Here is a 288,358-nt window from a genome sequence, read left to right as displayed (position 1 = left end):
CTAATTTCCCAAAGAAAGCATATCCTAAATTCTCAGCCTAGTTTGTTGAATAAGATTACTATTCACCTGTCAGTACCTCTAGTTGAACTTTGTCTTTTGTGTGTTTCCCCCTAGCTGTCAGTCTGTGGTTTTGTACTGCCATGTCCCTACTCCTGCTCTGCTCCGGCCCCTGTATTACTGAGTACTCTGTCTCTCACCTATTTCCCATTATTACCTGTATTGCTGCCACCTGGGTCTCATTGTGCTCCACCTATCATCTGCCTCTCTGTTTATTGTCAGTGTATTTCAGTCCTGTGTTTTCACCTGTTTGTTTCCAGATTGTGCCAGTGAATTTTCCTGAGCCTTTCTAGCATTTGTATCTCTACTCTGTCCATCTGAATATTGACTCTGTCTGTTTCCTGATTCTGGTTTTTGGATTTTTCTGGATGTTTTGATCTCTGCTTGAACTTTGCTGACTTTGTTTGTACCTTGGGATTTGTTACTCAATTAATATCACTGTGCGCACAGTACTGGGTCTGCAATTGGATCCCTGCTCCAGCGCCCTAACATCACCTCATTGTACCAAGTTGAACATCTTAACATGGAACCTCTTTCTTTTTCAATCACACCTTCACATTTCTGTTCTCAAGTCACTTTGGTTCAAAGTAAATTTACTATCAAAGTACATATATGTCACTATATACAAGCCTAAGGTTCATTTTCTTGGTGGGCATACTCAATAAATCCATAATAAAATAATAATTATAATAGAATTAATGACAGACTGCATCAGATTGGGTGTTCAACCAGTGTGCAAAAGACAACAAACTGCAAATACAAAAAGAAAGGATAATTAATAAATAAATAAACAATAAATATATTGAGACCATGAAATGAAGACTCCTTGAAAGTGAATCCATAGGATGTGGGAACAGTTCAGTGATGGGGCAAGTGAAGCTGAGTGAAGATATCCTCTTTGGTTCAAGAGCCTGATAGTTGAGGGGTTGGAACTGTTCCTGAACCTGGGTAGTGTGAGTCCTGAGTCTTCTGTACCTTCTTCCTAATGGCAACAGTGAGAAGAAAGCATAACCTGGGGGGTGGTGGTGGGGTCCCTGCTGATGAATGCTACTTTCCTGCGACTGTGCTCTGTATAGATGTGCTCATTGGTGGGAAGGGCTTTACCCATGATGGACTAGGCCGCATCCACTACCTTTTGTAGGATTTTCTCTTCAAGGGCATTGGTGTTTCTGTACCAGGCTGTGAGGCAGCCAGTCAATATACTCTCCACTGCACATGTGTAATGCCCTGGTAAAGGTTTCACTGGTAATGTCATGGTCTTTTTGTAGAAGTAGTGTTTGGGTTATAGTTATTGATAATGGGTTCTTTAGAATGTGAGCCATCCATTCAGAGGAGTGTTTTTTTTTGTCTGCCTGACGCCAATGTGAGCTGGAGTCTTTGTCTGGTGGGAGATGAAGAAAGAAGTTGGAGAGAACTGGTTGTAGGATTCAACCCGGTGGGGTACCGTAATTTGACGAGCAGGCAGGGGTCTACTGAGGATCGGTGAATATGACTTTTGGAAAAGCTGAACTCCAACTTGTGCACATTTGACTGTTTAATTATAATGGGCCCTTTTTGTTTTTAAAAACGCAAACAGGATGAAATCTGCAGATGCTGGAAATTCAAGCAATACACATCAAAGTTGCTGGTGAACGCAGCAGGCCAGGCAGCATCTCTAGGAAGAGGTACAGTCGACGTTTCAGGCCGAGACCCTTTGTCAGGACTAAATGAAGGAAGAGCTAGTAAGAGACTTGAAAGTGGGAGGGGGAGGGAGAGATCCAAAATGATAGGAGAAGACAGGAGGGGAAGAGATGGAGCCAAGATCTGGACAGGTGATTGGCAAAGGGGATACGAGAGGATCATGGGACAGGAGGCCCAGGGAGAAAGAAAAGGGGGAGGGGGGGAAAAAAACCAGAGTATGGGCAAGGGGTATAGTCAGAGGGACAGAGGGAGAAAAAGGAGAGTGAGAGAAAGAATGTGTATATATAAATAACGGATGGGGTACGAGGGGGAGATGGGGCATTAGCGGAAGTTAGAGAAGTCAATGTTCATGCCATCAGGTTGGAAGCTACCCAGACGGAATATAAGGTGTTGCTCCTCCGGAATATAAGCTGAGTGTGGCTTCATCTTTACAGTAGAGGAGACCGTGGATAGACATGTCAGAATGGGATGTGGAATTAAAATGTGTGGCCACTGGGAGATCCTGCTTTCTCTGGCGGACAGAGCGTAGGTGTTCAGCAAAACGATCTCCCAGTCTGCATCGGGTCTCGCCAATATATAGAAGGCCACATCGGGAGCACCGAACGCAGTATATCACCCCAGCCGACTCACAGGTGAAGCCTCAAGTTTACCTGGTCCATTTCCAACACCTCCCTCCCCTTTCTAGATCTTTCTGTCTCTATCCCTGGAGACAGCTTATCTACTGATGTCTACTATAAGCCTACTGACTCTCACAGCTATCTGGACTATTCCTCTTCTCACCCTGTCTCTTGCAAAAATGCCATCCCCTTCTCGCAATTCCTCCGTCTCCGCTGCATCTGCTCTCAGGATAAGGCTTTTCATTCCAGGGCGAGGGAGATGTCCTTTTTTAAAGAAAGGGGCTCCCCTTCCTCCACTATCAACTCTGCTCTCAAACGCATCTCCCCCATTTCACGCACATCTGCTCTCACTCCATCCTCCTGCCACCCCACTAGGGATAAGGTTCCCCTGGTCCTCACCTACCACCCCACCAGCCTCCGGGTCCAACATATTATTCTCCGTAACTTCTGCCACCTCCAACGGGATCCCACCAGTAAGCACATCTTTCCCTCCACCCCCCCCCCCCCGCTTTCCACAGGGATCGCTTCCTACGCGACTCCCTTGTCCATTCCTCTCCCCCATCCCTCCCCACTGATCTCCCTCCTGGCACTTATCCGTGTAAGCGGAACAAGTGCTACACATGCCCTTACGCTTCCTCCCTTACCACCATTCAGGGCCCCAGACAGTCCTTCCAGGTGAGGCGACACTTCACCTGTGAGTCGGCTGGGGTGATATACTGCGTTCGGTGCTCCTGATGTGGCCTTCTATATATTGGCGAGACCCGATGCAGACTGGGAGATCGTTTTGCTGAACACCTACGCTCTGTCCGCCAAAGAAAGCAGGATCTCCCAGTGGCCACACATTTTAATTCCACATCCCATTCCCATTCTGACATGTCTATCCATGGCCTCCTCTACTGTAAAGATGAAGCCACACTCAGGTTGGAGGAACAACACCTTATATTCCGTCTGGGTAGCCTCCAACCTGATGGCATAAACATTGAATTCTCTAACTTCCGCTAATGCCCCACCTCCCCCTCATACCTCATCCCTTATTTATTTATATACACACATTCTTTTTCTTTTTCGCTCTCTCCTTTTTCTCCCTCTGTCCCTCTGAATATACTCCTTGCCCATCCTCTGGGTTTTCCCCCCTCCCCCTTTTCTTTCTCCCTGGGCTTCCCATCCCATGATCCTCTCGTATCCCCTTTGCCTATCACCTGTCCAGCTCTTGGCTCCATCTCTCCCCCTCCTGTCTTCTCCTATCATTTTGGATCTCCCCTCCCCCTCCCACTTTCAAATCCCTTACTCACTCTTCCTTCAGTTAGTCCTGACGAAGGGTCTTGGCCTGAAACGTCGACTGCACCTCTTCCTAGAGATGCTGCTTGGCCTGCTGCGTTCACCAGCAACTTTGATGTGTGTTGCTTTTTCTTTTTGTCTTTGTTTTCTTTACTAACCCTTTAGAGGTGCTTTCTTCATAACTGCAGTTATGTGCTGAACCCAGAATAGGTCACAGAGGAATTTAAAGTCGCTGATCCACTACACCTCTGATCATCAGATTAGAACTGTCTCAATGAGCTCCAATTTTCTCATGTGGTTCCATAGTGTAGTGGTTATCACATCTGCTTTACACACAGAAGGTCCTGGGTTCGATCCCCAGTGGAATCAACATTTAGTCTCCATTGTTAATTGGGTTTTTTCAAGATGGCACCAGTGAACCATGGTGATGTTCCGTGTTTCACATCTGAGTGACTCTGAGACTGAGGGTTTGCTCCAATGACTCCCAGCTATCTCTTAGACTGGTTTTAGATGTTCTTAGTTGTTAGGATTTCTGCTAAAGATATGCACAATCTCCTATTGGTACTGGCAATTGAAACTTGTACATGTCTCACTCATTACTAGGTAATCTTCCCCACTATCAGTGTTCATTTCTCCATCCTGGCTATTGATTTTATTTTTAAATTTACTGCAAACTCTTCCTCTGTTACATCTTTGGTGTAAATACCATCAGACACATATTGTTCCATGTTGTCATATACTTCGTAATCAGAATCAGTTCTGTTATCACTGTCTTATATGACATAAAATTTGTTGTTTTGCCACTGCTGTACAGTGTAACTAAATAGTGCAAAAAAAGGAATAATGAGATAGTGTTCATTGGTTCAAGGACTATTCAGAATTTGGTGATAGAGATGCCCAAGTCTACAACCCTCTTCAGCCTTTTGCAATCCAGGTCATTAGTGGCTCCATACCAAGCAATGATACAGCCAGTCAACATGATCTCCACCTGATAACTGTAGAAAATTACAAAAGCTTTGATGACGTACTAAATCTCCTTAAGATCTTAATGAAGTAGAGCCACTGGTGTGCCTTTGTGATTGCATCAATGTAATGTTGACACCAAGAAGTTAAAGATCTGCACCGTGTTCACTTCTGAGCCTTCAATGAGGAGGGGATTCAGGAGAACAGTTAGGAGCCAGAGTGGGGAATAGAAGAAGAGGGAAAGGGCAGGGTAAAAGAAATTACCAGAAGGAAAAATCTATGTTCATGCCATCAGAGAAGGTGCCCCTCCTTCCCTTTCTCCTATGGTCCACTCTCCTCTCCTATCAGATTCCTTCCTCTCCAGCCCTTGACCTCTCCCATAAGACCATAAGATATAGGAGCAGAAGTAGGCCATTCAGCCCATTGAGACTGCTCCACTGTTCAATCATGGGCTGATCCAGTTCTTCCACTCATCCCCACTCCCCTGCCTTCTCCCCATACTCTTTGATGCCCTGGCTAATCAAGATCTTATCTATCTCTGCCTTAAATTCACCCAATGACCTGGCCTCCACAGCCACTCATGGCAATAAATTCCACCCTCTGACTAAAGTAATTTCTCCCTATCTCTGTTCTAAATGGAAGTCCTTCAGTCCCAAAGTTGTGCCCTCTTGTCCTGGACTCCCCTACCATGGGAAATAACTTTGCCATATCTAATCTGTTCAGGACTTTTAACATTCTGAATGTTTCTATAAGATCCCCCCATCATTCTCCTGAACTCCAGAGAATACAGCCCAAAAGCTGCCAGATGTTCCTCATACAGTAACCCTTCCATTCCTGGAATCATTCTCGTGAATCTTCTCTGAGCCCTCTCCTGTCAGTATATCCTTTCTAAAATAAGGAACCCAAAACTGCACACAGATACTCCAAATGTGGTCTCACAAGTGCCTTATAGAGCCTCAACATCACATCCCTGCTCTTATATTCTATACCTCTAGAAATGAATGCCAACATTGCATTCACCTTCTCCACAACCGACTCAACCTGGAGGTTAACCTTTAGGGTATCTTGCACAAGGATTCCCAAGTCCCTTTGCATCTCTGCATTTTGAATTCTCTCCCCATCTAAATAATAGCCTGCCCGTTTACTCCTTCCACCAAAGTGCATAACCATACACTTTCCAACATAGTATTTCATTTGCCACTTCTCTCTGCAGGCTTTCTGTTTCCTCAACACGACCTGTTCCTTCTCCTATCTTTCTATCATCAGCATATTTAGCCACAAATCCATTAATCCCATAGTGCAAATCATTGACATACATCGTAAAAAGCAGCGGTCCCAACACCGACCCCTGTGGAATTCCACTGGTAACCGGCAGCCAGCCAGAATAGGATCCCTTTATTCCCACTCTCTGTTTTCTGCCAATCAGCCAATGCCCCACCCATGCTAGTAACTCCCCTGTAATTCCATGGGATCTTCTCTTACTAAGCAACCTCATGTGTGGCACCTTGTCAAAGGCCTTCTGAAAATCCAAGTACATCACATCTACCACATCTTCTTTGTCTACCCTGCTTGTAATTTCCTTAAAAAATTACAGTAGGTTAGTCAAGCAGGATTTTCCTTTCAGGAAACCATGCTGGCTTTGGCCTATCTTGTCATGTGCCTCCAGGTATTCCGTAATCTCATCCCTAGTGATTGATTCCAACAACTTCCCAGCCACTGACATCAGGCTAACAGGTCTATAGTTTCCTTTCTGCTGCCTCCCCTTAAATAGTGGAGTAACATTTGCAAAATTCCAGTCATCCGGTACAATGCCAGAATCTATAGATTCTTGAAAGATCATTGCTAATGCCTCTACAATCTCTCCAGCTACTTCCTTCAGAACCTGTGGGTGCATTCCATCATGTCCAGGAGATCTATCCACCCTCAGACCATTAAGCTTCCTGAGCACCTTCTCAGTCATAATTTTCTCTACATATACTTCACTTCCCAGACACTCTTGAATGTCTGGTATTCTGCAGATGTCTTCCACTGTGAAGACTGATGCAAAATACACATTCAGTTCCTCTGTCATCTCTGCGTCTCTCATTACAATATCTCCAGCATCATCTTCTATTGGTCCTATATCTACCTTCAACTATCTTTTACCCTTTATATATTTAAAAAAGCTTTTAGTATCTTCTTCGATATTAGTCGCCAGCTTCCTTTCATAATTCCTCTTTTCCTTTCTAATGACCTTCTTAGTTTCCTTCTGCAAGTTTTTAAAAGCTTCCCAATCCCCTATCTTCCCACTAGCTTTGGTTTCCTTGTTTGCCCTCTCTTTTGCTTTTACTTTGGCTCTGACTTCACTTATCAGCCACGGTAGTGTCCTTCTGCCATTCAAAAATTTCTTCTTATTTGGAATATAGTTGTCTTGCACTTCCCTCAATTTTCACAGATACTCCAGCTATTGGTGCTGTACTGTCCTTCCTGCTAGTGTCTCTTTCCAGTCAACCATGGCCCCTCTCATGCCATTGTAATTTCCTTTATTCCACTGAAATACCGACACATTGGAATTTAGTTTCTCCTTCTCAAATTTCAAAGTGAACTCAATCATATTGTGATGACTGTTCCCTTAGGATTTCTTAACCTTAAGCTCTCTTATCATCTCCAGATCATTACACAACACCCAGTCCAGTACAGCTGATCCCCTAGTGGGTTCCACAACAAGCTGTTTTAAAAAGCCATCCCTGAGACATTCTACAAATTCTCTCTCTTGAGGTCCAGTACTGGCCTGGTTTTCCCAATCCACTTCCATGTTAAAATCCCCAATGATTATCATGACATTGCCCTTCTGACACACCTTTTCTATCTCCTGCTGTACTTTGTAATCCACATACTGGTTGCTGTTTGGAGCCTGTATACAACTGCCATTAGGGTCCTTTTACCCTTGCCATTTCTTAACATAGAGATTCTACACCTTCCGATCCTATGTCATCCCTTTCTAATAATTTAATATTATTTCTTATACACAGGGTCACAGCACCCCCTCTGCCTACTAACCTATCTTTCTGATACACCGTATGTCCTTGGACGTTCAGCTCCCAATGGCAGCCATCCTTTAGCCAAGTTTTCCACCCACCTGGCTTCACCCATCACTTTCTAGTTATCTTCCTTCCCCCTCTCCCTACCTTTTTATTCTGGCATCTTCCCCCTTCCCTTCCAGTCCTGAAGAAGGATCTCAGCCTGAAACACGACTGCTTATTCCTTTCCATAGATGTTGAGTTCCTCCAGCATTTTATGTGAGTGACTGGCATTATTCACTGCCACTTCCACTGGAAATCCCACTTACCTTTCCATATGCAAGGTCTGGTTTATACAAGAGCCTTGGCCTGGATTTCTTTGTGAGCTGATACTCACCTGAACCTCTCCTTTAGTGCCCACGACAGTTTGTAATGCAGCGTGGTGGTTAGCACGACACTATTATAGCTCAGGGCATCGGATTTCAGAGTTCACTCCCAGCGTCTTCTGTAAGGAGTCTCTGTATGCCCTCCCCCTGGAGTGCCTGGGGTTTCTCCAGGTCCTCCATTTTCCTCCCACAGTCTAAAGACGTACCGAGAAGGTTAATTGGTCATTGTAAATTGTCCCATGTTTAGGTTATGATTAAATTGGGTAGGTCGTGGGTTGCTGGGCAGTGTGGCTGGAAGGGCATATTCCACGATAGAGAGAGAGGCGATCCTTATCTCGAAATAAAATAAAGTGAAATAATCATTGTTTGCCCTTTCTCGCATATGTGTGGTTTTACTTTATCAGCCATTTAATCAATTTTGTATACTAATTTATGAGGGGCACAGGAATGGTAAATAATATGGAACTTCCCCAAAGCAGAGATATTGAAAACCGAAGGACATATGTTCAGAGTGAGGGGAAGAGAGGAAGAAATTTATCACTGAGGAATCTATCTAAGTGACCATCAGAGGCAGGCACTCTCTTAATATTTCTTCTTACTACCCATTACGCCACTGACATTTAGAGCAGCAATGAAGGTCCTCCATCTCTGACTGTCCTTGGCCATCCTCTCTATTTTTCCCCAGGTGTAGTTCACGGTCACATTTCTGCCTCTACGTTATAGCACCAAGTTGTCTTTGGTGTCCTGTATTTCCTCCACTCTTCAGGGATCCAATAAAGCGCTGTTTTGATAATGGAGATGTCCGCTCTTCTCATCATGTGTCCAATCCATCTCCAATGTTTCCTCATGATGAATGTGGCCATATACTCTTGATGACACTGAAGGAGTAGGGCTTGGCTAGAGATCTTCCTTAACCAGAAAATACAGGGGATCTTCAGGAGGCTCATGATGAGGAACGACAACAGCTTGGCAAAGTCACGCTGCAGTTATTTGTGTTCATACATTACAAAAACCAATTTTGGCCTTGGTCTTGGAAGTGTTCGGGGGTTCCTTCATCATGCCAGTAGCTTCCTCTTGGCTTTCAATACTGTCAGCCATGCAAGTCCCAGGTGGAGTCTGAGGAATACTGTCTGAAACAGTTTTAGAGGGATTCTTCATTGCTGTTTCTATTGCTGTTTCCATAACAATTTGTTCTTGACCAGTCAGGGTTGTTAGCCCTGAGCTGAAACCCTGAGCCTAGAAGACCAGTAGACCACTCTTCCTCTGGCCCCTACCCTTTGACCTGTTTGACATGGGTGACCCTATCAAGAGCCAAAGCATAAAGCCCTGTCTCCAGCCAACTTCGCTCTCCGGGTCATTGAGGCATGCAAACCTCCAAACTATGACAGGGATCTAGTCCTCTTGGAGGTCTCTGAATATTTAAGAAGCATTTCAGCAAGCACTTGAATTGCCAGGCGTGAAAGGTTGGGGACCAAGTGCTGGTAAATGGGATAAATATTGGTATTTAATGGCCAATATGGACAGATGCATCAAAGAACCTGTTTCTGTGATACATCACTCTATGACTCTAAGACTCTCTGACACCAACATGGTTCAGCGAATGAGTTAATGACAAGTAAATATCTAAGCCCACAATCAAAATGGCTTTTTGTTCAAGAATAGGGCATTTTATTCCTTGGAACTTTGAAAATGTCATTGGTTTGAAAGAAATGTTATTGGTTTTAAGAAGACATTCAGTTCTTCAAGATTAATGAGTTGGTGTCAAAATCAAGAAATGATCAATGCACAGTAAGACCTAAACAAATGCAGGCAAATAGCCTTTGTCATCCTGGTCAGAATTGGATGCAACAATAATGGAGCTGTTCTCCAGTCACTGCAATTTTCTCTGTCAATTAATCCACAACTAATCCAGACACAAGGCATGGAAACCAAGTGATGGAGAGTTTTTGGAGTCATAGCCCCAAAGATCCCTGTCCCTCTTGAGGTTACTGCACACGTCATGTATCATGTCTAAGATTACTCTAATTCTGTATCACTAAATGTTATTTTCTGAAATAAATTTATGAGGAAAGGGTTTCCTGATATTCCATTACATTTCCACCACTGTCAGATGCAGAGAATTCCAGAGATTCAAATCCACCAGAGAGAAGAAATTAGATTAGATTAGATTAGAGTATGAGGACACACAGTCCTCTTTTATTGTCATTTAGTAATGCATGCATTAAGAAATGATACAATATTCCTCTGGTGTGATATCACAGAAACACAGGACAGACCAAGACTGAAAAACTGACAAAAACCACATAATTATAACATATAGTTACAACAGTGCAACAATACCGTAACTTGATGAAGAACAGGCCATGGGCACAGCAAAAAAAGTTCAAAATCTCTCGAAAGTCCCACATCTCATGCAGACGGGAGAAGGAAGAAAACTCTCCCTGCCATGCCCAACCACAGTCCGACTCTGAGTCGTCCGAAAACTTCGAGCCTCCGACCAGCCTTCTGACACCAAGCACCATCTCTGCCGAGTGCTTCGACCCCAACCCCAGCCGCCAGCAGCAGGCAAAGCCGAGGGTTTTGGGGCCTTCCCTCTGGAGATTCTCGATCGCACAGTAGTAGTGGCAGCGAACCGGGCATTTCAGAAATTTCTCCAGATGTTCCTCTGTGCTTCTCATGTCTGTCTCCATCAAATCAGAATTGTGCACGTCATCCTACTTACAAATATGATATCATTTCACCAGAGAGCTGCGCACGCTGCATCGCACCGCCATCTTCTCCTCCCGCCTCTATACAACACAGTTTTAAATGACAATCCCTTATTTTGTAGCTACACCGGCCTGTCTGGGTCCCTCCACAAGTGAAGACATCCCAACATCTCCTCGTCAAGCCCCATTCAGTTTTGCACATGTGAGTAACAGTAAAACCCTCCCCCACCATTGAGCACATCTGCATGAAACGCTGTCGTAAAAAAGCAGCATCCTTCATCAGAGACCCCCACCACCCAGGACATGCTCTTTTCTCACCGCTGCCATCAGGAAGAAGCTACAGGACCCCCCAAGACTCACATCACCATGTTCAGGAACAGTTATAACCCCTCAACCATCAGGCTCTTGAATCAAACGGATAACTTCACTCATCTTCACTTGTCCCAATTAACCAATTCCATAGGCTAACTGTGTCCACAGCTCTCTGCAGTTTCTTGTGGTTACATACAAAAGTTACCATATCCGTCCAGATAGAGTGCTTTCTATAGTGCAGCAATAAAAATTGGTAAGGATCAACGTGGACATGCCAAATTTCTTTAGCCTCCTGAGGAAGCAGAGGTGTTGGTGAGAGTTGTCATAACATAAACATTCTTTGATCAGGACAAGCCATTGGTCATGTTCACTCTGAGAAACTTGAAACTCTTGACACAGGCACATGAGCCCTGCCCCTGCCTTCCTTCCTTAAGTCAATAACCAGCCTTTTGGTTATATTGAGGGAAAGGATGACACCATGCATTAAGTTCTCTACCTTCCTCTGAGATATTGCCCGCTACAGTGTTACCATTAAGTGGATGATCTTGTCATACAGCTACAGATTGGCAGGTATGATATTGTGGCCATCACTGAGAGGTGGCTAAAGGATGCATGTCTCTGGGAGACTTCATTGAAACATTTCGAATGTTGAAGGGCATGGACAGAGTGGATGTGGCAAAGTTGTTTCCCATGATGGGGGAGAGGGCATGACTTAAGGATTGAAGGGTGCCCTTTCAGAACAGAAATGCAAAGAAATTATTTTAGCCAGAGAGTGGTGAATCTATGGAATTTGTTGCCATGGGCAGCAGTGGAGGCCAAGTCATTGGGTGTATTTAAGGCAGAGATTGATAGGTATCTGAGTAGCCAGGGCATCAAAGGTTATGGTGAGAAGGTGGGGGAGTGGGACTAAATGGGAGAATGGATCAGCGCATGATAAAATGGTGGAGCAGAATTGATGGGCCGAATGGCCGACTTCTGCTCCTTTGTCTTATGGTCTTAAGTGATCAGAGTAGAATCTGGCCATGCAGTCATGAGTGAAGAGGGAGTAGAGTAGGGAGCTGAGGATGCAACCTTCAGGAGTACCAGTGTTTAGAATAATTGTGCCAGAGGTGTTGTTGCCTATCCTTACTGATTGTGGTCTGTTTATCAAGAGGTCATGGAAGTCATATAGATCAGAAGGAGGACTAATTGAAGTATTTTAGATGATTAAAGGGGGTTGGTAGATAGAAATTATTTTCTCAGTTTAGGAAGCTCAAAAGGGAGCACATCCAAAATACCTGAGGTTGATATCTGGAAACTCTCCTTCACACAGAGGCTGATGGGAAATGGGAAATTCCCTGTTCCTCAAAGGCTTTTGATGCTGGGGCTCCTTATATTAGAAAGAATCTTCTGATATCTATTGGAGAAGTTTCAAAGGAAGTTCACAAAGATGATTCTGGGGTTGAAAGGCTTTTCATATGAGGAGTGTTTGATGGATCTGGGCCTTTACTCACTGGAGTTCAAAAGAATGAGGGGAGATCTTATTGAAACCTATTGAATGTTGAAAGGACTAGATAGGATGGATGTGGAGAGGATGTTTCCTATGGTGGGGGTATCTAAAACAAGAGAGTGCAGCCTCATAATTGACGGGCGGCCTTTTAGAATGGAGCTAAGAAGGAATATTTTTCCTTCACTAGAATCTGTGGAATGCTCTGCCACAGACTGTGGTGGAGGCCAAATCCGTGGGTATATGTAAAGCAGAAGTTGATACTGTCCTGACTGGTCAGGGCATCAAAGGATATTGTTGGGCAGTGATACTAGGGGATACAGTCGGTCGATGGTGTAACTCACCCCCACACTGTACTTTATGTCGGGTTTGACAAGGTTGGTCAGTGTCTTCTCCATACAATCAGATGTCCTGGTCAGAACTTCCTGACTGTTGAACTGAGTTCCAGTGGAAGCCTGGACTCACGCTGAGTTGTTAGCCCACTGACAGCCAGCCATCTGGCACAGTTTGCTACAGGCCTGAACTTGGAGCATTGGTTGAGGATCATCATTTCCAGTCAGGAGCTCCTGGAGGTGAGCCTCCAGGCCAAGATTCAACTTGCTGCTTTCACACATGTGCGGTTTCACTGTGACATGACAAATCATCTTCCTACTTCCCACCCAACATAGGGCACTGCAGTAGTTAGTGTTTAAAGTGGAATTCTATGCACAGGAAGCAGAGACAGCACTCTCCAGAATAATTTTGTTGTGAACCAAGTTCTGGAAGATCAGGGGTGTCATTTTTGCCCTTTGTGCATGGGGCAAGTGGTGGTCTCTGAGCAACCCCTCCAGGAATGTTCCTGGGAGGCATCTATAATTTGAAGTTTAAACTCCCCAACTCTACTGGAAGAAGCTTGGAGGAAACAATCAAATTTTTTTCAGCAATCGTTTTGGTCACTTTCACACCTCACTCAGACCGAGGGGAGGTGGCTGCTTCATTGAGCCTGCAGCCAGACTGCAATCAGCCAGGTCTGGCAGCTTGCAAACACTACCACCCGGCCACTGAGAAAGGACAGCAGTGATGCTGAGCATCAGAGATCCAGGTTATATCTGTGAGTCTTTGCCCGATTCCATGACAACTGTCATGGACTCTTCTCTTCCATTACCTGTGGAATGAGTCAGAGTGTGCATAGCAAATAACAATCAGTACACACCAAAATGAATAGCAAGATATTTATTGTCCCAAATATGTCTGATTTCCATATTAAGTGATCTCTTGTCCTAAACAAGCAGTAGTCTGGCCACTTCAAAATAGATTCAATCACACGGCAATGATTAATAGCCAGGAGGTTATTCCACTAAGGCCAGGAGAAGAAATAACTGATCTAAGAATCATGCATAAATCTCGTAGACACAACAGGGTTCCTGGATTTCCTGATTCCAGAAGAATGCAGCATTAAACAAAATTTTGTAAGTCAACAAGGCTGGGAAAAATGTATAAGGGGAGTTTGGTACAGTATATTCCTCAGGGCAAAGAGTCGTGTGCTATTTGTTAAAGAAAAAGATAGATTCTAAAATCAAGCACATAAGTGATAAAAGAATCAGTGACATTGGAGTGAAAATTCAGTGAATGCTCACTGACTAAGGACAACCTTCAGTACAGTTGGGAAGAATGAACCATGGACCACGACATCTGTGAAACACTCCTCAAATAATTTGATCACAATGCCATAGTCACCATGTCACCATAAACATCTTCAGCCCAAACAAGGATACACTTTTTGACTACCCTTAAGGATTTACAGCTAGTGTATCTGCCTCCACCACTGACTCAGGCAGTGCATTCCACGCACCAACCACTCTCTGAGTAAAAAACCTTCCTCTAATATCCCCCTTGAACTTCCCACCCCTTACCTTAAAGCCATGTCCTCTTGTATTGAGCAGTGGTGCCTTGGGGAAGAGGCTCTGGCTATCCACTCTATCTATTCCTCTTATTATCTTGTACACCTCTATCATGTCTCCTCTCATCCTCCTTCTCTCCAAAGAGTAAAGCCCTAGCTCCATTAATCTCTGATCATAATGAATACTTTCGAAACCAGGCAGCATCCTGGTAAATCTCCTCTGTACCCTTTCCAATGCTTCCACATCCTTCCTATAGTGAGGCAACCAGAACTGGACACAGTACTCCAAGTTTGAAGAATGAATATTTGCCAAGACATCAATGATAACTCTTCTGTCTTTATAAAGCAGTGCACCGTACACTAAAATGTCCTGTAAACCTGAGTGATCTGTGCTCCCACTGTGCCCTGTACACCCACTGCAATTTGAATAGGACCTCAGTTCTTCGGAGGCGTTATATGATTAAACTGGTATCTACAGCATATGGAGAATAACATTCAGTTCATCACAGCTTTGTTTGATGAGCCCCTGGCTGATCTCTACCCAACCCCAAAAGCAGAGTGTTCGACCTCTCCCGTCCTCACATGGTAATCAAGATTCTTCCTAATTTACTAAGTTACTCGCCTCAGCTCCTCCCTGTAGTAGCAAGCTCCACTTTCCCACTACTCCCTGAGTAAACACATTCCTTATGAATTTCCTGTTAGGTTTATTTATTTGTAGTCTTGATATTGGTGTCACTCACAAATGGAATCCATCTGTTCTACTGCAAGTTCTTACTGCCTAAGCACTGATTACACCAACACCACAGAGTGACATTGTATGTTCTGTGAATTGTGAGACATTTTGAATGTGGAATGTTCCACTCCAGCTGCACTATCGAGTTGTGCCAGCACACTTTACTCCATGGCTCGCCTGGGAATTCCTCAGAGCTATTGTTGCATCCTGATCGTAACTCCACTGGAGACCCTGTTTCTCCCGAAAATTGACATTCCACATTCCACTGCTTTCACTAACAGAAATGATATGGATTTGATCTCATTGGAGGTTTAGCTAATGATTCCAGACACCAATCATTTTCTGTACATCGGTTTTTGTTCTACACTAGTCTGTAATCACCCAGAAGTTCAACCCATCGTTTCCCTTCTCCTAGAAAACCACTGGAAGCAGTTTGCAATCCTGTGGACAATACAGTATGTACCACCCAGTGATCACTTGTGGATCGTTGGCATTGTAACTTACCCTTGCTCTACCATGCACCCATATATTTTCCAACCAAGGTCACAAAGTTGTGATCAATATTTAGACTGAAGCTGCAAAATGCAGGACATGCCAAGCAGGGAGTATATGAAGAGACAAATTCCCAGGAAGGACACATGGAAACAAGTTCCCAGAAAGTACCTGTACCAACATATCTGTCCATGGCCTCCTCTACTGCCAAACTCAGTTTGGAGATGCATCATCTCTTATTCTGTCTGGTAAGCTTCCAACCTGATGGCATGAGCATCATTTTCTCCAATTTGCAGTGATTTCTCCCCCCTCACCTTTCTCTCCTTTCCCATTCCACATACTGGCTCTCCTCTTACCCCTTCTCTCCTCCTTACCTGCCCATCACCTCCCCTTTGTACTCCTCCTCCTTCATTTTCTCCCATGCTCCACTCTCCTCTCCTATCAGATTCCTTCTTCTTCATCCCTTTACCTTTTCCACCTATCACCTCCCAGCTTCTCGCTTCAACACCCCCCCTTCCCCCACCCACCTACCTTCCCCCTCACCTGGCTTCATCCACCACTTTCCAACGTGCACTCCTTCCCTTTCTCCCACCTTCTTATTCCAGTTTCTTCCCAGTCCTTTCCATTGCTGATGAAGGGTCTCAGCCCAAAACGTCAAATCTTTATTTCCTTCCATAGCTGCTGCCTGACCTGCAGAGTTCCTCCAGAATTTTCTGTGTCACCCTGGATTTCCAGCATCAGCAGAATCTCTTGTGTTTCAAATCTACATTTAGTTTCTCCAGTACAGAGGGCTACAGGTGAAGTGTTGGTAAATAGGATTACTATATATACAAATGTTTGTATATATATATATATATATAAATAACAGGGTGTCAGGGTGGAGATACGACTCTACCAAAGCGGGTGTAAGGTGCTCCTTCCCTCCGCCAGCCTGCAGGTCACCCTTGGGCAAGGTGTAGCACCTGCTTAGCCCCCCGATTAGGGTCACGTGAAGCCATGGGAGCAGTTGGTGGATGGTCGTGTGAGCAGCTGGTGCATATCACAAGTCCTGGTTATGTGACCACTGACGCTAGGCAGACAATCTTAGTCTTGTACATGACGCCATATATGTGCTCTGAGAAGAAGATTTACTTTGCAATTTGATTTATTTAGAGATACAGCGCAGAACAGAGTCTTCCAGCCCAGTGAGCCCCACTGCCCAGCCACCGCTGATTTAACTCTAGCTAATCACAGGACAAGTTACAATGACCAATTAACCTACTACCCGGTACGTCTTTGGACTGTGGGAGGAAACTGGAGTACCCGGTTGGTAAGCAGCTGGTACACTTTGCACAAGGGAGACCTGCAGGCTAGCAGAGGGAAGGAGCACCTTACACCTCCTTTGGTAGAGACGTATCTCTGCCCTGCCACCCAGCAATTGTAATATAAGGAATCTTGAGCAATTGAGTCATATAGCACAGAAGCAGGCCCCTCAAACCATTTTCTTCATGCTGACCTTTTTTGCCCAAATACACTAACTCATTTTACCTATTTTAAGACCATGTCCTTCTAGGACTTTTTAGAATATCTTTCTTGTCTGAATTTGTAATGCTTTTGTTGACCATTGTCATATTTCTAACAATGGAAATCACATTATCATTCTGGATTACTAGGGTTTATTCTCACTTGCAATATGTAGAGTTCTTCTCTACAAATGATGGTAACAAGAAAAGCAGCCCTTTGTTTTCCTTTCAAAAATTCTCACCCCTTTTAAGCCCCTTTCTCTGTCTGTCTCTCTCTCTCTCCCACCAACCCACCCCTCCTCTGTCTCCCTCTGTACTTTTAATTCTTCCATGATTGGTGACCATTCTCTTCAGGTGGTGAGGCCTTGAACCTTGGAAATTCCTCTCTCAGTTTCTTTTCTAAGAATATTAATGTAATTTATTTTATAAGAATAATATTACTTCTTTAGAAGAATAAAGTACTAAGAATATTTCCAGGATGATAACCTTAACATCCTCAGAGGAATTGATGCTGGGGCCTTGACCTCTTACATTGTATAAAAGTGTCCCAGCTGAAGGCAAATTTGCTGATAACACAGAAATGGAAGGGAAAGGCTCAGCAGAGGTTGTATTTCCTACGTCAACTCAGGAGGTACAACCTGCCTCAGGAACTGCTGATTCAATTCTATTCAGGAATAATCCAGTCTGTTCTCTGTTCGTCCATCACTGTCTAGTTTGGATCAGCTACCAAACAAGACAAGAATAGACTGCAAAGAACCGTCAGGGCCGCAGAAAGGATTACTGGTGTGAAGCTGCCCTCGATCCAGGACTTATATGCATCTGGAGTCAGGAAGCGAGCAAGCAGCATCACTGTAGACCCATCACACCCTGGACATCACCTGTTCCAATTCCTTCCTTCTGGTAGGCACTTTAGATCACTGTATGCCAGGACAAATAGGTACAAGAACAGTTTCTTTCCGTATGCCATCAGTCTTATGAACACTTGAATTTTAGTCTATTATAAACCAAGTCCACCTGTGCATACACAGGTATACCTCACTGTATATAGTTCATGATTATTTGCACTATTGTTTTGTTTGCTTTTTGATTCTGTACTGCGAGAGCTCAGGGAAACCGGCATCAAATTCCCTGTATGTGTCCACATACTTGGCGATAATACAGGATTCTGATTCTGAAAGCAGTTGTGAAGAGGACATCAGGAAGCTACAGAAGGTGAAGTGAGTGGACAAAGATTGTTCATTTTGGCAGAAATAATACAAAGCATATTATCTAAATTGGCGAGAGACTACAGAACTCTTGAAAATGCAGTGAGAGCTGAGAATCCCAATCCAGAATTTGCAATAAAGTTAGGACAAGTAGGACAAGTAGTCCTCCAGAATTTGTGTACATTGTTCCTGATTTCCAGCATCTGCAAAACCTCTTGTATCTTAGAAATGCTTCAGTTATATGGGGCATTGATGACCCCACACCTCGAGTACTGGTCTCCTTATTTCAGGAAGGATGTAAGTGTGTTGAAAACAGTTTAAAGGTGGTTTAATGTTTAATACTTAAAATAGTAATATTGCCTTCTGGGGAAAGGATGCACAGAATAGAGTTGTGTTCTTTTTTTAAAATTGGGTTATTCGGGTTTCTTATTCTGTGGCTGCCTGTAAGCAGACAAGTCTCAAGGTTGTATAATTTGCACATTCTTTGATAATAAATGTGCTTTGAATCTTTGATTCATTGTTCTTTGGAGTTTGAAGTGTGAGGGGGGACTTAATTGGAACATAAAGTATCCTGAGGTGTCTTGATAGGGAGGAAGTGGAAAGGAAATTTTTCTTGTGGCAGAATCTGTAACTTGGAGACTGTTTATAAATAATTTTTCATTCAATAAAGACAAAGATGAGGCAAAGATATTTCCTTTGGGGTTGTGAGTTTTTGGAAATCTCTTTTTCAAAGGGCAGAAGCAGCAGAGTCTTGTAAATTTTTAAGGCAGAGGGAGATAGATTGTTGGCACGCTGGGATTTGAAAATTTACCGGGGATTGTGGAATTGAGGTTACAACTATATCGACCATGATCTTATTGAATGGCACAGCAGTACCGAGGTACTGACTGGCTTTCTGTTCTGAAATCATATGCTTGTATGCTCACTGTGTGTTTGTCTCATGCAGAGAATTGCACTTGGCAAGTTATTTTGTAATCACTGTTCTTCAATTCACTCACCTCTTTAATGTCTCTTCGGGAATGAAAGGAGGTGGGTGGATAGGGGGGTAGGGTTATTGGTTCTGCTGTTCTCCATATCATGTAGCCCCTTTTAGGTTAGATTCACTCCGAGTGCTTTTTACAAGCTTCACCTGCTGCCTGGGGTACTAGTTCTGCTTCTTCACTAAAATTAAATTGTCTCGTAGAATAGAAGAAAAACCCCTGATGCCCTTTCCTTTAAAAATGCTGACAACAAAACATATATCCATCCTCAATGAAATCTTAACTTTTCATTTCAAAATATCCCAACAAATTGATAGCATGTCAATGGTCTAAGCTGGGATATTTTAAGGTGTGTTTTTCAGGCATAATTGACTTCAATGGCTTTAGTTTTGCCCCTTCCTGCACATTCTCTGGTTTAAAGACTCAAAAGCAACAGCAACCTTCGACTGCCTGTACCTACCTAAGCTATCTCGTCGTCAATCTGTTTCTGAATGAAACAGATTCTTTGTTTCTGGCAGGAATGAAAATCAGATCAGTCACACCTGCCTTCTCAGTCCCTCGATTGCCCAAACCCTCGCAGCATTCTTTAATTTCCAAAGCAAAGCTTTCTCGATCTCACTGATTTGAGCTCCAGGACACAGCAAACCTCTTGGGCTGCACAGCCCAAAGCCTTTCTTGATCTCTTCAAGTCTGCTTGGCGCTTGCAGTGATCCAACCTCCCACCCAGGTCGGGTGGACAGGCATCAAAACTCTTCCGCATCAACTCCTCTCCAAATCAATCACTCCAACAGCGACAGATATATGAACTCCATCTTGAACATGGTGCCCCTCGGCTTTGCGATGCACCAGCAAGGCTTATCCTTCGAATAAGCTTCTCCTCCACTTGCTTCTTCATTGTTTGCAGTGATAGTTGACCACAATTTACTTCAGAAAAAGTGTTATTAGTAATGTTTTAGTCATATTTCTTGCCAGTAAGCAATTGCACAACTTCAGTAGTGCCATCTTGCACCATACTGCTGCTGCAAAACAATGAATTGCATCGCATGTAACTTGATTCTGATTCTGATCCAAAATGCCTCCAATGATCTCATCCCCACAACTTTCCAGGATGGCGAGTTCCCCACTCTCTGTGAAGAAACATTGCTATGTAGCTCAACTTTAAATGAACAGACCCCTATCTTATATCAATGCCTCTTTAAGTAATAAAGGATCCTTAACTAAGAAAGGCCCCTTATTTAAGAAAGGATATGCTGACGTCAGAGAGGAGAGGAATCAGAGGAGGTTCACAAGAGTTATTCCAGGAAGGAAAGAATTATCATATGAGCATCGATTGAAGGTTCTGAGCCTGTACTCACTGGAATTTAGAAGAATGAAGGGAGATCTCATTAAAACCTAATGAACGTTAAAAGGCCTAAATAGAGTAGATGTAAAGAGGATGTTTCCTTCAGCGGGGGAGTCTACAACCGGGGGCAGAGCCTCAAAGTAGAGGGACATCCATTTAGAACAGAGATGAGGAAGCATTTTTTTTGCCAGAGGGTGGTGAATCTGTGGAATTTGCTGCCACAGATGGCTGTGGAGGCCAAGTCACTGGGTGTATTTAAGGTGGGGGTTAATAGGTTCTTGATTAGTCAGGGTGTGAAGGGTTACGGGGAGAAGGCAGGAGATTGGGGTTGAGAGGAAAATGGATCAGCGATGATGAAATGATGGAGCAGACTCGATGGGTCAAATAGCCTAATTCTGCTCCTATGTCAGAATCAGAATCAGGTTTATTATGCGTTGTGAAATCTGTTAACTTAGTAGCAGCAGTTCAATGCAATGCGTGATATAGAAGAAGAAGAAAAAAAATAAAATAATAATAATTTGTACTCCAGGGAGCACGAAGAGCAGAATCAAATATCGCCGTGATGATTGTAGACTCTAGTATCAATTGTTTGGTGACAGTAAAGTATAAAGTATAATAAATAAGTACATCAATGTACAGTATACGTATATTGAATAGATTAAAATCTTGCAAAAGCAGAAATGATTGTATATTAAAGAAGTGAGGTAGTGTCCACAGGTTCAATGTCCATTTAGGGAATGGCTGGCAGAGGAGAATTGCTGAGTGTGACTAATCGCAAAGGGGTTGGCAGAGGGTGAAGAAGCTGTGCCTGAATCGCTGAGTGTGACTAATGGTCTTATGGTCTTATTTACAATGAGCAACTAAACCAGCAACCAGTGAAGGGAACCCAGTGCATCCAGAGTGTGTAAAATCCAACAGAGGTCAGACTGGAACCTAGATCACTGAGCCCTTGCATATCATGGCACTGCCCTAACACATGACAGAGCATCATTAATGTCCTACTGTCTTTCAGGCACTGACCAATCACCCATATCCAGGCGTCTAGCTGAGTGGTTATCATCCAGGTTTAGTCCTTGTTTCTCTGGATTATACCTCAATGTGGTGTCCACTAACCCTGTTTTTCAAAGGGTCTCCAGTATAGGATGAGAAAGATTTGGCAATATTCACCATAAACTGACCGGGTATGGACCCTAGAGGTTTGACATTTTCACTGAAAACAGGTCCTCGACCGATAAAGTCTATGCTGACTATCAAGCACCGATCAACATGAATTCCACACTAATTTCCATTATATTTTTCCCACATTCCTATCAATTGTCTTCCGATTTTGTCCCTCACCTATAAACTAGAAACAATTCCCAGCAGTCACTTAACCTGTAAACCTGTATGTCTCTGGGATATGGGAGGGAATTTGAGGAACCAGAGGGAACCCACATAATCACGGGGAGAACATACAAACACCACACAGCTTGTTCCCTCCCGGCTCTTACTCCTGCACGCGGCCAAAGTGCTGTACCTGCCCATTCACCTCCATTCAGGGCCCAAGCACTCCTTCCACGTGAGGCAACACTTCACCTGTGAATCTGCTGGGGTCGTCTATTGTGTCCGGTGCTCCCGATGCGGCCTCCTCTACATTGGTGAAACTCGTCGTAAACTGGGGGACGGCTTTGTCGAGCACCTCCGCTCCACCCGATAAAGCAGGACTTCCCAGTGGCCAAACATGTCGGTCCATGGCCTCCTCCTGTGCTACAGTGAGGCCACCCTCAGGGTGGAGGAGCAACAATTCATATTCCGTCCGGATAGCCTCCAACCTGATGGCATGAGTATTGATTTCTCCTTCTGGTAAAATATTATATTTCCCCTCCCCCACTCCCCTCTTCTTCAATTCCACTCTGGTCTCTTAGTTCTTCTCACCTGCCTATTAACTGTTTATTCCTCTCCATAGATGCCGACTGACCTGCTGAGCCCCTCCAGCATTTTTGTGCGTGTTGCTTTGGATTTCCAGCATCTGCAGACTTCCTCATGTCTATGATTTGAAACTCCACTCAGGTCAAGATTGAACTCGAGTCACAGGAGTTGTGAGGCAGCATCTCCACCCATTGTGCCACTCTACCACCCTTTTTACTATGCTCAGAGAAATCTCCGATACTAGAGGGCATGCACTGAAGGTGAGAAGGGGTAGGTTCGAGGGGGATGTGAGGAGTGCGTTTTTCACTCAGAGAGTGGTGGAGGACTGGAATGCGCTGCCTGGAATGGTGGTCGAGGCAAATACCTCAGAGGCTTTTAAGAGACGTTTGGATGGGCACATGGATGTGAGGAAGATGGAGCGATATGGACATGGTGTAAGTAGGAGGGATTAGTATTTGGGTGTTTTTGATTTGCTTTTTAGCTGGTTCAGTACAAATCTGTGGGCCGAATGGCCTGTTCCTGTACTGTACTGTCCCATGTCATAGAAGCTTAGAGAAGCTCAGAGAAGCTACAAGAGCAGAATATAAGCAAATATTATCACACCTTCTTCATAAGAATATTTTTGGATACTTTCAATTGTTGCAACTGTGTCTTGTTCCACTGAAAACACATCATTGTAACCTATTTACCCATTTCCCTAGCTGGTGGCAAGTAAGTTGAGGCTAGGACTGATAAAACTGAATTAAAGAATCCCAGATTCTATATTCTAATAGCTTCAGAGCAGCTATTTTATAAAGCCTAAATTTAGATAACGTGTCAGTTTGATGAATGTGCTTGTCCAACACAACTAAAAGCCAGAGACTTTTGCTGGAGCCATCACTGTGTTGAGTGAAGGCCTCTGGGAGCATTTAGAGTTCACCTGGAGCAGTTCCTGTGCATTCGTGCTGTTGTCAGTAGGAGTGATTTCACTGCTGAGGGTCCTATCACTCACCGTTCTTGCTGTACCAGCAGCACAGTGTGGTCTCGAAGGCACGATGTGGGTCAGGTATAAGGTCCCAGCTCTTCCTTGCATTTACTCCAACAATCATCCATAGGACAATTCCAATCAGTATTCGGTTGTCTTGGAGCATATCCCTGGTATCCTGTTTAAAATAGTGTTCTGGTGACTGTTATATATTTGTAGTGAATAGCTATGCCAGAGGGGTGTAGAGGAAGGGTGACACTGGATTGAGATAAAATACTATGACTCAGTCTCGGCAACAGTGACTCAGCAAGATCCAGGGTAAACAGCGCCTAGATATAGGAGACAGGAACACAGTCATAGTGATGCACTGCTATAAACATTCTATAAAAGCTGTCGGTTCAAGACACTGTCAAGAGAGCTGGGTACGAAACTTTCAGCTGACCCTTCGTACAGTGCTGAGTGTGTTGCACTGTGGGAAGTGTGATCATTCATATGAAATGTTAAAGAAAATTCCTTGAGGCTGGAATAAAAGCTATCATGAATCAGATTTTGAGGGATGCACCTGTCTCCCCAGTGGGTCAGCCAATATGTTACTGAAATGAAGGATTATTACATCATTATCACATTGTTACCTCCAAGAGGACCACAACTGTGCCATAGGGTTTAGAGGCTTGCCTGCCTCAATGACCCTGAGGGTTATGTTGGCTGGACTCAGCGCTTTATGCTTTGGCTCTTGGGAGAGTCACCCATGACAAACAGGTCAAAGGGTAGAGGACAAACGAAGAATGGTCCACTGATCCTCCAGATTCAGGGTTTCAGCTCAGGGCTAACAACCCCAACTGGTCAAAAAAAATTGTCACAGGAACAGCAATGAAGAATCCTTCTACATCGGTGTGCAACAGTATGGACAGACAGAGATGGAGGACATTTATTGCTGTCCTAAATGCCAGTGGCATAATGGGCAGTAAGTAAGTCACATTGTTAACTCATGGAAGCTGGTGTTGTTATGCCATCACCACAGTGACCTCATTGAGAAAACACTTATTGAGCCATACAGCACAGCAGAGGTCCTTCAGCCCACCAAGTCTGCACAAACCATCAAGCAACCATCTTTGCTAATCCTACACTATTTCCATTTTAATCTTCACATGCTCCCCATTGCAGATTCAACCACTCACATACACACTCAGGACCATATACAGCGGCCAATTACTCCACCAGCAGGTACACCTTTGGGGTCACTGGGACTGTGAGGCACAGTCCTACTAGCTGTACCACTGTATCGCTCAGCTATGTACAGCACTGTGCAAAAGTCTGTTGCATATATATAGTTAGGTGCCTCAGACTGCTGCACAGTACTGTATTAATCAACATGGAGCAGAGAACGAGTTTGCTCTCTGGCGGGAGCAAAGGAGGTTGGGAATGGTGAGGGTGGAGCACCGCGGCAGGGGTGTGGTGCAGGTGGCAGAGAAGGGTGCCAGGGATGGGATTGAAAGAGGCTGCAGAGGTTTGTAGGCTCAGCCAGCTCCACCACAGGCACTACACTCCCCACTATCAAGGCACCTAAAGTCGATGTTTCAGGAAGGCAGCATCCAGCATTAAGGACCCTCACCATCCAGGACATGCCCTCTTCTCATTGCCAGCAACAGGGAAGAAATGCAAAAATCTGAAGACCCACATTCAACATTTCAGGAACAGCTTCTTCCCTTCACCCATCAGATTTCTGAATGGTCCACGAACCCATGAACACTACTTTGCTATTCCTCTTTTGCACTGGTTATTTACTAAATTTTTATTGTAAAATTATAATAACTTTTTATATTGCACTGTACTGCTGCCGCAAAACAAAAAGGTTAATGATATCTTTCAGTGGTAATAAAAGTGACTGTGATTCTGAGAGAGGGATATGGGTCAAATACAGACAAGTGGGATTAGCTTGGTGGATGAGTTGGACAGAAAGTCTTGTTTCTCTGATGCATTTCTCTATGACTGAAACAACACACTCGCTCTGCTTGACTGCAATGATTTACTTAGAGATAGAGCACCAAATCGGTCCTTCCAGCCCTTCAAGTCGCTCTGCCAACAACCCCGAATTAACTCTCACCTAATCTCAGGACAATTTACGATGACCAATTTAACCTACCAACCAGCATGTCTTTGGACTGTGGGAGGAAACCAGAGCACCCGGAGGAAACCCGCACATTCATGGGGAGGATATACCCTCCTTAGAGCACACCAGGATTGTACTCTGAACTCTGGGCCGTAATAGCATCGCGCTAACCACTACACTACTGTGACACCTCAATGATTATTAATGGTTGTTACGCAAGGTAAGGCCTCCTAGTGTGAGGAAAATCTGTTAGCATAGATTGAAGACTGGTTATCACATTGAAGATAGAGTGTCAGAATAAATAGATATTTCTCAGGCTGGAAGGATATAAATTGTGGAACATCTCAGCGATCAGCTCTTGGCCCTCAACTATTTACTATTTCTATTAGTGGCCCGGAGTAAGGAACACTGTGTAAGGTATCCAAGTTTACTGATAACACAAAAAATAATGTATGTGGGAGGACAAGGTATGATGAGGAATTTGAATTCTGCAACTGGATATAGATAGATTCAGTAGGTGGATGAAAATTTGGCAAATGTGCAGTGGCTTAATGTAAGTCATGCACTTTGCAAGAAATATCAAAAAATCAGAAAGATTGCAGATATGTAAAAGGTCATAGGTATCCACATTTTTGAATTAGACAAACTTACAGGCAGGAGCAGTAAGTCAGTTGGAAAACAAATGGTTTGTTGGCCTTTATGTAAGGGAATTGGAGATTTGAAATCGAGAAGTATTGTTACATCGTACGGGGTGCAGGTGAGGCCATACCTGAAGTACAGTGCATAGTTTTGGTCTCCTTATTAGAGATTCAGATTCAGATTTATTTATCACATGTACATTGAAACATACAGTGAAATGCATTGTTTGCATTAGCTACCAACACACCTTAGGATGTGCTGGTAACAGCCCACAAGTGTCACCACACATTCTGGTGCCAACAAAGCATGCCCACAATGTTCAGCAGAACAGCACAAGCAGTAATAACAACAACAGCAAAACAAACTGCTTTCCCACTCACACACACAGTCAGGCCTCCAACCTCAGGACAGGCCGCATCCAGGCCTCCAGGCCTCTCAGACACATAGATATCAGGCCTCTAACTTCAGACTTCATCTCAGAACTCACTGATCACGGGTTTGACTTTTGCATCTAGACAACATGACTCGCCAACCACATGTTTGATCTTTGGGCCTCAACTTCCAGATTCAGATGGACCTTGTGACCCGGGCCCTCATGACTCCTTTGGGCCTCTAACATCAGTCTTCTATCTCCAGACTCACAGTGCTCTGGCCTTCAGCCTTCAACTTTGCCAAAGTCTGGACTAGCCCTTCACTGGTTTGACCTGTAGGCTTCAACTTCCAGACTCACATGGACCTCCAACCCCAGTAAACCAGGGTGAGAGTGGAGTTAGGTCATCAGCCCCTGTGACTCCCACCTATATCCAGGACCTGCCGCCCATATAGACTTCCAATCCAGGACCAAAACTTGCTGAGCATCACTGGACTCTTCAGCACCAGTCAACTAAGCCTCCGGGATCACTGACATGGACTTAAACTCCTGCCTAGACTCTTCATTTACCGCCTCTAATTTCCTCTCATCCTGACCCTAAACCCTAACCTGACCCGTAAATCCTTGCACTATTCCCAAAATCATCACTATGAACTGAATACAAAGACAACTACGTCTGAACCATGGCATTGACAGATATCACAGCTCAGCACACCTTGACCAAAAGGATACACTAACACTGGAGGAGTTCAAAAAAAATTCATTATGCTGATTCCTAAAATGAGAGGGTTGTCTTATCAAAAGAGGCTAAAGCCAGTTTGTACTTCTTCCCATCCCCCCACCATCTCTGGAACAGCTCCCCACTTGCTCAATCACTCTGTCAACACCTCTGGAGGCAGTATATCCACCAAAATTTTTTATAAACCTGTTTACTCTCATACCCATCTTAACTATATCTCTCCCCACCTTGTCACACCGTGGTCCTGAAAAACATTGTCTTGTTTTTACTGTGTACTGTACCAGCAGTTATGGTCGAAATGACAATAAAAAGTGACTTGACCTGACTTGACACTTGTAAAAACACTATTCTCCTTTCTCAGTTTCTCTATCTCCACATCTGTTCTCAGGATGAGGCTTTCCATTATAGAACATCTGAGATGTCCTCTTTTTTTCCAAAGAACAGGGCTCTCCTTCCACCACCATCGACACTGTCCTCACCCATATCTCCTTCATTTCCCACACATCTGCCCTCAGATGTTGAGGGACCACTTTGTTAAGAACCTTCGCTCCATATACCACAAAAAGTGAGACTTCCCAGTGGCCATGAATTTCATTTTGATTTCCTATTCCCATTCTGACATGTCAGTCCATGGTCTCCTCTACTGCTATGATGAGGCCATACCCAAGTTGGAGGAGCAATACCTCATATTCAGTCTGACTAGTCTCCAAAATAATTTCATGAAAGTCAATTTCTCTAACTTTCAGTAATTTCTTCACCACCCTCCTTCTCTCTATTACCACTTCCCATTCTGGTTCCTGTCTCACCCCTTCTCTGCACCTGCCCATCTGCTCTCTCTGGTGCCCCTCCTCCTTCCCTTTCTTCTATGGTCTATTCTCCTCTCCTATCAGATTCCTTCTTCTTCAGTCTTTTACCTCTTCCACCTATCACCTCCCAGCTTCTTACTTCATCCCTCCTACCCCATCCACCCACTCTTCCTTTTCAGTGCTGATGAAGGTTCTCAGCCCAAAACGTTGACCTCCTCCAAAGATGCTGCCTGACTTGTTGAGTTCCTCCAGCATTTCGTGTGCGTTGCTCAAGATTTTCAGCATTTGCAGGGTCTCTTGTGTTTATGTTGAGGCTAAAGAAATTATAGATTCATAGAGTCATGCAGCGAGGAAACAAATCTTTGGGCCCCACTTGCCCATACTGACCAAGATGCCCATCTGCCCATATTTGACCCGTATCCCTCTCAACCATCCATACATCTGTCCAAGTGCTTTTTAAATGTTGTTTATGAACCTGAGTCAACCACTTCTTCTTGTAGCTCATACCATATATGGACCACCTTCTGAATCAAAAAGTTGGCCCTTATGTTCCTATTAAATCTTTCTCTTCTCCTCTGAAATGCCCTCTTGTTCTTGATTCTCCAACCCCGAGAAAACGATTCCCCAACCCTGGGAAAAAAATGTTTCCGGATTCTTTGGAATTTAAAGGAATGATCATCTTGTCGACCCTCTCAGAGTGTGGAACAAGCTGCCAGCGGAAATGGTGCATGCAAGTTCGATTTCAATGTTTATAGTTATATGGTTAAGAGACGTTTTGAAAGGTACATGGATGGTGGGAGTATGGATGGCTATGGTCCCAGTGCAGGTCAATGGGACTAGGAATCTTAAAGGGTTCTGACTGGACTAGATGGGCTGAAGGACCTCTTTCTGTGCTGTACTTTCCTATGACTCCATAAAAGATTCTAAGGATACATGATTAAGAGAATATTGAGATGATTCCTCTAGTGGGGAGGTTCTTGGTGTGGGCGGTCATTGAAAACTGAGAGGCATCAGGATTCCTTCTCACAGAGAATGGTGAGCCTCTGGAATTCTCACCTCCAGAAAGTTATGGAGGCTAAAATACTGGAGGGATTTAAAGCAAAGGTAGATAATTTTTCTGAAAGATCAATAAATTCAGGATAATGGAGCTCTGGCTCAGAAAAGCAGCTGAGGCCTTGGGCAAATCAGCCATGATCACATTTAATTGTAGGGTAGGCTTGAGGGGCCAAGTCACCTCTCTCTGCTCCTGTTGGGCTCATCTCTTTCCTCAGCAATGCATTTACTGTAAACATGTAAAACATCACACACATTTGCATGAAATCTATTGTACTTTGGAGTTATTTTCATTAAAATAAAGTTTCAATTTTGAGGATATAATAGTCTTCAAATAAATTTGTTTTTTCTCACTCTTCAATGCTCAGCCAATCATTATCTTTAAGGAACAGCATGGGTACAAAAGAAAGTAACACTTCAAATAACAGTCAGTACCTCATCTCTCAAACTACACAAATGATAGCGTGAAAGCCAATTAGTAAAAGCATCAAGCATAATGGTCTAACTTGCTTTCTTATTCATTATTATACCTGTCTCCACTCTTCAGAAATTTGTACTAACCCCAGATTTTATAATTCTTCCCAGAACCTAATTTGAGGAAAGTCAATGTATTTTGATTGATTGCATTCTACCTTTTCCATTTTCAATTTAACTTCAAATCTTCTCTAATCTTCACCTTGTAGGCACTGTATGTTTTGTCTCTTTTCATCTTCCAAGCTGTAATTCACTGTATCAGCTACAACTTGGTACCTTTAATTCATAGAGAGAATGGTGTGCTGGAGATCCTGTAGGTCCAACACAAGCCCCGTGGCTCTCTCACAGTGTGAGTGGTATTTTGCACCCCCATCTGTGTACTCTCGTGGTGCGAATGGTGTAGCACACTTAACACTATAGGAGCAAACTGGAGGATCTCATGGAGTTGGTGTTTTGAAATAGCGACCAATTTATTAAAAAAATGGTGCGCACCTAGAGACCGGTCAAAACTGATCTACCGTGGCATGAATTTGATAGTTTTTACATTCTCAGTTGATGAGGTTACCAGTAAAACTATACTTTTTTTTCATGTTCTCAATTTTATTTATTTATCATTGTTTTCTGCTTTTGCACAGTGGTTATTTGTCAGTCTTTGCTTATGCATAGAAAACTACACTTTGATAACAGAATGGTGGTTACAGGAAGACTTAATTACGCAGCAGACTAGGTCCTGATTATAGAGTAACATGACTGTCCAGAGGTCTAACAGCAAATCCAATTCTCTATTACAACACCGGATGCACGCCATATCATAAGCAGTGAAGCTCCTCAAACCCAGGTGTCCTTGCTGCTGCATTTCATGTCACTACTGATCCAATTTTCTATGATAACAATGGGTGCACACCATAACATAATTAATGAGACTCCTGAACCTTGGACGACATCACTGCTGCTTTCCATATCTCTACCTCTAGGCTTTCTCTGTGGATCCCTGTCACCACATTAGCATAATCCACGTCTCTGTTTATTAGCTACTAGCCCTCACTACTCTTTCCCCTGCACTTCTTGTAGATCACCAAGTGCGAGTGCCACTACGTGGTCCCTGTAGCTCTCTGTGTAAGTGGCGTAAGGTACTCCTGCATGCTGTGAGTACCGTTCACAGCATGAATGATAGAACACTTTGCAGTGGAATTCTTAAAGTACCAATGATAAATTCAGTTCTCCAGCCACTATGAAGTCTGAGCCTTTTCCTGGCACTGCACATTTGAATGTTTACAGTCACAGGATGGTAGAGACATTGAGCAAGATACCAGCACTGGAGTAAACCCTTTGGCGACAAGTCTGCACTGACCATCAGTGTATTCACTCCATCATGTTCACACCAACCCTACATTAATCACAACTTTTTGTTCTCCCCACATTGCCATCAATTTCCCCCTGAAACTTTCCTACAAAATATGGACAATAGCAGCCAGTGAACCCACCAACGTGTACACCTTTGGGATGTGAGGAAAACCAAAGCACCTGAGGCAAATCCATTCAATGACAGGGTGAACGTGCAAACTCCACACAGGGCTGAACCTGTGTCTCTCACACTGTGAGGCTCCTCTGGCCTCGCCAGCGAGCTGCCCAGTTACAGGCAACAGAACACCTGATGCCAGCCATTCCTGGGCTTGAAGCAGAGGCCAGATTCCAGGGAATATATTTCAGAAACACCGAGACTAGTTTCTGGAGTCAAACCCTTTTTTTTATCTCTCTCTCTGATTACACTGGCAATGTTGTTTCAAAGTGCTGAGTGGGACCAGGTATTCACACTTCACCGTGTCCATATTCCCGATGTTGGGTCATTTCACTTTAGAGTCATAGAGTCTTGGAAAAGCGCCACATAGGCCCATCAGCCCATCTAGTTCATGCCGAACCATTTAAACTGCCTACTCCTATCGACCTGTACCGGGACCACAGCCCTCCATATCCCTCCCATCCATGTACCTGTCCAAATTTCGCTTAGTCATTGAAATTGAAACTGCATCCATCACTTCCACTGGCAGTCCGGTCCACACTCTCACAACCCTCTGAGAGAAGAAGTTACCCCTCATGTTCCCCTTAAACATGTCACCTTTCACCCTTAACCCATGATCTCTGGTTGTAGTCCCACCCAATGTCAGTGGAAAAGCCTGTTTGCATTTACCCTATCTACACCTCTCATAATTTTGTATGCCTCTATCAAATCTCCCCTCAATCTTCTACATTCCAAGGAATAAAGTCTTAAGCTATTCAGTCTTTCGACAGCAGGAATACTTCAGCCACTACTCGTAGTGCTTCACGTCACAGAAACCAGCCCTTTGGCTCAACACATTCATGCTGAGCCTTCTGCCAATCCACACTAATCACAATTGCACATTTGAGATCCTGGCTAGCTTAAGTGCCCAAATGCAGTGCAGGAATGGTATCTGGTTCCACCACCTCCTCTGGCAGCCACATCCTTGATATCAACAATTTCCTGTATTAAAAATACTAACCTCGCTGATTGTGTATTAAATTTCTTCCTCCCTCTTGTTTCCAATACCCCTACCATGGAGAAAGCACTCTGACTATCTCCCTATCAATAACTCTCATGATCTACTATACTTTATCAGGCCACTCCTCAGCCTCGTTTACTCCAGCGTAAACAAGCCTCACTGACCAGCACAGCACTGCACCAGAGAGTCAGAGCACAAGGAGCACTCCCTCAATGAGAGAACTGAGGCAGGGGAGACAATGGATCCTGTGGACTCCATCAACATCCACTGGAATTCTGTTCCATGCTGCTTCCTGTCCACAGATTCCTACAATAAGACCATAAGATATAAGAGCAGAATTAGGCCATTTGGCCAATTGAGTCTGTTCCGTCATTTCATCATGGCTGATCCATTTTTCCTCACAGCCCCAATCTCCAGCCTTCTCCCCGTTAACCTCATGCCCTGACTTATCAAGAACCTGTCAACTTCTGCCTTAATGACTTGGCCTCCACAGCCACTTGTGGCAACGAATTCCACAGACTCACCACTTTCTGGCTGAAGAAATACCTCCTCATCTCCATTCTAAATGGACAACCCTCTATTCTGAGGTTGTGCCCTCTGCTCTTAGACTCCCCCACCACAAGAAGCATCCTCTCCACACCCGCTCTATCCAGGCTTTTCAACATTCGATAGGTTTCAATGAGATCCCCTCTCATTCTTCTGAATTTCAGTGAATTCAGGCCTAGAGACATCAAACACTCCTCATATGATGTCTTTCAATCCCAGAATCATTTTCGTGACGCTCTTTTGAACACTGTCCTGCTTGGTGGCACAATAATATCAGCGCCGGACTCCAGGGCGAAGGTTCCCGAGTTCGAATCCAAGTCCGGTTGAGCGTCGAGCTAGTAACTCAGCCTCGTAAAAACAAGAATAGCTTGCTACGGAAACTCCATCAAAAGATGATGCCCCGATAACTCCACTGCCGAGTTAAGAGCTATTCTTCTTCTTCCTTTGAACCCTCTCCAATGTCAACACATCCTTTCTAAGATAAGGGGCCCAAAGCTGCTCACAATACTCCAAGTGAGACTTCACCAGTACCTTATAAAGCCTTAACATTACATCCTTGCTTTTATATTCTAATCCTCTCGAAATGAGTACTAACGTTGCATTTGCCTTCCTCACCACTGACTCAACCTGCAAATTAACCTTTAGGGAATTCCTGCACAAGGACTCCCAAGTCCCTTTGCACTTCAGGTTTTTGAATTTTTTCTCCACTTAGAAAATACTCTACACTTTTATTTCTTCTACCAAGGTCCATGACCATACACTTTCCGACACTGTATTCCATCTGCCATTTCTCCTAATCTGTTTAATTCTTTCTGTATCTTCTCTACTTCCACAACACTACCTGCCCATCCACCTATCTTTGTATCGTCCACAAACTTGGCCACAAGCCATTCAATTCCTTCATTGACATATAATGTAAAAAGATTTGATCCCAACACAGATCCATGTGAAACACCACCGGTCACTGGCAGCCCACCAGAAAAGGCTCCCTTTTCTCCCACTCATTGCCTCCTGCCAGTCATGTTAGAATCTTTCCTGCAATACTTGTTAGGTATTGACTTAACTTAGCTCATTAAGCAGCCTCATGTGTGGCATCTTGTCTTCTTAAAATCCAAATACACAACATTCACTGATTTTCCTTCATCTATCCCACTTGTTATTTCTTCAATGATTTGTCAGGCAAGATTTCACCTTGAGGAAACCATGCTGACTTCAGCCCACTTCATCATCTGCCTCCACGTACCCTGAGACCACATCCCTAACAATCGACTCCAACATCTTCCCAGCCAATGAGGTCAGCAAATCTGGCCTGTAATTTTCTTTCTTCTGCCTCCCTCCCTTCTTGAAGAGCGGAGCGACATTTGCAGTTTTCTAGTCCTCCAGAACCATTGATTCTTGAAAGATCATTGCTAATGAACCCACAATCTCTTCAGCCACCTCCCCAGAATCTTGGGGTGTAGCCCATCTGGTCCAGGTGTCTTATCTACTTTCTCTGCCATCATCCCTTCCAATCAATTTTGGCCAGATCCTCTCTCATGCCTCTGTAATTCCCTTTACTCCACTGTAATAGTGATACATCTGACTTTAGCTTCTCCTTCTCAAATTGCAGGGTTAATTCTAATCATAATATGATAGAATTCACATATTATGATCACTATCTCCTAAGGGTTCCTTTTCCTTAAGCTCTCTAATCAATTCTGATTCGTTGCACAACACCCAATCCAGAATAGCTGATCCTCTATTGAGCTTGACCATGAGCTGCTCTAAAAAACCATCTCGTGGGCGTTCTACAAATTCCTCCTCTTAGGATCCAGCACCAACCAATCTGCCAGTAGATTGAAATCCCCCATCACTATCGTAACGTTGCCCTTTTGGTATGCATTTTCTATATCCAGTTGTAATTTGTAACCCACATCTTTGCTACTGTTTGGGGATCTGTATGGAACTTCCATCAGGATCTTTTACCCTTGCAGTTCCTTAGCTCAACCCACAACGATTCTACATGTTCTGATCCTATGTCACCTTTTTCAAATGATATAATTTCATTTTTTACCCACAGAGCCATCCCACCCTCTCTGCCTACTTGCCTGTCCTTTCGATATAATGTGTATCCTTGGACATTAAGCTACCAGCTATAACCTTCTTTCAGACACAATTCAATGGTGCCCACAACATCATACTTACCAATCTGTAACTGTGCATCAAGATCATCTACCTCACTTTGTATACTGTGTGCATTCAAATATAACACCTTCAGTCCTGTATTCATCACCCTTTTCGATTTTGACCCCTCTTACACTTCAACTCATCCCACTGACTGCAATTTTGCCCAGTCATCTGCCTGTCCTTCCTCACGGTCTCATTACACAGTGCCTCTGTTTGTAAACCAACTGCCCCATCCTCAGCCCTATCACTTTGGTTTTCAGCCCCCTCCCAGATTAGTTTAAACTCTCCTGAACAGCAAGGATATTGGTTCCCCCTGGGTTCAGGTGCTATCAAAACACCAACCAGCCATCAATGATTCAATAGCCCTGGTGTTGACATGCAGTGAGACACCACGGTCACAGAATATTTTTTATTGGTGTAAGTCTCAATCAAATATTTAACAAAGGCATGCTTAATCACATTAATTTGTTTCTGGATCATTAGGTGAGGATGTCAGCTGCAACGTGTATTGTCATTGTCATGGTCCGATGCACTGTCCTATAGTCACTCCACACAGAACTGGGGCTGTATCTTTGTAAACATAGAAACACGAGCAGACAAGAAAACTGTATTGCACAGAAAGGGTAACCAAAAGTCAAATTGCTTCTTTCCATTTGAGAACAAATACTCTCCTTATTATAAAATGAAATTGCCCTTGATTTGTCGGAACCTCTGCGATGTCCAGTTTGGGAATAGCTTTCCCATTTTAAATATAGAATACATACAAATAAAGCTGTGAATGCTGTAGAAAATTCACACTGGAGTCTGATTTTTTTAATTCCACCCACTTCACATGTGGGAGTGGTTTACTGTCTACCACTGCCGGAGAAAATCTGCAGTCAGATTTTACTTTGAACTAATCACTGTCCCAGTCTGGCCATGCAACAGTCCAGACCTGTGAAATCAAACAGTTCTTGTGGGGACTCCTGTATTCCAACCTTAAAAACACCAGCCAGTCACTGATGATTCAATAGACCTGCTGTGAGAACATTTATATTGGTGCATATCTCAATCAAATATTTAACACAAGCATCCTTAATCACACTAGTTAGTTTCCGGATCATTAATTACATCAGCTGCATGCACATCTTCTTTGCTACTGTTAATGGGTTGCCCATGTGCAATCTGGGTGTCTGTTGTCTTCAAAGCCATAAAACTGACACTGCAAAAGTTATTACATTTATTACAATCACCAGTTCCTTTTCTTACGTGTTCGCACGTAGCCAAGTGGTTAAGGCGTTGGTCTAGTGATCTGAAGGTCGCTAGTTCGAGCCTTGGCTGAGGCAGCGTGTCGTGTCCTTAAGCAAGGCACTTAACCACACATTGCTCTGTGACAACAAGCTGTATTGGCCCTAGTGCCTGTCCCTTGGACAACATCAGTGGCGTGGAGAGGGGAGACTTGCAGCATGGGCAACTGCTGGTCTTCCATACAACCTTGCCCAGGCCTGCGCCCTGGAAACCTTCCAAGGCACAAATCCATGGTCTCACGAGACTAACGGATGCCTATTTCTTACAAAGCCCATCTTCTCTGAAGGTCGATAATCGCATTCAGCACAAACAGACAGTGTTGAGGTCAATCACCAGTGTTAAATGTAGATACAGATTAAGCTTCCACTTCTGCAAAGATCGCTCCTCCAAGAGTCAATAGGGTTGTGGCATATAATCTTTAAGAACACTGAGACATTAGGATTACAGCTGTATTGCAACAAGGTGCAGGTTGACAAGAAGGAGCAAGCCTATGACGAGGTAGATTATGAGGTCGAGATTGTAGCTATATACAAGATGGCCGTTCAATAGTCTTCTCACAGCAAGGTAGAAGCTGTCTGAGCCTGGAGGTATGTGGTGTCAGGCTTTAATATCTGCCTGACGGGAGAGGGGAGAAGTAAGAATGTTTGAGGTGGATGGGGTCTTTGATTATGCTGGCTGCTTTACTGAGGCAGTGAGAAGTGTAGACAGAACCCATGGTGGGGAGGCTGGTTTCTGTGATGTGCTGAGCTGTGTCCACAACTCTCTGTGGCTTCTTACAGTCTTGGGCAAGGCAGCTGCTGTACCAAACAATGATGCGTCCAGATAGGACGCCTCCTATGGGGCATCTGCTATTAAAAGTGGTGAGGATCAAAGGAGACATGCCAAATTTCTTTAGCCTCCTTTTTGGACACTTACCGAGTCAGGTGAACCCAGCAACTCTTATCAACCTACACCACCAGGAGCCCCACCCAACAACCTATGAGGGGTGATTGATAAGTTTGTGGCCTAAGATAGAAGGAGTCAATTTTAGAAAACCTAGCACATTTATTTTTCAAAATAGTCCCCTCCTACATTTACACACTTAGTCCAGCGGTCGTGGAGCATACAGATCCCTTCTTTGTAGAAGTGGTCCACAGCAGGGGTGATTGATAAGTTTGTGGCCTACAGTAGAAGATGAGTTATACAGCTCTCATTACATGCACGTGCAGTTCAACTCTTTGAGTGATTATGCAGAAAGTTTGAAGTTAATAACTCATTTCCTTCTACCTTAGGCCACAAACATATCAATCACCCCTGCTGTGGACCACTTCTGGAGGTCCAAGACACCGACCTCTACAAAGAAGGGATCCGTATGCTCCACAACTGCTGGACTAAGTGTGTAAATGTAGGAAAAATAAATGTGCTAGGTTTTGTTACGTACCCCGTAACTGGGTTGCCAAACCAGCAGAAATGGATCACTCAGTTGGAGTCTGGATTACTAGAACTAAGAAAGTTTTATTAAAGAAACAAGCAACACAGTACTCTAATCAAAAGGATAATGAATGCAACAGTTCAGCAATGATAAACATACATGTACACAGAATTAAGATAACAGGATCAATCAAGCTCTATCGTTGTCTAGGGGTAAATGACCAGTTTCAAAGTGACGCAAAGTTCAGTTCAATTTAGTTCAGTTCAGTTCACAGTAATCGCTGCCGTGGGAGATGGACAGTGTGGGGGGAAGGAGAGAGAGAGCAAAACGAATGAATATTCAAACGGCTTCCAGACACAGACCTTCTCAGTCAGCTTTCGTGCGAGCCCTTTGTGATGTCATCTGAGGTCACCGACCGTGACCCCTCCGTTTCCAGATACGATCGTTTCTCTGCGGTGAACCTGGCACCCAGGCAAGGGTGGACACACACCAGGTTCCCGCCGATCGTGCCCTTCCACCCTGTGCGTCTATGGCCTGGTCCCGCAACCGGCCTTCCAAAACTTCCCACCGACTTGTGAGAGGCGCACCGCTTCCAGGGTCTCGTTACCTCGGGGTGTCGAACCTGTCCCTTTTTATCCCCCTGCTGGGGTATCGCCTGTCCATCACTTCAAACAGTTCAGGGTTCAAAGGGGGAGCCGCTCTTGACAGCTCTCCTTCCCCTTCATTACATATCTCCAAATGCTGCTCCATTGTTTTCCTTATCTCTCTCTCTCCTGAAGACAGGTGGCAGACCAACTTCTGATTCCACTGGTGCCAGCACAGGACAGCTACATCTTAATCTATGTGTATTCTCGTCACAGTTTTCTAAAATTGACTCCTTCTACCTTAGGCCACGAACTTATCAATCACCCCTCATACTCTTCCTCTCTCTCCAGGCCTTTTTACCCCATGAAATTCCCAGATCAAGGTCTGTTTATTATCACACAACATCTTGGCCCTCATGTGCTACTGAACAGTCGCAAATCTTCACACAGAATATTTGTTTGCCCACAACAAACCACAGTTTATGTTACATATGTGTGGAGCAAGAGAGTCGATGGAGTACTGTAATTAAATGCTTTTAATGAGACATGTTAGTTACAGTACCCGCTGGGCAACTTACAGTGTGGAAGCCATGAACTGGGCCTGTTGAGACAAAAAAATATATGCACTCGAAAGCCCACCCCCTTAAAAGTGAGTGGATCCTGCACATTTTAATGTACCTGAACACTTTCACAAGAGTACCCACCTCTTGCTTCAAGCAAGAACACCACCACAGTGTTGCCATACACTTAGCTTATGCTAAATAGTAACTTCACTGGCCGGTGGTGTAGTGGCATCAGCACTGGACTTCAAGGCAGATGGTCCTGAGTTCAAACCCAGCCGGGCCCCAACCTGGGCAGTAGCAGCATCTGTGCGGAAGAAAGGCCCAGCAATCTACTTCCGTATCTTGCCACAAAAACCCTACGGACCCTATGGTCCACAAGGTCACGAAGAGTCAGACTCGATTAAACAACCAAACAACAACCAAATAGTAACTTCCTGCAGCTTTCAAACTCTATGTGGATCTTTGTTGGGTTATTATTTTGGAGGCCCTGTCCTGGACCAAGCACTTAAGTGCTTTCTCTAACTTTGACAAACTTCTATAGATGTGTGGTGGAGAGTATGTTGACTGGTATAGATACACCAATGCCCTTGAACAGAAAGTCCTACAAAATGTAGTGGATACAGCCCAATCTATCACAGGTAAAGCCCTCCCAACCATTGAGCACATCTGCATGGAGTTCTATTGCAAAAAAAAGCAGTATCCATCACCAGGGACCCCCACACCCCAGGATATGTTCTCTTCTCACTACTGCCTTCAAGAAAAAAGGTACAGGAACCTTAGGACTCACACTACCAGGTTCAGGAACAATTATTACCCCTCAACCATCAGGCTGTTGAACCAAAGGGGATAACTTCACTCAACTTCACTCGCCCCATCATTGAAATATCCCACAACCTATGAACTCACTTTCAAGGACTCTTGATTTTATGTTCTCAATATTTATTGCTTATTTATTTATTATTATTATTATTTCTTTCTTTTTGCAATTGCACAATTTGCTGTCTTTTGCACACTGGTTGGACATTATTGATTCTATTATGGTTATTATTCTATTATGGATTTCTTGAGTATGCCCACAAGAAATTGAATCTCAGGGTTGTGTATGGTGACTTTAAACATTGAACTTTGAAATGAGGACTGAGGGATAGTTAAGTACATCTTAAGAATGGTAAAATTAAAATGTGTTTTAATAACATTAAAACAGCATAGTGCATCACCCTGATGCTATTTTACAAAGTTCCATAAACTAAACTATCTTCAATTGTGAGGTTGCCAGAACAGCATTGCCTGCTTTCTCTGGGAGATGTGCTCTCAATGTCAGCATCCTGCATTGTTTTAACCTTTTATAATTCTCACTGCAGTTGGTATTTAGCATCAGGCTTTAAGGACATAAACCACAAGACAGACAGCACTCCTCCCGTGACTGGAGAGTGTTGCTACCTAATGAATGGGCGCTGCAGTGCTCAGAGCGCTTAAAGACGTGCTTCCAGTGAGTTAGGGAGACCTACACAGGCTGGAAAAGAACCTTGTCCATAAGAAGCTTTCTCTTTTTGAAGTGGAGGGGGTTCACCCACAAAAAAACTCCACATTTGGACAGACTTGGCAAGAGGTTGCCACAGAGATGTCAATAAAGCAAAATACTCCACAGGAGCATTCAGTGGATTCCTACAATTAGTGGGGAACCTGTAATGATGGGAAATGTGACTGTATATGAAAACAGCCGCCCAGGAGGGGAGATGTCAAGAGCTGTCCATGCTGGGTTGGGAATGGCCCCTCCCATTAGTGCTGCCCTCCAGTGTTGACTCGGTGGAAGACAAGTTGGACTGCATGTGTCACTGCATTTGTTTGCAGACTGTGAAGAACTACTTGTTCTTGCCAACCACATCCATGCACCATCAGTTTTCAGTTCACTCTGGGACTTGGGCTACATTATATATTTTTGTGTGACTGTATGCTTACTGCAAACTTGTATGTACCCTATGTGCCTTGTGCTGTGTATGACTGTTGGTGCTGTATTTTGTACCTTGGTCCCGGAATAACACTGTTTTGTTTAGCTATATTCATGGGAATTCATGTATGGCTGCATGGTAATTAAACTTGAACCGAACTTGAACTTAAAAACTGCAAATGCAGGACATCTAAAACAGGAGTGGAAGATTCCAGAAACAATAGGTCTACTTCACTTCACCAATACTGCCCAAGCTGTTGTGTTTCTGCGGCAAATCCATTACATCCTGTGGGCTGAGGGAAAATATCTAAAGTTTCCTGTCTTTCACTGCGGTGGTCTAGGTGATCTCCCTCGTAAGGATTGAGCAGCAAGCCATGGGATGTTGTAGAGGTTAGTTGCAAAAGCCCGTAGTGATGCTGAGGCAAGGAAGCTGAGAATGACCCGCATCCTGACTTCTATCAGCAAACCACAACAGCCACACTCAAGCTGAGACGTGTCATAGAGATCACTAAATAAAGAATCAAGAGTGTTGGCCCTTTAAATAACTTGTCCTCAGGGGAAAAAGGGTGAGTAAAACTTGGCTGTTCTGCAAGTGAGAGCTGTAGCTATTCAGACTAGTGAGGTTGAAATCGCACAGAAAATGAACTTCGTGTGCTGCGCTCCTGACAGAGGAGTTTCACACAGACAAAAAGAACTGGAAGTACTGGAAGCAGTCAGCTAGTTTGGCAGCATCTGTGGAAAGAAAAGGTTAACCCTGACAAAACATCCTCACCTGAAATATTAACTCTGCTGCTCTCTCCACAGATGTTGCCTGACCTGCAGAGTGGTTCAATATTTTCTGTTATTTCAGATTTTCAGCATTTGTGATTTTTTTGGATTTTCATGACAACAAAAAGAAAACTGGTGTGAATTTCTCAAGGACACTGACTTTCCATGGCAAGCTAGCTTTCAACTTTACCACGTTGCTTTCCTCCAGAGATATGTGAAGGAATTTCGACACAGGGATCTTTTGTAATTAATGCCTCCACCTGCACAGTACACACCAGCTAAAGCCCAGGGTATGAGCAGAGGATCACTGCAGTGAGACTCAAGCCTGCAATTAGATTAATGCCCGCATCGCTCGTATAGAGCCAGGCTGAATTTCTGCTCCATCTGGTGTCACGAGAATAACCTTGATGGTGCTGACATGGAGGTTCGGGTGCCTGGAAGAATGAAATAAGCATAAAGCAGGATCCAGGGCTGTTGTGCATGAAGAGAAACTGAATATTTATGGATCGAGGGAATTTATGGATGCGTGGTCAGAAGTTTCTCTCCTGAGAGAAGAGAAAGATACACAAGTCACCTGGACCAGATGGACTACACCTCAGGGTTCTGAAAGAGATAGCTGAAGAGATCATGGAGGCATTAGTAATGATCTTTCAAGAATCACTAGATTCTGGAATGCTTCTGGAAGACTGGAAAATTTCAAATCTCACTCCACTCTTCAACAAGGGGAGGAGGCAGAATAAAGGAAATTATAGATCTGTTAGCCTGACCTCAATGATTAGGGAGATGTTGGAGTTAATTGTTAATGATGAAGTTTTGGGGTACTTGGAAGCACATGATAAAGTAGGCCAAAGTCAGCATGGTTTCCTCAGGGGAAAATCTTGCCTGACAAATCTGTTGGAACTCTTTGAGGAATTAACAAGCAGGATAGACAAAGGAGAATCAGTTGATGTTGTACTTGGATTTTCAGAAGGCCTTTGACAAGGTGCCACACATGAGGCTGCTTAAGAAGCTATGAGCCCATGGTATTACAGGGAAGATTCTAGCATGGATAAAGCAGTGGCTGATTGACAGGAGACAAAGAGTGGGAATAAAGGGAGACTTTTCTGACTAGCTACCGGTGACTAATGGTGTTCCACAGGGGTTGGTACTGGGTCCACTTCTTTTTAAGTTATATGTTAACGATCTGGATGGTAGTATTGATGGCTTTGTAGCCAAGTTTACAGATGATACAGATAGGTGGAGGGGCAGGTGTGGTTGAGGAAGCAGGGAGTTTGCAGAAGGACTTGGACGGATTAGGAGAATGGGCAGTGACAGAGGGAATACAATTTTTAGGGAAGTGTATGATCGTGCACTTTGGTGGAAGGAATAAAGGCACAGACTATTTTCTAAATGGGGAGAAAATTCATAAATTGGAGTCCTAGGTGCAGATTAACTTGCAGGTTGAGTCAGTGGTAAGGAAAGCAAATGCAATGTCAGCATTTGGTTTAAGAGGCCTAGAATACAAAAGCAAGGATGTAATGTAGTCACTATATAAGGCAACAGTCAGATTGCACTTGGAATATTGTGAGCAGTTTTGGGCCCCATATCTGAGAAAGGATGTGCTAGCATTGGAGAAGGTTCAGAGGAGGTTTATGACAATGATTCCAGGAATGAAAGGGTTAACATATGAGAAGCAGTTGTTGGCTCTGGGCCTATACATTCTGGAGTTTAGAAATATGAGGGGGAAATCTCATTGAAACCTATTGATTGTTGAAAAGCCTAGATAGAGTGGATGTGGAAAGGATGTTTCCTACCATGGCTGAGCCTAGGACCAGAGGGAACAGCTTCAGAGTGGAGGGGTGTCCATTTAGAACAGAAATGAGGAGGAATTTCTTAAAGCAGAGGATGGTGAATCTGTGGAATTCATTGTTACAAATGGCTATGGAGGCCAGGTCATTGGGTATATTAAAAGCAGAGGTAGATATTTTCTTGGTTAGTAAGGATGTCAAAGGTTACAATGAGAAGGCTGGTGTATGGGGTTGAATGGGATCTGGAATGAGCCATGATGGAATGGCAGAGCAGAATCAATGGGCTGAATGGCCTAATTCTGCTCCTATGTCGTAAGATCAGAGAGGGAATATTGTCTGACAGATAAAGGTGAAAAGTCTGAAGCTTGGTTGGACTGGGCATCACAATGAAGTCATCATACTGGAGGTGAGCAAATTTAAATTTTGCAGTCTTTATACTGAGCATGGTGATGTTACTACAGCCCTAAGGAGTTAATTTTACTGGTAATTTACAGGAGTGTAAATCACAACTTTTTTGAATGAAGTAAAACTGTGGAAATTGAATGTTTCTTTTGTTATAAAGTTATCTATTAAAATAACGTTTGCTTTGCCTATAATAAATTGCAAGTGAATGGAATGGAAAGTCCCTAAAGATTCTGACTAAACAGCTTGCAGTTAATTGATGTAGCTTGAATATTGCCTAGATCGCATACAGAAACAGATGGCTAACAGAGACCTCCAGGAAGCTTGGAACTTGTATGTTCACTTTCAGCTTCATTGGAGATTGACAAAACAAAATGGGCTTACTTCTCTGCATCATGACTTGGCACAATGTACTGACCACTCCCAACGTGTTGCAGGTGGGATCGACAACTCTATTTGGAAACAAAGAGAACATATTCTCCATATTGCAGGTTAAGAGGCAGGTTCCACGGGCATCTACTGTATGTACATTATTTAATTCAACCTGGTAGGCTTATAGCATGAATCTTCGTCCCTGCAACCCCAATTCATCTGCAGTCATATATACTTCGGGCTTTAGAATTTGGAATATGGGATTCCCTTTCTCTTTAACACAAATTGTCTGCATAGAAATTCGATCAGGCCCCCCACGGACATTCACAATGATGTTGGCATTGGATTATTATTGTCACGTTACCAAGATATAGTATAAAGCTTTTGTTTTCTACTATAAAGCAAGGCGAGGTGAGGCAGCGGGTCCATTGATCGATTTAAACGCCGGGCTGAATTGGAAAGGTCGGGTATGGGTTGAATCAAGGCAGCGAAGTCCAGGCCCCAGAGTATATTGAGGCAGTTGATCCCAGTGTTTGGATGATGATGTAAGTGCAGGGCTGAATCAGAAAGTTTGGGCAAAGGCCGAATTGAGACAGTGGGGTGTAAGCCCTAGAGTACATCGATAGGACTGAAAGCTATGTTTGGACGACAATTTAAGCACTGGGCCGAATCAGAAAAGTCAGGTACAGGCCGAATCAGGGCGGTGGATTTCAGGCCCCAGAGCATATGGAGGTGAGGGACGGGCCAGTTCCGCTGGCTGCTCCATAACCTTTACACTCTGCGCTGCACAAAGAGGGTCTCGGACTCTCTTTGTGGACTTCAGTGCCGAAAGCTATTTGTTTGCATGATTTGTTTTTTTTTTCCTTTTCTCTGCACATTGGGGAGTTTGATGGTCTTTTATTTATGGGTTCTTTTTGGGTGTCTTTGTTTTGTGGGCTGCCTGTTAGGAGATGAATCTCAAGGTTGGATAATGTATACATACTTTGATAATAAATGCAATTTGAACTTTGAACTTTTTCTGGACAAGTCATGTCCTTGCATAATTATGTAATCAAAATCCCAGTACTCATCAAAAACAGAATGCAGAATATAGTGTTTGAGTTACATAGAAAAAAAAACAGGTCAACAAATGAAGTACAAGGGCCACGAACAGTTAGACTGGGAGATTAAGAGTTCATCTTTAGCATATGAGAGGTCCTTTCAAGAATCTAATATCAAGATAGAAGCTGCCTTTGGGTCTGGTGCTACAAGTCTCTGCTTTACTGACAGAAACAGAAGTAGTAACACAGAGCCTTTGACCTTTCATTCTAACTCTGAGTAAAACAAGGAGCAAACACACGTTGATTGGACCAGGGAGTGTGAGTTAAACAGTCCCCACTGGGATTTTGATACGTTGCTGACTGCCTCAGTTTTCAATGCACGTACCCGTTACTATTGCTTCTTGCAGACTTTAACAATCACACAAAGTACAGACGCGGGAACCTCTATGTGATGAATGAGCCCATGTGGTACCACTCAGATCTGAGAGGACAGTCTCAGAGGTGAATTTGGACTTTGGTTTCCCCCTTTCTGTTGCTGTATGTTGGCTGCCATTGATAGAAGGCTGTGGTTCCTGATGGCAATGGTGCAGCAGTTACCACCTCTGAAAGGCAGCTGCAGCAAGAGGCTGCATTTTAATGCAGTTGCCATGGCAAAAAAAAATTTAAGTTATCCCTTTAAAGGTATATTTTCCGATTTTCTTCGTTCTGTGGGTTCGCTGATTTGGTGTTAAAGAGTACCCATGGCAGTGTGCTCAAGAAACAAGGAATACTGTAGCTAGGGGAGAGGCGACTGTGAATTAGGCAGTGCAGCTGGTGAGGCAGGACTTCAGAATCTGGCAAAGCTTGAGGTGGGCTTATATTGAGAATCCATATTGCAAGAGAGCTATGGATAGGTAGGTGCTGAAAAATTGGATTCTATTCAGAGATGGAATATCAGCTGCAATACCCAAAAGTCATAGCTCTTTCTTCTTGAGCGGTGGTACCAAATGTGGAATGATACTCTAAATTCATAGGCATTTGACTGAATGGCAAACTATAAACTTACTATATGGAATCAGTGAATGGGAGAAGGCCAAGTGGTTATTGCGTCGGTCTAGTGATCTGAAGGTCGCTAGTTCGAGCCTCAGCTGAGGCAGCGTGTTGTGTCCTTGAGCAAGGCATTAAACCACACAATGCTCTGCGACGACACCGGTGCCAAGCTGTATCGGCCCTAGTGCCCTTCCCTTGGACAACATCAGTGGCATGGAGAGGGGAGACTTGCAGCATGGGCAACTGCCGGTCTTCCATATAACCTTGCCCAGGCCTGCGCCCTGGAAACCTTCCAAAGCGCAAATCCATGGTCTCACGAGACTAACAGATGCCTATAAAAGAATGGGAGAAACAATGAGCAAAGGTGTTGTTGAGCTGAAAGAACTGGCAAGAAGCTGCAACTTCTGGAGAGTTTTTACACAATGAGGTGAATGATGCAGCTGTGTGTGATTACTACATACACTGAAAATTGTACTCAATCTACCATGAAAGATTTCAAACTCAACCTGAATGCCAAAGAATCCCATCCACCTCCAGACAGAGTGTGAGTGGTGTATCCTCAAAAGGCAGGAGGGAAAGTTCTACCCCCGAGGCAGAGCCAACACCGGGTGGTAGTGAGTGGACATATGTAACGGTAGCTAATGGACAATGCCACCCAACTGGCAGAGGCTCATGGGTTACAACTAATTAAAGGCGACAATATCATGAAGGCAAAGACACTAATGAATATGTTAAAGCTCAGACTTTTGGACATGATTCAATATTACTCTAAATACTTTCCAAATCTAACAACAGTGTAATCCAGTGCACCGGCTACTCCAGGAGTGTCCAACAGAAACTCATGCACATAGTGGAAACTATAGAAAGGGTGCAGAGGAGATTTACAAGGATGTTGCCTGGATTGGGGAGCATGCCTTATGAGAATAGGTTGAGGGGACTCGGCTTTTTCTCATTGGAGCGACGGAGGATGAGAGGTGACCTGATAGAGGTGTATAAGATGATGAGAGGCGTTGATCGTGTGGAGGTTTTTGATCGGAGGCATTGATCAGAGGCTTTTTCCCAGGGCTGAAATGGCTAACACGAGAGGGCACAGTTTTAAGGTGTTTGGAAGAGGAGATGTCAGGGGTAAGTTTTTTATGCAGAGAGTGGTGAGTGTGTGGAACGGGCAGCCAGTGACGGTGGTGGAGGTGGATACGATAGGTTCTTTTAAGAGGCTCCTGGATAGGTACATGGAGCTCAGAAAATAGAGAGCTGTGGGTAACCCTGGGTAATTTCTAAAGTCAGTACATGTTCGGTACAGCACTGTGGGCTGAAGGGCCTGTATTGTGCTGTAGGTTTTCTATGTTTCTATATTTCTATGCAGTGCGTCCCAATTGGTTTACCATATTGTGATGAGAACATAGAAGATCACACAATGAGTCAGGTCATGACGGAAGACCAGAAGAAGTCAACACCAATGCCCTTGAATGGAAAATCCTACAAAAGTAGTGGATACAGCACAGTACATCTTGGTAAAGTCCTCCCAGCCACTGAGCACATCTGCACAAAATATTGTCACAGAAAAGCAGCATCCATCATCAATGACTCCCAACATCCAGGCCATACTCTTTTCGCGCTCCTGCCATCAGAAGAAAGTACAGGAGCCTCAGGACTCAGACGACCAAGTTCAGGAATAGTTATTACTGCTCAACCATCCGGCTCCTGAACCAGTCCACTTCACTCACCCCGTCACTGAGCTGTTCCCACAACCTGGGGACTTACTTTCAAGGACACTTCATCTCATGTTCTCAATATTTATTATTATTATTATTATTATTATTATTATTATTATCTTTTGGATCTGCACAATTTGTTGTCTTTTGCACATTGATTGTTTGACCATCTTGTTTGGCATGGTCTTTCATTGTGTTTCTTGGATTTACTGCGTATGCCACAAGAAGATGATTCTCAGGGTTGTACGCGATGACATATATGTACTTTGGAAATAAATTTACTTTGAACTTTGAACAGTATTTGTGTCTCACACTCCAACTATACCTTGTTGAAGTTAATTAATCTCATCAGTTTGCTATCTGGATATGACTATACAATTGAGTATTGGACTTCCGAACAAGGTGCAATTACCGATGCTCTGCCCAAACTTCCAGCTGAAAACTCTGATGTGAACATTGAAAGCACATTGCACAAGAGATGATAATGCTCCAGTTACAGCTGTAGAAACTGCTGAAGCAACACAATACTCCTTGAAATGCTATGTGAACACACTCCCAGAGAGTAAAAGAGTTTGGGTAAACCACCAAATATACACTCAGTGGCTACTTTATTAGGTATAGAAGGTACTTAATAAAGTGGCCACTGAGTGTATGTTTGTGGGCTTCTCCTGCTGTAACCATCCACTTCAAAGTTTGACGTGTTGTATGTTCGGAGATGCTCTTCCACACACAACCACTGTTGTAGCACATGGTTATTTGAGTTATTGTTGCTTTCCCGTCAGCTTGAACCAGCCTGACATTCTCCTCTGACCTCTCCCATTAATAAGGCACTTTCACACACTGAACTGCTGTTCAGCTTTTTTTTTTGTTTTGCACACCATTCTCTGTAAACTTTAGAAACTATTGCACATAAAATTCCCAGGAGATCGGCAGTTTCTGAGATACTCAAACCACCCCGTCTGGCACCAACAATCATTCCACGGTCAAAGTCACTTAGATCACTTCTCTTCCCCATTCTGATGTTTGGTCTGAACAACAACTGAATTTTGACCATGTCTGCATGTTTTTATGCATTGAGTTGCTGCCACATCATTGGCTGATTAGATATTTGCATTAATGAGCTGGTGTAGAGATTCTACCTGATAAAGTGGCCACTGAGCGTAAAGTCCTCCAGTCATTCCATAATAGGAAATTTGCATTATCCATCAACCAATAACAATTGAAGTAGAGATGTGTAATTATTGTTAATCAGAAAACAAATTTTGGATGATTCACATTGTAAACAAGAATATATCTGAGGCATCTACACATATCAGCCTGATGTTGATAAGACTCTAGACAAATTATCAGTGTGAAGGAATGCAAAACAATACTACCTAATTCACAATTATTGACAAAGTGTCCAACACAGGGAGGTAGTGTTGATTTTTGTCAGGAAGTTAATGATAGCTTCTTTGTTCTCACTCAATGTGAATTGAAGTTAGAGATGAAGAATCCCAGATGAGGGTGGAACACAGAGCTGAAGGACTGAGATGTTTTGTCAGGATACCTTGCATATCTGAGGAGTTAACTTAGCCAAATGTATGTTGTAACATGTTTTGTGTTGACTGCTTAAGGAGGTGCACCAGTAATGAATACTCTTTAGTTCAGCACACCATTTTTTCTCTTACAGGGTCAATAAAAGTTCAGCCCATGTTTTGCAGGAAGTCTTGCTGAAGCACGTTTTCCAAAGATGTTCCAAGTTGACAATGATTGATCAGGTGGATAACTTCTCTCTCATGTGTAACACTGGGTCAAACTCTCCCATGATTTCACTTCAGAAGAACCATCAGTGCTTCACACCTCACACAGAGTGGAGCTCTCTGCAGCCGAGATTAAAGGAGAATGTGGAGAGATAACAGTCAGAGCTATCACTCACAGAAAGAGACAATGAGAAGCAATTCAAACAAAATTAAAATGTGAGTGTCGGGATAAATGCACGAATGTAACAGACAGTAATGAGATATTGTTGAGTCAGTCGAAATTTATGACAAAGGAATCTGTGAAATCAGCACAAAGGAATAAATGATAACAAATATGTGTTAGAAGTGGACAAAGATGCAACCACTAAAGCAGAGATCCATCAATGGCAATCTGAATCAAGATGTCAGCAGTTCTTCAGATCAAGAAGTCACTACATCATCAAAGATCCAAATACAAAAGTTCAAGATTCTGAGAATGAAGTCCACGCCCTTGGGTCTTTAGTCACATATTAAGTTTCTTTTATAAGCTCTTAAATTTAGAACTCACCAGCACTGTAAGACTGGTACACAGACCACTTCCAACTACACTACAATCAAAGCTGAATGAAGGTAGGGATTACACTGTTTGTAAGCAAATGCGTAGGCAGAAAAAATATTTGGATGGGAAAAATGACTAATGGTCTTAATGGAAAAGTAGGAATAGGGGTTATATTCAACAAATTTACATCACAGCCACTATTTTTGGAGAGAAGCTGCTGATAGTGGTTCTACTCTAGACCCAAGCAGCAGACACAAAGTGCTGGAGGAACTAGGCAGGCCAGGCAGCATCTATGGAAAAGTGTACAGTTGTCATTTCGGGCTGAGGCCCTTCAGCCTGATGAAGAGTCTCGGCTCGAAATGTCAACTGTTTACTCCTCTCTAGCATCTTGTGTGTGTTGCTTTGGATTTTCTCATGTTTGTGATTCTACTCATCAATCCTCTTTCTCTCCCTCACCTGCTTCTGTTCTCTACCTGTAGTATCATCACTTTTGTTCTTTAATCTCACTGCTTCTTTCCTCCTCACCCTCTCTCTTTTCCACCAGCTTTGAGTTAGCTGAAATATACTTGTTGAAACAACTCTGTCATCCAATGACAGATTATCAATAACGTAGCAGTTAGCGCGACACTATTACAGCTCAGGGCATTGGAGTTCAAAGTTCAATCCCAGCATCCTCTGTATGGACTGTGCATGTCTTCCCCATGGTTTGCGTGGATTTTCTCCGGATGCTCTGGTTTCCTCCCACAGTCCAAAGACATACCAGACAGGTTAATTGGTCATTGTAAATTGTTCCATCCTCCAAGAGGACTACAACTTTGTCGTAGGGTTTGGAGGCTTGTGTGTTTCAATGACCCAGAGAGCGATGTTGGCTGGAGTCAGGACCTTGTGCTTTGGCTCTTAGGAGGGTCACCCATGCCAAACAGGTCAAAGGGGAGAGGCCAGACTAAGGATGATCCACTGACCCTCCAGGTTTGAGGGTTCAACTCAGGGCTAACAACCCCAACTGGTAAAACAAAATTGTTGCGGAAACAGCAATGGAGAATCCTTCTACATCTTTCTATATCTGTGTGCAACAGTATGGACAGACAGATATGGTGGACCTTCACTGTTGCCCTAAACACCAGTGGCATAATGGGCAGTAAGTAAATAAATTGTCCCATGATTAGGCCAGGGTTAAATTGGGGGTTGCTGGGCAGCGTGGTCTTTGGGCCAGAAGGGCACTGCTGCACTATATCTCAATAAAATAAACAAGTAAATCTGTAAAATAACTCTCACAACAGCATTAGATATTTGCATATTTGCCCCACAGAGGATTTCCACCATTTTCTGTTTATATTACTACAGTAATAGAGCTTATAGTTATATGTCTGAATGTATGAACTTTATTTGTACATAAATCAGAACATGCAAAATACGAAGAGACATTACACGCAGTGCAGCAGAGTAATTTGCATCAGTGTTTCCCCCCACTGCATCACTGTTTGCCAATTACTGAACCGCAGAGAAATAGTCTTCATGTCACCCACTAATTAGCAGCCTCTTTTGATTCTGTTGCTGGCTGATATGTGCTCTATAACGAGTTTCACTGCTCAGCGGTGATCTGTTCTTTAAGCCCTGCAATTTCTCTCTCCACCCCGACACGTTATCACCATGCCTTGGGCGCGATGGCCCCAGGTGCCAGCAGAGCAAGCCCATGATTGTCATGTGTGATCTCTGACATACAAACATATGTATTAGGAGCAGAAAGAGGCCATTCCATCCCTCACATCTACTCCACCACTTAGTAACATCATGGGTTTAACCTCAACCTCAACTCAACCAACCTCAGTCACCTTTCATCTCCTGGTTTATCGTATCCATCTACCTCTTCCTTAAAGATATTACAAGACTCTGCTTTCACTTTCCAATGAGAAAGGGAGTTTCAAAATCTCACAGCTGTCTGAGGTTCGTGACAATGATTCTGGAAATGAGAGGGTCATCAATGAGCAGTGATTGAAGGCTCCAGGTCTGTGCTTGCTGGAATTTGGAAGAATGAGGGAGGAGCTCATTGAAAGCTATCGAATATTAAAAGGCCAAAGGTCCAGATAGAGTGGATGTGAAGAGGATGTTTCCTTTGGTGGGAGGGTCTAGGATCAGAGAACACAACCTCAGAATGGAGAGATACCCATTTAGAACGGAGATAAGGAAGAAGTTTATTCCTAAAAATTCCAACAGAACATTGGTGGCTCGGCTGAGTGATACTGCGAGATGTAACATTCTCAAAACTAGGACCCCGTGATTAGCGCTAATCGGGCGTCTGCATCAATAATACAAGTAACACGGGATCCCCAAGCCTATCAAAATAAACTTAACAATCTTAACCAGACCTGATCACAAAGAGCGAGTCACTTAAGAAAAACACAAGGAATTCTAAATGATTAACAACTCTCATTAAACAACAATTAACTAATCCAGGTGCTTGAAAAACCTCAGAGCCCAATGCTGTCTGGCTTGCACAAGCCTGAAGAGATCATTGCAGCCTTGCCAACAGAGCCATTATCGAGCTTGCTCGTAACCCCTTAAAGTTGGTGTCAACCCATGTCTTTTAAAAGTGAAGTGTTCTGTGGGTACAGCGGATGGCAGAAGTCATTGCCAGACTTGATCAGAGGTGGAAGAGAAAGACAATGTGGTCAGTCATCAGATGGAGAGGAACCTGGGTATATTCAGTTTTCTATAGTTCTGTAGCAGAGAATGGAGTGAGTTGTGATGGGGTTGTTGGATTCTACACCTATTCCAAATGTTCAAAGGAATATCTAAACAAGCCTGATGCATTTTGGAAACAAGTCCTGTGGACTGATGAAGTTAAAATAGAACTTTTTGGCTGCAATGAGCAAAGGTATGTTTGGAGAAACGGGTGCAGGATTTCATGAAAAGAACACCTCTCCAACTGTTAAGCACAGAGGTGGATCGATCATGCTTTGGACTTGTGTTGCAGCCAGTGGCACGGGGAACATTTACTGATAGACGGAAGAATGAATTCAATTAAATACCAGCAAACTCTGGAAGCAAACATCACACCGTCTGTAAAAAAAACCGAAGATGAAAAGAGGATGGCTTCTACAACAGGATAATGAACCTAAACACACCTCAAAATCCACAATGGACTACCTCGAGAGGCACAAGCTGAAGGTTTTGCCATGGCCCTCACAGTCTCCCGACCTAAACATTATCGAGAATCTGTGGATAGACCTCAAAAGAGCAGTGCATGCAAGAAGGCCCAAGAATCTCACAGAACTAGAGGCCTTTTGCAAGGAAGAATTGGTGAAAATCCCCCAAACAAGAATTTAAAGACTCTTAGCTGACTACAAAAAGCATTTACAAGCTGTGATACTTGCTAAAGGGGGTGTTACTAAGTACTGACCATGCAGGGTGCACAAACTTTTGCTTTGGGCCCTTTTCCTTTTTTGTTATTTTGAAACTGTAAAAGATGGAAATGAAAAAGTAATCTTGCTTAAAATATTAAAGAAATGTGTCATCTTTAACTTTATGCCTTTTGGAAATCAGTTCATCTTTTACTCGCTTAGCTATTCACAGTAACAGAAATTTTGACCGGGGTGCCCAAACTTTTGCATGCCACTGTAAGTGCAATGTTAGCATTCATTTCAAGAGGTCTAGAATACAAGGAGGTGATGCTGAAGCTTTATAAGTCACTGGTTTTTCTTTTAGCATGTCACACCAGACAGTCAGCCATTCTTGTCTGGCACTGGTGAGGCTTCACCTGAGTATTGTGAACAGTTTTGGGCCCCTCATCTTAGAAAAGATGTGCTGGCTTTAGAGAGGGTCCAAAAGAGGTTCATAAGGATGATTCCAAGAATGAAGGGGTTATCATATGAGAAACATTTGATAACTCTGGGTCTGTACTTGCTGGAATTCAGAAGGATGAGGGGGGATCTCATTGAAACCTTTCGAATATTGAAAGGCCTAGACAGTAGATGTGGAAAGGATGTTTCCCATGGTGGGAGAGCCTAGGACAAGAGGGCATAGCTTCAAGATAGAGGGGCACCCTTTCAAAACAGAGATGCAGAGAAATTTCTTTTGCCAAGGGTGGTGAATTTGTGGAATTTGTTTCCACAGGCAGCTGTGGAGGCCAGATCGTTGGGTGTATTTAAGGCAGAGATTGATATGTTCTTGATTGGACATGACATCAAAGGTTACGGGGAGAAGGCCGGGAACTGGGATTGAGGAGGAGATAGAAAAAAAAGGATCAGCCATGATTGAATGATGGAGCAGACTCAACGGGCCAGATGGCCTAATTCTGCTCCTATCTCTTATGGTCTTATGGCTTTCTGAGGATTGGTGTGTGTTCCCTCTCCTTACCCTTTCTGAAGTCCACAATCAGCTCATTTGTCTTGCTTATGTTGAGTTCAAGGTTGTTGCTGCAACACCACTCATCTTAACTGGTGCATCTCGCTCCTGCATGCCCTTTCATCACCATCTGAAATTCTGCCAACAATTGTTATGTCATCAGCAAATTTATAGATGGTATTTGAGCTGTGCCTACCCACAGGGTCATGGGTGTGGAGAGAGTGAAGCAGTGGGCTGAGCACACATCCCTGTGGTGCACCAGTATTGATTGTCAGCAAGGTGCTGGTGTTATTTCCAATCCGCACAGGTGGTCTCCTAGAAACCCATGTAGTCACAGAAAGCAGTGGTACCTCCACACAGACAGCACCCAAGGTAGGGGTTGGACCAGGGTCTACCAGCTATACCACTCAGCTGTCCTCTTTACTGTGGTGTCCTGCTGCCTGCTGTGGAGCTTCACCATTGTAGAGGCTTGGACCTTCCTATTACTGCTGATCGAGGAGGTGAGGAGCAGAAGGAAGGAAGAGTGGAGGAAATGGAGGAGGAACGTATATAGAAGAATCAACCAAGACAGCCCTTTCCTGACTCAGCACTCTAGCTTCAGTCATCTGTCTTCTCTGCCAGCTGACCAAAATCCCAATTTAGGTCAGCACAATATCAGAGCTAGCCAGGTTCAAGCCTAACCTCTGGAGCTGTTTGTGTGCAGCTTGTATGCTCCCCCCGTAATCATCCTTTCCAGTTTCCTCCTGCATCCCAAAGATGTAGGTTATTTGACTACCATGCACCCAACTTCATTTTCATCTTCTGCACTATTTGTTTATTTCAGTAACTTATAGTCATTTTTATGTTTTGCACTGGACTGCTGCTGTAAAATATCAAATTTCACAACTTATGTCTGTGATCATAAACCTGATTCTAATTCTGATTTATACTGCAAATTGTCCCTAGTGTATAGGAGAGTGGTAGAAGCTGGAGACTTGGGCCTGTAAGATTAGTGTGGAAGCATAGTTGATAGCATGGATTTGGTGGGCTGAAGGGTCTGTTTCCATGCTGTATATCTCCACAATTCCGATTGCTCAATCACCAACAGTCCCACCAAAGTTACCCCCCTGACCATCAACATAGCATCAGCTGCTGGGGCAAAATACTAAACTGAAAGCCAATGTACAACATTCTAAACTGATATTCAAAAGCAAAGCCGGCGATACTTAATGAACGTGTCATCAGATCACTAATGGAACTTTTCTCAGTACTTGTTTATCATGTGCCTTTGCCTGTCCTAGGGGGCATCTACAGAGTGGGAGCTACAACAGAGCCACAAAATGAACCACACTTCCACTATTTTGCACATGCCTGTTTTCAGCCCCTCTACTCCAGGACAGAACAAAGATAGAATTACCTGGTCCTCACCTTCTACTGCACCAACCTTCACATTCAATTTCCAACCTCTCTAATATGATCCCACCATCATCTTCCCTCTCCACCCCTTCCTTCATATTACAGGGACCACTCACTTTGAGATTCCCTGGTCTGCTCTTCTATCCTCTCCCACTACACCCTGTCCTATAGCATCTTCCCATGCATTCAGAGGCAATGCAACACCTGTATATTCACCTCTTCCCTTCCTGTTCCAGGTGAAGCAGTGATTAACTTGCTGGCCTAAAGTGTTCACTGGTTTCCCTTCTTAAAGATGCAGCTTGACTGGCTAAAGTTCTGGTATTTTCAATTACTTGTTCAGGTCCCAGCATCCACACTGCTGGTGTAAGGCTGTTAACTTCATTGAGAGCAGCTTCTCCTCCAATCCACCTCTTCAAATTACAGAATTCAGCCAACACCCAGTCACAGGAAGCAATTTAATTCAGTGACTGAGGAAGAGGCTGCTCGGATTTCTGACAGTATTCGGATTGAAGGGAGTCTCTAGAGCAGGGGTTCCCAACCTGGGGACCACACACCCCTTGCTTAACGGTATTGGTCCATGGCATAAAACAGGTTGGGAACCTGTGGTCTAGGGGAAGAGGGCACTTGATATCTGCAGGGAAGCAAGGAGTGACCCCCATTCACCTGCCCATACTACCATGAAATCCCCCTGGCGGCTAGACAAGCCACCAACACAATGATCAAGCCCTGCCTGCCCTTCTACTGATGACTCTCTTTATGCCAGAGCATTTCATCTTAAGGAATTTTTGTAATAAATGTTGTGTAGGTGTCTATCAAACTGGGATAAAAGCCTCTTGATATGACTCAGAGGGCCTTTACTCATTTCCAGAAGAAGTGCGATATCCTTTGATATCCTTTTGAATTGACATCAAAGAGGAACAAACACACTTGACCACTGTTATAACACCATCAAGTACAGGCCCACACTTTGGAAAGCCCGATCACCTGGTTGTACTTCTACACTCAGCATATAAACAGAGACTAAAGACTGCAGCACCAGTGGTGAGGATCAAGAGGGTATGGGCAAGGAAGGCAGAGGAGGGCTTACAGGACTGCTTTGAGTCAGTGGACTGGACAATATTTAGGGGTTCATCTTTGAGTCTGAATGAATTTGCCACAGTTGTCACCAAATTCATCCAGACCTGTGTGGTTGAGTGTGTGCCTTTGAGAACATACTGGACGTACACAATCACTCCCTCAGTTCTAATCAACAAGCTCCAAAACCTGGGCCTCTGTACCTCCCTCTGCAACTGGATCCTTGACATCCTCACGAGGAGTCCACAGTCATTGCGGATCAAAAATAATATCTCATCCTCGCTGAACGTCAACATTCACGCATGTCAAGAACACGTGCTTAGCCCACTGCTTTGCTCTCTCTACACCCATTACAGTGTGGCTAGGCACAGCTTAAATGCCATCCATAAATGTGCTGACGACACAACTATTGTTGGCAGAGTTTCAGATATTGAGTAGGAGGTGTACAGGAGCAAGCTAGATCGACTGGTTGAGAGTGCCGCAGCAACAAACTTGCACTAAATGTCAATGAGACCAAGGAATTAATTGTGGACTTCAGTTAGAAACATAGAAAATAGGTGCAGGAGTAGGCCATTCTGCCCTTCGAGCCTGCACCGCCATTCAGTACGATCATCGCTGATCATCCAACTCAGAACTCTGTACCAGCCTTCTCTCCATACCCCCTGATCCCTTTAGCCACAAGGGCCATATCTAACTTCCTCTTAAATATAGCCAATGAACTGGCCTCAACTGTTTCCTGTGGCAGAGAATTCCACAGATTCACCACTCTCCGTGTGAAGAAGTTTTTCCTAATCTCGGTCCTAAAAGGCTTCCCTTTTATCCTCAAACTGTGACCCCTCGTTCTGGACTTCCCCAACATCAGGAACAATCTTCCTGCATCTAGCCTGTCCAATCCCTTTAGAATTTTATACGTTTCAATCAGATCTCCCCTCAATCTTCTAAATTCCAGAGAGTATAAGCCTAGTCGATCCAGTCTTTCATCATATGAAAGTCCTGTCATCCCAGGAATCAATCTGGTGAACCTTCTTTGTACTCCCTCTATGGCAAGAGTGTCTTTCCTCAGGTTAGGGGACCAAAACTGCACACAAGAAGAAGTTGAGAGAACACACAGCAGACCTCATCGAGGGATCAGAAGTGGAAAGGGTGTGCAGTTTCAAGTTCCAGGGTATCAACATCCCTGAAGATCTATTCTGGATCCAACACATTGATGTAATAATGAAGAAGCATGACAACGGCTATATTTCATTAGGATTTAAGGAGAATTGGTATGTCACCAAAGACACCCGTAAATTTCTAGTGATATATCGTGGAGAGCATTCTGACTGGCTTCATCGCCACCCGGTGTGGAGGGGTGACTGCACAGGATTGGAAAAAGCTGCAGAAAGTTGTAAACTCAGCCAGTTTCATCATGGGCACTGGCCTCCCCATGCTCCCAATGGCATGTGCCTCAAATGGCCTCTGACAACCAAGTCCAGCTCCTGGACTTCACATGTGGTTTAGCTACAAAGCCCAACAGAACCATTTCTACTGATGGAGAAAGGGAAAAGATGAGTTACTGGTGCCTTAAAACCAGTAGCTTCAGGCAGATAGAACTCGCCAGCTGTGGTTGGCAGCTTATCTAGGAGAAGGAAAACTCTGAGCTCAAACCTCCGCTGCCTTGTGGCTACACCCACTTATGGGGAAGGCTACAGGAGTAAATCTCAAGGGAAAAATCAGGAGCTGGAGCCTCTAAAGCAGTCCAACGTTGAGTTCAATGCTGACTGGCAACTCTTGCAATGCTGCTGTGTCCAACCTGTGTCGGTCTCTGCCATTCCTTTGGATTCATCAGCTGTGTGAAGAGAGGGAGCCTGTTGCATAGGCACCAGCTTGCTTTCCATATTGTACTGCCCTGGCTGGCATACCGGCTTGTGAATCACATAGGCACCCAGGACACAATATTCATTGTTGACACCAACCGACGGAGGGCCTCTTTGCACTGTACTGCTGCTGCAAATCAACAAATTTCTTGACATATGCCAGTGATAACCAACTTGATTCTGATTCAATGGCATCTTATCCCCCAAGTAGCTCGTAAGGGGGCTCCCACCAATATGTTTTGCTGCCTCCAGTGAGCACTTAAATAACAGGTTTGCAGGTGAGTGGCCAGTCCTCATGTGCACTTCAATTCCTTTGCAGAGATTACACCAGCACTGAAGACTTCAGTTCCTCCCTCTCCATCTATTGCTCCTTCACTCTGAAGTTTTCATCAAAAATCTGGTACACTCCCATTAATTTGGGAAGATAAAAAGTGTTCCAGGTGTTGAATACAACTGGACTGGGACTGTTAGCTTCTTGAGCAATTTGATACATAATTGGCAATTGGTTCACTGGTTACCATAGCTACTGGGTACAAAGACCACAAACTAGCTTATTGGCTTAGCAACTGATTAGGTAGTTATATAATTTAATAGACCTAACAACTGGTTAACTTGTCGCATGATTGGGCTGCTGGATAGCTTGTTGTAAGTTGTCCGGTGATTTGTTTGGATGCTGAATTCAGCCACAAGTTAGTGGTCACAGATTTCTTCCTTTTTGGAAGTTCATTGGGACTGAAGATGACTTTGCTTTTGCTCCAGTTTCCAAGGCTCATAAAACCAATGTGAGAGTGACAGACAAGTCAAGTCATAGCTAGCTGGATAGGTGGGCTCTGAGAGTGTGAGAAGGTGTGTTCCTTCCTTCCACTGCAGGACAACTGTGCTACTCCTGAAGCATGGACTTGATGTTCTCAATACCATCTTAACAGCTCCTTCTACACCCTCAATGGTGATGGGCCAGAGATTCCCAGCATTCAGTGGGGATGCTTCATTTCTTCAAAAGGCTCTGAGCAAAACCAGCCGGCTGGTTACACAGTTGGCCAGCAGGTTACTCAGATTGGCAGCTCATTAGGTAGCTGGACAGCTAGTCTGTGGGTGACAAAGCCTGAAGCAGCATCATCAGTTTTGTATAGCAGTCAGTCTTTGTTCTATTTATTAATTAATTTGAGTTGCTTGTAACTCACAAGAATGACACCTTGGACCTCCACATTACTGAACAGGTCATCCATCTAAAGCAGGGCACCTGAAAACCTCACTTGCCTTAATCTTTTAAGTAATTTACCACTTAATAAAAGGTTTGACATGATGAGATAACTAAAGTCAGGCACATCCAGATTCAGTGGTGAATGAACCCCATGATTATATTGATGATCATGTTGTGAATAATCACAACATGACACTATATCTCAATGGCTAGTGCACACACAGAAATGTTAATATTTCTCATCGTGGTTTTTTGTGCTGGAATCTGATGCAGAGGATTTGGTACTTAAGAGTTGCCATGGAAACCAGTGGCGTGTTGCAAACATCTCCAGCTTGTTCAGCCGTGCCTCTGCTTTCTGATAACACTGCTTCCAAACAGAAGAGCCAGTTCTGAAACTCACTTGCTGACTTCAGATACCAGCACCACAAACAAGAATACCGGGCTTGGAGAGACTAGTGCAGGATGAGGATTCCCCTCCCCCCACTGCTGGGGAAGAGCCTGTGCTCAGTGGTTCAAAGGCTCCATTTAATATCAGAGAATGTACACAATATGCGACCTGAAATTCTCTCTCTCCGCAGACATCCACGAAACAGAAGTAAAACCACAAAGAATGAATGACAGAAAAAAATGTAAGAATCCCAAAGTCCCCCTCACAGTTGCATGTACAAGCAGCAGCAAAGCATCAACCCTCCCACCTCCCCCCACTTGTCCCAGCAGGAAGCATCAGCCCCCACCACCCACCAAGCAAAGTCCCCAAAGAGACTATGAGCTGCAGTCTGACAAAAACCACTGTTCACCCAACAGTTCAACATACCACAAGCTCTCTCTCTGTCACGAATGAGGGAGAGCGAGGTGTCACCCCTTCCACAGTGAGAGGGAGGATGAACAGATCGCTGTTTCGATGTTATAGTTGAAAGCGACACATATTCGAGCTCACCTGACTTGAGAGTCAGTAAGCTCTTTCCACCACCCCACCCCCCAGCCCGAGAGAGAGATCGCTCAAGTGCGGAGGGTTCCGACAGCTGCACCCGCTATCTCGATGTTCCGATCGTCCCAACGCTTCAGTTGGCAACACCAATGCGGAGTCAAGTGCACAGTTGCACAGTCAAAGAACAGAGGTCGAGTTTCTAAAAGAACTTGGTATTGCAGTTAGTGATAATGCAATCCATTATCAAAGATCCTCACCACCCAGGTCATGCTCTTTTCTCGCTACTGCCATCTGGTAGAAGATAGAGGAGCCTCAGGACTCGCACCACCAGGTTTAAGAACAGTTACTATCCCTCAACTACCAGGCTTTTGAACAAAAGAGGATAGCTACTCATTTAAGGGCTTTGTTATCTTGTTATTTCATGCTCGTTATTTATTGCTATTTATTTATATCTGCATTTGCACAGTTTGTTTATAGTTTACAGTTCCTGATTTGTACAGTTTACACTTCTGTGCTATAAATTTGCTCCGTATGCCTGCAGAAAAAGTACCTCAGGGTTGAATGTGGTGACATGTATGTATTCTGATAATAAATTTTACTTTGAACTTTGAACTCTGAACTCTCAGCTGACAGCAATGGCAAAGCCATACCCAGTACTGAATACACCAAGCACTCCAACAAACTTCTGCAGATGCACACAGCGGCCAGTTTTTAAGTTACACCTATACACCAGCTGACTATTCCTGCTTGTTAATGCAAATATCTAATCAGCCAATCATGTGGCAGAAACTCAATGCATAAAAGCATGCAGGCACGGTCAAAAGCCTGAACCACGGTTGTTGTTCAGACAAAGCATCAGAATGGGGAAGTAGTGTGATCTAAGTGACTTTGACCGTGGAACAATAGTTGGTGCCAGACTGAGAGGTTTGGGTATCTCAGAAACTGCGGATCTCCTGGGATTTTCTTGCACAGCCATCTCCAGAGTTTACAGAAAACAGTGCAAAAAACAAGAAAAAAATCCAGTGAGCGGTAATTCTGTGAGTGAAAACACCTTGTTAATGAGAGAGGTCAGAGGAGAATGGCCAGACTGGTTGAAGCTAGCAGGAAGGTGACAGTAACTCAAATAACCACGTGTTACAACAGTGGTGTGCAGAAGAACATCTCTGAACACACAATACCTTGAACCTTGAAATGGACAGTTACAGTAGCTGAAGCCCACAAACATACACTCAATGACCACTTTATGAAGTACCTCCTGTACCTAATAAAGTGGTCACTGAGTGTATGTTTGGAGGTTTACCCAAACTGGACTACCTTCTGGGAATGTGCTCACATACCCATTTCAAGAGTATTGTGAAGCGCCTAATAAACTGGACGCTGAGTGCATATCATTGAAAGTTGATCATCCTGACTGGTTGTTATCATGGTCTGCTATAGCAATTTGAGTGCACAGGGATGTCAGAAGTTACAGAGGGTAGTGGGCTCAGCCAATACATCATGGACACATCTCTTGCCTATCACCTCCCTCATGGTTCTGCCTCCTTCTACTACCCATTGTGTTTTCCCCTATTCCTTCTTCACCTTTCCTGCCTATCACCTCCCTGCTTCCCCTCCCCCACCCCTTTATCTTTCCCCTTACTGGTTTTTCACCTGGAACCTACCAGCCTTCTCCTTCCCACCCTCCCCCCACCTTCTTTATAGGGCCTCTGCCCCTTCCCTCTACAGTCCTGACGAAGGGTTCTGGCCTGAAACGTTGACTGATCATTTCCACTGATGCTGCCCGACCTGCTGAGTTCCTCCAGTGTGTTGTGAGTGTCTTCCACCACTGGTAGTATCTACAGGAGATGCTGGCTAAAGAAGGCAACATCCATCATTTAGTTCCTGATTTCTCTCTGGTCCCATGAATAGGGAACGCATGATTCATCAGAGAACCAAGCCTCTGGCACTATGTTCTCAGGCACTTTGAACATTGTTAGCCTCTGACCTCAACTGAACTTCAGCTGGGAGCTAGAGAAGTGGGGGGTAGGGGCTGACACTTGAGAGATGTAGTGCAGGGCTGGAGTTGGTCTGAAATGGAGTTAGAGCCTGGGGGTGTGGGAATCGGTTTTGGTAGAGGAGAAAGTAGGAAGCCAGAGATGAACTAAGTGTATGAGGAGTTAGAGATGGAGGCACTCGAGAAGTGGGGCAGGGGTTCTTGAGAATACCAATGTGTCCTTACACAGGATCAAACTCTCCCTTTGCTGAAAAAGATTTATATTCCTCTGACCTTTGCAACAGTGGATGGGATAGAAACACAGTGGAGCCTGGGGTCTGGAGGAGGTGACAAGTAAACAGGGTGAGAGGCAGAAAATAAGCACCTCTGTCTTGGATAAGCTGAATGAATGTGTGGGACTGAAAAACAATGAGTTTTGTTTGCGGAGAAATACTGCCAGGCTGATTGCGTGCCAGTGGAAGGCAGGGTTTTTAAATCAGACACCCACTGCGGATGATTGGTGCTGCAGCAGTTATTGTGGTTAACCCTTCAGCATTGTGATACTACCAGGCCATACCTTCATGTATTCTCCAGAAATGAATAGATGTGGAGTGGAGTGGATTACTAGAACTCAAAGATCAGGAATTCCCTCCCTAAATCTTCCTGGCTCTTGAACTCAAAGTCAAAGTCAAGTTTATTATCACGCATACAATTATGTGTATGCACAGGGGCAACAAGAAACTTGTTTGCAGCTGCATACAAGCACACAACATTCACAGAAAAGCATAATTTAAACATAAATTATACACAGTCCTTTCCTCACTTGCTTCCTCTAGGATTTTCTTCAGAACTTGCTTCTTCTGCTCCCAAATCTTCTTTGAGATTTCAGCCTTGCACTATGATGTTTTAGTTTGTAAAAGGATTCACATTAATGTAAATCACCATGGTAATGATGTGTCCAGGCTCTTGAACTGCAGTGGAAATCGTATTTATTTGATCCCCTGCTTTGTGCAACCAACCAGTCTGGATGCAGGAAACAATAGCAGAGACTCCAAAATCTGGAAAAATGGCAAATGTTTACAATCTGGGAGTGGTGAGACCACAGCAGAATGAACCACCACCCCAACCCTTCCGGTTAACATCCCACTCAGGGACTCTGTCCATCTACATAAGTTAGGTAGTACATCATAGTCAGTCCTGTGAGATCCACAGCCAAAACCCATGAGGTTGTGCAATAGGTTACACTGGTCAGTAAATTCTTTCAGGAGTGTTGCTTCCTCTGAATTTTTTTTTTGTTTATGAAAGGCCACTGAAGCTGAACACAAATATAGTTTCAGACTACTTGTATCATGTAGGATTTGGAGAAACAAGAAATTAACTTTTATTGAATATAATGCATTTAATTGCATAGTGAGTGTTGATGCTTTGCAATAGCTCAACTAAACTAAAAATGTTTTGTTGATGATTTTCGTTTGTGCTCTGTGTCTGAGGCTTCTCACTTAAGTGTCCAACAATAATCAGCCAGCACTGATGGATTCCAGTTGCCCTGATACGGTTTCTCCGTGACCATGATGTCCTGGTGAAACCTTTCGCCATGCTCGTCACTGACAGTGCCCAGATCTGCAGGGAAAAAGTTTAAATGGGAATGCAGAAAATGAATCTTTAGTGACGTGTTTCACTTCATGGTTCTGTATGTTGTCAACCTGCAGCATGTCGTTTGGTCCTCTGTAGTTGCCACAAAAATGAGCAAACAATGGCTTCACTAGAAAAGGGTGCCTATTGCTTCACACAGTAACTTTCAGCCTCACAGCAGTGATCATAGAAGTCAAAGCCAACACATAAGCCAAAGAGAGGGCATACAGTATAATAGAGCAAAAATTAGTGGGAAGTTAGAGGATTGGGAGACTTTTAAAAACCAACAGAAGGCAACGAAAAGTCATAAAAAGGAAAAGATGGAATACAAAGGTAAGCAAGCCAATAATATTAAAGAAAAATATCAAAAGTTTCTTCGGATATGCAAAGTATAGAAGAGAGGCAAGAGTGGATATTGGGCGACTGGAAAATGATGCTGGAGAGGTAGTAACGTGGGCAAGGAAATGGCTGATGCACTGAATAAGCATTTTGTATCAGTCTTCATTGTGGAAGACACTAGCAGTATGGTGGAAGTTCCAAGTGTCGGGGGCAGAAGTGAATGAAGTTACCATTACTAGAGAGAAGGTGCTCAGAAACTGAAAGATCTGAAGGTAGATGAGTCACCTGGACCAGATGGTGTATACCCCAGGGTTATAAAAGAGGTGGCTGAAGAGATTGTGGAGGCATTTGGATGATCTTTCAAGAATCAACAGGTCCTGCCAAAAGGTCTTGGCCCAAAACGTCGACTGTACTCTTTTCCATAGATGCTGCCTGGCCTGCTGAGTTCCTCCAGCATTTTGTGTGAGTTGCTTGGACTTCCAACATCTGCAGATTTTCTCTTGATTGTCAACAGATTCTGGAATGGTTCCAGAGGAATGAAAAATTGCAAATGTCACTCCACTCTTCAAGAAGGTAGGGAGGCAGAATAAAGTTAGCCTGACCTCAGCATTTGGGAAGATGTTGGAGTTGATCGTTAAAGATGTGGTTTTGAGGTAATTGGGGACACATGATTGAATTGGCCAAAGTTAGTGTGGTTTCCTCAAGGGGAAATCTTGCTTGACAAATCTGTTGGAATTCTTTGAAGAAATAACAAGCAGGATGGACAAAGGTGAATTGGTGGATGTTGTGTACCTGGATTTTGAGAAGGCCTTTGACAAGGTGCCACACATGAGGCTGCTTAACAAGCTACAAGCCCATGGTATTACACAAAAGATTCTAGTATGGATAAAGTAGTGGCTAATTGACAGAGGCCCAGAGTGAAAATAAAGCGAACCTTTTTTGTCTGGCTGCCAGAGACTGGTGGGGTTCCACAGGGGACTGTGTTAAGACCAATTCTTTTTGCATTATATGTCAATGATTTGGATGATGGAGTTGTTGGCTTTGTTGCAAAGTTTGCAGGTGATATGAAGATAGGTGGTGGGGCAGGTAGTTTTAAGGAAGTAGAGAGACTACAGAAGGACTTAAACAAATTAGAAAAATGGTAGAAGAAGTGGCAGAGGGAATACAGTGTTGGGAAGTGTATAGTTATGCACTTTGGTAGAAGAAATCAAAGTGTTGACTATTTTCTAAATAGAGAGAAAATAAACAAAAAACTGAGGTGCAAAGGGACTTTGGAATCTTTGTGCAGGATTCCCTAAAGGTTAATTTGCGGGTTGAGTCAGTGGTGAGGAAGGCAAATGTGATGTTAGCATTCGTTTCAAAAGAACGAGAATATAAAAGCAAGGAGGTAATCTTGAGACTTTAAAAAGCACTAGTGAGGTCTCACTTGGAGTATGTTGAGCAGTTGCAGGCCCCTTATCTAAGAAAGGATGAGGTAAAATTGGAGACGATTCAAAGGAGGTTCATAAAAATGATTCCAGTATTCAATGGCTTGACATATGAAGAGCATTTGATTGCCCTGGGCCTGTATTCACTAGAATTCAGAAGAATGAGGGATTATTGAAACCTTATTGAAACCTATGGAATGGTGAAAGGCCTTGATAGAGTGGATACGGAGAGGATGGTTCCTATGATGGAAGAGTCTAAGACCTGATGACACAGTCTCAGAATAGAAGGGTGTCCTTTTAGAACGGAGATGTGGAGGAGTTTCTTTAGCCAGACAGTAGTGAATCTATGGAATTCATTGTTATAGGCAGCTGTGGAGACCAAGTCATTGGGTATAATTAAGGCAGAGGGTGATTGATCTTTGATTGGTCAGGGCATGAAGGGATACGGGGAGAGGGAAGAAGATTGGGGCTGAGAGGAAAATGGATCAGCCATGATGAAATGGTGGAGCTGACTCGACAGGCCAAATGGCCTAATTCTGCTCCTATATCTTATGGTAATTTGGCATCACAGGGGCAAATCTCTAAAACATTATGAGAGAATCCTAAGTATATTGTGGGCACATTTCTAGGCTGTCCTATGAGCGATCAGAATCAGAATTATTATTACTGACTTATAGTATATGACATGAAATGTGTTCTTTTGCAGCCGTAGTGCAGTGCAAGATTCAAATAGTTGAATTTGTTCAAATGATTCAAATTAATATCAAAGAATTGATATAGTATGCAACCTGAAATTCTTACCCTTCGCAGACATCCACAAAACAGAGAGAAAAAACCCGAAGAACGAATGACAGAAAACATTAGAATCCCAAAGCCTGCTCCCCCTCCCACTCACAAGCAGAAACAGAAGCATTGACCCTCCCCACAACTTGCACCGACCTCCCCTACCCCCCACAAGCAAACAATAGCAAAAGCCCCTCAGAGAAACCTCGATCTCAAGGCCATCAAAAACTACAGTCCATCTCAACACTTTGGTATCTCAGATAGGCTGTGTCTCACTAGTGAGGGGGAGAGAGAGGTTGCTCCTGCGACAAATGAGAGCGGGAGACCAGTAGCTCACTGTTTCAATGTTACAATTTTCTGCATTGCTTCTCCAAGTCCCCACCATGGCACCCCCCCCCTCCCCCCCGATTCAAGGAATGACAGGATCTCACTCACCATCAAAAGGGAGAGAGAGAGGATCATCTGAGTATAGGAGCTTTCTTTTTATAATAAATTACAGAAATAAATAAATTGTGCAAAAAAAGTGATTAACGAGGTAGTGTTCATGGTTCACAGACCATTCAGAAATCTGATGGCAGAGAGGAAGAAACTGTTCCTGAATCATTGAGTGCTGGTCTTCAGACTTCTGTACCCCCTCCCAATGGTAGTAACAAGAAGAGGGCATGTCCCAGATGGTGAGAGTATTTCAAGTCTAAAGATTATAGGTCCAAGCACCATTGTGATGTTAAACTACAAATGAAGCAGCTATAACACAGTTAAGTGTATTTTTTTTTCAGATGATTCACCTTTCTTTTCAAGTGCAGCAGAGATTCATGAAGAAATAAGATTGCTGTATTTGGAGCTAGAATAGGTACAGTGGCCAAATATCCTTCATAACAAATCTGTGGTCTCATGTTGCTTTTATGAGAAAATGCAAGGGCAAAGAAATACAGGAAATGTCAGTTGTGTTCATGAGAACAGATTTCTGTGCGATCTTACAAAGGAATTTTAAATGAGGAAATGATAGAACAGAGAACTTCTAGTTATTGAGATATCCAGAATGAAGAAACAAAAAAATACTTAACTGAAGGTAAAAATGTTTCACAGAACACAGGAGATGGTTTAGAAATGAAAGCAGTGCCTGTGCTGTTTTCAAATTGCCTTCAGCAATTATCTGCAGCAAAACGTACTCCTGTAACTGTGAGCAACTCTGAATATCCGAAAGATGTCACGGAGAGTTACAAAATTGCCAGCTGGAAATTGGAGTAGGTAAACCCTGACTTCCAATTTGAAAATTCCACACTACATGTTCGGAAACAAACACATGGCAATGCTCCTTTCATAAGATAGTGTCATATTATCACCTCAATTATTTTAATCCAATCCTAGGAACCGGCTTGTATCAAAAAACTAAGTACTGTATCCAGAATGTTATTGATGCCTAGAAATGAGGGTCCTTCAGTGATTGACACCTTCACAATGTAGCTCATTCTCCAAAGAAAGGCACCACTAAATGACAACACAAAACCTTGTAATCTGAGGACACCATGGTGCCTGTTCCTGCTCTTTTCAAATGCTATTAAATTATTCCCATGGTCCTACTCTTTCCCAGAGCCCTGCAATTCTTTTCCCTGTCAAACATTTTATTCAATTTCCCTCTGGAAATTAATATTGAAACTCTTTCACTTTTACTTTGAAATAGTTTACTTCAGATCATAATAACTCATCTCCTCAGACAGGAATTGAATTTTCAGGTCATATCCTCCCATCTGGTCTCCTAATTTGCATAACTCTTTGATGTTCAGCTATAAAGCTCATCTCAGCTATTAGGGAGTCCCAAAGTCAAAGTTCAAAGTTCAAAGTAAATTTATTATCAAAGTACATATATGTCACCATATACAACACTGATATTCATTTCCTTGTGGACGTACTAAAAAAATCTATAGAATAGTAACCATATCAAAATCAATGAAAAACCGCCCAACTAGTGTGTTCAACCATAGTGCAGGAGACAACAAACTGTGCAAGTGCAAAAAGAAGCAACAATACTAAATAAATAATAAATATTGAGAAGATGAAATGAACTGTCCCTGAAAGTGAGTCCATTGGTTGTGGGAGCATTTCAGTGATGGGGCAAGTGAAGTTGAGTGAAGTTATCCCCTCTGGTTCAGGACTGTTCCTGAACCTGACGGTGTGAGTCCTGAGGCTCCTGTACCTTCTTCCTGATGGCAGCAGTGTGTCCTAGGTGGCGGGGTCTCTGATGCTGGATGCCGCTTTCCTGTGACAGTGTTTCATGCAGGTGTTCCGTATGGCTTCAGGAAGGGGGTGTCAACCAAAGAAACTCAGTTGAGATTTGTTCCCCTTTCTGATAGTGCAGCAGGTGCCTGTGTTTCAATCTAGAGCAAGAATCAGAGAGAACTGTATCACAGCAATTTTCAGTTAATGTGTTCCTTGGTTTCAAAAAACACTCAAGAAGCTTCATTTCTTTCCTTTGAATAGTACAGCTATAAAAAATGCTTACTTTGTTCTGCCTGTGCACACTGACAGCAGTACACTTTCAGGTCCTCCAGTGATCAGGGTCGACCATGGATGTTACGGAATATCCTAACTGTTTACACAAGCCAGGGCAGTATGGTACAGAGAGCAAGCTCCCCTTTCCACACAGCTGATGAATCCAAGCAAATGGCAGAAACTGATACAGTTTGGTACCAGTGGTATCGCAGGAGCTGCCGGTCAGCATTGAACTCAACATAGGACTGCCTTGGGGACTCAGCTCTGGATTTTTCCTTGGGGTTTACTCCCGAAGCCTTCCCCATGAGTGGGTCTAGCCGCAAGGCAGCAGAGATTTGAGATCAGAGTTTTCCTTCTCCTAGATGAGCTGCCAACCACAGCTGACGAGCCCCATCTGTCTGAAGTGACTGCTTTTAAGGCACCAGTAACCCACTTTTGCCCCTTCTCCTGTCAGTAGATGGGAGCTAAGCCACACATGAAGGCCAGAAGCTGGACTTGGTTGTCAGAGGCTATTTGAGACACATGCCAATGGGAGCATTTAATAGGGAGTGGGAGCTTACCCCCACTACCTCCCCCAGCTATGACAACCCTTAAAGTTTATTAATACAGAACTGGATGACTCACTATTGAATTCACAATAATCTCCATTAGAGTCCAATAGTCAAAGAACTTAATTAAAGTTTCCCTGAGCAGCATTGTACATCGTATTAAAGTCTAGCAGCTGAATCTATGGCTTGTTGGCTCGAACAGTTAATTAAAGCCCTTGCTTCATGCTTTATGCTTTGCTGTCCTGTCTTCTACTTCACCCAGTCTTGTACATTGCTAACAAGTTCCAGGAGGAATGAGAAGCCAGGTATCCAGGCTGGTGTTTCCTTCTTCTCCGTAACTTGCAGTGGACTACAATTCCAGATGACCTCAAAATCAGCAGTCCATGATATTTGCTAGCCATCTGGAATGTTAGGCACCCCATGCTGTTCTGTGTGAACCTTGAGTATGAAAAAAGGAGCTCTGCAACAATATTGTTGCAGATGGAGTTCCGATGCCCATACAGCTGGCCAGGATGCGAGGTTGGATCGCTCTGGGTCCCAAAAGGGGAAGCTGGGGCCTGGGCAGAGGGGATTCTGTGCCAAACACCTGGCCCGAGTGCAAGGTTGGATCGCTCTGGGCGCCAAGCTGATTTGAAGAGCTTGAGAGTAGCTTTCAACCTGGGTGATGAAACCTGGGCCCGGATCGAGTCAACGGGCAATGTGGTCTAGGCCCAGAGCCTTTTGCAACTGCGGTCCCCAGGGTCTTAGCGCGAGGTGCGATATGCCGTTACGACAATTTAAACACCGGCCCAGATCAGAGGCAAGAGCCGATTTCACTCACTCTCCACAATCTTCACTTGCCTCTCCAGGGGAGCCTTTCGCTGTTCCGTTGTTTGGTCAATTTAAACAGCAGCCCAGATAGATTGAAAAATCAGGATGTTGGTTGGGACGAGAGGCGATTTTACTCATTCCCTATGATGATCATCTTGAAGGCGCTGAGGCTATGAAGACAGTCCCTGCTGCTGTGCTCCGTGCCCACCAATATGATGAACTGATAAGCAAGGCTTTGGGCCTGCTCTGGATTCAGGTCTGAGGACTCATTTTTTGGTTTGGAATAACAAAAAGTAAAAAAAAATGTCCCTATCTCACCGGGACAGGAGGCCACCGCTACCCTCACTTGGTTTACCCCACCTGTTAAAGCAGTGTACCTGGGTGTGGCCACTGTCACGTGCAAACAGATACTTGGAGCTGCCCCAGAATAGACACGACAAGCCCCGAATGTGTATGGGGTGTACAGGGAGGGATAGTACCTCTGATGAAGCGAATTCAGGGTAGTACAAAGGTAAAGTAATAACAGAAAAGTGGTTTGGAAGGAAGGATAATGTACAATAGGGAAAAAATCTTTGCAGTCCTGGTAATTGCTGCAACGCAGCTACCGATGATCGGAGCAGGATAAGCTCGAGGTGGTTAAGTTGTGCCACTCTGTCCAGACGGTTTCTTCTGAACCCACTCATCTTCTGGTGCTGATTTATTTTGGGTACCTTGGCTACCCTTTCAGGTCATTACCATGTGCAATAGTGGGAGGAGCCCAGACCATGGTCCTCCCCCACAGAGCCTCAGCATTGTCTGCACTGAGCTTCAGTGTGCCCCTCAGCAGCCTGGACTGTGCCATTCTGCAGCATTCCCTGACAGACATCTCTCTGTGCTGGAAGACCAACAAGATTCAGGCAGACCAGAGGGTCTTCTTCACCAAGTTAATGGCCTTCCAGCCGCACTTGACGTCTGTCCCGGTGTGTGTCCCAGGGAACAGTCCACAGATTAGAGAGTCCTCTGTTACGCAGCTGCGACACGACCCTTGTATCGGTCTCCACACTCTCTCACCAAATCTACATTCTGCAAAGAGGTGGGTGACTGTTTCTTCCCCATCACAGCCATCCCAAGGGCAGTGTACATTGGGGGTGATGTGTTTGTTGGCTGCAGAGGAAAGCTCTGGCCGGGAGTGGGGGGGAATGTCTCACTGCCAGCCAAGGGAGGTCTTGGTCAGATCTCATGATGAAGCATTCTTCCACACGGCTATGACCATTTTCTCAGGGAACAAACCCACAGAATCTATCGGTTCCCTGTCCCGCAATGCCTACAATATATTCCATGCTGACTGCTTCCTGATGGACTTCCTGATGATCAAAGGTGCTGCAGCCCAGTCTCAGGGGACTTGTGCACCATGACCTGTCGGACTGGAAGATTACCGAGGCAGAGGAGAGGAACAGGCCACAACTGTGTCAAGTACAGCAGCACTGAGATCATATTACATCTAATGACCAAGTTCTCCCCAGTTATTGATAGAAAATACCATTCCCATAAAGCAAATTTTTATTTGACCTTTTCATCCACTCCAGCCAGTTCTTCTTACAAACCTCAACCCCTCAGCACCTTTGGGTAAGTCGGACCTGACAATAAAGGGGACACTGGATCAATTAGGCCAGTCACTAAACAGCATGATGTCACTCTTCCTGCAGTTGACTCTGGCTTTGAATGGCAACTTTTTATTTTATTTAGAGATGCAGTGCAGAATAGGCTCTTCCAGGCCTTCAAGCTGTACCACCAGCAACCCCTGGTTTAACCCTAGCCTATTCATGGGAAAATTTACAATGACTAATTAATCTACCAACCGGTACATCTTTGGACTGTGGGAGGAAACCGGAGCACCCGGAGGAAACCCATGCGGTCACGGGGAGAACGTACCAAGCCCTTACAGAGGACGCCAGAATTGAACTCCAAACTCCAAAGCCCAGAGCTATAATGGTGTCATGCTATTACATTACAGTGGTGCTCCAACTTGAACTGGTCGCAAATACGGATCAATCTGCAAACGGACCGGGAGAGTGTGGACAACTCTGCCTGATCTTCGAGGGGCGGAGCGAAGTAATGATGGCGCTAAACGGCAACTCCTGTGCTTGCATCTTCGGAAACAGCTCTATTTCCATCTTTAATATCTCTATTTTTCCTTTTCAAGGTTCTTTTGAAGGCCCTGACCTGGAGTTACACTCTGCCTTCGGTTCTTTGCAGGTATGGGACCTGCTCTCAGGGCCTCACAACAACCGCTTTTTGATATTCCAAGGACACGGCCCGGAAGACTAGTGTGCCTTCAGGGCGCCCGATTTCCATGGTTCTGGAGATGGGCTGATTCAAGGCCGATGCCCCTGACTGAGGCGTTGCAGGAGAACATGGAACATTGGAAGCAGCAGGTTACCTGCCGTGGGCTGTGTGTCCAGAGACCCGAGCTCTCTGGGCACAAAGCTCGGAAAAAGTGACGCCACAGACTTTTAGCATCATAAATTAGCAAGTTGTTTGTTACGCCTCCCCTCTCGCTGTGAAACAGAGACATCTCTTTTCCCTTTATTAGGGAGAGAGAAAGCCTGTGGTATGTTGAATTACCGGGTGAACGAATAGTCTTTGGGGTACTGCAAATCTGTGTCTTTATTGATGCTTTGCTGCATGCTTGAGTGCTCCGTGGTGGAGGCGCCGATGCTCTTTTGCTGGGGGGAAGGAGGTTGTTGCTTTGCTGCTGCTTGTATGTGGAAGGGGTAAACTGGGGGGGGGTTGGGGTTCAAATGTTTAACTGTCATTCATACTTTGGAGCACTCCTCTGTTTTCGTGGATGGTTGCGAAGATGATTATTGTATACATTTCTCTGACATTAAATGTACCTTTCGACTAGGTGTGGAAACTATCTACCTCCCTGCCCACACCCCTGCCCTATTTGAACTGCATTATGGATATGTGTAGAGTAGTTGGATCCAATTTCTGGTTCCCTCCTCAAAACTCATTTTGGAGAGCACCTCCATCACATACAGTATGTGTATGATATCCTGTCAAAGGCATTCTCCTGCTCCAAGTTCACCAGACAGGTAGCCACCCCTCTGTCCAGCATGCAGCAGGTAGTATCCCTGAACAGCTCAAGGCTGTCAGAAGTTTTCCTGCAGGTAGAGCACAGGTTTGGTCTGGGTGGATCACCTGTCCCAGAGCACATTTGACCCAGTTGACGATAGTCTTGGACAGGATCTTATAGTCCATTTTCAGCAGTGAAATTGACCTCCTTCTCCTTGTGGCCTCCCTCTCCCCTTTCTCATTTAAACTGTGCAAGCCCATCCACTTTACATTTGTGCTCAGGTGATGTTGGTGGAGTTCAAAGCCTGGCCACACTATACTCCAATCCTTCCAGAGTTGTGGGAAGTTGTCTGTTGCCAGACATTTCTAATTTGATGATTTCTAATATTAGGACTTAGCATTGAAACCTTCCCTGTGGAATAACCTCTCATTTTCTTAAGTATTTCATGATCTTGCAGCTACTTAGTTCCAATTAATGAGTGGCTAACCAAATAGTGAGTGATGAACGTGTAGTCATTTTGAAATACAACTTCCCTGAAGAAATAAGACTAAATAAACCAGAGTTTTTATTTCATCTGATGCTCACAAAGATATTCAACTGGTATTCTTTGATGGGAAGAGTCTATGTGAAATTACCAAGACTGTGTTTGAGTGACATTTGCAAATCAAGTAGCTTTCCCTTTGACACAGAGCTGAAACTCAAATAACACTGCGATGTGATTCATGGAGAAGTACAAAAGCATATGATCACAGGGAAGGGAGGATGTGAATATTTACCTTGTTGATTTGTAACAATTACTGCCTACAACTGTCAGGAAATGTGGAGGAGACTTGACCCAAACATAGAGAAGCAGAGATGACTTAGCAGCGAGTGATAACTTTAATAATAAACTTCAAAATACCAAGCCACGAAGGGCCATAAAACGAGAGAGAATCAAAGCAACACACACAAATTGCTGGAGGAACTCAGCAGGCCAGGCAGCATCTATGGAAAAGAGTACAATCCACATTTTGAGCCAAAGCACGCCTTCAGGAGAGACCATTCATCAAAAAGAACAGATACTTAACACAACAAGCCAGCAGGGTAACTGAAGGCTAGGAGTAACTGGTTGAGACTAGCTGGTTGATAGGTAAACAATGATTGTGGATGAGAGCTGGGTTTAAATAGGCTGCAGGTGATGAGTTGGAAATGAGTGGCAGGTGACTCCTGTTAGGAGGAACCCACCTGTGCAAGCCTGACAACTACTTCCAACACTGTTTGTGTTTTACCACAAGCAGGCACTCTGATTCTATGTTTCACAGCCCACTGTGTCACACCTGTAATCTGTTCAGTGTTATCAACTCTGATGCAGCTGTAGTGGCAAACTGCAATCTACCATACAGGCTGTCCCCAGGTTATGACAGGGTTCTTTTCCTGAAAACTGTAAGTCAGAAGGGAACAAAAGTGATGTGTGAGAGAGGATCACAGAAACAGCAGTGATGGGAGAGCGAGCTGTTGCGTTAAGTGCGGTCTCCAGCCAGCCTCAGTGACTCAAGGAGTGAAGGAATGAATCTGCTCAGCATTCTCAGCTCTACTTGTCTGCACCCAGACCCTGATAGTTGTGGCTCAGACAAAGTGTGGGGAGTGAAAGCGTGTGAGAGTGTCTCACCCGGCATAAGATGCCCTGCAGTCAGCAAGTCTATCCTACTTGTCTCCCAGACACTAGTTCATATGTACATGGTGTCCATAAATCATGTGTTTATAATCTGAGTACAACCTTATTGTAATTACACTGTTCAGTAATATCAATGGCCTGTAACGTCCTCCCAGAGGAATGTGTGGGATTCCCCCGGGTGCTCTGGTTTCCTCCCACAGCACAAAGGTGTACTGGGTAGGTTAATTGGTCTTTGTAAATTGTCCCGTGATTAGCTTAGAGTGAAATCGGGGTTGTTGGGGGTTGCGGGCCAGAGTATCTCTAAATAAATAAGAATGAAATTCTGTAACACTACACAACGTTATGTTTGTAGCAAGAACAGAAAATGTTCAGTTACACAAACAACATCAGTGGAAAGAGAAACCTTTCATGTTGAAAATGTTTCATCAGGATTAACTCTTTCTTGTACAGTATACTAAATGCCATCTGATCTTCCAGTGTGTTTCCTGCACCTTTGTTTCAGATTTACTCATTCACAGTTTATTTTTAAATTTTGATTTATATTTGTCGCAGCACATCACTGTACTATAAGAATGTGAACCATTGTAATATCATAGTAATGTGTTATCGAAAAGGTAGTATGACAACCGTGTACTGCAATACCACAGCACACATAATATCACAATACTGCAAGAATGCTGTCCTGTGCAGATAATGTAATGGTATCTTAATGTAATTTATTTATTATGGTGGTTGTCTATTATGTCTGACGATGACAGGAAACCTGTGCAGGAGCGTTCTTAAAGTCAAAAAGCTGTTGCACTGGGTTAGTTCTACTTTCTTGACCCCAGAAGTTCGGGTTGAGTGGTATGAACAAACGTCACAAACGGGGGTCTTCCTTGGTTGCAGTGGATGACCATGCTGTATTCTGTGCCTCGTCATGTCCTTCACCCTCCACGGATTGTTGCAGTACCACCGTCCTGGCCACTGGATCTGCCTGTAGGTCTCATCCACCCAGCCCACCGGAGCTGAATTTGCATGTCCCGATCTCACTGGGGTATGAGGCCGTCAGCTACCCTCACCTGGTTTAGCCAGCCTGTTCAAGGGGTGACCGGGCTGTGGTCACTGTCGATTTCAAACAGCTACTTGGAGCAAAGGGGTGCGAGCTGAGTGACTGGTGGGGACCAAAGGTGAGTGAGCGGTCCTGGAATGGATATGACAAGCCCCTTCACCAAAGGTGCTTCCCCTCCCTGGACACCACAAACACCACAATTTATTAATTATATTGTGTATAATTTAACATTTCTGCACCATAATCACAATAGAAGTGAGCGATATGTAATCATACCAAAATAGTATTATATGATAATCTTGCCCTACTATAATAGTTCTGAATCATAAGATTGTCATCATACAGTATGAGATGGTAAGATTTGTAACATCACCTGGAACACATTTACTGTAATAAGAACAACCTGCAATAAGACTGTCTTGTAAAGAACTACGATGCATTATATCAAGATGTAATAGAAACATAGAAACATAGAAAATAGGTGCAGGAGTAGGCCATTCGGCCCTTCGAGCCTGCACTGCCATTTATTACGATCATGGCTGATCATCCAACTCAGAACCCTGCCCCAGCCTTCCCTCCATACCCCCTGACCCCCGTAGCCACAAGGGCCATATCTAACTCCCTCTTAAATATAGCCAATGAACTGGCCTCAACTGTTTCCTGTGGCAGAGAATTCCACAGATTCACCACTCTCTGTGTGAAGAAGTTTTTCCTAATCTCGGTCCTAAAAGGCTTCCCCTTTATCCTCAAACTGTGGCCCCTCGTTCTGGACTTCCCCAACATCGGGAACAATCTTCCTGCGTCTAGCCTGTCCAATCCCTTGAGGATTTTATACGTTTCAATCAGATCCCCCCTCAATCTTCTAAATTCCAATGAGTACAAGCCCAGTTCATCCAGTATTTCTTCATATGAAAGTCCTGCCATCCCAGGAATCAATCTGGTGAACCTTCTTTGTACTCCCTCTATGGCAAGAATGTCTTTCCTCAGATTAGGGGACCAAAAATGCACACAATACTCCAGGTGTGGTCTCACCAAGGCCTTGTACAACTGCAGTAGTACCTTCCTGCTCCTGTACTCGAATCCTCTTGCTATAAATGCCAGCATACCATTCGCCTTTTTCACCGCCTGCTGTACCTGCATGCCCACTTTCAATGACTGGTGTATAATGACACCCAGGTCTCGTTGCACCTCCCCTTTTCCTAATCGGCCACCATTCAGATAATAATCTGTTTTCCTATTTTTGCCACCAAAGTGGATAACTTCACATTTATCCACATTAAATTGCATCTGCCATGAATTTGCCCACTCGCCCAAACTATCCAAGTCACCATGCATCCTCTTAGCATCCTCCTCACAGCTAACACTGCCGCCCAGCTTCGTGTCATCCGCAAACTTGGAGATGCTGCATTTAATTCCCTCATCCAAGTCATTAATATATATTGTAAACAACTGGGGTCCCAGCACTGAGCCTTGCGGTACCCCACTAGTCACCGCCTGCCATTCTGAAAAGGTCCCGTTTATTCCCACTCTTTGCTTTCTGTCTGCTAACCAATTCTCCATCCACATCAATACCTTACCCCCAATACCGTGTGCTTTAAGTTTGCACACTAATCTCCTGTGTGGGACCTTGTCAAAAGCCTTTTGAAAATCCAAATATACCACATCCACTGGTTCTCCCCTATCCACTCTACTAGTTACATCCTCAAAAAATTCTATGAGGTTCGTCAGACATGATTTTCCTTTCACAAATCCATGCTGACTTTGTCCGATCATTTCACCGCTTTCCAAATGTGCTGTTATCACATCTTTGATAACTGACTCCAGCAGTTTCCCCACCACCGACATTAGGCTAACCGGTCTATAATTCCCCGGTTTCTCTCTCCCTCCTTTTTTAAAAAGTGGGGTTACATTAGCCACCCTCCAATCCTCAGGAACTAGTCCAGAATCTAACAAGTTTTGAAAAATTATCACTAATGCATCCACTATTTCTTGGGCTACTTCCTTAAGCACTCTAGGATGCAGACCATCTGGCCCTGGGGATTTATCTGCCTTCAATCCCTTCAATTTACCTAACACCACTTCCCTACTAACATGTATTTCGCTCAGTTCCTCCATCTCACTGGACCCTCTGTCCCCTACTATTTCTGGAAGATTATTTATGTCCTCCTTAGTGAAGACAGAACCAAAGTAATTATTCAATTGGTCTGCCATGTCCTTGCTCCCCATAATCAATTCGCCTGTTTCTGTCTGTAGGGGCCTACATTTGTCTTTACCAGTCTTTTCCTTTTTACATATCTATAAAAGCTTTTACAGTCAGTGTTTATGTTCCCTGCCAGTTTTCTCTCATAATCTTTTTTCCCCCTCCTAATTAAGCCCTTTGTCCTCCTCTGCTGAACTCTGAATTTCTCCCAGTCCTCAGGTGAGCCACTTTCTCTGGCTAATTTGTATGCTTCTTCTTTGGAATTGATACTATCCCTAATTTCTCTTGTCAGCCACGGGTGCACTACCTTCCTTGATTTATTCTTTTGCCAAACTGGGATGAACAATTGTTGTAGTTCATCCATGCAACCTTTAAATGCTTGCCATTGCATATCCACCGTCAATCCGTTAAGTGTCATTTGCCAGTCTATCTTAGCTAATTCACGTCTCATACCTTCAAAGTTACCCCTCTTTAAGTTCAGAACCTTTGTTTCTGAATTAACTATGTCATTCTCCATCTTAATGAAGAATTCCACCATATTATGGTCACCCTTACCCAAGGGGCCTCTCACGACAAGATTGCTAATTAACCCTTCCTCATTGCTCAAAACCCAGTCCAGAATAGCCTGCTCTCTAGTTGGTTCCTCGACATGTTGGTTCAAAAAACCATCCCGCATACATTCCAAGAAATCCTCTTCCTCAGCACCTTTACCAATTTGGTTCACCCAATCTACATGTAGATTGAAGTCACCCATTATAACTGCTGTTCCTTTATTGCACACATTTCTAATTTCCTGTTTAATACCATCTCCAACCTCATTACTACTGTTAGGTGGCCTGTACACAACTCCCACCAGCGTCTTCGGCCCCTTAGTGTTATGCAGCTCTACCCATATCGATTCCACATCTTCCCGGCTTATGTCCTTCCTTTCTATTGCGTTAATCTCTTCTTTAACCAGCAACGCCACCCCACCTCCCCTTCCTTCATGTCTATCCCTCCTGAATATTGAATATCCCTGAACGTTGAGCTCCCATCCCTGGTCACCCTGGAGCCATGTCTCTGTGATCCCAACTATATCATAATCATTAATAACAATTTGCACTTTCAATTCATCCACCTTATTACGAATGCTCCTTGCATTGACACACAAAGCCTTCAGGCGCTCTTTTACAACTCTCTTAGCCCTTATACAATTATGTTGAAAAGTGGCCCCTTTTAATGCTTGCCCTGGATTTGTCGGCCTGCCACTTTTACTTTTCTCCTTAGTACTTTTTGCTTCTACCCTCACTTTACACCCCTCTGTCTCTCTGCACTGGTTCCCATCCCCCTGTAGTGAACTAACCTCCTCACGCCTAGCCTCTTTAATTTGATTCCCACCCCCCAACCATTCTAGTTTAAAGTCACCTCAGTAGCCCTCGCTAATCTCCCTGCCAGGATATTGGTCCCCCTAGGATTCAAGTGTAACCCGTCCTTTTTGTACAGGTCACGCCTGCGCCAAAAGAGGTCCCAATGATCCAAAAACTTGAATCCCTGCCCCCTGCTCCAATCCCTCAGCCACGCATTTATCCTCCACCTCATCGCATTCCTACTCTCACTGTCGCGTGGCACAGGCAGTCATCCTGAGATTACTACCTTTGCAGTCCTTTTTCTCAACTCCCTTCCTAGCTCCCTATATTCTCCTTTCAGGACCTCTTCCCTTTTCCTACCTATGTCATTGGTACCTATATGTACCACGACCTCTGGCTCCTCACCCTCCCACTTCAGGATATCTTGGACATGATCAGAAATATCCCAGACCCTGGCACCAGGGAGGCAAACTACCATCCGGGTCTCTGGACTGCATCCACAGAATCGCCTATCTGACCCCCTTACTATCGAGTCCCCTATCACAACTGCCCTCCTCTTCCTTGCCCTACCCTTCTGAGCTACAGGGCCAGACTCAGTGCCGGAGGCACGGCCACTGTCGCTTCCCCCGGGTAAGCTGCCCCCCCCAACAGTACTCAAACAGGAGTACCTATTGTTAAGGGGCACAGCCACCGGGGTACTCCCTATTACCTAACTCTTCCCCTTCCCCCTCCTAACCGTGACCCACTTGTCTGCCTCCCGTGGCCCCGGTGTGACCACCTGCCTGCAACTCCTCTCTATCAACTCCTCACTCTCCCTGACCAGACGAAGGTCATCGAGCTGCAGCTCCAGTTCCGTAACGCGGTCCCTTAGGAGCTGCATCTCGATGCACTTGGCGCAGATGTAGACGTCCGGGAGACTTGGAGACTCCAGGGCCTCCCACATCCGACACCGAGAACAGCAAACTGCCCTCACACTCATACTGCCCCTCTCCTCAAATAACAACAGAAAATGAATGCCAAACCTTCCTCGCCTCGCCCGTTTCCGCCTAAGCCCGTTGAGCCGAAGCCCTTAAGTCTTCACTCTGCTCCCGGCTCACTCCGCAGCCCGCAAACTACGCTGCCCGCTCTATGAGGCTCTGTTCCTTTTAAATCTGCCGCGCTACACTGTCCGATGTCACACGCCTGCGCAGTCCCGCCTCTCAGAACACCGTTGGAGAAAAAAAATAACGAAAATTTCAAAAATGTCTTTCTCGGCACTCCCACTCAGACTCTCAGACTCCTTCTTCGAATCAACTGTAATGCACTCCTTCTTCGAATGGCACTGTAATGCAATCGACTGAACCATGTTGTCACAGTTGTGCTCAAATCTGCATTATCCATAAAAATTCTTGATGAGTTACAATGTCCAAGAGGATATAAGAATATAAGAATGGCCAAGGAAGGCTTACATTAACCAGAAAATGAACAGACATTTTCTAGAATCTTCCCCCTTCCTTCTCAGTCTGAAGAAGGGTCTTGGTCTGAAGCATCAACTGTTTATTCATTTCCATAGATGCTGCCTGACCTGCTGAGTTCCTCCAGCATTTTGTGTGTGTTGCTTTGAAAATACATTTAATAATTGTAGCGGGATTAATTAACAATTTCATAATAGATCATACTCTGGGAAGTGTGATCATATCATGATAAAATTTTACATACAACTTGAGAGTAAGAAGCTTGGGCCTGAAACTAGTGTTTTAAATTTAGTAAAGGCATTCGCAAAAGTATGAAAATAAAATTGGCTAAAGTGGATTGGGGACATTGACTAAAAGCTCAAGCAGTAGATAAGCAGCCACAGGCATTTAAGGAGATGTTTCTTAATTCTGATCAAAGAAATAATCCAATAAGATCAAAAGACCCGCTGAGAAGCATGAACTGTCCGTGGCTAATCAGGGAAATTAAGGATGATACCAAAATAAAAGTTACATAGCCAAAAGGCTGGGAACATCTGAGAAGCCAGCAAAATGACTTTAATAAAGAAGGCAGAAAATACGTATTGAAAGTAAGCCAGCAAGAAATGCAGAAAGTAGATATAAGACCTTCTACAAGTATGGAAAAAGGAGGAAAGTAGCTAAAATACACTTGATCTTTCAAAGGACAAGACTGGGGAATTAAATTAAAGAGATGGCAGAGACTTTGAACAAATATCTGGCATCTGTCTTCGTGATAGACAATAGCAAAAGTAACCCAAATAATGTAAGAGGTCAGACTGCCAATGAGGGTTGGGGGTGGGGGAGAAGAATTTTAAAACAATTTCTATCACTGCTGAAAAACAGCTTGGCAAATTAATGGGTCTAAAATCCGACAAGTCCTTTAAGGGTCTTAAAAGAAGTGGCTGCAGAGATAGCAAATGGAAAGGTTGTAATTTCAAACGTTCCCCATATTCTGGAAAGGTCCCAATACTTGCAAAACCAAAAATGGAGAGGCAGTATTCAAGACATGGAAGAGGCAGAAAGAAGAAAACTAGAGTTCACATAGTCTGATATCCATCACTGGGAAAATGTTGGAATCAATTGTTAAGAACTGTTTAGTAGCAGTAGCGCAAAAGCCTGCTACCATGTTGAATTTCTAAATGGGTAGTGTAGTGGTTAGCACAATACTTTACAGCACCAGTAACCCAGGTTCATTTCCTGCCGCTGCCTGTAAGGAGTTTGTTTGTTCTCCCCATGCCCATGTGGGTCTCCTCCAGGTGCTCCAGTTTCCACCCACAGTCTAAAGATGTACCAGTTGGTACGTTAATTGGTTATTGTAAATTGTCCCACGATTAGGCTAGGATGAAATCAGGGGATTGCTGGGCAGCATGGTTCTAGGGGTCAGAAAGGACTACTTCACACTGTATCTCAATAATAATTCTGAAAGAGAGGGAAATGTAGCAGTGAGCATCATGCAATGTAACTGGGCGAGGTAGCTGCCATGTAGAAAAGCTGACAGGGTGTGCAAGCTATGCACTGTGTGAGTGAGGCTGGTAGATGAGGTAAGTGGGTGGGATGAGGTGAAGCCTACATATGTTGGGTATGATCTCTGAGTGACAGGTTTCTATCAGGTGAGTAATAACTGGATTGTGGTGGGAGCAATGGATGAGGTGATGGTATATTTGGGGACTATACCACTGGAAGCTGCATTTCCCAGTACTGGCCATGTGTGAGGTCATTATATCACAAGTGACACAGTACTTGTATCATTGTAATGATCCTACAGTCTTCTTCCGTCACTCCCTTTAGGAGACGTGAATGGATGCTCATTCAGTCCCTAAACGGACAAGTCTTTCACTTCATCTCTTGAATGAAGCCTTTTAGACCATTATTTGTAAACCATGAAGTGAGCTCTCCTCTGCGTCATGTTCTTCTTCAGTGAACATTATCAAGTCCAGTCAACTTCCAACTGTCATCCTTATGCCCACTTTCAGTGGCCGTACCATTAACTTTACGGGCTCTGGATAAAAGCAGTTTAACAGGGGGTAAATGAAATGTGCAGGATGGGAACACTGTGCTCAACACTGATAGCCATGGGACACATCAGCTGGTCAGTGTGGCTGAGGCCCGTATTTACAAGCAGAGCTATAGGAGGAAGCAGATGGAAATTCCCCCTGAAGCAAAAGCTCCAAAGCTCCATTATTAGTCTTTCAATATTTGGATGAATATATTCCTAGTGGTTTCATCAAATCACATAATCTCTCAGCACTTGTCAAAAGATTACTTTCTTGATCTCCAAAATTCCCAAAATCTAAGCATTTAAAGAAAACAAAAGTGAAATATGCAACTTTTGAACTGTCCCTATGATGTTTCTCCCGAGTTCACTTGCACCAGTGTCCCAGATATGAATCTTTCATTTCTGGAGACTGCAAAACAATCTTCGTTGTTGGCAGTCTAATCCATTATGTATAGTAATCAATTCAGCTCCACTGAACCCCTGTCTACTGAACACAGGCACAAAAACTGCAGCATTTCTATTGACAGTACTGAGCCAAGCTAATGTTATCTGAAGTCATCCATCTCAAGTTGTGATAAAATAAACCCATACATGCTTTTACACAAAGGGTCTCATTTCTCTGCACTTCTACAATATAAATGGTCATGTCACGAGTTTAGCTCTGCAACATTGCCCTAGAAATGTATTGTGTTTATTGCCCTAAAAGTAACAGACTTATGAGTTTGACTGTTAAAACAAATGTACTTTAAAAGAACTGATATAAATCAGACAGATCACCGTGTACTTGTATAAAGCCTTTAGCTTAGCTAAAATTTCCCAAGTCATTCTCAACAAATTTGGCATCTAGCACATCAAGGAATGTCAGGATAAATAACCAAAGGTTATGTCAAACTGATTTTTAAGAAGAGCATTTAAGGAGGAAAAAGATGGAAAAGCAGAGACCTTCAGGGTGAAGATACCACAAATTAGGCACAAGGGAATAGAATTCCAGGCCATTAGTCTGGGGGATGATTAAGGTACCAGATCGGAATACTGTGGGTAGTTTAATGCTTTGAAGCCAGTAAGAAGTCCTGGTGATGAGTGCAGCATTGAAAATAAATTTACGAATTTTAAAATTCAAGTATTGCTAGATCGGAAGCTAGTGCAGGTCAATAAACGTAGCAGTAATGGTTCCATAGTGGTTAGCACAACGCTTTACAGTACAGGCGACCCTGGTTCAGTTCCCACCATTGCTTGTAAGGAGTTTGCACATTCTCCCCATGACTGTGTGGGTTTCCTCTGGGTGCTCTAGTTTCCTTCCACAGTCCAAAGATGTATTGTTAATTGTTCTGTGATTAGGCTAGTTTTAAGTTGGTGATTTTTTTTATTCATTTATGGGATGTGGGCATCGCCAGCTAAGCCAGCATTTATTGCCCATCTCTAGTTGCCCCTGAGAAGATGGTGATGAGCTGCCTTCTTGAATTGCTGGGTAGCATGGCTCAAAACGCCGGAAGGACCTATTCAGTGCTCTATCTCAATAAATAAATAAAGTAATGAACGAATGTGGTTGTAGTCAACAGAATCTAAGATTGCCTTAAGTGTACAGAAGGTGCACATTTTGTGGGCCAGAATTATATTGGACTAGCCTGGGTTGGTGATAGCAAGCCCATGGGGGAGGAATTCAGCAGCAGCTGTGTGAAAGACAGTGTGCTGAATTGTGTGACGTTCCAGACGTGCAGGTATTGTGTCTTAATGCATAACTGGCCAAATACAGCACAAATATGATCCAAAAGTTCCAAATCGTGCAGATTCAGAGTGCTGTCATGGAAAAGAATGAACTTGGTGGTGAAGGAAACTGGCCAGTTCAAAAACATCAGTCTTCCCAATATTTAGTTGGAGGATCTTAAGCTTATTCACTACTGGGAATTGGGCAAGCATTGTAGAGGTGGTAATGCAGTAGAAATTAATATTACTAGTGTATGTTGGAAACAGAAGTTGTGTTTTTGGCTGAAAATCATCTCAGAGCACTAAAGATGGTTCACAAAGAGAAAGAGACAAAACAATTCTGACTATAATAGATAAAAATGAAACCACCTGGCTAAATGACGTTGGCGAAGTGGTGGAGGTGTTCAAGTTCAAGTTGAAGTTTAGTGTCATTCAACCACACAAACACCATTCCTCCGAACCAAGGTGCACAACACAACGCAGTCCATATAACTCACACACGTAACAAAAAAGTAATATTACCACTAGTAAATTAACAATTAATGTACATATACAATAGAAGTCAAAAAGTAAACAGTATAATACCACTGATGCATGATGAGACCCTGGTGATGGCAGGGAGTTCAGTATTCTATGGCCTGGGAGAAGAAGCTGTTTCCCGTCCGAATAGTCCTTGTCCTCATGCTATGGTACCTCCTGCCTGATGGTAGGGGATCAAAGAGATTGTTGGATGGATGGCAGGGATCATTGACAATGCTAAGCCAATACCCTGTGTACGCAGCGCTCCCGATGAATATCTCTGATGGGTGGAAGAGAGTTCCCGTAAACTGCATGGGGGGGGGAGGGGGGGTTCAAAAAAATTTAGAGGAGGAGAATTAAATTTGTTACAGGAACTTAGTATCACTAAAAGAGTTGCATATAGCACGTGTTCCATAAATTCGTAACCCACACATTTGATTTTAAACGGCTGTAGTTTGAACTCTCTTATAAAATAATCCATTAGCAAAAGTATTCATAAGTATGTTGGTTTGTGATAAGAGATTAAAGAGAACACTCATCCTCTTTAGTAAAGAAAAATATCCTTACTTGATCTGGTCTTGACATGACTCCAAACTCCCAGAACTGGTTGGCTCTTTACTGTCATCTGAAGTAATGTACAGAGCCACTCAGCTGTGAATATAACCTAACACTGCGAATATAAAGGAAGGAATTGTGGCTCTGAGTGTATCTGGTCAGTGCTATGTTCATGTAAGGTGACCAAGTGCATTAAACCCTTTGAAGATAGATTGTGGATTTGAGTGCGCTTTAGTCCGTTTTGTGCGGAAGCAGTCCGTTGTACTCAGCATTGCAGACTGGTCACCATCCGTGTGTTACACTGTGATTCTGGAGTCAATTTCCATTCTTCTTAACTGCTCGATGTTAACGCTGGGCTCCTGAACCAGAAGATACCCCGACATGAATAACAACAGCTTTCACTTAACTGAGCACAAATACATTCTGCAATGCAAATAAATATCAAACGTTAACCTTTAGTCCTAATAGTCTGTTACACTTTACATAGTCTGTTGAGGGGTGGGGTGGCAGGAGGAGGAGGTCACCAGCACATTCCTGTAGTCGGGTGTGATCCAGATGCACTCTGAAATTAATGTTCCGGGGCAGTGTGAAAAATGTGTGAAGTCAAAATGTGTGTTCTCCTCAGAGTTATGGAAATGCCAGTGGAAAATTTCTGCATACGAGACCGACCAAGGCAAAGGGAAAATTTTGTGACGGGACAAAAGTTTTAATCTTCCCAATATTTAGTTAGAGGAAACTTGGGCGCATCCATTACCGGGTTTCCAGATGTACATCGGATACCGCGGTGTCACGGTTATTCAGAGCCCAGGATTTACAATCCAAAGTCCTGACTTCAAAGCTTACCAGCCACTAAGAAATTTAAATAGTTATTAATAATGGCCACAACACTACAATGTTGTGGTGTAAATAAAACCACTGCCCAGGGGCTTAAATCACAGGGAAACCGCCGGCCTCGCCCGATAAGATGTATATGTAGCTCCCGACCCACCGGAATATGATGGACTCCGAAATGGATGAGCGAACCATTTAGTCAGGGGCAGTTAGGGCTGGGAAATGAACACTGGCCTGGCCAACGACCGTCGGATCCTGAAATGTGAATGAGCAGATTCAGTTCTTTTCGCATTTCACACAATTATGTTGTTCACTTTAAGGGTTTTGAATTCCGTGAGACCGTGGCTGCGGGTCTCCCGGAGTGACAAAGCTGGTTCAGGAAATGTGCACACCGTTTACCTCGTGGACTGGCAACTCAGCGATGGGAGGTAAAGGGTGAGAATAATCCGGTTACAGCCCGCTTCTTTTTCTAGGACAGGGGTTCCCAACTTTTTTTTATGCCATTAAACAATGGGTCCGCGGACCCCAGGTTGGGAACCCCTACTCTAGAGGAATGGGCTTGTGAGGGAGAAGAGGATTGCGGACACAGGAATCGAGTACTGACACTTCCCCGTGGAGCCTGGGGTGAAATGCAGTGAAATCCTGAAGATCAAATTCTGATCGCTTACTTTAAAAAAAAACATTCAATTTTGTCTAGAGAGACTGAACTCATTATTTGGAGAAGGCGAAGGAGATGTGAGTTAACAACAGTTTCTCTGTGATTTAAGCCCCTGGGCAGCGGAAAGCAAAGATACGGCGGTGTTGATATGGACAGCACGGCCAACTGTCACTCCACTGCAAACCTCAAACTCTCTACACTCGGCAAGTTGCTCCTCCCGTCAACCCTTCTCCTCTGCAACCATCCTCATCGCGCCTTTATTCCCTTTCATGAAAGTCAGAAGTGCGGTAAAGCACATCCCCAAAATCCGGGACAAACTGAGGGTTGGCTCCGTCTCACGACGGGCAGTTGGGGTTCCGGCGGCAGGGGATGATTAGGGGTGGAGGGTGAAGGAAGTGGGCCATCTGTTCCCAGAGGGCAGCAAAGTCGAGGGGGTGGGGGCTTCGGGTCGCCTTCTGTGGTTTCTCGCCCACTCCCCTTTAAACTTAAGAGGTTGACATGCTGAAGTGGAGGCGGTGTCGGTGTATCGGTGCCTGGGGTGTGAGTGCTTTCGATTTGCATCTACATTATCTCGAGTGATGAACTCTTGACTTTTAACCCTGGGTTGTCTTGGGAATCCAGTACCGGCGATTGCGAACACTCGCCAACACCCCGCACACCGTCTCCCAACGACAGCTCCTCAGAGGTTGGTGCATCCGTCTTACACAGCGAGGTGCCTTCCTGAAGCACAGACTTCAAACATTATATGTACCAGAGCAGATGTGTGTTTAAAAAATAACGTTATGTGATATATGCAACCAAATCGCTCTAATTTTAACTTACTTAACGAAGCTACCAAGTCTCCTTATTGGAGAACAATGGCTTGTAAATTTACCTGTTATAATAACTCAGCAGGTCAGGCGGCATCTGTGGAAAGAAAAATGGTTAACGTTCATCATCGACTTGAACTGTTATCTGTCCTCCCACAGATTCTGCCTGACATGCCGAGTGTTTCCAACATTTTCGGCTTCTATTTTAAATTTCCAGCATCTCAACTTTTACAAACTTTGTCCAGTGTTTGTTTTGGTCGCAGTGTCAAAAATCTGGTTAATTGCAGCTACATTTAATCAGTTTAATCCTTTTAACCAAACAATTTATTTTAATGTATCGGTATAACCGAATTTAGAGAGCTACCCTTCGAGAATGAATTAATAATATCAAACCACTCATTGAAGTTATGTCTGGCATATTTTTATCAATTATATTTTGCATTACAGTGTTAAAAACAATGATCTTCAAAAGTCGTACAGTGTAACGGAGTCACATCAAGTGGAGACCAAGAGCTCCTTAAGGAAACGATAGACACCATGCTACAATTAATTCCAACGAACCAGCCCAGACAGGAAAACAGAGAGGAGGGAATTAAACAGGCACTGACCGACTCGCGGAAACAAAACATGCGATTAAAAACTGGCCCTCAAGAAAATATATTACAAAATGTTCTAGATTTTTTTTCTTTTGTTCGCAGTTCGGAGTCAGTTCCTATACATTACATGTTACATTTTAAGAATGATTGGCAGATACCTTCACATGCAATATTCGTTTCTAGACCCCAACTGTAAGATTTGCGCTTTCCTGTCGCTCCATCTCCGGTATCGCATTCCGATCCTTTATACATGTGATATTTTCATGCAAATTTTAATTATTACCCGGTTCTGCATGCAAAATAATGCTCTCGTGCTCAGCAAGGGCATAAAACATCCATCTGCAAATTCCAACAATTCCCCAGAAACTCTATTTAAGAAAATGTGATTTTATACCACGTGCAACCATTTTACTCTTTTCCGTTTCCCTCTTTGTTTAAACCCACCGATCCGTGCTTTAACCGTACCACCTCACCGCCCCGGGTCCCTCTCCCTGCCTCAGGGGAGGTGCTCCGCGGACAGTGTACAATCAGCACCAGCTCACTGATTATTAAAAAAAAGGTGAAGCGGGGCTCCTCCTAATACAAGCCAACTATCACAGCTTCTACATCCTTGGAGGGTCGGCGGTCTTTCACCAGGAAGTTGATCATGCTCTCGGATTTGATCATTAAGTTGCAACCTAGAAAGAAAATGCCGAAAATGACAGTCAATGAGAGCACACAGAGTACAGCGATCTGCACCACTCTCATAATAAAGAGTTTTTGCTCCTCTTGATTGAGGTTGAGGGAGCCGTCAGTAGTCACTGCGCTTTGGTTACAACATCCAAGAACAGTACCCAGACCATGTTCCTTGGCAGAGTACAATCCTGTCTCTACCACAGTCTGATTGAAAAAAGTAGAATTCATTTCTTTGTTTGCAAGGCAAGAACCCGTCTTTACAGGGCGTGAAGAGGAGAGTAGAGCAACGTGCGGGGGGTGGTCTTCAGGCTGCTAACGGTGCGAACTGGAGACCTGCATCGCGGGTTCAGCCCGTGCCCTTGCAGAAGGAATCGAGGTGTCCCGGGTCTTGGGCCGGACGGTTCCTCCGTTCCAGTGCGCTCGCGGGAATTTTTTTGTGTGTGTGTTGTTTCGGTCTCAACACACTCTGCTCATTCAGTCTGGCACGCCTTCCTCCCACATCCAGGAATTGTCCATCAACCGAATGCCATGCACGCTTTATAAAGGATTCCGGGAGCCAACCATCGGGAGCCGAGAGGGAGGAGACTCGCCCAGAGCGCAAGACAAACAGACACAAACTTCCGAAACCCAACGCTGCTTGGATCCCAGGCTGATACGTTGGGAATGTTCAACTGTTCTTATATTGTGATATATTAGTGTTAATTTTACCACAGCGGCCCCGGAGCACCCGCTTCGCTTCTGTAGCTGCCGGGAATATCACCGGAGGCAGGGGACGGCTCCGGTGTAACTGTTGCAGTCGGCTGCTTGCCTTGTGTCAATGTCCTGGCGCTCACTGCATTCAGTGCTCTCCCCACCGAGAAAACGGCCCACCCACTTCTCTGCCGAGAGAGGAGGGGGTGTGCGGAACGAAATGCACAGACAGATCGCTAAGTAGGAAACGCCTTAACCATCAAGCCACCACGCTCTAAATGAATCCCGTTTCTCTTTGGACATTTCAAAGTTTAAAGTAAATTTATTATCATATATCATATATTATCGTATATTTCATTATATACAATCCTGAGATTAATTTTCTTGCGGGCATACTCAATAAATACAAAAAAAAACACAATAGATTCAATGAAAGACCGCGCACAACAGAACGGACAAACAACCAATGTGCAAAAGTCAGCAAAAATGTGCAAATACAAAAAGAAATAATAATAATAAATAAGCAGTGTTTCCCGGGCACTTTGGGAATTTGCAAAATCTCTAGACTGCAGGAAGGCGCGACCCTGTCTGTTCCCGATCACTGCAGGTGGACGGGGAACACTTCACTGCCTCCCCGGTTTCGCTCAAGCGGCTGCACTTCGGGAGGAGCCCCTCACCCACCAACCCTTTGTCTGAAATGTCTGCACGGACCGGCACCGAGTGCTCGGGCACATTCACACCCTGCGTTGGAAGTTCGGGCTCTTGCTTGAAACCTGGCCACCTCTCTCGTTCGCCTTGGTTAGTAGAGGTGATGTGGCAAAGTCTGTCTCTGGCATAATGACGCTCTCTCTCCTTCATTCGGAAACACGTACTGTATCAGAAAGAGGAGTGGGCCGCCGGCAGCCTGTTCTACTGCTTATCTAAATGCAGTCCCAACTCACAATCTTATCTACCCTCCTTACCTCACACTTGCTTGTTGTTCTAAAATGGTCATGAGGATATGAGTACACAAACCGGGTGAGGTTTACTTCTGCTCTCCTCATTATTGGGGAGGGAGAAATGTAAAGCATTAGAGGGTCTCAGAGGAGATGTATGTGAATGCTTCCTGGATTCAGAAAGGGCAGGTCCTGTTTGACAAACTTACTGGAGTTCTTTGAGGACATAATGAGTGCAGTGGATAGAGGGGAACAGGTGGATGTCGTAAACTTGGATTTCCAAAGGGCATTTGATAAGGTGCCGCACAAGAGATTAAGATATGGATGCATGGAGTCGGAGGAAGTGTATTGGCATGGATAGTGGATTGGTTAACCAATAGAAGGCAGAGAGTTGGTATAAATGGGTGTTTCTCCGGTTGGCAGTCAGTGGTGAGTGGGGTGCCGCAGGGGTCGGTGCTGGGCCCACAGCTGTTTACCATTTACATTGATGACTTGGAAGAGGGGACTGAGTGTAGCGTAGCAAAATTTGCTGATGACACTAAACTGAGTGGGAAAGCAAATTGTACAGAGGATGTGGAGAGTCTGCAGAGGGATATAGATAGGTTAAGTGAGTGGGCCAAGGTCTGGCAGATGGAATACAACGTTGGTAATGCAAGATCATCCACTTTGGAAGGAATAATAGAAGAGCAGATTATTATTTAAATGGTGAAAGATTACAGCATACTATTGTGCAGGGGGACTTGGGAGTGCTTGTGCATGAATCGCAAAAAGTTGGCTTGCATGTACAATGGGTTATTAGGAAGGCAAATGGAATGTTGGCCTTCATTGCTAGAGGGATTGAATTCAAGAGCAGGGAGGTCATGCTGCAACTGTACGGGGTACTGGTGAGGCTGCACCTGGAGTACTGTGTGCAGTTCTGGTCTCCTTACTTGAGGAAGGATATACTGGCTTCGGAGGCAATGCAGAGGAGGTTCACCAGGTTGATTCCAGGGATGAAGGGGTTAACATATGAGGAGAGATTGAGTCGCCTGGGACTATACTCTCTGGAGTTCAGAAGAATGAGAGGGGATCTTATAGAAACATACAAAATTTGGAAAAGGATAGATAAGATAGAAGTAGGAAAGTTGTTTCCATTGGTAGGTGAGACTAGAACTAAGGGACATTGCCTCAAGATTCAGGGGAGAAGATTCAGGGCGGAGATGAGGAGAAACTGTTTTTCCCAGGGAGTGGTGAATCTGTGGAATTCTCTGCCCAGGGAAGCAGTTGAGGCTTCCTCACTAAATATATTTAAGAAACAGATACGTTTTTACATAGTAAGGGAATTAAGGGTTATGGGGGAAAGGCAGGTAGTTGGAGATGAGTTTACGGACAGATCAGCCATGATCTTATTGAATGGCGGGGCAGGCTCGATGGACCGGATGGCCTACTCCTGCTCCTATTTTTTATGTTCTTATGTTCTTATAACGGGCCACAGTTACCAAGGCAAAGTAGAAAGGCTGGAATTGTTTTTTTTCAGAGAAGGGAGCTGGTTGGCTTGGATGTGCATTGAGGCAGCATGGACCATTTAGGCAGGAGGATGTACTTAAGTGCAGTAATGCTTTCTGACTGCAACGTGAGGGGCAAAGGGGATAGTTGGGAAGGTGTTCAGTTGATGGAGGGGTCGAAGACTGGAGGTTACAGGTGGAAGATAAAGGGGAAAAAAATGAGGGGTGACATCAGGAAGTTCTTTTTGCACAGAATCTGCAATGCACTTCCTGCAGATGTGATGGAGGCAGGTTCCATTGTGGATTTCAAAACAGGACTGGATAAATATACAGCAGAGAAAAGTGTCATGGAGAAAGGGCCAGTGGATGGAAATAGAGAGGACACGATGGGCCAAATGGACTCCTGTGATTAAACTCTTCTACGAATCAATGATTTAAAAAAAGAGAAAAGTTAACGGTTAACATTTAAAAGAGTTGTTTTGTGACACCTTCAAAATGTGGCCTGCGGTTCAATAACAACTGACTGCAGAGGATCTCTGGACAAATTGGGGACAAGGAAGGGTTAATATCATTACAGCTCCTTCCCTTTCTCTGATTTTATTGTACGAAGGGGGTGCTCTTTTGCTGGAAAAATAAATCAGGCTGGTGCCTCCTATGTCGCTTGCATATTAATGAATATGATTATAATTAATGATTAATGAGGAGATGTGGGGGGCAGATTTTTTTTACACAAAAAGTGGTGAGTATTTTCTATAGATGTGTGGTTGAGAGTATACTGACTGGCTGCATCACAGACTGGTATGGAAACCCTTGAACGGAAAGTCCTACAAAAAGTATTGGATACAGCCCAGTCCATCACAGGTAAAGCCCTCCCCACCATTGAGCACATCTACACGAAGTGCTGTCACAGGAAAGCAGCATCCATCATCAACAGTCCCCCACCACCCAGGACAAGCTCCCTTCTCATTGTCGCCTCAGGACTCACCACCAAGTTCAGGAACGATTACAACCCCTCAACTATCAGGCTCTTGAACCAAAGGGGATAACTTCGCTCAACTTCACTTGGCCCATCACTGAACTGTTCCCACAAACTATGGACTCACTTTTAAGTACTCCTCATCTCACATTCTCAATGTTTAACTCTTACTTATTTATTATTACTGTTTCTTTCTTTTTGTATTTGTACAGTTTGTTGTCTTCTACACTCTGGTTGAATGCCCTAGTCGGGTAGTCTTTCATTGATTCTGTTATATTTACTATTCTATAGATTTGTTGAGTATGCCCACAAGAAAATGATTCTCAGGGTGGTATACGGTGATCTATACTGTATGTATTTTGATAAGAAAGCTTACTTTGAACTTTGCAATGTGCTGCCGGGTTGGTGGTGGAGGCAGATATGAAGAGGCATTCAAGAAGCTCTTAGATTGGCATGCAAGTGTGCTGAGAATGGAAGGTAAGGACCATATGCAGAAAGAAAGTATGAGGTATCATTAGCTGAATTCGTTTGGCACAACATAGTGAGCTGAAAAGCCCTGTTGCTGTGCAGTTCCATATTCTATCTTCTATTATATTAAGGATGTGATTCCAACACTTTATAAGGAACTAGTGAGGCCTCACTTGGAGCATTGTGAGCAGTTTTGGCCCCTTATCTTAGAAAGGATGTGCTGACATTGGAGAGGGTTCAGAGGAGGTTCATGAGAATGATTCCAGGATTGAAAGGCTTACTATTTGAGAAGCATTTGAATTCAGAAGAATGAGGACGGGGGGATCTCATTGAAACCTATCAAATGTTGAAAGGCCTTGATAGAGTGGATGTGGAGAGGATGTTTCCTATGGTGGGAGAATCCAAGGCCAGAGATCAGAATAGAGGGACGTCCATTTAGAATGGAGATGAGGAGGAATTTCTTCAGCCAGAGAGTGATGAATCTGTGGAATTCTTTGCCACGGGCAGCTGCGGAGGCCAAGTCTTTATGTATATTGAAGGCAGAGGTTGATAGATTCTTGATTGGTCAGGGCATGAAGGAACGTGGGGAGAAGGTAGGAGATTGGGGCCGAGTTAAAAATTGGATCAGCCATGATGAAATGGTGGAGCAGATTCGATGGGCCAAATGGCCTAATTCTGCTCCTATGTCTAATGGTCTTATATTGTAATACTTTAAGGAAATAATAGAACATACAGAAGTAACTGTGACACAGTTAGTAGAGCTGCAACCTTGTAACTCCAGTGACCCATGGTCATTCAAAGTTCAAAGTAAGTTTTAGGATCAAGGTACATATACGTCACTATGTTCAGCCCTGAGATTCATTTTCTTGTGGGCATACTCAGCAAATCTGTAGAATAGCAACTATAACAGGACCAATGAAAGATCAACCAGAGTGCAGAGAACAACAAATTGTGCAAATGCAAATATAAATAAATAGCAATAAATAATGAGAACATGAGATTATGACATAAAGAGTCCTTAAACTGAGATTAGTGGTTGTGGGAACATTTCAATGATGGGCAAGTGAGTGAAGTTATCCCCTTTGGTTCAAGAGCCTGATGGTTGAGGGGTAATAAATGTTCCTGAACCTGGTGGTGTGAGTCTTGGGGGTCCTGTACCTTCTTCCTGATGGCAACAGTAAGAAGAGAGTATGCCCTGGGTGGTTGGGGTCCCTGACAATGGATGCTGCTTTCCTGCAACAGAATTTCACATAGATGTGCTCAGTGGCTGGGAGGGCTTTACCATGATGTACTGGGCTGAATACACTACTTTTTGTAGAATTTTCTGTTCAAGGGCACTAGTGTTTCCATACTAGGCAGCCAGTCAATATACTCTCCATTACACATCCATAAAAGCTTATCAAAGTTTTAAATGTCATGCCGAATCTCTATTGACTCCTAAGGAAGTAGAAGTACTGCTGTGCTTTTTTCATAATTGCACTTATGTGCTGGGCCCAGGACAGGTCCTCTGAAATAGTAACACCCAGGAGTTTAAAGCTGCTGACCTTCCCCACCTCTGATTCTCCAGTGATTACTGGCTCACAGACCTCTGTTTCCCTCTCCTGAAGTCTACAATCAGTTCCTTGGTCTTGCTGACATTGAGTGAGAGGTTGTTGTTATGACACCACTCAGCTAAATTTCCAATGAGGGCCTCCGTTGCTGGCCTTGTGGAGTTTGTATGTTCTCCCCATGATGCTCTGGTTTGCACTCATTTGGGTTAGTCAATTAATTGGTCACTGTAAATTACTCCAAGTGTGTAGATGAGAGGTGGAGTCCATGGCGAGTTGGTGAGAATGATGTAGGATTAAGGCAACTGGGTAGTTAATGGTTGGTCTGGGTTATGTGAGTTGCAGGGCCTGTTTCCATGCCCTATGACTCTGTGACTCGCAATGTTCTCTTGTGATAGAGCCGGAAAATGCGGGATATGATCAGCAGGTCAGGCAGCATCTGTGGAACGGGAACAGGAGCCAACATTTTAGGTCTTCAGAATTTTCTGTTTCTATTTCAGAATTTCAGCAATTGAAGTTTTTTTCATTTCCAACTTATCCTGGGACTTTGGTCAACTACCAGCACAGCTGAAATCTGTGGTGGATCATCTCTGAGTTGGTTGGATGTTGCATCCTCCTAGCAAAGTTAAGTCGAGGAGAACGGAAACTGTAAGCCTTCGTAGATATTGTGGTCAGCAAACATTACCTCACCGTTCATGAGAGCGAAACACATGATTTATTAAGTGCAAGAAAACTAGAGTTTTTAAAACTAATTGTTATTGAATTAACACAATGAGAGCGAAATGGTTTCGATGTATCGTCCAAGCATTCTGCATTGAAGTGGGGCTGGTAACCCCAGCCTCTGGTTGTAATGTTGCAAAGCCCTTATGTTCCCACGGCAACACAGTGATGCAGCAGTTAGTGCAGCTGCCGCACAGCTCAAGTGACCCTGAGTTTGATCACGACCTGGTGCCGTGTGTGCAGGTTTTGCTCGTTTCCCTGTGTCCACGTGGGTTTTCTTTCCACATCCCAAGGATTTGCAGACTGGTTAGTTGGCTGCTGGAGATCACACTTGGCAGTGGGAAGTGGCAAGGAAGTGAAGGGGAGTTGATGGACAGGAGGGTGAGATTAAGTTGTAGGGCCATGGGCAAATAAGGAGAGAACTGATGGGATTACTCTGCTGGGAGCCAGAATGGGCATGATGAGATGAATGGCCTTCTAAATAAGTTACTTTTCCTCATTCCCAAATTTACAAATTCAAGTTCAGTTTATTGCCATACAACCATACACATGTATACCGTCAAATGAAACAATGTTCCTGCGACCAAGGTGCTCAACACAGCACATGTAACTCACCCACGTAACACACAAAGTAATATCACCACAAATGAAGTAACAAATAATAAGGTGCGTATGCAATACGGTAAAAAGTAAACAGTATAACGCTACTGGCATTTCGTACATGATGAGACTGTGTGATGAGATTCATACGCAGTGGCAGGGAGTTCAGTCATCTTACGGCCTGGGGGAGGAAAGCTGTTTCCAGTCCTCACAGTTCTTGTCCTAATGTCCCTTTATACGACATTAAATGATTACCACACCACACAGGAAGTTCCACTACAGTGCATTAGTATGTTGTGTCAGAGTCTGGACATTCAAATTCCACTCCAGAACTTGAGTTTGTGATCCAGACTCATTCTTCCATGCCATACCATCAAAGCTGCTCCGTCTCTGTCAAAGATCCCATGCAGCACCATCTCATGGCAAATAACAATTGTCAGCATCAAATTAGTTCTGAGAGTGCCACCGAGGTGAAGGACAATCACATTCTGGGCACGTGAGTAGCATGGAAATTATTTTATATCGTGGCCCACCAAGAAACCAGAGAATGTGACAAGGAGAATCAGAATCAGATTTAATATCACTGACATGTGTCGTGAAATTTGTTGTTTTGTAGCAATAGTACAATGCAATACATAATAATAAAAACTGTAAATTAGAGTAAACGTGGGCGCGTGGCCAAGTAGTTAAGGCATTGGACTAGCGATCTGAAGGTCGTGAGTTCGAGCCCTAGCCGAGGGAGCGTGTTGTGTCCTTGAGCAAGGCACTTAATCACACATTGCTCTGCGACGACACTGGTGCCAAGCTGTATGGGTCCTAATGCCCTTCTCTTGGACAACATCGATGGCGTGGAGAGGGGAGACTTGCAGCATGGGCAACTGCTGGTCTTCCATACAACCTTGCCCAGGCCTGCGCCCTGGAGAGTGAAGACTTTCCAGACGCAGATCCACGGTCTCGCAAGACTAATGGATGCATTTTATATATATATAAATTACAGTAAGAAATATATATTGCAAAGCTAAATGAAATAAGCAGTGCAAAACAAAATAGTGAGGTAGTGTCGAAGGGTTCAATGAAATCAGATGGCAGAGGGGAAGAAGCTGTTCCTGAATCATTGAGTGTGTCTTCAGACTTCTGTACCTCCTTCTTGATGGTAGCAATGAGAAGAGGACATGTTCTGGGTGATGGGGGTCCTTAATGATCGATGCCACCTTGTTGAGAGAAAGAAAGAGAGAGAAAGTGGGAGAGGAAAACAAAAGTAAAGAAAGAGAGGAGAAAGAAAGGAGAGAAAAAAAGAGAAGACATTGTGAGGAGAGGGAGAGAGAATGAGGGGGGAAGAGTGATAGAAGAAAAGAGAAAGGAGGTAGAGAGTGGGAGAGAAAGAACTGTAAGCAGCATAATACAACAGATGCAAATCCAAAAAGATCAGGTTACATGTTCTTATCAGCATTTATTGTTCCACGGAAGCTATCAATTCCTCTGGCGTTGTGTTCAAATTGAAAGTTTTATTTGAATAATAAAACAAGTGATAGCAATTCAAAATTATTTAATCAAAATCCCTGCTAGGGTGAAACCACATGAAGGGTATTAAGATTCTTTGTACATGCAATGTGCTGCTAATAGCGAGGCTGTGAACCATGTGCAGTACAAGAAGAGAAACTGAGCCAACGTGGCAACAAGCAGAAATGACCAGTTCTGAAGAGTGGAATTTGTCGTCGAATTCAATATTGAATCCAAAATGGCAAAAGTAGAGGTGTTGTTCCTCAAACTTGTTATTGGGCCTTTAGTAAGAGGCCACAGACAGAGAAGTGGGAGTAGGACAGACAATTAATGCAACTTACACTTCTTCCAACCTACCATGGTCAGTGGTCACAATGTGGCTCCCTCTACAAGAATCCAAGCACAGATTGGATGTTTGCTTGGCAGGGCAGCATACCCAGTCTACAGGGGTGATTCTGACCATCAAGTTTTCTGGCCCAAACTCTGGGGAGCTTCTCTCATCTGGTTCACCTATCTTTATCTGTGGAACAGCACTTTTAGTCCTTAAACCAGAAAGAATATTCTATTACCTGTTCTAAACTTGTTCTGTTACCTGGTGCATTAGTGTCTTAGTGAATATTAATGTCTTAGTGAATATTTCCTTGTTGAAACACACTGGAATGGGAATATGATGGGTTGTAGGATGAAAGAGAAAGGGTTTGGCTTTATGGCTCAGGGGTTAGGTCCCTGGATCTGTAAAGTAAGAAGCCTGAGCTCAGTCCCACTGGAGCCTGTATGTTAAAGTTGGCACAGTGGTGCTGCTGTTTCTCAGCTCCAGTCACCCAGGTTGAATCCAGGCCTTTGGTGCTGACTATGTGGAGTTTATACATTCCCATGGATGCACCAGTTTCTTCCCCACATCCAAGGGTGAGTAGACTGGAGGGTTAAATGGCTGTTGTAAATTGCCTCAGTGTTGGAAGGTAATGGGAGAACTTGGCTGCGAATGTGAATCAAAGTAACTTGCAGGAAACTATTTTGGGGGGATTGGATTGATGAGATTGTTCTGGGCTGGCATAAATAGGATGGGCTGAATGGCCTCCTTTATCTCATAAAAATGTAAATGTTTTAAAATATGTGACCGTGAGTCTAAAGACAAGAAGAGGGAATGGACAAGGCTCTGATTACAAGGTTAAAGAGAAGTGGTAGGTGGGACTTGCAGCAGTTATTTTGGCAATAGTGGAGATGCCTCTGATTCTAAAGCTAAAAAGAAAGAGTTTCATTTCATAGGTTTTGACTTGTAAACCAGGCATTGTGAGTTCAAATCCCACTGCACCTTGAATTCTCACTGAGTGCTTTTGATGACATACTGACAGCAGGTACCGTCACTGCCTTAAGGTCCATCAAGCCCAGTTCAATCCTGCCCTCTAGTCTTGTTTGCGTGGAGATTGCTTGTTCTCCCTGTGTCTGAATGGGTTTCCTCACACATCCCAATGCTGATTGGTATGTCAATTGGGCATTCTTAATTGCCTGTGGTGTGGAGAGGTGCCAGAAGACTCGGTGGGTGGGTGGGGAGGGGGCTTAAAGGAAAATAGGTTAGATGACAATAGATGAGAGGATGATATTGATTGTACTGCTTTGTGCAGGAAAATACTTGATGGAGCAAATGGCCTCCTTCAATGTCATATGAAAATTATGAAGATAATAAATTAAAAAACAGTGTGAATTGTGAATGCTTACTGAATTTGTGGGAAAGCGGAGACTGGGATTTCTCCAGGTAGCTGCTGGGGACTGAGATTCATCCTGGTTCTGTCGGTATCTGAGGTATCTAATGAGGTCAATGTAGAAAGTCCAGATCCCTCACAGATGGGGCAGGAGGTAGGGACTCCTTCCCAAAGCATGACACAAGGTTCTCAACACCATCCTGAATGTTCTCCCCCCACACTGCAACATCATTGGCCAGAGATCGCCAGGAGTTGAGATGACAATGCATTTCTTCAACAACCCTAACTCTACCTCAGCAATGTCTGCCTCCGGCACTACCATGGATTTAGTAGCGCTACTGCCTTGATTTTTTAAAAATCTCTCTTCACTTTATTGTACAAATTATATACAATTTACACATAATTTATATTCCGTGCGTTGCCTGGGTCTATTTGCCTGTGATGCAGCAGCCGGCAAGTTTTTCATTGTGCCTGTACCTCACCGTACCTCAACTCAACTTGACAGTAAACTCGACTTTCTGACAATAACTCGGCTTGAATTGAGCTTTCCAACTTGCCCTGGAACCGTTTTTGTGTCACCTGCCGATCTCAGAACAGAGTTTCTGAGTTGGGCGGTGGGAATGGGAATGATGTGGCCCACCTGTCATAGCTTATCAATTGAAACCAGGGACTCAGTATCAAGGATGTTAGAAAGGATGCTGGTGTTGCTTCACATCTTTCTAGTGAACTATGCAGAGTCAGAACTGATGGCATTTTTCTTCAAGGTCCCTGCTGTGGCTCGTTCAGTTCTCAAACATATTGGAAGGACAAAGATCACTGTTACCTGATATTCCAGCAGTTTATGTCTGAGATACTGGGACTGATTACAGGGTTGAAGAGGAACTATTGTGCTGAATGAGATGAATTATGTTTCCACCTTGGCAAAAAAGAGTCATATTGCCTCCTTCTGCGTTTTTTAATTGTTAACAGGTACAAGTTGTTAATAGGGTAAACAACAGAGATTCTGCAGATGCTGAAAATCCAGAGCAACACACACAAAATACTGGAGGAACTGACCAGGTCAGGCAGCACCTATGGAAATGAAGAGACAGTTGGCATTTCAGGCCGAGACGCCAGAAGCATTGACTGTTTATTTATTTCCATAGATGTTGCCTGATCTGCTGTGTGTGTTGTTCAAAAGGGTGCAGTGAGAGGAGAGCTAACTCAATCCCTGAAACCCACTCATTCTTCAACAGTATTCCTGGCCACAAGGGAGCCACGAGAAGAAGTTTTAGGACAATTAGAAGGCAACAGCTGGCCATTAGTGGAATCCCAGAGTAAAGACCAATTCAGCTGGCTGTGTTATTGGCAGTAATAAACAGCACATTAACTGGAAGAGATCCAAGCCAGACAAGAGAAAAAAAAGGTAATAACGTAGTCTTGAGGTCCTCACTGAGAAGTCAAGGAGCAACATGGCCATACTGAGCCAAACAAGGTAACTGCATTCCCAGTTCATCTCAGAGGACCTGTCCTGGGCCCAGCACACAAGTGCCATTGCAAGAAAAACATGGCAACTCCCCTACTCTCTTACAAGTTTGCAAAGATTCAGCATGACATCTAAAACTTTGACAAACTTCCGCAGATATGTAGTAGGGAGTATATTGATTGGCTGCAACACTGTCTGGTATGGAAACACCAATGCCCTTGAATGGAAAATCCTACAAAAAGTAATGGATACAGCTCAGTCCATTATGGGTAAAGCCCTCACCACCATTGAGCAGATCTACATGAAGCACTGTCACAGGAAAGGAGAATCCATCATCAGAGACCCACACCATCCAAGCCATGCTCTCTTCTCACTGCTGCCATCAGGAAGGTGTCAGGAAATGTAGAGGAAGCTTGACCAAAAAGCAGAGCAGCAGAGATGATTTAAAAGTGAGTAATAACTTTAATAACAGATTGCAAAATACAAAGTAACAAGCCATGAGAGGCCATAAAACAAGAGAACAGATACTAAACAGGCAACAGGCAGCAAGGTAACTGAAGGCAAGGAGCAACTGGTTGAGGCTGACTAGTTTAATGAGTGAACAAGGACTGAGGATGAGAGCTGGGTTTAAATAGGCTGCAGGTGATGAGTTGGAAATGAGTGGCAGGTGACTCCTGTTAGCTGGGTGAGACCTGGAGGTGCTTGCACATGCAGGGCTGACAGGACCCCCCCCCCCACCCCCACACCGCTACAGCCATCTCCTGATGGCCCAGGCTGATTCAGATAGATCTGTTGGAATTCCACGATGGATTCAAGATATAAATGGATGGCACCCAAGATCTTTCCTCCGGGCTGGAGCCTTCACGTTCACCCAGCTACTGCACACCCCATCCATAACGATGTGAATCCATCAACTGGTGAACTGTGTACACTGGACCACCTTCCACCATCCTAGGTTCTGCTGGTGCAGGGTCAGGTGGGTGAGTGGTCAGTGGACAACAGCCTTGAGGCTGGACACATGGAAGGTAGATGTGATCCTGAGGGACGGTTTCAGTGACTGGAATGATGTGATGGGTAATCTTGAAACAACCAGTGAACCAGTGTGAGACCTTGCGGGAGTTGGTGTGCAGGGGCAGATTTCAGGTAGACAGTGAGACACATCCCCAGGCTGGTTGGCCTGACAGCAGTAAGCATAGTTGGGAGCTAGGATGATCCTCTGTTCCCTCCTCCCAGCCTTCTGGTAGCGGTGAACCAGGGCCCTGGCAGACGGGACCTTCACCATCGGCTCCACTATGGGGAACAGCAGGGGTTAGTAGCCATGAAGCACTTCAAAGGGTGACATACCCATGACAGAGGAGGTGTGTAGATTGTGAGACAGTTCAGCCCAGAGCAGATACTTCTTCCACGTGGAAGGGTTAGGGTTGGCGAAGCATCACAGCAGCTTCTCCCCTTGCTGATTGGCTCTTTCCAACTGTCCATTGGTCCATGGATGATAGCCAGAGGACAAACTCACTGAGACACAGAGGAGGAGGGAGCAGAAGGCTCGCCAGAAGCAGGACACGAATTGTGGGCTCTGGTCCAACACAATGTCCTGAGGGAAGCCATTGAGGCAAACTACATGTAGGAGAACCAGGGCTGTCGTCTCAGTGGATGTTGGACGTTTGGGGAGGGCAATGAAGAGAACCACTTTGAAGAACTGATCCGCCATTGTCATCATCACCATGGCCCCACCAGAAGGTGGCAAACCCATGATGAAATCCATGGCCATATGGGACCATGGGCACCTAGGGACCAGTAAGAGCCGCAGGAGTCTACACCGCCGTTGAATTGGACTGGGCACATTGAGGGTAGGCAGCGACAAACTGATGAACACGTGCAATCATGGAGGGCCACTAGAACCAACATCACAGAAAACACTGCAAAATAACAAGCCAGAAGGGGTCACAAAACAAGAGAGAACAGATACTTGTCACAACCAGGCAACAAAATTAGGAGCAACTGGTTCAGATCGACTGTTTTGATGAGTGAACAAGGACTTTGGATGAGAGCTGGGTTTGAATAGGCTGCAGGTGATGAGTTGGAAATGAGTGGCAGGTGATTCCTGTTAGCTGGATGGAGACTGGGAGGAGCCTGCACATGCAGGCCTGACAGAAGGAGGTACAGGAGCCTCAGGATTTACACCACCAGGTTTAGGGACAGTTATTACCCCCAACTATCAGGCTCTTGAACCAGAAGAAATAACGTCACTGACCCCATCACTGACCTGTTGCCACATCCTATGGACTCACTTTCAAGGACTCTTCATCTCATGTTCTTGATATTTATTGCTGATTATTATTTTGCTTGTTTTTTTGTTGTTTCTTTGTATTTAAGGTGAATGTCCACAAGAATATGAATTTCAGGGTTGTATGTGGTGACATGTATGTAATTTGATAACCTTACTTTGAACTTTTAAATTTTAAGATGGTTGTGTGCAGAGTTGTAAGCCTGTCCCGTATTTGCACCTAGCCTATGGAAATAATGTTTTCTGCAAGGGGCCAGGAGTTTAGAAATGGGGAAGCTTTGTTAGTGTTGTGCAGAGTGCTGGTGAGGCCATACCTGGGATACTGTGCACAGCTTTGTTCCCCTTACTTAAAAAAAGCTCAGGTAGTGTTAGAGTCAGTCCCAAGGAAATTCACCAGGCTCATTCCTGAGATGAAGCTATAAACCCAGCAGCCTTTTCAGGTAAGATATCCCACTGGTCTATTTGGAAGAGTAGGAAGGCTTAAGGCTGATTTATACTTGTGCATACAGGCTACACCATAGGCCTGATTTATACTTTTGCATAGCCCTATGCCGTAGCGAGCATGCAATTCACCGCCAGAACGCTAGTTGGCGGTGGGGTTTCTATGCCACTGTGTTGAGTTTCTTCGTGAGAGACATGGACGAGGAAATGCATTTCAAATATTTTCGGACGTCGGCAGGTAGATTTGACGGTTTGGTTCATCATCTCCAACCATTTATTTTGCATCAGCATACAGACATTGCGGAGAAAAGCGACCGGGAATGCGATGCTACCAAGCAGACCAATCACAGTTGTTGCAGTCTGTGTTGCCACAACACGTGAGTTACATTTTTGGGGAGGTACATGTCACCGTATGGCATAAGGTACACAGTACCTATGGCGTACATTTGACGTGGAAGTATAAATTGGGCTATAGCCACAACTTCCAAGCCATTATCCATTGCTTTTAATGGATTACCATATCATTAACACGTCCCTAGCACTTTGCAAGGCATAATTAGCTCAATGTTGCTGAATTACAACTGAGCAACAAATCTGCGTAAAAGTTATTGATAGATTTTAAACAGAAATGATTAAATCAGGCGATTGACTGAGATAGCCAACTCACAATAAGACAGACAAAGTCAAACAGTAAGATCTGCTGTGCCATTTAATTTGTGCATTTTTTCAATCCTGGAGGATAAAATGGGATTTACAATGAGTTGAGTTTAGAAATATTAGGATATATTAGTGCCTCAGAAAATATAATGAATAATTTTCATTGAAAAGTTACTGCCATGTTATTTCTGATTTTTTTTTAATATTTGTTTTGGGGATATGGTCATCAGTAGCAAGGGTGGTATTTAATGTTCATTCCTGGTTGTTCTTGAAAGGTGGTGTTGAGGCATCTTCTTGAACCCCCTGTGGTTCTGTTGATGGTGCACCCACAGTGCTGATGAGCAAGAAGTTCCAGAATTTAAGCCCTAACCTTATGAAGTCAAGTAGGACCTGCAAAACATTTCCAAGATGGAGTGTCATTTGGAGGGACACCAGAAGGTGGCAGTGTTTCTACTTGTTAGACATGCATTTGGTGTGTTTTGGAGTGGCCTGGTTGAGGAACTCCAATGTATTTTGTAGAAGGTTCTTGCTGCAGCCACTGTATACCAATGGTGAATGGAAAAAATGGTTAAGATAGTCAATGCGATGCCAAAATGGCCTGTGTTGCCAAAGGTGGTGTTGACCTTGAAAGCTATTGGAGTCATCCATCACGTTCCTGATTTATGTGTTGTAGATGGTGGACAATCTTAGGGAGTCAAGAAATGAACTATTTGCCACAAGCATCTGCTTGGTTGGGGGCTGGCCTCTCCTGCTGGTGCTGCCCCCAGTGTTTGATCAGTGGAATCACAGGCTGGATTTCATACACAGGTTTGTCTGTGCACCATCAATTTGCAGGGCATGTCACTCAGGAACTTGGGCTACATATGTGTTTTTTTTTTTGCATGGCTGTGTGTGTGCTTACTATTTTGAATGAGCTGTGTGTGTTTTGCACCTTGGCTCCAGAGGAAAGCTGTTTCATTTGGCTATATTCGTGTATGGTTGAATGATAATTAAACTTGAATTTAATTTGAAACTGTTGTATGAAGGTCTACATTATTATTTTTGTGTAGTTTACCTTTCTCTGTGCTTGCTCATCTGTTTATGTAATTACCTGATTGTAAATGTTCAGTGGATTTTCAGTTATTTCAGCCTGGTTCTGTGCTGTATTACTCTAAGACTCTATAGCATAACACATTTGAGTTTCTGGTCACTGGGGACCCCTGGACAATTAATAGTGGGGACTTGGCTATGGTGAAGTCACAAAATGTGAAGTGTAACTGGTTAGGTTCTCACTCATTGTTGATAGTCATTATCTAGCACTTTTATGATACAAATGTTACTGGCTATTTCTCAGTCCATGCCTGAATGTTCTCCTGAAGCAAAGAAACGGATCTTCATTTGGTGAGAAATTGTAATGGAACTTAATGCACCAAACATCCCATTTCTGACCTTATAATGAAGTAAGGTCAGCAATGAAGCAGCTGAAATGGTGGTGCCTGAGACACAGCCCTGGAAAGCTCCTACAGTGATCTCCTAGGGCTGGGATGATGGACCTCCATGTTCATCTTCCCTTGCATGGTTTCCTTTGATACCCATTGGTTTCAGATTTGCCAGGGCTCTGTAATCCCACAGTAGCACAAATGTTACCTTTATATCAAAGGCAGTCATCCTACCTCAGTTCTAGGTTTCACCTCTTTGGTCCATGTCTGGAGATCAGCAGACTGGACAAAATTCAAGCTGAGCATTGGTGAGCGGGTTATTGGTAAGTCAGCACTACTTGGGTGCCTCTTGATAATGGCTTCTGCCACTGCTGAGGATTGAGATTAAACTGATCCGTGGTAATCAGCCAAGTTGGAGTTATGCCTCTTGTGACAGGGCGTACCTGGGCAACTATCGCATTGTTGGACTTGTTTGCCTGTACACTGTAGATAGAAAGAATGCACACGGAGTGCAGGGTTTACATTCAGAATAAGCTTTCTCTTATTACGAGCTGATGTCAACAGGGGAGCCAGTGTCCTGGAACGATGGTCCCTGATTCAAGTCTTCCATCATTCTTGTACTATTTATCTACATGCCTCCCCAACTTCAGCGCCTGTGAGCTAAATGAATAGTCAACCTCAGCTACATGTGTGCAGTTCTGTCTTTACCTTGCCTGTACGATAGCAAGCTTCCATCCTGTGGTTTAGGGGATTGTTGTTAGGCTGCTAACCTGGCATGTGTCTACTGTCACTCACTTTAGTCTGCATTTCATGGTTTGGGTCAGTTTGAACCAGCTTCAGGCACTCTGCCTGGTACCAACCATGCAGAAACACTCTATTCTCCACTGCAATGCTACACAGACATCTTCCTATTCCCTGCGACAGTAAGAAGGGCAGCTAATTCAGTTGGAATAGGTCTTCAAGAGAGGGACACCTCGATGGCATCTTGCTTCCCAGGTGCCAGGACAGGGATGTCTTGGACTGGGCACACTGCATTCTAAAGGGGGAGAGTGAGCAGCCAGAAGTCATGGTACATATTGGTACCAACGACATAGGTGGGAGGAAAAGGGAGGAGATCCTGAAGAGAGGATAGAGGGAGTTAGGCAGAAAACTGAAAAGCAGGACTGCCAGGGTAGTAATCTCTGTTTCGCTGCCTGTGCTACATGCCAGTGAGGATAAGAATAGGATGACGTGGCAGCTGAATGCATGGCTGAGGAACTGGTGCAGGGAGCAGGATTTCAGATTTCTGGATCATTGGGATTTCTTCTAGGGAAGGTATGACCTGTACAAAAAGGAACAGGTTACACATGAACCCAAGGGAGACCAATATCCTTGCAGGCAGGCTTGCTCAAACTGTTGGGGAGGATTTAAACTAATTTGACAGGGGGATAGGTACCAGAGTAACAGGGCTGAGGATGGGGCAGTTGGTATACGACTAGATGCACTGTGTAGTGAGACTGTGAGGATGGACAGGCAGATGATAGGGCAAATTTGCAGTCAGTGGAATGAGTTGAAGTGTAACATAGGGCAAATCGAAAAGGGTGTCAAATACAGGACAGAAGATGTTATGTTTGAATGCACACAGTATACAGAATAAGGTAGATGATCTTGTAGCACAGTTAGAGATTGGCAGGTATGATGTTGTGGGCATCACTGAATCGTGGCTGAAAGATCATAGTAGGGAGTTTAACATTCAAGGATACACATTGTATTGACAGGACAGGCAAATAGGCAGAGGGGGTGGAGTTACTCTGTTGGTAAAAAATAAAATCAAATCCTTAGAAAGAGTGACATAGAATAAGAAGATGTAGAATCCTTGTGGGTAGAATTAAGAAACTACAAGGGTAAAAAGACCCTGGTGGGAGCTATATAGTAGCCAGGATGTGGGATACAAATTACAACAGGAGATAGAAAAGGCACGTCAAAAGGGCAATTTTACAATAGTTATGAGGGATATAATTATGCAGGTAGATTGGAGAAATCAGGTTGGTGCTGGATCCCAAGAGAGGGAAATTGTAGAATGCCTCCGAGATGGAGCCAGCAGCGAACAATGCGACAAATGGGGATATCCAGCAGACAGTTCATTAAACTACTTTTTCAACTTCTTCTTTCAAATATGATTGTGCTACTAAGTTGCGTGTGATTGGAACCTGTGAGTTATATTTTGATGGTGTGTTTTTGGTTCAATTGAGTGAACTGGTGCTTTGCTGTCTGCAAGGGAGTTCAGTGAGGTTGGGAGTGGAGTAAGTGTCCTGGACGCGGAGCACGAGCCCATGATCTACTCCATCACTTCTTTCCAATTGGGGCATCAAGCAAGACTGAAGTCAGCAAAGATGAGAGGGGAGGACAGAGGAATGTTCACACCCTCTGCCTGCATTTGACTGATCTTCCTTCCTCTCTCGCTAGCTGCTGTTGGACGCAAGTGCAGGAATCTTGGGATACACGTTACTAGGATTGATCGGTGAGGGTCATGGCTGTGGACTCATTTTTGGGGGACTTTGAGGTTCATGTTGCATGTGTTTCTGGATTCTGGTTATTCCTTCTTTTGTTGGTTTTTGAGCGGTTTGATCGGGGCGATCATCGCGGACTGTGACGCTTTGACAACTACTGGCTCTGCAGCTAGCAGTTGGCTAGCAGCGTTGAACTGAACGAAACTGAATGCTCCTGGACTCCTGGTTTGATGTTGATATTCAATGTGTTGTTCGCTGGCTTTTTGCCATTTCTACATTTTGTTCTTTGTTTGATGTTTTCTTTGAACGGGTTCCATGGTATTTCTTTGCTTTGTAGCTGTCTGAGGGAATACAAGTCTCAGAGTTGTATTCTGATTACATACTTTTATAATAAATGTGCTTTGAATCTTTGAATCTTTAGATAAGCTTGTGGTTGAGCCCAGTAGGGGAAAGGCAATTAACTGCATTGGGTGTTGTGCAATGAACCAGATTTGATTAGGGAGCTTAAGGTAAAGAAATCCTTAGGAGACAGTCATTTATACCAGGCAACAATTATACCAGTGCCTAAGAAGAATAATGTGAGCTGCCTTAATGACTATCACCCAGTAGCACTCACATCGACAGTGATGAAATGCTTTGAGAGGTTGGTCATGACTAGACTGAACTCCTGCCTCAGCAAGAACCTGGACCCATTGCAATTTGCCTGTCGCCACAATAGGTCAATGGCAGGTGCAATCTCAATGGCTCTCCACGCAGCTTTAGACCACCTGGACAACACAAACACCTATGTCAGGATGCTGTTCATCGACTATAGCTCAGCACTTAATACCGTCACTCCCACAATCCTAATTAAGAAGTTACAGAACCTGGGCCTCTGTACTTCCCTCTACAATTGGATCCTCAACTTCCTAACCAGAAGACCAGAATCTGTGCGGATTGGTGATAACATCTCCCCCTCGCTGACGACCAACACTGGTGCACCTCAGGGGTGTGTGCTTAGCCCACTGCTCTACTCTCTATATACACATGACTGTGTGGCTAGGCATCGCTCAAATGCCATCTATAAATTTGCTGACAATACAACCATTGTTGGTAGAATCTCAGGTGGTGACGAGAGGGCATAAAAGAGTGAGATATGCCAACTAGTGGAATGGTGCCGCAGCAACAACCTGGCACTCAACGTCAGTAAGACGAAAGAGCTGATTGTGGACTTCAGGAAGGGTAAGACGAAGGAACACATACCAATCCTCATAGAGGGACCAGAAGTGGAGAGAGTGAGCAGTTTCAAGTTCCTGGGTGTCAAGATCTCTGAGGATCTAACCTGGTCCCAACATATCAATGCAGTTATAAAGAAGACAAGACAGCGGCCATACTTCATTAGGAGTTTGAAGAGATTTGGCATGTCAACAAAAACACTCAAAAACTTCTATAGATGTACCATGGAGAGCATTCTGACAGGCTGCATCACTGTCTGGAATGGGGGGGGAGGGGCTACTGCACAGGACTGAAAGAAGCTGCAGAAGGTTGTAAATCTAGTCAGCTCCATCTTGGGCACTAGCCTACAAAGTACCCAGGACATCTTCAGGGAGCGGTGTCACAGAAAGGCAGTGTCCATTATTAAGGACCCCCAGCACCCAGGGCATGCCCTTTTCTCACTGTTACCATCAGGTAGGAGGTACAGAAGCCTGAAGGCACACACTCAGCGATTCAGGAACAGCTTCTTCCCCTCTGCCATCCAATTCCTAAATGGACATTGAACCCTTGGACACTACCTCACTTTTTTAATATACAGTATTTCTGTTTTATGCATGTTTTTTAATCTATTCAATATACATAATTGAGTTACTTGTTTATTTATTTTATTTTTTTTTTATCTTCTAGGTTATTTGAACTGCTGCTAAGTTAACAAATTTCACGTCACATGCCGGTGATAATAAACCTGATTCTGGTTCTGATTCTGATCACAATATAATAGAATTCATCCTGCAGTTTGAGAGGAAGATGCTAAAGTCAGATGTATCAGTATTAGAGTGGAATAAAGGGAATTACAGAGGCATGAGAGAGGGGCTGGCCAAAGTTGATTGGAAAGGGACACTGTCAGGGATGATAGCAGAGCAGCAATGGGTGGAGTTTCTGGGGGCAATTGGAGTATTGTGTGCAGTTTTGGGCTCCTTATTTTAGAAAGGACATACTGATATTGGAAAGGGTTCAGAGAAGATTCACGAGAATGATTCCAGGAATGAAAGGGTTACTGTATGAGGTACGTCTGGCAGCTTTTGGGCTGTATTCCCTGGAGTTCAGGAGAATGAGGGGGGAATCTCATAGAAACATTCCGAATGTTAAAAGGTCTGAACAGATTAGATATGGCAAAGTTATTTCCCATGGTAGCGGATTCTAGGACAAGAGGGCACGACTTCAGGATTGAAGGACGTCCACTTAGAACTGAGATGCAGAGAAATTACTTTAGTCAGAGGGTGGTAAATCTGTGGAATTTGTTGCCACGAGCAGCTGTGGAGGCCAAGTCATTGGGTGTATTTAAGGCAGAAATAGATAGGTTCTTGATTAGCCAGGGCATCAAAGGGTGAAGGCAGGGGAGTGGGAATGACTGGAAAAATTGGATGAGCCCATGATTGAATGGCGGAGCAGATTCGATGGGCCGAATGGCCTACTTCTGCTCCCTATATCTTATGTCTTATGGTCTTAGTTCGGAAGGTGCAGGATGGACACATCCCAAAGAAGAAGTGTCTTAAAGGGAAGATGAGGCAACTGTGACTGACAAGGGAAGTCAAGATCAGCATTAAAGCCTAAGAGAAGGGCATACAGTAGAGCAAAAACTAGTGGAAAGTTAGAGAACTGGGAAGCTTTTAAAAACCAACAGAAGGCAATTAAAAAGCCATAAGGAGAGAAAAGTTGAAATATGAAGGTAAGCTAGCCAATAATATTAAAGAGAATACCAAAGGTTTTTTTCAGATATAAGAAGAGTAAAAGAGAGGTGAGAGTGGATATCAGACCACTGGAAGATGACATTTGAGGGGTAAATGGGGGACAAAGAAATGACAGATGAACTTAATGAGTATTTTCCATCAGTCTTCACTGTGGAAGACACTAGCAGTTTGCCAGAAATTCAAGAGTGTCAGGGGGCAGAAGTGAGTGTAGTTGCTATTCTGAAGGAAAAGGTACTAGGGAAGCTGAAAGGTCTGAAGGTAGATAAATCACCTGGACCAGATGGTGTACACCCCAGAGTACTGAAAGAGGTGGCTGAAGAGATCGTGGACTCATTATTAATGGTCTTTCAAAGATCACTATATTCGGGAATGGTTCCGGAAGACTGGAAAATTCCAAATGTCACTCCACTCTTCAAGAAGGGAGAGAGGCAGAAAAAAAGAAACTATAGGCCAGTTAGTCTGACCTCAGTGGTTGGGAAGATGTTGGAGTCCATTATTAAGAATGAGGTCTCAGGGTACTTGGAGGCACAAGATAAAATAGGCCACAATCAGCATGGTTTCCTCAAGGGAAAATCTTGTCTGACAAATCTGTTGGATTTCTTCATTTATTTATTTAGAGATAAAGTGCAGGATATGCCCTTTGGCCTTTTTAGCCATGCCACCCAGCAGCTGCCGACTTAACCCTAACCTAATTATTAACCGGTATGACTTTGGACTGTGGGAGGAAACCATAGCATTCAGAGAAAATCCACACATTCCATGGGAAGGACACAAAAACTCCTTATAGAAGATGCTGGGATGGAACTGCAAGCTCTGTGAACTAACAGGCAGGGTAGACAAATGAGAGTCAGAGGATGTGGTTCACTTGGATTTTCAGAAGGCCTTTAACAAGGTGCCCCATATGAGGCTGCTTAACAAGGTAAGAGCCAATGGTATTACAGGAAAAACATTAGCATGGATAGAAGACTGGCTGACTGGCAAGAGGCAAAGAGTGATAAACAGTGGCCTTTTCTTGTTGGCTGACAGTGACTAGTGGTGTTCCACAGGGACTGCTTCTTTTCTCGTTATATGTCAATGACTTGGATGACAGAATTGATGGCTTTGTGGTCAGGTTTTCGGATGATACGAAGATAGATGGAGGGTCAGGTAGGATTGAGGAAGCATGGAATCTTCAGAAGGACTTAGACAGATAAGGAGAATGGGCAAACAAATGGCAGATGGAATATAGTGTAGGCAAGTGTATGGTCATGCACTTCAGTAGAAGGAATAAAGGTGTAAGACTATTTTCTAATGAGAGAAAATTCAAACGTCTGAGCAGTTTTGGGCTCCTTATCTAAGAAAAGATATGCTGGCTTTGAAGAGGGTCCAGAGGAGATCACAAGAATGATTCTGTGAATGTAAGGATTAAAGCATGAGGAGTGTTTCATGGCTCTGGCCCTGTACTTGCTGGAGTTTAGAAGAATGAAGGGGGTGGATCTCATTGAAACTTATCGAATACTGAAAGGCCTAGATAGGGTGAATGTTTCCTTTTGTGAGTGAGTCTAGGACTGGAGGGCACAGCTTCAGAATAGAGGGGAGTCTATTTAGAACAGAGATGAGGAAGAGTTTGTTTAGCCAGAGGGTAATGAATCAGTGGAATTCATTGCCATAGACGGCTGTGGAGGCCAAGTCATTGAGTATGTTTAAAGCAGAGTTTGATAGGTTCTTGATTAGCCAGGGCATGAAAGGTTACAGGGAGAAGACAGGAGACTGGGGTTGAGAGGAAAATTGGATCAGCCATGATGGAATGGCGGAGTAGTTTCAAAGGGCTAATTGGCCTAATTCTGTTCCTATGTCTTGTGGTCTTATGGTCTTCAGCACCACCACTGGGATGCTGTTTGGACCCAAAGTCTTTGCTATTTCCAATGTGTTCTGAACCATTTCTTGACATAATGTGGAGTGAACGGAACTGACTAGAAACGGATTTCTGTAATGGTGGGGTCCATGGGAAGAAGCTGGGGTTGGATCACCCATTCCGTACTCCTGGTGAACGTGGTTGTGAATGCTTGTGCCTTTTGCTTAGCATTCGCACAGTGGTCCCTGGCATCACAGAGCACCTCCTCCTAGTAACTGTTGGATTGCCCATCACCATTTGTGATCAGATGTGCATGGACATCAGAGGCTGGGTTCACTCCTTTAATTCTGAGATGGCTGTGTTCTGTTCAACTGCATGCTGCTTTAAGCAAGTGTGTTTTCCTGATGCTGATCCTGATGAGCCATCCTGCTCTCCTCCCTGATCATGATGGATCCCCTGGCTCAATGGTTTTGGTTGGGTGAGGAATATGCCAGGCCTTGAGGTTGTAGGATGTGGTCTGTAAGTTTCATTATTTCAAAAGTAACCTTAACCTCTTGCATATATATTTGATGAATACAGTATAGTGTTTGGTTTTCCTTACATTCATTGTGCTGTGAAGTCAATACACTTGAAGTGTCGTCTTTTTAGTTATTGAGATACGGTGTAGAATAGATCCTTCTGGCCCTTTGAGCCATGCTGCACTGCAACCCCCGAGTTAACCCTAGCCTAATCACAGGACAATTTACAATGACCTATTAACCTACCAACCAGTACGTCTTTGCACTGTACTGTAATGCGTTGTGCAAACCACTATGCTACCTATTTAGAGATACAGCACAGTAACAGGCTCTCCCAGCCCAGCGAGCCCCCGCCACCTAATTACACCCATGTGATGAATTAACCTACTAACCTGCACGCCTTTGGAATGTGTGAGGAAACCAGAGCACCAAGAGGGAAACCATGTGGTCATGGCGAGAACGTATTGTACAGGCAGCGGTGGGAATTGAACCCAGGTCACTGGCCCTGTAATAGTGTTACGCTGCCATGCCACTCATCATGTCTATTTACAAAGCACCATATTCCAACAATACACACTCCAAGTGTTTGAAGCACTGAGCTCCTCAGTGCTCAGTGGTAGCAGGATCTTCAACTTCATTCCCTCTCCACCAAGTCTTTGCAGAGACTGCACCAAGCTTCAGTGCCTCCCTCAGCAGAGTAGTCCCACATCCTGGATATGCCAGTCATCAGTATTCTCTTACAGGCAATTTGTTGTACTGGAAGACTGACAAGTTTTTTGGCAGATCAAAGTGAGTCACCAAGCTGGTAATTTTCCAACAACATTTGATCTTTGAGTCATATGTGTCCTTGAGAATACCGCATAGATAAGAGAATACTCCATTAACGTAACTGCTCTAGACAAATGTTTGCAAGGACCCTTTTGTCCTTTTCTAGACCTTCACAAAAGCCCAGATCACAAAGGGGTGGGCAATCGCCTTGCCCTCATCACAGCCATCCCAATGGCAGCATGAGTTGGGAATGAGACCCCCACTGTGCAGGAAGCAACTCTCTGTGAGGACCCTCTCATTGCCAGCCAAGCAAGGTCCTGCTGTTTGTTGGTGAGCTTCGGTGAAAAAGCATTCTGCCAAATGGTTTCAGCAGTCTGCTCAGGAAACCATTGCAACCTTCTCCCTCCTCAGCTGACCGTGTGTGCCTGATGGACTTGTGACCAATGATGTTTCTATGAAGCAACTTCTCAATGGACAGGAGGCACAGCAATGTCCTACCAGACAGGAAGCTGCACAACAGTGAGGTCAGGCCCACCTCTTTGCAGAACCAGGAACAGGTAGAACCTGACACTGTGGCTGCAGCCAAGTTTGCATAGAACCAACATAAGTGAACACCAGTTTGAGGTTTGTAACCTCATCCTTCTAGTCACATGACATCAGGGAGACTAATGAGAGGCATTACAGGGACCAAGGGCTCCTAAAGCACATGGGAAGTCACATTAAAACTATAAAACATAGGAGCAGAATTGGGCCATTGGCCCATCAAATCTGTTCGGCCATTCAATCATGGCTGATTTATTTTCCCTCTTAAACCTATTATCCTGCCTTCTCCCTATAACCTTCAATACCCTGACTAATCACCAAACTATCAACTTCTGCTTTAAATACACCCAATGACTTGGCCTCCACAGCTTTCTGTGGCAATGAATTCCACAGATTCGCCACCCTCTGGCTAAAGAAATTCCTTCTCATCTCTGTTCTAAAGGGGCGTCCTTTGATTTTGAGGCTGAGCCCACTGGTCCTAGACTCATCCACTATAGGAAACATCCTCTTTGCACCCGCTCTTTCTAGGCCTTTTGATATTCGATGGGTTTCAATGAGATTCCAATCATTCTTCTAAACTCCAACAAATGCAGGATCGGAGCCATCAAACACTCCACATACATTAGCCCTTTCATTCCTGGGATCGCTCTCATAAATCTTTTTAAGGAAATCTGTTATGCCAGAGATTCTGCAGATGCTGGAAATCCAGAGCAATACACACAAAATGCTGGAGGAACTCAGCAGGTCAGGCAGCATCTATGGAAAGGAATAAGCAGTCAACGTTTCGGGCCAAGACACTTCTTCAGGACTGGAAAGGAAGGGGGAAGATGCGAGAATAAAAAGGTGAGGAAGAGGAAGAATGACAAGCTAGACGATAACAGGTGAAGACAGGCGGGTGTGGGAGGAGGATGAAGTAAGAAGCTGAGAGGTAATTGGTGGAAAAGGTAAAGGGCTGGAGAAGAAGGAATCTGATAGGAGAGGAGAGTGGACCATGGGAGAAAGGGAAGGAGGAGGGGACCCATAGGGAGGTGATAGACAGTTGAGGAGAAGAATTAAGAGGGTGTCCAGAGTGCAGAAATGAAGACGAGGGAAAGGGGAGGGGAAAACATTACCAGAATTTGGAGAAATTGATATCCATGCCATCAGGTTGGAGGCTACCTAGACAGAATATGAGGTGTTGGTCCTTCACCCTGAGTGTGGCCTCATCATGGCAAAAGAGGAGGCCATGGACTGACATGTAGAAATGGGACTGGGGATTGGAATTAAAACAGTTAGCCACTGGGAAATTCTGCTTTTTGCAGATGGAGCGGAGGTGCTCAACAAAGTGCCCCCTCCAACCTATGTCAGGTCTCACCAATGTAGAAGAGGCCACATTGGGAGCACCAGATACTGTAGACGACCCCAAAAGATTCACAGGTGAAAAATGTTGCCTCACCTGGAAGGATTGTTTGGGGCCCTGAATGGTGGTGAGGGAGGAGGTGAATGGGCAGGTCTAGTGCTTCTGTCAAGATAAGTGCCAGGAGGGAGATAAGTGGGGAAAGGAAGGAAATCTGTTTGTTGGTCCTGGTTGCTAATTTCCCTGCAATTAATATACAGTGGATTCTGGTTCATTGGGCCATCAGTTAACAGACGTCCCACCCTGTGAAAACTCATTTCAGGGAGGTAGCACCACATATCCCCACCCCCGACCTCCAAGGGTGTATGTAATACTTTGTTTAGTGATTTTGTTTTATCTGTAAACCAAGTTGGGTATATGCAGAAAATGTGACATTAAAATATGTACTTATATAATATAATATTATATTATATTATCATGTTTATTCTATTACAACTTTAAGCAAGTCTACAGGGAGTTTGGCCTCATCACGTAGGACATCAATAGAGTAGCTCCTTAGCAGCTAGCCAGCTTGTTTAAATAACGTTAGGTATGCTAATGAACAAATGTCATGTGTTAAACTCACCTCAACATGTCTTTTACATTTTAACCCACCATGGGCAATAGAAAAGTCACTGTTGCAAACAGTGCAGCGAGCAACACTGTCATTATTTTTGAGGTTGACTGTAAAGCCCGCTCACAGAGAAAACTGATAGGTCTATTTAGCACCAAGAGGGACCAATCAGGATGCCCGCTCTCGCTCTCCCTCTCCCTCTCGCTCTCCAAAAAAATCGATTTCCGGGAAATGGTATATAATTTCCAGGCATCAGGGAGTCGCTGTCAATATGCGGGAGGCTCCCGGAACTTCTGGGAGAGGTGGGATGTCTGAGTTAATCAGGGCAGCCGGTTATTAGGAACTACGAAGAATCTGAAGGTATTGACAATCATCTTGAACGTTATAATGAAAATGAAGGTTTGGAGCGTTCACTGTAAATTGGATGAATTCCTCCATCGATAACTATTAGGAACTAATACACAGTTTTATAGTACTGTGGGAGTATTACTCCTAACATACACACAATGCTGGAGAAATTCAGCAGGGCAGGCAGCATCTATGGAAATGAATAAAGGCCAAGACCCTTCATCAGGGTGGGAAAGGAAGGTGGAAGATGCTGCAATAAAAAGGTGGGGGGAGGAGAAGCAGGGTAGCTAGAAGGTGATAGGTGAAGACAGATGTGTGGGAAAGGGAGGGAGGTAAAGCTATGTTTAGTGGTAGGACCTCTTTGGAGATGGCAGAAACTGGAGAGGAAGAAATCTGATAGGAGAGGACAGTAGACCATAGGAGAAAGGGAAGGAAGAGGGGACACAGGAGGAGGTGATAGACAGGTGAGAAGAGGTAAGAGGACAGAGTAGCAAACAGAAGAAATGGGGATAGAGAGGGATTTTTTTTACCAGAAGGAGAAATCGATATTCTTACCTTCAGGTTGGAGGCTAACCAGATGGAATATAAGGTGTTGCTCCGCCACCGTGGCACGAGAGGAGGCCATGGGTTGACATGTCAAAATGGGAATTCAAATTAAACTGTTAGTCCACCGGGAACTTCTGCTTTTGGTGGATGGAGCAGAGGTACTCAACGAAACGGTCCCCGAATTTACGACGTGTCTCACCAATGTAGAGGAGACAATAGACAACTCCAGCAGATTCGCAGGTGAAGTATTGCCTCACCTGGAAGGATTGTTTGGGCCCCTGAATGGAGGTGAATGGACAGGTACTGCACTTTGGCCGCGTGCAGGGATAAGTGCTGGGAGGGAGATTAGTGGGGAGGGATGAATGGACAAGGGAATCACAGAGGGAACAATCCCTACAGAAAGCAGAGAGAGGGAGGGAGGTAAAGATATGTTTGGTGGTAGGACCTCTTTGGAGATGGTGTAAGTTGCGGAGGATGGTGTGGTGGATGCGGAGGCTCATGGGGTGGTAGGTAAGGATAAGAGGAACTCTATCACTGTTAAGGCGGCGGGAAGATGGAGTGAGCGTGGATGTTCAAGAAAGGGAGGAGATGCAGATGAGGGCAGCATCAATGGTGGAGGAAGAGAAACCCAATTCTTTGAAGAAGGAAAAGTTCTCTGATGTCCTGGAGAGGAAATCTGTATCCTGAGAACAGATGCAGTAGAGATGAAGGAACTGAGAAAAGTGAATACCATTTTACAAGAGACAGGGTGGGAAGAGCTATAGTATTGATAGTTTTCTCATTTGTTCTGTATGTCATTTAAATACAAATTTGTTACTCAGTTTGTCTTTTTTTATACTTTTTTAACTATTTCCATGAAACTTTGGCTAATTGGGGCTGCCATTTAATTAGGCCAAAATCTGCTGGTCTTGCTGTGTCTAAATTAACCAGAACCCACTGAATCAATATTCATTTTAACTCTATATTCCTTATCTAATGCAGGAGCTTAATCAATTTCACTTCAATCCATATCTATTGACCCCTCCCCCACACCCCCCCCCCCCCATCCCTCTTCTTTGCTGGTTTCACCATCTTGACACCTGGGATCCCTTAGACTAATGATAAAATAAGTCAAAGTCAGCTTGGTTTCTGTGAAGGGAAATCTTGCCTGACAAATCTGTAAGAGTTTTTCAAGAAAGTAACAAGCAGGGTGGACAAAGGAGAGGCAGTGGATTGTGTGGAATCTGGGATCAGCCACGATGCAGTAAACTGGATGGGCTGAATGGCCTAATTCCACTCCCATCTTATGGTCTTATGTACACCTGCTCTCCTAACATTCGAGACATAAAGACCTGAGGCTAGCTAAGTTTGAAACAGCCAATATCCTATCGCACACATCAGGCCTTACATACAGTACTTTGTAGCTACAAAGGCATTCAAGGATCTGTGGGCTGCAAATATCACTGAGGCTCCCACCGTCACTGATGATGTTCCCTGTGCCAGTCACTGGCTTCCTCTGTCAGTGAATGGGCCCTTTGTAGTCACAGCCTCTCCGGCTATCGCAGGGGCTCTTGCTCTCAGTCCCTTCGATGCCTGTCGTCGCACTGACATCCCAGCTACAGACTGAAGTCGCCTCTCTTCGCAGTTGTACAGCTCTCTCTAGTGGTGCTGCACATGCATATGCACGATGGGATGTGCTTCAGCACCCCTGCCACTCTGAGCACTGATCCATGGGGCCATGACAGTGGTGTGCATAAGGTGGGAGCAAGGAAGATGCTCCCCATAACTACTGCACATTCAAGGACACTTGTGCAACCTGTGAGGGTCTAGAATCCAGCAGCAGTTAAAACCACACAGTGGATAGTAAGTAGGCCTGAGCATTGTCACCTATTAAAATCAGGGTGATTGCTCCAGCAAAGTGCAGTGAATGAGGGGTTAAATCCCAGGCACCTGCAGCAACAAGGGGGGATTACTGTGCCCTGGCCAGGAATGGTGATGTGGCGGCTGGCAGCAACTCCGGGGCCATCTCACCTTGTAAATATAACACGCTCATCGCAACTGGGCAGGGGTGGCTGGTGAAAAGAAAACAAATGCACGGGAATAAAATTGCCTCGGAGACAGAAAGCAGATGGTTGCAGTGAATGGCTGTGTTCCAGACCAGACGGTGATATCAAGGCATGTCCCTTGAGGGTCAATGCTGGAAACACTGTCTTTCTGTTTCCAATAATAACCTGGATGTATATAGGATATATAATTTCAAAATTGTAGACATCACAAAGATTGAAAATATAATAAATAATAGGCATAGTTGCACAGATCAGGAAATAGCTGGCACATGGTAAATGAAACTGTTTCATTCAGTTTCAATCATTTTACTCCCCACTGCAGTGAACTATGGGAAGCTTGCATGAACCCAGCTGTGCATTCCACAAACTCTTACAATATTTAGCAGGAAGAAAGGTTCTTGTGACAGGAAGTTTAATAAATCAAAAAGAAACGTGGAAGCAATGACACAGGGGGAGATTGAAGAATCAAAGACCAGACAAGGGCCAGAAAATATGAGCAAAATTGTGCAGCAGGAAGTTAATTAAGCGCAAAGTAAAATTGTGAAAAGTCATCACTTAGTCCACTTCAATGCACGTAACATCTGTAATGAGGTAGCGAATTAATGACACAGATAGTAACAAATAATTTTAATCTAATTACTATTGCAGAGATATAGTACTGCTGCAGGGTGACCAGGACTGGGAACTTCTGGGTCCTGGGAATTCAATGTTCCAACATTGAAAATGGAAGAGAGGGTAAGATGGAGTTGTTAATTGAAGTGCAGCAGTGAGAAGTGATGTGCATGTGGTGGATCGTAAACACAAAATACTCTACAGATGCTGGGGTCAAAGCAACGTTGACTGATTGTTTCCACAGATGTTGCCCGACATGCTGAGTTCCTCCAGCGTGTTGTGAATGTGGATGTAGTGGATTAGGAGGTGGAATGGTTGGGGGGATTGCAAGGAGTAGTAGGGGGAAGAGGACACAGGTGAGAGTGATCTATGTTGCCTATGGAGGGGACAATTTATAAATGGGGAAATAGCAAACGCATTTCAGAATGGAACTTGCAATCATAATGAGTGATCTTAATCTGCATATTGATTGGATGAATCATACTGGCAAGGGTTCCGTGGAAGAGGAATTTGTTGGTCCATGGCCTTCTCTTGTGCCAAGATGAGGCCACCCTCCAGGTGGACAAGCAACACCTTGTATCCTCAGGGTGGAGGAGTAGCACCTTATATCCCGTCTGGGTAGCCTCCAACCTGATGGCATGAATATCGATTTCTCCTTCCAGTAAACAAATTCCCCCCATCACCCTCCTTCCTCTATTCTCCACTCTGACCTTTCACCTCTTCTAACCTGCCTACTACTTCCCCCTGGGTCCCTTTCTTCTTCCCTTTCTCCTATGGTCCACTCTCCTCTCCAATCAGATTCCTTCCTCTCCAGACCTTTACCTTTCCAACTCACCTGGCTTCACCTGTCATCTTACAGCTAGTCTCTTTCCCCTACTCTCACCACCTTATATCAAAACATGTAGCAAGATCTAGAGAAAGGAAGATGGCAGCTAAGGTAAGCGTGGTGAAACTGGAGAACAAGGGAATGGCAGATCATTAAAACCAGTTCAGACTTTTGCCTCAGTCTTCACAGTGGAGGATGCTGCAATTATGCCAAAGATAACTGATGGGTTGTTTTCAAATAGCATGGAAGACCTCGTAACAATCATCATTACAAGGAACAAGGTGTCAGAAAAAAACATCTGTAACTAAAGATGAACTGCAATGAGGTGTACTCAAGGGTTTAGAGGATGTGGCTGGAGAGCAATATACCCTCCAATTTTTTTTTACAGCTGCACAGGAAATTTTCACACAGCCTGAAAACCATGTGGCATTTTATATTCAAAGTTCAAAGTAAATTTATTATCACAGTGTATATATATCACCATATACAGCTCTGAGATTTTCTCTCAATAAATCCAGCATTAAAGCTCCTCAATGATATACATTTCCTAATAGTCCTGATAAGAACATAATAGATGAAATTCTTAATATGAAATCATTTTATAATGGTTCAATATCCAATATTTATGATATGTTGTTGGGAATGAGAAATGATTCTTTAGACAAAATCAAAAATTTTGAGATCTCAAAAAGTTTTGAGAAAAACTTCTCAAAGATTTACAGACTTCAATTTCTGAAGAAACTTGGAATGAAATTTTTAAATTGGTTAATACTTCATTGTTATGTGCTCGTCAATTTAAAGTGGTTCATAGGGCTTATATGACCAAGGATAAGTTGACTGGGAGATCGTTTCACTGAACACCTACGCTCTGTCCGCCAGAGAAAGCAGGATCTCCCTGTGGCCACACATTTTAATTCCACGTCCTATTCCCATTCTGATACATCTATCCACGGCCTCCTCTACCGTAAAGATGAAGCCACACTCAGGTTGGAGGAACAACACCTTATATTCTGTCTGGGTAGCCTCCAACCTGATGGTGTGAACATTGACTTCTCAAACTTCCACTAATGCCCCACCTCCCCCTTGTACCCCATCCGTTATTTATTTATATACACACATTCTTTTTCTCTCTCTCCTTTTTCTCCCTCTGTCCCTCTCACTATACCCCTTGCCCATCCTCTGGGTTTCCCCCCCTCCCCCTTTTCCTTCTCCCTGGGCCTCCTGTCCCATGATCCTCTCATATCCCTTTTGCCAATCACCTGTCCAGCTCTTGGCTCCATCCCTCCCCCTCCTGTCTTCTCCTATCATTTTGGATCTCCCCCTCCCCCTCCCACTTTCAAATCTCTTACTAGCTCTTCCTTCAGTTAGTCCTGACGAAGGGTCTCGGCCTGAAACGTCAACTGTACCTCTTCCTAGAGATGCTGCCTGGCCTGCTGCGTTCACCAGCAACTTTGATGTGTGTTGCTTATATTTTTTTCTTTTGTTTTATAATATATATTCTCTTAGACTCTGTATTCTTCTGTATAGAAATCAATAAAAATATTGAGAAAGAAGAAAGATCCTCACCACTCGGGCCATGCTCTTTTCTCGCTACTGCCATCAGATAGAAGGCACAAGTGCCTCAGCAAGTTCAAGAACAGTTACTACCCCTCAACCATCAGGCTCTTGAACAAATGAGGATAACTTGTGGAAGAAAAATACTAAAGACCTTGTGACAGACATTAAGGGGTTAATGATTTTTTTAAAAAAAGAGCGTGAATTCAAAAACTCTCGCCATTTACCTGTGACTAATGAATACTGTGTGACTGAAGTGTGCACTGTAGCCGGGATGTGGAAATAACTATATATGTGCTTCTTTGTCCCTTGTTCTGAGAATTATCACATGTCTGTGGCTAATCAAGTCTGATATACCTTTCTAGGAAACAAAAGTAAAATGTATAACCGTTCAAGGACATATTGTGCTACTTCGCAGTTCTGTAGAATTGCAGTCTAAATTCCTCCTTACAGCTTTAAGTGCTTCTTGTCACATATGCTTGGGGTATAAATAAGAGTGTATTTTATTGTTAAGCAGAGTTCCAAGACCCCGCTTTTAGGAGCTTGAACTCTCCATGATATCATGCAACAATAAAGATTTTCTGAAGTAACCTCCCTCCAGTTCCGAGTACTCTTTTTCACGACTCATCTATTGAGATGTTCCCACAACCAATGATCTCACATTAAGTGCTCTTCATCTTGTTATTTTATGCTCTCGTTTGTTGCCTTCTATGCTCTACTTGCTCTTTCATTCATCCTGTGTACAGTTACCGTACAGTACCAAAGTCAAGTCGAAGCCTGTCCCAAGCCTTTGTGGCCCATCAGGCTTATGCCAATTTCTGTGGCGTGAAGCGACTGAGAGTACAAGACTCCCCCCGGATAGGATGCCAGTTTATCGTGAGGTTAACCCCCAGCATTTGCTGGTACCCATTTTCAGCTGGCTGGACTGGAGCAATGTGTGGTTAAGTGCCTTGCTCAAAGACACAACACGCTGCCTTGGCCGAGACTCGAACCCACGACCCTCAGAACGTGAGCCCAATGCCCTAACCACTTGGCCACGCACCACACAGATTTGCTGAGTATGCCCGCAGGTAAAAAGAATCTCTGTGTTGTATGTAGTGATATGTATGTACTCTGATAATAAAATTCACCTTGTACTTTGTAGAATACTAACCATAATAGAATCAATTAAAGAATCAATGCACCAGTGTGCACAAAAGACAACAAACTGTACAAGTACAAAAATAAAGAAATAATAATAATAATAAATAAATAAGCAATAAATATTGAGAATATGAGATGAAGAGTCCTTGAAAGTGAGTCCATAAGTTGCAGGAGTATTTCAATGACAGGCCAAGTGAAGTTATCCCCTTTGGTTCAAGAGCCTGATGGTTGAGGCGTAATAACTGTTCTAGAACTTGGTGGTGCGAGTCCTGAGGCTCCTGTACCTTCTTCCTGATCGCAGCAGAGAGAAAAGAGCATGGCCTGGGTGGTGCCAGGGTCCCTGATGATAGATGCTGCTTTTCTAGAGCAATATTTCATGTAGATGTGCTCAATGGTTGGGAGGGCTTTACCCATGATGTACTGAGCTGAGCCCACCAACTTTTGTAGGATTTTCCACTCAAAGTCATTGGTGTTCCCATACCAGGCTGTAATGCAGCCAGTCAGCACACTTTACACCACACGTCGATAGAAGTTTGCCAAGGTTTTCAATGACATGCCGAACCTCTGCAGACTCCTGAGGAAGTAGAGGCACTGTTGTGCTTTCTTCGCAATAATATTTATATGATGGGTCCAGGACAGGTCCTCTGAGATGGAGACACCCAGGGATTTAAAGTTGCTGACCCTCTCCATCTCTGATCTTCCAACGAGTACTGGCCATGGACCTCTGGTTTCCTTCTCCTGAACTCTACAATCAGATTCTCGGTCTTATTGACAATGAGCGAGAGGTTGTTGTTATTACACCACTCAGTCACTCCCTCCTGTATGCTGATTCACTGCCTTTGATACAGCCCACAACAGTGGTGTCATCAGCAACTTGTATATGGAGTTGGAGCTGTGCTTAGCTACACAGTCATAGAGGCAGCATCTGTGGTGAGAGAAGCAAGTCAGGTGAATGCTGCTACACCAGAACTCATCTCTCTGTCTCAGAAGCTAGGTACGATAGGAATTGGAGTTAGTGTGACGTTATAACAGCATCAGCGACCCAGCCTCAGTTCCCGCCGCTGTCCATAAGAACTTTATATGTTTTCCCCCTGATTGCAAGGGTTTCCTCCCACATTCCTAAGACGTATGGGTAAATAGGTTAATTGGTCACATGCATGTAATTGAGCCTGTTGGGCTGGAAGGCCCTGTTACCGGGATGTATCTCCCTATAAAAAGATCACTGACATGTTTACAGCATTCTCCTCTTTTAGTTAGACTTCCCAGTGAAGTGCGGGCTAGAATTACCCCTTATCGCAGCTCAGGAAACAGAAAACCCAGATAACACCATACCGCAGTTCTCCATGCTAACAGTACAGCACATGATATTTAAAGTAACAGGGCTGCAACCAGCTGTTGAAATAGATGGACACATGATTGTAATTAGTGGGACTGTCCTGAACCCTTAAAGGGGCCACGCCAGCTACCCATACCCTGGAGAGTTCGAGTGTTCAAATCCCAGAAGCTGGCACAGCTGAGAGCGTCTCGTAACAATGTACCCTTCTCTGCTTGAATATTTATGGTTTTGCTGGTACTAGAACTTAGTTAAATTTGGAAAAATTCAACCACAATTTAAACATCAACAGTCTCTCCAGCACTGTTCCTCTAAACATGCAGCAACTGAAATGTTCCCACGTACATGGCGTTTGTTGCTGCACAGTTGGAATTTCCTTTTATATAACAACACCGTATCCTTTGAACAGAAAATGCTACAAAGAGTACTGAATACGTCTGTCCATCCCACTATTGAGCACATCAACATGGAGCGCTGTTGCGAGAAAGCATCACCAGGTTTAAGAACAGCTCCTACCCCTCAACCATCAGGCTCTTGAACAAAAGGGGGTAGCTACACTCTTTTCAAAGGTTCAAAGGTTCATTTATTTTCAAAGTATACAATTCTAAAATTCTTCAATTCTTCAGGCAGCCATGAGACCAAGAAAGAAAAGAGGCAGCACAATCGTCAACCCCAAATCCCTCCTCCTGCACAAAAAAAAACAAACAAAAACAGACCAGGCACATCGACCCCCAAATCCCTCCTCCCTCACAAAAAAAGTGAACAAAACGGATCAGGCACATCAACATCCAACTGCCTCTTCCCACACAAAAATAAATGAACTCATTTAAGGATTCTGTTATGTTGTTATTTCATGCTCATTATTTATTTCTATTTATTAATATCTGCATTTGGACAGTTTGTTTACAGTTTCTGATGTTTACAGTTTACAGTTACTGTTCTATAGATTTGCTGAATATGCCCACAGAAGAACAGTCTCAGGGTTGTATGTGGTGACGTGTGCTCTGATAATAAAGTTTACTTTGAACTTTGAACTCACCTGCTGAGTATTTCTGTCATCAGCTGCTTTTTGCTTTTCGCTGCCTCCATTGACTGGGAGCTGAAGTTATGAAACTGTTCAACAGCAGAATGAATATGAGCTGAATTATTGACAGTGGGCATTATGTACAAAGAGGATGGCACAGGGCTCCGGTCACAAACTGGTACTGTACTCGGGGTGAACAGGGCAAGGAAGGTCTGGCCATCTGATTAACATAAACGCTCCTACAGTCCTGTATGATCTGCACAGTGAGGAATCAGGAACAGACCAGGGTGGGTAACTTTATCCTACCATTATTTCATGGGGGCCCTGAGTTTAGGGAACCACTTCTGCTAACACCCAGTAATAGGCCTCCTGGCAAAGAGTTATTCTGAACATTTAGTCTAGTCTTATCTGACCACAATGTCCTGCCTGCTGATTTGGGCTAATTGGGTTTCTGGTTCCCACAAACAATGAGGGGCTCCTTCAGATATTGCAAGCTCTTTCAGAAAGTGGGGGGGCTTCTTTGGGTAGTGCAGGGCTCCCTCAGAGGATACGTGCCTCCCTCAGGCAGCACATTGATTCTTCAGACATTGGAGAGCTCCCTCAGGTAGCACAGGGCTCGTTCAGACATCACAGTGCTCCTTCAGATATCACAAGCTCCCTCAGATGCTGAGGGTCTCCATCAGACAGTGGGAGGCTTTCTCAAACAGCGTGGGACTCCCTCAGATGGTGAGGGCCTCCCTTTCACAATTTGGGGCTCCCTCAGGCAGTGGAGGGCAGCCCACAAGCAGTGCGAGATTCTCCACAGCTATGGTTTTAGAAGTTTCAGACATTCTCCAGTAAAAGGGAATTGAAAAGATCAAGTCAATTAAAGTTTTCAAAAATTGAGATTGACAATTTTTGATGTTATTGTGGAATGTGGAAAAGAGTGGAAATTAAGTTAAGTTACAATTCATTCATTGGTCTGTTTGAATGGCACAATGAGCTCAAGAATAAATTGAGAAGTCATGTTCTTCTTCCCCTTCACTGGCCCTTTCCCAGATTCAAGGATGACTTGCTTCCATTCCATTCAGTAGACAGGAAGGTGGCCCATGAGACCTTTCTGGGATCCATGGACACTGTCACAGCTGGGCTGAGTGAGTGGGTGAGAAAGTGTGCAACGCTCTGCTCTTTCTGCCAATTTCATGGGGTTTCTATGTGCATGATCCTCATTGCTATCCCAAATGCTGTTTTCTGTTTTTGAGTACCAGCACCAATTCCTAGGTTAGACTGCTGAACACATTTTCACAATGTGAAAAGAGCACTCACCGTCTGCTTCCTACCACCAAGCCAATTTTGGATCCAAGCTGTCAAACTATTCTGGATGCTATGGACGTGCATCCTATCTATGCTTGGTAGAAGACCAATTTTCTCTCAAGTGAGTCAGTGATGACTTGGAGCTTGACCTAAGAATATGTGCATGCACAAGTATTCTCTGTACTGCAGCTCAATGGCTGAGTCTGGAATGATTCCTGATCTGGCAGTACAGGCAATGTGAATCAAAAAGCTTTCAAACCTCCTTGAGATTACCACCACTCCAATGGAACGTTTATTGAATGTGGCTCACTCAATAGTGCAGTGAGGAAGATGGAGAAGGTATTTGGAGCAATGGCTCAGATCTTGGTTGCATTAGTAATTCCAGCCTTTGTATCTCATATTTTCAACATTCAGCTGCTTGCATGTGACAGCGGCCACATCCCGGTTCACCACTTCAACAGGCTGGCTAATCCAGGTGAGGGCAGCCAGTGGCCTCACACGCCAGTGAGATAGGGACATGCCCGTCCCAGCATGCAAAGTCAGCTCTGGCAAATTGGGCAGATCAGATCTACAGTGAGATCCAACGACCAGGAATGTGCTTCTGCAATATTCTGTGGAGGGTGAAGGGCATGACGAGGCACAGAAGATGTCATGATCATCCACTGCAACCAAGGAGGACCCCAGCTTTTGACACTTGTTTCTACCACTAGACCTGGACTTCCGAGGTCAAGAGAGTGAAACTGCCCCAGTACAGTGGCTTTTCCACTTTAAAAATTCTCCCGCACAGGTTTCCTGTCATTGTTGGATGCCATTGACTATTTGTCATTGCTTTGCACTCTGCCAATTTTCCCTGTTGATATTCAGTAAGTCACTTAACCATCTTCTTTCCCCCAACTTTTTCATTGCTTTGGTTGTTTCATCTCTTCCTTCACCCTCCCCTTTCCATCTCTTCTCCAACTTAACCCACAACATGCCTGAGCTCTCCAACAGCCCTATCACTCATTATATCTTTGCCTCTAACATGCTTTGGTCTAACCTTTCTTAGTTCTGATAGATTATTCTGGGACTTTGTTTTTTCACAAAAGCTGCTTGATCTGCAAAGCATTTTCCAGTAGTTTCTGTCTTAAATTCACACTTCCATTAGTAGCAGTATTTTGCTCCTGCATCATTGTAACTGTGTGACTCCAGTCCAGACAACAGCACTTTCAGCTTCGGTGGTCTTTACCTCATTCACTATCCCAGCCAACACATGAAGAACAGTTCACATTAGTGTACCTCAATGGGTTGTTGGTATATGGGAGCTATCCCACTCATAACAGTGTATTTACAGCTCTTCTTCACTATTGATTAGCTCTCAATATACCTGCCATCTCACCCTTTCACACTGTGGATAACAGCTCCCAGAGCAGATGCGACACACAGATGCCAGGCGTGTTTCTCGCTCACAGGCTGACTGCTCTGTCTTGAAGACTTGGCAGCTGTCACAAACTTTAGATTTCCTTTCGTCATCTAATTGCCTTTAATCATTGTTTCTGTCCCTTGCCAACTTCTTTATCTCAGAGAAGCACATTGACTTAAAAGAGCTGTGTTCGGATGGTTAATTCTTGCTCATCATTTCCATGTTGTTTCCCTCCAGAGCTGTCACAGCCTGTGGTGGGTGGCTGGGGGAAACGATGCTGTTTTCGTTTGTTCATTCGTTATGTGCTGTGTAACACACAGCAAATCATGATCATGATCTCTCCATGACCATGATTCTTCTTGGCAATTTATTGCTTTTATGTGTCATTTTATTCTCTTTATACAGTCTGAAATTTGATGTTTGATTTTTATATTGTGTTTTATGTAAAGCACTTTGAAGTGCCTCATGTTTGAAAAGTGCTGTATAAAATAAACTTGCCTTGCCTTGCCTTACAGAAATGGTTTGCCATTGCCTTCTTCTGGGCAGTGTCTTTACAAGATGGGTGAGCCCAGCCATTATCAATATTCTTCAGAGATTGTCCCATGGCTTCACGTGATCCTGATTGGGGGGCCTAAGCAGGTGCTACACCTTGCCCAAGGTGACCTGCAGGCTAGAGAAGGGAAGGAGCACCTTACACCTCCTTTGGTAGAGACGTATCTCCATCCTAGTGTGAGTACATGGCCAAGTGGTTCAGGCATTGGACTAGCTACCTGAAGGTCGTGAGTTCAAGCCCCAGCCAAGGGAACGTGTTGTGTCCTTGAGCAAGGCATTTAATCACACATTGCTCTGCCATGACACTGGTGCCAAGCTGTATGGGTCCGAATGCCCTTCCCTTGGACAACATTGGTGTTGTGGAGAGGGGAGACTTGCAGCATGGGCAACTGCTGGTCTTCCATACAATCTTGCCCAGGCCTGTGCCCTGGAAAGTGAAGACTTTCCAGGCGCAGATCCATGGTCTCGCAAGACTAACGGATGCCTTTGGTATCTCCATCCTGCCACCCTGTTTTGGTAGCAGAATAAAAATGCTCAATACAGAGGCATTCCAGTGGAAATTATTCTTGCAGTTCCTTGGCCAAGCCGTTGGAAGTGGCATTACCTCTCATTGGTTGCCCTCTATTCAGGCCATCCCACGTCATGAACCTCCAATTTATGGAGAACCTCCTGTAATATTGGTAAATCCAAAAGTCTGACAAGCATACATACATTCATTCCTACGAATGGCAGAATTAATTGCACTTCATTCTCCATTTTTATTATTTTTTTAATCAGTCTGACGTGCTTTTGATACCATTTGTTATAGCACTATGGAGGTGTGGTTACCATATCATGTGATTTTTGTATCTTTTTTGACTTATGGTTAAAATCAATTTAAAAACGAACGTCAGTATAAATAAATCCCATTTATTACTTGGAGATACCCTACACAATGTTTGGGTAAATTTTCCTCCTTTTTTCCCATTCTCGTAATTGTAACACAACATTCCAAAGTCACGAGCTCAAATCTGACCACATCACTTGGTGTATTTTAATTCAGTTAGTTAAAGAAAAACAACTGAGTATTTAATTTTTAAACCTTGTCTCAGAAATGATGATCATGAGAAGAAAAGAGATTCTGCAGATGTTGGAAATCTTAAGCAACACACACACACAGTGCTGGAGGAACTTAGCAAGTCAGGCAGCATCTATGGAGCAAAATTTACAGTCGAAGTTTTGGGCCCAGACCCTTTATCAGGACAATCATGAAATTGTTGTGAAAACATACCTGGTTCACTAATGTTCCTAAGGAAATGAAAATCTATGCAGCTGGTAGTCAGTCGGGTCTGTGTGTGACTCCAGACCTTCGAAGCTGCTCTCTGAAATGGCCTAGCTATAGAGGATCTGCTCCTTTGAACCAGAATAAACTGGGCAAACCAATTGACTTAAGATACAAGTTCAAATATAGCAAGTTTACTTCCCTGTCAGCATTTGATGACTGGAGTTTAAGTTGAGAGATACCCACAAGTCTGGAATATTTGTACTCACAAAATGATACTGGATAATTAATCTCCCAGACTCCACCACCTCAGTCTAAGCCATCCTGCCACACCCCGCCCCTCCCAACAGGTATTTATCTTCAGTGAGTGCCTGCGGACCCCAGGCGGCGCTCCCTGCGGCTGTTGGGACACTTTGGGCGGGGCTATGTCGGGTCCCAATTTATGTAACATCCGTTGAAGTGTTCAGTATTTGAGAGGTAGCAAACGGGGAGGCTGCCACATACAGCCCGGGAGCGTCTGACTATCCAGAACCACCGTGATGGGAGTGCACAGCCTGCGGGCGAGCTTGGTCGTTCTGACAGCTCTTCTCTGCATCTCCGCTGTCCGGGGTGAGTCTCAGATACCTTCCGGCATGTACGGGACGGGGAACGGGGCGGCAGCAAACGTTCCCGGGGCTGCCGACTGGCTAGGTATTATGGATCCCTGGGAGAGGAGAAGGGTGGGGGGGGGGGGGGGGGGAGAGAGAAGAGAGATAGATTTGGAAGTTTGAAGGCACTTTGGAGAATAGGGAGTTTCTTGTATGGGTCTTTCTCTCTATCTCTACCTATCTGTCTACCTGGAGGCAAGTTGGGCAGCTTTAACTAAGTTATGGACCGGAGCGAGAGGTCAGAAACACTGAGTAAAATAAAGAGAATCCCCAGAGTAAATAAAGGCTGCCTCGCGGTGATCTGAGCAATATAAAGCTGAGATGTATACTATAAGTGACACTATTGATGAAAAATTACAACCTCGTTTAAATACGGGGCTGTATTGGAAAGATGCAGTTTGCTTTCACCGAACTGAACTACTGAACTTCAAGAACCAGGCGCTTTGACTTTGAAGAACCATTGCATCAATAGCAACTCGCATATTTTGAAATTAGGTTGTTTTTCTTAATTTATTGATATGCACTAAAATACCAATGACATTCTGTGCTCGCGTGAAGCTCATTCGTGGATTTATTAGTATATGTTGAAATAAACGGCATGTTAAAGGTATTCAAATAAAATTGTTGTTGTCCCACCTGAAATCGTGATATAGCCCGAATCTGGAGTCATGAATGGAACACCACAGCATTGGTTGTGATAACAAGTACAACAGGGACAATAAGTATGGGAAACGGAGCAATACCGCTGTACATTGGTGACTGGCATTTGGGGTTCTATGAGTTCACAAAGAACTTCTTAATTTCTATGGTATATTTATCTTGCTATAAGTATCCCAATACACTTGGCGATGCTGTTTCAGAGAAAGGGTACGCGGATACGAAAGATTTGAAGGAAAGGCAAACAGGAGAAATTCTGCAGGTGCTGGAAATCCAAAGCAACACATGCTGGGGGAACTCAGAAGGCCAGGCAGCTTCTATGAAAAACAGTCAATAGTGGACGTTTTAGGCCAAGACCCTTTATCAGTCCTGATCAAGGGTCTCCGCCCGAAACATCGACAGTTTACTATTCTCCAGCGATGCTACCTGGCCAGCTGAGTTCCTCCAGCATTTTGTGTGTGTTGCTTTAGAGGAAAGAAGTGCGTTTGCGTGTTAGTGGGCAGGGAGACGTATTTTTTTTCCGGTAAGCAACAATGCTTGAGACCACAGCTGTGGTGGGAAAAGACCGTTTAAAAGATATTTGGACGGGAACATGGATAGGAAATGTTTTTATGGAGATTTACAGAACACAAGCAAGTGGAGTTAGGCATTTTGGTCTGCAAGGATGAGTCAGGCCGAAGGGACTGTTACCATGTATGTAACCCTGTGAATCTCCGCGAACCTAAAAGCAGAGTCAGGTGAGGCAATATTTATGCCGCTTGGCCAATGAGATGGGCATAATGGAGGCTGGGGGGCTGGAGGGCTGGAAAGAGAGCAGCATTTGGGAAGTACATTCCTGAACTTAGGACTTGGGAATCTGCAGACTTTGTCTCCAGTGGTGGAATGATTATAAATGCTGAGAAATGCGGGACCGGGAATTGGGGAAGTGCAGCTATCTTGGAGTTATAGCAATGGAGGAGTTCAGAGATGAGGAGGAAGATAAATATGATAGCAAGGGAAAAAAAATGTAAATTCAATTACCTCTTTCACATCCACTTCCTGATCGTGGAGCCACATTTTCAGTCTCTTAATTCTGCCTTTCTTTTATCACATTTTAGCATTTCTTTTTTTGCACAATTTCAAACCATCTTTGCACTATTCTGTTGTTTTGTATTTGTCAGTGTATCTATTGACGCTCAGTAGATTCTGGTTAATTGGGACACATTAGGAGCAGTATATTTTGGCTTGAAATAGTTAAAAGACAAACTGAGTAACAAATTATGTATTTAAATGAAGTACAGAACAAATTGGAGAACTACCAATAGAATATACTACAAAACTATTATTTCCTCAATAATTATTGACAGAGGAATTCATCCGTGTCACATTCATTTACCTGTAAATGAACAAAATCAGTACTGCCACCTAGGGCAGATAATGGACTGCCTTCATACAAGGCTATCTACAATTACATTCCCCAAACCTTCATTATAACATTTAAGATGATTGTCCATACCTTCAAATTTTTGTCTATTCTAACTTGTAGTGAAACTGTTTCATTTTCACTTCCTCCTGGTTCTGGCATCTCCAAGTCTGAATACTTGAAATCACGACATATGCTAGATGAATTCCTCTGTCAATAACTATTAGGAGCTCCTACACAGTTTTATAGTACTGTTGTACTATTGGTAGTGTTCTAATGTGTTCTGTATTTCATTTAAATACATAATTCGTTACTCAGTTTGTCTTTTTAAAAATATACCTTTCTAAACTATTTCCATGAAACTTCAGCTAATTTGGGCAGCCACTTAATTGAGCCAAACTGTACTAGTTCCAATGTGTCCCAATTAACCAGAATCTACTATTTGGCATGCAGGATACTGGGTCTAATAAGCACAAGGAACTGAGCACAAAAGCTATACTTATGTTTTTAAAAAAAAAAAAAAAAACACAAACTGAGCAAAAGTATTGTGTCAAATTCTGGAAAGGGTGTGAACAGTGTGGAGTAGAGACTGGCTAGCATAGGTCAAAGGAATGCAGTCTTTGACATTAGTCAAATTTAATACCAATATTTGAAAGGAAATTGGATTCATATTTGAATGAATAAAATGCAGGGATTTAAGAATTGAATGGCCTGGATTGCTCTTCCAAAGACTCAGTGTTAACTCAAGGAGCAGAATGACATACTGCAGTGAGCTGCCTTTCTGAAATTGCATTCTGTTCTAGGACTTCTGAAAGCTGATAATTTTCTTGGAGTGGTAAGATGGGGGGGGGGGGGAGGAAGAGGTCATCACTGTCCATTTCCTGGGAGTAAGCCTGTCTTCGCAGTAGCAGTGTCCAAATTCTAGCAAATTTTAAAAAAGCAGAATAGGGAATAAAATAATGGTTATAAAAGTAATTTTCAGTGTCTATTTAGATTATGTAGTACATTAACTCTGATAGATAGAAGACATGTTTGTAATCTCAAACGACAACCTGACAAATTAGTAGGAAAATTTACCAGTTTTTCCCCCAGCCAATTTCAGTTTAAATGTTTACAAAAGAAAAAAATTGCAGGAAAGTTGTGAATGTAATACATTTGTGAGTACATGAAAAGTCATGCAGTGCTTAGATGCAATGCAAGAATGGAATTCTAATGGAATTATAAGGGCTGTCTTCCGGACTGAAAATTCTGCCGCTTATATCCTGACACTGTCACACGAGCGTGCGGTGGACGAACCCAAGTGCAGAACACGGGCGCGGGGGCAGAATTGGGGGCGTTATTGCCGTAGCGAGCGTGGAATCTGTCTCCAGGAGAATCTTTACCCGAAGTCTTGGATTTGGAGAGAATCCAGGAGTGATGCTAGATTTAGAACTGACAGTCCTAAGACCCATGAAACGAAGTTACTTACACCGGTGTCGACCAACGAACTGGCAGCTCCTTGTTGTGATCACAGGGTCTTTATCCTGCAGTTTCTGATGGAAAGCAAGTGTGTGTAGTTAGTGGAACCTGGGAATGATTGGAAATTAAACGAGGGGATTGAGGCCTAATTCCTGAGGTAAATAGCAAGGTGGAGGGATTACCAGAAGGGACCATGACAGTATCTCTCTCCCCCCCCCCCTCAACGGGAGCCTCCAGGCCTGTCTGGATGGTCCTGATGCAAGTCCTGGATGAGGGAAGGGTCCGAGATGAAGGAGCGGGAGACCCAGGAACGCTCTTCCGGACCGTACCCTTCCCAGTCCACCAGGTATTGGAGACCCCTGTCCCGACGGCGCACACCCAGTCGTCGGCGGACGGTTGTCGATGATATGGGCAGGTGGGGGTCACAAGGGGCTGACGGAAGCTGGCTTTAACTGCGAAACATGAAAAGTCAGGTGGATGCGCATAGATCATGGCAGTTTTAGGCGGACCGCTGCAGAATTGATAACACTTTCTACCTTGAATGGTCCCAGGAAGCGAGGGGCGAGTTTCCTAGGCTCGTTTTTGAGCGGGATGTCCTTGGAGGAAAGCCACACCATCTGCCCAGGTTGGTACTCCGGCGCCGGACGGCTGTCTTCTTATTGCGATTTGCTGATCTGAGTAGGGCCGTGCGTGTCTCCTCCCAAATCTTAAGGCACCGATCGGTATGGTCCTGAACCGACGGTACCGTATTCTCTTCTTGCGCGGGGAATAGCGGGGGTTGGTACCCTAGGGAGCACTCGAACGGAGACCTTCCAATGGCAGAACTCAGTTGTGGGTGTGCTCAACCCACGGGAGGTGGTCGCTCCAGGTCAACGAGTTGTTTGCCGTTACACAACGTAGCGTCGCCTCCAGGTCTTGGTTGACCCGTTCCGTCTGCCCAGTCGTCTGAGGGTGGAAGCCGGATGACAGGTTGACAGAAGGCGTTCCATACCTGCGAAATGAACTGGGGATCTCGATCGGAGACGATGTCCGCGGGGATTCCATGGAGGCGGAAGACGTGGCGGACGAGAAGATCTGCGGTTTCCCGAGAGGGAGGTTTAGGGAAGGCCACAAAGTGCACCGCCTTGGAGAATCAGTCTACCTCGGTGAAGACAGTGCTGTTTCCGCGGGAAGGGGGTAGACCGGTGACGAAGTCTAGGGCGATGTGTGACCAGGGACAGGTAGAGGACGAAGTAACCCCGCAGGTGGCGGATGAGAGGCTTTTCCACGGGCACAGATGGAACATGCCGAGACATAGGAACAGGTATCCACCTCCATGGAAGGCCACCAAGTGTCTTTTCAGGAGCACTGGGGTCCGATCATTCCCGGGGTGGCAGGCGAACTGCGGTGTGCCCCCATTGGAGAACCCGAGACCTGACGGAAACGGCCACATACCGGCGATCGCCGGGTCCATCCTGTTGGGCTTTTACTTTGGACTCGATCCCCCAAGTGAGGGAATTGCCACCACGCAGGATGGTGGGAGGATAGTCTCTGGGCTGTAAGTGTCCCCCTTGGAGTCGTATTGGCAGGAGAGCCCGTCCGGCCAATACGACTCGATCCTCGATCTCGATCTCGTTTTTGACACTGGACGGTATGCGAGGGAAAACTTGAACCGTCCAAAAAAGTAATGCCCAACGGGCCTGGTGGGAGTTCAATCGTTTGGTAGTCTGAATATACCCCAGATTCTTATTAAGAGTCCACACCACAAACGGATGTTCTGCCCCCTCCAGCCAGTGCCTCTATTCTTCTAGTGCTAGTTTGACCGCCAGCAGTTCCCGATTCCCCACGTTGTAATTCCACTCGGCGGGGGACAGTCGGCGAGAATAGAAGGCGCATGGGGTGAAGTTTTTCGTCCGAACCTGATCGTTGGGACAGGACTGCTCCTATCCCGGTCAGAGGCGTCCACCTTAATAATGAATTGACCGGCTGGGTCCGGATGGGAGTGGTGGTGAAACGCCTCGAGGTCGGTGAACGCCGAGTCAGCTTCAGTGTTCCAACAGAAGGGGATAGTAGGCGAGGTAAGCCGGGTAAGGGGGGGCCGCCACTCAACTGCAGTCTCTGAGAAAATCAGTGGTAGAAGTTTGCAAACCCCAGGAATTGTTAAAGTTGCTTGCGGGTCGTGGGTCTGGGCCATTCTTCCACTGCCCGGATCTTCTCAGGGTCTGCTCTCACCTGCCCGCTCTCAATGATATAACCCAGGATGAAACGTTAACCCAGGAAGCTGACCGAAGGAACGTGGAACTCACATTTCTCCGCCTTCACGAATAACTGTCCAGTCTCTGGAGGGCTAAACGGACATGGTGAACGTGTTCCTGGGGGCTGCTAGAAAATATCAAGATATCATCGAGGTAAACGAATACGAAGCGACTAATAAAATCCCTCAACACATCATTGATTAGGGCTTGAAAAACGGCATGACCAAATATTCGAAGTGGCCCAGAGGTGTATTGAAGGCCGTCTTCCACTCGTCCCCTCCCTCATCCTGACTAGATGGTAGGCGTTACGAAGGTCCAACTTCGAGAAGATGGTTGCTCCATGCAGTGGTTCTAAAGCCGAACTAATGAGGGGTAGAGGGTACTTTTAGCTGTTACCCTGTTTAGGCCTCTGTCATCAACACAAGGACGAAGCGACCCATCCTTTTCTACAAAGAAGAAACCGGCGCCTACTGGGGAGGATGAAGGTCTGATAATGCCCGCCGCGGGGAACTCACTAATGTACTGCTCCATGGCCCCTCTCTCCGATCGGGATAGGTTATAAAGGTGACTGGTGGGTAGCGAGGCACCGGGGAGAAGGTCGATAGCACAATCATATGGGCGGTGCAGAGGCAGGGAAAGAGCCCGTTGTTTACTGAATACCGGTCCCAGGTCATGGTATTCTGTGGGGACTCGGGACAAATCGAGGGGTTCCGGGACATGCGGGTTCGCGGTAGCTTCCCTGGGAGATGGGGCTGACTGCACAGTTGGTGTGGCAAGACTGGCTCCATTTGGCTATCCTCCCGGTAGACTAGTCGATGTGGGGATTGTGTTGGGTCAGCCATGGATACCCTAGAATTACTGGGGCTTGAGGAGAATGAATGTTTGCCGGATAGGATCAAGGTCAGGGGCGGCGTACAGTGGGTCACCCGAGCCGGCAGTTTTTCGGCCAGGGTCCGGGCCTGTGGGGGGTGGTTAGCGGCTCGGGAGGTATTCCAGCCCGGGAGACTATTCGTCTCTGTCCAGCAGATTGCCCTCAGCACCCGAATCCACAAAAGCGGATAGGAACAGGGACTGTCGTTGGTAATTCACGGTAGCCGGGATCTGCATCCGAGTCTGGGGGGACCCTGGGCTTCCCCGAGGAGCAGGGCGACTAGCTCTTTCTCTCAGCCGCTCTTGAAGTCGATTATCTAATCTGGTGGCTAGCGAGATCAGCCAGTCCGGGTCGTCCCTCACTGCCAATTCATCCTTCATCTTGCCCGAGAGGTCCTGTCAAAACACCTCCTGTAGGGCCTCATCATTCCACCCCGAGTCTGCGGCTAAGATTCAGAACTCGATGAAAAAATGAGGTTACTTATACCAGAGTCGACCAACAAACCGGCAGCGCCTTGTTGTGATCACAGGGTCTTTATCCTGCAGTTTCTGATGGGAAGCAGGTGTGTGTAGTTAGTGGAACCTGGGAATGATTGGAAATTAAACGAGGGGATTGAGGCCTAATTCCTGAGGTAAGTAGTAAGGTGGGGGGGGATTGCCAGAAGGGACCATGACAGATACTGAGCTCCTTTTGCAGCTGTGACATTAATGGGGGAAGAGATGTGGAGAGTGCATAGGACCCTTAGCCCCAACAGTTTGATGAAAGGAGTGCAGGTACTGTGGGGAAAACTCTGTCCTTGTATTTTAAATGTTATAATGTGTTATGATGTTATTAAACTGGAAAGAGTACAAAGAAGGTTTATGAGAATGCTGCCGAGACTCGAACTCCTGGGTTATAGGGAGAGGGTAGTCAGGCTAGGACTTTATTCCTTGGTTTGAGGAGTGATCTTACAGAGGTCTATAAAATCATGAGGTGCATATAGTAGACAGTGTCATGACAGTGACTGAAGCCACTGGAGAGCTACAGCTTGTAGATATAAAAGTCTTCATTTGGGACACACACAAGCTGACAGCCTTTGGAGTCACTCAAGAGGGAGAGGCTCCCTGTCCCAGTATTACATATTTTTGTATGTTAAAGAACAAAGGTAACAGGACAATTTCTATAGTCAAAATACCCTCATAATGCTTCTTTTGAGTTGCATGTAATTTTTCAAATTGCTGAGTCCGGATTGCATTCACTTGTTGCTGCAAAAGCAAAACAAATGTAATGACATATGTGAGTGATGATAAACCTGATTCTGATATGGGTCTCTATTGTGGTCTGAGAGTGGGAAAGGGGTAGAGAGAGTGGAATCATGGTTGGGAAAAGAGGAAGGGAGAGGGGAGGGAGTGGGAAGCACCAGAGAGACATTCTGTAATGATCAATAAACCAATTGTTTGGAATCAAATGACCTTGCCTGGTGTCTCAAGTCTGTGTGTGTCTGCACCTGTGCCTCCCCCTGTCCCTGACACTCCTCTGCCACCTGTCCCACACCCCTCCCACGGCACTCCACCCTTGCCATTCCCAAAATCCTCTGCTTCCACCAGATTTACAAACTCGCTCTCTACTCCACATTGACAAATACAGTACTGTGCAAAAGTCTTATATAGCTAGGGTGCCGAAGACTTGTGCACTGCTGGTAAATTATTATTTTTTATCTTGTCTTTTCACTTGTACTTGTAACCCATTGGAAAACATTCGAATTGACTTTACAATTTACATCCTTCATATACATGAGGAGTAAAAATCTTTACGTTACATCTCTGTTCAAATGTACAATGCAATTATAGTAATTTATAATAAATAGTATGTATAACAGGATAGTCAATATAACAGAAATACAGTTGCATCAGCATGAATTAAGCAGTCTGATGGCCCGGTGGAAGAAGCTGTCCTGCAGCCTGTTGGTCCTGGATTTTAAGCTGCAGTACTGCTTCCCAGAAGGTAGCAAGTGGAAGTTAGTGACTGGGGTGACTCAGGTCTCTAATGATCCTTCAGGTCCTTTTTATACACCTGTCACTGTATATGTCCTGAATAGTGGGAAGTTCACATCTACAGATGTACTGGGCTGTCCACACCACTCTCTGCAGAGTCCTGCGATTGAGGGAGGTACAGCTCCCATACCAGGAAGTGATGCAGCCAGTCAGGATGCTCTCAATTGTGCCCCTGTAGAAAGTCCTTAGGATTTGGGGGCCCATACCAAACTTCTTCAACCACCTGAGTGAAAGAGACACTGTTGTGCCTTTTTCACCGCACAGCCAGTATGTACAGACCACGTGAGGTCATTGTGATGTGTATGCCGAGGAACTTAAAGCTGTTCATCCTCTCAACTCCAGATCCATTGATGTCTATAAGGGGTTAGTTCCATCTTTATTCCTCCTGTAGCCCACAACCAGCTCCTTTGTTTTTGTGACGTTGAGGGAGAGGTTGTTTTCTTGACACCACTGTGTCAGGGTGATGAATTCCTCTATGTAGGCTACCTCATTATTATTTGAGATTAGGCCAATCAGTGTAGTGCTGCTTGCAAATTTAATTTGCAGATTGGAGCTGTGGGTGGCAACACAGTCATGGGTATACAGAGAACAAAGGAGGGGGCCCGAGGGGCTCCTGTGTTGCAGGTCAGAGATAAGGAAGCCCACTCTTACCACCTGCCGGCGATCTGACAGGAAGTCCAGGATCCAGCTACACAAGGCAGGATGAAGGCCGAGGTCCCTGAGCTTCTTGCCTGGAGGGAATTATGGTATTCAATACTGAACAGAACAGCATTCTCACGTACACATCCCTCTTCTCCAGATGTGCAAGGACGGTGTGTAGAGCTGGGGCTATTGTGTCATCTGTCGATCGGTTGTGTCAGTAGGCGAATTGTAGTGGGCCCAGTGTGGGTGGCAGCATGCTGCAGATGTAGTCCTTAACCAGCCTTTCAAAGTATTTGCTTATTGTGGAGGTGAGTGCGACAGGACACCAGTTGTTCAGACATGTTACCTTAGTCTTTTTAGGTACAGGGACAATGATGGATGTTTTGAAGCAGGAGGGTACTCTACCCTGGGAGACGGAGAGATTAAAAATGCCTGTAAGCATACCTGCCAGTTGTGCTGTGCACATCCTGAGTACTCGCCCTGGGATGCCGTCCAGTCCCGCAGTCTTGCGACTGTCCACCCGTTGGAAACACCTGCATACTTTAGCTTCAGAGATGACCAAGTTGCCAGTCGCATTATCTTGGGCTCAGTATTGGAGCATAAAAAATGGAGCTCGTCTGGGAGAGAGGCATCAATGTTGGAAAATCCACTGCGTTTCACTTTGAAATCTGCAATGGTGTGCAGACATTGCCATAAGCTGTGTACGTTGTTGGTGGATAGTTGAGTCTGAACCTTGTCTGTGTGTGGTTGTTTTGCTGCCTTGAGCTACATCATCAGTATGAAAGGTGCTCTGTAAATAAAGTTATTATAAAATGTTCACAGATCAAAATCATAAAATAATATTACAAATTCATACTGTGCCCACTGTTGTTAGTAATAATTACTGTTATTATTTTAGCTGTGGTTAAGCTCTGAGACAGTATAACTGTACTGCATTGCTGCAGACTACTTTCTGAATGTGGAGACATAGGAGAGACTGCAGATGCTGTAATCAGGAGCCAAAAATGAACAACTGGAGGAACTTGGTGAGCAGACATAGGGTCACAGCATGAAATGTTGGCTAGCCCTCTGCCTCCATAGACAATGCTCAAGCCACTGAGTTCATCCAGCAGTTTGTGTTGTGTGTGTCTGGATGGATGGATTGAATTGTGTTTCAGATTCCTCAGCACTATGCAGAAGCCTGCTGTGGCACATTTTTGACTTACTGACTTAGATCATTTTTAATAGCACCTTTGTATCATTGAAACCTTAGATCTGCAGTGGTTAGCTGTGTGAGCTAATTATAACATCTCAGTATTAGTATATATGTAATGTAGTTAGATGGACAAATGGAATGGTCAGTTAGCTGGATGTGGTGAGTAGATTAGGCCCATATTATTTATTCTTCAGAAGAATGAGAAGAGATCTCAGTGAAATTCTCACAGGGCTGTAATGCACCAGCAGCAATGGATATTAAACTGTCAGGTTTTTTATAAATAAAAACAAAATTTATTAACCTCTACTCAAAACATAGAAAAGTAAATGAACGACTAACTTAAACGGAAGTTAATGGTGTTATGCGTCTATAGTTATCAAACAGTTGAAATTAAAGACAATTCTTAACAGATCTTATTTAAGCACAGTCTTAAGGTGGTAGTTTAATAAGTCCATATGATTCCTGAAACAATTAAGAGGAGAGACTTCCCAAGCCAACATTGAAACACTTCCCAAAGCATAGACGAAACTGCTGACGCAGCTCACGGCTGAGAAATGCTTTGTCCGAAGATATGACGCAGACTAAGATTTCTCAAAGTAACTGACCTTTCTTCGGAAGTGGTCACTACACAACCCCCTGAGACTATGCAGGATTAACCGACAGTGTGTGCCACAATACCTGTATGGGCCGTACCAAATGTCAATCACGGAATGCTGTTGAATTCTACCCAATTCCTTGGGTTCATCGAAGCTGGCGAATCTTCACTCTCACTCTCTCTTCTTCCATGATTACGTAACCACCGACTGTGACATAACAACAAAACCAACTACGCAACAACTACGGTTTCCCTTTTTATACTAGTTGGAACATGCCATCACGTGACATCACATCACCCCATTATCACAAGACCATTACATCATGCTCACAAGATACTCACGAGTCAGGTAGCAGGGCTCGATGCGCTTGTTGCAGGGAGGATATTTCCTTGGTCAAGGAGTCTAGAACTTGGAGTCACAGTCTCAGAGCAAGAGGAGAAATTTTTTCACCCCGAGGGTGAAGAACCTCTGGGGGTTGATGCAGGCTCAGTCATTGTCTTCATTCTGAACAGAGGCTGACAGATTTTTGAAAATTAAGGAAATTGTTGGATATGGGATCGGTGTAGGAAAATATCACCAGGTAAGAGATGAGCCATAATGGTGGTAGATAGCAGAGTGGACCTGGTGATCCAGATTGGCGGGTCAAGTATGATGGCAGAATATAGTATTGATGGTAAGACTCTTGGCAGGGTGGAGGATCAGAGGGATCTTGGGGTCCAAGTCCATAGGACACTCAAAGCTGCTGTGCAGGTTGACTCTGTGGTTAAGAAGGCATACGGTGCATTGGCCTTCATCAATCGTGGAATTGAGTTCAAGAGCCGAGGGGTAATGTTACAGCTATATAGGATCCTGGTCAGACCCCACTTGGAACACTGTACTCAGTTCTGGTCACCTTACTACAGGAAGGATGTGGAAACTATAGAAAGGGTGCAGAGGAGATGTTGCCTGGATTGAGGAGCATGCCTTACGAGAATAGGTTGAGTGAACCCAGCCTTTTCTCCTTGGAGCAGTGGAGGATGAGAGGTGACCTGATAGAGGTGTATAAGATGATGAGAGGCATTGATTGTGTGGATAGTCAGAGGCTTTTTCCCAGGGATGAAATGGCTAACACATAGTTTTAAGGTGCTTGGAAGGAGGTACAGAGGAGATGTCAGGGGTAAGTTTTTTTACGCAGAGTGTGGTGAGTGTGTGGAATGGGCTGCCAGCAACGGTGGTGGAGGCAGATACAATAGGGTCTTTTAAGAGACTCCTGGATAGGTACATGGAGCTTAGAAAAATAGAGGGCTATGGGTAACCCTAAGTAATTTCTAAAGTAAGTACATGTTCGTCACAGCATTGTGGGCCGAAGGGCCTGTATTGTGCTGTAGGTTTTCTATGTTTCTATGCAGATGACTCCCAGTACTGATAACAAAAAGCCATAACTTACCTTCCTTTTCACAAAGACTGCTTGCAGTTAATTGAGTTTTCAGTTTTGTCTTTTCACCCTTTTCTTCTGACTTGACTCTAAATGTATGCTCTGTCCCTTCCTGATTGACTTCTCTTTACTCATTTTGCTTTTCTGTGCAATTATGTGATATTTCTGGTTTGAAAATTTCCTTCCTCTGGATTTCAGCTGCACCATCAAAGACTTTTAATCTTAAAGCCTTGCCCTCTAGGCCTGGTTATCGGAAGAAATGGACTGATTGCTGGTAGATGGGGTTGGTACAGATAGGTAGTTGACGGTCAGCATTGACATAATGGGCCAGAAAGCCTGTTTCTGCATCGAGTAACTTCATAACACTAGCTCCAGCCTGGTTAAAGTGAATCCCATCCCATCACTTAAACTTACCTGATGCCCAGTCTTGGGGCTATTGGCCCATAAATTGAAACCCACACCATCTTTGAGTCACACATTGAACTCCTCACAGAGACGTTAAACTAGAAGAGGCATTGGAAGTGCCTACAATCAGTTAATCAGCTGCGGTCGATACTATCTTCTGTTTCACGTGAATGAAAGTGGTATTTTAGCAATATTTATACCTAAGTATGGAGCAAGGATGGAGTTAACGTGAGCCAAAGTTGAAAGACCTAAGTGATGACTATCATTCTACAGGAACAGATACTTGCTAAAAAGGTTTTGAGAAACTCTCGTATTTTCTTATGACATAAAAGGAAGACATTCAGCCCATTGAATCTATGGAAGTTCTTGAAGCAATCCCTTTAAATCCATTTCCCACTTAATCCCATGCAACGTGTTCTATTTTTTTTCTTCTTTACCACCTGCTGGCACCTGGAGCATTTCACAGTGGGCAGCTAGCTACCAACCCGTGTGACTTTGTGATGAGCAAAGGAACTGGCGCACCACAGGCGAAATCCATGCAGTCACAGGAAGGACGTGCAAAATCTACAAAGTCAGCAGGGGAAGTCTAAAAGAAACCAAGGCTACTGGGGCTACACCTGCCTTTTCATGTGGAACAGTCCATGTTCCAAGCCTACAATAGTAATACTCCCCAACTCTTCCTGCGTTACATTGAAGACTGCATTGGTGCTGTTTCCTGCACCCATGCTCAGTCTACCAATTTCATCAACCTTGCCTCCAAGTTCCACCCTGCCATCAAATTTACTTGGTCCATGTCTGATACTTCTCTCCCCTTTCTCGGTCTCTGACTCCACCTCCAGACTATCTACTGACATCTTTTCCAAGCCTTCTGACTCTCACAGTTATCTTGACTATACCTCTTCAAAATTCAGGATTGCTTAATTTCATTTCCTGTATGCAAGTGTAAAGAGAACAAAATGATTGCTACTTTTCACATTTCCTCTGTCTCCACCGGATTTGTTCTCAGGATGAGGCTTTCCATTCCAGACCATCTGAGGAGTCATCCTGCAAAGAGCAAGGTTTTTCTTTCACAACCATCGATGCTGCCCTCAATTGCATCTCCATTTCCCGTACATCTGCCCTCACCCCATATCCCACTGCCACAACAGGGACAGGGTTTCCTTTGTTCCTGCCTACCACACTTTGAGCCTCATTCAGCACATCATTCTCCGTAACTTCCAGCATCTTCAGCGGAATCCTAACCATTTTTATACCATGGACCAATACCATTAAGCAAGTAGTCCGTGGGCCCCAGGTTGGGAATCCCTGTACTAAGCACACCTATGTCTTCATTCTCCTCCCACCGTCTCCCCACCACCACCAAGGTTCCACGTTCCATAGGGATCTCTCTCGTCCACTCATCCCTCCCTCTGATCTCCCTCCTGGCACTCATCCCTGCAGCATTTTGCATGTTTTCCCAGGCTGCTGGAGCAAGAGGCAGCTACAGCATCACTGTGCCCAACCCAAAATTATGTTAAATTCTTCAGAAATTAATTAAATTCCTTTTGTGAAAGTTATTATTGGATGTGCTCCAACATCCTGTCAGCCAGTGACTTCCGGAATACCCGGCGTAAAATATCTCTTTTCTCATTCTCACTGCTATCTGCAAGCCCTGGTTACTGATCAGAGGTCCTTTTCCTCAATGGGAACAATTGCTTCCTTATCACTTCCGTTCATAACATTCGAGCTGTTATCAACCTTCTCTTTAATCTCCCTTCCTGTGAGTGTACTTGCAGCTTCTGCAGTCTCTCTGAATCTCATATCCTGCTTTGGTGAGTCAGAAGAAAATAGACTGACTCTGCAGCCACTTCACCGGGTGAAGGAGCCACATCATAATTATTTCCCTTTTTTTCTGCAATGGGTTTGTTAGTCATTGTCTTGTCAGTGTGCAGTTTGGCAGAAACCTGTCTGACACACTGAACATGTTCCAGCCCCGTCAATGCCAACACCTAACATAATCACTCTCTAACTTACCCACTTGACACTGATATTCACTTTGCCCTACTGATTTTCTCCCAGCTGCTGCGTCTTAAAATTACCTTTTCCATAATTTCTCCTGAAACTATAGATGCTGCCTGACCTGCTGAGTTCCTCCAGCATATTGTGGGTGTTGCTCTATAATCTCTCTTTCCCAGTTCTGAACCAAAATTATTACTTTTTCGCTTTATGCATTTTCCTGCTGAGTGTTTCCAGCATTTCCTGCTTTTCTTTTGGTTCGGGTTTCTGTTGTTTTGCATCTATTTTCATTCAGGGAAAGAACAATCAAATTATGCTCTGCAGTCATTGTTGGCTACTCAGCAAGACTAATTTTTCTCTCAGGGAGCATTGGCAAAGGTTAACGAGACTTTGGTCTGTTAGTACATGGTCATGCATTCCAAGAACTCAACAACAATCATCTGAGCTCTCAACTGTTATCTGTTGACCTTTATGGCTCTGGTGGCAGTCAATGAAATCCCAATTTCATATATTCATGGATGTAGCAGAAGTCAACAACTGTCGGGATTTCAAGGTGTGAGTAGTAGAGTTCTTGTTTGTTCTCCTGGTTTGGGAACATTTTGGCAAGACTCTCATTTGCAGTGTGTCCAGCCGTTGCTGTGGAGGCGGGCTGCAAATGACAGCCTTGTTAAGGTGCCACACATGAGGATACTTAACAAGATAAGAGCCCATGGAATTACGGGAAAGTTACATACGTGGATAGAGCGTTGGCTGATTGGCAGGAAACAGAGAGTGGGAATAAAGGGATCCTATTCTGGTTGGCTGCCGGTTACCAGTGGTGTTCCACAGGGGTCCGTGTTGGGGCCGCTTCTTTTTACATTGTACATCAACGATTTGGGTTATGGAATGGATGGCTTTGTGGCTAAGTTTGCTGACGATACGAAGATAGGTGGAGGGGCCGGTAGTGCTGAGGAAACAGAGTCTGCAGAGAGACTTGGATAGATTGGAAGAATGGGCAAAGAAGTGGCAAATGAAATACAATGTTGGAAAGTGTATGGTTATGCACTTTGGCAGAAGAAATAAACGAGCAGACTATTATTTAAGTGTGGAGAGAATTCAAAGTTCTGAGATGCAATGGGACTCGGAAGTCCTCATGCAGGATACCCTTAAGGTTAACCTCCAGGTTGAGTCGGTGGTGAAGAAGGCGAATGCAATGTTGGCATTCATTTCTAGAGGAACAGAGTATAGGAGCAGGGATGTGATGTTGAGGCTCTATAAGGTGCTGGTGAGACCTCACTTGGAGTACTGTGGGCAGTTTTGGTCTCCTTATTTAAGAAAGGATGTGCTGACGTTGGAGAGGGTACAGAGAAGATTCACTAGAATGATTCTGGGAACGAGAGGGTTAACATATGAGGAACGTTTGTCCGCTCTTGGACTGTATTCTTTGGAGTTTAGAAGAATGAGGGGGGACCTCATAGAAACATTTCGAATGTTGAAAGGCATGGACAGAGTGGATGTGGCAAAGTTGTTTTCCATGGTAGGGGAGTCTAGTACGAGAGGGCATGACTTAAGGATTGAAGGGCGCCCATTCAGAACAGAGATGCAAAGAAATTTTTTTAGCCAGAGGGTGGTGAATCTATGGAATTTGTTGCCACGGGCAGCAGTGGAGGCCAAGTCATTGGGTGTATTTAAGGCAGAGATTGATAGGTATCTGAGTAGCCAGGGCATCAAAGGTTATGGTGAGAAGGCAGGGGAGTGGGACTAAGTGGGAGAATGGATCAGCTCATGATAAAATGGCGGAGCAGACTCGATGGGCCGAATGGGTGACTTCTGCTCCTTTATCTTACGGTCTATGGTCTTCACTGAGCCACTGGTTCAGATTTTTGGAAGTTAGGAACAGAGTTGGATACAACTAGAAGTCCACTTCAAAGGGCAGCAGAGAGTCATCCCTATGTTGTGAGGGACAGTTACTGGATAGATCAGCATAAAGCTCATTCTCTGAAGGATGTTAGAGAATAATTAGGTTTCTACAATACCTGATAAATTCAAGGTTACTTTTCTTAATGCTAAATTGTTTTTTCTTGGTAAAAGGAATTCAGATTCTGAAGTTCTGTGCACTTCTGTGCAGTGCTGTACACTTTCTCCTGATTCAACACAGCTATGTCCATTTGACAGGAGTCAAATGTAGAGATTAAGGACAAGAGTGTGAGGAGGAAAGCTGACATGGAATTGGGCCATGGTAGTCAGCTTGAGATATAATCTGTGCTCAGTTTACTCAGTAATGATGGATTGCTTCACCACCAAGGGAGGAGAATGGCTGTTTTCCCCTTGGGTTCCGGTTTAAGATGGCACTACTGAAGACAGACAATAGCTTACTGGCAGTTCATAAAGCAAGAAATACAACTAAATACTTTTTCTGTGGAAATTTGTGGTAAATGGTCACTGCAAGCAATGAAGAGGCGAGCGAAGGCAATCTGACCCAAGGGTCGAGGCTTGCGGGTGCTATGCAAAGTCAGAGCAAGGTCGAGAAGTGCTCAGAGCAGGGTGAAGACATGGTTGAGACAGAGTGCTGAATAGAGGAAAGTTGGAGCGAAGGAGTTTTGAAGCCTGTCCACGTAAATGGAGAGCGAGTCTGATTGATCTAAGCACTGGGACATTTTGGAAAGGTTGAGTACGGGCCCGGTCAGGCCCAGAGCGTATTGCTGTAGTGGAGCCTGGGTCCTAGTGCGGGGTACAGCCCAGTGTTTAGACAATTTAAACACTGGGCCAGATGGATTGAAAAGGCAAGGTCTCGGGATCAGAGTTGAGGGTCGAGCCGTTTCTGCTCACTGCCCCACAACGTTCACGCTGCTCTCTTTGGCACAGACGCTGAGGCCGTGGGCCTGCGCCGGCTGCTCTGGGCTTCGTGTCTATGGACTTGCTTCAGTTCTGAATGCTGTTGCTTGCCTTAATTATTTGCATGATTGGTGTTTTTTTCTCTCTCTGCGCATTGGTGTTTGTTAGTCTTTTTTTCATGAGCTTTTTTGGGTTACTTTAAGGAGACAGATCTCAGGGTTGTATACCTTACACCTTGATAATAAATGTACTTTGAACTTTGGGCATTGGTTGTCTTCATTCCATGTCCTTCACTGAGGAGTATTTTGTTGCAGCCCATTTAATCAACCTTTGGGCTGCAAAAGTCAAATATTCCCATTACCACTGATTTACATTTGTAATGGTGGAGTGAGGAATTACATCCTCTAAAACAGTGGTGTAATAAAAACAAAATACTGTTTTATTCTGGCTCTGTGAACAGATGGTCCTGATTGTAATGTGCTTTACAATCTGGCATTCAACGGAGCTCTTGTTGACTTTTATTGAAAGTATCTTTGGGCTCTTTCTCTGTAGCGATAGTCCCCATTTGGATTTCAACAGACCTGGAAGGTTATTGGAACCTAAATCGGTACACATTGTCCCCACTCTCTTAAAGCCAGCCCAGCGGCAGATTGGAATGCTGGCCCTGGTTGTTAATTACTGATGAGCTGCCAGCAATAGACAAGGCCCAAGGATCAAGGTGGCCGTCCCAGGAGAAGCCAAGATTTCTCATCTTGTATTGCAGCCTAAAAGGAGTCTGGAGGTGAAGGTGGGCCAACTGAGCAAGGTTCAAATGAGGAGGTGCTGACGGCCAATTGCTACTTGTGTTTACAGGGCAGAGCTCTGCCAGGTTTCCCTCAACACTGTGATAACAATAATGACATCTCACTCCAGGAGCCCTTTGGCCAAAGTGCTAAGCCAGAGAGTTCTGACCAACTCACCATCACACCAGAAATAATGATCCGTGCAAGCAGCCTAAGTGCTCCGTCTGCCCAGACACCGCCTCCCTCACCTCCATTCTCCTCAAGGCCACACTTCACCCGTGAATCTGCTGGGGACGCCTATTGTGTCCAGTGTTCCCGATATGGCCTCCTTTACATTCGTGAGACCCATCAGAAATTGGGGGGCCGCTACGTTGAGAACCTCTGCTCTGTCTGCCGCAAGTGGGACTTCCTGGCGGCCAAACATTTTAATTCCAATTCCCATTCCTGTTCTGACATGTCGGTCCATGGCCTCCTCTTATGCCCAGACGAAGCCACCCTCAGGGTGGAGGAACAACATCTTGTATTCCTCCAACCTCTGACCTCATGGCATGAACATCGATTTCTCCTTCCGGTGAACACAACTTCCCTTCCTGCACCCCCTCCCTTTCTCTATTCCCCACTCTGACCTTTCACGTCTTCTCACCTGCCTATTACTGCCCCCTGGGTACCTTCCTTCCCTTTCTCCTATGATCCACTCTGCTCTCCTATCAGATTCCTTGCTCTCCAGCCCTTGACCTTTCCCACCCACCTAGCTTCACCTATCATCTTCCAGTTAGCCTCTTTCCACCCCCCCCCCCACCTTTTTATTCCAGCATCTTTCCCCTTTCTTTCCAGTCCTGATGAAGGGTCTTGGCCCGGAACAACGACTCTACTTATTTTCATAGATGCTGCCTGACCTGCTGAGTTCCTCCAGCATTTCGTGTGCATTGCTTTGGATCTCCAGCAGACTTTCTCATGTTTAGAAATACTGATCATTCAGCTTTGGCCAAGAATGTGCATTTGCAAGGGCCCTAATGCCTCTTCAGGTATGCACTCTGGACACATGTGGAAGGGCCTCACCAACACCCCACATTCCCACTTGCAGATTACTCAATGAGGCAAGCAACTCTGAGTCTTAGCAATGAATTTATCTCCCTTCCAATAAAGCCATTCATTGTAAGTCATGAAAGAGTGCCAGAGCTTCCTCTTCTTCTTGTTGGTGTTATCTTTTTGCAACACCTTTGACTGTGGACTGGGTGTATTTTAACATAGTTTTGACAGAGTGAGAGTTGTTAAGAATGAGAAATTTTAAATATCAATTTGTTTGCAGTGCATGGCAGAACCCAGTCACTCAAAGGCCTCCATCCCAGTTAGGGCCTTGGCACTCAGCGTTACCTGAAACAAGCAGGGGAGATTTGCAGTTCCTCTTTTCAAACCTGACGAGGAAGCTGACCCAGTCCTGATGAGCACTTTGGAACCAGCACAATTACTAAGGAAAGACATGAGACAAATGCTGCAACTTGGAGCACCAGACAAGATACCAGAGGAACTCAATGGGTTAGGCAGCATTTGTGGGGGATATGGCCTCAACTTGAAATGTCAACTGTCTATTGGATGTGTCCAGCTGAATATCGTTTAGTTTTGGTCACAATGCTATCTGAAAGATACCATTAAGCTGGACAGAGCGCAGAGGAAATTTAAGGATGTTGATGAGATTGAGTTATGGAGAGAGTTTTATCAAGTTGGGTCTTCTTACATTGCACTGAAGAATGAAGGTTGATCTTATAAAGGTGTATAAAATTTTGAGGAGCATACAGAGAGTGAATGTGCACTGTCTTTATCCCAAGTCTGGGAAAACAAGAATCGGAGATTTAGGGTGAGAGTGGAGAGATTTACTAAAGACTTGAGGAACAACTTTTGCATCCAGGGAGTGGTCAGTATATGAAATGAGCCACCAAAGGAAGTGGTTGAAGCAGGCATATCAACAACATTTAGAAGCTACTTGGACAGGCACATGAATAGGAAAGGTTCAGGGCAGGGATTTACAACCTTTTTTTATTCCACAGTGCCTTACCATTAACCGAGGGGTCCCTGGACCCCAGATTGGGAAGCCCTGGTATAAAGGGATGTGGGACAGACATGGGTAAATGGGACTAGCTTAAGTGGGAATTGTGTGGACCCGAAGGGCCTGTTTCCATGTTGTATGAATTAATGACCTGCTGAGTTCCTCTGGCATCTTGTTTGTTGCTGCGAATACAAAATCTTTTTATCTCCCCTAGTCAGAGAGCCCTGTCTCTAGACAGCTTTTGGTACCAGAAAGAACATTTTCTGTTTCAGTCCCTCTGTTTGCCTCATTGCTTCTTACAAGGTTTGTGAGTGTTGTTGACAGGGAGGGCCAGGCGGAGGGCGATAGGAGCCACTCAATGATGTTCAATTGGATAGTTACACAAGACAACAAATATTTTGCTTCCTGAATACTTTTGGGTGTATCTAAGGTATTTTGGGCTGCTGATCATGAAAATCACCATGAAATTTCCCTATCATGCACCATTTTTTTTTAAAAATTGCCGATACTTGCTACTTCAGTTCATAATTAAAGTCAATTAAGATGTTGCCCACAATGTAAGCTGTAAAGTTTTCTATCTTGTCCAGGCATGCCTGGGTAGACTTTGTTTGGGCGGATGCTGCATGGCAGGATAGGTTTTAAAAAGGCCATAAAAGCATCATGCACATATCATTCCATGCATTGTGTTTACATGAATGTTGGTTTGCGATTATGTTGATGCACATGCTCTACGTGCATAGTGTATTGTGTGTACTCTTTATAAGAAAGTAATTGTATTTTCAGCAGCAAAGTGACTTGCCAATTTTGCAACAGCCGCAATACTCTTGTTATATTTGTGGCGAGTATATGCTTAAATCTCAAAGATGGAACACAACTTCTCTTATTAAGAAAGTCTATGAGCTCTAATTTTGGAGTAAAAATGGCGACAAGACAAAGCCTGGGCTACTCATATTTGCTGCGCAATAGGCACTGCTGATCTTAGAGCTTAACTCAGAGGTACTTGGAAGTCAATGCTATTCACTGTCCCAATAATATGGCAAGAACAGAAAGGTCATGTGACAGACTATTACTTCCATCTGACCAGTGTGTGTGGTTTCTCTGCTAAAACCAAGAAATCCATTGAATACCCCAATCTCCCTTCAGCCACGAGACCTGTGCTGCATGATGATAGTCTGCCAGTACCGAAGCCACCAGAGACATGATTCTAGAGGAGTGCCCCAGCTTCTCCTGCCCATAATTTGCAGGAAGGATTGGGGCTACAAAGGAGGCAGCAGGCACAACTGCCTCACATCTCCTGTGACCCACTATGTTAGACTAAGTCAATACTGACTGCAGCTTCATACATTCCTGCACATTCAAATTGCTGTACCAACCACAATACAACCATTCAGGATACTTTCAACAGCACATCTATTAAGTGTTGAGTGATAAGTTGAACTTCTTTATCTTGAAGACACTAGCGCACTTCCTTGTGATCACATATGTATCTGACACCATAAGATGTAGGAGCAGAGTCGAGCCGCTTGGCCTGCTGGATCCGCTCTGCCATCTCATCATAGCTGCTTTATTCTCTCTCCCAACCCCATTCTCCTGCTTTCTTCCCGTAACCTTTGATGCCCTGACCGATCAGGAACTTCTGCCTTAAATATACTCAATGACTTGGTCTTCACAGCCATCCGTGGCAATGAATTCCATAGATTCACCACCCCCTGGCCAAGTCATTTGTTGTTCTCTATTCTAAAAGGATGTCCCTCTATTCTAAGGCTATACCCTGTGGTTCTAGACTCGCCCGCTTTCGGAAACATCCTCTCCACACCCATTCCATCACAGCCTTTCAATATTCAATAGGTTCCAATGAGCTCCTCCCTCATTCTTCTAAACTTCAGCGAATACAGGCTCCAAGCAATCAAATGGTCCTCATACATTAACCCTTTCATTCAAGAAATCATTCTTGTTAACCTCCTCCTGACCTTCTCCAATGCCAGTACGTCTTTTCTTAGATAAAGAGCCCAAAATTACTCATAATACTCCATGAGCAGTCTGACCAGTGCCTTATAAACCCTCAGCATTATATCCTTGCTTTTATATTCAAAGGTTTCAAAGGTACATTTAACGTCAGAGAAATGTATACAATATATGTCCTGAAATGCTTTTTCTTCGCAACCATCCACGAAAACAGAGGAGTGCCCCAAAGAATGAATGACAGTTAAATGTTAGAACCCCAAAGTCTGCCAGCTCTCCCCTCCCACGTACAAGCAGCAGCAAGCAACGACCCCCCCCCCCAACAGCAAAAAAAAAGCATTGGCACCCACCACGGAGCACTCAAGCGTGCAGCAAGGCATCAATAAAGACACAAACTTCCATTACCCCAAAGACTACTCGTTCACCCGGTATTCAACATACCACAGGCTCTTTCTCTCCCTAATAAGGGAGAAAGAGCTGTCTCTGTTTCACATCAAGAGAGGAGACATAAGAAACAATTCGTTGGTTTACGATGTTAAAAGTTCATTGTGTCGCTTTTTCCAAGCTCTGTGCCCAAAGAACTCGGGTCTCTGGGCACACAGCCAACAGCCAGCTCACTGCTTTTGATTTTCTGAATCCCACGACACACCGGACTCCTGCAGAGACACTGACCTTCGGTCTGCCTGTCCCCAGAGCTACGAGATCTTGGAACTCCAAAGGCAAGCTAATCTCCTAGGCCGCATCCTTGGCATATTGAATACTGGCCAGTCGTGAAACCCTGAGAGCGGGTCCCATTCCTACAAAGAACTGAAGCCAGCATGTAGCTCTAGGTCTGGGTCTTCAAAAGAACCCTAAAAGGGAAAAATAGAGATATTAAAGATGGAAATAGAGCTGTTTCCGAAGATGCAAACAAAGGAGTTGCCGTTAGGCACCATCATCTCCTAAACTCCTCCTCCTTCTTTTCCTCTCAAAATAAATGATAATATTGCATTTGCCTTCCTCACCACTGACTCAACTTGCAAATTAACCTTTAGGAAACCCTGCACAGTGACTCCTAAATCCCTTTGCACCTCCATGGGCTCTTATCTTGCTAAGCAGCCTTATGTGTGGCACCTTGTCAAAGGCCTTATGAAAATCCAAGTATACAACATCCACTGATTCTCCTTTGTTCATGCTGCTTGCCATTTCCTTGAAGAATTCCAACAGAATTATCAGGCATGTTTTCCCCTTAAAAAAACCATGTTAAGTTTGGCCTACTTTGTCAAGTGCTTCCAAGTACCCTGAATCCTCATCCTTAGCAATCGACTCTAACATCTTCCCACACTGAAGTCAGGCTAACTGGCCTATAGTTTCCTTTCTTTTGCCTCCCTTCCTTCTTAGAGAGTGGAGTGACATTTGCAATTTTCGTCTTCCGCAACCATTCCAGAATCTATTGATTCTTGGAAGGTCATTACTACTGTTCCACTGCCTTTATCAGAACCCTGGAGTGTAGTCCAACTGGCCCAGGTGACTTAAATACCTTCAGACCTTTCAGCTTCCCAAGCACCTTGTCCTTAGTAATAGCAACTACACTCACTTTTGCCCCCTGACACTCTCGAATTTCTTGCATTTGGCTAGTGTCTTCCATAGCGAAGACTGACGCAAAATACCTACCAGTCATTCTAAACTGAATGATCCAGTTTAACCCTAGCCTAATCATGGGACAATTTACAAAAAACAATTAACCTACTAACACTACATCTGTGGGCTGTGGGAGGAAACCAGGGCACCTGGAGGAAACCCACGCATTCCACAGGGAAGACATACAGACTCTTTATTGAGGATGTTGGAATTGAACTCAGAACTCCGATGCCCCAAAGTGTAATGACGTTGCGCTAATCACTATGCTACAGGTTTTCTAGCCGGTGAGAGTTGGTACATTGTCTCCTAGGATAAGTTCAAAGGAATGGATTTACAGTAATTCTATGCATATAACGTGTGTGTGCATGTATGTGTGTACACAGTGTATATCTGTGAAAGTTTTTTGTCCTTTCCTCAGGGAGCAATAAGTGCAAAGGAGCATCAACATGCGCAAAGTGTCTGGAAATAGAGCCATACTGTGCCTGGTGTTCACAGGAGGTAAGACCAAGGAACTTGTAGTAGCTTTGTGTAGCTTCCCTCTTCATTAAGCTGTAGGACAGGGGTTCCCATCCTTTTTTACACCATGGACATTAACCGAGAGGTCCACAGACCCCAGGTTGGGAAACTCTGCTGTAGGTGCGGTCACTAACAATGACAATCCAGCAATGAAAACCAAAATGCTGCAGGAGAAACATTAGTAGAAAATGTTGGTAATACTCAGCAAGTCAGTCAGCAACCGTGGAAAGAGAGTAAACTGAGTTCAACCTGTAAATGTTAACTGTTTCTCTTTCCAGTGATACTGCTCCAGAGGCACTGCAGCTACAGCAGCTGCTGTCAATCTTGAGTAACACACACAAAATGCTGATGGAACTCAGCAAGTCAGGCAGCACCAGTGGAGGGGAATAACAGATAACATTTCTGCCCTTATGAAATCGAAACACTGACTGTTCATTCATTTCCATCGATGCTGTCTGACCTGCTGAGTTCCACCAGCATTTTGTGTGTGTTACTCGAGTGAATATTGCCAACATTTTCTGTTTCCATTGCAAAAGGGTGTTAATGGTTGTCCCACTACAAATACTGATTAATCCACTGATATAAGTATTCAAACTGAATGACTTCCCCACACTGTGTGTAAAGGAATTGGCACCAAGTTTGATTCAGTTGGATCTGGAATTTGTGGTGTGAGTAAGTGCACCTACCTTTGCCAAGGCCAGACAATACCCATATGTGCCTGTGATGCAGGCTGGTCTTCTGGATCAGTTTTGATTGCTTAAGTGGGCTGAGAGGAATTTTCCAGGCTTCTTCACTTCAGACTAATTTAAAACCTGGTCTAGGTTTCTGCCTCTCACAGGTGTCTAAATGTATGTTTAAAATGGATGAAGAGCTTGGATAATCTAAGCAAAAAATCACAAACCCTCAGGACACACGTGTTTAAAATAGTTATCTGGTTATCACACTCACTTGTCCTTCCATACTTCAGGGATTTGCAATGAAAAGGGAAAAGGAAATTAGGCTGACAGGTGGCAAACGCTGTTTACTGAGGATTAATCAGACTGATGAGGTGTAGGTGAGTGTAACAAAAGGGAAACTAATGCTGGATAAGAGTGAGGTGGAGACTGGGGAATACTAGAATCAGGTCAACAGAACCAGTAGCCATGACGCAGAGTTGCAAGCTTAGTGCGTGGCTTGTGGTCCGTCCGCGCACCAGATGAGGGCGGTGAACCGGAGCTGGGCTGAGGGTGGAGTGAGGGACATTAGAATAGTTCACCGCTTCCTATTATCACAAACCCAGGGGTCACCTCTGCAGATAACAAAGGGATACTGAGACCTCCACACTAAGGTGTTTGCTGAAGATCTTCAGGCAGAGTCACAAATATTCAGATAATATTAGGTTGTCCAGACTACTTTCATGTCTCACCCATCAATAAAGACCTTACTATTGTAGCATGTTGATGTGTACTACAATGGATTCCAGTTATTTGGGACACATTGGCACCAGTACATTATGGTCCAATTAGCCAAAGCTTCATGGAAATAGTTAAAAAAGTGTATAAAACAAAAAAGACAAATTGAGTAACAAATTATGTATTTCAATGAAATCCAGAACAAATTAGAACACTGCCAATAATACAACAGTACAATAAAACTGTGTAGTAGTTCCTAATAATTATTGACTGAGGAATTCATCTGCATCGTGTTGTTTTGACTGCAAATGAACAGAATCGGCGCAGACACCAATTGCAGACAATGGCCTGCCCTCATACAATGCTGTCAACAATTGCATCCTTCTCATCTTCATTTTCATCGTAATGTTCAAGATGATTGCCCATACCTTCAAATTCTTCATAGGTTCTAACTTGTTGAAAAATTGTTTCATTTTTACTCTTGGCTGTTTCAGGCATCTCCAAGCCTGAATTCTTGAAACCGCAGTGAGCAAAACAATTCTGAGTTGTCTTACTGCTCATTTCTCGCCAACTATCAGTGCTTTTTGAACACAAGCACATACAAATGATGCTATTTAAAACCTGTTCACTCTAAGCACGGTGTAGTGTCTAATGGCCACGCAAGCGCATGTGATTAACTCTAGTTAGAAACTGTTCAACAACAGTCTCCTGCCCCAATTAAGCGGCGTAGAGTCCCAAATAAATTAAAGGAATCCCAAACAACAGGAATTCTGCAGATGCTGGAAATTCAAGCAACACACATCAAAGTTGCTGGTGAACGCAGCAGGCCAGGCAGCATCTCTAGGAAGAGGTACAGTCGACGTTTCAGGCCGAGACCCTTCGTCTCTGTTAGTCCTGACGAAGGGTCTCGGCCTGAAACGTCGACTGCACCTCTTCCTAGAGATGCTGCCTGGACTGCTGCGTTCACCAGCAACTTTTATGTGTGTTGCTTGAAAGGAATCCCGGCTATTTTCTTGATTAGCTTTTGTTCTTTAAGAGTTGTCCAAAATAAATAGCTGTCCAAATAAACGGATGGTCCAATTAACCAGAATCCGTTGCACATTCAGTATATCATGCATATAAGCTAGAGTACCTATCAATTAACATCTTGCTGTAATAAAGGCAGAGTAAAGCAAATGGAAAAGATATTCAGTGATTGGCACTAATTTGCCTCAACTCCAGTATTTTTAGTTTTCTGCTGGCAAAGGTTTTGCAGACAGAAAGCTGTTGTACTGTTGTTATTTCAGATGATCTCTCTGAAGAATTTATCTGTTTGTGCTTGTTTCCTAATAAAGCCACACCTTCAGCCTCCTTTTATAATCAGTGGGTTAAAGTCCTCACTTAGAGCACATAGCTTTACCTCACAGACTGTAAATAGTCCAAGAAGGAACCCATCCCTACCCTGCCCTGACAACATTCTCGAGGGCACATGGATATGAATAATAAATCAGTACCTTTCCACCAATATCAGAGAACATTTTTGTAAAAATCTTCGCAGATTCAATACACGTGCTTGAAAGCTGCCTGGTGAAATATCCATGCATGCCCAAACAGAGCAATGGCAGAGTTCGGTTCATTTATTTAACGAATATTGAAGTAATGTGGAAAGGTTATAAATTTTAGAGCTGGTTATTTATCTTAGTGAAGGATTAGTGGAGTGTAAAATAATTACCATGGAATTTCAAGCTGTTCCAGCAACCAATGGGCACTTTTGCAGTAATAAATATTTATTGATGACCTATTGGAATAAACGTTGACAGTTTAAAAACAGAAACAAGTCTGGCTTTGATGATTGAATACTAAACAGGCAGTCACCTGAGCGGATTTGGTGGAGCAAATAATAGCAGTGACTCTCTGAATGCTATTGAATGCACTCCTGGTGTGTAAGGGGGTCAGACATCGTGCAGGAGAGTGGTGGATGGGGAGGATAGGGAAGAGGGATGATCTGTGATAAGGTGAGACCAGGTTCTGTAGGTTAGTGAGGCTGGTTAGGTAGTGATCACGCTGCTTTGTCTGTGAGTCACCAACAGTGACCAAAAAAAGCAGTCTACCTCGGACCTCCAGCCGTGAAGCTACCAGAACATCTACTGTTACTTTCCAGACTATATCAGTAGCGGTCAGTTCTGATGTCAGATTATCCACTGTTAGTAATAACCCAATATTTCTAGACAAACCAAATAATAACAGGCCCTTCAGCCCATAGATTCCATGCTGCTCATCAGTCACCCATTGAAAATAATCCTACATTAATTGCATTTTCATGTTCTCTCTCCACAGATGCTAGCTGATCTGCAACACTGTGTTTGGTATCTCACAGTTTCCAGAATCCTGTTTCTGTCACTCTACCACATCATTAATCTTCCATTCCTTCAGACCGGTCAGCTGTGACTTACAAAAATTAATTTTCCTGTCCTAGATTGCCAGGAAATTGCACCACCTCCCCTGGACAACCTTGAGCTCCACACTATCATGAACATTCTGTGATCTATACTCTTCTGTATCTTGCTTGTGTTTTCACTTTCCCAGCTTAATTTGAAATATTAATTCTGTTTCACTTTCCACATGTACCGCCTGAACCGTTGACTTTGCCAGTATCTTCTCTTTTTATTCATATTGCTTTGAAATACATATTATGGATTCATTTTAGATAATTTTATTGTCACATACACTAGGATGCAATGAAATGTTCGGCCGACATGTGTTTGTCTAAGGGGAGACAGCCTCCGGCCCAGCCAAACTTGAGAAATCTTGTTTATGCGGATGCTACGTGATGTGTTGCCCAGTTAGAAATCCATACCACAAAATATCAGTATACCATTTGCAATTAAATGATTTAGCTTTATAATTCTTATAGGGTTAGTAAAGAAAACAAAAAGAAAAAGGGCCCATTTTAATGGAACAGTCTATTGTGCACATTGGAGCTCACGATTTTCCATCCATTCCTTCCCCATGGACCTCTAACGAGCGTCGTCGACTGCCAAACCTTCACTCCAAGTCCACTCCATACTGTGGTCTACCAACTTCTCTACTCATGTCTTCTCTCTTCATCCCTCGCTGACAAGAAAACTGCAAAACCCTTCTCTCAGACCCACAAGAAAGTAACAACATGCCTCTCATTGGATGGCACACATTCCAAAGCCCCGTTATCTCTAGTCATAACCGAAAAATTGCTGCTACAGGGAAAACATTACATTAGCAGTGAAACCTTACTGCGCGTTACACTCTTCCCCCACCAAATTTAGTCATGTCCTTATGACATTGAGGTAATTCGCCAACCCTTCCTGCAAAGCCCAAAGTCCAACCCAGGTGTAAAACGTGGTGACATAGCTCCCCAAAGCAGCAGGGGCCACACTCCGTTCCCCTCTGTAGCTACTGCATCCCATGAGATTATGTGCCCAACGTAGCTAACAGACGTCTTGCAGAACTGGCACTTGTCCAGGGAAAGTTTTAACCCTTCAGCTTTCAGGTGGCCCAGCACCTTCAGTAGCCTCGCTTCATGTTCTTCCAAGGTGGAGCCAAATACTATGAGGTCATCCAGATACACCAATACCTCAAGCAAGTTCATATCCTCCACCATCTTCTCCATGACCTGCTAGAAGGTTGAAAGGGCTCTAGGTATCCCCTGGGGCATCCTTTCAAACTGGAAGAATCCCAGGGGACATATAAATGCCGTCTTCTCTTTGTCGGCCTCACTCATGGGGATCTGGTACTATCCACTCCTCAAGTCCAGCACACTAAACCACTTCGCACCACTCAGACAGGCCAGCGCATCTTCAATCCTCAGGACCGTATACTGGTCAGAGACGGTGTGCCTGTTCAGAGTCCTATAGCCCACACACATCCGTACCTTCCCATTCTTCTTCCTGGCCGCTATTATTGGGGACACATAGGGCCTCAGGACTCGGTGATGACCCCAGCTTCCTTCGACTTACACAAATGTTGCCAAATGTCCTCCACGTCTGCAGGGTCCAGTTGCCGCGACCTTCCTCTGAACGAGGTATCCTCAGTCACCCGGATAGTGTGACGGGTGCTCTTGGAACAACCCACATCAAACTGGTCAGTGGAAAAGACACCTTCCAGCTTCAACATCTTCTCTACCAACCTTCTCTTCCAACCTGCAGGAACCGGGGAGTCCCCAAAGTTGAATGACTCAGCAGTCAACTTTCCCCCCTTTTTCCAATAGTTTCTCCCCGGCTTGTCTCACAGGGATACTGGACATTACCGTCACCGGGAACAAATGCGCCAAGAGCATCCCCCACTTGAAGGTGACCCCCTCTTCATAGTGTTCCTGACAATCACTACCATCCTGCTCGCCTGTACATCTGAGGGCTTCTGCAATTCGGGCCTCACCAGTACCCCAGCAGGAAATCCTGACTCCACCCCGTGGTCTTCTGGAGCGTCCACTAAGAGGGCCTCATCCTCAGGCATTCCGGGAAATTTGGGGTCCCCATCACTCTCACTACTTCCCCGGGCTGTACCACCATTGGCTTCAACTGGGTGAACCATGCAGTCCCTCATTTAAATTCCGTTCCAGCCCAATGCTGCCACACACTTCCTCAAAAGCAGCTTGAAACACTGGGTGCACGGACAGTGTTCCCACAAAACTCTCCCCAGCCTTCTCCTTGCAGGCCCCCAGGGGTTTTCGCACAAGAGGGGTGTTGGTCCCCACCAGAATTGAAATGCCACTGTCACATACCCCATAACGGGAATAAAGAACCAGCAGAAATAGAAAAGACTTTGGAGGCCAGTATTGCTATTAACTAATATTATTAGTAACTATGCAATACAGTAATATAGATGTAGATATGTCAAACAGGTTAGCAATGATTATATATAAGTAAGTGTGGAATATATATGAAAACCAAGCTTCTTTAAGTCTAGGGGTAAAAAGATACAGTCATACGATGATGAGTAAAGTTCAGTTCAGTTCGTGGTGTTGAGTTGAGTAGTAAAGGAGAGAGAGAGGGAGAGATTTGAGTCTTCAGGTGAACTGATGCCGTCGATCTTCCTGTTGTTCTCCGAAATCCTTTAAAAGTCACCGACTGTGACCACAACAAAGGGGACCGGTTTCCTATGGTGGAGCTATCAACCCAGGCAAGGGTGGACACATGGACAACTCCCCACCAGTCAATCCCTTTTCTCACTTCAAGAGCAACTGATCGATCTGCCTGATCGATCCTCCAAAAACCCACTTTTCCTGTGGGCATAACAAAGTTCATTCAGTGTCCACAAACATGTGCCTGAGGTCTATATCATCTGACCTTCTATTTAACTCACCGTACTGGGTACCAGCTGTCATTCAAATAACTCCTCCTTCTCTTCTCTGTGTAAGAAATGCACAAGCAAGCAAATGTCCTTGAGAAGTATAAACACGCTGCCGAAAAATCATAACATCGATTGTCCATCAAATAACACCACCCTCGGTCACCATAGCAACTTATGAGCAGCTCGGTGCCATCTCCAACTCAGCAGAAATCCAAAAGTTAGCCAGTTCTTTCTCGTGCCTTAAAGTGACAGTCCAAAGTTAGTCTTTGTCTCTCTCTCTCTTTCCTTCTCTCTCTCTTTTCAAAATGACATGGCGGTGTTAGATAACTCTCTCTCCCTCTTTTCAAAAGCACAGTTCATAGGGGTAATTCAAGACCCCGTCACATCACCCTTCTCATTGGGGTCCAGACAAACCAGCACCAGTGTATCAAGAACCTCAGACACTCCCACATCGGCCTCCGAGAACTCCAACTTCACTGACAAATAACCATCTATGGATAATCACCAGCACTAAGACCCCAGATCTCTAGTGCACTGAATGGTGCCAATGGTAAATGCATCAGATACCAGTTGTAAAACAAACGGTACAACAACATGACCTGCGACCCGGTGTCAAATATGGCTTTAGCATAAATATCTGTCTGTAGTGATACACTGGAGCATGGTCCCACTAAGCCTTCACGAATAGGGTCTTTTGCTTTCAGGGATTCCATTTCCATTTGACAGCACTTGGCCCTTATCCCTCTAATGGTATTGGTCTATGGCATAAGAAAGTTTGGGAACCCTGCTCTAAATCTTTCCTTTGCATGTATCTGTCCAAATGTTCTTTAAAAGCTGTTCTCATCACAATTGTGGCCTCTTCTACTGTTCATTTCTGAAAGGGTTGCATGTCCCTCTACACCTGCAAATGCTAAAAAGGAGGTCCTTGAAATTAATTTAAATACTTAATAATATAAAATTAAAACACTAGTAAGCATCTGAAACCATTTAACTATGTTTAAATCAACTCAATAAGATCAAGAATTTGACTATGAACAATTTCCAGTTGGTTAATGAATCCCCTGACTAATGTGAATAGTTTTGGTGGGTACATCGCCAACAAGATTTTTGCAAGTTCTAGCTCTCCTGCTGGAACTCAGTGAGGAGGCCAGCAGAGGAATGCAGTTGTTCTGAGGTGGGTGAACTGCTGAGCAGAGGTTGGGGCTTTTATTCTTTCTGTTGAGTTCCAAAATTCCACCTATTTCATTGGTAAAAGCTGACAGAACCAACAATGGCTGATGGCTTCCAAGCAAGAGATCTACATTTCTGTGATAATGTAAAATATCCAGTGAAGTGCAAGTCAAAATCTTTCAACTGGCTGGGCATTTCATTGACAAAGAGCAATGATTTAGCCCAAGACCTTTGCAAAATTATTCACAGCTGAATTTGCTATCCTTACTTTCACAAGAAAAGTCAGTTTAATTAAGAGAGAGAAGAAATTGTTGTTTTAGGAGATCTTAAAGGATGCCTGGTTTGAAGACATGTTGAAGGCACAAGCCATAGTCAATGATTGTTCAACCATCCCAAAGGCATACTAGTGATTGATAAATTATTCTGGAGTCTTAATAATGACTCTCTATCCTAAATATCATTAAATAATGGTTCTACCACTCTAAATGATGTTTATGGTTTCTCAGACTGAAGAGTTGTCATGCTGGAGCCTGTTATAATGGGTCCTTCTGGTGATCCATTATAATGTCCCATTTGAGGATGGAAGTCCAGTGTCATATACGCAAGTACATGTATGCACAGGAGCAACGAAAAGCTTACTTGCAGCAGCATCACAGGCACATAGCATCATATAAGCAGTATTTGCAATAAAAATCATAAATTATACACAAGTTAAAAAGAATTTCACAAAAAAGCACACGCTTAAAACAAAAAACGTCCATTTTCATTCAAAACGATCATAGGGTTGCTAAACTGTAGTGATTAGGATTGTGGTGGTTGGTTCAGGAACCAAAAGGGTGGAAGGAAAGTAGCTGTTCTTGAATTTGATAGCGTGGGACTTCAGGTTTCTGCAGCTCCTGCAAGAAGGTGGCAGGGATCGGATGGTGATCCCACTGTTGATCTTCCACCATTCTAAAGATGTTTTTAATCCTGTCTACTTCAGAGGTTATATTCTTAATCAAATAAAAGGGTGTTTTGTCTTTTGTTTCAGGATTTTGGAGGAAGCAGTGCTTCACGATGTGACCTAAAGAAGAACTTAATTCAAAAAGGTTGCAGAGAGAATGCGACAGAATTTCCACAAGGCTCTTACAAAATTCTTCAGGATGTACCTCTGAGTGAGAAAGGCTCGAGTGACAAACCAGATAAAACTGTGCAATTCACTCCTCAAAAGATTGCCCTCAACCTGCGCCGAGGTATGGAACATGGCCTCTGATTTCTCTACCTTCCTCTCACTGCTTCTCCTCGGTCACTCACCTCCAGTGCCCCACACACAACTGAGCAACTTGTAAAGAAATGGAACTGAATTTCATTATGTAGTCATTAATAATGGCACCATGGTAGTGTAGCAGTTAGCGCATGCTTTTACAGCTCAGGGCGTCGGAGTTTGGAGTTCAATTCCAGTGCAGTCTCTAAGGAATTTGTACATCCTCCCTGTGACCACGTGGGTTTCCTCTAGGTGCTCCAGTTCCCTCATACAGATCAAAGACCTACCAGTTGGTAGGCAAACACGAGGAAATTTGCAGATGCTGGAATTTCAAGCAACACACATCAAAGTTGCTGGTGAACGCAGCAGGACAGGCAGCATCTGTAGGAAGAGGTGCAGTCGACGTTTCAGGCCGAGACCCTTCGTCCTGACTGTCCCTCTTCCTAGAGATGCTGCCTGGCCTGCTGTGTTCACCAGCAACTTTGATGTGTGTTGGTAGGTGAATTGGTCATTGTAAATTGTCCCATGATGAGGCTGGGGTTAAATAGTTGGGTTGCTGGATGGCATGGCTCGTTGGGTTGCAAGGGCCTTTTCCACTGCTGTATCTCTAAATAAAAGTAAATAATATTGTCTATATTACCTCAAGCAACGAAGACAGGTTTCTTCCTCTGCTTCTTGCGCAGCATATCACAGACAACCATGGAAAGGCCCTTTGGTCTGTGATGTTATGCCAAACTAATTAAGCCAATTAATCCTAATTACACTAATTCCTTCTGCCCACAAGTGGTCCATATCCCTCCATTCTCTGTGTGTTCATGTGCCAATAAGAACTGATTAAACACCTCTGTCATATTTTCTTCCCCAACAGTAGATTCCAGGAACGCACCACTGTGTTCTTAAAAAAAAACAAAAAATTGCCCCAGTGTCTTTCAACATTGAATGGGTCTATTCAATGTTCAAGCTCATAGTGTTACCATCAAATCCCATTCGCTCACTTTACTTCTCTGCGAGCCATTCTCTCTCACGTGCTCATCAATGTACCCTCTTCCCCCCCCCCCCATTCCTCTGACACACAAGAATACTCAGGGGGATTTACAGTAGCTGCATGTCTTTAGGGCATGGGATGAAACTGTAGTTCTCTTGAGAAACCCAGGTGGTGACATTGAGTATGGGGGGCACAGCACCAATCACAGAGGCTGACATCAGAAATAGGATCTGTATTTTTATTTTAGCCTTCCCGTATACAGTCTGTCAACTGTCCTTGAACAACAGCATCAGCACTTGTTGCCGTAAGGCCAACAGAGATGGAAGGTGCACTTCAGGAACAATCCACAGCGAAAAAGAAAAGCTGGCACCTTTCATGATCTTGACATCCTAAGGCACATTTTATCCAACTGCAGTCTTCATCCCAACACAACACCCAAAATTACCAAACTATCTGTCGTTTAAAAGATAAATAAATATTGGCTAGGAAACTGATTCTCCCAATTTTCTTGGAAATAGTGGAATAAAATAATTGGCATCCACCTAAGACTACAGTGTGAGCCTTGGTTTAGCTTCTTACACAAACCATGGCACTTTCTGCAGTATAGCACACTCCCAGTACTGCAGATCAGTCTGAAGTTTGTGCCCTAACACCTCGGAGTAGCATTAGGACTCTTGTTATTCTGAGATTCAAAATTCAAGATTGTTTATTGTCAGTGTTACGTTCCCCCGTAACTGGGTTGCCAAACCAGCAGAAATGGACCACTTAGTTGGAGTCTGGAATACTGGAACTAAGAAAGTTTTATTAAAGAAATAAGTAACACAGTACTCTAATAGTAAGGATATAAATGCAACAGGTTAGCAATGAATAAACACACATGTACACAAAACTAGGATAATAGGATCAATCAAGCTCTATCGCAGTCTAGGGGTAAAGTGATCAGTCTCAAGTGACACAGAGTTCAGTTCAGTTTAGTTCAGTTCACAGTAATCACTGTTTGCCATTGGGAGGGAGAGAGAGAACGAATGAATATGCAAATCGGATTTCAAACAGACCTTCGATATTCCTCGCAGTTAGCTTTCGGGCGAGCCCTTTGTAATGTCTTCTGAGGTCACCGACTGTGACCCCTCCATTCCAGATACGATCGTTCTTCTGCGGTGAACCTGGCACCCAGGCAAGGGCGAACATACACACCGGGTTCCCGCTCGACCACACCTTTCCACCCTGTGCGTCTATGGCTGGTCCTGCGATCAGACCTCCAAAACTCCCACCAACTCGTGGGGACACACCGCTTCCAGGGTCTCGTTACCTCGTGGTGTCGTGTGTGTCTTGCCTTAGCGAACCTGTTCCTTTTATCCCCCTGCTGGGGTATCGTCTGTCCATCAAACTTCAAACAGTTTGGGTTCAAAGCAACCGGTCTCTGACAATACTCGGAACTGTCTCTCCTTTCGGTAATCTCTCTCGTCTCTCTCTTAGTAGCATTTTGAATGTTCCCCCATTGTCCTCTTATCAGCATCAATCTTCTGATAATTTGGTCTGTTGTCACATCAGTACACAAGTTACCGGCATTTGGAATGATTGTTACTCTGGATCAGATGCAGCAAAAAAAAACACAATAAGTTAAAGCACAATAGATGAATATATATAAGCAATCTTATAAACATATTGTACAAGTAACTGCTGTGTGGTCGTACATACTTAAGATTAGCTTATATACAAGACTGCTTGCATGTACATAAAGTGACGCAAAGTGCAGGAGTATCTAAAGTTCAAAGTAACTTCTGAACGTAAGGTGACAATGGCAGGAAATGACACAGTGACAAGGTGACTCATGGCATGAGGAATTCTTGTAGGTACCAGCAGGATATATGAAAACACAATATACGACAATGTCAACAACCTATCTACCTCTGCCTTAAAAATTTTCGAAAACTCTGAGGAAGGGAATGATAAAGAGACAGCATCCTCTGTGAAAAGAAATAAATTAATTCCCTCACTTTTAAACAGTAACTCCTAAGTTGTCCCACATGAGGAATACTCCTCTCTACAAACTCCCTGTCAAGACTCTTCTGGATCTTGTATGTTTCACTGTTCTAAATTGCAGTAGACACAAGCCCAGCCAATCCTATCTTTCCTCAGAAGAAAACTCATCAAGTTTGTCCATTAAGTCTCTCAGATCTGTGATCAATGTATTAATATCTTTCCTTAATAAGGAATGATGCAAATTCAGTCCAGATATGAGCTCACCGGTGCTCTGTACAACTGAAGCATTAGCTCCCTCCATTTGTATTCTTCTGCCTTCTAGGAGAAGATACAAGAGCTTGAAAGTTCAGAAGACCAGACTCAAGAGCAGCTTCTTCCATGTTGTTATTAGACTTCTGAATCAACCAGCTCTTTTTATATCTTCTTCCTGGTGGTGCTGCCACATTCTCAGACCTATAATACCTCTTTCATTATTGCTGCTTTAGCATTCTTATTATACTGCCTCAGTCTGCACCACCACACTGTGCACCACTCTGCTGTTTTGTGCTCGTTGCTCTATTTATGATTACAATGTGTGCTGTTTATCCTGTGAGCAAGGAATTTCATCACACCTTGGTGTATGTGACAAAAACTAAATGAATATTCAATTCCTCTTGCAATGAATAACATTCTGAATTTCTTACTGTAGCTGCATACTCCCCTTTAGCAAATCATGCACTAAGACACCCTCAGCATCTCGGAATTCTGCAATATTTCATCATTAAGATGATAGCTTTCTCTGTTCAGTTTTCCCTTCAAAATGGATAATTTCACATTATACCCCATTTGCCACACACTGGAGGAACTCAGCAGGTCGGGCAGCATCCGTGGAAACGATGAGTCAACGTTTCGGGCTGGAACCCTTCGTCAGGACTGAAGAGGGAAGGGGCAGAGGCCCTATAAAGAAGGTGGGGGGAGGATGGGAAGGAGAAGGCTGGTAGGTTCCAGGTGAAAAACCAGTAAGGGGAAAGATAAAGGGTTGGGGGAGGGGAAGCAGGGAGGGGATAGGCAGGAAAGGTGAAGAAGGAATAGGGGAAAACACAATGGGTAGTAGAAGGAGGCGGAACCATGAGGGAGGTGATAGGCAGCTGGGGGAGGGGGCAGAGTGACATAGGGATAGAGGAAGGGAGGGGGAGGGAATTACCAGAAGTTGGAGAATTCTATGTTCATACCAAGGGGCTGGAGACTACCTAGACGGTATATGAGGTGTTGCACCTCCAACCTGAGTTTAGCCTCATCATGGCAGTAGAGGAGGCCATGTATGGACATATCCGAATGGGAATGGGAAGCAGAGTTGAAGTGGGTGGCAACCGGGAGATCCTGTCTGTTGTGGCGGATGGAGCGGAGGTGCTCGACGAGGCGGTCCCCCAATCTGCGTCGGGTTTCACCGATGTAGAGGAGGCCGCACCGGGAGCACCAGATGCAATTGATGACCCCAACAGACTCACAAGTGAAGTGTTGCCTCACCTGGATGGACTGTTTAGGGCCCTAAATGGTGGCAAGAGAGGAGGTGTAGGGACAGGTGTAGCACTTGCGCTTACAGGGATAAGTGCTGGGTGGGGATCCATGTGGATCAGGGAGTCGCGGAGGGACCGATCCCTGCGGAAGGCGGAGAGGAGTGGAGAGCGAAAGATGTGCTTAGTGGTGGGGTCCTGTTGAAGGTGGCGGAAGTTGCGGAGGATAATGTGCTGGATCCGGAGGCTGGTGGGGTGGTAGGTGAGGACAAGGGGAACTCCGTCCCTGTTGTGGTGGTGGGAGGATGGGGTGAGGGCCGAAGTGCGGGAAATGGAGGAGATGCGGGTGAGGGCATCATTGATGACGGCAGAAGGGAAACCACGATCCTTAAAGAAAGAGGACATTTGAGATGTCCTGGAACGGAAAACCTCATCCTGGGAGCAGATGTGGCGGAGACAGAGGAACTGGGAATAGGGAAAGGCATTGTTGCATGTGGCGGGGTGGGAAGAGGTATTGTCGAGGTAGTTATGAGAGTCAGTGGGCTTACAGAAGATGTCAGTGGACAGTCTGTCTCCAGAGATGGAGACTGAGAGAGCGAGAAAGGGGAGAGAACTGTCCGAGATAGACCAAGTGAATTTGAGGGCTGGGTGGAAGTTAGAAGTAAAGTCAGTGAAATTGACGAGCTCAGCATGGGCGCAGGAAGCAGCACCAATGTAGTCGTCAGTGTACCAAAGGAAAAGTTGGCGAGCAGTACCAGAATAGGTTTGGAGCACAGATTGTTCCACATAACCAACGAAGAGGCAGGCATAGCTAGGGCCCATGCGAGTGCCCATAGCTACACCCTTGGTCTGAAGAAAGTGGGAAAAGCCAAGAGAGAAGTTATTGAGTGTGAGAACCAGTTCCGCCAACTGGAGGAGGGTAGTGGTGGTGGGGAACTGATGAGGTCTATTATCCAGAAAGTGTGGAGGGCTTTGAGGCCTTCTTGATGGGGAATAGACGCTGAACTCTTCTTCCGTCGCCTACGTCTCCGAGCCTACTTCTGACCTGCTGAGTTCCTCCAGCGTGTTGTGAGTGTTGCTTTGAACCCAGCATCTGCAGAGTATTTTGTGTTTACGATACCCCATTTGCTGAATCTTTGCCCAGTGACTTAACCTGTCTTTGTATCGTTGTGGCCTCCTGACATCCATTTCTCAACTAGATTTTCAACCTATTGTGTATTCAGCAAATTTGTCGCCATTCAAGTAATTTATATAAGTGACTCCAGTGACGACATCCTGCCAACTGGAAGAAGAAGACTGTTTATAAACAGTCTGCGCTGTTTCCTGTTAGGCAGTCCATACTAAAGTGTTACTTTCTACCCTGTGAACTTTTGTTTTCCACCGTAACCTTTGATATGGTATTTTATCAAATGCCTTCTGGAAATCTGCTTTAACATTTCAGACAAGTTTTATCCTGTACTCCAATTTTTCTCCATAATTAATCTTTAAGTCATTCTTTACCATTTTGTAAATGTATCCATGTTTCAGACCATCCACCCATCTTTGCACAATTGTTTTTTCTTTAGATTTAACCTTTTCTTCACCTTTTTGGTTAATGAGAGATGTGGGTTTTCCACCTGGAAACTTTTCTTCTTTCTTGTTGGAATGTATCTAGTCTGTACTCCAAGAGAATCCATTTAAATGTCTACCACTACATTTCAAACAAATGATCCTTCAACCTGATTTGTCAATCCAAATTTTATGAAGACATAGTGGGAAAGAGCTAAACTGAAAACTCAAATTAGATCTGTGTCACATAATCTTACCATAATACTTAAATAAGCAGCATTCCAGGCAGCAGGGGTGAAGACAGGGTCAAGTTGGCATCAATGAGTTGCAAGTTGTTTCCATTTTTGAGGCATTAACCTTTACTCCAGCAGGTCAGCCCTGACCAGAGTAAATTGTGGGGCAGGTGTGAGGGGCAAGGATGGTCTGTTCCTACTCCTATTTTCTGCATTTTTTAATTCATCCTACTTATATAAGCCAGCCAATAGCGAGGATATACTGCAGCTAATTCTGAGACCCAGAGAACTAAATAGAAGAACATTGTACTCTTGAAGAGTGGCTATGGGGTTTCCCTTCCTCTACCATTGATGCTACCCTCCTCTGTTTCCAAAACATCCGTGCTCACCCTACCTTCCCACCGCCTTTACAGTGATAGAGTTCCACTTGTCCTCACCTACCACCCCATGAGCCTCCACATCCAAAAACATTATTCTCCGCAACTGTCGCCATCTTCAATGGATCCTAGCACCAAGCACATCTTTACCACCCCCTGCTCTCCCCTTTCCTCAGGAATCGCTCCCTCCATGATTCCTTTGACCATTTTTCCCTCCCCACTAATCTCCCTCCCAGCACTTATCCCTGGAAGCAACAGAAATGCTACACCTGGCCATTTAGCTGCTCTCTTACCTCCATTCAGGGCCCCAAACAGTCCTTCCAGGTGAGGCAACACTTTAGCTGCGAATCTGTTGGAGTCGTCTGTTGTGTCCGGTGCTCCCGATCCGGCCTCCTCTACATTGGTGAGACCCGTCGTAAATTGGAGAACCGCTTCGTTGAGCACCTCCACCTCATCTGGCAAAAGTGGAACTTCCTGGTGGCCAAACATTTTAAATCTTACCCCCATTCCAGGTCTGACATGGCAGTCTGTGGCTTCCACTTTTGCCAAGATGAGGCCAGTGTCAAGGTGGAGCAGCAACTGTGTTCTTTTGGGTTTCTTGTTTCATGGCTGCCTGTAAGCAGACAAATCTCAAAGTTGTATGATTTATCCATACTTGGGTAATAAATGTACTTTGAATCTTTAAATATTAAACCTACACTTAACCCACTATTTCTCCCGCCATTCCTGTGAACTCCCCCCCCCCCCCGAACCTACCACGTACCCACACACTAGGGCAACTGACAGTAGCCCACATATCTTTAGGATGTGGGAGAAAACAGGAGTACCCAGAGGAAACTCTCTTCTGAAGGGCTAGCAGCCACTGATGTACAGAAAAGTTGCACAAACTCCAATACATAAATAAACAGCACTTGTCAGTGATACTGATTGAAAGAAACTTATTTGTAGGAATAACCTCTCACTTCTTCACTTTGTAATCTACTTGCCACTCTGTTACCCTATTTGTATCCTGTCTGGTGGCACAGAGCCATTTGAAGAGCTGACTTACAGTGCCAGAAGCCCTGGTTCAAGCCTGGCTTCAGGTGCTGCCTGTTCTCCCTGTGACCACATGGGTTTCCTCTCACATTGCAAAGGCATGCGATTGACCACTTGTGAATTGTCCCTAGTGTGTCCCCGAGTGTGTAGGAAAATCTGGGAGGAGATTGTGGTGTGCAGAAATTTTTAAAACTCAGATTAACATAAATTAAAGTAAATGGGTGGTTTATGGTCTGTATAGACCCTGGATTGAAGGGACACTTTCTTGTACAGTATCTCTCTACGTTATCATTACCACCACGACCTATCAGAATGGATGATGTGGGTCCTTATTGATGGATGTCACCATTTGAAGATGTTCTGTATGCTGGGAAAGCTAGTGCCCACGATGGAGCTGGCTGGGTTTACAACTTTCTGCAGCTTGTTTTCGATCCTGAGCAGTGGCCCCTCCATACCAGGTGGTGATGCAACTAGTATGAATGCTTCCCACGGTACATTTGCAGAAATCTACAAGAGTCTTTGATGATATAGCAATTCTCCTCAAACTCCTAATGAAATATAGCCACTGTACAGACATTCCTGTACCAAATGTCACTTTATGGACATACAGTCGATGTACAATGTGTACACTGTAGAAGCTGTATTACAGTATTTATTGTTTTTTATTATTATGTTCTTTATTGTGGTTTTTTTTTGTGCTGCACCAGATCCGGAGTAACAATTATTTCATTCTCCGTTCCACTTGTGTACTGAAAATGACAATAAACGATCTTCAATCTCTGTAACTCTATGACCATCTAGGTCATGCTCTCTTCTCGCTGCTGCCATCAGGAAGGAGGTACAAGAGCCTCAGGACTCACACCACCAGGTTCAGGAACAGTTATTACTACTCAACCATCAGGCTCTTGAACCAGAGGGGATAACTTCACTCAAATTCACTTGCCCCATCACTGAACAGTGTCCACAGCCTATGGACTCACTTTCAAGGATTCTTCATCTCATATTTTCAATACCTAGTGCTTATTTATTTATTACTTTTTTTCTTGTGTTTTTATGGTTTGTTGTCTTTTGCATACTGCCTGCTTGTCCATCCTGTTGAATGTGGTCTTTCACTGGTTCTATTGTGTTTTTTGTATTTACTGTACCCAGTATTGGAGTTTGTAGGGGATATTGACTCTAGTGCTTTACAACACCTTCTCCTTTGCCACTCCTTGCAGGGGAATCCAAGTCGTTCACCGTACATGCACGTCAGGTCGAAGACTATCCCGTCGACATCTACTACCTGATGGATGTCTCTTACTCCCAAAAGGACGATTTGCAAACCATCCAGAAACTTGGCACACAGGTGGCCGCAGAGATGGCCAAGATGACCAGCAACCTGCAGCTGGGCTTTGGTGTTTTCGTGGACAAACCCATGTCACCGTACATTCATATGACATCAGAGGAGGAAATCAAAAACCCTTGTCTCAGGTAAGGAAAGAAAAGCTAGTCCTTATATGCAAACTTAGGATTTGCCAAAGTATTCTTCAATTGTTAAAATACTTATGTGATGTGTTGTAAGTCAAAAGAGAGTTCCCCAACCAAGGTCGTAGATCTTGAATGTGGAGAAGGTTTCTGCCTCTGCCAGTCCCAGAGGCACACCCCCACCTAACAGAACAAAATTCCTCTTCTCCCCAGGTGGGTTTTGAAGTTGTGTCTCTGGACAAGTAGTCCAGACTTTGGCTGCTACTCCAATAACTTAACCACTGCACTAGCAGAAAGAGAGACGGAGGGGGAGGGAGGGAGAGACCGGGAAGGGAGAGAGATGGAAAGATAGGTAAGGAGAGAGAGGGGAGAAGGAAGGAAAGAGGGAGAGGGAGAGGGAGAGATGGTTTGATTAAGCATTTTTTGTTGGTTACATAATGCATTGTGGGTTATACGTGAAGGGGGGAGGAAGAGAGAGAGGGGGTAGGGGGAGATGGGGGACAGAGAGAGAGACACAAACACATGCATGCTGAGAGTCTGACAGAGAAAGACACACAGAAGGAGAGGCACATACACACACAGACAGAGACACACAGGAAGAGAGACAATTGAGAAGAGAGAGTGACACACAGAAAAACAGAGAGGGAGAGAGACAGACAGACTCAGTAATATTGTGTAAAAAGCATTTGGATATTGATTTTAAATGCAGAGCTGGTGAGAAAGAGAGGGGTGCATTATTCAAAGAGCAGGTATGGGCAAGAGGTATATAAGCCTGCTTCTATGTTCTAATTCTGAGTTTAAGTTGTGATCCAAACTCACTGAGATGATTCTGAATTTTGTTTTCTAGTCTCAGTAGTAAGTGCATCCCTCTGTTTGGATTTAAAAATGTGTTGAAACTCACAGAAGAGGTGAGCAGGTTTAATGAAGAAGTGACCAAACAGCAGGTTTCACGGAACCGTGACACACCTGAGGGTGGGATGGATGCCGTGCTCCAGGTCTCGGTGTGCAAGGTGAGTGGAATAAGCTTCTGCCTGTACATTTGGAACTTCCACTGAAGTGCACGATGAGGTGGAGCATAGACACCTCCAAGTCTCTGGAAGCAGATATCATATTTCCTTAAAATAGAGGAGAAGTTCAGTTGGTCCATTGAATCCACGTCTGCTCACATGGTAATCCCACCATAATCCCAACAAATCTGTCACTCCATCCTCTCTCACATGCCCAGCTAGCTACCTGCTTGCTACTCACCTGTACACAAGGTAAATTACAACATTCAATTAACTGCAATGTCTTCCAAATGTGGAGGAAATGTGAAAGTATTGTGTTCAGTTCTGGTTACCTCATTATAGGAAGGATGTGAAATCTTTATAGAGGGTGCAGAGGAGATCGGGGCATGACTGTGCAAGCGTGAGGACGTCAGCCAGTAAGAACAGCGAATTGTAGCAATTACTTATAATATAATTATGAATTTATGTCCTGATGTATCTAATAAAATTAAAACTGATTGGGAAAGAGAACTTAAGATTATTATACCGATTGAAAAATGGGGAAAAATTCTTCAATTAGTTAATTCATCCTCTATATGTGCTAAGCATGCGTTGATACAGTTTAAAGTAGTACACAGGGCTCATATGTCCAAAAATAAATTATCTCGTTATTACTCTTATATAAATCCAATATGTGATAGATGTCATTCCGAGATAGCTTCTTTAACTCACATGTTTTGGTCATGTCCTTTGTTGAAAAAAATATTGGGAAGACATTTTTGATATTATTTCAGCGGTTTTGAATACAGACTTACAACCTCACCCAATTACTGCTATTTTTGGGTTACCAATGATAGAACTAAATCATTTAACCTCTTCAGCTCGTCGGATGATTGCATTTCTTACTTTAATGGCTAGAAGATCCACTTTGCTGAATTGGAAAGAGATTAACCCCCCCCTACTATATTTCACTGATTCTCACAAACTCTGTTGTGTTTAAATTTGGAAAAAATTAGAAGTGTTGTTTATGATCTTTCCATTAAATTCGAAAAGACTTGGAGGCCATTTATTCAGCATTTTCATATGATGTAATTTGACCATTTCCAAGCTTATTTTATTTCTCTGTAATGTTGGTTGAGAGGAACGGAGTCGCCGACACTCTTTTCTCCCATTTTTTATGATGTTAAAACAGCCCAGGTCGTTTTTTATTTTTTGGTTTAGTTCACTAATTCTGTTTAGATTAGTTTTTTTTAGGGGGGAGGGTTATTATTTTTTTCCTTTTTCATGATTTTTGTCTAGTTATTTCTCTTTGTTCTGTGTTATCCATTGGTATCCTTTATGATTGGGAGTTTTGTCAATTAATTTTTTAGTTTTATAATTACTCATGTTAATTATAACAATGTATTCCCAATAACTTTGTATTACTACTTTGTCATGTTTATATTTTGTGAAACTAATAAAAAGATTGAAAAAGAAAGAAAGAACAGCGAGAAGAGTTTAAAAGGAGAGGGTTATTTCTTCAGCAGTTTGATCGGGGCACGACTGCGCAAGTGCGTGGACATCAGCCAGTGAGAACAGTGAGAAGAGTTTAAAAAGAGAGAGCTTTATAGAGCAGGCGAAGGAACAGGAAGGCTTTGGCTGAACGGAGCTTTGGTGATAATGGGTCGAGGTGAGGTAGGTTGCCTGTGTAGAATACAGACGGGAAGTATGTGTGTGAGGCCGGTTTTCTGAGCTCAGTGTCAGATGTGGGATGTACTGGAGACTCCCAGCCTCCCGGACGGCCACATCTGCACCAGGTGTATTGAGCTGCAGCTCCTTAGGGACCACGTTAGGGAACTGGAGATGCAGCTCGATGACCTTCGTCTGGTCAGGGAAAGTGAGGAGGTGATAGAGAGGAGCTATAGGCAGGTAGTCAATCCGGGGCCTCGGGAGACAGAGAAGTGGGTAACAGTCAGGAGAGGGAAGGGCAAGAGTCAGAAACTAGAGAGATACCCCTGTGGCTGTCCCCCTTAACAATAAGTACTCCTGTTTGAGTACTGTTGGGGGAGACGGCCTACCTGGGGAAGCAACAGTGGCCGCATCTCTGACACAGAGTCTTGCCCTTTGGCTCAAAAGGGTAGGGAAGGGAAGAGGATGACAGCAGTGATAGGGGACTCTATAGCTAGGGGGTCAGACAGACGATTCTGTGGATGCAGGAAAGAAACTCGGATGGTAGTTTGCCACCCAGGTGCCAGTGTCCAGGATGTTTCTGATCGCATCCACGATATCCTGCAGTGGGAGGGAGAACAGCCAGAGGTCATGGTACATATTGATTCCAACGACATAGGTAGGAAAAGGGAGGAGGTCCTGAAAACAGACTACAGGAAGTTCGGAAGGAAGTTGAGAAGCAGGACCACAAAGGTAGTAGCCACGTGACAGTGAGTACAGGAATAGAATGAGGTGGAGGATAAATGTGTGGCTGAGGGATTGGAGCAGAGGGCAGAGATTCAGGTTTCTGGATCATTGGGACCTCTTTAGGGGCAAGTGTGACCTGTACAAAAAGGATGGGTTGCACTTGAATCCAAGGGGGACCAATATCCTGGCAGGGATGTTTGCTAAGGCTATTGGGGAGAGTTTAAACTAGAATTGCTGGGGGGTGGGAACCCAACTGAATTGACGGAGGAAGAGGCTGTTGGTTCAGAAATAGAGAAAGCTTGGAGGCAGTGCGAGAGGGCGGATAGACAGGTGATAGAGAAGGGACGCACTCAGACCAATGGTTTAAGGTGTGTCTATTTTAATGCAAGGAGTATTATGAACAAAGCGGATGAGCTTAGAGCGTGGGTCAGTACTTGGAGCTATGATGTTGTGGCCTTTACAGAGACTTGGATGGCTCAGGAGCAGGAAAGGCTACTTCAAGTGCCAGGCTTTAGATGTTTCAGAAAGGACACGGACGGAGGCAAAAGAGGTGGGGGTATGGCACTGTTGATCAGAGATAGTGTCACGGCTGCAGAAAAGGAGGAAGTCATGGAGGGATTGTCTACTGAGTCTCTGTGGGTGGAAGTTAGGAACAGGAAGGGGTCAATAACTCTACTGGGTGCTCTTTACAGCCCACCCTATATCCGTGGGATTGAGTTTAGGAGCCGAGAGGTAATGTTGCAGCTCTATAGGACCCTGGTCAGACCCCACTTGGAGTACTGTGCTCAGTTCTGGTCGCCTCACTACAGGAAGGATGTGGAAACCATAGAAAGGATGCAGAGGAGACTTACAAGGATGCTGCCTGGATTGGGGATCATGCCTTACGAGGATAAGTTGAGTGAGCTCAGCCTTTTCTCCTTGGAGCTATAGTGAATGAGGGGTGACCTGAAAGAGGTGTACAAGATAATGAGAGGCATTGATTGTGTGGATAGTCAGAGGTTTTTTCCCAGGGCTGACATGGCTAGCATGAGAGGACACAGTTATAAGGTGCTTGGAAGTAGATACACAGGAGATGTCAGGGGTAAGTTTTTTATGCAGAGAGTGGTGAGTGTGTGGAATGGGCTGCCGGCGACGGTGGTGGAGGTAGATACGATAGGATCTTTTAAGAGGCTTTTGGATAGATACATGGAGCTTAGAAAAATAGAGGGCTGTGAGTAACCCTAGGTAATTTCTAAGGTAAGGACATGTTCGGCACAGCTTTGTGGGCCAAACGGCCTGTATTGTTCTGTAGGTTTTCTATATTTCTCTGTGCTCTGTTCTACTTACCAGGGTGCTGCCTACATTAGAAAGCATGTCCTGTGAGGAAAGATTGAGCTTGGGATTTTCTCTTTGTAGTGAAGGAGGATAAGAAGTGTACAAGATAAGAGGCGTAGATCAAGTAGACAGCTAGGGACTTTTTCACGGCAGAAATGGCTAATACAAGAGCGCATTAGTTCAAGGTGATTGGAAGAAAGTATAAGGGGGGGGGATGTCAGAAGTCAGATTTTCAAACAGAGTGGCGGTTGCATGGAACACGCTGCCAGAGTTGGTAGAGGTGGAGGCACATACATAAAGGGCATTTAAAAGACTCTTAGATAGGTACATGCATGAAAAAAGAAATGGAGGACTATGTAGGAGAAGGGTTAGATAGATCTTAGAGTAGGTTGTATAATGTGTACAGTATATACTGTGATAATGTACTTTGAGCTTTGAACTGGTTCAGTTTGGATGGTAGCATGTCATTTTGCTTTGTGAGTTTTATTTTTACAACTACAATGTATCCAGAATCTGCTAAAATGGAACAGTGAAGGCAAGCAAGAGAAAATCAGCAGATGCTGGAAATCCAAGCAACACACACAAAATGCTGAAGGAACTCAGCAGGCCAGGCAGCATCCATGGAAAAGAGTATAGTCGGTGGTACAGGGCCAAGACCCTGTTTTCTCTGTATAGCTCGGACTTTAGACAAAACTCTGAGTCATGTCGTCTGCAGAAATTCTCTGATGACTCAGCAGTAGTTGGGTGTATAAATGGAGGACAGGAGGGTGAATACAGGGCCCTGGTGGCGGACTTTGTCAAATGGTGCAAACTGAATCATCTGCAGCTCAACATCAGTAAGACAAAGGGAAATGGTGATGGACTTTACGAAGACTAAGCCTGCACTGCTCTCTGTTACTATTGATGGTGAGGACGTGGATGTGGTGAGGACCTACAAGTACCTGGGGGTGCACCTGGATGACAGACTTGTGTGGAACACCAACAGAGAGGAGACTATGTACAAGAAGGGCCAGAGTCACCTCTACTTCCTGAGGAGACTGAGGTCCTTTGGAGTATGCAGACCTTTCCTTCACATGTTCTATCAGTCTGCTGTCGCCAGTACAATCTTTTATGCGATGGTGTGCAGGGGAAATGGCATCAACATGGGTGATGCCAAGAGGCTCAATAAACTGATCAGAAAGGCTGGCTCTGTTAACACCTGGAGACTGTGGTAGAACAAAGGACCCGACAGAAAATCCTGGCAATTCTGGATAATGTTTCTCACCCTCTGCATGCCACCTTGGCTGAACAGAGGAGCACTTTCTGTAATAGACTGAGACAACTGTGCTGCTCCAAAGAGCACTATATGAGGTCATTCTTACCCTTGGCCTTTAGGCTGTATAATGAGTCAACCTGTAGACAGGGAAGTGATGACTCCCTCCTGTTAGACCGTTTGTGGTATCTTATTTTTTATTCTTTCTACTTCTAATCCAATATTTATATCTGTGCACTGTAATGCTACTGTGACACTGTAATTTCCTTTTGGATCAGTAAAGTATCTATCTATCTATCTTCATCAGGACTGGAGTATAAAACAGTGAAGGCATTTTGTCTGCAGAGTTTCACCCAATATTCCTTTGGAAAGCTCTAACATACCTCTCCTTTGCCGCAGGAGGAGATTGGCTGGCGCCAGGAGGCCACCCACATGCTGGTGTTTGTCACTGACGCCACCTCACACTTGGCTCTGGATGCGAGGCTGGCTGGCATCGTGCAACCCAATGATGGGCAGTGCCACATGGATCAAGACCATGAGTACGATGCCTCAACGACCCTGGTATGTTGGCAGAGGAACGTGGCTCTGATGGTGTGACACAATGGGACGAAAAGTCACCCAGGCCTGAGGGGTGCAGAAAAGATTGGCGGGAATGTTGCGTGACTGGAGGGCTTAAAGTATATGGAGAGACTGGACAAGCTAGTACTGTTTTCCCTGGAGCGAAGGAGGATGGATAGTGACCAGTTAGGGGGATATAAAATCATGAGGAGGCAGGGACAAGACAGGTTGTCACCATCTTTTTCCCAGAATAGGGCATCTTAAATTAAAAGGGGAGATTTAATGGGGACCTGAAGGGTAAGTTTTTCACACAGAGAGTGGTGGGTTTGTGGTATGAGATTGCAGAGGAGGTGGTATTGACAGGTTCAATTACAATGCTTCAAAGTTACTTGGACACATACATAAATAGGAAATATTTGGAGGGGTGTGGACCACGCGCAGGCAAAGGGGACTAAGGTAAGTAGGAATCTTAGTTGGCATAGATGAGTAGGGCCAAAGTGCCTGTCCCTGAACAGGCAAGAATCTGCCAAGCACAGGCTCAGCCAGGGTGGAACTATGTTCCTTGTTTCCTATTGCAATTTTTGTCTGAGAGTAGTCGACTGGGCCTTCAGTTTCTGCACTGTAAATACACATCAAAAGAACTGCAGATGCTGGAAATACAAAATAATACAGAAACTGCTGGAAACACTCAGCAGTTCCAAAATGGGTTTGATATGAAGATTAAATTATAATTAAGGCAGCACTAAATTTTAACTTTAGCAGGGTTTCAAAGGCACAGTCTTTTACTTCTGTTCTCCCTGTTTATTTTGCAGGATTACCCATCACTTGCTCTGCTGACTGAAAAGCTCACAGAAAATAACATCAACCTCATCTTTGCTGTAACTGATGTAGTCACTGAAATATACAAGGTAGGCATCAGAGAGGTGAAAGAGCTTCATATAAGCAAGAGTCAACACACTTTGAGTTTGTGGAGCTATGACTATATCATAGGCTTCTTAACGGGTTCACTACCTGTTTCCTACCACAGAATGAAAAGCTGACAGATCAGAGGAGCAGCTAGCACTGGAAGGAATTCCAACTCTCAAGGAATCCAAGCAAACCTACTTTGTAACAACACAGAAGGCACTGGAGGAACTCAGCAAGCCAGACAGCTCTGTGGAGGGAAACGGACAGTCAATGTTTCCGGTCAAAACTCCTCACCTAGATTGACCTACCAATGGTTGGAGTCAGAGAACTGGAAGTTATTGAGAGAAGGATCTTGACCCAAGATGTCAACTGTCCATTTCCCTCCACAGATGCTGCCTGACATGTTGAGTTCTTCCAGTTCCTTGTGTGTTACTGCAGATTCCAGCATCTGCAGCCTCTTGTGTTTTGACACCCAATGTGTAAATTGTCCTGGTTTCATCTTGTCACCTTGGTTTATCCTGGTTTAAAATCGTAGAGTGTGGAAACAGACCTTTGACAGACAATTCCCTCCTGACTAGTTACACTCATCCTTCACTAATCCCATTTCATTCTCCCTCCTTTCTCATCAGCTCTCCCTAGGTTCTTCCATTCACACAGTCATTAATTCTGCTTCACTATTTACTATCCTTGGATAAAAATTCTTGAGTCTCACCAGTGTCCTGAGACTCCCTGACAAGAAACCGCGTAAGTTCCATCTGTTGGGTAAAGGCGAAGCAGCCTTCGGCTTTTCAGCTAAAGCTGCCTTCGGTGTGTGTGTGCGTGGTTGCAATTAACCATTGCTGGCCACATGACCTGTTCAGAAAGCTTACTGTTGTATTCATCATTGTTGTTTACATTCTCCCGAGCATGAACGCCAAAGACGCACTGGGAGAGCTTTACAGAATCATCAGCTCTTTGCAAAACAACCATCTGAACAATTTCTTCATAATTGCAAGAGACTTCAATCATGTTAACCTGCTGGACATTTTACCTAAATTCCACCAACGTGTCACCACGGCCACGAGAGGAACAAACAGACTGGACCATGTTTATACAAACAGTCACGGTACTTATAAAGCAATCTCATGCTCTCATCTTGGTCTCTCTGACCACATCTCCGTAATGTTAATCCCTGCATACTGACTGCTGCTGAAAATGGAGAAACCATTCAAGAGGACCATCACTGTATGGTCTAAATGAAGCAATCTCTATGCTTCAGGGCTGTTTTGAACGGACTAATTGGCAAAAGTTTAAGGAAGCCACCAAAAGTGGAGTAGATACAGACCTTGAGGAATATGACTCCTCTGTCACTGGCTATATCAACAAGTGTGTAAATGATGTTGGTACCTCAAGAACGGTCATCTCATGGCCTAACCCAAAGCCCTAGTTGAACATAGATGTGCACTTCCTCCTAAAAGCCCAGGAAGTTTCCTTCAAGTCTGGTGACAGAACAGCCAGGAGAAACCTCATCTTAGGAATCAAGAGGGTAAAGACTGCCTATACTCAAAAAATTCAGGTACACCTGTCCGATAATGATCCCCGACGTATGTGGTTGGGCATCAAGAGCATTACTGACTGTGCAAGGAAAACCAGCATCAACTGTACCTGTGACGCCTTCCTCTCCAACAATCTAAACGACTTTTACGCACTTTTCTGGGACAATTTTATACACTATGGAAATATATTTTCTGTTAAAATGAAATGCTAGGTTAGAATCAAAGAAAGAAAGAGAAACAACATGAAAACCGGTCCTTCAGCCCGTCAAGTCTGTGCTGACCATAACCATTTATATTATGTATGTAAGGCATCCGTTAGCCTTGCGAGACCATAGATCTGCGCCTGGAAAGTCTTCACTCTCCAGGACACAGGCCTGTGCAAGGTTGTATGGAAGACCAGCAGTTGCCCGTGCTGCAAGTCTCCCCTCTCCACGACACCAATGTTATCCAAGGGAAGGACATTAGGACCCATACAGCTTGGCACCGGTGTCATCGCAGAGCAAGGTGTGATTAAGTGCCTTGTTCAAGGACACAACACACGTTGCCTCGGCTGGGGCTCGAACTCACAACCTCCAGGTAGCTAGTCCAATGCCTTAACCACTTGGCCACGTGCCCACACTCATTTATATTAAACCTACATTAATACCATTTATTAATCTCTCCATCAACTCCTCTCAGTGTCTGTGACTCACCTGCACACTAGGGTCAAGGTGTAGTGGCCAATTAACCTATCAGTCTACAAGTCTTTGGCATGTGGGAGAAACCGGAGTATCCTGAGGAAACGCTTGCGGTCACAGGGAGAACATGCAGACTCCACACAGACAGCACCACAGGTCAGGATTGAACCTGTGTCTCTGGCACTGGGAGGATGCAGCTCGACAAGCCATACCACCGTGTCACCTAGTTCGTTGGCTCACTCAAATCTCAGCAGCAACCAAGATCCCAGAGTGTTTAATGTCATTTCCAGCACACAAGTATAAAGGAGAACAAAATAATTGTTAGTCTGGATGCAATGCAGCACAAAAAAACAGCAAAAGGTGAGGAACACAATAATAAAAAAGCACAATAAATATAAATACATAAGCTAGATTGATTTTATCTCTATAAAGTGACATTAGGTACAGGAGTGTCTGTATATGAGGTGACTGACAGGAAATGATTAAGTAGTGGTGGTTGGGGTGTGGAGGGGCGGGTTAGTGAGTGGAGGTGTTGATCAGCCTTACTGCTTGGGGAAAGTCACTGTTTTGAGTCTGGCAGTCCTGGCACAGATGCTACATAGCCTCCTCCCTGATGAGAGTGGGACAAACAGTCCATGAGCAGGGCGGGTGGGATCCTTCATGATGTTACTGGCAGGCAGGCTGGTGCTAGTGTTCCTTTGGGTAGTTTTGACAACCGGTTGTAGAGACTTCCTGTCTGCCACGTTGCAGTTTCTGTACAATGGAATGAAGCAGCTTGTTAGGATGCCTTCTACTCTACATCTGTAGAATGATGTGCATTGTCCAGCTCTCCACAGCCTCCTCAGAAAGTAGAGACCAGAAGACCATAATAGGACCTTAGGAACAGAATTAGGCCTTTTGGCCCATCGAGTCTGCTCCAACTTTTCATCATGACTGATGCAATATTCCTCTCAGCCCCAGTCTCCGGCCTTCCCCCTGCATCCCTTCATGCCCTGAGCAATCAAGAATCTATCAACCTCTGTCTTAAATATACATAAAGATTTGGCCTCCGCAGCTTCCTGTGGCAATGAATTAACACAGATTCATCACTCTCTGGCTAAAGAACTTCATTCTTGTCTCATTTCTAAAAGGACACCCCTTTCTTCTGAGGCTGTGTCCTCTGGTCTTAGACTCTCCCACCATTCTCTCCACATCCACTCTATCAAGGCCTTTTACCATCTAATAGGTTTCAATTAGGTCACCCCTCATTCTTCTGAATTCTGGTGAATTCAGGCCCAGAGCCATCACTCTTCATATGACAAGCCATTCAATCCTGGAATCATTTTCATGAACCTCCTTTGAACCCTCTCCAGTTTCAGCACAGCCTTTCCAAGAGAAGGGGCTTAAAACTGCTCACAATACACCAAGTGAGGTCTCACCTTTATGGAGTCTCAACATTACAACCCAGACATCCCACCCTGCAAAAACTCATTTCAGGGAAGTATTACCACCATTTCAGGGAGGTAGCACCCCCCCCCGCAACACCATATCTGCCCCCACCGGCCCGTCGACCTCCAAGGGTGTATGTAATACTTTGTTTAGTAATTTTGTCTAATCTGTAAACCAAGTTGGGTATATGCAGAAAATGTGCTTATATTATATTATCATTTTTATTCTACTACAACTTTAAGCAAGTCTACAGGGAGTTTGGCCTCATCACGTAGGACATCAATAGAGTAGCTCCTTAGCAGCTAGCCAGCTAGTTTAAATGTTAGCTATGCTGTAATGACACCTGTTAAACTCACCTCAACATGTCTTTTACATTTTAACCCACCATGGGCAATAGAAAAGTCACTGTTGCAAACAGTGCAGCGAGCAACACTGTCATTATTTTTGAGGTCGACTGTAAAGCCCACCCACAGAGAAAACTGATAGGTCTACTTAGCAGGGGTCCCCAACATTTTTTGCACCGCAGACTGGTTTAATATTGACAATATTCTTGCCGACCGGCCGACCGGGGGGAGGGGGTGTTAATCATGACTGGAATATAGGTGATAAGTCAATAGCATCATAATATTTTAAGTAACGTTTGGATATTAAACACACAGCGCATATTTTCCCCGTATGAACATATAAAATCATTGCAACACACCAATATTATTGAATCAGTGGGAGCCCTGGGCTTGTTTTCCTGCAACAAGACGGTCCTATCGAGGGGTGATGGGAGACAGCGATACTCGAAGGGAGTTCCTTATGTCCAGTCTATTCCGCAATTTAGTTTTCGTTGCATTCATTGCAGAAAACCCCGCTTCACAGTGATATGATGTTGGAAATGGAAGCAACATTTTCAGTGCTTTCGTGGCTATCTCAGGATATTCAGCCTTGACTTTGATCCAGAATGCCGGCAGAGATGTTACGTCAAACATACTTTTCAGCCCGCCATCATTTGCAAGCTCGAGGAGTTGATCTTTTTCCCGCGCTGACGTAGATGACGCGTGCGTAATGACCTCTCGTGTGTTCAAGTTCAACAGTGGGCGTGACAGGGAACGAGGAAAGGTGCAGCTGAATCATATAGTTTCATATTGCCAAATGATATTGTTTCCTCACGGCCCGGTGGTTGGGGACCACTCTTAGCATGAAGAGAGACCAATCAGGATGCTCACTCTTCCTCTCCCTCTCAAAAAAATCTATTTCCGGGATATTGTATATAATTTCCGGGCGTCAGGGAGCCACTATTGATATGCGGGAGACTCCTGGATCTTCCGGGAGGGGTGGGATGTCTGACAACCTTGCTTTTTATATTCTAGTCCTCTTGATATGAATGCTAAAATTGCATTTGCCTTCCTCACCACAGACTCAACCTGCAAATTAACCTTTAGAGAATCCTGCACAAGGACTCCCAAGTCCCTTTGTGCCTCTTTTTATGTATTTTCTCTCCATTTAGAAAATCGAAAGCCCGTCCATTTCTTCTACCAAAGTGCATGGCCATACACTTCCTGACACGGTATCCCATCTGTCATTTCTTTACCCATTCTCCTAATCTGTCAAAGTCCTTCTATAGCCTCCCTATTTCCTCAAAACTACCTGCCCTCCATCTATCTTTGTATAATCTGCAGACTTTACAAAAAAACCAACAATTCCACCATCCAAATCATTGATATATAACATAAAGAGAATCAGTCCCAACACAGACCCCTATGAAACACCAGTGGTCACCGGCAGCCAACTAGAAAAGGCTCCCTTCATTCCCACTCTTTGCCTCCTGCCAATCAGCCACTGTTTTATCCATACTAGAATCTTTCCTGTAATACCACAAGCTCGTAGCTTGTTAAGCAGCCTCGTGTAGCAAGTTATCAAAGGCCGTCTGAAAATTTAAGCGCATTACATCAAATGATTCTCCTTTGTCTATCCTGCTTGTTATTTCTTCAAAGAATTCCAATAGATTTAGAAACAGAGAAACATAGAAAACCTACAGCACAATACAGGCTCTTCGGCCCACAAAGCTGTGCCGAACATGTACTTACTTTAGGAATTACTTCAGGTTACCCATAGCCCTCTATTTTTCAAAGCTCCATATACCTATCCAAAAGTCCCTTAAAAGACCCTATTGTATCCGCCTCCACCACCATCACTGGCAGCCCATTCCACGCACTCACCACTCTCAGCGTAAAAAAAAACAAACAAACAACAATAACATCATACCCCTGTCATCTCCTCTGTACCTACTTCCAAGCACCTTAAAACTGTGCCTCTCATATTAGCCATTTCAACCCTGGGAAAAAGCCTCTGACTTTCCACATGATCAACACCTCTCATCATCTTATACACGTCTCATCCTCCATGACTCCAAGGAGAAAAGGCCAAGTTCACTCAACCTATTCTCATAAGGCATGCTCCCCAATCCAGGCAACATCCTTGTAAATCTCCTCTGCACCCTTTCTATAGTTTCCACATGCTTCCTACAGTGAGGTGACCAGAATTGAGCACAATACTCCAAGTGGGGTCTGACCAGGGTCCTATATAGCTGTAACATTACCTCGGCTCTTAAACTCAATCCCACGATTGATGAAGGCCAATGCCTTCTTAACCACAGAGTCAAACTGTGCAGCTGATTTGAGTGTCCTATGGACTCAGACCCCAAGATCCCTCTGATCCTCCACACTGCCAAGAGTCTTACCATTAATACTATATTCTGTCATCATATTTGACCTACCAGGATGAACCACCTCACACTTATCTGGGTTGAACTCTATCTGCTACTTCTCAGTCTAGTTTTGCATCCTATCAATGTCCTGCTGTAACCTCTGACAGCCCTCCACACTATCCACAACACCCCCAACCTTTGTGTCATCAGCAAATTTACGAACCCATCCCTCCACTTCCTCATCCAGGTCGTTTATAAAAATCACAAAGAGAAGGGGTCCCAGAACTGCTCCCTGAGGCACACCACTGGTCACTGGCCTCCATGCAGAATATGACCTGTCTACAACCCCTCTTTGCCTTCTGTGGGCAAGCCAGTTCTGGATCCATAAAGCAATATCCTCTTGGATCCCATGCCTCCTTACTTTCTCAATAAGCCTTGCATGGGGTACCTTATCAAATGCTTTGCTAAAATCCATATACACTACATCTACTGCTCTACCTTCATCAATGTGTTTAGTCACATCCTCAAAAATTCAATCAGGCTCGTAATGCACGACCTGCCTTTGACAAAGCCATGCTGACTATTCCTAATCATATTATGCCTCTCCAAATGTTCATAAATCCTGTCTCTCAGGATCTTTTCCATTAATTTACCAACCACTGAGGTAAGACTCACTGGTCTATAATTTCCTGGGCTATCCCTACTCCCTTTCTTGAATAAAGGAACAACATCAGCAACCCTCCAATCCTCTAGAACCTCTCCCGTCCCCATTGATGATGCAAAGAACATTGCCCGAGGCTCAGCAATCTCCTCCCTCGCTTCCCACAGTAGCCTGGGGTATATCTTGCCCAGTCCCGGTGACTTATCCAACTTGATACTTTCCAAAATCTCCAGCACATCCTCTTTCTTAATGTCTATATGCTCAAGCTTTTCAGTCCACTGTAAGTCATACCTACAATCGCCAAGATCCTTTTCCGTAGTGAATGCTGAAGTAAAGTATTCATTAAGTACCTCTGCTATCTCCTCTGGTTCCATATACACTTTTCCACTGTCACACTTGATTGGTCCTATTCTCTCACGTCTTATCCTCTTACTCTTCACATACTTGTCAAATGCCTTGGGGTTTTCTTTAATCCTGTCTGCCAAGGCCTTCTCATGGCCCCTTCTGGCTCTCCTAATTTCTTTCTTAAGCTCCTTCCTGCTAGCCTTATAATCTTCTAGATCCTAGTTTTTTGAACCTTTCACAAGCTTTTCTTTTCTTCTTGACTAGATTTACAACAGTTTTTCTACACCACAGTTCCTGTACCCTACTATGCTTTCCCTGTCTCATTGGAACGTACCTATGCAGAACACCACACAAATATCCTCTGAACATTTGCCACATTTCTGCCGAAGGTTTCCCTGAGAACATCTGTTCCCGATTAATTCTTCCAAGTCCCTGCCTGATGGCTTCATATTTCCCCTTACTCCAATTGAATGCTTTCCTAACTTGTCTGTTCCTATCCCTCTCCAATGCTATGGTAAAGGAGATAGAATTGTGATCACCATCTCCAAAATGCTCTCCCACTGAGAGACCTGACACCTGACCAGGTTCATTTCCCATTACCAGATCAAGTATAGCCTCTGCTCTTGTAGGCTTATCTACACATTGTGTCAAGAATCCTTCCTGAACACACCTAACAAACTCCACCACATCTAAATTCCTTGATCTAGAGAGATGCCAATCAATATTTGGGAAATTCAAATCTCCCACCATGACAACCCTGTTATTACTGCACCATTCCAGAATCTGTCTCCCTATCTGTCCCTGTTACTATTGTATGGTTTATAAAAAACACCCAGTAGAGTTATTGACCCCTTCCTGTTCTTAACTTCCACCCACAGAAACTCAGTAGACAACTGCTCCATGACTTCCTCCTTTTCTGCAGCAGTGACACTATCTCTGATCAGCAGTGCAACACACCCACCTTTTTTGCCTCTCTCCCTGTCCTTTCTGAAACACCTAAAGCCTGGCACTCTAAGTAGCCATTCCTGCCCCTGAGCCACCCAAGTCTCTGTAATGGCCACAACATCATAGCTCCAAGTACTGATCCACACTCTAAGCTCATCCGCTTTGTTCATGAACTCCTTGCATTAATATAGACACATCTCACACCATCAGTTTGAGCGTATCCCTTCCCTATCACCTGCCTATCCTCCCTCTCACACTATCTCCAAACTTTCTCTGCTTATGAGCTAACCACCCCTTCCTCCATCTCTTCAGTTCGGTTCCCACCCCCCAGCAATTTCAGTTTAAACTCTCCCCAGTAGCCTTAGCAAACCTCCCTGCCAGGATATTGGTCCCCCTGGGATTCAAGTGCAACCCATCCTTTTTGTACAGGACACTCCTGTTCCAAAAGAGGTCCCAATGATCCAGAAATCTGAATCCCTGCCCCCTGCTCCAATCCCTCAGCCACATATTTATCCTCCACCTCACTCTATTCCTATACTCACTGTTGCATGGCACAGGCAGCAAACCGGAGATTACTACCTTTGAGGTCCTGCTTCTCAGCTTCTTTTCCAGTTATCTGTAGTCTGTTTTCAGGACCTCCTCGCTTTTCCTACCTATGTCAGACAAGATTTTCCCTTGAGAAAGCCGTGCTGACTGTGGCCTATTTTATCCTGTGCCTCCAAGTACCCCAAAACCATGTCCATAACAATCAAATCCAGCATCTTCCCAACCATTAAGGGCTAGACTAACTGGCCTATCATATCATTTCTTCTGCCTCTCTCCTTTTTTGCAATTTTCTAGTCTTTCAGAACCATTCCAGAATCTAGTGATTTTTGAAAGATCATTATTAATGCCTCCACGATCTCTTCAGCCACTTCTTTCAGAACCCTGGGGTGTACTCCATCTAGTCCAGGTGGTTTATCTACCTTCAGACCTTTCAGTTTCCCAGGAGCCTTCTCCCTTGTAATGGTAACTTCACACACCTCATGACCCCTGACACCTGGAACTTCCACCATACTGCTAGTGTCTTCCACTGTGAAGACTGATGCAAAATTCTTATTCATTTTGTCCGCCATTTCCTTGTCCTCCATTACTACCTCTCCAGCATCGTTTTCCAGTGGTCCGAAATCCACTCTCACCTCTCTTTCACACTTTATGTATCTGAAGAAACCTTTGGTATCCCCTTTAATATTATTGGCTAGCTTACTTTTGTATTCCATCCTTACCCACTTAATGACTTTTTAGTTGCCTTCTGTAGGTTTTTAAGAGGTTTCCAATCCTCTGACTTCCCACTAAATTTTGTTCTACTATATGCCCCTTCTTTAGCTTTGACTTTTCTTGGTGGCCATGGTTGTGTCATCTTGCCTTAAGAATATTTCTTTCTCTGGGGTGTCTATATCCTTTGCCTTTCAAATTGCTTTCAGAAATTCCAGCCATTGCTACTCTGCCATCATCCCTGCCAGTGTTCTTTTCCAATCAATCTGGACAACTCCTCTCTCATGCCTCTGTAATTCCCTTGACTCCACTGAAATACTGATACATCTCTCTTTAGCTTCTCCTCAGAATTCAGGGTGAATTTGATCATTTTATGATCACTTTCCCCTCATGGTCCTACTGTGCCACGCCAATGGCTTTTGGGACCACCTGGTGAAGGAACCCATTGAAATAAAACTAGAGAAAAAGACAACGGTCTCACTTTAAGTAAGAACTGGAATTTGATAGTAAACAAGGTAGGACAGTGGAAACGTGATTGGATGAGGACTAACCAATCAGGAGGGATGGACAACGGGGATATATATACCATCGGACTAGACATGCCTAAGCATCATACCCGATGAAGATGACAGAGTTTGTCATCGAAACATCAGCTGGAAGCCCGAGAGGAGTTTATTTATTCACAATTTTACCATTACAGCTCCTTAAAATGCCCTGAAATCAGACATTATATCCAGGGGACAACCTGGAGTTTGGTGAACAAATAGCAAACTGATAATGTTGAAGGCTTTAATAGGCTTGGATCATTGGATCAATAGTCAGTGGAATGAAGGTATCAGATTAACTGAGTTTTAAATAACCTAATCTTGCCGCTCCCACAGAATTACAGTCGAATGATTCCAGGCACCACCGTTGGAACAGTCTTCAAGGATTCAAGCAATGTCCTGCGACTCATTATTGATGCTTACGAGGTAGGTACAGCCTGAATACAGTGACTGATTCAGGAAGAGTTCAAAATGGTGCCATTGTCAACTGGAGGAACTGTAGTTCTAGTCCCATTATCTATACCTGTCGCTTCTGATCTCCACACCAGTTCCAAACTTGGTTCCTGCTCCTTCCCAGCTCAGTTCCATCACAAATAGTCAACACCGTGGGTTGCAGGAAGAAGATGTGGAGGATCTGATATCCAGAACTTCCCAAAAAATTTAGAAGTGGGAAAACAGTCACCAAGGCCTGGAGGGTAGGAAATAATTTTACTCTTGTTCAATCAACACACACAAAATGCTGAAGGAACTTAGCAGGCCAGGCAGCGTCTATGGAAAAGAGTAAAAAGTCGAAGTTTCGGACCAAGACCCTTCATCAGGACTGGGAAAAAAAGATATCCTATCTTCTCATCTTTTTTTCCCAGTCCTGATGAAGGGTCTCGGTCTGAAACTTCAACTGTTTATTCTTTTCTATAGATGCTGCCTGGCCTGCTAAGTTCCTCCTGTATTTTGTGTGTGTTTCTTGGATTCCCAGCATCTGCAGATTTTTTTCTTTGTTTTACTCTTGTTCAAGGCAGGAGAAAGGGATTAAGGAAGAAAGAGCAAGGCTGGGAAACATAGGGTAAGAAAGTACAAATGAAGGATCTGTTGGCCCAGCACTCATAGGACAGGGAATACTGTCCAGGGACCTACAAACCAAGAATTCATGGCCCACAGTACCTCAAACCAGGCAGCTATTGGCCAAGTTAGCAATAAGAATGAGGCAAGAGCCATAGGGCATTAACACGGCACAACTGACATGCCATTAGGAAGAACGTGTATTTAAACTAAACTGCATGCTCTTTATTTCTCACCCTTAGCAAATCCGTTCCCGGGTAGAATTGGAAGTTTTGAATCTGCCGAAAGAGCTGTCGGTATCCTTCGATGCTTACTGTGGGAGTAGCAAGTTTATTCCAGGACAGAGATTTTGCTCAGGGCTTAAAATTGGAGACACAGTAAGTACAATGTTGTTGTGCTGAGGTGGTCATAGGTTTGCTGGCCAAGAAATCTGCCCATGGTTTTCCTGCATTCAATGTCTAAAGGGACTATTGGACAACTGATTTGGAAGCAAAAATATCTCACTGTGATGATAAGGTGCTGCCACATCCAGAATCCTAAAACCACTCTCTAGGATTTATTCTGTTAGGTTATTGCTCAAATGCAGTACACCTGTACCTTTGTGAAACATCTTCATGGATGAATCCTGAACATCACAGAATACCAAAGCATGATATTGCCACATTTTCCAAGATAACTATCCTCAGCATTAATCACCTCATTTATATCTCAGTACAAGGTGGCACTTTGTATTACCAAACCTCATTAATTCAGTCCTTCTGGAGAGGGCTGGGCCTTGATACCCATAGGAGCAGCAGCATCTTAAATCATGACTTCATATCATCTGAGGTGGGCAGCTGTTCAGGAGCTGCATTTCGCCTTTTCGCATTTGCCCTAGAATCCCCTCCAACTTCCTCATCTCCGTCCTCTCTCCCCTCCCAGGTTCCTCCTCACTCCTGACTCCCTGTTCAGGTCCCTCAGCATCCCAACTCCCCCACCAACTTCCTCTTCACTCACTTCCATTTTAAATTGCTTTTGCATTCCCTATCCAGGGGTGAGGTCTTCTCCAAATGTCTATCCTGTCCAAGCCATTAATTATTTTATAAACATCTCTTTTAGGAAACTTAAATCTGGGGAGCTCATTCTTAACCTCAGGGGAATAAACTTTGAGACAACTTGATTTTTTTTTTTACTAATCTTAGATGAAAACACATTATAACCCTTTATCTTCCAGGACTTAATTCCAAAGTTCAAAGTTGAACCAATTCCAACATAACATACCAACAAAAACAAATGCATTCAACTCTTAATTCTTGGACAACAAGTAATCTTTTGAGACGTAGTTTCCGTATTTCCAAACATGTCCAATAAGTTAATTAGACCAGTACTCATGAGTCTAAGATGTTAAAGAACCAATGTGATTATAAAGCATGGTGTTTACACAACCTACATTCCATTAGGATTAACAACATATTTTAGAGCTTACTGTCCCAAACTTTTTAAGCCTAGGGGGTTGGCTTTGATTCAACCAACAACTTCGTAAAGAATTGATACTGCCCTCACCTGCATCTCTTCCATTTCCTGAACATCCACACTCACTCCATCTTCCTGGCTCCTGAACAGTAATAGGGTTCCTACCACGCCATGAGCTTCCGCATCCAACACGTCATCCTCCACAACTTCCACCATCTCTAAAAGGATCCTACCACTTAACATATATTTACCACCCCCCCCCCAACCGCTTTCCGCTTTCCTCTGTGATTTCCTTGTACATTTGTCCCTCCCCACTGACCTCCCTCCTGGCACTGATCCCTGGAAGTGGTCTAATTGCTATACCTATCCATTCACCCCCATTCAGGGCCACAAACACTCCTTCCAGGTGAGGCAACACTCCACCTGTAAATCTGTTGAAGTCGTCTGTTTTTTTTAAATATTCTTTTTATTTTTTTATTACAAACAAAAAAAAACCAACACATCTACAAAAACCACGACCTTAACAGAATCTAATTAAATATTGAGCAGCAAAAGGGAGAAAAATATAAAGGCAAAAGTAAACATACACAGCAGAGGTGAACCCACCAAAAACCCTCAGTCCTCACCCCGTAAGAAAGTCCAATACAGGGCCCCATATCCTTTCAAAGATGTCTCCTCTGTCCTCATTACATAGTCTCAGTCTCTCCAAATGTAAAATATTTGCCAGTTCTCTCAGCCACAGATCGTATGTAGGCACAGAGTCTATTTTCCACATTTACAGGATTAACTTCTTAGCAATCACCATGCCAAACAATACAGCCTTTTTTTCATACTTATTGGCTGAAGATAGGGAGCTTGTTGCTCCAAGGATGGCTATGAGCGGGTCTGGTTCCCACAGTCTCCCAAAAGCCTCAGAGAAACAGTGAAAAATACTTTTCCAATATGCATAAAGCTTACTACATGACCAGAATGATTGTGACAAGTTACTGTTCACAGATTTACATCTATTACAAACTGGTGAAACAGGGTAGAAACTGTGTAGCTTTTCTTTGGAATAATGAAGTTTATGTATTGTTTTAAACTGTGTAAGTCTGTGTCTGACATTGACCGAACAATCATGTATACTCTTTAAACACTCATCCCAGACCTCCTCTGTCAGTTCTATACCCAATTCATCCACCCATGCCTGTTTAAGACCTGCAGTATTCACCCAAGCTCCATTATGTAGGATCTGATAGGAATAGGATACTGCACTACCAGTAACAGGATCAAATTTATTTATTGCCTCCAGGGACTCATGTTTGTCTAAAACTTCGAAGTTAGGTATATATTTCCTAACATAATCTTGACTTTGTAAATATTTTAAAAAAACTAGATGCAGGATATTGTAAACTGCTCGTAACTGCACAAATGAGGCAAAGTTTCCATTGATATATAGGTCACCTACACTGCAGATGCCTCTCTGTTTCCAGGTAGAAAAAAGTGTCATTCAGGCCAGGCAAAAAGGAATGATTGTCACAAATCGGAGTGTCAATTTAAGTTTTTGGGGCCTTAATGTGTAGTTGAATCTGCTTCCAAATTCTTATAGTGCTGCCAACCACGAAGCTGTTACTAAAATGTGACTTATTAACTGCAGTGGGGCTATTAAAGAGAGCTGGTAAGGAAGTCTTCTTACAAAGCATTCGCTCTATGAGTAACCATGCTGGGCACCAGTCTGAGGTAGAGGCTGGGCCTTTTTTCCACCATGCAAGAATGGATAGGCGGGCAGCCCAGTAACACATTTTAACGTTCGGTAGGGCAAAACCACCTGCTTCCTTGGGCTTTGACAAGTGCTTTTTAGTAATTCTAATGGCTTTATAATTCCAAATGAAGGGTATAATAACTGAATCCAATTGCTTAAAATATGACAGAGGAATAAAACATGGAATTAACTGGAAAAGATAAAGAAATCGTGGCAATACAATCATCTTGATTGCGTTAACCCTCTCCACCAAAGAAATTGGAAGGGTTTTCCAAAAGTCAATATACCTGCTCAACTTTGTTTCTCCAATTCACTTGCAAAAGGTCATCTGGGTTTTTTATAATAGTCACACCAAGATAGGAAAAATTATAAGTTATTTTAAAGGGAATGGACTGTAAATACACTGTATTAACCACTGCAGTGACTGGCATTAGTTCACTGTTATCCCAATTAATAGAGAAACCTGAGAAACTACCAAAATTATTAATTAGAGTCAAAAGGGCGGGTATTGATGTTTGTGGGCTGGAGATATATAAAAGGACATCGTCAGCGTATAACGAAAGGTGATGTTTATGCCCATGCATATCAATGGGAGATATCAAAGGGTCCTGTCTGATGCTAACAGCCAGTGGCTCAATGATAACTGCAAACAAAAACGGAGAATGGGGGCAGCCTTGACGAGTCCCACGATGAATTGCAAAAGGGGAGGAAATATCCTGATTAGTATTAATTGAAGCAGTTGGGTGTGAATAAATTATCTCAATCCACTTAATGAAATATGATCTAAATCCAAAATTCTTAAATGCAAACATCATGTATGGCCATTCCACTTGGTCAAACGCACATTGCGCATCTAAGGAAATGACTACAGCCTCTTCTGCATGTTTTGTACAGTATATAAAATACTGAAAAGATGACGCAAATTAAAATGCATATGTCTACCTGGCATAAAGCCACTTTGATCTGGATGAATAATAGAACAAATGCATTCTTTTAACCTATTGGCCAGGACTTTCCCAAGAATTTTGGTTTCAATGGGCAACAGTGAAATGGGGCGATATGATGAAACCACCCCGGGATCACGGCCTGGTTTTGGAATCAGAGAAACATTGGCTTTACATAAAGTGGGCGGCAATCTGGAGTCTGTCCTAGACTGATTAAACATTCGTAAGAGCAGAGGTGACAATTTTGAACCAAATACTTTGAAGAATTCCATGCTAAAACCATTCAGGACCCGCTGCCTTATTATTGGGGAGGGAAGAGATGACCTTCTTGATCTCAGCTAGGCTTATATCAGCATCAAGTGTATTTACTGAATCTGTTGACAGCATGGGCAGATTCAGATTATCAAAAAATGTATCCATAGCTTCAACGTCTGGGCCGCCTTGTGATTGGTAAACATTAGCATAGAACTTCGCAAAACACTTATTAATTTTTTCCGGGTCCGTCCATAAAAAGCCATCTTTCGCCTTTATACGATGTATGGCCCTGGAGGCCTGCATCTGTCTTAACTGATGGGCTAATAACTTACGGGGCTTTTCACCAAGCTCAAACTACCTCTGTCTGACTTGTGTCAGTAGTTTTGAGACACTCTTGGACATTATAGAATTATACTCATACCGTAAGGTAGTAATCTTATTAAGTAATTCTGCTTCCTGGTTTATTTTGTAAGAAGCTTCCAGATTTGCCAACTGATCATCTATTTCAGTTAACCTTTTCTTGAATCTTCTTTTTTCTGCTGTCTCATTTGCTATTATGCAACCTCTAACGCCTTCAATGGCCTCCCAAAGACTGGAATCATCAACACCACCCACATCATTGGTGCTTTAGTATAGATCTATCTTATCTGAAAGATAAGAGCAAAAATCCTTATCCTTTAGCAAAATATTATTTAAACACCAACTATATTCACCTCTTTTGTGATTCAATTTGAGTATAAGGGAGACAGGAGCATGATCCGATATAAGTATATTATGGTAAGTGCAACCGACTACAGACAAGACCAATTTCAAATCTAACAGAAAATAATCAATCCTAGAGTAGAATTTGTGTACTGCGGAGAAATATGAAAAATCCTTCTTCGTGGGATTATGAAGTCTCCAAATATCCACTATGTTATATGATTGCATGAGATTATTAAGTGTTACAATATTTTTAAGTGAACAAACTTGGGGACGTTGTCTATCTAGGAGGGAGTTTAAGATGCAATCAAAGTGTCCACCTACAATTATGTCAGACAGATTAGGCATGGCCTTAAAGAGGTTCTGAAAAAAAATTGGATCATCAAAGTTGGGCCTGTACACATTCACTAGTGTCAATGGTATAGAATTTAATATTCCACTTACTATTACATATCTGCCCCTCAGGTCAGCTAAAGTTTGTGTGTGAATAAACGGTATGGTTTTTCATTATTAGGATTGCAACACCTCTAGTTTTAGTACTAAAATTCGACTGGTAGACCTGAGATGCCCAGGAGGGACAAAGCACTTTCGCTGCTGTTTTCTTAACGTGCGTTTCTTGGAGAAAACAAATATCAGCTTTGAGTGTACGAGGATATGCATACACCTTCCCTCTCTTCAGCAGACTATTCATCCCCCGTACATTCCAGCTGACAAGTTTAGTCTCACCAATGCTGTGCATATGCGAATTAGGTGTCATATCTGCTGCTTAACAAAAAAAAAATATGCTGTATGGTCATGGCATAACACAAACTGTAACTCGAACAAATAGATGTGCTGTAACAACCCATTAAGAAACACAAAAAGCCCTCCCAATAATAAAAACACACCAGGAGTAGTACTTCCATACCCCTAACCTAGAGTCAAAGCTATATCCAAGAGCCAACACATGGCCTAGAATAGTGAGATAACTACCCATTACTCACTAAACACGGGAGAAACACCTCTTCACAAATACACTATGAAATATAAAAATAAACAATAACAATCAGTCCTCACCCACATCTTAGTGTGAGCTTATTTTTCAGTTCCTCCTCATGTACTGAACATAACAAACAGTCTCCAGATGAAGCCACTATCAATCAACGATGAATCCAGTAACCCAGCGTTAATCCGTTTTTAGGTTGATACGGTGTCCAAATGCCAACCTTTAACTTCTCGGCTCAGGAACTCCTCTGCTACGGCTGCAGTGCTGAATGCACTGGTGGTATTGTTAACTGTAACAACAAACCTCGCCGGGTAGCGGAATCCACACCTAATTTTCCTGGTTTTGCATTTCTCCTTAATGTGCTGAAAATCCTGACGTTTCCTCATGGTAGCCGAGGTTAAATCTGGGTAAATGAACACCGGACGCCCGTTATATAGCAACAGAGCTCTCTCCCTGGACAACCGTAGCACCAGCTCTTTAACCTGGTAGTGGTGTAGCCTCGCAATAATAGCTCTTGGCCTGCCATTTTTAGCCGGTGCTAGGCTCCCGTGGGCACAGTCCAGTTCAATCAGTTGGTGGAAATGTTCTTCCCCCAGCAACTTCGGAAGCAACATGGCTACAAATTCTGTCGGCTTATTGTTTTCGGCTTTCTCCTGAACCCCGATAATGCGAATGTTTTGACGACGAGACGGAGCTTCAAGGTCATCCACCTTAGCCTGTAGCTGCGTGTTTTGGGATATTAGGCTATCAAACCGCCTCTCCAACTCTTCGATTCGTCTCTCATACGATTCGGCGGTATCCTCCATTAAAGAAACACGCTTACTGACTTCGGTTAGAGCCGCTGTTAGGTTCATGGCTGACTTACTATCCTCTGCATGTCTTCCGTCTACCAAACTGTCCAGTTTGTTTACGGCCACAAGGACTTCTTCAATGGTAGTTGGGACCAGGGCGCTAGCAGCATTGGCTTTCAGCTTCTCCTGGGCCCGCTAGCTTCGTGGAGCCCTTGCCAGAATCTTCTACTCCTACTCCCTTTTCTTGTTTCTTCTCTTTACCTGGCTTCGTCATTTCGTTCAACCCGTTACAACTCACTTCAGTCACTTAAAAAATAAGAATTAACTGCTATTTGGGTGAGGCAAAAGGTGAAGGAAGGCGCAGCTCCCAGGACGCACGTCTACTCCATACCAAGACCCCACGTGACCTCCCTTGGAGTCGTCTGTTGTGTCCAGTGCTCCCAATGCGGCCTCCTCTACACTGGTGAGACCCGTCGTAAATTGGAGAACTGCTCCGTTGAGCACCTCCACTCCATCTGGCAAAAGTGGAACTTCCTGGTGGCCAAGCAATTTAATTCTTACCCGCATTCCAGTTCTGACATGGCAGTCTGTGGCTTCCACTTTTGCCAAGATGAGGCCAGTGTCAAGGTGGAGCAGCAACACCTCGTATTCCATCTAGGTAGCTTCAAACAGGATAGCATGAACATCGATTTCTCCTTCCAGTGATTTTTTTTCCCTCCCCCTTCCTTCCTCTTCTATTCCCCACTCCGGCCTCTTACAGTACCATGCAAAAGTCTTGTTGTTGAGTGCAATTTTCGTCATCTTCAACAGATCCAAACACCAAGCACATCTTTACCAGCCTTCCCCCGGCTCTCCCCTTTCCACAGGAATTGTTTAAAAGAAACTTCCTTCCCCTCCTCTCTTCTTCTATTCCCCACTCTGGCCTCTTACCTCTTTTCACCTGCCTATCACTTCGCCCTGGGTCCCCTCCTCCTTCCCTTTGTCCCATGGTCCACTCTCCTCTCCTATCAGATTCCTTCCCCTTCAGCCCTTTATCTTTCCAACCCACCTGCTTCACCTGTCAGCTTCTAGCTATCTGTCTTCTCCTCCCCCCACCTTTTTATTCTGGTGTCTTCCCCCCTTTCTTCCCAGTCCTGATGAAGGGCTTTGGCCCAAAACATCGACAGTTTATTTGTTTCCATAGATGCCGCCTAACCTGCTGAGTTCCTCCAGCATTTTGTGTGTGTTGCTTTGGATTTCCAGTATCTGCAGAATCTCTTGTATCTATAGAATACTGTAAACTATCCAGAAGACTGAAAGAGGTTAGTCAGTCAATATGTTCATGCTGGTACTCGGGTTCCATGAGGTTCTCTCTACTTGCCTTTCTTCCACTAATGCCATTAAGACTGGCCTTCAAGTTCCATTCTCCTTTATGTGTCTCCAAAATCTTCCTTGCATTTCAAAGCCGTTCATTTCGCCTACTTGTTGTGGTATTCTTGTATCGGGGAAATGTTCATGGCACAGTTGGGGGCTGTCTGGATGAGTGAAATGATGTTTAAGTGTGTAGTGTCATAGTCATATTTTATTGATCCCGGGGGAAATTGGTTTTTGTTACAGTTGCACCATAAATAATTAAATAGTAATAAAAACCATAAATAATTAAATAGTAATATGTAAATTATGCCAGGAAATAAGTCCAGGACCAGCCTACTGGCTCAGGGTGTCTGACCCTCCAAGGGAGGAGTTGTAAAGTTTGATGGCCACAGGCAAGAATGACTTCCTATGACGCTCTGTGTTGCATCTCAGTGGAATGAGTCTCTGGCTGAATGTACTCCTGTGCCCACCCAGTACATTATGTAGTGGATGGGAGACATTGACCAAGATGGCATGCAACTTGGACAGCATCCTCTTTTCAGACACCACCATCAGAGAGTCCAGTTCCATCCCCACAACATCACTGGCCTTACGAATGAGTTTGTTGATTCTGTTGGTGTCTGCTACCCTCAGCCTGCTGCCCCAGCACACAACAGCAAACATGATAGCACTGGCCACCACAGACTCGTAGGACATCCTCAGCATCATCCGGCAGATGTTAAAGGACCTGAGTCTCCTCAGGAAATAGAGACGGCTCTGACCCTTCTTGTAGACAGCCTCAGTGTTCTTTGACCAGTCCAGTTTATTGTCAATTCGTATCCCCAGGTATTTGTAATCCTCCACCATGTCCACACTGACCCCCTGGATGGAAACAGGGGTCACCGGTACCTTAGCTCTCCTCAGGTCTACCACCAGCTCCTTAGTCTTTTTCACATTAAGCTGCAGGTAATTCTGCTCACACCATGTGACAAAGTTTCCTACCATAGCCCTGTACTTAATATTAGTGTATTTAATATTTCAATAATATTTGAGTGATCCGCGTGTTTTCTTTGAATTAATTTCATGTTTTGAAATTACAAAATGTAACAAGGTGGTGTTTGAGATTTTGAAGGATTGGATATCTTTGGTTTAGACTAGTAAGTCAATGCATGGGTAATGCCCCGGTTAAGATTTTTACTGCTATGCTGTAGGTATTTCATTTGAGCAGTTCTGTACAAGCAGTCTGTTCTGCTTTCAGCCTGTTGGGTTTGAGCTGAGATAGGAGGCTTTGTTGTTCAGCTTAGGGATGTAGTGTCAGCCAGTCAGAATGGTGGAGTTGAGAGAAGGTTTTGTGAGGGACACTGATGTGGGTCAAGGTTTTGTTTTGGGATGGGATCAGGGAGAAGACAGGAGGGAGATGGCTGAGAATGCTGTCCCTGTTACACAAGGTGCTTTGTGCAGACGAATGGCTTCAAGGAAGAAGAACCAATACTCCAGGGGAGTCCCATTTGTTCCAGATGGATTCGGAAGATGATGCGTGCTTTCACGCAGACCGAGGGTCTAGCGCTCAAGTTACAAACAAGTTCAAGATGAGCTCCAACTTAAGTACACATTTGACTGTTTAAGAACAATGGGCCTTTTTTGTTTTTTTCTTTCTTTCCCTTAATAACTGTTTGCTTAAGTTAACATTCTTAAATATACTGTATTTATAATTGTATACAGTGTACGCTCTGTTATTTCTTGCCAATGGCCAATTGCTAGGGCAGTAAGTAACACAGTATTTACACAAACCAGGATTTGGGTGGACAAGACATCCCAAGATCAGGGATTTGGCGGGACCAAAGTTGTATACACTGGAGACATACTCAGCCTGAGAAAGGTGGGCTTTCCACCATGGAGTCCAGAGGCTGTTAGCGAGGAGCTATCGAACAGCATTTCCAGAGATGCCCAGTAAGAGGGGGCTTCACATGGAAATAGGACAAAGCAGACTCCAGAGCTTAATACTATTTAATACCTTAGTGCAAGAAAAATCAAAAAATCTGTCTCAAATTAGAGGTTTTCAATTGATTTTCTTTTTTTTTTAATTTTATTTTTACTTGGATAAGGAATTCACAAATATCATGTACTTTTTCCACACATATAACCTTTTCCATTTTTTTATATGTATAAAACTACAATTATTTATACATTCTTAAGTACACATTGAGATGGTATACAAGGAAAATAAACATTTAAATAGATAATTATGTACTGTGGTAAATCTAACCTATTAGGCTAATTGATTTTCACAATGTTGTGTTCATTGTGCCATCACTGAGCAGTCTGACATTAATTTTAAGGTTTCTTCCATGATTTGGAGCCTCAACAACCCTCACCAGAGGAAATACTTTGCCTCTTCACCCCACCAAGCCATGTTAGTCAGAAGGGATGTAATGCACTCCTGTGAATATGATAGGAACTGGCTACAGAGTGAGGACATGGAATGAATTGTAGGTTACAGCACGGTGTTCACAACTAAATGATATGTGGAGGAATGGCTTCTCACAGAGAGTGCAAAATCTCTGGAATTCTCTACCCCAGAGAGTTGAGAAGGCTGAAGTAACACACACAGAATGCTGAAAGAACTCAGCAGGCCAGACAGCATCTGTAGAAAAGAGCAAACAGTTGACGTTTCAGGACATCAGGACTTTTCAGCAGGTCCTGATGAAGGGTCTCAGCCCGAAACGTTGACGGGATTCTGCTGCCTGGTCTGCAGAGTTCCTCCAGCTTTTTGTGTGTGTTACTTTAGATTTCCAGCATCTGCAGATTATCTTGAGTTGTCAAGGCTGTGTCAGCAGCAGCATTTAAAGTGGACATGGGTAAATTTTTAAATGATCAGTGCACCGAGGGCTCTGGGTATCTGGCTGGATCAAGGAGCTGATGGCTGGGGCGGATCATACTGAACAAGGGGTAGGCCTGAGGGGCTGCAGCTGACTCCAGTTCACACATGACTAGGGTGTTGGTGAAAATGTTTTGTTTTCAGTCTTTACTGCTGTAAATCTGGAGGTTGCTGCCAAAGATGAGCCCTTCATGCAGTCCTCAGCTGGGTAAGATGCAAGATGGGAGACATTAATCTTCACCAAGATATCCGACTGCAAAAGTAATTGTTTCAGAGATGAAGTAACAGGAAAATTAATGGCATCAACTGACAACCAAGGAGGTTGTAGCTTCTAATTTTAAGCAATGGCTGCACCCAAAATAAGAAGCTGAGTAGAGCAATTCTTCCCCCTTTTATGTTAAACCAATTGAATTATCGAATTTCAGGATGTATATTGTACATATTTCTCTGACATTAAATGTACCTATTGAAGATATTTTTGCACATGATGTTAGCTAATCAGTCCTTGTGCATCTAGCACATTGGGGGAGTTGTCAGGGAGTCAGAGTGGCATTTGATGGAACAGTCCCACTTGGATCTCTCACAGGCTGGGATCAATGGTCGAAGACTCTGGTAGTCCAAGAACTGAATGACCGTATTGCCATTCGCCAAAGAAGCAGCAAGCGCTCTTGGCCCTTGAGCTGTTCAGAGGTGACTGTTCTGAATGTAAATCCAGTTCCACATTCCTGTCTAGCTCAGTAACTTATCTGCCTGTACACAGTATGTGCTTCTGCCTTTCATTGGTGAGGCTGCATGTTGAATGTTGTGTTCAATTTTGGTCACCCTGCCATAGGAGTGTGGGGGAGATTTATGAGGGTGTTCCTGGGGCTTGAGGGACTGAGTTAAGGAGAGAGGTTGAACAGGCTTGGATTTTGTTCATTGGAGTGTTGGAGAATGAGGGTTGATCTTATAGAGGTGTAAAAAAAAATCATGAGGGTCTTAGATAGAGTTTTTTTTTTACCCAGGTGTAACACCTATGTAGCACCGGTCTTATCACATGTGATTAGTCGCCACACTCTTTGAGAAAATGAAATTTCACTAGGTGCTAGCAGACCATCAGAAGAATCCAAGTATTGGAAGGGGGCAGTGAATAGAAACCACACACTTCTGGAAATAAGGTTTTCTTTATAAGATAAAAACAATATGTACAAAATATTTACATGAGCAAGAACAATTCAACATTCCAACATCCTGTTTGGGTTCCAAATCTTAAATATCAAACCACAACATATTCCTTTTTTAATTAGAATCAGTGAGATTCCTTTATTACTCTACTAATTAGATCTAGTGTTATTCCCCATTTAAAAGTTTACAGACTAAACTTCCGTTTTTACTTATCCCTAGTTAATTAGAAAACCATATATAATTCTTATTCTTAAGTATTATAGTTAACTTCAGTTTTGTTCCAGGCAGTATATCTACAAGTTTAAATTCAAATTCAAAAATTATATATACACAGTTTAACTCCTTTCTTGACAATTCTCCAACATCACAACTTTTAAACAAAGTAAATCTCATTCAGTAACTTACCAAAGTCTTTGCAAAAATACTCAGTTCTTGCAGAAAATCAAATTCAGATTCTTCGAATGAAAATAAACTTATACGTCCAACCGTATTAAATCCTCTGCGTCATTACACATTTCATTCTCGCGCTGGTTCTTCATCTTGGATGGCCCACCATCTTCTTTCTTGGTTCATTGGAATGAAATAGTTTATCATCCATGGCAAGTCAGTTTACAAACTTGTACAAAAAATTTGACCAAATCCCTTGGTATGATTTTACAGAACTAATTCTCAACAACTCGGTAGGGATTTTGGACACGTCTCTGCTGATATTGCTGCGTGTTATAACCGTAGCTTCAATAAATCTTTTATCACTATTGTCTCTCCTCCAGAGGCTTTACCCTGAGGTTTTCAAGTTAGTAGGATAGAGATACTAACTACTAATTCTATTTTTAACAGTTCATGTCTTCAACTTCGAATCATGGCTGCATTTCTCTCCTTGTCCGTCACACGGCAGCCACGCCCTGTCCTTGCATAGCGTCTTTTTTCAAATTCTCCTTTTTTTTTTAAATCAGTAAACCTCATTTTCACCCCTCCACAGGTGGAGCTTTCTAAGATTACATCTTTGGGTTTAATTAACCCGGGTTACACAGGGCTGAAGCATCAAGAACTAGAGGGTATAGGTATAAAGTGAGAGATTTAACTAGAACATGAGGTCCATATGTATTGCATGCATACAACTTCAGCATGCTTCAGCTTTATACAAACCTAAATTCATTCTCCTGTTCCCTCCAGGTGAATTTTACAGTGAAATTGGAGGCCGCGGAGTGTCCAAAAGATGAGAAGATGAAGACATTTACACTGAAACCAATTTCGTTCAAGGATGCTTTGGAGATCACTGTCAATTTCAGTTGTAGCTGCGACTGTGAGAGTGAAGCAGTGGAGAACAGCACAGTGTGCTCCAATGGCAATGGGACCTACGAGTGCGGAATGTGCAAATGCAACCCAGGCCACTTTGGGCCATTCTGTGAGTGCATGGAAGGGGATGGCTCAGTGATCACACAGGAAACTTGCTCCCCAAAGAAAGGTGACCCCATTTGCAATAACCGTGGGGAGTGCATTTGTGGACAGTGTGTGTGCCACAGCAGTGACTTTGGGATCATAAGTGGAGAGTTCTGCGAATGTGACGACTTTTCCTGCGGACGCCACAGGGGAAAGCTGTGCTCAGGTGAGTGAAATAACTGAGTCGCTGCACATGGCAGCCGGTAATCTCAGTGTACAGTATGTCTATCACAGGAAGAGCCCTGAAGAAGGGTATCAGACTGAAACGTCGACTGTTTATTCACTTCCATAGATGCTATCTGACCTGCTGAGTTCCTCCAGCATTTTGTGTGTGTACTCTGGAGTTCCAGCATCCGCAGAATCTCTTGTGTTTATCGCTTCTTTCCCTTATGCTTCACTCTGTAGCTGGTCCAAAGATCTTTGCTAAGTTGTATATGCCCTTACATTTGATCCATTTCTATATTTTTACACATCACTGAAAGATACAGTGATCCAGCTAGTGAGGCATTTAATGACTGACTGTTTGGAAAATGGCCCGGACACTTCCAGTGCATTATATTTTAAAGGTATAACCAGTGACCCGATGTGTTTGCAACTGGTAAAAAATGAGGGGTGAACTCTGTATTTGGTTGGCAAGGAGATTTGAACTGATGTGTCCTCAGCATAGTCTGCACCTGCCAGTCTCCATTTCTATTCATCAACATGTTTCTAACAGCGTTTCACTTCTGAATAATTCACTGCGCAAATAGGTGTGAGTGTGCTGAGCCCGTGTTTCACAATGGATTGGGGCTGCTCACAGCACGTGGAGCAATCGATACAGATGATTATGGATTGGGGGAACCAGACTCAATGTAGGCATGTTCCCAACCCTCCTCCCTCATTCTAATCTTTTCCCTCCACTCCAGGCCAGAATTCTATACAGCTGTATGTGCTTGTTGCAGAGAGAGCTGGCTTTCTGACTCAGCTCCTATGCTTCAGCATGTCAGTGACTCAACAGATGTGATCTCACCAGGTAGCTTTTATCAAAATGTCTGCAGTTAACATATTAACATTGGTATTGGGATAAAACCTAGTAGTTTTGTTCATGTATGCTTTTTCCACAATTTCCCATATCTTAGCAGGTTGGTCGATTCATTATTTGTGTTCTACTCAGTACCAATTGACCATGAAATCAAATTCCTTGGCAAAATGTTTATTTAATGGCCAGTAACAGATCAACGAGCATCTGGAGTCAAAGTCTCAACTCAGAGTTTGACTGCATCAGATTTCTTCTGCTCTGCCATCAGATTTCCGAATGGACATTGATCCCACAAACACTACCTCACTCTTTTTTTTTCTCTCTTTTTACACTACGTAACTTAACTCTTTAAATATATATATATACTTTAATTTACAGTTTTTATTATTATGGATTGCAATGTACTGCTGCAAAACAACAAATTTTATGACACATGCCAGTGATATTAAACCTGATTCTGATTCTGAATAGTTCCTGCATTTCACTGCTGTACAGATGTAAAATCCTTTGGGATTCCTGAGTTTGTGAAAGGCCCAATTTTAATGCAAGCCTTCCTTCAGTAAGCACATCTTTAGTTATCTGCCACCTGAACCTTTTTAAACTTAAACAGCTGAAAATAATTTAAAATTTTAACATTTTTGTGGATACTTTCTAAGACAAACCTGATAGTAAGGATTACCTTGTGCCTTCAGTTTCTTTTACAGGGAAGAGAGGAGGCATTGGGAAAATTTTTCAGCAACAGGTATTTGGAAACATGAGAATGGGAATCAAATTTAATGGATGGCTTCATGTTTTAATTCCTTACTTGGTTTTGTGCTCAATGGCCGCACAGGTTGAGTTATTTTGGGGACATCATTGGATGTGATATAGTGAGAACAACATAATTTTTTTCCTTTCTGAGAATCTCCAATGAATGGAATTTGCTCTGGGATTTTCTAATCTGGCATAATTTTGCACAAACTCAGAGAATAGTGTAAATAGTCTTTGTTAAGTCTGTGTCTGACAGAATGGTTTTAGAGTCATAGATTCAGCATAGAAACATGTCCTTTGGCCTAACTTATCACTGCCAATCAAGATGAGTTCCTGAGCTAGTATAATTTGCCTGCATCATACCCTCTAAACCTCTCCCACCCATGTACCCATCCAAGTTTCTTTTAAACATTGTAATTGTTTCCACTTTTGTCACTTCCTCTGGCAGACATAGAAGTTCATTCCATATACCAACCACCCTCTGTGTTGAAAAACTTGCTTCATGGGTTCCCTTTAAATCTTTCCCTTCTTACCTTGAGACAGTGCCCTCCAGTTTTGGACTCTCCTTCTCCCTAAATTAGTAAAGCAGACTGTGTAATCAAAGACCGCATACACGCGCACATACCCACACCCCTACCCTGGGGCCTGCGGCAAACTGGCTTGTGCACAGAAGTCAGAAGGCAGTAGTTGAAGGGTTTTACTCAAGCTGCAGATCCGTAATTAGTGGTGTTTTGCGGAGATCTGTGCTGGGATTGCTGCTGTTTGTAATGTATATAAATGACCTGGATGATAATGTCGACGGGTGGGTTAGTAAGTTTGCAGATGATACCAAGATTGCTGAAGTGTAGAAGACTGGCAAAGTATGCAGCATGATACAGATCAGCTGCAGATATGGGTAAGGAAATGGCAGATGGAGTTTAACCCAGATAAATGTGGGTTGCTGCAGCTTGGTAGGGCAAATACAAGGAGGCAGTACACTGTAAAGGCAAGATCCTTATCAGTGTTGCTGAGCAGAGAGATCTTGAGATCCAAGTTCATAGCTCCTTGAAAGTGGCTACACAGGTCGATAAGGTGGTTGAGAACACTTGCTTTTATTAGTCGAGGCACTGAGTTCAGATGTCAAGAGGTTATGTTGCAACTTTATAAAACTCTGGCTAGGCCACATCTGGATTATTGCACACACTGCTGGTTGCCCCACTATGGAAAAGATGTTGAGGCTTTGGAGAGGGTGCAGAAGAGGTTTACCAGGATGCTGCCTGGTTTAGAGGGCAGGTCCTTTCATGAGGGGCCGGATGAACTTGGGTTGTTTTCTCTGGAGTGCCGGATGCTGAGGGGAGATCTGATAGAGGTTTACAAGATTATGAGAGGCATAAGTAGAGTGGACTGTTTTCCAGCATTGAAATGTCTCATACCAGAGAACATGCATTGAAGGTGAGAGGGGTAGGTTCAAGGGGGATGTGAGGGATAAGTTTTTTACTCAGAGTGTGGTGGATGCCTGGAATGCTCTGCCTGGTATGGTGGTGGAGGCAAATACATTATAGAGACATTTTAAGAGCCGTTTGGATGGGCGCATGGATGTAAGGAAGATGGAGGGAGATGGACGTTGTGTAGGTAGGAGGGATTAGTGTTTGGGTGTTTTTGATTTGCCTTTTAGCTGTTTTGGCTCAATGTTATGGGCCGAATGGCTTCTTCCTGTGCTGTACTCTTCTAGGTTCTCTCTTCTCCCCTCTTCCATGTGCAGACGATACAAAAACCTGAAGGCTGAAGGATAACTTTTCATAGATTTTTATAAAACCATCAGGTTTTTGTAATCTCTGCCCATGGAAGAAGGGTGAAGAGAGAATTCCCAGGGTGGTTGGGGTTTATGATTATACAGACTGTTTCACTGATGCAGTGAGAAGTATACTGAATCCATAGAAGGGACGCTACTTTCTGTGATGTGCTGAGCTGTGTCCACATTTCTCTGCTTTTGCAGGAGATTGGAAACCCCAAAATATCTCACTGTCTTTAACGGACAGCCCGGTCCAGCCTTTGAGGCTGTTCTTGCTCCATATACCTTTGAGTCTCCAGCTAAGCCCATGCCCACAGTGGTATAGCAGATTCATCCCAGGAAATGCCTTCTATTAAACAAAGAAATTAATTTCTATTCAGTCATAAATTCCGGTTTTGTCCTGCTTGAAGAAATCATTCAAAAAGCAAGTGGTCCACAGGGAAAGTTTAGTCCCAGTTGGGAATATTTCATTGTGGTCTCAATGGAGAGCAACGTATAACAGGTTCACTAAATTGACCCAGGTATCAGAAAGTGGCAAAACTGCTGATGGAACATCATATCTAGATATTGTGTAGTTGTGCTCCCTGCTCTCCTCAAGTGGAATGTTTGCCACTATTTCATGCTGAGATCATGCATAACACATTGTTTTCCCCTCTTTAATTAGCAATTACAGATAACTAGTGTTTCATAACACTCAACCACATCCTGGGCTCTGGAGCCATTATACACCATGGACAAGATCCTGCCACCCAGGGTTTTGGGAAACATCTCTGCAATTTAGAGACGATAAAGTCAGTTCCTTTGGCTTACACCTCTCTCACCAGTCTGGGAAATAGGGTAAAACAATCAAACTGACAGGATAAATCTCTAATAATTACTTGGCTGAGTTCCCAGATTTCATCCATTCTGGGTTGGGGATCTCATTTTGAAATGTTATTTTCCCCCAAAGTCCTTAACTTCCAAGAGGAAAGAATGTTTGGAGATCAACACCTCAACACCTCCAAAGCATTCAAAAATATCAAGGCAGTCACCTGTTGCCCCAAAATGACTGACCATTTTCTACTGGACATCGCTGCTTCTCCCATCGTGTTTCCCAGCATGGTGTACAGGGCGAACGCAACTCCAAGCACTGCGATGTGATCCAGTGTGGTATCAGGACTGTCTCAGCTCGGGTTGTCTGCTGCACTCACAGAAACTTTTTGGGGCCCCATCCCTGGGCTCACCAGCTCTCAGTGTGGTCGTGGTAATTGAATGTTCATGTGCAGTGATTCTCTAAAACTCACAAGCACTCAGTAATATCCAAGACCTGTTACAAAATATAGAAGTTACTGAAAAATCTTCAAACTTTTTCACATTTAAAGCACCAAAGACTTTGAAATTAGCAAATAAATATTTTAAAAAACCTACTCTCCTCGCTCCTGCGAGCTGATTTCTCCCATTCATCTGAATCGGGTTGTTGTTCTTGCTCCAAGTCTAACCAAGAACACTTTGAACACTCACTGTCCATGAGCTGATGCTTTCCGTCTACTAACAAGCAACACAGAGGTCGGTTTATGCCCATTCCTATTATAGACACAGAAAACTCTGTGCAGAACATTTTACTCCAAGTTAATCTACTTTGGTGAGACACAAATGTGATTTTTTTTTTGCTGTGGTCATTGTGGCAATTGGAACTCACAGTCGCCCTCAAAGTACATACAGTATATGTCACCATATACAACCCAGAAATGCATTTTCCTATGGGCATATTCAAAAAATCTATAAAATAGTAACTATAACAGGATCAATGAAAGATCAACCAGAGTGCAGAAGACAACAAACTGTGCAAATGCAAATATAAATAAATAGCAATAAATAATGAGAACATGAGATAAAGAGACCTTAAAGTGAGATCTTTGGTTGTGGGAACATCTCAATGCTGGGGCAAGTGAGTGTAGTTATCCCCCTTTGTTCAAGAGCCTGGTGGTTGAGGGGTAGTAACTGTTCTCGAACGGTGGTGCGAGTCCTGAGCCTCTTGTACCTTCTGCCTGATGGCAGCAATGAGAAAAGAGCAGAATCAGAATCTGAATCAGGTTTAATATTACCAGGATATGTCATGAAATTTGTTGGTATGCAGCAGCAGTACAATGTAACACATAATTAAAAAAACTGTGAATTACAGTATGTATATGTATATTAAATGGTTAAATTAAACAAGTAGTGCAAAAGTAGAAGCACAAAGTAATGAGATAGTGTTCATGGGTTTAATATCCATTCAGAAATCAGATGGCAGAGGGGGAGAGGTGCCCAAGAAGAGCAGGGTGAGCTGTCTTAATGCCTCAATCCAGTAGCACGCGCATCTACGGTGATAAAGTGCTTTAAGAGGTTGGTTATGACTACAATTAACTTCTTTCTCAGCAAGGACCTGGATCCGCTGTAATTTGTCTATCGCCACAACAGGTCTACAGTGGATGCGATCTCATTCGCTCTTCACGCAGCCTTGCATCAGCTGGACATTACATAAATGTTCTCTTCCTAGTGTTAAGATTATGTGTGTTTATATGAAATATTTCTCTGTATCTATTGCTCTGTATCACTTAAGGACCTCAACTAGTCCACATTTTCATCTTCTATGGCATTAGAGTCAAAGAGCACAGAGATTCATGCTTGCCTGTTTGCCAACCTACACTAATTGCTTTTGCCTACATTAGGACTGTATCCTTCCACACCTTAAATTCAAGAGAGAGCAAACCAGACTTGTACACCTCCTGGCCAAGTTGTCCAGCCACCTTGCAACTTGCAGTAAAATATAGGAATTTGCGCTCTTTTTGTTGGAAGAACCTAATCCAGAGAAAACCCCAATCCAGAAAGCCAAACCCAACTCTATCAAGAGACACCCACAGATTTCACAACATACAAAGCCATATTCTCAACCATAGAGGTTGTAAAATAGATACTTCTGTTTACCCGCAGTGACTCTGATGGGACAGAAAGAAGGAAGTTGGTTTCATGTGTACCAATTCTTCAGCAGAACTGCTTGACGGGAATAGCTAAAAGGAAGTATAGGAGGGAAAGAAAATCAGTTGCCTGATGTGGTTAAACCCACCCCTGTGTTTACCAGTTGGGTTTCTGTTTGCCCAGTCTAGTGTTCTCATTTCCTCCTGTGAAGGCACACCTTGCTTAATTAAAGTCAAGGAAGTTAGTCACAACAAGGTGATGTAAGGGTTACCCGGATTCCAGGACTAAAACAATTCTTCCTCACCGTTTCCAACATTGTTCCCAAATTTTCAGAAGACCTTTGACAAGGTGCCGCACATGAGGCTGCTAAACAAGATAAGAGCCCATAGAATTATGGGAAAGTTACATACATGGATAGTGCGTTGGCTGATTGGCAGGAAACAGAGAGTGGGAATAAAGGGATCCTATTCTGGTTGGCTGCCGGTTACCAGTGGTGTTCCGCAGGGATCAGTGTTGGGGCCGCTTCTTTTTACATTGTACATCAACGATTTGGATTATGGAATAGATGGCTTTGTGGCTAAGTTTGCTGACAATACGAAGATAGGTGGAGGGGCCGGTAGTGCTGAGGAAACAGAGAGTCTGCAGAGTGACTTGGATAGATTGGAAGAATGGGCAGAGAAGTGGCAAATGAAATACGATGTTGGAAAGTGTATGGTTATGTATTTTGGTAGAAGAAATAAACGGGCAGACTATTATTTAAATAGGGAGAGAATTCAAAGTTCTGAGATGCAACGGGACTTGGGAGTCCTCATGCAGGATACCCTCAAGGTTAACCTCCTGGTTGAGTCGGTGGTGAAGAAGGCGAATGCAATGTTGGCATTCATTTCTAGAGGAATAGAGTATAGGAGCAGGGATGTGATGTTGAGGCTCTATAAGGCACTGGTAAGACCTCACTTGGAGTACTGTGTGCAGTTTTGGGCTCCTTATTTAAGAAAGGATGTGCTGACGTTGGAGAGGGTTCAGAGAAGATTCACTAGAATGATTCTGGGAGTGAGAGAGTTAACATATGAGGAACATTTGACCGCTCTTGGACTGTACTCCTTGGAGTTCAGAAGAATGAGGGGGGACCTCATAGAAACATTTTGAATGTTGAAAGGCATGGACAGAGTGGATGTGGCAAAGTTGTTTCCCATGATGGGGGAGTCTAGTACGAGAGGGCATAACTTAAGGATTGAAGGGCGCCCATTCAGAACAGAGATGCGAAGAAATTTTTTTTAGCCAGAGGGTGGTAAATCTATGGAATTTGTTGCCACGGGCGGCAGTGGGGGCCAAGTCATTGGGTGTATTTAAGGCAGAGATTGATAGGTATCTGAGTAGCCAGGGCATCTATAGTTATGGTGAGAAGGCGAAGGAGTGGGACTAAATGGGAGAATGGATCAGCTCATGATAAGATGGCGGAGCAGACTCGATGGGCCGAATGGCCGACTTCTACTTCTTTGTCTTATGGTCTTATGGTCAAATTGGGAAGGAAACAGTTCCCCTGGATTATCCGGTGCATTTCAGCACATGGATGATAAGAGATATGGAGCCTCTTTCAACTTGTCTCCATCCATGTGTGGGAGGAAAGATTAATCATTCACTCAGTGAACTCTAGCACTGCACCTCATACAAGAGTGGATATTGAACCACTGAAAAATGATGCCAGAGAAATAGTCATGGTGGAGAAAATGGCGGACGAATTGAATAAGTATTTCTCATCAGTCTTCACTGAGGAAGACACTCTCAGTATGCCTGAAGTTCAAGAGTGTCAGGGGACAGAGGTATGTGAATTGCCATTATTAGGGAGAAGGTGCTTGAGAAACTGGAAGGTCTGAAGGTAGATAAGTCACCTGGACCAGGTGGTGCACACCCCAGGGTTCCGAAAGAGGTGGCTGAAGAGATTGTGGAGGCATTGGTAAATGATCTTTCAAGAATCACTAGATTTCTGGAATGGTTCTGGAGGCCTGGAAGATTGCAAATGTCACTCCACTCTTCAAGAAGGGAAAGAGACAGTAGAACGAAAACTGTAGGAATTGAAAGGTGTTTCATATGAGGAGTGTTTGATAGCTCTGGGTCTGTACTCACTGGAATTCAGAATCTTGAACTTGTCTGTAACTCGCGCGTTGGACCCTCGGCCTGCGTGAAAGCACACAGCACCTTCCGAATGTCACTCAAAATCCATCTTGAACAAATAGGCTCTCCCACAGCAGTATTGGTCCTTCCTCCTCAAAGCCATTCATCTTCGCAAAGTACCTTGTGCAACAGGGATAGCATCCTCTACCATCTTCCCTCCTGTCTTCTCCCAGCTCCAGCCAACAAAGACCTCTCTGCCCAGCATTCTCTAGAACCTTCTCCCAATTCTACCATCCTGATTGGCTGACACCACATTCCTAAGTTGAACAGCAAGCCTCTTATCTCAGCTCAAACCCAAACAGGCTGAAAGCAGAACAGACTGCTCTTACAGAACTGCTCAAATGTAATACCCTCAGCATAGCAGTAAAAATCTTAACCAGGACATTACATGTGTATTGAGAAGCCTTCAGATCTGATCACCGAACCTGGAATGCTTGGAGTAAGCTATGTCTCAGTAAAACACAGAGCACAAAATTCCCTCATGTCCCTCTGATACAGCAGTCATGTCCTCAGCTTCTCAGTCTTGTTCTCCAGTGACTGCAGATTTGCTAACAAGATGATGGGTAGAGGGGGTCTCATTCCTATGTTTTTCAGCCTGGTCTGGAGTTTCCCCCGCTCCCGCCTTGCTTCCAGCCATGGAGATAAACCTTCATCCAATTAAAGGTGCCATACCTGCTTGCTTGAAAGTTAAATCTGCCAAGTCTGTCAGAAAATCGTGTTATCTGTAGCTCATTAAGTCAGTTCAAAAGTACCTTGCTTAAAGGGAAATTACAGAGAGAGTAGTTCAAAAGAGGTCTATTTAGAAGTTTTGTAAGCAGCCCGCAGAACGTCACCGTAGTTCACTGAAGCCATCTTTAAACCGTTCATTTCCCTCCATAGACATTACCTGACCTGCAGAGTTCCTCCAGCAGTTTTTGTGTGTAAATGCTAGAAGTACTTGGTAGATGATGAAATTCTGAGAAAAGAATAAGTTGATGTTTCAGGTCAATGATCTGGAATCTTAACTCTGTTTCTCTTGCCTTAGACACTGGCAAATTAGTTATTTCCAGAATGTGTCTTTATCTCAGATTTGCATCAAAGGCAAAACTTAATTTGTGTGTTAGAGTACACATAGGATAAAGCGACGGAGTGTTCCAAAACACATTTAAATTTATCCCGACTGAATTGGCTTGCTTGTCAATGATCTTTTCATTCCACAATCGCAAGTGACGACTCTACAGGCCATATTTATAGGAATTTTGGCCTTGGTCCTCTCTCAACTCCCATTTCATTTACACACTAGTACAATCTCCGATTTTTCATCTCCCAGTCAATCAGAATGCCTGACAGATATTATGAAACAAAACATCCACTGGGTGAATTTATTGTTCACTGAATATCTTCATCTCTTTTGCCTAGTCCAGAACGAGGGGTCACAGTTTGAGAATAAAGGGGAAGCCTTTTAGGACCGAGATTAGGAAAAACTTCTTCACACAGAGAGTGGTGAATCTGTGGAATTCTCTGCCACAGGAAACAGTTGAGGCCAGTTCATTGGCTATATTTAAGAGGGAGTTAGATTTGGCCCTTGTGGCTAAAGGGATCAGGGGGTATGGAGGGAAGGCTGGTACAGGGTTCTGAGTTGGATGACCAGCCATGATCATACTGAATGGCAGTGCAGGTTTGAAGGGCCGAATGGCCTACTCCTGCACCTATTTTCTATGTTTCTATGTTTCTAGTCATTTCAGTCTCTATCAAAGTACATAGGATACACTGCTACAGATGACTTCTTCAAAGGATCTCCAATGATCTGCCATGGCTCCTTTCCTGTCACACTTAAGAGAACCTATTACTTATTTAGTTTAATTTGCAGCCAATACTGGAAATGTTTAGGTGTACTAATGTACATCATATGTGGAACCCTTGCCGTTTCACAATTAGGATGTGTTCTCCTAGAGATGGTGACCTGTATGATCTACTCCAGGCTAAAGTGTGATACTTTACAGTACTTTAGGCTTGATGGTAGTGTAGTGGTTAGCGCGACGTTATTACAGCTTGGGGCGTCGGAGCGCCATTCCATAAGGATTCTCTGTATGTCCTCCTTGTGGAATGTGTAAGTTCTCTCCGTGTCCTCTGGTTTCCTCCCACAGTCCAAAGATGTGCCAGGCAGGTTAATTGGTCATTGTATGTAAATTGTCCTGCGATTAGGCTAGGGTTAAATCAAAGTTGTCGGGGGTTGCATGCATAGCTTGAAGGGTCGGAAGGGCCTACTCCACAAAGTACCTCGAAGTAAATTAATTAATTAATTAAAGTGAATTTATGCAGTTAACATCTCATGGAGAACAACCACATGATTCTATTTCTGTGTAATTGTAGAGTCATAGATAAGTACAGCACAGAAACAGGCCCTTCATCCCATCTAGTCCATGAGGAACTATTTAAACTGCCTATTCACCTTCGACTTGCACAGGGACCACAGCCCTCCATACCCCTACCATCCACGTACCTATCCAAACTTCTCTTAAATGTCGAAATTGAGCTCACATGCACCACTTGTGCTGGCAGCTCAATCCACACTCTCACAACCCTCTGAGTGAAGAAGTTTCCCCTCATTTTCCTCTTCAACAGTTCCCCTTTCAACTTTAACACATGACCTCTAATTCTAGTCTCACCCAACCACAGTGGAAAACGCCTGCTTGCATTTACCCTATCTGTATCCCTCATAATGTTGTAACTATATCTACAAACTTCAAGTAAATTTTATTACCCAGACACTAGGGTGTTAAGACACTATATTTGTATCAGCAAGACATAACAAAACTTCTGTTAGAAGTAGGGTAAAAGAAGAGAGGGAGGGCAGGGATAAACAGTGAGGGGTAAAAGAAGGGAAAGAGATGTGAGAGATGAAGGAAGGGAGTGAAAGGGAGGGGCAAGGGGTGGCAAACAGGAGTGAAAGGGAGGGATGAGGGATGAAAGCAAGGGTTGAGGAGGGAGCCGGGAGTTGATAGCCTGGGCAAGGATTTGAGGGAGTACGAATGTGTTATGCTAATATACAGGACGGGGCTGAGAGTCTCAATGGTGCCTTTCATTTGTGCAGGGAATGGTCGGTGTCAGTGCGGAGAGTGCAGGTGCTTCCCTGGCTGGACTGACAGTTACTGCAACTGCAGCACCAACACAGACAACTGCCTGCCCCCGGTAGGCCCTATGTGTCACGCTCGGGGCTACTGCAAATGCGGGAAGTGCATATGTACAGGAGGGGCATACGGCGATCAGTGTGAGAAATGCCCGACCTGTCCTGATGCCTGCGACTTCAAAAAGTAAGTAGCCACTGCTGCACCCTTCATTCTGTCCTGTCTCCCCTCCCACCCACTCCTCCTGTATCATGTCTCCCTACTGGCCCTCTCTCTGCTGACCACCCTGTCCTCCCTGCCTTCCCCTTCCATCCCTCCCCTTTCCTACCCTCCACCTCTACTTTCTGTCCTCCTTTCCACCCCTCATCTCCCTATGCTCTCTCCAGCCATCCCCTTCATCCCACCCTCTCCCCTCTTGCCCTCACCCTCCTCACTACCACTTCCTCCACACACTCTCCACCCCATTCTCTTCCCCTCCCCACCCCTCCTTCCAGTCATCTCTTCACCAACCTCTCTCAACCCCCCCTCCACTCCACACCTTCATTTTTGCCCCCGCACTCCTCCCCACCTTCTCTTTACCCTATGCCCCAGTTTGTGGGAAGCTGCTGTACCTTCTTGCCTGCCTGATAATGGCAGTCTCATTTCATTGGCTGTAATGTGCTCTGACGCATTCTCAGGTAGTAGAGTGCTGACGTTACTGTCATTGGCCAAATCAAAAGTAATAATGAATCAGCATGTAGGCGGGAGACTGAAAATCTGGCCGAGTGGTGCCATAACAACCTCTTGCCCAATGTCAGCAAGACCAAGGAACTGGTTATTAGTCATAGTCATAGTCATACTTTATTGATCCCGGAGGAAATTGGTTTTCATTACAGTTGCACCATAAATAATAAATAGTAATAGAACCATAAGTAGTTAAATAGTAATATGCAAATTATGCCAGGAAATAAGTCCAGGACCAGCCTATCGGCTCAGGGTGTCTGACCCTCCAAGGGAGGAGTTGTAAAGTTTGATGGCCACAGGCAGGAACGACCTCCTATGACGCTCTGTGTTGCATCTCGGTGGAATGAGTCTCTGGCTGAATGTACTCCTGTGCCCACCCAGTACATTATGTAGTGGATGGGAGACATTGTCCAAGAAGGCATGCAACTTGGACAGCATCTTCTTTTCAGACACCACCATCAGAGAGTCTAGTTCCATCCCCACAACATCACTGGCCTTACGAATGAGTTTGTTGATTCTGTTGGTGTCTGCTACCCTCAGCCTGCTGCCCCAGCACACAACAGCAAACATGATAGCACTGGCCACCACAGACTCGTAGAACATCCTCAGCATCGTCCGGCAGATGTTAAAGGACCTGAGTCTCCTCAGGAAATAGAGACGGCTCTGACCCTTCTTGTAGACATCCTCGGTGTTCTTTGACCAGTCCAGTTTATTGTCAATTCGTATCCCCAGGTATTTGTAATCCTCCACAGGACCACAGGAGGAGGAAGCCAGAGGTCCATGAGCCAGTCCTCATCGGAGGATCGGTGGTGGAGAGGGTCAGCAACTTTACATTCCCGGGTGTTACTATTTCAGACCATTAGACCATAAGATGTAGGAGCAGAATTAGGCCATTTGGCCCATTGAGGTTGCTCTGCCATTTCATCGTGGCTGATCCATGTTTCCTCTCAGTCTCAATTTCCAGTATTCCTTCAAGCCCTGACCAATCAAGAATCTATCAACCTCTGCCTCAAATGTACATAATGACCTGTGCTCCACAGCCACCTGTGGCAAAGAATTCCACAGATTCACCATTCTCCAGCTAAAGAAGTTTCTCCTCATCTCTGTTCTAAAAGGATGCCCCTCTACTCTGTGGCTGTGCTGTCTGGTCTTCAAAGGACCTGTCCCGGGCTCAGCATGTAAGTGCAATTACAAAGAAAGCAGGGCAGTGTCTCCACTTCCTTAGCACTTTACAGAGATTCAGCATGACATCAAGCACTTTGACAAACGTCTACAGATGTGTGATGGAGAGTATATTGACTGGCTGCATACCCTCAACAATCAGGTTCATGAACCAGAGGAAATAACTTCACTCAGCTTCACTTGCCCCATCAGTGAAATGTTCCCACAACCAATGGACTCGCTTTCAAGAACATTTCATCTCATGTTCTTAATACTTATTTCTATTTATTTATATTTATATTTGCACAGTTTGTTGTCTTCTGCACACTGGTTAAAATGCCCTGGTTGGGTGGTCTTGCATTAGTTTTGTTAAGGTTGTTATTCTATAGATTTATTGAGTATGCCCACAAGAAAAATGAATCTCACAGTTGTATATGGTGACATATATGTCCTTTGATAATAAAGTTTACCTTAAGCTTTGGACTTGAACTTAAACGCAGACAAAACAAATAAGGTGAAGGAACTCACCTACTGAACCAGTTCATATGGTAACAGAAGTCCAGGTGGCCTTCAGCTCTGCAGCCATTCATAGGCAGGACCAACGACCAAAGGAAGCAATCTGTGAATAAGCTGAAAACTCAACTGGTTCTTTTGTTTAGAGATGTAAACCATGTGTTTTTTTGTGATCTCTTGCTTTTTCCCCCTCACAGGAGTTGTGTGGAATGCAAGGTTTTCAATAAAGGCAAGCTGAAGGAGGAGGACAAGTGTGAGCAGGTGTGCCAAGATGAGATCCGAACTGTGGAGACGCTGGGTAGGTGTCAGTGCTGTTGCATGTCTGGCCATTTGGTAGAGGAGCTGCCTGTGTCTGCTGTCAGCTTCCTGCTTATCTTCACCCGATCTATTTCCACTCAGCAAACAAAGCTTACATCTGAAAGCAGCCAGCTTGCAGAAGTGAAGCCTGATTTGCCATGGATTGATAATTCTCTGCAGAAACTTTGAATACAAATTAAGAAATGTAAATGTCATGAAACACAGGGCAGGTCAGGCTGTGAGCAGCGGCAAATTGAGACAATGTGACCCATTCTGAAATAGACAGAGAAGTCAAGTTACCTAAAGTTGTAGAGTTCAGCAGTGAGACCAGAAGAGGTTGTAATATGTTCATTTGGTAGACAAGGTGCCATTCCTCAATTTTACATGGGCTCTCTTGATAGCAGTGTAGGAGGGCACAGGCAGGGACTGGGATAGAATTAACTCTCCCTAAACAGCCCAGGGGAGGCCATTTGAAAATATTAATAGTCTGGTATCTGCTTCATTGGTTAATGCTTCCTATACTCCCTTCCACTCACTGGGCCCAGTACCTGGACTCCCTTCCAAAACACCAGGAACATGGTTCCCACATTCCAGTCCCACTCAGTGCCTTTGTTTCCTCTGCAAATCAAAAACTTAACAGGTTTGAAGGGGTGCAGGAATTCAATACTATATTATGTAAAACCTTAAAAAGTGAGTTTAAAAATACGTTCGGGTATAAAAACATAAGACCATAAGACATAGAAGCAGAATTGGGCCAACTTAACAGGTTTGAAGGGGTGCAGGAATTCAATACTATATTATGTAAAACCTTAAAAAGTGAGTTTAAAAATACGTTCGGGTATAAAAACATAAGACCATAAGACATAGAAGCAGAATTGGGCCATTCAGCCCGGCGAGTTTGCTCTGCCATTCCAACATGGCTGATTTACTATCCCTCTCAAACCTATTTTTCCTGCATTCTCTCGTAACCTTTGCAACCGTGACTATCAAGAACCCATCAACATCTGCTTTAAATATACCCAATGATTTGGCCTCCACAACCGTCCATGGCAAAGAATTTCACAGATTCTCCACTCTCTGGCTAAAGAAATTCCTCCTCGTGTCTGTTTTAAATAATATCTCTCTATTCTGAGGCCATGTCCTCTGGTCCTAGACTCCCCCGCTACAGGAAACATCCTATCCACATCCACTCTGTCTAGGAATTTCAATATTCAATCTCCCCTCATTCTTCTAAACTCCAGTGAGTACAGGACCAGAGCCATCAAGCACTCCTCATACATTAACCCAGAATTATTCTCGTGAACCTCCACTGGGCCCTCTCCAATGCCAGCTCATCACTTCTTAGATAAGGGACCCAAAACTGCTCACAATACTCCAAGTGTGATCTGACGAATGTCTGATAAAGCCTCAACATTACATCCTTGAGATCATATTCCAGTCCTCCCAAATGAATGCTAAAATTGCAATTGCCCTCTTAACCACCAACTCAACCTGCAAGTTAGCCTTTAGGGAATACGGCATAAGGATTTCCAAGTCCCTTTGCACCTTGGATTTTTGAGGTCTCTGCCTTTATTCCTTCTACCAAAGTGCATGATCATACACTGTATTGCACGTACTACTTCTTCGCCCATTCCCCAAATCTGTCAAAGTCCTTCTCCAGACGCAGACTCCCTGTTTCTTCAACACTATCTGACTCTCCACCCATCTTTATATCATCTGCAAACTTAGCCACAAAGCTTTCAATTCAGTCATCCAAATCTTTGACATTTAACTTGAAAAGAAGCAGTCCCAACACCAATCCTTGCAGCACACCGCTAGTCACTGGCAGCCAACCAGAATAGGCCACCCTTTTTCCCATTCTTTGCCTCCTGCCAGTCAGCTAATCTTCTATCCAAGCTAGTATCTTTTCTGTAATACCATGGGCTCTTTTCTTGTTAAGCAGCCTCACGTGCAGCACCCTGTCAAAGGTCTTCTGAAAGTCCAAGTACACAGCATTCACCTATTCTCCCTTATCTACCTTGCCTGTTATTTCCTTATAGAAATACCAACAAATTCGTCAAGCAAGATTTCCCCTTGAGGAAACCATGCTGACTTTGGCCTACTTTATCATGTGCCTCCAAGTACCCCAAAACCTTAAAAAAAAGGACTGCAACATCTTCCCAACCACTCAAGTCAGGCTAACTGGCTTATAATTTCCTTGCTTCTGTCTCCCTCCCTTCTTAAAGAGTGGAGTGACATTTGCAATTTTCCAGTCCTCCAGAATCTAGTGATTCTTGGAAGATCATTACTACTGCCTCCACAATCTCATCAGCTACCCCTTTCAGAACATTGGGGTGTAGTCCATCTGGTTCAGGTGACCTATCCACCTTCAAACCTCACAGCTTCCCAAGCACCTTGTCAAGTCAAGTCAAGTTGCTTTTATTGTAATTTCAACCATAACTGCTGGTACAGTACACAGTAAAAACAAAACGAGACTCCTTAGTAAAAGCAGCTACACTTGTCTCTGCTCCCTGACACTCTTGAATTTTTGACATACTGCCAATACCTTCCACAGTGAACTGACGCAAAATACTTATTAAGTTCATCCACCATTTCTTTGTCCCGCATTACTACCTCTCCAGCATCATTTACCAGCAGTCTGATATCCATTCTTGCCCCCCTTTTACTCTTTATTTTTCTGGAAAAGCTTTTGGTATCTTCTTGTATATTATTGGCTAGTTTACCTTCAGATTTCATCTTCCCACCCACCCCCATGGCTTTTTAGTTGTCTTCTGTTGCTTTTTAAAAGCTTCCCAATCCTCTAACTTCTCACTAATTCTTGCAATATTATGTGACCTCTGTTTTGCCTTAATGTTGTCTTTGACTTCCCTTGTCAGCCATGGTTGCCTCATCCTCCCTTTAGAATACTTCTTTTTACGGATGTATCTATCTTGAGTGTTCTAAAGTTCTCCCAGAAACTCCAGCCATTGCTGTTCCGCTGTCATCCCTGCTAGTGTCCCCTTCCAATCAACTTTGGCCAGCTCCTCTTTCGTGCTTCTGTAATTCCCTTTACTCCACTCTACTGACACATCTGACTTTAGCATCTTCCTCTCAAACTACAGGGTGGACTCTATCATATTATGATCACTACACAACACCCATCTAGAATTGCCTTTCCCCTAGTGAGTTCAACTGCAAGCTACTTGAAAAAGCCAACTCTTAGGCATTCTACAAATTCTCTCTCTTGGAGTACAGCACCAACCTGATTTTACCAATCTACCTGCATATTGAAATCCCCCATGACTCTCGTAACATTGCCCTTATGACATGCCTATTCTATCTTCCATTGTAATTTATATCCCACATCCTGGCTACTGTTCGGAGGCCTGTATATAACTCACATCAGGGTCTTTTTTTCCCTTGCAGTTTCTTAACTCTACTCACAAGGACTCTACACCTTCCAATCCTATGTCATCTCTTCCTAATGATTTAATTTCTTTTTTTTACTAACAGAGCCACACCACCCCCTCTGTCTACCTGCCTGTCCTTTCGATACAAGATGTATCCTGGATGTTAAACTCCCAGCTATGATCTTCTTTCAGCCACGACTCACTGATGCCCACAACTTCATACCTGCCAATCTGTAACTGCGCTACAAGATCGTCTACCTTATTACATATACTACATGCATTTAAATATAGCACCTTCAGTCCTGAATTCATCACCCTTTTTGATTTTGCCCCATGTTACATTTCAACTCATCCCACTGACTGCAATTTTGCCCAGTCATCTACCTGTCCTTCCTCACTATTTCACCACACACTGCATCAACTTGCATACCAACTGCCCCATCCTCAGGGGGTTCCTAACCCCCTGCCAAATTAGCTTAAACCCTCCACAACAGCTCCAGCAGATCTACCTGCAAGGATATTGGTCCCCCTCTGGTTCAGTATCTAGAGGGGAATGGCCACAGGGAACCCTGCATTGACTGCTTATCTGTAAGGCTGGCCCTTACTTCAGCCTCACATATGGTCCTAGGTACATCCAGCTCCAGTTCCTTGACCTTATCAGTCAGGAGATGCAGTTTGATCCACTTCCTGCAGATGTAATTATCAGGAAGACAGTTAGATACACTGCAATTCCATATTATACAGGAGGAGTATTCCATTGTTTTATATATCATCCTGCCTACACTTGTTATACCTTTTGCTCTAACTTATCAAGCTTAAGTTTTAGCCTATACCTGTTCACGTCGAAGCCTGTTGAGCCAAAGCCTGGCCACTCTAACACAATCTACTCACAATAGCTGCTCCACTCACACCTCGCTACTTTCTAATGGCCCCTGCTGAATGCCTAAAGGATTGTTATGATTGCAGCTCGTTGTGAGGAAAATCTGCCAGTTTGGGATGACTACATTTCAGAGTGCCAGATTATTGGAATTTTCCTGTAATTTGATTTCTCTCTTTCCCAGTTCTAATGAAGGGATGTCAACCTGAAACATTCCCTATTTCCCTCTCCACAGGTGCTGAATTACTGAATGTTTCCAGCAAAATTTGTTTTTATTACTTCCTTCTGGGTACAGTTTTAACCATTGACACCTCTCCAGGGCACAGAGTTCTACCAAGTAACCACTCCCTTGGGCATAGGGTTATCTGACCGCTTCCTGTTTGACACTGGTTACAGAAACTTCCTTTGTGGTCCTGATGTGTGTGGGTGGATGTGTGTGTTGCGTGGGGCATGGGAGAATATTGGGGAATTAAAACAGATTATCAAGAAGGTGTGAATGGTGATAATATAATCAAGATTATCAGCTATAGAGCCCAGTATACAACTTTGATTTACTTAACCCTCTCACTCTCTCTGTCTGGAATAAGCATTAGACTTTTTGATATTATTTGAGTTTTTGTGGGGGGGGGTGGAGTTTAGTGTGTATACTTCCTGTCTCTTTGCTCCACACTCCACTTCAGTTGAGAGAAGTGATACCAACTGCCATTCAAGTTTACAAGAAGAAGAGAAAAAAAACACCTGAGTGTTTAATAAACTTCATCCACTCATATTCAAAGAGTTTAGACATAGAACAGTACAGCACAGGAACAGGCTAAAAAGCAAATCAAAAACACCCTCCTACCTACGCAATGTCTATATCCCTCCATCTTCCATATATCCATGCGCCTATCCAAACGTCTCTTAAAGCCTGAAATGTATTTCCCTCCACCACCGCCCCAAGCAGTGCTTTCCAGGCATCCACCACTCTCTGAGTAAAACACTTACCCCTCACATCCACCTTGAACCTACGCCCCCCCCCGCACCTTCACTCAATGCCTCGACTAATAAAAGCAAGTGTTCTCAACCACCTTATCGACCTGTGTAGCCACTTTCAAGGAGCTATGAACTTGGATCTCAAGATCTCTCTGCTCAGCAACACTGATAAGGATCTTGCCTTTACAGTGTACTGCCTCCTTGTATTTGCCCTACCAAGCTGCAGCAGCTCACATTTATCTGGGTTAAACTCCATCTGCCATTTCCTTGCCCATATCTGCAGCTGATCTGTATCATGCTGCATACTTTGCCAGTCTTCTACACTTCAGCAATCTTGGTATCGTCCGCAAACTTACTAACCCACCCGTCGACATAATCATCCAGGTCATTTATATACATTACAAACAGCAGAGGTCCCAGTACAGATCCTTGTGGAACACCACTGATCACAGACCTCCAGCTCAAATAAGTCCCTTCAACCACTACTCTCTGTCTTCTATGTGCAAATCAGTTCTGAATCCAAACAGCCGATTTAGCATGGAGCCCCTGCATCTTAATCTTCTGGATTAGCTTTCCATGAGGGACTTCGTCAAACCCCTTACTAAAATCCATGTAGACAACATCCACTGCCCTACCCTCATCAATCGCTTTCGTCACCTTGTCAAAAACCTCAGTCAAGTTGTTAAGACATAACCTACCCTGAACAAAGCCATGCTGGCTCTCCCTAACTAAGCCATGGGTTTCCAAATGCTCATATATCCTATCCCTAAGAATTTTCTCCAACAATTTCCCTACAACTGATGTGAGACTCACCAGGCTATAGTTCCCAGGATTTTCCCTTGTTCCCTCTATAAATAGAGGTACAATATTAGCCACTCACCAGTCCTCCGAGACCTCGCCCGTGGCTGGAGAGGACACAAAGATACTGGCCAAGGGGCCAACAATCTCGTCTCTTGTCTCCTTCAGTAACCTGGGGTAAATCCCATCAGGCCCTGGGGACATCCACCTCACACTTCCTCCTCCTTGACCTCTAAACACCCTAATGTATGTATACATTCAACACTGATCTCCTGGTTCTCCATATCCTTTTCCTTGGTAAATACTGAAGCAAAGTACTCATTAAGTACCTCACTCACATTCTCCACATCCAAGCAAATGTGCCCCGCTTTATACTTGAATGGTCATACTCTCTCCCTAGTTATCCTCTTGTCCTTGATGTATTCATAGAATGCCTTGGGGGCCACCTTAATCTCATTTGCCAAGGCACCGCCTGGCTTGTTGCAGCTTTCAATAGAAACTGCATTGAATAGGTACAGTTTGTTATGTTCAATTAGAAATTCAACTGCAACAGCCTAACTGGTCTGGAGAAACAACTGTTCTTATTCACCCACCGTGCATGCTGCTTTTATGAACCCCTTTTTTCAAACTATGCTATTCAAAGGGCAAACACTCAAACTATATTGTTTGCCTTAGCTGAGATGTCTAATTTCCTGTGACCTCAACTACATGCAGGATGGAACAGGCAAGGAGAGGTGGTATAAGAGAGGGTGGATAACAGTTTGGGAATATGTTTGTGTCTGGAGAAGAATATCTGAGAGAGCGGTATTTTATCTTTTGATCCCTTGTGAGATCATATAATTTTGTCTGGTATTGTTCCATTAAACATTGATTGGAAAAGTAGCACTAGAGATTCGCAGTCCTGCAGAAATTAGTTAATATATATCCTACCAGGCTCTCCTCTTACATTGTCCTGTCACAGTTCCTGGAACCCATTACACAGGACTTTGCTTCCAGAATGATGACCTCTCCCTTTCCCTTCCTTCCTTCCTTCCTCTCATGGTCTCCCTCCTTCCCTCTCCCACTCTCCCTCCCTCTCTCAATCCCTCCCCCTCCCCATTCCTTCCCCCTCTCACCTTCCCCTCTCAAAATATGCACTCCTGCTGCCAGTCTATAATGGAAAATACACCTTTAAGGATTAATACTTCTCTCTGATTGGTGGGCAGTTGTTACTCTGAAGTTATCTCAATCCCATCGGCAAATGTGCACAACATGTCTTAAAGCATCCTTCTCGGAGCTAAACATCCTAACATTGTTTTAAAAATGCAAACACGAGGAAATCTGCAGATGCTGGAATTTCAAGCAACACACATCAAAGTTGCTGGTGAACGCAGCAGGCCAGGCAGCATCTCTAGGAAGAGGTACAGTTGACGTTTCAGGCCGAGACCCTTCGTCAGGACTAACTGAAGGAAGAGCTAGTAAGAGATTTGAAAGTGGGAGGGGGAGGGGGAGATCCAAAATGGTAGGAGAAGACAAGAGGGGGAGGGATGGAGCAAAGAGCTGGACAGGTGATTGGCAAAGGGGATATGAGAGGATCATGGGACAGGAGGCCTAGGGAGAAAGAAAAGATAAAGCTATTTTTGACTAATCCTGTGTGCTATATACATTTTATTGCACGAATGGTAAGTGATCTTGTATTTATTCATATCAATTAATGTCACTCCATTTATTTAACTGTTGAATTTTATTATTCACATTTTTAATTTAATACATTTCAATGCTAATTTGATTACTGGACTCTGAGCTGCTGGCAGGGACGGATTGAACATAAATGTACTTTACACTGACCCATGCACAATTGTGCAAGTGGATTTGTTGGCTCACCATTTCAGCCTGTGTTGCACAGCCTGACGTAGTTGTGCTTTTTATTTAGCAGATATCAAAGCCAAGGATGCTATCACCTGTAGTTACAAGGACGAGGAAGGCTGCATTGTTCATTTTGTTTATCACGAAGAAATAAACGGAAAATCCATCCTGTCAGTTATTAAAGAACCAGGTGTGAAAAGCAATTATTGTTTAAACTACATTGCATTGCTTTACCTGTTTACTAAATTGTATTTTCTCAGTCTGTTTGGTAATTAATACAAAATGGGTGCATCACTGAATCCTGAAATCTAACACTTTTTATGATGTAATGGTTCTGCAACCTAAAGAGCTACACACCACTCCTTTGTTTTTTCCCCAAGCTTCTCCAACTCTTCCCATTTCAAGTACAGTACTGTGCAAAAGTCATAAGCACATACAGTGTGTATTTATATAGGGTACCTAAGACTTTTGCACAGGACTGTATTTGTCAATGTAGAGCGAAGAGTAAGTTTATAAATTTGGCGGGAGCAAAGGATCTTGGGAATGGTGAGGGTGGAGTGCCGTGGGAGTGGGGTGGGAGAGGTGACAGAGGAGGAGTGCCGGGGCAGGGGATAGTGTGGGTACAGACACACCCAGCCCTGAGACACCAGGCAAGGTCAATTGATTCCAAACAATTGGTTTATTGATCATTACAGAATGCCTCTCTGGTGCTTCCCTCTCCCTTCCCCTTTTCCCAACCGTGATTCCCCTCTCCCTGCCCCCTTCCCACTCTCAGTCTACAATAGAGACCCACATCGGAATCAGGTTTATCATCACTCACATATGTCATGATATTTGTTTTTTTTGTGGAAGCAGTACAGTGCAATATATAAAATTACTACAGTACTGTTCTGAAGGCCCCCAGTTTTATATACCTCAGACTTTTGCACAGTACTGTATATCTATTTACTTATATAACCAGTTCCCATTTCAAGATCATTGTTGAATAAACAGTGGAAGTAATTTGACAGGAGAGGAGAGTGCACCATGGGAGAAAGGGAAGGAGGAGGGAAACCAGGGTGAGATGATAGGCAGGTTGGAGGCAAAATATGAGGTGTTACTCCTCCATCCTGAGAGTGGCCTCATCATGGCAGAGGAGGAGGCCAGGTCACTGGAGTTCTGAGGCACCACCATTCCACCACCAGAATGACTTTACAGGAGTTTCATTAATATTCTGGGCTCTGCTGCAATAACCTGAGGTTTTCTGGTCTCTCCACATAACTCAGTAAGAGGTTTGTGGTGACTGTCTGCTGTAGTGGCTAACACCTTAGTTTCCTCTGAGCCACCTGTCTCTGGGGGACATAAACAGAGAGTGTGGGCATATGGTTTACCTCCAGGTTTTGGTCTGAAAAGGGCCCTTCCTTTCTCAAACAGATTCTGAGCATCTTCTCTTGCAGAGGAAATAAACAGTAGCGGCCAGACTGAACCCCAGCTCCAGCAACATCTTGAGTCCCAAAAATCCACAGAGGAGCACGTCTCCTTGACGGTCATATGTCAGGATGACAGGAGAGGCTAGAGGTTCAGGGGTCATGTGATACTTTTCTCCCTGATGTTTCGGTATAACATTAACAACCCTGAAGTGTCCCTGTATGTAATGAAGGATCAACATTGACCCAGTGCCTCTACTATTTCTACATTGACTTCTTCCAACAATCTAGAATGCAGTCTACTTGGAACAGGTGGCATACAACTTTTCAGTACTGCAATATTACCTCTCCTTAATACATTATCTTCCAGTGCATAATTTGTCCACTCATTGAATCATCAACCTCTTCCCTTGTGAATCTACACGTAGCCTATCTTTAGCTTCCTCCTTTCTTTGGATTCTTGATAGATAACCTTTCTACTTTACATATTTATAATATGTTTTGGAGTCCAGTTAACATTGCATGCTTGCCTTTCCTAATAATCTTTAATTTCTTCTGCATTTACTGTTGGTTTCTCATCTGCCCTTTCTATATTTTTTTCTGTGTATTAATAAACATTCATTATTAAGATTTCTTTTCCTGGTTTATATTTTGTTAAGAGCTCCACCCTTCCTACAAAGGAATTAGTTTAGCTGGTCCCTGAACTATCTCTTTGTCAATATCTCCCACTGTTCTTTTGCTGCTTTGCCCTTTTATTACCTACTCAGTTTACCTTTCCTACTGCTCTTCTCCAAATCAATACCTTAGATATTTTCTCATCTTCTCGACTGAAGACATAACGATCGAGAAAGATTTTGAGGGATTTTCAGAAATCTTTCTTTCTCCTCCCACAAACATTAGGTTTCCCGCAATCTATATTAGCAAAATTAAAGTCTCTTCTGTCAGGCAGGCACCTCCCAGTCTCTACCCAGCTAATAGGATTTGCCTGCCACTCATTTCCAACTCATCACCTGCAGCCTATTTAAACCCAGCTCTCATCCACAGTCCTTGTTCATCCATTGAACCAGTTAGCCTCAACCAGTTGCTCCTAGCCTTCAGTTACTTTGTTGCCTTGTCATGTTAAATAACTATTCTCTCTTGTTTTGTGGTCCTTTGTGGTTTGTTATTTTGCAGATTATTATTAAATATTTTGCTCGCCGCCCTGATCATCTTTCTCTGAGCAGGAGAGCTGCTCTTTTAGATGCTGTCACATTATAGGTCTCTGAGGTGTCCACAACCTAAAGTTTCTGTAAGTCAGTAATGCTGTCAGCTGAGTTCACAGAAGGTTAATTAGCTACATATTACTACAGATCATTTAGTTAGAATTAGTTAACTAGTGCTACAGATTTAAAATATACAGGACCACAGAATGCCAGACCAGAGAGTCTCAACCTGTTCTCAGCAGCAGAAATATGAAGAGATAATCTCTGGCCTTTCACTGAACTATGCTGTAATCTTATCTACATTATTCATGTTATATTTTATGTCTTGCACTCTACTGCTGCTGCAAAACTGGCACCAGCCTACCCGCTATCAAGGACATGTGTATGGAAGAGGACGAGTAACATCATGAAGGATCTCCCCCCCGCCCCGACCCTGCTCATGGACTGTTTGTCCCACTCCCATCAGGGAGGAGGCTACATAGCATCCATGCCAGGACCACCAGACTCAAAAGCAGTTACTTTCCCCAAGCAGTAAGGCTGATCAACACCTCCACCCACTAACCCACTCCTCCACACCCCAGCCACCACTACTTTATAACTTCCTTTCAGTCACCTAATGTACAGACACTCCTGGCTCCAGCATCGCTTTATGGACATAAAACCATTCTATGTATATAAGCTATCTTATGTATTTTTATTTATTGTATTTTGTGTTTTTTGTGCTGCATTAGATCTGGAGTAACAATCATTTCATTCTCTTTTCACTTGTGCACTGGAAATATCATTAAACAATCTTCCATCTTGAATCTTGAAATTTCACAATGTACCGTATGTCAGTGATAATAATTCGTATTCGGAAACCTTTGCGGCAGCATCTGCCTGTAACTCACCAGAACATAACAGGACTGAACAGCACAGGTGCAGACCCTTCCGCTCACAATGTTGTGCCAAGCTAATTAAACTAGTAATTAAATGCCCAACTAAATAGATCCTTTCTACTATATGATGTCCATATTCCTCTATTCTCTGCACATCTGTATGTCTGCCCAAGAGGCTCTTAAATTCCTCTATTTCATTTGCCTCCACAACCACCTTGGCAATGTATTCCAAGCACCCATCACTTTCTATGATTTAAAAAAAGCCTGCCCCACCTATCTCATTTGAACTCCCACCACCCCCCCCCCCACCATAAGTGCATGCCCTTTAGAATTAGACATTTACATCATGGGGGAAAAGCTACCAGCTGTTTATACAGCATGTGCATCACATAACCTTATAAGTTCAATTAGGTCTCCCCTCTGCCTCCACCGCTTCAGAGAGAACAATTGAGGCTGGTCCAACTTCTCCTCATAGCACCTGCCCTCTAATCCAGGCAACACCCTGGAAAACATCTTCTGCACCCTCTCCAAAGCCTCCACGTCCTTCCCAAAGTGGGGAGTGCAGAACTGAATACAATACTCCCGATGTGGCCTAACCAGAGTTCCATAAATCCGCAACTGGCCTTCATAGTCACACAACAGACATTAATGTAGATATGGTTTAATGGATCCTTTGTTAGTTCAGACTGACCTGTGTGATCTTTGGAGATATATTTCATCTGATACCCTATTAATTTTATTCTGGCTTTTCTCTTGCCTGCTTCATTGTTGTTTATCCTGTACTGAGCTTAAAACAGTGAGGGTGTGCAGAAGATAACGTATAACTTTATTTTTCCAGAATGCCCTCCCCCGGTGAACCTGCTGATCATTATCCTGCCTTTGATGGCTGCCATCCTCCTCCTGGGCCTGGTTGCATTGCTGATTTGGAAGCTGCTGGTCACCGTCCATGACCGGAAGGAGTTTGCAAAGTTTGAGGCAGAACGGGCCAGGGCAAAATGGAACGTGGTAAGGAAAGGTTTACTCTTGCTGACTGTGGCCACAGCTTATTAAAACAATGTAATGATACAACACTGGGGTGAGCTGGTGCAGGAACTACCATGCTGCTTTAGCAATGGTCAGACAATAAGACCATAAGATGTAGAAGCAGAATTAGGCCATTTGACCCATCGAGTCTGCTCCTCCATTTCATTGTGGCTAATCCATTTTCCTTTCAACCCCAATCTCCCCATAACCCTTTCATGCCCTGACTAATCAAGAATCTATCAACCTCCACCTTAAATACACTCAATGACTTGGCCTCCACAGCCACCTGTGGCAATGAATTCCACAGATTCACCACTCTGGCTAAAGAAACGCCTCCTCATTTCCATTCTAAATGGCCCCTCTATTCCGAGTCTGTGCCTTTGGTCCTAGAGTCCCCCACCATAGGAAATGTCCTCTCCTCATCCAGTCTATCAAGGCCTTTCAACATTCGATATGTCTCCTGCAAGTGACTGCAGTCCAGAGAGCTGTAGCAATCATGAAATTTCTTTGTTGTGAGGGATCTGCAGATCCCTTCACTGCCCCTGATTTGCCAGAGCTTTTGTCCAGCTTCTAATTCCAGATGAGCAAGGTATCCTCCAGATAAATAATGGGAAGTTAAATATATTTAATCCAAAACTCTGGGCTCAGTCCACAAAATCCAACCCCCTCCCCCCTGAAAGCAGCCCAAAATTGAATCAGGCTGTTCACAATGATGAGGTAATATTTGACAATGTGATGGCTACCAGACCAATGCCTTCCTCCACGTGTGGCTATTAGGGAACTCAGGTATTCTATTTCCCTGATTCTGTTGCCACCTCATGGTTCACAACAAATCCAATTCACTTCCCACCTAGTGCACTGATTCTCAGTTGTGCAGTGTTTCAAAGCTTAATATTCTTCACCTTGTTTTTAAATCCTTTCTTGAGCTAGTTTTTCTTGCTATTATAATCTCCAGCAGTCCAACTTTCCAAGATGCCTTCACCTTCCAATCTGACCTGCTGATCTGCCTGAATTTAATCTTTCATATTTCCACATCCTGAGCTCCAAAAATCGTCCTTGTAATCATTCTGCAACATTTTAGAGAATTCCATAAAACAGGCCCCTTTAGCAGGAAACATTAATGTTATGTGTCAGATTTTGTCTGAACAGGCTGCAGTAATGATCCGTTTTGCAGGCGAACCAGCACAGGTTGTTGGGTGCGTAGAACGTGCTTCCCTCAAACCTTTATTGTTATAGAAACTGGTAGATTTCTGATCTGCTACAGGGACAGTGCCCAGTGGTGTGAGAGAGCATTGTCAGCTGCCTTGCTGAATCCACCTTGCTGTGTGGCCAAGGAAATCCAAGCTTTCTGTCTGAGAACATACACAAAGCTCACAGTACCCATTAACTAGTGATGGTGAGGCTTAGTCTTTCCGTTAACTGCCAGTGCATTTCCTAACATTAAAGAAGTTTGCTTTGACATTCTGCAGTGTCAGAGCAAAAGTTCAAAGTAAGTTTTATTATCAAAGTACATATATGTCACCGTATACAAGCCTGAGATTCATTTTCTAGCAGACATTCACAATAAAACCAATGGAGGACTGCACCCAACAGGATGGACAAACAAACAATGTGCAAAAACAAAAATCAAGGAAAAAAGAAATAATAATCATAAATAAATAAGCAATAAATATCAAGAACATGAGATGAAGAGTCCTTGAAAGTGAGTCCATTGGTTGTGGGAACACAAGCAAACAATACATCGGAAATGAAAATCAAAAATAACTGAAGATGCTCGAAATCTGAAATTAAGGCAGAAAATCCTGGAAACATTCAGCAGGTCAGCAATATTGCTGTCACTGACCCTCGTTCCACAGGTGCTGTCTGACTGGCTGAGATTTTCCAGTATTTTCTGTTTTTATTTAGTGCTTTGGAAAGAATGTGTGGGAGGGCTGGGGGAAGCATGGCATCCACTAGAAGCTTAAGAGGTTTGTGTCATGACAGTTTCAGTCACTATGCTGAAGCAGAAACAAAGAATGTGAAAATACCCAGTAGGTCAGTCAGCACCTAGAGAAGAGTAGCAGAGTTAATGTTTCATTTCTGTTGTAGCTCAGTTTTCCAGCATCTGCAGTGTTCTGATTTCCATTGGTAGCTGAGACCCAGCCAGGGTGTCCTGCTGCTGTGTTTAAAGGAGTGAGTTGGTCAGCTCACACTGGCAGTACCGCAGTTCCGGCACCAAGCCAGTCCCATCGTTCCTTTAGATAGGGCCCAATACAGTGTGTGACTTCTGTCAGTGAGTCCTGTGGTCAGGAGGTACAAGCTCACCATATTCTTCAACTTGTCTCATTTCAGGACAACAACCCGCTGTATAAAGGGCCGACATCAACCTTCACAAACTTCACCTACAGCGGCAAGATGGATTGAGGGGAGCCTCAGCAAGAGGGGGTGCCGGACAGCTGCAATTGGGCTGCGCTGAGCACAAAACCAAGGGGCTTGGGAATTTCTTTTTTCAATGTGATGGCGTTCCTTCACTATCCTGTGGCATACTACACACAGCAACAAGTTCACCTATAAAACCTACCTATCCCTGCACTGGACTTTGTAAATATACTGAGCCTGATCTCCTTTGCCAGGAGGTGTTGGAGCCTTTGGAACCAGTGCCTTAACACTTAACTCAGGACTGGTTGAGAGATTTGGTGATACCTTAACATTGTTTCTGTTATACATAAAAGTAAATGCACTTGAGCATGCTTTGCTTTACAGAAGATTAGGCAGAACAGAGAGAAGCATCTTCCATGGGCACGAGGGTGGTAACTAAAAATGTCGCATATACTGAGATACAGTGAAAAGCTTTAGTTTATCTACCGTCCATACAGATCATTCCATACATTTAAGATCATTGATAAAAGATTCAGAAGAAATTAATTAATTTTACAAGCAGGTGGTGGAGGCAGATTCAATAATAACTTTCAATACATAATTTTATATGGATATACTTGATGAAGAAAATTTTGCTGGGCTTTAAGGAAGGAGCAGTGTTATGGGGTCAATCCGATTACTCTTTCAAAGGGAATAGCACAGATATAATGGGTTGAATGGCCTGTGTGGCAGTGAAGTCCCTTAATTCTATAGAGAGCAGAGCCTCCCTAACCCACTCATTGCCCAGTGTTGAGTTTGACAGACCTATTGGAATTTCCCATTTGGACTTCAGAGGTGCCAGGAGAGAGGAGCGGGAACAAGTTTTGTCTCCAGTCCCAGTGACTATCCCCATGGCTGCTGCTAGATTTAGGAGTGTCTGGGGACAGAATGTCCTGAGCACTCTATTGAGCTGTAGAATGCTGCCTCTCAGGGAACTGGATGGTCAGTTCATTGTTGGATCATCTGAAGGAGGATTCTTAGCCTGTGAAGCCTGATCTCCCCAAGAGGGTGCCAATTTTAGGAACTAAAGGGAGGAAGTGATGGATCCTTCAAGGCTCTGGAAGATAGAATCATTTCAATTTTCCAGATTTCTCCCAGATTGACCACATTGTGCAGATGCATTGGGAACTCCACACTCGAACATTGCGGTACCACAACTTCTTCCCCATTTAATTAAATCTCTTGTAATTCTTTTCCAAACACTGGAGTGCATAGTTTCTCGACACAGCATGTGACTGGCAGATGAACGCTGCCCCATTCACATCCTCCTATGAGAGGCTCAAGAGCAGAGGTCACTGCCCCTGGGTAGGGGTCAACTGTGCTGGGGTCAGACCACTGCAGTTGGTACCCCCTCCCTTGGCCAACCAGGTTAGGAGGGGGTGGTGGGAGAAGAGAATGCCAAAGTCTGGTGACATTCCATTGCAAAATTCTACTGTATTTCTTTATTTTCCTGTGAATGCCTGCAAGAAAATGAATCTCAAGATGGTGTATGATGACATATACAGACTTTGATAATAAATTTACGTTGACTTTGACTTTTCCTAGGCTCCTGCTTGCTAAATCCAGATGTATTGCTGTAGAAAAAGAGAGAGATTTGGTAATATATAATCATATTTTAATTCCTAATTATTGACTACTGTGTAAATACTATTAAAATATTTGTGTCTGTATCGTCAGCCACTTGGGTATGATGGAAGCTGTCCTGTTCTTTCATTTGACTGTGCATGTACTGAGCATAAGCCAATTCACCTCAGAAACTCTCAGCACAATGCTGGTTCAGTTCTGACGACAACTTTCAAAATGAGGAGCGCCCATCCGATACCCGATCCAGAGTGGAACAATTTATTGTAGGAAGAACACAAAGCTAGCCTGCAATGTTGAGTTGCATTTATATGGTGTCTTGGATCCAGACAAAAGTGAGCAATAAAATCAGATACCAGATGAATGCTGTAATGTAATGTTGAGGCATTATAAAGCACTGGTGAGGCCTCACTTGGAGTATTGTGAGCAGTTTTGGGCCCTTTATTTAAAAAAAGATGTGCTGACATTGGAGGGGGTTCATAGGAGGTTCACGGAAATGATTCCGGCATTGAACGGCTTATCATATGTAGAGCATTTGATGGCTCTGGGCCTGTACTCACTGGAATTCAGAAGAATGAGGGAGGATCTCATTGAAATCAAATTTTGAAAGGCCTCAGTACAGTGGATGTGGAGAGGATGTTTTCTATAGTGGGAGAGTCTAGGACCAGAGGACACAGCCTCAGAATAGAAGGGCGTCCATTTAGAACGGAGATGAGGAGGAATTTCTTTATTCAGAGAGTGGTGAATCTGTGGAATCCATTGCCACAGGCGGCTGTGGAATCCAGGTCAATAGGTAATTTCAGGCAGAGGTTGATATATTCTTGATTGATCAGGGCATGAAGGGATACGGGGAGAAGGCAGGAGATTGGGGCTGAGAGGAAAATGGATCAACGATGATGGAATGGCAGAACAAACTCGATGGGCCAAATGGCCTAATTCTGTTCCCATATCTTATGGTATTATGAAGTCATCAAATCATAAATACAAGATGCTGCAGATGCTGGAAATCCAGTGTAACACGCACAAAATGCCGGAGGAACTCAGCAGGTCAGGCAGCATGAAGATTAATAAACAGTTGATGTTTCAGGTTGAGCCCCTTCATCTGGGCTGAATGATAGAGGTAAGATAGCCAGCATAAAGAGGAGAGGGTGGTGTTTGGGGCAAGTGTTGACAAGTGAAAGTGGGATCCAGGAGAGGAGGGGTGATAGGCTGCTGAAGCAGGGGAGAGTGGACATGGTTACGGAGATTTGGGGGGGTGATCTGTAGAGGTGACAAAGGGCTGCAGATGATGGAATCTGATAGGAGAAGATGGTAAAGCATGGAACCAAATAATAGAAGTGAGGTGAGCAGACAGGAACAATGATAGGAGGAGATCTCGTGGGAGGAGTGCGTGGTGCCTTGGACATAGACAAGCATGACTCAGGTCCACAAAAGTGTGAGGGGGTGAAATAGGGGTGGTGTAGTGATTAGCTCACCAGAGACCTGAGTTCCAATCCCTCACAAAAGCTGGGAAATATTTCATTAGTAATCTGATTGCAAGTTCAAGTTGAAGTTTATTTTCATTCAACCACACACATGTATATCACAAAATGAAACAATTTTCCTCCGGACTAAGGTGCACAACACAATACAGTCCATATAATTCACACACATAACACAAAAAGTAATATTACCTCTAGTAAATTAATAATTAATAAGGTGCATATACGTTAAAAAAGTAAACAGTATAACACTACCGACGCTTCATGCTTGTTGACAGTAGTTAAGAGTTCAGTATTCTATGGCCTGGGAGAAGAAGCTGTTTCCCATCCAAATAGTCCTTGTCCTCATGCTATGGTACCTCCTGCCTGATGGTAGGGGATCAAAGAGATTGTTGGATGGATGGCAGGGATCATTGACAATGCCCTGTGTACGCAGCGCTCCTGATGAATATCTCTGATGGGTGGAAGAGAGTTCCCGTAAACTGCATGGGGGTTGTGGGGGGCGGGGTTCAAGAAATTTTAGGGGAGGGGAATTAAATTTGTGACAGGAACTTAGTATCACTAAAAGAGTTGCATGTGGCATGTGTTCCTTGAATTAGCATGAAAGTACACCAATGTGAGGCTAATCTGCAGAGACATTAATTGGGTAATCAACACGATGGAACAGGAAAGAGTGGAGACAGCCCAGATACAATGTGCAGTTCTGGTCATCCCATTACAGGAAGGATGTGGAGGATTTGGAGAGGGTGCAGAAGAGGTTTACCAGGATGCTGCTTGGATCAGAGAGCATGTGCTATGAGGAGAGGTTGGACAAACTTGGGTTGTTTTCTCTGGAGGGCTGGAGGCTGAAGGGAGATCTGATAGAGGTTTATATACTCATGAAAAGCGTAAGTAGGATAGCCTGAATTTTAGCCAAGGTGGGAACATCATGTAAGGTGAGAGAGGGAATGTTTAAAGAGGATGTTTGGGGCAAGTATTTCCTACACAGAGGGTGCCAGGGGGAAGTATAGCAAGCAGGTACAATCGTGCTATTGAGAGGCTAATAGATAGACAAATGAGTATGCAGGGAATGGAGGGATATGGGTCATGTAGAAGCAATAGAAAATCAGTTAAATTTGGCATTGTGTTTAGCACAAATGTCATGCAACAAAAGGCCGGTTCCTGGTGTACCATTCTGTGTACTGTGTTCTAAGTAAGTGTGAATTTCAGTTTGCAGTACAGAGACGTGCACCTAGCTCGAGTGGTGGTTGGTTTAGTTCTGTGATTCCCAAAGCTCTTTGCCGCAAGGTGTTTGTGTTAGTTTCTGTCAGATTCAGCCAGTTCTGATGAAGGACCTCAACTCAAAATTTTGACTGTTTATTCCCGTCCGTAGTTGCTGCTTGACCTGCTGAGTTCCTCCAATGCTTTGCATGTGTTGCTCAAAATTTTCAGCATCCACAGCACCTCTTGTGTCTCTACTGAAAGGTCATCAGCTTGGCTCTGAGACACTGGGCATTTCAAGCACTCTCCTTGGCCTCAGTGTTCTGTCTCTCACAGTTGCAGCATTGCTGTTTTCCTCTCTCTCCAGTCCTCATTCTTCTCTCTCCAATTACACCTCCTCCAAACAACATAAGAAATAGGAGCAGGAGTAGACCATCTGGCCCATTGAGTCTGCTCCACCATTCAATAAAATCATGGCTGATCTGACCATCGACTCACCTCCACCTACCTGCCTTTTCCCCATACCCTCAATTCCCCAGCTATGCAAAAATCTATCTAACCTTGTCTTAAATATATTTACTGAGGTGGCCTCCACTGCTTCATTGGGCAGAGAATTCCACAGATTCACCACTCTTTGGGAAAAGCAGTTCCTCCTCATCCCCATCCTAAATCTACTCCCCCGAATCCTGAGGCTATGTCCTAGTCTCAGCTACCAATGGAAACAACTTTCCTGCCTCTATCTTATCTATCCTTTTCAAGATTTTATTTTTATAATTTTATATGTTTCTACAACAATCTTTCATCACCCCTCTCTCACTGACAATACCACAATTTACATCATCATTTTGTCTACCACTTACATCCTTCCTCATTCTCTCCACCTACGCTTGCAACTTAAAACACACTGCTTTCCTGACTTGGCCAGAACACAGAACAGTACAACACAAGAACAGGCCCTTCGGCCCATTATGCCTGTGCACATGATCCACATCCCTTCATTCCCGACCTGTACATGAACCTTCTACCACCTCCCCTGGTAACATGTTCCAAGTGCATACCATCTCACCTTAAACCCTTGTTCCTTGTTCTCTGGTATTTGAAAGTTCCATCTTGGGAGTAAGCCTCTGATTATCTCTCTCTGTCTATCATAATTTTGACAAAAAAGTTATATTTGAACTGTTGCTTCCTGGACTCTTGTGCACTCTCAGCATCTTCTGTTTTTATTTCAGATTTCCAGCACCTGCATTGTTGTTGGATGGAGGCTGATTGGTAAATAATTCCTTGTTCAGTGTGTCATAGCACAGCCAGGCTAAGAGCTGCCTGTGATCACTTTGGTCTCTGTCACTAGGTCTTATCTCAAGTTGCTTACCAAATGCAACTCAGCAATTCATTACCAGAGAAGTGTAAAGATTCCAAGATAATGAGTCTACTTACTCTGTGCTTTACAGAAATTTCTGTGTGAATCTACTCTATAAACATGCCCCTAATCATTCTGTATCATACACTTTCCTGCACGCATTGAATGGAAGTGCTTGGTGTTAGTGAGCACAGATTGGCTGGAGTTTCTCACTGAGACAGGGATTAGTATCAGAATTAGTATCATAAAGCACTACAGTACAGAAACCAGCCTTTCTGTAGTAACTTCTACTTTGAAAAAGGCACACTCGACCATTTCATGACCAAGAAACAACTTTATCTCGAACTTCAAAACCGTTATGTGTATACAGAGGCTTTCACAACCCGTACAGCATGGCAGGGACACTATATACAAAACACACCGGAAGTAAAAAGAACGGAAGTAGAACCACCCCCCCCCCCATATTATCCTAATTAGTATTAACTTACTTTTAATAATGCTCACATTACAACACTTCTCCCCCTTTAAAATCCAACATCCCCAAATGTAAAAAAACTAAGAAATAAAAACAGTGCTGTTATTAACTTGTGTACCCCTGAAAAATTATACTAGTATCTCTGCAACAGTTTATCAATACAAAACATCTAGAAAACATGACATATTCAACATTCAATCTAACAACAACAAAAAAGAACTGTCCCGTCAAAGCCACACACATCAAAGTTGCTGGTGAACACAGCAGGTCAGGCAGCATCTCTAGGAAGAGGTACAGTCGACGTTTCAGGCCGAGACCCTGTCTGTCAGGAGGTTTACGAGTGTGCTGTGATCTGCGCACTACCCCCAGTGACCCAGCAGGCACCGCTGGTGAGCGTGTTTTGGGTGGATCTGGTTTTGGGGGCATGAGAGGGGTCTGTGTATCTGCGTGAGAATGTCCGTCCTCTTCGGGGGACCCCGACCTCTCTGCCAGCGTCTCGCCCTCTGGCAAAGTCACTGGTGGACGTGCTTCCATCGTAGGCTGTCTCACAAATGGAAATTCCATGGAACTGTCTGCCTCTGAGCTGGTATCATTACGCAGGTGCACATGGTCCCGGTGTCCGCAGAAAACACGCCCATCAGTCAGCTTAACAACATCAACATCTCTGCTGGAGTGCGGGCAGTCGTAGTCTGTGGCGTGAGGCGGTATTTAAACAGGAAGCGTGAAAGCCGCATGCTAAGGGAGTCCCCTGTCATCTGCTTCAGGCCTTCCTGCACAGTCTGAACAGCCCGCTCAGCCAAACCATTGGAGGCTGGGTGGAAAGGGGCCGTCCAAATGTGACGAATGCATGAACTCACTGAGCAGTTACTGGTGAAAGTCAGGCCATTACCAGAGACCAGAGTGTCAGGCAATCCGTGGACTGCAAACACTTGCCTGGGTTTGTTTATGGTTGAGGGGGCTGTGATGTTGCTCATGATGTGAGCTTCGATCCATTTAGAATGCGCATCTACCATTACAAGAAACATCTGCCCCATAAAAGGGCCAGCAAAGTCCAAATGTAGCCTAGACTGGGGGGGGGGGGGGGGGGGGGGTTGTCTGGCCACTCCCAAGGAGCTGGTGGTGGGATATTCTGATTAGTCTGACATTGTGTGCATGATTTTAGCTTGTTCTCCAGATCCTGATCCATTCTTGGCCACCAAACGTAGGATCTTGCAAGGCTTTTCATTCGAGACACTCCTGGGTGAGCCTCATGAATTTTCTCCACAATCTGTGAATGGCCAGGGGGAGACACGATGACCCTCACCCCCCAGAAAAAGTAGCCATCCTGCAGACTGAGTTCTGTCTTGCATTTGGCATAAGGCCTCAGTTCCTCTCCTTCCACGACTCTGGGCCAACCTTGTAAAAGAGAAGTCTTGACTTGGGACAGGACTGGGTCCCTCTCTGTCCACTGCCTGATCTGGGTCGCCTTTACAGGTGTCTCTGACAGCCTCCCCAATGAAAACACATTCTCTGGAGGCACATATGTAGTAACAGGTGTCTCAGGTAAAGGTAGTCAACCCAGTGCATCAGCATTTGCATTATCCCACCCGCTCTGTACGCTATAGTGTACCGGTAGGCTGACAATGTAAGAGCCCAACGCTGTATCCTGGCTCAGGCTAGCGGTGGGATGCGTTGTATGTCGTCATTATTAATGCCGCATACCAATCAATCACGGAGCGTGTCTTCCAACACCGCTCCAAAATCACAATGCTCCGACAGCTGCCGAAGCTTGGCCACGACATTGGCCACAGACTGATCTGGCTTCCTGAAACGGCTGTGAAACTTACACCGTTGGACTATCACAGCAGGTTTCGGATGGTAGTGGTTCCCCACGAGCTTGACCAGTTCATCATATGGAATGTCCCCTGGTTTCTGTGGTGTGGCTAAATTCCTCACTAGCTTGTAAGTCTTTGTCCCACACACACTCAGGAGAATAGAGCACTTCTTAGCCTCCTCAATAATTCCATTAGCACAGAAAAAGTGTCCCAACCTTTCCTCATACTCTGCCAGTCCTCAGTTCCTTCCACAAATTCACCGATAGTTCCAAACGTAGCCATCTGAAACGTAAAGCTCCTGTTTGAAAAACGTGCCGATACATTCACAAAACCTAGTTTACCTCGTCGCCAAAAATATGTAGTAACTTCTACTTTGAAAAAGGCACACTCGACAACTTCATGCCCAAGAAACAACTTTATCTCAAACTTCAAAACTGTTATGTATATATAGAGGCTTTCACAACCCGTACAGCATAGCAGGCACACTATGTACAAAGCCCACCAGAAGTAAAACATATAACATAGAACATAGAATAGTACAGCACAGTACAGGCCCTTCGGCCCACAATGTTGTGCCAACCCTCAAACCCTGCCTCCCATAACCCCCCCCCCACCTTAAATTCCTCCATATACCTGTCTAATAGTCTCTTGAATTTCACTAGTGTATCTGCCTCCACCACTGACTCAGGCAGTGTATTCCACGCACCGACCTCTCTCTGAGTAAAAAACCTTCCTCCAATATCCCCTTTGAACTTCCCACCCCTTACCTTAAAGCCATGTCCTCTGGTATTGAGCAGTGGTGCCCTGGGGAAGAGGCGCTGGCTATCCACTCTATCTATTCCTCTTAATATCTTGTATACCTCTACCATGTCTCCTCTCATCCTCCTTCTCTCCAAAGAGTAAAGCCCTAGCTCCCTTAATCTCTGATCATAATCCATACTCTCTAAACCAGGCAGCATCCTGGTAAATTCCTCTGTACCCTTTCCAATGCTTCCACATCCTCCCTATAGTGAGGCGACCAGAACTGGACACAGTACTCTAAGTGTGGCCTAACCAGAGTTTTACAGAACTGCATCATTACATCGCGACTCTTAAACGTTATCCCTCGACTTATGAAAGCTAACACCCCATAAGCTTTCTTAACTACCCTATCTACCTGTGAGGCAACTTTCAGGGATCTGTGGACGTGTACCCCGAGATCCCTCTGCTCCTCCACACTACCAAGTATCCTGCCATTTACTTTGTACTCTGCCTTGGAGTTTGTCCTTCCAAAGTGTACCACCTCACACTTCTCCGGGTTGAACTCCATCTGCCACTTCTCAGCCCACTTCTGCATCCTATCAATGTCTCTCTGCAATCTTTGACAATCCTCTACACTATCTACAACACCACCAACCTTTGTGTCATCTGCAAACTTGCCAACCCACTCTTCTACCCCCACATCCAGGTCGTTAATAAAAATCACGAAAAGTAGAGGTCCCAGAACAGATCCTTGTGGGACACCACTAGTCACAATCCTCCAATCTGAATGTACTCCCTCCACCACCACCCTCTGCCTTCCGCAGGCAAGCCAATTCTGAATCCACCTGGCCAAACTTCCCTGGATCCCATGCCTTCTGACTTTCTGAATAAGCCTACCGTGTGGAACCTTGTCAAATGCCTTACTAAAATCCACATAGATCACATCTACTACACTACCCTCATCTATATGCCTGGTCATCTCCTCAAAGAACTCTATCAGGCTTGTTAGGCACGAGCTGCTCTTCACAAAGCCATGCTGACTGTCCCTGATCAGACCATGATTCTCTAAATGCCCATAGATCCTATCTCTAAGAATCTTTTCCAACAGCTTTCCCACCACAGACATAAGGCTCACCAGTCTATAATTACTCGGACTATCCCTACTACCTTTTTTGAACAAGGGGACACATTCGCCTCCCTCCAATCCTCCGGTACCATTCCCGTGGACAACGAGGACATAAAGATCCTAGCCAGAGGCTCAGCAATCTCTTCCCTCACCTCGTGGAGCAGCTTGGGGAATATTCCGTCAAGCCCCGGGGACTTATCCGTCCTAATGTATTTTAACAACTCCAACACCTCCTCTCCCTTAATATCAACATGCTCCAGAACATCAACCTCACTCATATTGTCCTCACCATCATCAAGTTCCCTCTCATTGGTGAATACCGAAGAGAAGTATTCATTGAGGACCTCGCTCACTTCCACAGCCTCCAGGCACATCTTCCCACCTTTATCTCTAATCGGTCCTACCTTCACTCCTGTCATCCTTTTGTTCTTCACATAATTGAAGAATGCCTTGGGGTTTTCCTTTACCCTACTCGCCAAGGCCTTCTTCAAGGCCAACGGAAATAGAATCCGCCCCCCATTATCCTAATTAGTATTAACTTATTTTTAATAATGCTCACATTACAACACTCTCAGCCCATCTACTCTGTGCCAAACTATTATTTTGCATGGATCCATCGACCCACACCCGGACCATAGCCCTCCGGATCCATGTATCTATCCAAATTTCTCTTAAATGTCGAAATCGAACCCACATGCTCCACTTCCACTGGCTGCTCGTTCCACACTTGCACTACTCTCTGAGTGAAGTACGTCCCACTCAGGCTCCCCTTAAACATTTCACCTTTCACCCTAAACCTATGGCCTCCAGTCCTAATGTCACCCAACCTCGGTGGGAAAAGCCAGCTTGCATTTACCCTATCTATACCCCTCATAATTTTGTGTATGCCTATCAAATCTCACCTCATTCTCCCGCACTACATGGGATGAAGTCCTAATCTAGTCAACCTTTCTCGATAACCCAGGTTCTCCAGTCCAGGCAACGTCCTTGTAAATTTTCTCTGTACTCTTTCAATCTTATTTACATCTTTTCTGTAGGTAGGTGACCAGTACTCAACTCAATACTGGAAATTTGGCCTCACCAATGTCAACATTACATCCCAACTTCTGTACTCAATACTCTGATTTATGAAGGCCAATGTGTCAAAAATTCTCCTTACAACTTTATTTCACTTTGATTTTGATCTGCTGGTGATGCCACAGAGTTATGGATCTGTATTCCTAGATCCCTTTGTTCTATCACATTCATCAGTGCCCTATTGCCTGCTGGGTAAGACCTACCGTGGTTGATCCTCCCAAAGTGCAACACCTAACACTTCCCTACATTAAACTCCATCTGCTATTTTTCTGCAATTTTTCTAGCTGGTCCAGATCCCACTGCAAGCTTTGATAGTCATCCTTGCTGTTCACTGCACCCTCAATCTTCGTGTCATTCACAAATTTGCTGATCCAGTTTACCGCACTTTTATTCAAATCATTAATCAAACAACAATAGACCCAACGCCAATCCCTGTGGCACACCAGTCAGCAAAGCAACTATCTGCAACCACTCTCTGGGTTCTCCCCTAAACCAATGCTGAATCCAATTTATGACTTCATCCTGAATGCCAGGCAACTGAACCTTTTGGCCCAATCTCCCATGCAGGACTTTGTCATAGGCCATGCTAAAGTCCATATTGACAACATGCACTGCCTTCTCTTCATAAACTTTCCTGATAACCTTGAAAAATGCCTTAAGATTGGTTAGACAAGACCTGCCATGCACAAAGTCATGTTGACTATCCCTAATCAGTCTCTGTCTATTCAAATATCCAGTCCCTTAAAATACCTTCCAATAATTTACCCACTACAGATGCCTGGCAACACTTACCAATTTTTATCGATGCACCATAAAAAGTATTCTGTCTGGATGTATAACAGCTTGGTATGGCAACTGCTCTGCATGTGACCACAAGAAATTGCAGAGAGCTGTGCACATCACAGGAACTAGCCTTCCCCCTATGGACTCTGTCTATACTTCTTGCTGCCTCAGTAAAGTAGCCGCCATTATCAAAGACCCCACCCACCCTGGAAATTCTTTCTTCTCCCCTCCTGCCTTCAGGCAGAAGATACAAAAGCCTAAAACCACACACCAGCAGGCTGAAGGACAGATTCCATCCCAGTTATCTGGCTCTTGAACGAGCCTCTTGTATGATAAGATGGACTCTTGGCCTCACAATTTATCTGGTTATGATCTTGCACTTTATCATTCACATGCACTGCACTGTTTTGGTAGCTCTTACACATTATTGTTATCGTTTTACCTGATTCTAACTCAATACACTGTGTAATGAATTGATCTGTATAAACAGCATGCAAGACAATAGCCACAGGTCATTTATAAATCTGATTTGAAGCAGTAACTCTGACGTCACCGTGATGTGAATAGATGGTGGGTTGAAGGATATCCCAAATATTGCACCCCACCCACACATTTATTCCACCTACCAACGGATAAGGAGCAACTTACTTACATAAAATGCTGGAAGAACTCAGCAAGTCATTTAGCATCTATTCATTCATTATATGCTGCATCATATGACGTGGGCGACCATGATCTTTCTACGAGAATGATTGGTCTTGGCAAATTTTTCTACAGAAGTGGTTTGCCATTGCCGCATTCTGGCAGTGTCTTCACAAGACAGGTGACCGTAGCCATTAACTGTATGTCTGGTGTCAGTGGTCACATAACCAGGACCACATGCACCATCTGCTCATAGGACCATCCACCATCTGCTCCCATAGCTTCACATGACCTTGATCGGGGAGGAGGTGGGGGCGCTAAGCAAGTGCTACACCTTGCCCAAGGGTGATCTGAAGGCTAGTGGAGGGAAGGAGAGCCTTACACTTCCCTTGGTAAAGACGTAGCTCCACCCGACCACCCTTTAGCACCTGTAGACGGGAATGAGTAGTCAACATTTCAGACTGAGATGATGGGTCTCAGCTTGAAATGTCAACTCTTTATTCCCCTCTATAAATGCTGCCTAATTTGCTCCAGCATTTTATATATGTTGCTCAAGATTTCCAGCATCTGCAGAATCCAGTGTTTAATCCTTCTGCCTGCCCACTGCTCAAAGTTGCCCACTGCTATGTGGTAGAAAACCTACACGTTTATAGAGAGTACAAACAAAAATTAGCAGAAGTCAGGATAAAACCTATGTGTCTGGATCTGTGAGGCACTGGCTTACCAGAGAGACCACACCTACATGTGATTAAACATGATCTTTTATATTCTCCTGACAGGGCTGACCCTTAACCTAATGTCTCAGAACGTAGTAAAGGAAGAAACAGGGTGGAGTAACTTCCAGTATTATAAGAGGAAACACATACTTCCTAATAAGAAAATTTTTGTGGGATTACAAAAATTCATCTTGCTGAGTTGGTGGATCCTGCCTCCTCCTGATCAGAACTGTGTACTGCAGGAGGTTATATTTCAAAATGTTTTATCTATGTTTGAGAAATAGTGTTTTGGAAATCAGTGGGGACTGTTCTATTCACAGGATTCCAGAGCAGCTAACAACAGCCGTGCTTTCTTTCCACACTTGTAACAATGGTTAGCTTGCTGCCTGACTCACTGTTTCCCTCTGGCACATTTTGCCTTGCTCCAGATTCCAAAGTCTGCAGTCTCTTTTGTCTCAGCCTTTGACAAATGAACCTATCAGGAGTCAAGGCATTGGAGTGGAGTTGTATGATTGGGGGTGATTGCAACATTACTGTAACATGGATGCTCCGGGAAGGGTCGGCGATAGTATCTCCAAGGGTAACTTTGTCTTAGTCCACCCCAATATTCATGTAGACAATGACATTGCCCTATTGACCCTCCCAATTTTTATAGGTGCACTATGGAGCACACCTACACAAAAGCAAAGACCCCCACCACCCAGGTCATGCTCTTTTCTCCCTGCTGCCATCAGGTATTGAGGCCTCAGGACTCAAACCACCAGGTTCAGGAACAGTCATTACCCCTCAACCATCAGGCTCTTGAACCAGAGGGGATAACTTCACTTGCCCCATCACTGAAAAGTTCTCACAACCTATGGACTCACTTTCAAGGCCTCTTCATCTCATGTTCTCAATATTTATTGCTTATTTATTATTATTTCTTTATTTTTGTATTTGCACAGTTTGTTGTCTTTTTCACACTGGTTGAGCGCCCAAGTTGGTGCGGTCTTCCACTGATTCTGTAATGGCTATTATTCGATTGTGGATTTATTGAGTATGCCTGCAAGATAATGAATCTCAGGGTTGTATATGGTGACATATGTGTACTTTGATAATAAATTTACTTTGAACTTTGGAAAGCATCATATCTACATGCATCACAGCTTGGTCTGGTAACTGTTCTGCAAGACCAGAAGGCGTTGCAGAGAGTCTGTCAACACTTCCTGCTGCCTCAGGGAATCAAGGATCCCACCCCTCCACCCCAGGCGTACTCTCTTTCCCTCTCTCACAGATAATACAAGAGCTTGAAAGCACCTACCACCACTCTCTAAGACAGCTTCTATTACTCTGTTACAAAACTCCTGAACTGACCTCTCGCACGTTGCAGATGAGAACTACCTCGAAGTATTTATGTTTTTACTGATCAGTATGGATGGCTTGCAAAACCAGGTATTTCACTGTATTTTGAACATAGCAACAACACACCAATACCAATGGTGTAGAATTTAGTGAGTGGTTCACACATAGGGAGGTCAGGATTAACTTCCCAGAGTGCTAAGTAATCATTCAGACCATAAGACATAGGAGTAGAATTAGGCCATTTGACCCATCAAGTCCGCTCTGCCATTCCATCATGGCTGATTTATTATCCCTTTCAACCCCATTCTCCTGCCTTCTCCCCGTAATCTTTGATGCCCTGATTAATCAAGAGCCTACCAACCTCCTCCTTAAGTATACCCAACAACTTGGCCTTCACAGCCACCTGTGGCAATGAATTCCACAGATTCACCACCCTCTGGCTAAAGAAATTCCTCCACATCTCTGTTCTAAAAGCATGCCCCTCTATTCTGAGACTGTGCCTTCTGGTCTTAGACTCCCCCACCACAGGAAACATCCTCTCCACATCCACTCTATCGAGACCTTTCAATATTTGATAGGTTCAATGAGATCCCACCTAGTTCTTCTCAACAGGCCCAGAGCCATGGAACGCTCCTGTATGTTAACCCTTTCATTCCTCGGATCATTCTCTAGACCCAATTCAATGCCAGTATTTACCAATACTTGTTGTCATCTTTGATTCTGGGAAGTTTAACAATCAACGACAACTCTGTGAGTGAATTTTGAGGCTAAGGTATTGGAAAAAAAGTGAGTTACCTGCAGGGGATAGGTACTGGCTAGGTGAGTGGGTGGGGAACCTTCTGCTGGGCTTACTGTCCCCGGTGCCATGGTAACATAGCGGTTAGCACAACACCATTACAGCTGGGGCTGTTGGGGTTTGGAGTTCTATTCTGACATCATCTGTATGGAGTCTGTTCACTCTCCCCATAGATTTTCTTTGGGTGCTCCAGTTTCTTCCCACGGTCCAAAGAAGCACCAGATAGGTTATAAATCGTTCTGTGATTAGACTAAGGTTAATTGAAGTTGCTGTACCTCTATAAATAAATAAATTTATCCATCAACATTACTTCAGGCCCCTCACAAAATCACCTGTAATGGTGAGACCTGTCACCCTGCCTGGTCTACGGGTTTATAGGTGACATGGACAGTATGAGTAATGAGTTTGCAATAAGTGGATATAGACAAAGTCCTTCAAATGTGCCCCCTGGGGAAAGGCTGATGAGTCCCTACCTTCAAATGGTCAGTTCCTTTGAAACTCTGCGATTGGGATGAGCGACCTCTACCAGCCACAACCATCTTCCACTGTGTGACATGTTTCCCTCGAGTCACACTCGTTAATGCCGCAGTGACGTCACTCATGACTCACCTCTGGAGTCCATGTGTTGACCAAAACTGTAATGACACCTGCAGAACTCAGTGAATAGGTTACTGATGAGTAAATACACTGTCAATGGCTCCTTCCTTCACTGAATTAGTGAAGGTCAATAAGCCCCCTGTCTCTGTGGGCATTAGAAGCAATGGCTCTTAATTCAAACTCTTGATAAACACAGGGTAGTTCCACTTCATCTTTTGGGGATTCTAACTTTCCATCTTTATTCTTATTATTTCCGTTTTTCCTTTCTTTTTGTATTTGCATATTGGTTGTTGTCTGTCTTGTCGGGTGTCATCTTTCATTGATTCCATTGTGTTTCTTGGATTTACTGTGAATGCCCACAAGAAGATGTATCTCAGAGTTGTATGTGGTGACAGATACGTACTTTGATAATAAATTTACTTTCAACTTTAAACTTCGGCACTTTCTGTCCACTGGCAAAATAAAAATACAAATGTTATTATTTCTGTACACTGTGTGAATTTAACTGGTTTATAAAGTTTGAAGTAAATTTATTAACAAAGTACATATATGTCACCATACACAGCCCTAAGATTCATCTTCTTGTGGGCAAACTCAATAAATCCAGAATAGAATAATAACCATATAGAATCAATGAAAGACCACGTCAATAGGGCGTTCAACCACAGTGCAAAATACAACACACTGTGCAAATGCATGTAACCCTCCGGCTCTGTCGGCTGTGTAAGCCTCGGGAAGACCATCTCTGGCCCCACCAAATGTATGAGATTGAGGTGCAAAATCTCCTGTTTGTGTGGATGCTGTGTGATGTGTCACCCTGTTACAAATCAGTACCACATAGTAACAGACAGAACACCATATGCAATTAAACGATTTAGCTTTATAATTCTCAATTTGACTAAAGGGTTAGTAAAGTAAAACAAAAAGAAAAGGGCCTATTTTAATGAAACAGTCTAATACGCACAAGTGGAGCTCACGGTTTCCCTTCCGCTGTTCCTCCATCGATCTCCCCGGGCTTCGTCAACTCCCGGCCCCACTCCACGTCCACTCCTTTCTGGTGTCTACGACCTCTCCTTCCTGGCATCTTCTCTCTCCATCTCCTGCCGAACAAAAGACTCAACAAGTAAAAACGCTCTCTTCATTGGACGGTGCACATTCCAAAGCCCCCGTTATCTCTAGCCATAACCCAAACACTGCTGCTGCAGAAAAACCATGACATTAGCAGTGCTTCTACAGAAAGACCATTACATTAGCAGTGAAACCTTTCCCAGGGTGTTACATACAAAAAGAAAAAAAATAATAATTATAAATAAGCAATAACCATTGAGAACATAAGGTGAAGAGTCCTTGAAAGTGAGTCCATAGGATGTGGGAACATTTCAATGATGAGACACGTGAAGTTGAGTGAAGTTATCCCCTCTGGTTCAAGAGCCTGAGAGTTGAGGTGTAATAACTGCTCCTGAACCTTGGTGTAAGTCCTGAGGCTCCTGTAGCACCTTCCTGAAGGCAGCAGTGAGGAGAGAGCATGTCCTGGGGTGTGGGGATCCCTAATAATGGATGCCACTTCCCTGCAACAGTGTTTCGTGTAGAAATGCCTAATGGTTGGGAGGGCTTTACCCATGATGGACTGGGCCACATCCAGAACGTTTTATAGGACCTTCTGTTCAAGGGCGTTTGTATTTCCATACCAGGCTGTGATGCAGCCAGTCAATATACTCTCTACCACACATCCATAGAAGTTTGTCAAAGTTTTAAATGTTGCGTCTAATCTTCGCAAACTCCTAAGGAAATAGAGGTGCTGGCGTGCTTTCTCTGTAATTGAACTTGCATGCTGGGGCCAGGACAGGTCCTGCGAAATAATAACACCTAGAATTTAAAGTTACTAACCCTCTCCACTCTCCTCCAATAAGGGCTGGCTCATGGACATCTGGTTTCCCTCTCCTGAAGTCAATAATCAGCTTATTGATCCTGTTGCCTGAGTGGGAGGTGGTTGTTGTGGCACCACTCATCCAGGTTTCCAATCTCCCTCCTACATGCTGATTCATGACCTCCTTTGATTCAGCCAATGACAGTGATGTCATCAGCAAACTTAAATATGGTATTGGAGCTGTGCTTAGTCTCACAGTCATAAGGATAAAGCGAGTAGAACAGGGGGCTAAGCACACGACCTATTCTCATAAGGCATGCTCCCCAATCCAGGCAGCATCCTTGTAAATCTCCTCTGCACCCTTTCCATAGTTTCCACATCCATTTCAGAGACTTGGATGGATCAGGGGCAGGAATGGTTACTTCAAGTGCCAGGCTTTAGATGTTTCAGAAAGGACAGGGAGGGAGGCAAAAGAGGTGGGGGTGTGGCACTGTTAATCAGAGATAGTGTCATGGCTGCAGAAAAGGAGGAAAACAAGGAGGGATTGTCTACGGAGTCTCTGTGGGTGGAAGTTAGGAAGAGGAAGGGGTCAATAACTCTACTGGGTGATTTTTATAGACCACCCAATAGCAACATGGACATCGAGGAGCAGATAGGGTGACAGATCTTGGAAAGGTGTAATAATAACAGGGTTGTTGTGGTGGGGGATTTTAATTTCGCAAATATCGATTGGCATCTCCCCAGAGCAAGGGGTTTAGATGGGGTGGAGATTGATAAGTGTGTTCAAGAAGGTTTCTTGACACAATATGTAGATAAGCCTACAAGAGGAGAGGCTGTACTTGATCTGGTACTGGGAAATGAACCTGTTCAGGTGTCAGGTCTCTCAGTGGGAGAGCATTTTGGAGATAGTGATCACAATTCTATCTCCTTTACCATAGCATTGGAGAGGGATAGGAACAGACAAGTTAGGAAAGTGTTTAATAGAAGTAAGGAGAAATATGAGGCTATCAGGCAGGAACTTGGAAGCATAAATTGGGAACAGATGTTCTCAAAGAAATGTATGGAAGAAATGTAGCAAATGTTCAGAGAATATTTGCGTGGAGTTCTGCATAGGTACATTCCAATGAGACAGGGAAAGGATGGTAGGGTACAGGAACCGTGGTGTACAAAGGCTGTTGTAAATCTAGTCAAGAAGAAAAGAGAAGTTTACGGAAGGCTCAAAACACTATGTAATGATAGAGATCTAGAAGATTATAAGGCTAGCAGGAAGGAGCTTAAGAACGAAATTAGAAGAGCCAGAAGGGGCCATGAGAAGGCCTTGGCGAACAGGATTAAGGAAAACCCCAAGGCATTCTACAAGTATGTGAAGAGCAAGAGGATAAGACATGAGAGAATAGGACCAATCAAGTGTGATAGTGGGAAAGTGTGTATGGAACTGGAGGAGATAGCGGAGGTACTTAATGAATACTTTGCTTCAGTATTCACTGCAGAAAAGGATCTTGGCGATTGTCGGGGTGACTTACAGAGGACTGGAAAGCTTGAGCATATAGACATTAAGAAAGAGGATGTGCTGGAGATTTTGGAAAGTATCAAGCTGGATAAGTCACAGGGACTGGGCAAGATATACCCTAGGCTATTGTGGGAATTGAGGGAGGAGATTGCTGAGCCTCTGGCAATGATCTTTGCATCATCGATGGGGACGGAAGAGGTTCCGGAGGATTGGAGGGTTGCTGATGTTGTTCCTTTATTCAAGAAAGGGAGTAGAGATAGCCCAGGAAATTATAGACCAGTGAAACTTACTTCAGTGGTTGGTAAGTTGATGGAGAAGATCCTGAGAGGCAGGATTTATGAACATTTGGGGAGGCGTAATATGATTAGGAATAGCCAACATGGTTTTGTCAAAGGCAGGTTGTGCCTTACGAGCCGGATTGAATTTTTTGAGGATGTGACCAAACACATTGATGAAGGTAGAGCAGTAGATGTAGTGTATATGGATTTCAGCAAGGCATTTGATAAGGTACCCTATGCCAGGCTTATTGAGAAAGTAAGGAGGCATGGGATCCAAGGGGACATTGCTTTGGGATCCGATGCCTCCTTACTTTCCAAAATTGGGTTTCCCACAGAAGGCAAAGAGTGGTTGTAGACGGGTCATATTCTGCATGGAGGTCGGTGACCAGTGTGTGCCTCAGGGATCTGCTCTGGGACCCCTTTTCTTCATGATTTTTATAAATGACCTGGATGAGGAAGTGGAGGGATAGGTTAGTAAATTTGCTGATGACACAAAGGTTGGTAGTGTTGTGGATATTGTGGAGGGCTATCACAGGTTGACTCTGTGATTAGGAAGGCATACGGTGTATCGGCCTTCATCAACCATAGGATTGAGTTTAAGAGCCAAGAGGTAATGTTACAGCTATTTAAGAGCCTGGTCAGACCCTACTTGGAGTACTGAGCTCATTTCTGGTCACCCCACTACAGGAAGGATGTGAAAACTATAGAAAGGGTGCAGAGGAGATTTACAAGGATGTTTCCTGGATTGGGGAGCATGTCTTATGAGAATAGGTTGAGTGAACTCGGCCTTTTCTCCTTGGAGCGATGGAGGATGAGAGGTGACCTGATAGAGGTGTACAAGATGATGAGAGGCATTGATTGTGTGGATAGTCAGAGGCTTTTTTCCAGGGCTGAAATGGCTTACATGAGAGGGCACAGTTTTAAGATGCTTGGAAGTAGGTACAAGAGGAGATGTCAGGCGACAGTGGGGAGGTGGATATGATAGGGTCTTTTAAAAGAGTCCTGGGTAGGTACATGGAGCTTAGAAAAATAGAGGGCTATGGGTAACCCAAGGTAATTTCTAAGGTAAGGACATGTTCGGCGCAACTTTGTGGGCCGAAGGGCCTGTATTGTGCTGTAGGTTTGCTATGTTTCTATGAAATTCAAGAACATACAAACAACCTTTTAAGTTTGGAACACACTGGCCCCTGAGGAAAGTGAGATTAGTGGATGTAGGGTCTTTGAGCTAACACATTAATTCTGTTTATTTCTCCACAGATGCTGACTGCACTGCATGTGTTTATATTCCAAATGTTCAGCATCTTGAGTTTATTTTATACTTTCAGCTCACGGACATTTTTAGTTAAGGATAATGTATCCTTTTTTTCATTCTGGACATACACTGTGAGCTGTAGTTTTTAAATTTGCCTCCCAATCTGAAATTTGAAATTATTAAACTGAGCTCAATAGAGGCAACCTGTTCACCATCCTCCTCCTGCAGCGCCTTCTACCAGGTGTTAAATCGGGAGGACCTCCGGACTCCTCCGCAGTCCCGCATGCGTAATGTGCGGAGGACCCCCTCAGTCTTCCACAGCTTCCCGAAATGCTTCACTGCTGCGTTATGGCGGCGCCCGGTGAGGGGGACCCGGCTTCGCGACGTCCGCAGTTCGGAAATCGGTTCCTGACCGACCCGAGCCGAGTCTTCCTGCACAGCGCGTGGTGAGGGGAAGGGGCAGAGAAAGAAAGAATGTGTGTGTGGGGGGGAGTTGTCTTACATGGCGCGTTGAGATATTGATACTGTACAGGAAGAAATGTGACCGGGTAATCGTCCCGAATGCACCTTCACCTCACCGCCTCTACAACCCCATTTTCACTCCCATCTTCACTACCTACCTCTTGCCCCCTCCCCGCCCTCCACCAATTCAAAGCGCAGCCCACATCTTGACCTATCCTGCCTGTTCTTTCTCCTGTAAATATTTTGGATTCCTTATTGTTCATGAACATTTAATAATGTTTGCGTTCTGGCTCAAAAAAATTTAGATTGAAGTATAGTGGTTAATTGTTTTATTTCTCGTGCCGTTAGGGATAATGTGGAGTGGAGTGAAGAACGAGAGGCAGCAGCCAGGAAGAAGGTTGAAGAAAACTGCGCTGAAGTTGTGTCTTCAGAAAAAGGAGGTGAGTGAATCACATCAGCTTTCCTTGCCCGAGGAAGCTAGAGTTCATGACTATAGATCAGTGTAATCTTTACAGAGACACCTTTGAAATGGTCTAACAGATTGAATGGGCTTGCTTCCCTCCTCCTCCCATAAAATGTTTATTTTCTCATTTTGTCTGTATCAATTTCCTAAATTCATAAATTCAGGCTTATCTGTTTTCAATCATGTTACAGTTGTGCAGCATAATTATTTTTAATTTAAAGTTCAAATTAATTGTTTAAATTAATTGTGTCGTTACATGTGCTGTAGAGACTATTTTGATGACACTAGTTTTCTTTCTTGTATGGCTTGCTTTGCAAACAGCGGAGTATGAAAACAGAGCTAATGACTACTGGAATGACTTCTACAAAGTCCACGAGAACAGATTTTTCAAAGACCGTCACTGGCTCTTTACAGAATTTCCAGAGCTGGTTTCGAATTCAAAATCTTACCTGCTGAATCAATCCAGAACCACAACAGTGTCAAACGATCATTGCCACACTGGCTCCAAGAACTGCCTTGATGGGCACTTTGAGAATGTTCATCACTCTCCCAAGCAATGTGCAGGAGAGTCAGTGACTTGTACACAAGAGCAGGAAAATTTTCAGGTTGATAATCTTGATTCAAATGATGGTGAAAGCACTAATAGACTTGTGGATGAAACTTCAGGAAATACAACACAGGCACTGACAAATATGAGTAAGAATCAATTGTCTGATACCAGCTGCACAGAAACTTCAACAACATTCCATATACTCGAGGTAATGTGGGAAGCTGCAGCAGTCTGGAGGATTGTCTGTTAATTATACAACTAATTTCTTCACATAGTGGATAGCTGTGCTTTAATACTGTACCAGCTGAAAGGGTCCCAGTTGGTTTTAGTTTCTGTTAACGGAGGGTACCATTTTCTTCCCACACTAAATATGGGTATATCTTTGTACCTTTTGAATGTAATTTTAAGCACACAAAAAAGTATGCACTTTAAGAGAGACTTCTGTGTGTTAGAAAAGTTATTGCCTGTTACACCACTGGCACTTAGGGCAGCAATGAAAGTCATCCATCTGTGTCTTTGGCCATCTTCTCTATTGTATCCCGGATGTGGTTAAGATTTACAATTCTAAAAACCAGTCTTGGTCCTTCATCCTGTCAGTAGCTTCCTCTTGGTTTTCATTACTGTCAGTCGTGCAAGTTCTGGGTGGAGACTCAGGAATACCCTCACACTCAGATGTAGAAGGATTCTTCAGTACTGTTTGCATAACAATTTTGTTTTACCAGTCAGGATTGTTAGCCCTGAGCTGAACCCCCGAACCTGGAGGATCAGTGTACTGCTCTTAGTCTTGCATCTACCCTTTGACCTGTTTAGCATGAGTGACCCTACCAAGAATCAAAGCATGAAGTCCTGACTCCAGCCAACATAGCTCTTCAGGTCATTGAGGCACACAAACCTCCAAACCACAACAAATTTGTCGTCCTCTTGGAAGTGTGTTAGAAAAGGTTTTCTCCTAATAATTATTTCTCTGACTCAGGCTTGGAAAAAGGTGAGATTACCAAAGACCTCTTTGAGGATGATTCCTTGTTGTGTGGAATATTCCAGATCTTGGTTTTGACTATTTGGCATTAATTACTTAGTGGCTTGGTTTTTCTTTTGTTGATTTGTCTGATATCCGATGAACTGTGTCTCAATGTATTGATCCGTTGACTTTATTGGTATATGAATTAACAGGTTGGTTAGTAACTCGGTACCGACTGTTGTATATTTTTCAGCAAATAAGATATTTCCTCCCAGAAACTTAATTGGATTCTGTATCTTTAAATGCTGTCTGACTTTACCGTACACCATGGCTTTATTTGCACTTGTTGGGTCACATGATCTGTGGAGAAAAGAAGAATTAATACTTCAGGTTCAAAGTCTTTCATCAGAAGGTCATTAAGCAAGTTAACATCTCCAATGCAGCCTTTTCTATCAGCTAACTGTACATAAGTGCGACCATAATGACTTGTGATATTGTGAAATGAATTCACAATAACTTACAGCTGTGCTTTGCTTCATAAAAATTAGCTTAGTGCGTAAATACCCACTACAAAAATATACTTCCAGTCCTGACGATAAGAAATACTTCTTTGGAGGTTCAGTAGACACTGCAGAATGCAATTTTTTCCCCCCAGTTCATAATGGCAAATATCCAAAACCAACTTCCAAAAAAAAAATCTGATCTCAAAATAACAACTATGTTTTTATTTAGCAGGGAATTCACAGAGTACAACTTGGAGAGGAGAGAAGGAAAGGAAATGGAGGAAGCTGTAAATGAACGAAAGTAAACAGTATCATTGAATCAGTGTACTTTATATTGGAGTAGATGCTTCTAAAATGTATACAAAGTTCAAAGTAAAATTTATTATCAGAGTACATGCACGTCACCACGTATAATCCTGAGATTCTTTTTCCTGTGGGTATGCTCAGCAAGTCTATCGAATAGTAACTATAAACAGGATCAATGAACAACAAACTGCAAATATGAATGTAAATGACTAGCAATAAATAACAAGAGCATGAAATAACAAAATAAAGAGTCCTTAAAGTGAACCCACTAAGATGAGAAAATCTGCAGCTGCTAGAAATCCGAGGAACACAGCAGACCAGACATCATCTATGGAAAAGAGAAAACAGTCGACATTTTGGGCTGAGACCCTTCATCAGGACTGGAAAAAAAAGATGAGAAGTCAGAGTAAGAAGGTGGAGAGGGAGAAGAAGAGGTACAAGGTAGTAGGTGATGGGTGAAACCAGCTAGGAAATTGATTGGTGAAAGAGATAAAGGGCTGGAGAAGGGGGAATCTAATAGGAGAGGACAGAAGACCATAGAGAAAAGGGAAGGGGAAGGAGCACCAGAGGGAGGTGATGGACAGATAAAGTGAGAGAGGGAAATGGGAATTGGCAAAGGGGGTGGGCCATTACTGGAAGTTTGAGAAATCAATGTTCCTGGCACCAGGTTGGAAGCTACCCAGACGGAATATAAGGTGTTGCTCCTCCATCCTGAGTGCGGCCTCATTGTGGCAGTAGAGGAGGCCAGGGATTGGTATATGGGAATAGGAGTGGAATTAAAATTGTTGGCTGCTAGGAGATCCTACTTATCTGGTGTGCAGTGCATAGGTGCTTGATGAAGCAGCTTCCCAATCTATGTCAGGTCTCACCAATATACAGGAGGCCTCACTGGGAGCACTGGATACAGTAGATGATCCTGTTGGAGATGGCGAAACCATTGGTTGTGGGAACACCAGAAATGGAATGAATGTAGTTAGCCCCTTTTGTTCAAGAGCCTGATGGTTGAGAGGTAGTAACTGCTCTTGAACCTGGTGGTGCAAGTCCTGAGGCACCTGTACCTTCTACCTGATGGCAGCAGTGAGAAAAGAGCATGGCCTGGGTGGTGAGGATGTTTGACCATGGATGCTGCTTTCCCACCTCAACATTTCATGTAGATGTGCTTAATGACTGGGAGGGTTTTGACTGTGATGTACTGGGCTGAATCCACTATCTTTTGTAGGAATTTCCATTCAAAGGCATTGGTGTTCCCACGCCAGGCTGTAATGCAGCCAATCAGCACACTTGCCACCACATATCTATAGAAGTTTGCCAAGGTTTTTAATGACATGCCGAAGTAGAGGCATTGTTGTGCTTTCTTTTTTTATATGATGGGTCCAGGACAGGTCATCTGAGATGGTGACACCCAGGAATTTCAAGTTGTTGACCCTTTCCACCTCTTATCCTCCAGTTCATGGCTCATGGACCTCTGGTTTCCCTCTCCTGAAGTCTACAATCAGTTCCTTGGTCTTTTTGACATTGAGTGAGAGGTTGTTATTACACCACTCAGCCAAACTTTCAATCTCCCTCCTGTATGCTGATTAATCACCACCAATGTCATCAGCGAACTTATAAGATGTTGATCTGATTTTGTAACGGCACAATTGTACAGCAGCAAGTGCAGCTGCATCGGATTCAGAGGCCCAGGTTTGATCCTAATATTTGGTGCATCCAGTTTCCTCCCACATTTGAAGATGTACTGGTAGGTTGGTGGGCTGCTGTAAATTGTCTTGAGTAGGTGGGTGCTACTGGGTCCAGTGAATTGATGAACGTGTGAAATAGGTTACATGGAAATTGGTTAGACTGGTAGGACTGCTCTGGGAGACTTGGTGGGCTGAATGGCCTATATGGTAAGCAAGAGTGGTTTAAATGCCCAAACTTCATGACTATTGTCGGTGGCACTGGAATCTCCAATGAAAAATGTACATTGAAAAAAATAATAAGTAAAGTCAACATGGATGTCTGAGAAGAAAATTATAGTTAACTAATCTACTAGAGTTCTTGAGGACATGACTATTGAAATAGATAAATGGTAACATTTGTATTTGCACTTTCAGAAGGCAATCAGTGAAGTCCCAAGGTTCAATGAGGTTAGAGCATGTGAAATCTGCAGTAATGTATGATATGGTAATGGTGTATCAACAGACCTATCTCAGGTTGGCATGTTCTATCATGTGCTTAGGGGCCCGTGTTTAAACATCTATGTCACTGATTTAGATATGAGCTGTGGAGCTGCTGTCTCAGACCTCCATTGACTGGATGCAATCCTGACCGTAGGCATCGCCTGTGTGGAGTTTCCTGGGTTTCCTCTGGGTACAGTGGTTTTCTTCTGCTTCCAAGGTTGGCTTGTTCCCACTCCTAGTTATATCCTAGTATAAAGATTGGTCACAGTTAGCTGCCACATTGATTTGTTTTTTTTTGTTCCATCAGAATATATATGAGACTGTTCATTAGCTTTACAATGTATATCTTACAATAACAAACTGATAGTGAAGAGTGGGCCTCATGTAATGAAGTTCATTATTCTGGCCCTCTCCACAAAAGAAGTTTCACTGATATGTACTTTTCAAAATGGGTGCCAAATGTTTCTTTATTTCTCTCTCCACTAGGTTGGCTGTGGAGTTGGAAATACTGTGTTCCCCATTCTACAAACCAACAAGTAAGTATTTTTCTACCATTTTGTATCATTCACTGAGCTGTGCCTCGTGTTATCTCTGTATTAAGCTTATTTGTGATTGCACACTTTCGATTGGCAGCTGAGTCATGAGATTATGGCTTCAGGCCTACTGGAGAGTTGCCACATGCCATGAGTTCAGATGTATCTTTGATGTGAGACATTAATAGTTTCTCTTTTTTTTGTGGACTGGTTAAGTTCCTCCAGCGTTTCTGTACTTGTAGCACATATTCCAGACCGATAACTTGCCACCAAGTTCAAGTTTAATTAGCAATCAACCATACATGAATATAGCCAAATGAAACAGTCTTCCTTCAAGCCAATGTGCAACACACATTATCAAAAGCACATAGCACATATGGTTATGATTTCTGAAAAACATAGTCACGAAGAAAAGAAAAATAATTTCGCCCAAGTCCTAGAGTGGCATGACTGGTTCTGTTTGCTCTTCTACTGAGCGAACACTGGAGGGCAGCAGCAACCCCCCCCTACTGTCGCTCTCGATAATGAGCCAGTGAACCAGACTTGCAGTATACTACATTACCTATGCCAACAGGGTCTTGTGATCACAATAAAACATCCCAGACAATTACTCGCACTGCGTACAGTCTCAGCACAGCAGTACGCAATGACTCCGGGTGAAAACACAGCTGCTTGCAGCAAGTCCATCTCCATCATTATCAAACGTGAAAGGGTGCTGCATTTTCAGAAGGGTTGTCTTTCCAAAGAGCCATTAAAAGTGATGCTGTCTGTCCAGGCAGATGGTAAGAAACCCATTTTCTAATTTGAAGAAGAATTGGGGATTTTGTTCATCATTGGTCGTTCCAAAACCTCCATTGATTAAATTGTCGCTCGTAAACATGTGAGACGTTTCTGAGAGCAAATTATTTGCCAATGTGAAAGTAATTAACGCTGCTCAGAAGTGTAATATTGGTTGTAACACCATAAGGTGATTTGAAGGTGTTATGCAAATATATCTTGTTCCTTTTTCTAATTTAAAAAAGCAATTTTATGTTACACAGTAATGTAACTTTCTGGTTTGCACATGCAAAAAAAACAATAGTGTGAAAAATTGGATGACAAACTGAGCTAAAATGTAAAAGAACAAAAATACTGTGGATGCTGGAAGACTAAAATGCATTAAAACTTTGGTAATCCATTATCTGATTTTTTTCAGGAATCCTATAGATTTGGAATTGGTTTATTATTGTCACATGCACTGAGATACAGTGAAAAGCTTGTCTTGCATACTGTTCATACAGATCAGATCATTACACAGTGCATTGAGCTAGAACAAGGTGAAACAATAACAATGCAGAATAAAGTGTAACGACTACAGTGAAAGTGCAGTGCAGGTAAGCAATAAAGTGCAAAATTATAATGAGGTAGATTGAGGCAAGAGTCCAACTTATCATACTAGGGAACTATTGAATGGTCTTATAACAATACGGTAGAAGCTGTCCTTGAGTCTGGTGGTACGTACTTTCAAGCTTTTGTATCTTCTGCCCAATGAAGAGGTGAGAAGAAAGAACATCCAGGGTGAGTGGGGGTCTTTGCGTATGTGGGCATCTTTACTGATGTAGCGAGAAATATAAACAGAGTCCATGGAGGGGAGGCTGGTTTCCATAATGTGCTGAGCTGTTGACCATAACTCTCTGCAGTTTATTGTGGCCATATGCAGAGTAGTTGACATACCAAGCCATTTATGTATCCCAATAGGATGTTTTCTATTATGCATCAAAAGTTGGTAAGGATCAATGTGGACATGCCAAATTTCTGAAGCTTTTTTGTTTTTCTGACATTGAGGGAAAGGTTGGTGTTATGACATCTTGTTAATAAGTTCTCTGTCTCCTTCCTGTACTGACTCATCATTATTTGAGATATGGCCCACTGCAGTGGTTTCATCTGCAGACTTGTAGACAGAGTTAGAGTAGACTCTCCCCACACAGTCATGAGTGAACAGGGAGTAGAGTAGGAGGCTGAGGGTGTAACCTTGTGGAGTATCAGCATTCAGAATAATTGTACTGGAGGTGTTGCTGCCTATTCTTACTGATTTTGGTCTGTTGATCACAAAGTCCAGGATCCATTTCTAGAAGGAGACATTAATTTCATTTTAGTTTTTTTTTTATTACGTGCAATCGTGAGCAATAGCCAGATCAGAAATACTGATCAAGTCAACTAGTTCCCAAAGAGAACTCTGATAGGCCAATCAGATGGTTCACTGCTGCTCAGCAATAGAACACAAAACAGGCACAAGGGTCACCAGCCCCTGTACCCCAGAAACACACCTGAGCGGTGTGGCGGAGGTATGTGCTATGCATGACCTGATCTGAAAGCATTATGTTGACTCATAACAGATCGTGTTCACTGTGGAACAGCTTAGTCAAGGATGGGGTGATCAGCAGTGATGGACAAATTATACCTCCACTACCCCATCATTGATTCTATTGTATTTCTTTGTTCTGCTATGAACAAAGGGTAGTATATGGTGACATATACATACTTTGGTAATAAGTTCACTTAGAACTTTGACTCCCAGGGTCCAAAGTTTGATGATGAGTTTGCTTGGAATTATGGTTTTGAATTTGGAGCTGTAGACATTGGTATCTTTACTGTCTGAATGCTCCAGAGATGTGTAGGGTCAGGGAAATGGCCTCCACTGTAGTCCTGTTTTGGTGGTAGGTGTATTGCATCGGGTCGAGGTGGTTTGTCATCTAGTTCACTGGGTGATCTTTCCCACATCTCCCTTAAGCCCCATTTCCTGGATTCCCTTTAATCACACTGGAACTTCATTTCCCTCAATCCCATTCAACTCACAGGAGGTCCATTTCTCGTGTTCCCTGTGAATTTAGGGTACACCGGAACATTTATTATACTGCTGTTTTATTTAAGTAAATTGAAAGTGTACTGGTGTACAAGTCAGAAGAACATCCTGTACTCCAGGGAATCTGCTAGTTCAGCACCACAGAACCCCCAGGGTCTCAGTTTCACTGTAAAAAGAGAATATTCTGTATCTCTGGAGAAAGAAGCTCCTAATGGTATTTTAACAGAATTGTTTTAGGTTTTTTGTGTGCCACAAATATCCTATCAGACTTCTTGTACTTAATGCTTTATTTTTTTTCTTTGTAAGTGTGAATCTTCAAAGGAATGTTGCAAAAATTGATCTACAAAAACAATTTTATTTGCAAAACTACACAAGTAAGTGTGATTATAAGGTTCTTTTCCTGTGTTCAGATAACAGCAATGCACACATCTGTGAAGATGCCAGTTGTAACTTGCATTTGTGATGCATGGTGGTGATGTATCATGTCATTCCTGGGGCGTGTTACATTTTCTATCCTGAAGAAAAAGATCAAATCCAGTATTGGGAAACTGGACAAACATGCCCTTTCTCCACATGTCTAACTGTTCAAAATGAAATGAGCCCGACGTAATATAAACGCAATTCAGTGTGTACACAGCATCCCAGATCACCCAGATGGACTCTTTCCTACTGCCCAAATCTTGAGGTAGAATGAAGGAAATAATTACTAAGGCTCCATCACTAAGTTAGCAATAAATTTGAGAGATGGAGAGAAAATACCCAAACTTTTAAACAGCGTACTTGTAACAGGACCAGCAGAGGTAAGAATGCTTGTTCCAATCTGATCAGATTTGAATGGAAACTAGTGCCAATGACTAATTCTCCTCTTGTCTGTTTGCAGTGACCCAGGGTTGTTTGTGTATTGCTGTGACTTTTCCTCGACTGCTGTTGAACTTGTGAAGGTGAGATTGCACTTTCAGTTTGGTCTGTAGGTCAGGCTTTCTGAGCCCAGTGTATTCAGCAGCATTCATTCATGCTAGGGGTAGTCATCTTAGCATAACCTTCAGATAAATACTACTTGCAACTTAATTATTGAAAATTTGTCTGACTTCATAATTTTACAACAGCAGTGGAATGTATTTCTGATTTTGGTGCTGGTATATGCTTAAACTGTAATGTGAATATGATTAAATATGAGATTAAACACCCTAAAGGGAAAATCTATCAGCCCCATACTGAGACTGGCTGAGCAGGTTTTTGAGCAGTTTAGAGCGAATATCCTGTCAATATTGGTGTGGCAAGTAAAGACTTGGAGTCATAGAAGACTACAGCACGGAAACAGGCCCTTTGGCCCATCTAGTCTGTGCTGAACCATTTAAACTGCCTAGTCCCATCAACCCTACTCCCAGACCATAGCCCTCCATACCCCTCCCATCCATGTACCTATCCAATCTTCTCAAGTGTTGAAATTGAAATCGCATCCACTACTTGTGCTGGCAGCTCATTCCACACTCTCACCACCCTCTGAGTGACGAAGTTTCCCCTTAAACATTTCACCTTTCAACCTTAACCCATGACCTCTAGTTGCAGTCTCGCCCAACTTCAGTGGAAAAACCCTGCTTGCATTTACCCATATTATACTCTTCCTATCAGCAATCTATGAAAGATATCTGATCTATATGATATTGTAGTGATCTGGGGTGAGAAATTGGTTGAGAGTGATAAACACAAGTCCTGTTAATACAGTTTGCAGTTCCTGAATTGTGATTACACCTTTAAGTCTTTCGTCATCGTCGTCGTGGCTATCCCTCGATGTCGAGGATGATGGTCTTTGTTCTGAAGAAGTGGCTCACAGAGCAAAGATGCCTATGCATGTATTTGTTTAACGTGTACTTGATGTTGCACTCCAAGAAGCACACGATACTTCACAAATCAACCAACTGATTCCAGTGGCATGGAAACCACGATGACTGGAGCTGATGGATTTGTTGCAGCCTTCATCCGCCTTCACAGCCGTTGAGTTCGAAGTAACTTTGTCCGCCTGTTCCACCGTCGAGGTCTTGGTTGGATTGTTCTTTGTCAGGGACCTCACCTTCGACCTTACCGCCATGGGTGACCCTACCAGGAGCATAGCTCCAGACGATTGCTCTCGGGATCACAGGACCACACAAGCTTCTCCACCACGACAAGGTGACAATCCATGGAGAAGTCTTTAAGTCTTTCAATGCATGCATCACCAGAGTTAACAGTGGTTACCAGAGCTCCCTTGGACTCTATCAGTGCTTATAATCCAGTTGAACCACAAAATTAAAGATTATCTTGGATGTTTGCAGAAATTAAACTTTTGTCTGATTCTGTTCATGGGATCACTTCAGGAATATCACTGGCACTGAAATTGGCTACCAGTTCATTGCACAAGGCTGCCCTTTGTAAACCAGGAATGTATAGGTGTGATCTGGGTGACCGTAGGTGAAGGTCACTGGACTTTTGGTCACAGAGTATCACTTGCTTTTTGGTGTAGGAATGGCTGGCTGGAAGGTGGATTTAGTGTCCGGCTTTTTCCCGTTTTGAGCTGGGGCTGTGAATGAGTTTTTTGGCAACTCTGCTAACTGTGCAACAGCGCCATCTCCAGGAAAGAAGCAACATTTACACTCCATTGAAAAGAACTGAATTGAAAGCAGATAGCATAATATTCAAATGTTCAAGTCAAGTTTATTGTCGTTTAACTACATTCATATATATAACATATTTAACCACATAATGTATAGAAAAAACAATGTTTCTCCAAACCAGAGTGTAAAGCACAATAGTAACATATAACTTATGAAGGTACAGATAAAATCTACAGCTGAATCACACAGAAATAACAAACTAAAGTGCATTAATATTAAATATTATAAAGTACGGAACAGATTAACCAGTGACACTTTGAATGTGATGTGGCAGGGAGCTCAGAAGCCAAGTGGCCTGGGGGAAGAAACTGTTTCACATTCTGACCATTCTTGTTTTTATTGATCATGGTCTCCAACCCGATGTTAGAAAGTCAAAGAGGATGCTTGATGGATGGGTGGGGTCCTTAATTATACTAAGGGACCTGCTTCTGATAAATGTCCCTGATGGGTAGTAGAGAGACCCCTATGATCCTCTCAACTGTTCTCACAGTCCCTTGTAGGGACTTCTGGTTCGATATTGACTGCTCCCATACCAGATGGAGATGCAACTTGTCAGGACGCTCTCAATGTTGCTCCTGTACAATGCAGTTAAGATGGGGGGATGGGGTGGGGAGACTTGCTTGCTTCAATCTATCCGTGCTTTGTCTATTTGTCATGTTATTCTTGTTCTGATTAAGAACAGGACAGTGGTTCATTGCCAGAGATGTACCATCTTTTATCATGTGGTTTCTTGTTCTTCCCGTGGTTCACCTGGGCTTTTATACTTCAGCTGTAACATGTCAGCACAGCAATCTTGCTTCACTATTACAAAGACAAGTGGAGCACAGTGGAAGATGGAGAACTTCTCTGAACTCTAACATGTTGTCTCAATATACAGAGCTTGAAATTTCAGCTCTTCTATTTGGCACTACAAACCAGCTGTCTTGTGGAAATCTAAGTATAGTACGCTCACCACTTCCAAAGCACAGGTCACTGTTTCAATGGGGAATCGTTGTTTTAATGTTTGTGATTATACAGTGTTCAATGATACAGATTTACCTTCCTAGTTCCTCCATACTTTTACTGTTCAAGTATTATATATGTTTGTAGAACTAACATGTAAAAATGAGTGTCTTATGAAGCCCTACTATTTTAAACCACCCTTTGAATCTGCTACTTGCAAAGTTTCACTGCATGAAATTCTGTTGGTCCCTTCTTTGAGATAGACAAGTCTTTGGCGTTTTAATGCCATGATTTTGATATTACCATGGAACCTAATGAGACATTTCTTAAAGCAGAACCTATTTAACTCTAATTAAGAGTTCTATGAACTTAGCAATTTATAGATATTGTTGCAGTAAAGTCTCCCCATAAAAAGATTATTATTTCCCCAGCAAAATGCAGTGAGCTAGTGTTTATGTAACACAGTTGTGCTTAAAGTCAGTTCAGCCTCTTCCAGTCACAGTTGATAGACATAATTACCAGATTTTGTTGTTAGATTGTCACTGTGTGTGACCTTCTTTGGTACGTTAGCTTTTGTCAAAGTGAGGCAAAGTTTGACTTAAAAATCAGTGCAGTTGATGGAGTACAGCCGAGATGCTGGTACCTTTTAAAGGCAAATAATGTAAAGTAATATTTGCTGGTAACTTCACATGACTGTCTCATAATCATAAATACACAGCACAGAGAAGTCTTTCGTAGTATTGTAAAGGCCACCTAATTACTGCCACTCTCTTTATCTTCCTGTATAAAAGACATGTTATACTAACTTGGCTGATTTTGTTATGAATGTAACAATAAGGATGGAAGATAGTAATGCATATGTGAGGTAGTAATACATTTGTATAAATGTACAAAGGACATTTGATAAAGTGCCACCAGAATTGAACCCTGTAGAATAAAAAATTCAATGACCACAAAAACAAAGTTGAATGAGGATTATAGCTGTGGCAGTGTTTCTTGGATTGCAGAATAGTTTACAAAAAACTTTCTTGGATCACTGCTGACTTGGATTATAATTTCAATTTGCAGATGAAATTAAATTTGGAAGCATAGTAAACAATAAGGAAGATGAGAACAAAGTATAAAGCTGGTGATGTGGTTGGGCTCATTGAGTGGAGTTTTAGCAGGGAAAAATTCCAAGATAAAAGCAATTCTGCTATAATGCAGCCATATAAAAGCAATTGTGTTAATTGGAGGGGTGGGGAGACTGTGTTAAGGAATAGAGTTTTAAACTTCCAATAACAGTTATTTTTCCAGGAAGACTTTCAAAGATAAAGTTTTTTTAATAGCTAGAGGGTTACTAGCAGTTAAAAAGCTGTAGAAGCTGTATGTGTTGTGTATATATAAACTATATAATACAGTATTATTGTGTGAGTATCAATAGAAGCCATTGCTTGTCAATTTCCAGTGACCCTTGGTGAAACTAGCAGCCCGTGTTCTTAAGAGACGGTATCTGATTACTACAGGGAAGTTACATGGAAATGTTAATTTTCTCTAAGACAGCTGTTTTTTTTCTGCTTGTTAATTCCCAGAGTAACTTTAGTTCCTGATCAAAATTGTATTAAAACCAATTTAGTTTGTGTTGTATAAATAGTTTTCTCTATTTCATCAATCATTTAATATCCAATCTGCATTATGGAAATTTCCTTCATAGCAGTGCTATCCTAATGCAAAGAATGAAACAAAGCAAAACACGATAATTGGTACAATTATAAAGGGAGTGGAGGAAAAAGGGGAAAATGGGAAGTTTGTGCCAAACTCTGCAGAGTTTACCAAAGTTGTTAAACACTTGGAATCCTGAGCTTCTTTAATAGTTGGCAAAGAATGCACAAGTAATGTTAAACCTTTCTGAAAAGTTAAGTTTGGCTCCCGCTGGAGTTTACTGCAGAATCTGGAAGTCCAAGGTATGGTGGTTTGAACACTTTGAAAGGGAGCAGAAGATGTTTTACGGTCTCAGAGATGCACAGTTGAAGCTTGGATGATTCTGCTTGGAGCTGTGATGAATAAAATTGTTGTAATATTTTCGATGGATTGCAGAAAGAGAAACTTTGCAGCAGCTGAAGAGTCTCTCCCCAGGGAATACTGACTTCAGTTGATTAGCAAAAGCAAACTCAGATGAGAAGTGGAAAATGTTTTTTATGGGACTTAGAGTGCATTGTATATGAAGGTGGTGGATACAAATTTAATGGTGGTCACAGGAAGTGGGCCATATGGATAAATCCTCACAAAATGGGGACGTGGGGCTGACCTGCTTCTATTAAAAGCTACCGTAAGCTCTAAGTCACATGACATCATTATCCTTTCAATTGCAAGGGGTACATAAACTTAGTTTGTCTGTAAACAAAGTTGAACTAAATCACTTGACTGGGGTTTGGTGCCCTGTGCCAGTGTACAAGCAGCATAAAGACTCTCTTGTTCTGTTTCTAGTTGAACTCTGGTTATGACAGCTCTCGATGCTTTGCATTTGTCCATGATCTGTGTGATACAGAGGCCAGCTATCCAATGCCAGACCAAAGCCTGGACATCATTATCCTCATATTTGTACTCTCAGCAATACATCCATTTAAGTAAGTACATTTTCCTTAATCTTGTAAAGTATGGCTACCATTTTTGCAAAATAGTACTGTGGACTTTGTGTGTGCATAGTGCCGATGTCTTGAACCATGTATAAAACATAGCATTGTAGTCATGGACCACATCAGGAATGTAAGACCGTGTCACTGATTGAGATGAGTTGGCCAAATGTTTCTAATGTCACAGTTTTGCATCTTTCATCTTTCTTCTTCTTTCACTTCTTTTCATTTTCTACTCATTTACCTACTGCCTTCTGCCTCTGTTTCCCACCTCTCCTTCATGCATTCACCCTGGCTCCCATTGTCCTGTCTCAGTCCATATCAATGTTCCTTTCCCCCTTGAACACTCTCCCTTGTTCTCCTTTTCTGCAGAATGCAAGCCGTTATTAAGAGACTGAGTCAACTCCTAAAACCAGGAGGAATGATTCTCTTTAGGGACTATGGGCGATATGACATGGCACAGCTTCGATTTAAGAAAGGTAAGTGCCCTGATATGGTACTCTTGTTATTGGATTAGGTTGCTATTGAAATGAACCTATGTTATTGTTCCTTCCCTAATTATAGGTCGCTGCCTTTCTGAAAATTTCTATGTTCGAGGAGATGGAACAAGAGTTTATTTTTTCACATCAGGTACACGTAAAATGTTTTTAGTTGGATTTGTAGCTTTATATAAAACGAATTTGGGTCTTTAGTTGAAGGTGTCCCAGTGATTTGACCTGCAGTTTCTGATTGATCTTTATTATGTTTAGTATGCCAAAACCCTGCTTTATTGGCCTGATTTTTGCCTACAATTCTAATACTGCATATAACAAGCAGCTTGTCTATTCAATTCAGACATAGAAAGAAATTATTTAAGACTTGCTCAGGACAGACTAAAATGTTTAGAGCTGACCAAGTACTTTTGTATTAAAATGTAGTGACTGTTGGAAGCACAGCAGCCAATTAACACACAGTTGGATCCCATGATTAATATGATAATGAGCAGATAATCTGTTTCTAGACATTTGTCGAGGGTTAAGTGTTGTCCAGGGCTCTAGGATAACTCCTCTGTGCTTGATAATGGTGTTAGGTCCTTGACTTCTTGGCCAATATTTATTGCTCATCCAACATCACTTGAACAGGTAGATTCATTTATTTCTTAAATTTTACTTTTGGCATGAGTTTATTATAGTCACATGTACTGCAATCCAGCGAAAAGTTTTTCTGTATCCAGATGGGTCATACCATTGTGGTAGTAAAGGGGGGAAATAATGCAGAGTGTACAGTTACAGTTCCAAAGAAAGTAGAGTGAGGTAGACAAAAAGTGCAAGGGCCGTGATGAGATGGATTGGGAGATCAAGTGTTCATCTTTTAGCGTATGAGAGGTCCGATCACACATCTGATAATGGTGGGATAGAAGCTGTCCTTGAGTCTGGTGCTACATACTCTCAGGATTTTGAATCTTCTGCCTGACAAAAGAGGGGAGAAGAGAGGATGACCAGAGCGAGCAAAGTCCTTGACTTTGTTGGCTGCTTTCTTTTTTCTTAATTTACTGAGATGCAGTGTGGAGTAAGCCCTTCTGGCTCTTCAAGCCACACCGCCCATCAACCCCCGATTTAACGCTAGTCTAATCACAGGACAATTTACAATGACCAATTAACCTACCAACCGGTATGTCTTTGCACTGTGTGAGGAAACCAGAGCACCTGGAGAAAATCCACACATTCCATGGGGAGAACGTACAAACTCCTTACAGACAGCAGCAGGAATTGAACCTGGGTTGCTGGTACTGCAGATGTGCACACAATCCACAGTGATAGAATGTGGCAGTGGGCTTATTTTGAATCATTCTAGCAAAGACATTGAATGAACACTGGACATTGTACATTTCTATGGTACTGTTTATAATGTTTGGAAGATTTGTCAGTAACTGGAGTTTGCTTAAAATGTTGCCTGAGAAGCTTCTCAACTAACTGGTTCCACTGTAATCACCCAGGAGAACTGGATGAGATCTTCACATCTGCTGGTCTAAAGAAAGTCCAGAACCTGGTGGATCGCCGTTTACAGGTCAACCGGGGGAAGCAGCTGACCATGTATCGGGTCTGGATCCAATGCAAGTATCGGAAACCCTTCCCAGGAGAAGAAAGATTCCCGCACTGAACCGAATTGGGATCTTGACTGGTCACTATGGTTGATGCAGATGTGAGGTGAACCTCCTACTCCACCTCTAATGCCTCAGAGCACTGTAGTGTGGTCAGTGTATATTCAGTACCCTGGAGGTTGCAGTAATCATTTTCACACTTGGATGTTTTTTTTTAATACTCTATAAAACCTACAGACCAGACTTTCTCTCCTGTCCTCCATCTTATCTCGGCCATTAAAACTTGTTCACTCTCACTTCCCAATACCAACTCTTTCTTCCCCCACCCCCAAATGGAACAGGGACTATGTAAGTTCAGCTCCTCAAGTCTGGTCTGCCATTCAATTAGATCCTTGATTTTTTTTTTTAATTTTATTTACCAATTCAACACTGAGTAGGCCCTTTGCACTGCACTGTCCAGCAATCCTCAGCCAACCCAATTTAACCCTAATCCAATCACGAGATAACTTACAATGACTAATTAACCTACCCAGCGCATCTTTGGACTGTGGGAGGAAACCAGAGCACCCAGAGAAAACTCAGCCATTCTGCGGGGCTTTGCCTGGTTTTGGGGTTTTGTACGGAGTCTACTAACAGAGGACGCCCGGATTGAACTCTGAAAATTCCAGTTATCCCTGTATCCTAAAATTTCTGGAGCAGAGAGATCCTCTGAGTGAAGAAATGCTTTCACTCCTCAATAGGTTGCCCTTAATTTTAAAGTTGTTTCCATTTATTTTTAATTACACCCAGCAGTGTGAAAGGAGTTATGTGAATCAACCTTATTTCGTGTTGGATATTTGGATGCAATCACGCCTCAGGCTTGTATTCAGGAATAGGAGCCAAATACTGTATGTTGAGCCTAAGGCTATGTCCACACTACGCCGGATAATTTTGAAAACGAAGCTTTTTCTCTTCGTTTTGACCCTCTGTCCACACTAAAACGTCGTTTTCATCCCCCGAAAACGGAGATTTTCAGAAATGGTCTCCAGAGTGAATAAATCTGAAAACACCCAATATCCGTTGTAGTGTGTACGGGGTAACCGGAGAGATTTAAAAACGCTGTCATGACAACACCACAACAGTGCTTTCTCTGCGCCTGCTTGGAACTGCGCAAGCACTGCTGGACAGCTGTTATAACACACAGTCGGTGTGAACGGCGTGAGAGTTAAATTGTAAAGTGAGCTTTTTTGACTATTTTAAAAATGTTTTATACATTTAATGAGGTGCTTTATTAATGCGACAGTTTTTCAATGTTCGTCTTCAGCCGGGTCATACTGTCCGTGAACTCCCTGTCGGTTGCCTCCATACGCTCCAGTATTTGTTTTTTTTTTAGTTTTAAGTTCTCCTGCGCGAGAGCCAAGAGCAATTCCTTTAAAGTTTTTCTACTCTATAACTGGACAAACGTGCACCAAGTATATCGTTTCCTCTTCACTTGTTTTCTGTGTGTCCTGTGCGTGCCCAGTAGGGGAGATTCGCCCAAATATCCGCCTGATGTGGACAGAGATATTTTGAAAAATGCTTAGTGTGGACGCCTATCGTTTTTACTCGAAACCGGCGTCTTCAAAATTATCCGGCGTAGTGTAGACGTAGCCTAATTCTCTACCCACTGGTACCTAATTCCATATGTAAAACGTCATTCACAATGTTATCTGCAGCTAATAGATGGATATTAGCAGCGGTCTCCCTTCACTATAGAAGTGTTGATTGGTGGGGCTTTGATAACAAGAATTATGTTGCCTACTTGCACATGTCCCACCAATCAGTTTCAGAGGCTCTGGGACCAGTTCACTTCACTGCTCATGTAATGCCCTGGTTAAGATTTGGTACTGCTATGCTATAGGTATTTCATTTTAGCAGTCCTGTAAAGCAGTGTGTTCTGCTTTAGAATGTTTTGGTTTTGTCTAAAAGATAAGGGGCTATGATGTTCAACTTAGGAATGTTGTGTCAGCCAATCAGGATGGTGGAATTGGGAGAAGGTTCCAGAGAGAGCTGGGCAGAGTGAGATGTGACGGATAGTGTGGTTTGCGTGGTCTTTTTGGCGGGAGCTGCAGAGAGGACAGAAAGGAAGATGGCTGAGGATGCGACAGGAAGGGGCATCCCTATTGCATGTAGTGCTTTGTCCAGATGAATGGTCAATATTCCCGATGAGAATGCCTGTTTGCTCGAGATGGATTTCGAGCAACATTCGGAATGTGGTGTGTACTTTCACACAGACCGTGGGTGCAGCACATAAGGAAAAAGACAACTTCAAGATGAGCTCCAACATTATGTGCACATTTGGTCTGGGTTAACTGAAATGGGCCCTTCTTATTTTTTCCTTTTCTCTTTCCTACTAACTGTTTGATAAAGCTGAAATTTATAAAAAATACTTTCTTTATAATTTTATGTTGTGTACGATCTGATATTTCTTGCCGACGGACAATTGTGTACAGGTCGTATTTACACAGCATTCACTCAAATCGAGGTTTCTTTAATCTGAACATCATAATGTACCTGTTTGGTTGAAACCCAAATCATGCTGGCCTTCGACACGTATTGTTTATGAAAGGTGGTTTTCTCACCACTGAGTTCTGTGGCTGTTAGCAAGGCCGGCTAAAGAGACAAGTTTGCATACAAACTTGGGTGAGGGGGTTACACTATAGGGACTATCGTCTGGCGATTCGCTGACTGCTGCATGACTCCTGTTTTAGAATTGATAAAGCAGTTTGTGTGTCTAAGCCTGTGTTTAAACTAGTGTCAGGGAAAGTGACTAAGATACTTTATTATGGACCTCACAGAAATTAAGGATTGGTGCGATTCAAAGAGACTATCGGCAAATAATGCTTGTGTTTTGAACAGGGTAGATGTCTGAATTCCCGATGAATGGTTACTCAGAGGGCTGAGTTCTGTAAAAGCTTTGGGGAAAGTTACACTGATTGACTTGCGGGGAAGTCGGAGCGCCAAAGTAAAATTAAAAGATACCCATTTTTTAGATTTGGTTAATAACTGGGCTGTGAAATTGAAACTGAGGAAGACATAGTTGACCAAATTTGCTTGCCACCCTTCCTTTTTTGGCTCTTTCCAGAACCAGAAGTAGACCTATTCCTCCTTTTTCAGCTTAAAGGAAGCAGTGCAATTTCATCGGCGTTGATCACAAATGAATATTTAAATAATAGATGGGGGTCTTATCTGAAGATTTTTACTAATGGCTCAGTGGACCCAGAGAGCAGTAGAGCAGGATTTGGGATGTATGTGTCTCAACTTGGAGTTAAGATTGGTCACCGGGTTTCAGATGGTGTTTCTGTCTTTGCAACAAAATTATTAGTAATCCTCTGGGCCTTACGGTGGATAGAAGACTCACCACGTAGGGTTATCATCTGTTCGGATTCTGCTTCTGCCTTGGAATCTATAAAAGGGAGTAAATCAAAAGCTCGTCCTGACATAGTTATTGAGATTCTGTTAGTGTTGTTTAGAGTAGGGAAGATGGGTTGTGCAGTTAGATTTTCATGGATACCTGGGCATGCTGGGGTGGAGGGAAATGAAATTGTGGATGGCATTGCAAAGTCTTCCTTACAGAGCAGGCAAGTAGAAATTAGAGTTCTCCTAGGCAGAGCAGAATTGAGAAGTAGGATTAAAAAAGGTATAGAGAAGAAGTGGCAGGAGGATTGGAAAAATGAACTAAGGGACAGGCATTATTTTTCTAGTCACCCACTAGTTAAAAAGGTCTCAGACTGTTACCTTTTAAGTCGTAGAGATATGGTGAAATTTACAAGACATAGGTTGGGGCATTGTGGGTTAAACTATTATTTAAAGATAATAGGAAAACATCCCACTGGATTATGTGACTGTGGTAGTCCAGAGACAGTCCAGCATGTTTTGCTGAGCTGTAATCGATACAAAATTGAAAGAAGCATGTTGTTCAAGAGGCTATCTGGCTTAAATTTATTTTGGTTTTCTATTAAATCTTTGTTTGGCCATCAAGAGAATCAACATCTGATTGAAGAGTCTGTTATTCAGTTTATACGTGAGACTAGGTTGTATTCGAGAATTTGAGTTCCTTGAAGTTCTATAATTAATTATACCTCCTGCAGAGGGCTGTAATACTCCTAAATGCGTCTAAACAGCCGGAAATAGAAGAAGAAGAATAAGAAGAAGAAGAAGATTATCTTGACCAGTCAGCTCATAAGGATGTAATGTTAGTCCGGACCAGCAGTGACATGACTGAAGTCGTGCTGCCTGATAGGTTGGGAGATCCTGGAGAGGCAGGGGCATGGACAGTCTGTATCTTTAGAGAAGGGGACATGTAGCTGAGGATGAAGACTTTAAAGACAAGTTGTTCTCGTCTCTGCAAAGTGAGGGAAAAGAGTTGTCTGATGTGAAAGGTCTAATGGGTCCTTCAGTGGTTGATTTAAATCCTGAGCCGGTTTTGAACATTACATCACTGGTTGATAAATGCAGAAGTGTACCTGCGGAGAGCCAAAGTTATCGTAGGGTGGGAGTGCTCTCTGAGTTCAAGCCAACACCCGATGGGGAAGAGGAATATGGGGCTTGGGCTGACCAGACATCTCAGGTACTGGATGAATGGCCGTGCTCCGATAATATGATTAAAAACAGAGACTGGGAGAGAGCTTAAAGGGTCTGACGGCTGACGTAGTTTGGTTCCTCAAGGCAGAGAACCCATTAGTCACGTCAGCTAATTACTGTCAAGCTCTGGAAGATGCCTTTGGCACTGCCGAAACCGCAGCCGATCTGATGATGGAGAATTAGTCACACATTCCAGGAGGAAGGAGCGAAGCTGTCTGCCTACCTTTTCAGGCTGGAGAAACCACTGCATCACTTGTGTCACAAAAGGGGCATCCAACCGTCTGAGGGAAATTGCCTGAGGATGGAACAAGCTATGAAGGGCGTGCTGTCACACGATGTGATTGCACTACATATTTGAATGACCCACAAGATACACCCTGCTCCATCTTTTACTGAGTTACTCAGAGAAGTTAGAGAGGAGGGAAATATGATTGAGAAGTGGAACATTTCCAAAAGTCAGGTAGTGTCTCCAGCTGTAGCTGCTGCTGCTAAAGAGACCTCTGATGCCACAGAGATACAGCTTTCGAGGAGTGAGGTGGAAATCCTTCATGCTGAGCTCATTCGATGGATGTCTGCTCATGTCTCAGCTGAATGTGAAATCTGACCCACCTGTAGGACTTAGGACAAAGAGGAATGCTGCTGAGAAGGGTCCCTTGACGAGAGAGGTGATGGGTATTTTCTGTTACAACTGTGGAGAAGACGGACATGTCAAGTGAGACTGTGAGGGACAGGAAAATGTTCGGAGAGTACATCAGCGGGTGATTAAACAGGGAAGAAAAGGGACAAAACTACGGAGGGACCCAGTAAAGGAATGGGCTGGTGTTTCGGAGAGGATACGTTTCAATCAGTGTATCAAGGGAAACAGTAAAGTGCAAAACTCTATTCCTGAAGGTTTAGTGGGACCAAGCTCTGATGTATCCATATGGATTAAAGGTGTTTATACTAGAGCCATACTTGACACAGGTTCTCAAGTTACTTTGCTTTATCGATCCTCTTACAACCGGCATTTGAACATTTACCATTGGCACCACTCAGTGCCATTGAGATTCAGGGACTTCGTACTGATGAGTACCCAGACGATGGTTATTTGTCCTTGAAACAAGCACAGGTGTTGTAGTAGCTGAGACTACTGACACGCCCATGTTGGTCTGCTCAGAACTGGTCAAAAAGGATGGAGCTTCCGTTCTTGTGGGAACAAATACTTCCGTTGTGAGAAGGCTCGTGGGAGCATGCAAGGAGAGGAATGGGGAGAGAGCTATTTGAAACCTTGTCTGTTCACCCTGTGTTCAGAGCTGCTTTTGAGAAGGTGCAAGTTGCTCCTAAGCAGGATGATGAGCAGAAACGAGGAACTATATGGTACACCAGTCTAAACCTGTCATGTTGTGTCCTGGAGGAGTAGCTAGAGTGACAGGAACCCCAAATTTTGCTGGAATGCCCAACATCTTGGCCATCCAGGTGGATGCTCCTGATGATCAGGAAGAAGAGTCACATTTACCTGAAACAGTACTGCTGATGAGACCTAAACAGCAGAAAGCTTCAGCTGTCTATGCAAACAGGATGAGAGTGATTGTCAGGAACACCTCAGGAATAGAGGTTACCCTCACACGTGTGGTGCCAATCGCCCCTCTTCTTCCTGTGATGGTAGTGTCTAGATTTCCTGGGGAAACAGGAGAGAAGATGTTGGAACGCAAAGCTGCTTTTTCTACTGACGAGTCTGATATTGGTTGCTCCAAAAGTACTTGCCACACTATTAGAGGGACCGAACACGTCCCTTTCCGAGAGAGGCCTCACCAGTTAGCACCAGCCCAGGTTGAAGATGTTCAGCAGCACCTGCTTAAACTGAAGGAAGTTATGTTCAGTCATGGAGCAGGGGGATCTGAGCCGTCGGACGACACAAGTGATAGACAAGGGGAGGCACCCTCTAGTAGACAGGAGGGGTCACAAGGAGTGGTTGAAGCTGAAGATGAGATAAGGAGATCTCAGAGAGTCAGGGCTGGCAGAGGATGCACCTGGGAAACAGTGTGTTATGTCCATTCCCATGGGGAGATATACTACTTCCATTTAAAAATGGATTGGGGGTCCTGAAATCGCGAAATTCGTTTGAATACTGTGTTGTTAGCAATGGTTTAATAAGTTCCAAAATCATGAGGATATGACTGGTTTTGGTTGTGGGGAGAGTGTAATACCTTGGCCAAGATTTTTTACTGCTATGCTGCAGGTTCTGTAAAAACAGTGTGTTCTGCTTTTACAAACGCAAACACGAAGAAATCTACAGATGCTGGAATTTCAAGCAAAACACATCAAAGTTGCTGGTGAATGCAGCAGGCCAGGCAGCATCTCTAGGAAGAGGTACAGTCGACGTTTCGGGCCGAGACCCTTCATCAGGACTAACTGAAAGAAGAGCTAGTAAGAGATTTGAGAGGGGGAGGGGGAGATCCAAAATGATAGGAGAGGACAGGAGGGGGAGGGATGGAGCGATTGGCAAAAGGGATATGTGAGGATCATGGGACGGGAGGCCTAGGGAGAAAGAAAGAGGGAGGGGGGAAGCCCGGAGGATGGGCAATAACGGATGGGGTATGAGGGGGAGGTGGGGCATTTCCCTTTTGCCAATCAACTGTCCAGCTCTTTGCTCTGTGGAGAGGACAGGAGGGATGATGGCTGAGGCTGCCACAGGAAGAGACGCCCCTACTGCACAGTGTTTTGTCCAGATGAATGGCCAATACTCCCGATGAGAACGCCCGTTTGTTCGCGATGGATTTCGAGCGACGTTCGGAATGTGGTGTAAGCGTTCGCTGGACCCACGGACCTGACAACTTCAAGATGAGCTCCAACATTATGTGCACATTTGGAATGGGTTAACTGAAATGGGCCTTTTTATTTTTTCCTTTTCTTTTCCCTACTAACTGATAAAGCTGAAATTTGTAAATATTCTTTCTAACTTTATGGACTGATAATTGTGTATGTGCAGTTGTTACACAGCATTCAGTCAAATCGAGGTTTCTTTAATCGAAACATCACCATATTCCTGTTTGATTGAACCCTAAATCATACCGATCCTAGATGCCTATTGTTTATGAAAGGTGGCTGGCCTTCTTACCGCTGAATCCTGTGACTGTTTGCAAGGCCAGCTAACAAGACATGTTTGCATACAGGCCTGGTGAGGGTGCTACACTTGGTACTGGCAAAACAGGGAATCATGCTCTGTGTAAAAATGGCACAAATTGCAGAAGGGGTAGCGTTTAACTGTAGAAAAGGATGGTACACAATGTAGTGTATTCAGACACTGCCAGTCTGGGAGTACCTTCCCATGCTGGGGCTAAGTGCCTCCCCAGATCCTCTCACAACAGTGCTTTTGTGCAAATGGGCCAAACACGTCATGGCTAGTGTACTGTAAGAGGGCAGATTTGAGAACAAAGGCAAGAGTTTCTAACTGTGTTATCAGTGCTTGTAGTTGATTCAATAAATATATTTAATTTAAATGATTCCATTGTTATCCCGTGATCTGCGTGAGAAACAGGAGATTGTCATCCAATGCTTTGAGAAGAAAAAGAATCTCAGGGTTGTATGTTGTAACATGTATGTACTCTGATAATAAATTTTACTCTGAAATTTGACCCAACCCTGCCACTCATCCAGTCGTGGCTGGCCTTGGCTCAGTGCCATTCCCAGTGCTATCACAACATTCTTTGATTCCCTTAATATTCAGAAATCCATGGTTCTTCAAATGAACATAATAATTGAACTTCTGGAGCCATCTGGATTGTAGAATTCCAAAAGCTTGTCACCCTGCCTGATTTGTCCACCCCTGATTCTCAAACTGTGCCTGCTCGTTTGTTCTATGAATCCTGGGTCAGCTTTCCCACATCCAGTGAATCAGGCCCTTTAACAACTTTCTAAGATTCTATGAGGTGTCTGATTCTTCTAACCTCTGGTCCACTCAAGTACTACCTATGCAGCAAATCTGACAGCCCTGGATCCAGTCTAGAGAATCCTCGCTCCGCTGCTAGGGCAAATACAGTAAGGAAATAACTGTACACAACACTTCAGGTGAACTCTCACCAGAGCCTTGTACAACAGCAATAAGTCTTTCACATTCCTGTAACCTAGACCCTTTGTTCTAAAGACTGGCATACCATTTGCCCACTTGAGTGTGTCTTGCACCTTTGAACAATCAATGTAGCATATAAAGTGGCCATTCAGCCCATTAAGTCTGCCAGCTCACACAGAGCAAGCCCATGTCATTCTCCTATTTCCCTGAAGACGATTTCTCATGCTTACCAACTTGCCATTTTTGACAAAGCTACACTAGAGGCAGTTAACATATCAGCACTCTGGGTTCAAGATGAAGCTATGGTATCGTGGGGAGAATGTGAAAGCTGCACAAATACTGCAGCTGAGGTCAGGTCATACCTGGGTCCCTGTAGTTGTGAGCCAGCAGCACTAACTCTTGAGTCACCTCCCCCCAACCCCCCAACAGTAGCTTTGGTGGTTGACCTGCAGTGACTTGTGTACAACTGCACTGTAGTCTCCACTCATCAACACTACCCAATTTCTTGCCATTTACAGATCCATTCTGCTCGCTCACTCACTCCACTCTGCCATGCCCCCACTAAAGCCTCTTTGCATCCTCCTTCACACTCACCATCTCACCTAATTCAGTATCATCAGCAAACTTGGACATATAGCATTTGGTCCCCTTGGATAAATCATTGGTATACAGTGGATTAGGGTTAATTGGGCCACATCAGGACCAGTATATTTTGGCCCGATTAAGTGGAAGCTCCAATTAGTCGAAGTTTCATGGAAATAGCTAAAAAGGTATATATATATATATATATATATAAAAAAGACAAACTGAGTAACAAATTATGTATTTAAATGAAATACAGAACAAATTAGACTACCAAAACTACTAGAGTACTATAAAACTGTGTAATATTTTGTAATAGTTATCGACAGAGAGATTAATCCAGTGTACGCTGCCATATTCTTTTGATTGACTGTAACTGAATAGTCAACGCAGACAAGACCATGCAAGTAAATGCCATAGCTGCTAAAGTAAATTAGAACCAAAGTAGTTATGTGGCTTATCTTTTGGTAGAGTGGCCTCCTGGAGTTCCTAGCTACCAACCAATTTAATTCTCCTCCCCATTCCCAAGCCAAGCTATCTCTCCATTAAGCACACAAACTAGAAGCAGCATCTTGAATTCTGTTTGGGAAGTCTACAAACCAATGGGTGCTGGGGTGAAGATCCTTTTTACCAAAGGAAGTGTAGGATACCCCTTCCCTCCACTAGCCTACAGGTCACCCTTGGACAAGGTGTGGCATCTGCTTAGCCCCCTCCTCCCTCCTTTTCTCTCCTCCCCCCCCCCCCCCCCCCCAAGATCAGGGTCACATGAAGCCATGGGAGCTGATGATGAATGGCCGTATGAGCAGCTGGTGCATATCAGAAGTCTTGGGTTTTCCAACCACTGACACCAGGCAATCACTGAAGAGTATTGATAATGGCTGGGGTTACTTGTAAAGACACTGCCCAGAAGAAGGCAATGGCAGACCACATCTGTAGAAAAATTTGCCAAGAACAATCATGGTCATGGAGAGACCATGATCACTGACGCTATACCACATTGCACAAAATGAACAAACCATAAGACCATGAGATATAGGAGCATAATTGGACCATTTGGTCATGGCTGATCCAATTTCCCTCTCAGCCCCAATCTCTTGCCTTTTCCCTATATCTCTTCATGCCTTGACCAATCAAGAATCTATCAACCTCTGTCTTAAACATGCATAAAGACTTGGCCTCCACAGTTGCCTGTGGTAAAGAATTCCACAGATTCACCACTCTCTGGCTAAAGAAATTCCTCCCCATCTCCATTCTAAAAGGACACCTCTATTCTGAGGTTCTCTGGTCTTAGACTCTCCCACCATAGAAAACATCCTCTCCATATCCACTCTATGAAGACTTTTCACCATTTGATAGGTTTCAATGAGGTCACCCCTCATTCTTCTGAATTGTTGTGAATACAGGCCCAGAGCCATCAAATGGTCTTCATATGACAAGCCATTGAATACTGGAATAATTTTTGTGAACCTCCTTTGCACCCTCTCCAATTTCAGCACATCCTTTGCTAAGATAAGAGTCCCAAAACTGCTCACAGTACCCCAAGTGAGACCTCACCAGTGCTTTATAAACTTTCAACATTACATCCTTGCTTTTATATTCTAGTTCTCTTGAAATGAATGCTACACCATATTTGCCTTCCTCACCACAGACTCAATCTGCAAATTAAACTTTAGGGAATCCTGCAGAAGTCCCTTTGCACCTCAGTTTTTTGCATTTTCTTTCCATTTAGAAAATAGTCAACCCTTTATTTTCTTCTACCAAAGTACTTGACCATACACTTCTTGACACTGTATTCCATCTGCCATGTCTATGCCCATTCTCCTAATCTGTCTGTCCTTCTGTAGCCTGTCTGCTTCTTCAAAACTACCTGCCTCTCCACCTATCTTCATATTGTCTGCAAACCTTCAGACAAAGCCATCAATTCCATCATCCAAATCATTGATATATAACATAAAAAGTATCAGTCCCAACACAGACATCTGTGGAACACCACTAGTCACTATCAGCAAAGTAGAAAAGACTCCATTTGTTCCCACACTTTGTCTCCTGCCAATCAGCCACTGCTTTATCCATGCTAGAATCTATCCTGGGTTCATGGGTTCATAGCTTGTTAAGCAGCTTCAAGTGTGGCACCTTATCAAAGGCCACCTGAAAACCCAAGTACACAACATCAACCGATTTTCCTTTGTCTACCCTACTTGTTACTTAAAAGAATTCCAACAGATTTGTCAGGCAAGATTTTCTCTTGAGGAAACCATGCTGATTATTTTATCGTGTCCTTCAAGTACCCTGAGACCTCATCCTTAATAATTGAACTCCAACATCATCTCAACCACCGAGGTCAGACTAACTGGCCTATTGTTTCCTTTCTTCTGCCTCTTTCCCTTGAAGAGTGTAATGACTTTTGCATTTTCCCAGTCTTCCAGAACCATTCCAGAATCTAATGATTCTTGAAAGGTTGTTACTAATGCCTTCACTAATCTATTCAGCCACCTCTTTCAGAACAATGGGGTATACACCATCTGGTCCACTGACTTATCTACCTTCAGACCTTTCAGTTTCCCAAGAACCTTCTCTCTAGTTATGGCCACTTCACACACTTTCGTGCCCCTTGATACCTGGAATTTCCACCATACTGCTAGTGTCTTCCACAGTGAAGACTGACGCAAAATACAATACTTATTCAGTTCCGCCATTGCTACCTCTCCAGCATCGTTTCCCAGTGGTCTGCTATCTACTCTTGCCTCTCTTTTACCTTTTGTGTATCTGAAGAAATTTTTGGTATCCTCTTTAATATTATTGGCTAGCTTTCTTTTGTATTCCATCTTTACCTTCTTAATGACTTTTTTTTAGTTGTGTTCTGTTGGATTTTAAAAGCTTCCCAATCTCTAACTTCCCACTAATTTTTTTTTCCTTTCTTTGGCTTTTATGCTGGCTTTGACTTCTCTTGTTAGCCACAGTTGTGTCATCTTCCCTTTAGAATACTTGTTCCTCTTTGGGATGTATAAATCCTGTGCCTTCCCAGTTGCTTCCAGAGATTCCAGCCATTGCTGTTCTGCTGGCATCTCACCCAGTGTTCTTCTCCAATCAATTCAAAAAGGCGGCATCCATCATTAAGGACCCCCATCACCCAGGACATGCCCTCATCTCATTGCTACCATCAGGGAGGAGGTACAGAAGCCTGAAAGCACCCACTCAGCAATTTAGAAACAGTTTCTTCCCCTCTGCCATCAGATTTCTTAATGGACATGAACCCATGAACACTACACCTTTTTTCTCTCTTTTTGCACTACTTATTTAACTTTTTAATATATATACTTACTGTGATGTACTGTTTTTATTATGATGTATTGCAACGTACTGCTGCCACATAGCAACATATTTCACATGACATATTAAACCTGATTCTGTTTCTGGGTGCTGTTGAGCTTCGAGAGTGTTGGAGCTTTTCCTATCCAGGCAATTAGAGCCTCTTCCGTCACATTCCTCGTGGCCACTTGGTTGATGAAATGGCAATATTTATTCCATATTTTCTTTTCATTGTGTTTAAACCCAATCTGAGTTAAGCCAAGTCACGTAAACGGCTGTGTGAGAACTTGTTCTGGGTGTGACTTGAGGGACAGATATAGGATCATTAGCAGGAGAACACCGCTGCTTTGCTTCATGGTGCAATTGGGATTTTACCCAGCCATCTTCATCTGAGCACCCTGATTTACTAATACAGTAAAGCTCCACTAATCTGCTAGCAGGCTATTCAAATATCATAGAGTCATAGAACTGTACAGCACATATGCAGACCCTTCAGCCCATCAATCTATGCTGAACTTTTTACCAATCTGCATCATTTGCTCACATTAGGACTGTATCATTCAATGTCTTGTCTATGTAAGTGTCTGTCTAAATACCCCTTAAATTTAATGACTGTACTGTGTTTGATTCCACTGCATTCTCTGGCAATGAGTTCCAGATATCAACTACCCGCTGTGTAAGATACTTATTCCTTTAGAGCTGCTTTCTCACTTGAAATTTAGTTACACTTTGAGATACAGCAGTTACAGGCCCATCTGGTCCAGCAAGTCCACGCTTCCCAATTCCACCCATGTGACTAAATAACCTACTAACCCGTACGTTTTTGGAATGTGGGAGCAAACCCACGCGGTCACAGGGAAAATGTACAAACTCCTTCCAGACAGCGGCGGAATTGAACCCTGGTCGCCAGTGCTTTAATAGCGTTACGCTACTGTGTTGCCCTGCATAAACCAATAATGCCCTTTTGTTTCACATACCTCGACTATAGGAAATAGATTTGACCACCTACCCTATCTATGCTGCTGATAATCTTATAAGCTTTCATCAGGTCACACTTCAGCCTCCTTAACTCCAGAGTTAACAAACCTTGCATATTCAAAAACGCAAACATGAGGAAATCTGCAGATGCTGGAAATTCAGGCAACGCACACAAAATGCTGGTGGAACTCAACGGGCCAGACAGCATCTATAGGAAGAAGCACAGGCGACGTTTCAGGCTGAGACCCTTTGTCAGGACGGCCTGCGTTCCACT

The 288,358-nt window shown here is 43.8% G+C and overlaps 2 protein-coding genes and 1 non-coding gene across 4 annotated transcripts; all 3 read left to right on the top strand.

The window, feature by feature from the left end:
• Positions 1-3,928: 3,928 nt before the first annotated feature.
• Positions 3,929-4,001, top strand: trnav-uac (transfer RNA valine (anticodon UAC)). Its single transcript has one exon. It is a non-coding gene; the product is annotated as a tRNA-Val (tRNA).
• A 128,368-nt stretch (positions 4,002-132,369) lies between these two features.
• Positions 132,370-238,587, top strand: itgb3b (integrin beta 3b). Of its 2 annotated transcripts, none has more exons than XM_072248659.1 (15): positions 132,370-132,495; positions 157,076-157,155; positions 166,069-166,270; positions 175,153-175,405; positions 176,247-176,409; positions 181,745-181,906; positions 182,716-182,811; positions 193,231-193,320; positions 194,193-194,327; positions 207,368-207,800; positions 219,356-219,575; positions 221,984-222,084; positions 230,035-230,154; positions 234,289-234,455; positions 236,805-238,587. In XM_072248659.1, the coding sequence occupies exons 1-15, from the start codon at positions 132,426-132,428 to the stop codon at positions 236,874-236,876; spliced, it is 2,364 nt and encodes a 787-aa protein (XP_072104760.1). In that variant the 5' UTR covers positions 132,370-132,425; the 3' UTR covers positions 236,877-238,587. The 2 variants fall into 2 exon arrangements, with proteins under 2 accessions (XP_072104760.1, XP_072104759.1); XM_072248658.1 differs by having other exon boundaries at positions 230,032-230,154.
• A 19,250-nt stretch (positions 238,588-257,837) lies between these two features.
• Positions 257,838-281,614, top strand: mettl2a (methyltransferase 2A, methylcytidine). Its single transcript, XM_072249655.1, has 9 exons — positions 257,838-257,950; positions 258,315-258,406; positions 258,751-259,187; positions 263,392-263,441; positions 267,161-267,221; positions 272,340-272,479; positions 272,858-272,964; positions 273,050-273,115; positions 274,461-281,614. Exons 1-9 carry the CDS (start codon positions 257,853-257,855, stop codon positions 274,622-274,624), a joined length of 1,215 nt encoding a protein of 404 aa, XP_072105756.1. The 5' UTR covers positions 257,838-257,852; the 3' UTR covers positions 274,625-281,614.
• Positions 281,615-288,358: the final 6,744 nt, after the last annotated feature.

Source organism: Mobula birostris, chromosome X (assembly GCF_030028105.1).
Source record: "Mobula birostris isolate sMobBir1 chromosome X, sMobBir1.hap1, whole genome shotgun sequence".
Classification (NCBI taxonomy): Eukaryota; Metazoa; Chordata; class Chondrichthyes; order Myliobatiformes; family Myliobatidae; genus Mobula; species Mobula birostris.
The sequence above is the reverse complement of the archived record's forward strand: the minus strand, read 5'-3'. Positions and strand labels throughout refer to the sequence as shown.

Excerpts from the sequence above, each read along its gene's own strand:
- mettl2a (XM_072249655.1), top strand. The coding sequence starts at position 257,853 with ATGGCGGCGCCCGGTGAGGGGGACCCGGCTTCGCGACGTCCGCAGTTC. Across the intron at positions 259,188-263,391 it reads CAACATTCCATATACTCGAG|GTTGGCTGTGGAGTTGGAAA; the intron begins GTAATGTGGGAA and ends TCTCTCCACTAG. Across the intron at positions 273,116-274,460 it reads AGTTTATTTTTTCACATCAG|GAGAACTGGATGAGATCTTC; the intron begins GTACACGTAAAA and ends GTAATCACCCAG.
- itgb3b (XM_072248658.1), top strand. The coding sequence starts at position 132,426 with ATGGGAGTGCACAGCCTGCGGGCGAGCTTGGTCGTTCTGACAGCTCTT. Across the intron at positions 175,406-176,246 it reads ATCAAAAACCCTTGTCTCAG|TCTCAGTAGTAAGTGCATCC; the intron begins GTAAGGAAAGAA and ends TTTGTTTTCTAG. Across the intron at positions 181,907-182,715 it reads ACGATGCCTCAACGACCCTG|GATTACCCATCACTTGCTCT; the intron begins GTATGTTGGCAG and ends TTTATTTTGCAG.